Raw genomic sequence first — 288,358 nt, 5'->3', positions numbered from 1 at the left:
GGATTGAAGTTAGAAATAAATGAAAGAGTACAAAACAGAAACTACTCCAACACATGGAGATTAAACAATATGCTATTATATGATGAATGGATAACAGAAGATATTAGGAAGGAAATTAAAAAATTCTTAGAGGTAAATGAGAACAAAGAAACATCATATCAAAATCTCTGGGACACTATGAAAGCAGTACTTAGAGGAAAATTTATTTCATGGAGCGCATTCAATAAAAGAAGTAAAACTCAACAAATAAACGACCTAACACTACAGCTCAAAGCCCTAGAAAAAGAAGAACAGACCAACAACAAAAGTAGTAGAAGACAAGAAATAGTTAAATTCAGAGCTGAAATCAACGGAATTGAAACAAAAGAAACAATAAAAAAAATTGACAAAATAAATAGTTGATTCTTTGAAAAAATAAACAAAACTGATACACCTTTAACCACAGTAACAAAGAGACAACGAGAGAAAACCCAAACCACTAAAATTCAGAATGAACAAGGAAATATCACAACAGACACGATTGAAATACAAAATATAATTAGAAACTATTTTGAAAATCTATACTCCAACAAAATAGAAAATTTCGAAGACATCAACAGGTTTCTAGAGACATATGAATTGCCTAAACTGAACGAGGAGGACATACACAATTTAAATAGACCAATTTCAAGTAATGAAATAGAAGAAGTCATCAAAAGCCTACCAACAAAGAAAAGTCCGGGACTAGATGGGTTCTCAGCTGAGTTCTACAAAACCTTTAAAGAAGAGCTCATTCCAATACTTCTCAAAGTATTCCATAAAATAGAAGAGGAGGGAACACTCCCAAACTCATTCTGTGAAGCCAATATTACCCTGATACCTAAACCAGACAGAGACACATAGAGGAAAGAAAATTTCAGACCAATATCCTCAATGTCCATCGATGCAAATACTCTCAACCAAATTTTAGCAAATCACATACAAAAACATATTAAAAAGATAGTGCACCATGATCAAGTGGGTTTCTTCCCAGGGATGCAAGGTTGGTTCAACATCAGGAAATCAATAAATGTCATTCACCATATCAATAGACTTAAAGTCAAGAATCACATGATTATTTCAATAGATGCAGAAAAAGCATTTGATAAAATACAGCACCCCTTCATGCTCAAAACACTAGAAAAAATAGGGATAGTGAGAACATTCCTTAGCATTGTAAAGGCCATCTATGCTAAGCCCATGCCCAATATCATTCTAAATGGTGAAAAACTGGAAGCATTCCCCCTAAAACTTGGAACAAGGCAGGGATGCCCTCTTTCACCACTTCTATTCAATATCATCCTTGAAATTCTAACCAGAGCAATTAGACAGATCAAGGAAATTAAAGGGAAACGAATAGGAAAAGAAGAACTCAAACTATCCCTATTTGCTGATGATATGATTATATACTTAGAGGAACCAGGAAATTCCACCAGAAAACTGTTAGAACTCATAAGTGAATTCAGGAAAGTAGCAGGATATAAGATCAATGCTCATAAATCTAAAGCAATTTATACATAAGTGATGAATCTTTGGAAAGAATAATTAGGAAAACTACCCCATTCACAATAGCCTCGAAAAAAATAAAGTACTTGGGAATCAATCTCACAAAAGAGGTGAAAGACATCTACAATGAGAAAGAAAGAACACTAAAGAAAGAAATTAAAGAAAGCCTTAGAAGATGGAAAGATCTCCCATGTTCTTGGATAGGAAGAATTAATATTACCAAAATGGCCATACTACCAAAAGTGCTACACAAGTTCAATGCAATTCCAATTAAAATCCCAATGATGTACCTTACAGAAATAGAGCAATCAATCATGGAATTCATCTGGAAGAATAAGAAACCCAGCATAGCTAAAGCAATCCTTAGCAGAAAGAGTGAAGCAGGGGGTATCGCAATACCAGATCTTCAACTCTACTACAAAGCAATAGTAACAAAAACAGCATGGTAATCATACCAAAATAGAAAAGTAGATCAATGGTACAGAATAGAGGATATGGACACAAACCCAAATAAATACAATTTTCTCATACTAGACAAAGGTACCAAAAATATGCAATGGAGAAAAGATAGCCTCTTCAACAAATGTTGCTGGGAGTATTGGAAATCCATATTCAAGAGAATGACACTAAACCCTTATCTCTCACCATGCATGAAACTAAACTCAAAGTGGATTAAGGACTGCGGAATCAGACCAGAGACCCTGTAGAGTATAGAAGAAAAAGTAGGTCCAGATGTTCAACATGTCGGCTTATGACCTCACTTCCTCAACAGGACTCCCATAGCACAAGAAATAAAAGCAAGAATCAATGACTGGAATAGATTCAAAATAAAAAGCTTTCTCTCAGCAAAGGAAACTATCAGCAATGCGAAGAAAGAGCCTACAGAGTGGGAGAAAATCTTTGCCAATCATACTTCACATAGAGCACTAATCTCCAGAATCTATAAAGAACTCGAAATACTCTACAGAAAGAATGCAAATAACCCAATCGACAAATGGGCTAAGGAAATGAACAGACACTTCACAGAAGAAGATCTACAAGCAATCAACAAACATATGGAAAAATGTTCAACATCTCTAGTAATAAGAGAAATGCAAATCAAATGTACATTAAGATTCCATCTCATCACAATTAGAATGGCGATTATTAAGAATACAAGCAACAACAGGTGTTGAGGAGGATGTCGGCAGAAAGGTACACTCATACATTGCTGGTGGGATGCAAATTAGTGCAGCCACTCTGGAAAGCAGTGTGGAGATTCCTTAGAAAACTTGGAATGGAACCACCATTTGACCCAGCTATCCCACTCCTTGGCCTATACCCCAAGGACTTAAAATCAGCATACTTCAGAGATACAGCCACATCAATGTTCATAGTTGCTCAATTCACAATAGCCAGATTGTGGAACCATCCTCGATGTCCTTCAATTGATGAATGGATAAAGAAACTGTGGTATATATATATACAATGGAATATTACTCAGCCATAAAGAAAGATAAAATTATGGCCTTTGCATGCAAATCTATGAAATTGGAGAATATCATGCTAAGTGAGTTAAGCCAATCTCAAAATACCAAAGGACGAATGATCTCACTGATAAGTGGATGATGACACATAATTGGGGGTGGGAGGGTTTAGTGTTCGGGTTAGAGTTAGGGTTAGGGAGGGGGGCAGGAATGGAGGAAGAAAAGACTGTATAGAGGGAAAAGAGGGGTTGGAGGGGTGGGAGAATGGAAAAAATAACAGAATGAATCAAACATCATTACCCTATGTAAATTTATGTTTACACAAATGGTATGCCTTGACTCCATGTAGAAACAGAGAAACAACATGTATCCCATTTGTTTACAATAAAAAAATAAATAAATAAATAAAATGGTATTTCTAGATATTTATCGTTTGGATTTCTAAATAGATATGGGAAAATATTCCTGCAGAAATTACTTGCTTTTCTTTTTTTACTTCTATAATTATCAAAACTGTTGAACAACAATCAATCAGTTTCCCCCACAAGGATTTAACTTAGAGCTTAATTCCAAGTTTTCCTTTTACTTTGTAAACTAAAGGATCTGTTTTCATATAGCAATTATGCCTCAGGCATCTATAACCCTCCCAGATACTTCTTTGTTCCTGGCTTCAACTGGAGAAAAGTTCTTCCATGTTCGTTTCACAGCTAATGGTCTCTTTTTGTTTTTTATTTTAAAGGGTGAGGAGTCTTGGAGAACTTTTTTCTTCTTTTCACTTTTTGTGAGATTCTAAATACCTGAAAGATAATATCCTGCAAACTTAAGTTATTATGGATTTGAAGGGTCACTTAGAGTCTTTGGAGTTGTGTAAGTTTGTTAGAAACAGGAAAGCAGACATTAGAGACACAAAGGGCTAGAGAACTCAGAGCATTCTTCTCTTCCAACAAAATATATGCTCTCTTAAATTTCTTTGCCCACAGCCCCAGCCCTGGCTATAGTGTCAGGGATTAAAATGTGAGTTACTCTACTACTGAGCTACAGACACAACCTATTTATTTATCTATTAACTAATTAGTTGATTAATAAATCAATTTATTCATTTATATTTTTAGAAAGAGTCTCACTAAGTTGTCAAAGCTGGCCTTATTCTTGTGATCCTCCTGATTCAGCCTCCCAAGTTCTTCCATTTCTCTTAAAACATCACAATCAATTAAGGCACAGAGACAAAAAAATAAAGATGGATATTTCTGAACTGAAACAAATGTTCAATATAAAGGGAACCTCTATTAGTTAGCTCCAGCTTCCTGTTGCCATTTAATAGTAAAGGCCAAGTGTTGTTACATTCTATAATACTTAACACAAATTAAAACTCTAGATGTTTCTCAGAAATAAGATTTTGGAAAATGAAATAAAGAATTTTAAAATAATTCTACCCAACTCAATATTGAGAACTCCTAATTATTAAGGTCAATAGGAGAAGATGATATAATGGTTGGTGACATCTTGTGCATGAAAGTTTATATGGATAGAGTATGGTCAGAAAAATGTTAAAACTATTAGTTGGAACTAGCCACAGAACATTTGCTAAAATGTTTAAACTTTATTGACGGGAGAATTTTATTATGAAGTGGTATGAGGGTTTCATGAAAAATAATCAATTTGTGATATGAATGTTAATATGATCTATAATTCTTTTATGGGTATACTTATTTCATTATAAAGCATGAATTTTCCTATGGTACTACATATGACTGTATACTTAAAATTAAAAAGTGAGATTAAAATAAAAGTAATAATACATTATGATATGCTTCTGTGATACTTTCCTTTGTGACTAGTCAAGAATATGTCACAGAACATTCATATTTAAGGACAGGTTTTTTTTTATTTATTTATTTTTTTATTGTAAACAAATGGGATACATGTTGTTTCTCTGTTTCTACATGGAGTCAAGGCATACCATTTGTGTTATCATAAATTTACATAGAGTAATGTTGTTTGATTCATTCTGTTATTTTTTCCCTTCCCCACACCCCTCCCACCCCTCTTTACCCTCTATACAGTAGTTCCTTCCTCCATACTTGCCCCTCTCCCTAACCCTAACTCTAACCCTAACACTAACCCTTCCCTCCCCCCCATTATGTGTCATCCTCCACTTATTAGCGATATCATTCGTCCTTTGGCTTTTTGAGATTGGCTTATCTCACTTAGCATGATATTCTCCAATTTCATCCATTTGCCTGCAAATGCCATAATTTTATCATTCTTTATGGCTGAGTAATATTCCATTGTATATATATATACCACAGTTTCGCTAAGGAAATGAATAGACACTTCACAGAAGAAGCTCTACAAGCAATCAACAAACATATGGAAAAATGCTCAACATCTCTAGTAATAAGAGAAATGCAAATCAAAACCACCCTAAGATTTCATCTCACCCCAATTAGAATGGTGATTATCAAGAATACGAGCAACAACAGGTGTTGGCGAGGATGTAGGGAGAAAGGTACACTCGTATATTGCTGGTGGGGCTGCAAATTAGTGCAGCCACTCTGGAAAGCAGTGTGGAGATTCCTTAGAAAACTTGGAATGGACCCTCCATTTGACCCAGCTATCCCACTCTTGGCCTATACCCAAAGGACTTAAAATCAGCATACTACAGAGATATAGCCACATCAATATTCATAGCTGCTCAATTCACAATAGCCAGACTGTGGAACCAACCTAGATGCCCTTCAATTGATGAGTGGATAAAGAAACTGTGGTATAAAGGATAGGTTTATTATTGAGAGCAATGCATATAAATATGTATTTTAAATATTTTGTTGACATTAGTAAATTTGGATGACTTCTTGTATCTGATTTATCAATACTTTTAACTGATGATGAGAGTGAAAAAGTGCTACTTCAATAACTGTCAGTGCTGCTTTTTTCATATTATTCTTCTCTATTTGCATTATTAATATTTCAATCTTCTCTTTCATCATAGGAATATTATTGGTCTCCTTAGTCATTGTTTATTATTTTAATAAAAAATTGGTAATACAATATGTAAACCCACTGAATTGGGACAGATAAGTCACCGTATCTAACAAAAAGCTGAAAACAAAAATTGCAGCCACTGCTGTCAAACCGTCCATTACTATGGTATCAAAATACATCATCATTGTCAAACAACCACATGACCTATGAACCAAGTTGAATGGTAGCACCAAAATGTGTGCTAAATATGAGTAATTTTTATTTTTGATTTTAAGAATCAAATAAATATAAATCAATGCTGTAATATTTCTGTTTAAAATTTGAATGGATTATCTTTTGCACCTTTATGCCAATATAACTCAATTGGAGATGACTGCTCCACAGGAAATAATATTGAAAACTGAGGAAACAATTAGGCAGGTGTTTGTATAATTCATACATGTTTTATAAAAGATGGAACATGGTTTCTGGAAAGAATGCTGAATATAAAGTATTATGTGAGAAATGATTTAATGAAAAACTCTGTTATTTACTGCATAGTTGAATGTGGCAGTGATGTGGGGATACATAAAAATAATCTGAAGTTCACATGAAAACAAAAAATATTGGAAACCATTTAGAAAAATGAGGTTGGTCCATTAGACTAGAGGTTCAGCTTTTTGACAGGTTGATAAAGAGGTTCTGGGAGACTATTAAAATGAAATTGCTAGGAATCATACAGAAATATGAGTGTTCCATACAAGTTTGAACTAAGAATATAAACTTCACATGAGAGTAATAATTGAGATATTGAATAAGTTAGTTCTCTAAGTAACAAATTAAAATGAAATCAATGGAAATATTTTTATTTAAGAAAAAGAAGACTGTGTTATTAGAAAAGCAACAAAAAATGCCTACTTAAAAAGATGAAATAAAAATATATTAATTAAAATTCACAAATGATAAAATTTAAGAACATTTCAACAAGGAAGTGATTATTAGTAAACATCTACATAGGGATGCATTTTAATGAGACCTAAGAAATTGCTGATATCATTTGGAGACCAATCCAGAAAACAGTTTTACTAATGAGGTAGAAAAAGAAATCAAATGATAAGGAATAAAAGAATGGATTAAATTTGCCAAAATACAAGATATTATTGCATCCTATTTTATGTCACAAACAAGATACCACAGACTGGCAAGACTTGACATTGAAGTTTCAGGACTAAAGTGCTTATTATAAAGTTGATTATGCAACTCACTGAAGCTCAAGAACAATTCTGAAATAGATGATACTGAGGAGATCACACTAACAGAAAGATCTCAACTTTAAACAAATAAAGAATTGTCAGTCATTGGATGGAAATTTTGCCATGAAAATAAAAGAATCACATCTTCCTTCATCATCCCGCAGACTGAGCTAATGAATATGTGTCCAATATTACAGAATACAGTTATAACTAACTTGAAACGTTAGCATGATCTTTTAGTGATCAAGACATATGACAGGACTACAGTCCTAGAATAAGAATAAAATCAAAAGAAATTCTGTGAAAGTTAAGAATATAGACCAAGATAGAAAATCAAGTCTATTTAATAAACTAATTTGGGAATGGACAGTATAATTTTGAATATGGTCCAAACCATAATTCTGAGGAGTATCCATCCATGAACTAGTTTCTGAGTTGTTTGGCAGGAAGGGCTGAAGGGGAAACAATATATGCAAGTATCTGTTATTATTCATATCACCAGTAGCACATCTAAGGCCATGAATTTGATATGTATCCTTTGAAGTGGCTAAGGGGTAAGGTTGAGAAGTTAAGGTATGTCATGACAAAGAGTCTAAAGGTTTAATTTTTTATCTAATAGTAACCTGAGTTATGCATGACTGGGGGAACATAACAGTTGAGTGAAAGATATTAAACATGTAAGAAAAATATAAAGTTTTAGAGGGAAGTAATGAACTAAATGGAAAAAAAAGAAGATGGCAGTTTCCTTTCTATTAATAATATGGAATTTGTTTATACAGTGAACACATGCTTATTTTTTAATCAGGCATAGTCTATGTGCATATGATAGTATGATAATCAATAAATAAGAGATTTGTACTAATCAAATTTATAATCTGGTAGGGGTGATAGAAAACCTTAATGGATGTGCTGAGCAAGGTAAATAGAATATGTGATTGCAATCTATCTACAGATACCAAATATTGGTGGGACTTGACATTCAAGTTTCATCTGGTTAAAAGCTTTTCAAGTACAAATAACAGAAGGAAAAAAATGCTCTGAAGAAAGAATATGGAGAATCAGAAAGAGCCTGGAACCCACATTCATATCAGATAATGTGGACTTCAAACCAAATTTAGTCAGAAGGGATAAAGGACATTTCATACTGCTTAAGGGAAGCATAAATCAGGAAGACATAACAATCATAAATATTTATGCACCAAACAATGGCTCTTCCTTGTATGTCAAACAAATCCTTCTCAACTCCAGGAACCAAATAGACCACAACACAATAATACTAGGTGACTTTAACATAACTTGCTCACCGCTGGACAGCTCTTCCAAACAAAAATTGAACAAAGAAACCATATATCTCAATAACACAATTGACAATTTAGAATTAACAGAAAAGTATAGAATATTTCATCCACCAATGAGCATATACGCTTTCTTCTCAGCAGCACATGGATCCTTCTCTAAAATAGACCATATATTATGCCTCAAAGCTACTGTTAGCAAATAAAAAAGAGACCTTACCTTGTATTCTATCAGATCATAATGGAATGGAATTAGAAATAAATGACAAAATAAAAAACAGAAACTACTCCAAAACCTGGAGATTAAATAATACACTTTTGAATGATGCATGAATGACAGAAGACATCAGAGGGAAATTAAAAAATTCTTAGAGGTAAAAGAGAACAAAGGTAAAACATATCAAAATCTCTGGGACACTATGATAACAGTACTAAGAGAAAAATTAATTTCAGGGAGCACATTAAATAAAAGAAGAAAAAGTCAACAAATAAATGACCTAACACTACAGCTTAAAGCCCTAGAAAAAGAAGAACAGATCAACACAAAAAATAGTAGAAGACAGGAAGTAGTTAAAATCAGAGCTGAAATCAGTGAAATTGAAACAAAAGAAAAAATTGAAAAAGTTCACAAGATAAAAAAAAATTGGTTCTTTAAAAAAATAAACAAAATTGATAAACCCTTAGCCACACTAACAAAGAGGAGAGAGAAAACTCAAATTATTAAAATTCGGATGGAAAAGGAAATATCAGAACAGACACTATTGAAGTACAATACATAATTAGAAGATATTTTGAAAATCTATACTCCAACAAAATAAAAAATCTCAAAGACATCAACAGGTTTTTAGAGACATATGATCCACCCAAACTGAATCAGGAGGATATGAACAATTTAAATGTATCAATTTTCAAGCAATAAAATAGAAGAAGTCATCAAAAGCCCAACAGCAAAGAAAAGTCCGGGACCAGATGGATTCTCAGTCAAGTTCTACAAGACTTTCCAAGAAGAGCTCATTACAATACTCCTCAAAGTATTCCATGAAATAGAAGAGGAGGGAACCCTCCCAAACTCATTCTATGAAGCTAATATAACCCTGATAACAAAACCAGACAGAGACATATCAAGGAAAAGAATTTCAGACCAATATCCCTAATGAACATAGATGCAAAAATTCTCAACAAAATTTTAGCAAATCACATATGAAAACATATTAAAAAGATAGTGCACCACGATCAAGTGGGTTTAATCCCAGGGATGCAAGGTTGGTTCAACATCCCGAAATCAATAAATGTAATTCACCGTATCAACAGACTTAAAGTCAAGAATCACACGATTATTTCAATAGAAGCAGAAAAAGATTTGATAAAATACAACAACCCTTCATGCTCAAAACACTAGAAAAATAGGGAGAGTAGGAATATTCCTTAACATTGTAAAGGCTGTCAATGCTAAGCCCATGGCCAATATCATTCTAAATGGAGAAAAAGTGAAAGCATTCCCCCTAAAAAATGGAACAAGGCAGAGATGCCCTCTTTCAACACTTCTATTCAACATCATCCTTGGAACTCTAGCCAGAGCAATTAGACAGACCAGAGAAATTAAAGGGATATGAATAGGAAAAGATGAATTCGAACTATCCCTATTTGCCAATGACATGAGTCTGTATTTAGCAGAGCTGGAAAATTACACCAGAGAACTTTTAGAACTCATAAATGAATTCAGTAAAGAAGCAGGATAAAAAAAAAATCAATGTTCATAATTCTAATGCATTTTTTTTCATAGGTGGTGAATCCTCAGAAAGAGAATTTAGGAAAACTAGCCCATGCACAATAGCCTCAAAAAAAAAAAAAAAAACTTAGGAATCAATCTAACAAAAGAGGTGAAAGACACTACAATGAGAACTACAGAACACTAAAGAAAGGAATTAAAGAAAACGTTAGAAGATGGAAAGATCTCCCATGTTCTTGGATAGGCAGAATTAATATTGCCAAAAGGGCCATATTACCAAAAGTGCTACACAAATTCAATGCAATTCCAATTAAAAACCCAAAAAATGACATACCTTACAGAAATAGAGCAAGCATTCACGAATTTCATTTGGAAAAATAAGAGACCCAGGAGAGCTAAAGCAATCCTTATTCTTAGCAGGAAGTGAAGCAGTGGGTATCACAATATCAGACCTTCAACTATACTACAGAGTGATAGTAACAAAAACGGCATGGTATTGGCACCAAAATAGACAGGTAGATCTATGGTACAGAATAGAGGACACAGAGGCAAACCCAAATAAATACAGATTTCTCATACTAGACATGGGTGCCAAAACATACATGTCTCGTCCAGCGAGTACAATGAAGACTCGGCTCTCAAATGAAGGTTTAAGGTCTTTATTTTTATGGGAGAGCTTCTGAGCCAAGTGCCTGGTTCTTCCTCCTCCTCCACTGCCACCGTCTTCTTTTTCTTCTCTTGTCGCGCAGCTCTCTCTCTCCTTCTTCTCTTGTCGTGCAGCTGTCACTTCTCTCTTCTTCCTCTCTCATCGCGCCACGGCCGCCTCTTCTCTTTTCTCGTCTCACAGCTGCTGCCTGCCCTCCTTGCCTTGCTTGCTCTGCCTTGCTTGCTCCCGCCGCCGCGCAAAATACGCAGCTTTATGGGATATAACAGCCAATCACCTTAATGGGTCAGGCTTTTGGCTCGTGGAGACTTAATGGTGGGTAATGAGGACATGTACTGATCACGAGCTAAGCACGGACGTGGAGGAGATCAGTCAGCCAATAGAAAGCACTTGCAGCTGGGCTTCTCGGCGCCATAGGGCGAGGCCAGCCACCACTGCGGGCCCTACAGGGCAGCGGCCTCCAACATCTTCCCCTTTCTGTTTTATTAATGGCTTAGGATCAGGTCATCATGATAGCTCATGTGGCAAGCACCGTCCTTACCCGTCATCGGAATTCTGACCTCCAGGCGTCAGAACCCTGTCTTAGGTTGGTATGGGCCCCCATGAGCCTATCTGTGATTCTGGATCCCCGGGATCGTGTCTGTCTTAGGTTGCATAACAGCAGAACTTATTCTTACCCGTCGTTGGTATCTCACCCATCTTGGGATGAGGACTTGTCTTAGGTTGATATATGTCTCTGTTTGCTTACCCGTCATTGGCTACCGACCCAGCATATTTAGCCACACCTGGGGAGATGTGCCAGTTTTAAGCGCCATAAGTGCCATTTTGATGGTCTGATGTTCTCCCTGTTGTTGGCATCTTACGTGCATAAGGCATCAGATCATTAGTCCAAACCCAGTACCATAAGTATTCCAAGAGCCATGATGTCTGCCCATGTTTCAGTCTCTAATCATAATTGAGTGGTAAGGTTATCAGGAGTAAGTGGGCATTGATAACCTTTTGTGTATAAGATCAGTTATGCCAGCTTTTTTGTAAAGCTGAGGTGGCTCTTTCAGCTATATTATTGACAGCTCGGGCTATTGGTATTGTAGTAGCTAATGCTGTCGCTGCTACTGCAGCTGCAGCAGCACACATAGCCACCGCTGTAACCACTGCTGCTGTAATGCCGAAGTCTCTTTTGTTTCTAGACAAAATCATAGGCAGCTCTTCATCAGTTATGGAAACTGGTTACTGCAACGGAAAACTGGGAGGCATTCCAACATTGTGAAAGGAAACAAGTTACATTAGCATCAGAACAATTTAGGATGGTAGTACTATGGTTAGTTAATAGAAACATGAAAGAGGGTGACACACAAACCGGAGTGGGAGGAAAGGTTATGCTTCCATTACAGGTAAGAGATTGAGTAGCAGATAGGAAAGAAGAATTGTCCCAATTAGAGGAATTCCACTGGCACAATTTATGTTCCACTCCCAGAAGGCTGAAACAAGACTGTATATTAGTATATCCTTTTGTGTTAGAAAGCAGAAGCCAGTTGTAAGGATTGACATGTTTCATTCCTAACTGAACATCATCCTGGTAAAGAAAAAGATGTAAAAGAACAGTCTGTGAATCAAAGAGAACTGCAGGCAATCCTGTCGAAGCATTGGTACTAAAAATAGGTGGAAGAATAGAAGACGTATTAGTTAATGGTAAAGGATGATGACGTCTTAGATGCGGGTCTTGTTAATCTCTCTGGGATCCAGACTGGTGTTTTTTCACCCTGTGGGAAAACACATATGGAGCCTTGACTCCAGAATAACACTGGATCCGGGCCTCTCCATTGTCCATTGAGTACATCCTTCCATTGTACAAGGACCTTTGGAGCCGCTGCAGGATTTTCGTGTCTATCTGCGGCTGTTTTTCCATCTTTGTCCAAATTTAAAAAATTTAAAGTAAATAATGCTATGTTTAGTTTATCTTTAGGAGACCTGTATGTGTCTCCTATTCCCCCTTTTTGTTTATTTAAAACAGCCTTTAGTATTTGATTGGCTCTTTCAATGATTCCTTGTCCCATAGGATTGTATGGAATTCCAGTGGAATGGGAAATATCAAAGGTACTTAAGAAATTTTTAAATGATGCAGAAATATATGCAGGCCCATTGTCTGTCTTATATTGTTTAGGCTTTCCCCAAGTTGCAAAGGCCTGTAAGCAATGTGATATGACATCTTTTATTTTTTATCCACTATGTAATGAAGCAAATATAACCCCTGAGTAGTTATCAATAGTTACATGAACAAATTTGAGATTTCCAAACTCTGGAATATGTGTTACATCCATCTGCCATAGATGGTTGGGCAATTGGCCTTTTGGATTAATGCTATTATTAGGTGAATTTATATATGTTACACAATTATTACAGTTTTTTACAATGGTTTTGGCTTGTTCTTTGGTTATATTGAATTTTATTTGTAAGGTTTTTAGAATTTACATGAAATTTACTATGGAAGTTTTGTGCTTCTTCTATTATAGAAAAAAATGAGGATCCCTTGTGGCTAGATCAGCTATATTATTGCCCTGTGTTAACAGACCTGGCAAGTCTGTGTGAGCTCTTAAATGTCCTATGTAGAATGGCTCTGTTCTACTCCAAATGAGTTTTTGTAATGCTAAGAGTATGTTGGATATGGTGGAATTTTTGTTGATTAGACAGGCGTCTTCCAGTTGTTGAACTGCATTAACAGCGTAATGGTATTCGACAGAATATTTACAGGAACTTTATGAAAATATTTTAATGTTTGTTCTATTGTTAATAATTCTATTTGCTGTGCAGAAGCCTTTGGAAAAAGAAATGTTTGTACCTTGTCTTTATGAAAATATGCTCCAGTACCATTATTGGAACCATCAGTAAACACTACCACTGCTTGTCTTATAGGTTCCCTTTTTGTAATTTTTATTTGAATCACAGGATTTCCTAGATAAAATTGTATATATGGATGTTTTGGATAATGATTGTCAAATTGGGCAGCAGTTGTGAACATAAGAATTGCCCAATCATTGTTATTATTGCTTAAGTAAGAAATTTGTTCTGAATTATATGGGGTTATTATCTTGTCTGGAGTTTTTCCAAATACTATGATGGCTGATTTTAATGCCTTGAATATTATTTGTGCTATTGCTTCAGGATAAGAAACTATTGTTTTTCCTGGAGAGTAGGGTAAATGTACTTGTCCTTGTTGCCAGAGGACTCCTGTAGGGACTAAATTATTTGGAAGTACTATGAGTGATAGAGATGCTGACAGATCTATATGATCAACCTGTGCCTCGTCTAGTCTTTTTTGTACTACACCTAGGGTTTTTCTGGCTTCCTCTGTAAGTTTTCTGGGTGAAGAAGGATGAGCATCTCCCTTTAAGATATTAAATAATGGTCCTAAATCTCGAGTAGTTAATCTAAGGTAAGGCCTTATCCAATTAATATCACCTAATAACCTTTGAAAATCGTTTAAGGTATTAAGATGGTCGAGTCTAAGAGAAGTTTTTAAGGGTGTAATGATTGTGCTGTTTATTTTAGCGCCTAAAAATTCTTGAACTTGTTGTCTTTGTATCTTTTCAGGTGCTATAATAAGTCCTCTTGTCTTTAAATGACTGATTAGATCAGTAAATACCTTCTCTAGTATTGTTTGTTCTGCGTAGCAAATTAATACATCATCCATATAATAGTATATAATTATATCTGGGTACTTATTTCTGATTGGTATTAAAGCACTATTTACATAAATTTGACATATATTTGGACTACTGGCTATCCCTTGGGGTAGGACTTTCCATTCATATCTGGCATCAGGCTGTCCATGATTAATAGAGGGGACTGTAAAAGCAAACTTTTCTGTGTCGTCAGGGTGTAGAGGAATAGAGAAAAAACAATCCTTTATATCTAATATTATTGATTTCCAGTCCTTTGGTAATGCTGATAAGACTGGTAGGCCCAATTGAATTGGCCCCATGGATTGCATTATGGCATTGATGGCTCTTAGGTCATGTAATAATCTCCATTTACCTGATTTCTTTTTTATAACAAATATGGGGGTATTCCAAGGTGATGTGGAGGGCCTTATATGCCCCGCCTCTAATTGTTCTTGTACTAATTCCTGGGCTGCTTTAAGTTTTTCTGTATTTAGGGGCCACTGAGGGACCCAGATTGGCTTTTCTATATTCCATTTTATTTTAATTATTTCATCAGTGGCCCCGAGGAAAAACCCAATCCCTGTCTATCACCTTTTTGTTTAATTGATATTGGTTCCGTTATGCCTTGTTCATTGATTCCTAAGCCCTTTCCCCACTTGTGCCCTTGTTTTTTCATTATGTTTTGTGCTTGTTCACTGTATATTCCTTCTGTGGTTAGTTTCATCCCCATTTGATTTAAAATATCTCTACCCCATAATGTCACCGGGATTTGTTCTAAGACATATGGTTGGAAAAGTCCTTCTTGACCTTCTGGGCTTTTCCATTGTAGCCACATGGAGCTCTTTTTTGGCTCTGTGACAATACCTAATCCTCTCAATGTTTGATTTGCCTTTTGTGTGGGCCAATCCTTTGGCCAGTCTTTTTCTGCTATGATACTTGTGTCTGCTCCTGTGTCTAACAATCCATTTATAATTTTTCCTTTTACAATTAATTCTAACATAGGTCTGTTTTTTAGTTCCATAGTAAGGCAGGCCAAATCAATACCTGTAGATCCCATACCCTTATCTCCCCTAAAACATTGTTGTGATGGGAATGAGCCATGAAGACTAGGTAGTATACAAAGCTGAGCTATTCGGTCTCCCGGAGAAATGGAAATAATGCCCTGAGGTGATGAAGCAAGCACTTTAATTTCTCCTGTATAATCTTAATCTATGACTCCTGGAACTATCATTAATCCTTTGAGTGCACTGGAGCTTCTGCCCAATAATAGTCCCATGGTGTTCTCAGGTAGGGGACCCTTAAAGTCAACAGGTATGACTTGTACTCCCATTTCTGGCGTTAGTATTGCTCTGGTGGTAGAACAGAGGTCCAGTCCTGCACTTCCTGGTGTCGCTGTCCTTGGTCTGTCACTGGATAATGTGTCCTGGCCACTTTTTGCATCACCCCATACATTTGTGCCGGGCCCTGGGGTTGTGGGCCCCATCCCTCGTTTTTTGAACTTCCACGAGGAAGGATGGGGTTACCATCTACATTTATCATAGATCTACATTCACTAGCCCAATGATATCCCTTTCTACATCTTGGGCAGACTCCAGGTTTAGGCCTTCTCTGGGGTCTGTCTTGCTGTTTTAACTGGGGACATTGTTTTTTAAAGTGTCCTTGTTGTTTACAATAGAAACATGATCCTGGGGGTCCTCCTCTCTCAAAGTTTAGCCCTTGCATTCCTTGTGTTCTTTATTCCTGTTCCTCTTTTTTCTCCTCTAAAATGTCTTCTCCTTTTTCTAGAGTATCTTTAAACGTTGGCCTCGGGTTAATTAAACACCTGCAAATCAACATCCAAATTGCACTCGTGGCTCGTGCCCACCGGCAATGGTTTTACTTTCTCCCTCTTTCTTAGATCCTCTCCTAAGTGATCCCACTGTGGTATATTTAAGAGTCCCTCATCTAAAAACAATGGTGCAGCTTCCTCTATTGTTCTGAGGAAAAGCCTCGCAGTCTTTGTTTTTAGAGGTGTTCCATTTGCTTTTAATAAGTCTCTAAGCGGACCCTCCATTCTGATCTGTGATGTTTCGCCGCCCATTTTCTAAAGCTTTAAATGCTACCCACACTACAATGCTAAGTCACACTAAAACAACTAAAAACAGTAGCGTTCTGCAACTTTACAATGCAACCAAAGACATGAACTCTTGACAAACAACAAGCACACAAAATCCTAATACCTGGCCAGTCCACTGGGGGTTACTTTACCCAGTCCCCTGTATTTGGGCCCTCTTCACCGGGGGTTGCTTTACCCAGTTCCCTGTACGTGGGCCCTCTTCGACCCAGCTCCGCTGGGGGTTAATTTATCGAGCTCCCTGTACACTGCTTTAACCTTTCTTAACTTATTTTACTAGACTTGTTTAGTTTTAACAGCTGTTTTACCTGGATTACTTACCTCTTTTGTGGCGGTGCGAGGGGTCCCGGGTTTCGGCACCACTTGTCTCGTCCAGCGAGTACAATGAAGACTCGGCTCTCAAATGAAGTTTTAAGGTCTTTATTTTTATGGGAGAGCTTCTGAGCCGAGTGCCTGGTTCTTCCTCCTCTTCCACTGTCACCGTCTTCTTTTTCTTCTCTTGTCGTGCAGCTCTCTCTCTCCTTCTTCTCTTGTCGTGCAGCTGTCACTTCTCTCTTCTTCCTCTCTCATCGCGCCGAGGCCGCCTCTCCTCTTTTCTCGTCCCGCAGCTGCTGCCTGCCCTCCTTGCCTTGCTTGCTCTGCCTTGCTTGTTCCCGCCGCCGCCCAAAATACGCAGCTTTATGGGATATAACAGCTAATCACCTTAATGGGTCAGGCTTTTGGCTCGTGGAGACTTAATGGTGGGTGATGAGGACATGTACTGATCACGAACTAAGCACGGATGCGGAGGAGATCAGTCAGCCAATAGAAAGCACTTGCAGCTGGGCTTCTCGGTGCCATAGGGCGAGGCCAGCCACCACTGCGGGCCCTACAGGGCAGCGGTCTCCAACAATACAATGGAGAAAAGACAGTCTGTTCAAAAAATGGTGCTGGGAACCCTGGAAATCCATATGCAGCAGAATGAAACTAAACCCCTATCTCTCACACTGTACAAAACTGAACTCAAAATGGATCAAGAATCTTGGAATCTGATCAGAGCCCTGCACCTTATAGAAGAAAAAGTTAGTCCAAATCTTCATCACGTCAGCTTAGGATCAGACGTCCTTAATATGACTCCCAAAGCACAAGAAATAAAAGCAGAATCAATAATTGGGATAGATTCAAACTACAAAACTTTTTCTCAGCAAAGGAAACTATCAGCAATGTGAAGAGAGATCCTACAGAGTGGGAGAAAATCTTTGCCACCCATACTTCAGATAGAGCACTAATCTCCAGAATCTATAAAGAACTCAAAAAACTCTACACCAAGAATACAAATAACCCAATCAAGATATGGGCTAAGTAAATGAACAGACACTTCACAGAAGAAGATGTACAAGCAATCAACAGACATATGAAAAAATGTTCAACATCTCTAGTAATAAGAGAAATGCAAATCAAAACTACCCCTACGATTCCCAATTAGAATGGTGATTATCAAGAATACAGGCAACAATAGGTGTTGGCGAGGATGTGGGTAAAAATGTTCACTCATACATTGCTGTTGGGGTTGCAAATTGGTGCAGCCACTCTGGAAAGCAGTGTGGAGATTCCTTAGAAAACTTGGAATGGAACCCCATTTGACCCGGATATCCCACTCCTTGGCCTATACCCAAAGGACTTAATATCAGCATACTACAGAGATACAGCCACATCAATGTTCATAGTTGCTCAATTCGCAATAACCAGATTGTGGAATCAACCTAGGTGCCCTTCAGTTGATGAATGGATAAAGAAACTGTGGTATATATTCATGATGGAATAATACTTTATTCCATAAACTGGAATAAAATTATGGCATTTGCAGGCAAATGGATGAAGTTGGAGAATATTATGCTAAGTGAGATAAAAAAATCCCAAAAAACAAAAACAAAAGGATGAATGATCTCTCTGATAAGCAGATGATGATATGTAATGGGGTGTGGGAGGGAGGCAAGAATGGAGGAAGGAAGGACTATAAAGAGGAAAAGAGGGATGGGAGGGTTGGGGGGAAGGAAAAATAACAGAATGAGACAAACATCATTACCCTATGTAAATGTATGATTACACAAATGGTATGCCTTTACGCCATGTACAAACAGAGAAATAAGTTGTACCCCATTTGTTTACAATGAATCAAAATAAATAAATTTTAAAAAAGAGCCTGGAACACATTGTGTGAGGTAGAAACTAGTAGGAGAATTGTGAAGAAATCATTGAAGAGTCAGGTCATGCAGAGTTTTAGAGGTTGCAGTAAACAGTTTGGGTGAGAAATTCTAAGTATAAGGCATTGGAGGATTTAAATATGATACGAAATTATCTAATTTACATTTTTATAAAAAATGTGTTGTCACTGGGTCGGGAGGGTTATTGGCTAAGGAGTCCCATATTTGAGGCTATTTCAAGATAGTCAGGAGATGTGGGTGACCTATTTCTAGACTGAAGATGGTTAGGAGGAAAAGAAATGGATATGTGAGATATATTTTGGAAGTAGAAATTGTAGCACTTTCTGATGGATTATGAGTGTGTAAAGACTAAGGGAAAATACCCAGAAAGACTAGATTTTTAGTGTAGGCACTTATTTAATGTGGTAAATGGTTTTATTCAAAAGTAGCATTTAAAGGAATACCTATTTACTAAATGTGGTAGGTGAGAATAAAGTGATCGAAATGGTAATTTTTATAAAAAACCATAAAAATTAAGGATTCTCATTTTGGATTTCTGTCCTTAAGAATCAAACTGCAAACAGTTGAAACGCAATTGTGCTAAAGTAGGCAGATTTTGAAATAATATGTACTAGAGAGTTGTTAAAAATACAGATGGGTTTTATTAAATGCTTCTAAATTTCATATTTTTCTCTAGGAGACAATTTGGAAAGGGTGAATCAAGCATAGATAAAACAAAATATTAATTAATAAGTAAATTCATATATATTAAAAGCTATAAAATACAAATGCAAAAAAAATCTTACATGCTTGACCCTCAGAAATTTGTCTTTGTTATAATAAGAACATGAGTACAAGCATTATCCTCATAATAATAGTTTTGATTACCTGTGGTATTTCCTTTTCTGTTAATGAAGCTGGCTTGTTTATAATTGATGAAGTACAAAACCCTGATCTTTCAAATTCCTTTAAATCATTTTTAATTCCATACCCTCTGTACACTTCTTGAGAATTAATCATTTTATTCTGCCTTTTTATTTCCCTGCCTCTACTCCAACTGTAGCATCTTTTGCAAGATTTATATCTTCTGAACCTATATTTTTATTAGATATTTTACTCCCCATAGAATACAAAGACTTACGATCCAGCAAATTCACTTCTGAGTATATAATCAAAACATTGAATACTGATACTCAAAAATATTGTACAAAAAACTTCATTGTCAACTTATTCATAGTACACAAAAGTTGAAAAAAACAAATGCATAAAATAGTGGAGGAAAATATAAATTTTGATATAGGCATAAAAGAGAAAATATTTAACCATAATTATAATGAATTACTGATCCATGCTATAACCTCAAAAATATTTATGCTAAGTGAAATTGAACAAGCAGTAAAGGTCATTTGCTTTTTCACTTTCCTACCCAAACTTAACTGATTCATAGATGACATGGTCCTATAGAGAGAATCTGATAGGATCTGTAAAACACTAGCAGATCTAATAATGATTTCAGTAGTTTGTGAGTATAAGGTGAAAACACACAAAAACATTTTTATATACCAAAATATTTTATATACCAAAAATGGACAGTCTGTAAATGAAATTAAGAAAATTCTATTTGAAATAGCATTGAAAATAAAACTAAATTAAAATACCTAGGAATAAATTCAAACAGTTGAAAAACTTGTACATTGAAATCTACAAAACATCCTCTAATAAATTGGACAAAAACAAATGAAAGGAATCTCATAGTCATAGATTAGAAATACGTATATTGTTAAAATGGCAAATACTTCCCAAAGTGATCTACAGATTCAATGAAATCTCTATTGGACTTCTGTATTTTTTCAGAAGTGGAAAGTCTAATTCTTAAAATCATATGTAATTGCATGGATTCTGAAATATTGGAACATTCATGAAAAAATAACAAATTTAGAGGACTGATGCTTCTGCATATCTGGAGTTACTACAAAGGTATTGTGATGAAAACAGTGATGTTTACAAAGAGATATACATATAGACCAATGAAATAAGGTTGAGAGTTCAGAAATGGAATATTTTCAGTGAGGATTTCAAGACCTTTCAATGGAGAAAGAATAGCCTCTTTAACAAATGATGCTCAGACAGCTTGATATACACATAGAAAAGAATGAAATTGGAGATGTATCTCACACCACATACAAAAATTAGATTAAAATTTGATCAAAGACCTGAATATAAAAACTGCAATTAAAAACTCTCAAAAGAAATTAGGGGTTTCATGACTTTCAGAACTTTTGGTTTGGCAACAAATTCTTAGCTATGATAAGAATCAGAAGTATAAAAATCAAAAGTATTAGCAAGAAGAAATGCAAATTAGACTTAATTAAATGTAAAAACCTTTTTCATGTAAAAGTGTAATAGGAAAGTGGGAAACAGAAGCTTCAAAACTTAGTTGTTTTATTCCAATGAAAGAAAATTTAAAGTCAGACACCAAAAGTCATGAAAGGGAACTTAATTATAAGTGAAAACAAAGTAAAAGCAAATAAGGCTCAAGCAGAGAGCATTTGAGGAGGATGGAGAGCTGTCTAAAAGCAGTGAATGACAAAGGAAACCATGCCGCTTCCAAATTTATTATTGTTTGATATTTGCCTTGAGAACTGGGACCACCTTCTGCACTCTTCACGAGTCAGGTGTTCAACTCCTTCTTCACATCAGGCAGTGCAGTTTTTCACCTTAGTTGGTCCTCTCTGGAACTGTCATGGTATCTACCTTCCTCAGGGGTACTTCATCTATAAGTCAGTACTGTGTTAATGTGGGTACTGGGGGTAGTGACCAGTCAGAACCTACCATAGTGTTCCTGCATTACTAAAGAAATCTCCATTCTGAAATATATGGAGATACCAATGGTCATAACTCCTAGCTTTACCCGGACCTCAGAGGACCTGTCAAGTGTTAGTCTCATTAATCCTCTTTTCTTGATGCATTCTCCCAAGTAGCTCTTTTTGATTGTATTTACTTATTCTTAAGTCCTATGCATCTGCTGTGTTTTTTCTACAAGTTATCTGCTACAAGTTTTTTACTCATCTGCCTTGGTAGTAATATAAAGAAAATGACTAACTTATAGTAAACCTGTAAACTTGCTGTGAATCTCACTGCACAGCATCACTAACTACTACCTAACAAAAGGACATTATCAAGAAAGAGAAATGCTGGAAGATGGTGGAGTGGAGCTAGTCAGTGACTCTTGACCACACATAGCCCAGAAAGGAGACAATGAAGGAAGAGCTGACAAGAGATATGAGGGGCAGAGTAAATGCTCCAAGACTCAATACTGGTCAGTATGAGACTTGGAGAGACCTGAAATTTAGTTAATGTAACAGAAAATAAGGAGAGAATTTCTTAGTCCCAAATCTAAACTGGGATTTGGGGAGGGAAGACGAGCAACAGAGAATGAGGAAAAGCATAAAAGCTCTTCCTTAATAACAGCTGGAAAGAAAAGCAGATCAAATTAAAATGCAACAGGAGCAACAGAATCAGTGATGTGGATCAAGCAGTTTTACCCAAATTCTGAACTGAAATCCATGCTGGACATAGCAGTCATTTTGTGAGGTCCACAACTAGTCAGTATCCCTAGAAGAAATGACAATAACAGAGCTCCTGCCTACTTCTATATAGCACCTAATAAAAATAGAGGAAGTACTTCTGCAATTGGATGTCTCAATAATCCATCTAGAAGGAACTTATAGAGTGATGAGAACTAGCTAAAATTTGTTAAAACACCCTACTGGTCAATGGGAACAAGGAGACAGAGAGGGAGCAGACCTGAGAGCTGGTCACTCCTGGGAAGTGCTGGCCTAACCCAGAGTTTAGCAAAGCCTCCATAGGAGCTCAGGCAGGGACAGGGACAGATACCCATGATTCACAACATTGGGGAGTGAGAGATTAAAATCAGTGGAATATTACCATTTTCCCAGGCAGCAAAGGGGAATGGTGCTGCAGTAAGAGCTCTGCACAGGGAAGAGGTCTAGCTCTGTTCCAGTGAGCAGAGAGGAACATTGCCCAATGTTCACAACCACTATCAGTAGGAGCTGGGACACAGGTAAATGGCTGAGAATCTTGCCAAGTCATAGGAATGTTGCTTTGGTGATCTGTGTTGGTTAGGCGAAATGCTTCTTCACTGCAGACCAACCACAGAGAACCTACAACCACATGTCCTGTGCTTGCAGACAGCCACCAGGGACTATGCCACTTTAAAGAAGGATCCAGGGAGAGCGACAGGTGTACAGCGTCATGCAGCAGTCAGAGTGACAACAAGAAGACCTAAATCCTGTGCTTTTGCATACAATAGAAACAGCCCACAGATGCAGCACAGCACCATTGGAGCATCCAGCCTCAGGCCCCTGGGCTGACAAATAAGAACTTGCTAGTAGGAGGATTATATCAACCCAGGGAGTGGCTCCTGTGCACTTCTGAGGGGGTCCAGAGCTGAAGAGTGATAAAAGTTCCAAATCCTGATGAAATCCAAACCAGAATGACTCAATAAGAATTTTATCCACCTTATCATGGTTTACCATGAATTGCTCTAACATCAGCTTTGATCATACATATAATACTCTTCACTTTGTTTTAATAGTTGTTACGTTAGTATTTGCTATTGTGTCCTCAACCCATTTGATTGCATTTCTTCTAATATTTTAAAACATTAATTGGAATCATTCCTTGTACATTAATTTCTACTGCCTCAAATGCCTGCCTCATCCATCTTTTTTTTCTTCTTTTACTTTGTTCTGTATTATTCTTTAATTCTTTTCTTTTATTATTTTTTCTCTCTTCTTTTTTCCAGTTTTTCTCTCCTTCCGCTTTTAGTTTCTATATAACAGAAATTTTACTTTCCTAAATAATTAACTTTTTTTAACCTATTCCAGAACATTACTACAAGTGTACAGCTGGAATAGAAAAGCTTTGGAGAACAATATCATCAAGTATTGCTTCCCTAATGTTGATTAATACTTTACTTTGCTCTAAAGTGATTGTAGTTAATAGAGTTTAGTGTCTTCTCACAAAGTGGTGCTGATATCGGAAACTAAAGACATACACTGAGTGAAAGTATCAATACTGGGATATTGGTCCAGTCCAGGGATCTTAAGAAAAAGAAGCTCATTAAATGGTTGTTTGCATAAAAGCAGTAGTATGCACACAGATGGTGTGCATACAAGCAGTATGAAAAAGCAGTGGAATAAACCAAACAAAGCAGATCACAATACTTCAACAACTGATCCCATTGATACCACAGTGGAGGAAATATCACAGAAATAATTTAAAGTGTTTATAGTTAAAATTCTCAATGGGCTAAAAGAAGATCTAAGGAATGAACTTAGAGAAAATACTGGAAGTTAAAGGTCATTTCAATAAAGAGATGGAGAATCTTAAAAAGAGCCAAACAGAAATATTGGAAATGAAAAATCTATAAATCAAATTAAAAATTCAATGAAGCCAGGCACAGTGGCACATGCCTGTCATCCCAGCATCTTGGGATACTGAAGCAGGAGGATCACAAGTTTGATGTCAGCTCCAGCAACTTAGTGAGACTCTGTCTCAAAATTTAAAAACAAAATGAAAAAGGGCCGAGAATGTAGTTCAGTAGTACAGCCTTATATACAAAATAAGGATGGAATTTTAAATACCACAAGAGAAATCTGGCATGTCCCTTTTGGGTAAGCCTACTTGGTTTTCAACTTATTTCTCAAGCCAGGTCCTTAAATCCAGGAGGGCTTTGAATGAAATATACCAAGTCCTGAATGAAAATCGGTGCCAACAAAGGTTACTATATCCTACCAAAGTTTCTTTCAGAATTGAACATGAAATAAAAGCCTTTCAAGATAAGCAGAAACTAAAACAAACTCATAACTGAAGCCATTGATAAATTCCTAGGGACATATTCCCTACCCAAATTGAATCATGAAGATAGAGAATGTTTAAGCAGACCTATATCAAACAATTAAACTGCAGTAGCTATTAACAACCTTTGAACAAAGAAATGTCCAGAATCAAATTGCTTAAGTCAGTCTTTTTGCTGCTGTGACCAAAAGACCTTACAAGAAGAATTAGAGGAGGAAAAGTTTATTTGAAGCACATCGTTTCAGAGGAGTTAGTCCATAGAAGATCGGCTCCATTCCATGGGGTTTGAGGTGAAGCAGAATATCATGGCAGAAGGGTGTGGTGGAGGAAAGCAGCTAGGAAGATGGAAGTAGAGAGAGAGAGAGACAGAGAGAGACTCATTTCACCATGGACAAAATACATATTCCAAAGGTTTGCCTCCCAATGACATACCTCCTCCAATCATACCACACCTGCCTACACTTACCATTTAGCTAATCCCTATAAGGGAATTAATGCACTGAATAAGTTAAGACTCTCATAACTCAAGGCTTTATATGGCAAACTCAAGACAAATACCACACTTAATGAATAAAAGCCAAAAGCATTTCCTCTAAGAACAGGAACAAAAGACGAATGCACCTCTCACAACTGCTATTCAGCATAGTACTTGAAACTAGCCAGAGCAATAAAGAGAAGGAAATTGAAGTGGTACAAATAGAAAAATAAATAAATAAAATTATCTTTATTCACTAACAGTGTGATCCTGTATTTAGAGGACATAGGAAACTATACCAGAAGACTTCTAGAGCTGATAAGTGAATTCAGGAAAGCAGTAGGATACAAGATCTACATACGTAAAGCAATCACTTTCCTATACTCCAGTAATGAATCTGCTGAAAAAGAAATTAGGAAAACTATCCCATTCACAATAAACCTCAAAAAATACTTATGAATAAATATAGCTAAGGAGGTGAAAGACCTCTACATTGAAAACTATAAAACTGTGATGAAAGAAATAAAAGACTTTAGAATATGGCAAAATCTGCCATGTTTTTGGATAGGCTGAATTAGTATTATGAAAATGGTCATACTACCAAAAGTGTTATGTGAAATCAATGCAATCCCTATCAAAATACCAATGACATTCATCATAAAACTAGAAAAAGCAGTCCTAAAATTCACATGGACAAATGAAAGACCCATAGTATCCAAATGATACAGAGGAAAACTAATATTGGACCTCAGATTATACTAGAGAAATATAGTAACAAAAGTATTATGGTATTTACACCAAAACTGACTTGACGATCAATTGAAGAGAAGACACAGCACCAAAACTACATAGATACAGTTAGGTGATACTCCACAAAGGGGTTAAAATATATGTTGGAGGTGATAGCCTTTTAAACTAAAATTAATGGGAAAACTGGATATCTACATGTAGAAAAATGAAACTTGATTTATGCCTCTCACCCTCACAAAAGTCAGCTCAAAGTGGAGCAAAGACCTAGGAAGTACACCAGAAATTCTACATCTGCTAGAAGAAAATGTAGTCCGTTTGGCACAGGCAATGACATTAACAAGACTTCTAAAATGCAAAACATAAAACCAAGAATCAATGTGGGATAGCATCAAATTACAAAACTTTTGCATATCAAAGGAAATAATTAAGATTGTGAAGAGAGAGCCGACAGAATGGGACAATAAATTGATACCTACACATTAGATAAAATATTAATATTCAGAATATATAAAGAACTAAAAAATTAACACCAAACATCCCCCAATTAATAAATGAGCAAAAGAAATAAACAGAAAGTTCTCAAAAGAAGAAATACAAATGGCCAACAAATATGTGAAAAAATGTTCAACATCTCTAGAAATCAGGGAAGTATAAATAAAAATTACATTAAATTAGATTTTGTCTCACTTCTGTGGAGATGATAATTATTTGGAATATGAATAATAACAAATGCTGGCAAAGATATGGAAAAAATGTACACTCATATATTTATGATGATATTGAAAGTTAGTACAACCACTTTGGAAAGTGGTATGGAGATTCCTCCAAAAATTTAGGAATGGATCCACTATATCTATGACCCAGCATCCAAAATCTTGGTATAATTTCAAAAGTCTAAAATCAGCATATAGTAGGGATATAGTCACTTCGATGTTTGTCACAGCACAATTCACAATAGTTAAGTTGTAGAACCATCCCACATGCCTGTCTCAAATGATTAGATATAAAGTAATGTGGTATATATACACAATAGAGATTTACTCAACCATAAAGAATAATACAATTATGGCATTTTCTGGTAAACAGATGGACTTAGAAACACTTTAAGTGAAATAAACTAGACCCAGAACATCAAGTGTAGAATAATCTCTCTCATATGCAGAAGCTAGGCAAAAGAGGAGGGCTATATCATGAAAACAGAAATCAGTGGAATAGTGGAAGGGAATTAAGTGTGAGGGAAGGGATATGAATGAGAAAAGAGAGGAACAGTGGAAAGAAACTGAATTATCTATCCTGTATGTATGTGGAGTGGTGTGTGTGTGTGTGTGTACCTCAGGTAAATATCACCTCTGTATATTTATAATGCTTTAATTTAAAACAACTATAAATAGAAGGACCAGTAGAATAGAGGGAAAGAAAAAGGGATAGGGACCAGAGGAGAGAAAGGGAAAGTACTGGGGATTGAATTGGAGTAAATTAAATTCCATGCTTTTATAATTATGTCAAAATGAATCACAATATTATGTCTAACTAATAATAAAAAACTTAAAAAAGAAACCCATTTTGCAGAATGGGAAAAATTAATTACAAAACACTTGTATTATAAAGGTCTAGCATCCAGAATATACAGATGCCCTATGACTCAATAACAAAAAGACAATCCAATTCTTATAGTTCAATAACAATAAAACCAAAAAATTTAAAACAAGTAATCCAAAGACTTAAATAGATATTTCTCCAAAGGTATTCAAATAGTAAACTAGCACATGAAAAAATGCTAAAATCATTAGTTATTAGGTTTAGTGCAAATCACATAGAAGATGCACTTCATTTCCACTAAGATGATCATTGAAAATATATTAAAAGTAACTAGTGTTGGTAAGGATGTGGAAAAATGCAAATTACTGATAAGAGTGAATAAATTATCATTTTCTGTGAAAAATAAGCATTTTGTTCAAAAATTAAACATATAATCTGGAAATTTTACTTTTTACTTTTAGATATATTTTCAACTTAATTCAATACTGGTACTTAAAAATACTTATATACAAATGTTTATAGTAACATTATTCATAATTGACAAAAGTTGAAAACAACCTCAATGTCCATAGATGAATGAGAGGATAAACAAATTGTAGTATTGTTATGGGGCACAACTTAAGAACAGACTGATCACCACTGAGAAGTACAATTTGAGGGTCATTATTAAGCTAGTCAACTGACTGTCTCACACAATGCCCCAAAAAATGGCTATTGGGAGAACAGCCCTGACCATAGGGTTGTAGGGGTTCTTATACCAAAAATCACATCAATCATAAGTGTCTGTTGCTATAACTTGAAATTACAAACTAACATCATGAGATCGTCAACAGAGGGGGAAGTGGGTCAAAATGACCCTTACCTAGATACTAAAGAATGGTTACTAACATCCACACAATCACCGTTCACATGGTACATTATTTAGGAGCAATAGGAATCAAAAGAAAGAAATTTCTCATTACATAAGAATTGTCATTTTGTATTGCTAACCCTGTCATGCTAAGCAACTAATGATGGGCACAGAGGTGGGGTGTTCCCATGGGAGAAGCTTATTTCCTACATAACATGGAATTTCAGAGCAAAATGGAGTCTTTCCAGTCATTTCCCCCATAGTCTGGCCTATAACATTGTCATGGAGCCAGATCTGTCAGCCTGCCACAGTATGTACATAAAATGTAAAATTTATAGCCATATAAAGAAATGACGGGGCTAGGGAGATCTCAGCTGTTAGAGTGCTTGCCTCTCAAGCACAAGGTCCTGAGTTTGATCCCCAGTACCGCAAAAAAAAAAAAAAAAAAAAGAAATGACTTACCGATAGATGCTAAAAACTGGAAAAAAAATTATGTTAAGACACAGAAGGTTATGAATCCATGCATATGAAATGTCCTGAATGGGTAAATCTATAAAGATAAAATTCATAATGGTAGTTTCCAGGGGCTGAGGGCAAGGAAGAAAAGGAAATAGTTGCTTAGTGGGTATAAAATATTATTTTGGGGTGATGAAAATATTTAAAACTAGAGGTAATAATTGTGCAAGTTTGTAAATGTACTAAATGATAATGAATTATTCATTTTAAATGTTTAATTTTATTTTAAGTGAATTTCAGCTCAATTAAAAAAAACTCATGTGTATCTCATTTCCTTAAATATAATCCATCTAAAATTTAAATATAATGACTTACTGTTCTACTCTCTTAGATAATATATGCTACCTAATGGAGGTTTTAAAATTTTAAGAGAAAGAATTGGCTAATAGTAGAAATTTATGACAGGGTTAGTTAGGTAAATATTACTGGCCATTAAGATTGTCTGACCTCCTCAATTAATATAATATGTCAATGTATCCTTTTTTACACTACAGTTTTAGTATTCTGGTAATGGTGCTATTTCATGATTTTGTAAAATTTTTGATTACTTAATGTTTTTTTAAATCCTAATTGTGTACAGATTACTCTGAGTAGGCTCATTGCACAACCAGGATCTTATTTCTGGAAGAAAGTGAGCATCATTGCCAGCAGTTTTGAACCCCACACCTTTTGAAATATTGTGGTGTTTATATATTTTTAAAGAATTTGTCTTTTATTTTTTTTGCTGGGAGAACAACACTCAGGACTTCTGAAGCAGGCTCATTGATAAGTAGCCTTTCTGTCATCCTACCATTTTAAAAATGTCTTTAAATTTGTGCTTCTATAAATGAGTCACTTTAATTTGAAACATCTGTTTCTGACTTAAAGTGATACTATACTATGTAACTGTAAAAAATCATTCCTCTTTTATGACTGTTTAGAGTAAGTACTATTGCAATAGATGAAACTTTCCTTTAGAGAAACCTCTTCCTTCCTAGTTCTCTCCAAGCAGGTGCAAAGGACACAGGTATAGCAGTCTTAGAGCTCGTTGGAACTAAATTTTCACATAAAACTTCATCCTACACTAGAGGTACCATACACATAAAAATGGGTACTGCAATGCATTCTAAAAGGCTGGAATAAAGTGTCAAGTAATAAGTGTAAGAACCCAGAAAACCACACTGGACACGGGAACTCACATAAGGGAGTTTATTAAGCACACAGACAGAGTATCTCCCTGCAGGGTAAGAGAGAAAATGAGAAGAAAAGAGAAAGGGCACAAGTGCAGGAGAGTGAAATGGTGGAGGCAGCATGAAAGTGAGAAGAGAGAGAAAGCATGAATGTGAGGAGAGGAAGAAGAGAGAGAAAATGGCGGTGAACTATCCTTAAGCAGTCAAATTCCCGTGGGTTAACGGGACCAATAATTGAGAAGGATACTTGCAAGTTGGCTGATGAACCAATAGCTAGCTAGGATGTTCACAGACTGACAAGAAGCTTGGAGGCGGGGAAAATGGCTGCAGCGGAAAGGGCGGGGAAAGCAGCTTTCAGAATGACAAGGTAGGTTGTGATGCAAAGGGCGGGGAGAGCTGCATTACATTACATTCCCCCATTTCTGTTTTTATAAGAAAATCTTTTGTTTTCCAGTTCTTTCCTGCCTTATCTCTCCTTCCTGCCTAAGTGACTAGGGCTGATTTTGCAGGTGAGATATAAAAAGTCCATTCTCCCAGGGGCAGTCTTCAACTTCCAGTCTTCCAGAAGCAGATGGTTTTCATGGACTTCATTTCCTCGATTGACTGATCCCCTATTTCTACACTAACTGCCTGTCCCCAATTCTGGCTTCACTCCCCCCTCTAATTTTAGGAACTCCTTACTGCTATAGAGAAAGGGGCCAAATATCATTAAGTTTTGATGGCTTTAAGCTGGGGGTCAGGCAAAGGGTTCTAAAGTTGTCTACTAGCCATCCCAGGGGTGAATCTGTTGGAATGGAGGACCCAGATCTCATGGTGGAGACTGATACAGCCGAGTCTGTGCCCCGGTGTCCTGAGGCCACAGATTAGTAGGCTGGAGACAAGAAGGCAGCACAATGATGAGGTTGTCACCCAAGCATCAATGTGGGCCAAGCAAAAGCCGAGAAGAGTTGAGGACCTGACCTCAGGTTTTTTGAGAGAGCAAGCACAAACATGAAGAGGGGCCTCAACCCTGAGAGAGAATCTCCACCATAAAATCAGGAACCCACCCAGCAAATAAGACTGACTAAGGGGGCCAGCTATAACTATAAAAGTCATGGCTGGGGGTACCTACCTATGGAACTCACCAATCTGAAGTCCAGTGATGAATGCAGAGCAGAGCAGAGCATCCAGGTGATTGGAAGGTGAGGCTGTATCTGGGGGGCACTGGTGTGTCAGATGGGGTTCCACTTGCTTAAGAGACAGTGGAAGAGCCCATCTGAGTCACGGCACCAATGTTAGAAACCACAAAACCACTCTGGACATGGGAATTGACATAAGAGGGTTTATTAGGCAAACAGAGTGTCTCCCTGCAGGGTAAGAGAGAAAATGAGAGGAAAAGAGGAAGGGCACAAGTGCAGGAGAGTGAAATGGAGTAGACAGCATGAAAGTGAGGAGAAGAGAGAGAGAGAAAGTGAGGAGAGGAGAGAGAAAGCATGAATGTGAGGAGAGGAAGAAGAGAGAGAAAATGGCAGCAAACTATCCTTAAGCAGTCAAATTCCATGGGTTAACAGGACCAATAACAGAGAAGGATAGTTGCAAGCTGGCTGATGAACCAATAGCTAGCTAGGATGTTCACAGACTGACAAGAAGTTGGGAGGTGGGGCAATGACTGCAGTGTAAAGGGCAGCTTTATATTATATTACAATAAGTAAACCCAAGAGTCAAAACTGATACTTCAAAATGTCTCAACAGTCAAATAATGTGACTTAGGCTGAAAACGTACTTGAGTTATTTACCAAAAAAAGTGGAAGAAAATAGAAAAAATTCTAAAAAATGATTCCTACCGAAGCTCTGGTCATTCTACAAAAGTGTGATATTTTAGTTGCCGAGTCTTTTTCTACCAATAAAATTAATGAATAGTATTATGAACAAATTGACTAAGTAAGAAAATAAATATATAAGATCATTCTTGCTACAGAAAATAGCAATAATCAAATTACTTTCTCCAAAGGAATTTACAAATTTCCACATACATCATTCTATATGTGATATTACTATATCTGTCAATGGATTCATTCAATAGGCTTAAAAACATTATGCATGCTGTACGTTTTCCGATTTCTATTGCTTTTGCTATTATTAGTGATTTTCTTTTACTACTGATGGTATTTTAATAAATTTATGGTAATTTGATAGCTAATGTCAGGTTCATTTTTAAGCTTTAGATTTATTATTAATTATAAGAACCATTAAATTCCATTTGAGTTCAGTAGGAAAATTATTTTAAAGGATAGGAAACTCATCTATAATTCCCACATAAAATTGGTCCTATCAAAATTTCTTTTTGTGCAGGATCTGAGATGCTGTGAGCATCTTATAGCAACAACAGAAAAAGTTTTTTTTTTCAGTATTAAAACAAGAAATATTAAATACATAGCATGGTGCATAATGATTAGGTGCCTAAAAATAACATTAGTATTAATACTATGTAGCATAAATTGAGTCTGATAGTGCTGAAAAGTTCACATGCATTATGTCACTTAGTTCTAAGAATCTATGAAATAGATTCTAATATCTCCATTATTTAGATGAAGAAATTGATACAATGAGACCCCAAAGTCATGCAACTAGTAATTAGTAAGGCTGGGATTTGAAATCTGACAATCCTCAGATACACAATTTAAATAATGGATTCCAGTCCTCTTCTCAATTTTCCCATACGGCAGTGAAGAAATCCTAATTAGTGGAATATTTTGTTGAAAGCATGGTATAGCCCTAACTTCTGTATGAGATATGATATACTGAACAGGGTTTCTAAAAACAGCATTGTCCAGTATTAAAGTATTGCTCTATGAATTAGTTATCTGGTAGGTATATAGTTTCTTGATAGTTATTTATTGATTATCATGTCCCATATCTATAATACTAATAGCATGGCATATTCCCAAGACATCTGTATTTCCTTCTCCTACGTACAAATTGGGAGACATTTTATTAACTGGATGCAACTGTATCTTCAATACCACATACATAATACATCTGTGAAACATAATATATCAGTATTTGATCTTTGGAAACATAATTATATTTCTTATGTAAATGAGATTATTATGGCTTTCATAAAAATAACATCTGCTTCATACTTGCTTAAAATTCTTCTTGGTTTTTGCCATAGCTATAGATATCTAAGAAATGATTCAAGTTTTTTTTTTTATACTTTCTATGTAATGAAACTCTTTAAGGTTAGTTGTTGAAGGAAATCAAATGCTACATTGTCAATACAGTAAGCAAGAAATCTTCCTATTGGCACATTTAGCCTTTTTGCTCTTGTAGGTTACAATTTGATGTGAATCAAGCAAAGCTATATTTTTAAGATAGCATCTGATAACCTTATACTCCCCAAATAAATGATTCACGAGGGAAATTTATTGCCAGATGTACTGTGAAGAAGGGATGTTAACTGAATGTCATTTTGAGTTGCAATCAGCCATTTTTTTTCTCTATGTTGTCCTCAGGAAATTGTCTGAACAAGTGATCCTTAAACAACACTTCAAACACATTGCATAAAGCTTGCACTTAAAGTCATTAATGCAATTACCTCCTAAATATTACAAATGAGGTTTCAGAATGCCTCCAGGTTTTTCTTTGGCTTCAGACATAAAAAGAACATGCTTAAATTTCCAAGAAGTGGCTCATTACTACAAATGGACCTGCCATCCTTTCCAAAGTATTTTTACACCTCTAAATTTGAATAAAAACTTGTGTATCTCAGAAAAGATACAAAAGATGATAGATGTAAAAGAATTTACGTGTTGATGACTCAAAGATCTTCACACTATATTTGGATTTAACACCTTTAAAACTATTTTTAGTATGTTAATTGAAAAATGACACATTTTTCTCACCACAAATTCAAGTGTCCTGTTAAACTGGTTCTGAGCACCAATATTATTTCATATTTGAGATATGAATATATATGTATATATTTATATCTGATATTATATACATACCTATGAATATTTATTTCAATTTGTCTTTCAGAATTTTTATGTGTTTTATATTGAATTAGCCTCCAGTATTGCAAAATGTCTAATTAGGTTGATGAGAACTTTAATGTATACTATAAATAAGAAATATTTTGCTTATTTTTCCAATGAGTATTTATTGAGCACTCAATAAGTGTAAGGTTAAGCACTCAGTTATGGTAATATAAAGTTGAATAGAAACATGATTCTTATTTTGGCAGAGACTGCCAGTTACCCATTATCCTGGCTCAATGGTTTTTATCAGAATACACACACACACACACACACACACACACACACACACATCTCCACTAGAAAATAAACTCTAAACCTTATCAAAGCTTATGTTATACCTCATCTCCATGACGGAGACATTGAACTTTGTCCTTTGTTTTGTTTGTTTGATGTCGTTTTGGAGTTTTTCTCCCCTACAAATTACCAGAGTATTAAAGTCCAAGTTAAAACATAAGAGTAGCAATCAAGAAACAAAGTGTTAGTTCTAGTTAATTTTCTTTTCTTTTGTGGTGCTGGGGATTGAACCCAGGGCCTTGTGCTTGCAAGGCAAGCACTCTACCAACTGAACTATCTCCCCAGCCCTCTAGTTCATTTTCTGATGTACTATATATGAAACTGGGCATGTCTCAGCTATTCAGTTGCTTCATCATCTCCATTGACCTTTCAAGAAATTTATTCCATGGGTAAACTGAGGCAAATACAGTATATATTTACTTAGTTTGGTTTCTATAGTCTCTAAATTCTGTTATTCTACCCTACAAATACCTCAGCCCCATGAAGTTTGGCGTAGAACTGGCCAAGTACCAGTCATCCCATGACTTCCTAACATCAGTGAAAAGATGTTGACTCTTAAAGATTAATGATACTTTACCACTCTCTACCATATATATCACTTTTTTCTCAATCTTTTTTCTTTTTATGTTTTTTTTTTTCCAAATTCAATTATTTTTCTTTTATGTTTCTTCTGCTCTGTTTCTTCTATAATTCTTATTTTACCATAGACTTTTTAGTCTGTGGAGACTGATCTCCACAGATTATCTCTTTTGGAGACAATCAGGGTTCAACAAATGTTTTGGATCCAGCGGCACTCAACCACTGAGCTGTATCCACAGATCTTTTTATATTTTATTTTGAGACAGGGTCATGCTAAATTGCTTAGGATGGCTTTGAACTCACTGACAATCCTCCTCCCTCAGCCTCCCAAACCTCTGGGATTACAGGTATGCACCATTGTGCCCGGCTTCAACAAATACTTTTAATTCTGAAACTCTGTTTTAAATATGAGATGTTGTTAAATTCAAGTTCTCTAAACAATGAATAATTTTGAAGTATAACTATATTCCCTATAATATTGTTAAAATATGTAACATAACAAAAATATAAATTATTTATCTGAGCCTCTAATTTTATTGGATATTATGTATTTTAGAGCTATAGGGATTAACCAGATACATAACTTTGTGAGAGAATCTGGTGTGTCATTTGGTGCTCAACAGACTATTGTTGACTCTTTTATTATTTTTGTGATATAACACAGTGAAACACTTAGAATTTGTGTGTGTGTGTGTGTGTGTGTGCACTTGCGTGCACACTATCTACAGTTAACTGCTCTTAGAGTATTTGCTGTTGATGCTTTTCTGTTGCTGCTTTCTATCACTCTTCACTATTTTAATTTATAATTGCAGCATAGTGGTTATAAATGAAGATGCAGGGATAAGCTTTCTGACTTCAAATCATGCCTCCATCATGATTGAAACTCGATTTTTGACCTCTCTATGCTTCAGATATCCCATGTGCAAATTGGGGATAATCATTGTATATATTTAATAGTCTTGTTTCAATGATGGAATTAGTTATGCAGTACAATTAAAACAGGTCTGAAATAGAGTAAATATGTATATAGATAAGTTATTATAACAATACTAATCTCCTATTGTTTCTAATCTGATTTTTAAGCAATAATAGGCAAACTTAATTGAAAATTTAATTCTAAGTTGTGCTTGGTCTTGCAGGTGGCTCCAGGAATTTCCTGGAGGAAATGTGCATAAACTCTGCATAAAACACCTTTCTCACTTATTTTTAGATTTCAAATGAAGTACCCATCAAAAACATGGTAAAGAAGATTTACAAGGCAAATCTGCCAAAATAGGTTAAATGAAAACATGTGGCATACATCAAACCTATGAAACTATCCCATAGGATTGCATTTTGGTCTTTGCATGAAAACAAAAGTAGTTATCTTGTTCACCAATCTTCAGTAAAATCCTGAGTTTTGCTGGGAAAAGAAAAATAGCTATGTATAATGTCTATATCTAGGTTTTTTTATTCAAGTAATTTAGATCTGTTTGTTTAAATACTTAATTAAACATTGAAGGTAATATCCTCCCTACTGCTTCTGCAGCTGTATTCATTGACTAGGAGGAGAGTAGGAGTACATCATTATATTCATAATTAATTCATCTACAGTTGAGTAGATAGAGGGAAGATGGAATGAGGTTAAATCAGAAATGAACAATCTCCTCTCCTTATCATTTCAGCCAAAATTATGTACAATATTTTAGACACTGAACTAGAGTCTTCTCTGTATTTTAGATGTAATCTTTGGTTATAGGGAATATTTAACTCTTGCTTATAATTTGATTCCATCCTGATTTATTGTTTTGTTAATATTATTGATGAGTTTTTAGTTGTTAATTTCATCCGTGCTTTGTTGTGCTACATTTCACGAAACTTGTAAATGTATTTCTCTACTTCTGCAAGTCCTTCATATCTATATGTCAGAAAGCACTACAATTTGTTGAAGATGTAGTGGTAGAAAAAGCATTTCCTGCTTCAAATATGACATGTGGTGTATTACCTGCATGTGCAGTATTGTCAGGGGTGTAGTTTTTGACCTGCAATGCATTACTTGCTTGACTGAGTTTAGGGTTGTTTATCACTGATGACATATTTCTCTCCAAGAACATACCATTTATCTTGTCGGTGCTTTAAAACAGTAAATGGTGAGATGGACCTGGAATTTTCCAGCAATTTGTGAAATAAATGAAAGGAACTACTTCAAGTTTCATCCCATCCCATCAGAAACACCTTTATAGTAGATTTCCAATATGTGTGAATAAACACTAATGTAGCAAAGACAAGGGTATGTCAAGAGCTTTTTGCATATAGTATGTTTTTTACTAATTATTTCTAATGCTAATAAAATGTAAATTATAATAAGCAAATAGTTTTCAAGACAAGAAAAATAACTTTAAAAGAAGGAAATTATTTGTACTGTTTTAAAAATATTTGGAGACTATATTTATGTCCTTATTCTTGCAGGAAATAAATACATTTATACCTTAATATCACTTTAAAATGGACATAAAATTGAATATACTTGGTTCCTTGGTAATAGTGCCATTTCCCTTTTGGATAAGATGTAAATATTCACTTTTTCATGATTTATCAGTTCAGACCAAAAAACCTGATTTCGGTTTTGAGAAGGATTCTTAGTGTAACTCATACTTTAACAAATGAGGATTGTCTGATGACTTATCATTTTTCCATATGCTATTGAGTTTGAATCATTTACAATTTCACAAAGCCATCACTTTATATGTTTGTTGGAAAGACTTAACAGCAAAACAATGGTGACAAGAGAATTTTTTCCGGTTTCAAGATGGCAAATCTGTTTTTTCCCAACAGTGATAGAGTGCCAGAGATTGATTTCTTTATTCTTTACATAAAGAAACATTTAGTAACTCTATGTTCCAATTATATCATAGATAATTGAAACCTCCAGTTAATTTGAAATCTTGATTCAACCATTATTTCCAGTGAATTTTTTTTTCTGCAAGTACTAATTAGTTGAGTTGCTTCATTTGTTCCTTGTGTTCCATCTTTTTGTTTATTTACATATAGCAACCCAGTTGGAATTGGAGAGAAAGAGAGGGAGAAAGAGTTACATAGTTTTGTTTGTTAATTTTCCTTTCTTCTTCTTATAAAAAGAACATTGAGAGAACTCACAACTGCTTCTGCTTTTATATAACACTGTCCTGAAATTTGGTACCACACATTCTTGTTTCAGAAACAGTTTAGCATTAAACAAAAGAATCTCTATAAGGTCTCTTCAGTGGGACCAATTTTGTAATCATAGGTTTGCAGCTGTCATAATTACAGTCCAAACTGCATTCATAATCTACTATAATAATTATATGTGTGAACATATAATTTTCTTCATTTATTCTGTATCTTCATATTGGAGACAAAAATCATTTGCCTCTCACTCAATACTTGAGGTTAATTTGTTTTACCAATTAAATATTTTAAAATATAGAACAATTTTGCCATGTTCCTTGAAACCCATATTATACATGTCTTTCTTCTCCATGTACATTATCCAAGGATTGTTTACTGAAGAATAGATTTATTTTAAATCTATTATTTTAACTATTATTTCAAAACTGATTCATGGACAAAATTACAAATTTAGTCACCTTTTTTATATCTCATCTGTTACAACTTTGATAATACTCACTGACTCATTAAATGTTCGTTGAGCAACAACTATATGTCAGGCACTGTATCAGGGTTAAATCAAAAACCAAATGTAGCTGAGTGCACTGGTGCATGCCTGTAATCCCAGCAACCTGGGAGGCTGAGGCAGGAGCATCACAAATTCAAAGGGCTCCTCAGCAGATTAGTGAGGCACTTAGCAACTCAGTGAGACACTTTCTCTAAATAAAAAATATTTTAAAAAAGAACCAGGGATGCAGCTCAGTGGTTAATTGTCCCTGGGTTCAATCCCTACTACCAAAACAACAAAAAACAATAAAAAAGGAAAAGCACCCAAAGTAAAGAAAAATCTTTCCTAATGGAGCTATCATACTAGTGATATGATAGTAACACTATTTGGTGATAGTGATGATGGAATATTTGACACTGTAGAATATTTCAACTTTGTTATGCTCTCTCCTGATTTTATTTCTGTGAATCAGTGTCAATTTTTCAAATATTGTCTATCAAAAACAGATGTTGTTAACTGTTATAAAAGTGTATTTTAAAATTCAGTTGTAATTTACACATGCAGGGAAAGGATAGGTCTCACAAGGGTAGACTGATGAGTTTTTAGAACTGCATATCATCCCTAATAAGTTGTTGGTCCTCCCCATCACCCAACAAAGATCATTTTTAGCTCTTTCACATGCAACCCCAGTCCCATACCAGGCAATGGTTGTTTTTATTTTCATTTTTGCACCAAAAAATTTTTACCTATTAAAGTTTAGATCAATGGAATTGTGTAAGATATACTTTTTTCCAGTTTTTGATTTAGGTTGATATTTTCAAGGTCATTTTCTGTTGTATTTAATAGTATTTCATTCATAGGAAGCCTTTCATTGTATAGATATACCACAATTTTAAAGTCTATATCCATGTTTCCTTGGAACTAGTGTGAATAATAGTGTTCTGAGAAATTATGAATAAAACTTCTATAAACTTTCTTGTACAAATTTTTATGTACTTTTTTTGTCATTTTTGAGGTACATACTTAGAAGAAAGACTGCTGAGTCGTAAAGTGTAATATGTCTAACTTAGGAGAAAATGAAAGCTGCCTTTCCAAAGCAGTTAAACATTTTACATTCCCAGTGTCCAATTGTTACACATTTATGCTAAGACCATTTGGATGCTATAAAAATGTCACAGATTAGGTGGCTTATAAACAACAGAAATTTATTTCATGTTGGTCTAGAAGCCAAGAAGTTCAAGATCAAGAGACCAGAGATTCATTACCTGATTAAGACCTGTTTCTACATAGACAGTCTTCCTAATCTAATCTTGCATGTTGGAAATGGTGAAAGATTTGTCTCAGGCCTCTTTTATAAGGGCAATAATCTCATTAATCAGAGCTCCACTCCTATGCCATAATCACTTTCCAAAGTCCCAACTTACTAATACTATCATTTTACAGATGAAGATTTTGGTGATGATATGTATTTCCTAACATTTAGTATTGTCTTTAATACATATTTGAAGCATCCTAAAGTCACTGTGAGGTTGATAACCTTTTCTTGTGCTTATTTGCCACTAATACCTAGGTGGATATGACCACAAAAATACTCAATTTCAGTTTAGTTATTTCTTACTACTGAGGCAAGACATTGCCCATTCACTGTCAGTCTTGAGGTTTTACAATCTGGAAGATGGGAGGAGACACCGTTTATATTTTTGGATGTTTTTGTTGTTCTTCCAGTTTGGAGAGTAAATCTGGAAACCATTTACTGCATCTTCTTCACAAATAAAAGTTCACATATCATTTATCTTTAAATATTTTTCTATTATTAGAATGTGGAAATCTATTGCTCCAGCTGCATACTATACATTTTCTTTTTCTTTTTTATTTTTTTTTATTGTAAACAAATGGGATACATGTTGTTTTTCTGTTTGTGCATGGAGTAAAGGCATACCATTTGTGTAATCATAAATTTACATAGGGTAACGTTGTTTGATTCATTCTGTTATTTTTTCCCTCCCCACCACCCCTTTCACCCCTCTTTTCCCTCTATACAGTCCTTCCTTCCTCCATTCTTGCCCCCCTCCCTAACCCTAACCCTAACCCTAACCCTAACACTAATCCCTCCCACCCCCCCCCCATTATGTGTCATCATCCGCTTATAGCCAGATTGTGGAACCAACCTAGTTGTCCTTCAATTGATGAATGGATAAAGGAACTTTGGTATATATATACAATGGAATATTACTCAGCCAAAAAGAATGATAAAATTATGGCATTGGCAGGCAAATGGATGAAATTGGAGAATATCATGCTGAGATAAGCCAATCTCAAAAAACCAAAGGACGAATGATCTTGCTATACATTTTCTTTAATTTTTAAAAATATTTTGTTTTAGTTGTAGGTGGACATAATACCTTTATTTTATTTTTGTGTGGTGCTGAGGATTGAACCCAGGGCCTCATGAATGCTAGGTGAGAGAGATACCACTGAACCACAACCCCAGACACATTTTCTTTAATTTTGAGCCTCTTCTTTTTATCATTTATTTTTGATTGACACATAAGAGTTATACGTATGGGTCACAATGAGATGTTTCAAATCATGTCTTATGAAAAATAATTGAATGAGGTTAATTAGCATATTAATAACCTTAAACATGTATCATTTCTTTATGGGAAGTACATTCAGACTTCTTTAATTTATTTATTTTTATTGCTACAGTATAGTTATGAATAATAGCTGGGTTCATTTTGACAAGATTATAGATGTATGGAATTTGATTTCAGTCTGATCCCCCATTTGCCTTCCCTCTACCTTTCCCCATTCTCTATCACTATTCATCTTCCCTTTGCTCATTTATGTATTTTTATTGTTTTTTCCTACATATTCATAAAGATAAAATTCTTTGTGCTTTATTTATACATGAAGGTAACATGTTTTTGTTAAATTCATTCTGCATTTCCTGCCCTTTCTCATCTTTCCTCCCTCTTGTTTGATCTCTTTCTTCTATTCCACAGATCTTCCCTAATAAGTTTATGCTATCAGATCCTCCCCTCCTTCTTTCCCTTATTTTTGCACTTGCTTCCACATATGAAAGAAAACATTCAACTTTTGATTTTCTGACACTAACGTATTTCACATAGCATGATGTTCTGATTTACCAACAAATTCCACAATTTCTTTTTCCTTTATGGTTGAGTAAAACTTAGTTTTGTATATGTTTTCCACATTTTCTTTATACATTCATCTACTGACAGGCACATGGACTGGTTTCATAGCTTAGCTATTGTTAATTGAGCTACTATAGATGTTGATGTGGCTGTATCACTGTAGTATGCTGATTTTAAATCATTTGGATATATGCTGAGGGGTGGGATAGCTTGGTCATATTGTGCTTCCATTCCTAGTTTTTTGAGAAATATCCATACTATTTTCCAGAGTAGTTACAATTCCACCAACAAGGTATGTGTATACTTTTTCCCCACATCCTTGCCAGCGTTTAATGTAATATTGTTTGTGTTCTTGATAATTGCATTCTGACTTGAGTAAGATGAAATCTTAATGTAGTTTTAATTTATATTTACCTGATTGCTGCAGATATTGAGAATTAATTTTGTTTATTTGTTGAAATTTGTGTTTCTTCTTTAAGAAATGTCTGCTTAAGTTCTATAGTCTTATAAAGTCAGTCCCAATAACAATATGATAGAATATTTTTTTAATTTAAAAAAATTGGATCATGTCATCAGCAAATAGTGACAGCTTAAGTTCTTTGTTTCCTATTTGTTTCCCTTTAATTTCTTTGGTCTGTCTAATTTGCTCTGGCAAGTGTTTCAAGGATGATGTTGAATAGAAGTGGTGAAAGAGGGCATCCCTGTCTTGGTCCAGTTTTTAGAGGGAATGTTTTCAGTTTTTCTTCATTAATAATGATGTTGGCTGTGGGCTTAGCATAGAGAGCCTTTACAAATTTAAGGTATGTTTCTACTATTCCTATTTTTTCTAGTGTTTTAAGCATGAAGCATTTATCAACTGCTTTCTCAGCATCTATTGAAATAATCATGTGATTCTTAACTTTAAGTCTATTGATGTGATGGATTACAATTATTGATTTCCGGATGTTGAACCAACCTTGCATCCCTAGGATCAACCCCACTTGATCATGGTGCACTATATTTTTAACATATTTTTGTATGCGATTTGCCAGTATTTTGTTAAGGATTTTTGCATGTATATTCATCAGGGATATTGGTCTAAAGTTTTCTTTCCTTGATGTGTCTTTGTCTGGTTTTGGTATCAGAGTGATACTAGACTCATAGAATGAATTGGGGAGGGTTCCCTCCTTTTCTATTTCCTGGAATACTTTGAGGAGTATTGGTATCACTTCTTCTTTAAAGGTTTTGTAGAATTTGGCTGAGAATCTACCTGGTCCTGGGCTTTTCTTGGTTGGTAGACTTTTGATGGCTTCTTCTATTTCAGTGCTTGAAATTGATCTGTTTAGATTGTGCACATCTTTCTGATTCAGTTTGGGAGGATCATATGTCTCTAAAAATTTGTCAATATCTTCCATATTTTCTATTTTGTTGGAGTATAGATTTTCAAAGGAGCTTCTAATTATGTTATGTATTTCGATGGTGTCTGTCGTAATCTTTCCTTTTTCATCACGAACTCTAGTAATTTGAGTTTTCTCTGTCCTTCTCTTCGTTAGTGTGGCTAGGGGTTTATCAATTTTGTTTACTTTTTCACAGAACCAACTTTTTGTTTTGCCAATTTTTTGAACTGTTTCTCTCATTTCAATTTCATTGATTTTAGCTCTGATTTTAATTATTTCCTGTCTTCTACTATTTTTGGTGTTGATCTGTTCTTCTTTACCTAGGGCTTTGAGATGTAATGTTAGGTCATTTAGTTGTTGACTTTTTATTTTTTTAATGTATGAGCTCAATCCAATGGACTTTTCTCTTAGTACTGCTTTCAGAGTATCCCAGAGATTTTGATATGTTATGTCATTGTTCTCATTTACTTCTAAGCATTTTTTTTATTTCTTCCCTGATCTCTTCTGTTATCATTGCATCATTCAATAGCATATTATTTAGTCTCCAGGTGTGTGAGTAGTTTTTTTTTTTTTTTACTTTATTGTTCATTTCTAATTGCATTCCATTGTGGTCTGGAAGGATAAAGGGTAGGATCTCTATTTTTTTGTATTTACTAATGGTTTATTTGTGGCATAGCATATGGTCTATTTTGGAGAAGGATCCATGAGCTGCTGGGAAGAAAATATATTCACTCGATGATGGATGAAATACACCGTAAATATCCATTAAGTCTATATCATTGTATTATTTAGTTCTATAGTTTCTTTGTTCAGTTTTTCTTTAGAGAATCTACCCAGTGGTGAGAGTGGTATGTTGAAGTCCTCTACTATTATTGTGTTTTGGTCTATTTTATTCTTAAAATTGAGAAGGGTTTGTTTGATATACATAGATGCTCCATTGTTTGGGGCATAAACATTTAAAATTGTTATATCTTGCTGTTTTATGCTTCCCTTAAGCAGTATGAAATGTCCTTCTTTATCCCTTCTGACTAACTTAGGTTTGAAGTCCACTTTATCTGATATGAGGATGGAGACCCCTGCTTTTTTACTGGGTCCATGTGCATGGTATGTTTTTCCCCATCCTTTCACCTTTAGTCTGGGGATGTCTTTTTCTATGAGATGAGTCTCTTGAAGGCAGCATATTGTTGGGTCTTTCTTTTTAATCCAATATGCCAGTCTACGTCTTTTGATTATTGAATTTAGGCCATTGACATTCAGGGTTATTATTGAGATATGATTTGTATTCCTGGTCATTTTGGCTTATTTTTGGTTTTTTACTTGTCGTTTGATTGACTTTCCTTTAGGATAGTTCCTCCCTTTGCTGACTTATATTGTTGCTTTTCACTTCCTCCTCATGAAATATTTTGCTGAGAATGTTCTATAGGGCATGCTTTCTATTTGTAAATTCTTCTAACTTTTGTTTATTGTGGAAAATTTTTATTTTATTGTCAAATCTGAAGGTTAGTTTTGCCAGGTATAGGATTCTTGGTTGGCATCTGTGTTCTTTCAGAGCTTGAAATATATTGTTCCAGGCCCTTCTTGAGGCAAAAACATACAATAGAGAAAAGATAGCCTGTTAAACAAATGGTGCTGGCAAAACTAGAAATCCATATGCAGTAAAGTGAAATTAAACCTCTATCTCTCACCCTGCACAAAACTCAACTCAAAATGGATCAAAGACATAGGAGTTAGATCAGAGACCCTGCACCTATTAGAAGACAATGTAGGACAGAATCTTCATCATGTTGGCTTAGGATCAGACTTCCTCAACAAGACTCCCAAAGCACAAGAAATCAAAGCAAGGATCAATAAATGGGATGGACTTGAACTAAAAAGTTTTTTCTCAGTAAAGGATATAATTAAGAATGTGAAGAGAGAGCCTACAGAGTGGGAGAAAATCTTTTCCGGGTGCACTTCAGATAGAGCCCTTATCTCCAAAATTTATAAAGAGCTTTACACCAAAAATACAAAGAACCCAATCAATAAATGGGCCAAGGAACTGGACAGACACTTTACAGAAGAAGACACACAGACAATTAATAAATATATGAAAAAGTGTTGAATATCTCTAGTAATTAGAGAAATGCCAATTTAAACAACTCTAAGATTTCATTTTACTCCAATTAGAATGGCTATTATCAAGAACAGGAGCAATAATAGAAGTTGGCATGCATGTGGGGAAAATGGCACACTTTTACATTGCTGGTGGAGTTGCAAATTGGTGAAACTACTCTGGAAAGCAGTATGGAGAATCCTCAGAAAACTTGGAATGAACCCACCTTCTGACCCAGTTACACCACTCCTCGGTTTATACCCAAAGGACCTAAAATCAGACTACAGTAACACAGCCACATCAATGTTTATAGCAGCTCAGTTCACAATAGCTAGATTGTGGAACCAACCTAGATGCCCTTCAACAGATGAATGGATAACAAAACTGTGGTATATATACACAACGGAATACTATTCTGCCATAAAGAAGAGTAATATTATGGCATTTGCAAATAAATGGATGGAATTGGAGAATATCATGCTAAGTGAAATAAGCCAAGCCCAAAAAACCAAAGGCTGAATGTTTTCCCTGATAAGTGGAGAATGATTTATAATGGGGGGAAGAATGAGAGAAGAATGGGGAAATTTTAGAATATGTAGAAGGAAATGAGATGCAGGGGGATATGAAAAATTGTGGAATGAGACAAGACATCATTACCCTATGCACATGTATGATTACATGATGGTATGAATCTACATTGTGTACAACCATAGAAATGAAATGATGTACCCCATTTGTGTAAAATGAATCAAAATGCAGTCTGTAAAAAATTAAAACCTAAATAAAAAATAGTAACAAAAATTGGTACATTACAATTGTACTTACTAGTGCCATTCCTTGTATCATATTCATGCATGTGTATAGCATAATTTGCTCAAATTCCTTACCTTGTCCCTTCTCTTTCCCTCCTTTCCTTCTTCCCCCCTACCTATGATTCACTTGTTCTACTCTGGCATTTATATTTGTTCTTTTTAGATATACAGGAATGTAGATTGTATTTTGACATATTATATGCACATCAAGTACAACTTACTCTAATTAGAATCCCGTTCTTGTGTTTGTACATGGTGTGAAGTTTCACTGGTTTATTCATATATGAATATAGGAAAGTTATGTCCAACTAATTCTTCTTTGTTTTCTACTCTTGAGCCCCCTCCCTTCCTTTCATTCCTCTTTACCTAATCCAATGAAATTCTATTCTTCCTTCCCTTCCCCACCACCCTATTGTGTGTTAGCACCTGCATATCTAAAGACCATTCAGCCTTTGGTTTCTGGAGATTGATGTATTTCACTTAGCATGATAGTCCCCAGATCCATCCATCTTCTGGAAAACCTCATAAAGTCATTTTTTAATGGCTGAGTAATAGTCCCTTTTGTATATATACCACATTTTCTTTATCCATTCATCTGTTGAAGGGCACCTAGGTTGGTTCCATAGCTTAGCTATTGTAAATTGAGTTGCTATAAACATTGGGGTGGCTGCATCACGGTAGTATGCTGATTTTAAGCCCTTTAGGTATATACTGAGCAGTGGGTCAAGTGGTAGTTGTTGACCTGATGTTTTCTTTTAGCAGTTACAAGGTTTCTGGTCTAATCCCTAAGTCTTTCATCCATTTTGATTTGGGCAAAGTGAGAGAGAGGGATTTAGTTTCATTCTTCTACATATGGATATTCAGTTTTTCCAGAACCATTCATTAAAAAGCCTATTTTTTCTCCAATGCACATATACTTTTTAAGATCACTAAAGATTTCCTGTTTGATATAATATTTTATCTTGGACACCAATTGCTTAAGCTAAGTTAGTCATAGAATATTTTCTCTTCTAAACTTGTCACACTTTTACTATCTTCCTAGTAAAAATAACTAATAATCCAATGTATATTTTTGACAGTTTTGTCAAATATCAGATGGCTGTTTGTATGTGGCTTTGTATCTGTGCCTTCTATTCTTTTCCGTTGATCTTCAAACCTTTTCTGATGACAATTCCATGCTCTATTTTTTACTATACCACTATAGTATAATTTCAGTACAGGTATTGTGAGGCCCGAAGCATTGCTTTTCTTGTTCAGTATTGCTTTTCCTATTCTGGGTCTCTTATTCGTTCAAGTAAATTTAAGGACCATTTTTATAGTTACGTGAACAAAGCAATTGATATTTTGATAAGGATTGCACTGAATACGCATATTACTTTTCATATTATGGCGTTTTTGACAATATCAGTGCTTCCTATCCAAGAACACAGGAGATCTTTCCAACTTCTAAGGTCTTCTTCAATTTCTTTTTTCAGTGTTGCATAATTTTCAGTGTAGATAACTTTTTACTCCTTGGTTGGATCAGTTCCCAAGATTGTTTTGTTTGTTTGTTTTTAGGTTATTATGAATGGAATAATCTTCCTGATTTCTTTCTCAAAAGAACACTGTTGGGAGTATAGGAAAGCTATTGATTTTTGAGTGTGGATCTTTTATCCTGCTACTTTGCTGACATCATTTGTCAGCTCTAGAATTATCCTGGTGGACTTTTTTGGATCTTCTAGAAATATAGTCATAGAATCATGTCTTCAACTGATACTTTGATTTATTCTTTTCCTACTCAAGTCTTTCTTATTTATTTATTTATTTATTTTCAGTACCAGGGATTGAACTTAGGGGCACTCGACCACTGAGCCACATCCCCAGCCCTGTTTTGTATTTTATTTGGAGACAGGGTTTCACTGAGTTACTGAGAGCCTCACTTTTGCTGAGGCTGGCTTTGAACTCAGGATCCTCCTGCCTCAGCCTCCCAAACCACTGAGATGACAGGCATGGGCCACTGCACCTGGTCTATTCATGTCTTATATTTTCCTGTCCTGCCTGATTCTAACTACTGTTTCAAGAACTATATTGAATAAAAGTGGTGATGATGGGCATCTTTTTCTTGTTCCTTATTTTAGAGGAAATGTTTTCAGTATTTCTCTATTCAATATAATAGTGACTTTGTTTTTGTCATAAATAGCCTTTATAATGTTGAGGTAAGTTGCTTCTATCCCTAGCTTATCTGTAGTTTTTAACATGAATGGATGCTGGATTTTATCACAGGACTTATCTTCATCTCATGAGATCATTGTATGATTCTTGCCCTTAAATCTATTTAAGTGGTGAATTACATTTATGGATTTGGGTATGTTGAACCAAACTCACATCCCTTGAGTGAAACCCACTTAATTATGATGTATTATCTTCTTGATATGTTTGTGAGTGTTCTTTGCTAAGATTTTGTTGAGGATTTTTCCATCTATTTTCATCTGGAATATTGATTTATAGTTTCCTTTCCTTGATGCATCTATTTCTGGTTTTGGTATCAAGGTTATATCAGTTTCATAGAATATATTCGGGAATATATTTCAATTTCATGGAATAATTTGAGAAAGATTGATATTAGTTATTCTTTAAAAGTCTGGGAGAACTCAGCTGAGAATCCCTCAGGTCCTGGATTGTTTTTTTAATGGAAAACCCCCTATTTTAGCTATTATAATTTATATAATGCATTGCTATTAACAGTATTCACCCAACTGAGGCATGAAACACCAAAACTTAATTCTCCCATATAAGTATAACATTGTACATTTTAAACAACTTTTGTCCTTTCTTTTCCCCTCAACTCTTTCCATCCTATGGTAACCACTTTACTCTCAACTTCTAACTTTTTTGACTGCATGTTGATGGGAATATGTGATCTTTGTCGTTCTGTACCCACCTTATTTAACTTACCATAATGTCCTCCAGGTTAAAACATGTCACAAGTATCGTAGTCCTGTTTTTAACATTTTGATGTTCAACATAACTTCTGTTTTATTTTCTGTAAAGGCTGTTCTAGTGTACATTCTTATTGAAAATGTTTATCAGTACCCCTTTCATTCTCACCAGCATTGTTTTTTTTCTTGGCTTTCCCATGGTAGCCATTTTAACTGGGATGAGTTAATATCTCATTGTGGTTTTGATTTGCAATTTCCTGATAAATAGTGATGCTGGACACATTTTTATTTCATATATCTTTTGGCATATTTTATGTCTTCTTTTGCAATATGTCTATTCAGTCTTTAACCCATTTAAAAATCAGATATTTTATTATTTGTTTTGTTTTGTTTAGTATTTAGTTGTTAAATTTCTTGTGAACTGTAGACATTAACACCTAACAGATTGATACTTTGAAAATATTTTCTCACATTCTGTAGATAGTTTCTGACTTTTGCTTATTGTTTTAATTGCTCTGTAGAAGCTTTTTCTGTTAGAATCCCATTTGTCTCATTTTGCTTTTATTTTCTGTACCTTTGGGGTCATATCCCCAAATTCCTTGCTCACCTCAATGTTCTGAAGTGTTTCACAAGCTGATATTTTTTTACTAGTAGTCTCATAATTTATAAATTTATATTTAAATATTTTATATTTTTAGGTTAAGATTTTTAACTAGTGATAGAGAGGAATCTAACTTCCTTCTTCTGTATGTATATACACAATTTTCACAGCATCATTTATTGTAAAGACTGTCATTTCTCCAGTACATATTCTCAGCTCATTTATCAAATATTAATTGTTTATAAATGTGTGCATTAATTTCTGAAATTTTTATTCTATTCCCTTTGTAAGGGTGTCAGATGTTTTTATACCAGTGCCATAGTTGCTATAGCTTTGCAGGATATTTTGATATCAGGTAGTATGGTTCCTTAAAATTAGTGCTTTTTTTCTTGCTATTGTTATGGTTATTCAGGGACTTAAATGGTTCCATGTGAATTTTAAGATTTTTTTTCTGGAGAAAATTACATTTAAGTTTTGATAGTTTTCATTGTGATGGTCTTTAACCTCCTTCATTCAATTTATTTGTTTCTTTTTCTGTATTATTGTAAAAGGAATTATTCAATTTTTTTCCTAATTGTTATTGATTTATAAACTACTACTGATTTTTACATGATTTTGTATCCTACAAATTTACTGAATTCGGTTGTTTTAACTGGTGGAGTCTCTGGGGTTTTCTGTATAAAAGATCAATTCAATCTACAAACAAGGGAAGTTTGGATTCCTTGTTTCCAATTTGGATAATCTTTCTTTCTTTCCCTGGCTTAATTGCCTTGACTAGGACTTTTGATAATATGTTGAAGAAAAGTGGAGGAAGCTGGCATCCACATCTTGTACCAGTTTTTACAGGAAAAACTTTATACATTTCCCCATTCAATACAATGTTATTTGTGGGTTGATTTCAGAAATATGACCTTTATTATGTTGAGGTACATTTCTTCTACACTTAATTTGTCGAGAGTTTTTATCATGAATGAATATTCAATTTATATCAAAGGCTGTTTCTGTATCAAGATAATTATATAATTGTTGTCCTTGGTTCTGTTAATGTGATCTATCATGTTTACTCATCTGCATATGTTGAACCATTCTTACATTCCTTGAAGGCAATCCACTTGAGTACAGTAAACAATCTTTTTAATGTGCTATTGTTTTAGTATTTTTACTGAGTATTTTGTGGTTTTTATTCACCAGAGCTATTGGCTTCTAGGTGTAAGGAATTTTTTTGTTTGTTTGTTTTTCTTTTTTTGTCCTTATCTGGTTTTGTATGAAGGTAAAGCTGGGCTCATAGGATTGTTTTGGAAAATTCCTTTTTATACAATGTTTTGAATAGAACGCAAAGATGCTATTAGTACTTCATTTAATATTTTCTGAAGCTCAGCAATGAAAACATGAGGTACTTTTCTTTCTTTTTTTTTTTTTTTCAGGAAGCATTTTATTGTTGCTCCATGTCTAGAAATTTTCACTGATGATAGAAAATCAACACTTAGATGCTCTACCATATAGCCCCACTCAGCTTCTGAATTTTGTGTTTTTGCAGACATATAAACATATTTCTCTCCAATATGGACAATCATGCCACCCATGATTGCTGGATCAGTCTTAATCTTTAATTTCTATAGTCAGCCTTGACTTAGGAAGCTCTTCAGGACTGTCTTTAACTCAGAGAGAATTACTTCAGGTAAAGGAGATGCAGTGGTCACTGTGCAAGGTACTTCTCCAGGGTGCACACTCATGATGGTCGAAAAGGCAGAGATGATGGGTATTGACTAGGTGACTGTTTTCAGCAAGCAAGCTGATTCAGGTTAGACATGATGGGGGAGAACCTCTCTTTTGCTGTCATGTCATTTAGGCTTTTCATTTTGACAGAACCCTTAACGTAGGGATTCAGAATAGAAGCAGGCACTTGGGGTTCCTTCAGGAGTTGTGCTACTCTCAACAACTCCTTTTCTACTTGCTGCAGTTTATTCTGTTTTGATGCAGCAGAATAAAGGACAGTGGCATAATGACCTTCAATGCCATATATCTATCTGAACAGGTGGTCTCACGAGCTTGGTAAATGGTCTGACCACAAATGTCCTGAAGCATCACACCTGCTGCGAAAGTTGCGACACTGCTGGGGCAGCCATCTTTTCCCAGGTACTCTTCTTTGATGGGAGATATTTTTACTACTGATTCCAACTTTTTTTTTTTTTTTGCATGTGTATATTTAGTTTTTTCCCATTTCTTCATGATTTGATTTTGTTAGTTTATATGACTTCACTCATTCTTAATTTCTTCAAGGATTTCTAATTTTTGGTATATGGTTGCTCATAAAATTCTCTTACAATTCTTTCTATTTATATGGATGCACTTATCTTCATTTTCATTTCTAATTTAATTTAATCCCTCTCTGTTTTGTTCTTGGTAGGTCTAATTAAAGTTCTCTTGATTTTATTTTTTAAAAACCTGCTCTTTATTTCATTAATTTTCATATTTTTATGCTATTTCATTTATTTATGTTCTGTATTTTATTTATTTTTGATTTTATATTAGTTCTTTTTAGATATACATGACAGCAGACTATATTTTGACAAATTATGCATACATTGTGTATAAGTTCCCCTTCTTGTGGTTGTACATGTTGTGGAGCTACATTGGTCATGTATTTATATATGAACATAAGAAAGTTATGTCTGATTCATTCTACTGTCTTTCCTATTCCCATTTCTCCCTCCCTTCCTTTCATTGTCCTTTGTCTAATCCAATTAACTTCTTTTCTTCCCTCCCTCCCTTATTGTATGTTAGCATCCACATATCAGAGAGAACATTCAGTTTTTACAACCACATCAATAGCAGCTCAGTTCACAACTGCTAAGCAATCCGACAAATGTAGATGTCATTCAACAGAGAGATGGATAAAGAAAATGTGGTACATATACACAATGGAGTATTATTCAGTCATAAAGAAAAAAATAATTATGACATTTGCTGGTAAATGGATGGAACTGGAGACTATATGCTAAGTGAAATAAGCCAGTACCCCCAGACCAAAGGCCAATATTCTTTCTGATATTTATTATTTCTGTCCCTCTACTAGCTTTGGGTTCTTATTTTTTCTTATTGTTCTAGTTTTTATTCTTTTTTTTTTCCTTTTGCATTACTTAGGATTATTCCCAGAGTTTTGCTCAAGTTAGGCAAGCACCCTATCACTGGGCTGCATCCATGGCATTTTTATTTTATTTTATTTTTGAGGCAGGGTCTTGCTAATTTGCTCACTGGCCTCCATCTTGCAATCCTCCTGCCTCAGCCTGCTGAGTAGCTGGAATTGCAGACCCATGGGCAACTTAACAACAGGTGATTTTTTACTTTCTTGGCCTACATCATTAAGTTTTTTTTTTTTAAATTTTAAGTTGTTTCTACTTTATTGATGCTGTCATTTATTGCTATCAACTTATCTGCTTCGAACTGCATTTGAACTTCGATAAGTTTTGGTATATTCTATTTCAATTTTCATTTATCTCAATAAATATTTTAATATATCTTTTAATTTGTTCATTGACCCATTTGCTGTTCAGGAGAATATTTAAGTTCCATGTATTGATTAATTGTCTAGCTTTTCTACAGCTATTAATTTCTAGTATCATGTTTGGAAAAGATACTTGATATTATTTCAATCTTATTGAATTTATGATTGTTTAATATCTACCTTGTAGAGTCTTCTATGTACAGTTCAGAAGAATATGTATTCTGCAGCCATTTGAAGAAATGTTCTGTAAATATCTCTTAGGTTCATTTGGTCTAAAGCACAGTTTAAATCTGATTTTTTGATGCAGATTTATGTTTCCATTGCTGAAAGTGGGATGATTAAGTCCTGAACTCTTATTGTTATGTATCTCTCTTTCTCCCTTTTGACCTATTAATGTTTTTTTATATATTTAGATGCTCTGATATTGGCTCTCTATATATTCATGATCATTATAGCCTCTTGCTCAGTTTCCTCTTTGGGATTATATAAAAACTTTGTTTTTATAATTTTTGAATAAAAGTCTATACTATCTAATATAAATGTAGCTACTCCTAATACTTCTGGATTCCATGTGCATGAAATATCTTTTCCTATGGAATTACTTTCAGTCTATCAGTGTCCTTACTCATAAAGTGAGTCTTTTTCAGGCAGCATATAATTGGATATTGTATTTTTTTTTTATTTTTAAACCAACTCAAATACTCTATGTCTTTTCATTGGAGATTTTAGTTCATTTGCATTGACTAAATTACTAATAAATTTACTAAGAGGCCACAGCTGAGTACTACCATTCTGTTACTTGCTTTATACTTATTTTGTAGATCTTTTGTTCCTTTTCCCCTCATTTACTTTCTTCCTTTGGGGTAAAGTAATTTTTTAGCAGTATATATTTTTTTATTTGTTGTTACCATGAGGCTTGCAAGACAACATCTTGTAATTATGGCATGCTATTTTAAGCTGAAAACAACTTGATTTTGATCATAGACACTACTCTATAATTTAACTCAATGTTCCAGCAACATTTTGAATTTTGAGGTCACAACTGACATCTTTTATATTGCCTATATCTTAAGAAGTCATTGTACATGATAGTTTGCTCTTTTAATCTTCTTACTCAGGATAAAAGTGATTTAGTCCCCCAACTATACTATAAGTGTTTTGAATTTGTGTCTTTATTTTTTCTTATGGGATTTATATCTTCAGATGCTTCTTTCCTTTCAACATAAAGAATTACTTTTATTTAGCATTTTTCTTAAGACAGGACTGGTGTTAGTGAATTCTCTCAGTGTTGTTTTTTTCTTAGAAAGTCTTTATCTTTCCTTCCTTTCTGAAGAATAGCTTTTCCAGATACAGTTCTCTTGTTTTATAGATTTATTCCTTCAGCACTTGGAAAATAGCATCTTATTTTCTTTTGGCCTGCAAGGTTTTTTCTGAGAAGTGTGCTGACAGTTGTACTGGAATACTTTTGTATATGTTATACTTCTTAATTCTTGAAGCTCTTAGAATTTTTGTTTTTATTTTTGATAGCTTTTGTTTCTATTTTTGGAGCATTGTATTTCATGGTGAGCTCTTCTTTGGGTTGTGTTTGATTGGAGATCTCTGCACTTCGTATGCCAGAATGTTGGCTTTTTTTTTCACATTAGGGAACTTTTCATCTGAATAGTTTTTAAAATATGATTTCTGATTCATTTTCTCCTTCTTCTTTAATTTCCATCTTACATAGGTTAGGTTTCTTGATCATATTTCATATTCCATATTTCCTTTTTTCTTCAATAAGTGAATAATTTCAAATCTTCTATCTTCAAGCTCACTATTTCTTTTCTTCCTTCTTTGCTTGACTGAGCCAGCTGTTGAAGCTTTCTGTTCATTTTTTAATTCAGTCATTATATACTTTATTTATAAGATTTCTGTTTGGGATTTTTCATAGCTATTTTCTTAAACTTTCTGTTGCATTCACCCCAAATTTTTGTTTAGTTTTTACATTATATTCTAAGAGTGCAAGGAACTTTTTTCTAAGAGGTATTCTCAATATTTTTTCTGACATGTTACAGGTATCTCTTTCTTTGCATCTGTTTTGTTGAAATTTCCATTATTTTAACTGATACCCACAATAATCTACCTATAAGGAGATAAAGTTTTTGTTGGCCCATGGTTTTAGAGATTTCACTCAAGGATTGGTTGATCCTGTTGGTTTTGGGGCCCATGGTGGGGGGGTATATCATAGAAGGCAGCATGTGGTTGAGCAAAGTCACTCACTTCATGTCCAGGTATGAAAGGGAGAGAGGAAGGGGCCTAAGTTCAATTATCCCCTTCAAGGGCACACCTCCAAAGCCTGAAAGACCTCATACTATGTATCAATTCTTAAAGGTTCTACCATTCCTCAATAGTGCCACATTGAAGACTAAACTTTTAACACATGGGACTTTGGAGGACATTCCAGATCCAAACTATAGGAGGGGACCATTGTTGCAGATTTGTTTGATGCTTTCAGTGATGTCATGATTTCCTGAGCTTTTATAATCTTTGTGTCCTTATGTTGGCATTTGTACATTTGTGGAAAAAAAACACTATTTCTGTTTTTCCCAGGCATTCCTTAGCAGAGATAGATTCTCAATTTTAATGCTAGACTATGTTTCTGATTAGGTCAGCAGGTAATGCCCTTAGAGAGGTAGAAGTTGCTTTTGGTTTCTCTGGAAAGTTGGTTTGCTGCCTTTGATATGAATTCAGGTGGGTTTGATGGCTTTATTCTAGTACTTGGCAAGAGCACTGGTTGAGTTCTGAAATTAGGCTGCACTGCTGGATAGGTACTGCAATTATCTCTAATCTGGCTGGGCTACAGGTTGTATTCATTGGTACCACTATTAATTTATAGCACTTGGAGCGGATTATAGCAGAGGGTCTATGGTTAAATAGGTCAGGATGGATGAACCAATTCCTATATTCAGTAGAAGTGGTAAGCTTATATTTGCTTCTCTCTCTACTCAGTCTGGGAGTGATCTTTGAGGCAAAAGTGAGCATTGATTGAACTTCTGAGTATGGCAGAAGTAGTTCCTGTTTACTATCATTATTCAGTATGCACAGCATGTCTCTCCCTAGGTAATATCTGGGAATGAGATTTGAATTTTCTGAGATCACTGCTTAACCTTCAAGGTGACAAAATTAATGGCTGCTTGTTGAAATTTACCACTGTGTTCTTTTTCCCACCTGATTGACTTCTGATTGTAGTATTTTTGGCTTCCAAGAGCACTACTTAAACTCCCAGGTATGCTGCATTAGTATCTGCTTATTGTTAGAACTCACTATAGGAATTTTGCCCATCTCAGGGGCAGGGAGCAGTTATAGACTGAAGATAGGTATGTAGGCATTCAAGTCAAGTAACATTTTCATCTATTCTGAGAACAACCAGATAAGTTTTGTGAGAGGTCTATGTTGTTACCTGATATCTCTGATGAAGTGCAACCATTATCAAACGTTACCATTTTTTTTTCCACAGGGAATTACTGTCTGTGAATAGTTTCTAGTTGATCTTGATAAAGGGGTGGAATAAGGTTGTGTCTCCTATTCACCTACTTTGCTGATGACTCTCCATAAATACCTGTGTCTTCCACATATTTTCATGTAGTTTTTAAATTACCACTGAATTCAAAATCTGTTCTAATTTATACATTTTTTCTTTTATACATGGGTTATTTGTTGCCTAATGGGTTATATATAGCTTAGCTTCAACATAGTCCCTTTTCTACATACCTATTATGTTGGTCAGTGAACATAATCTGCATGATTTAAACAAGATCAAAATAAGGGAAAAAGTTGAGGGGTATCTTATGAAAATAGAAGGGAGATCAGTGCAGTAGAGAAAGAAAATAGAGCAATGGGAAAAGGAAGAAATGGTGGAATAAAATTGACCAAATTATGCTATGTTCATATAAGAATATGCCACAGTGAATTTCTTCTTTTTATCTATAAAGCAACAATTTAAAAATATATACTTAAGGAAGATCAGTAAAAAACGTAAGAGAAATAGGGAAAGGGAGGAGGGGAATGAAAGAGGAAATGATACTGAAGTGGATCAAATTATATTCCATGCATGCATGATTATGTACAAATGAACCCTCATATTATGCATAAATATAATGCAATAATAAAAAACATAAAACTACCCTTATTTAGGACCAATTATATGATCCATATGAATAAATGTTCTATGTACTCTTGAAAAGAATATGTATTTTCTTTTATTTGGTTCATTGTTCTATCAGTAGAAATTTGAAATTGTTCATAGTATTGATCAATCTTCTATATCCTTGTGATTGCCTGTCTACTTGTTCTACCAATTCCTGATAAAGGAATATGAAAATCTTAAAATGTAATTGTTGATTTGTTTATGGCTCCCCTTACTTCACTTATATTTTATGTAGTTTTAATTCCATTATTTGTTCAAGGAACACTTAAGATATTTGCCTTATTGATAGTTTAAAATTTTATCATTGTCATATGTTCCTCTTTATGCTAATATTTATTGTCCTGAAATTTACTTTATCAAATATCAATATATCCACTCTGGTTTTCTTATAATTAGGTTTACTTGTACCTGTTTGGGTTCACACATCATGTTCTCTCTCCATTCTAATTATGCCTAAATAACTCTTCCAGATCTATCTTCATAAAATATCATTTTTATAAAGCACTCACAGTGTTCATGAATCTTCATTACCTCTTACAAAGTACAAATAGTTTAACCTGCCATTCATCGATTTGTGTTTACAGCTTCAACTTATCATTCAAAATGTTTTTCCAAATGCCTTCTTATTTGAACTTTTGCATCATTCGAAAGTCTGAAAAAAATCATAGGAATCCAAATAGCTTGGGTATTCTTACCTGTAATATGTTAAATAAATCATCTACCCTTATAAACTTTGAATTCTTTCTCTTTAAACAGGGAATCTTCTGTTTTCTCACATTACATTCAGAACTTCCTTGCCTACCAGCTGTCTTTGGACTTGGTCATATAACTTGGTTTGAGCAGATGTTGCATGTAAAACAAGTATACTTGACATAAGCAGAGACCTGAAATGTACTTGCAGACTGGAAAATTCCTCTTGGCTTCTAACATTACCACATCTGAGTTTTCCTGCTGATAATAGGAAGATACCTCGTATGACTAAGGCCAGAAAAATCACACCAAACCCATTTGAGCTCTGTTAGGATCAGACAGTCCCCAGTTGATTGACCAATGCTTGAAACCCTGTTTTAAGTCACAAGGTTTTGGGTGCTTTGTGATACAACATTTTAATATGGATAGTTAATTGATACATTGCATCCATACTCCTTTTCAGAGTTTTCTTTACATCTTTCATCACTCATTTAGATATCTTCTAGATGCCTACAATTTTTGCAAGCTTTCGGCTAATGTTCTTTGCTCCAGGAAATGATTGGTTAATAATTCACTTAATAAATTGTCTCTTGTTAGTGATTATTAAACCAAATGTGTGTATATCAAATCATAATGTTCTGCACCTTGAATATATTTAACCTTCATTAGTCAACTAAATAATTAAAAGTAAAAAAAAAAAATAGAAATTGACCTTCTTTCTTAACCTTTATCACTTCCTATCTGTATAACTCCTTTGAGAAATGTAACTGACCATACATAATGATTTATGGGTTTGTTTGAGTCCCCTGATCCCAATTATTTTGCAACATTCTTGAAAATGAGAACTTTCTACCTCATTTGACCATGCAAATAGTAAGCTCTTAACAACTACCTAGAATCCCAAATCTCTTCCTACCTCCCTAACTCTTTGTAGTATCCTTCCATCTGGTCTCACTGTATGCAGTTTATTCACTGTAATCCAACCTAAATACTGCCCTACCTTGATAGCATTCTCCTCCATTTTCTAGGTCAATCTAACATTATCTTATCTTTATTCCTAATACAAACTCTATTGTGCATCACACAAATTATGGATTTTTTTGAGTTTTTACTACTTGGCAGACATTGTGTCTAACTCTTAATTTATTTTTTATTTGTACTAATTAGTTATATATGATAATAGAATGCATTTTAGCACATCATACATAAATGGAGTATAACATCTCATTTTTCTGGTTGTACATGATGTAGAATTACACTGGTCATGTAAACATATATGTACATAGGGTAATAAAGTCCAATTCATTCTACTATCCTTCCTATCCCCATACACTCCCTTCTGTCTAATCCAAAGTACCTTGATTCTTTCCTAGCATCCCCCTTTATTGTGAATTAGAAACCACATATCTTCCATATGGCTTTTTGGAATTGGCATATTTCACTTAGCATGTTGAAAGGTACTTAGTACTTAGGTTGGTTTCATAGTTTAGCTATTGTTAATTAAACTGCTATAAACATTGATATGGCTGTGCCACTACAGCATGCTGATTTTAAGTCCTTTGGATATAAACTGAGCAGTTGGATAGCTGAGTTGAACGGTAGTTCCATTCCAAGTTTTCTGAGGAATTTCTTTACTGCTTTCCATAGTAGTTGGACCAGTTTGTAGTCCCACCAGCAATGTATGAGTTTGCCTTTTTCCCCACATGCTTGACAATGTTTATTATTGCTTTTATTATAGATAATTGCCATTCTGACTAGAGTGAGAGGGAATGTCAATATGCTTTTAATATCCATTTCTCTAATTGCTAGAGATATTGAATTTTTTTTCATATAATTATTGATCAATTGTATTTCTTCTTCTGTGAAGTGACTGTTCAACACCTTTGCCAATTTACTGATTGGGTTATTTGTTTTTATTTTTATTTTTTATTGTTTTGGGTGTTAAGTTTTTTGAGTTCTTTATATATCTTGGAGAATAATGCTCTATCAGAAGTGCAGGAGGTAAAGGTTTTCTCCTATTTTGTAGGTTCTATCTTCACATCCTTAATTGTTTCCTTTGATGTGAAGAAGTTTGTAAAGTTGATTCCATACCATTTATTGACTCTTGATTTTACTACTTGCATTTTATGAGTCTTCTTAAGGAAGCCAGTTCCTAAGCCAACATGACAGAAATTTGGGCCCACATTTTCTTCTATTTTGTGAAGGGTCTCTGTGATAGTGCCTAAGTCCTTGATATATTATGAGTTGAGTTTTGTGCAGGGTGAGAGAAAGGGATTTAATTTAATTTTCTTACATATGGATTTCCAGTTTTCTAAGCACCTTTTGCTGAAGAGGTCATCTTTTTTCCAATGTATATTTTGGGTGCCTTTTTCTAGTATGAGATAACTACATGTGGGTTTGTCTCTGTGTCTTCTATTCTCTATCATTAGTCTAGGTGTCTGTTTTGGTGCCAACAATATGCTGTTTTTGTTACTATAGCTCTGTAGTATAATTTAAGTTCTGGTATAGTGATGTTTTCTGCTTCACTTTTCTTTCTAAGGATTGCTTTGGCTATTTTGGGTCTTTTATTTTTCCAAATTAATTCCATGATTGCCTTTTATATTTCTATGAAGAATGTCATTGGGATTTTAATAGGAATTGCACTAAATCTGTATATTGCTTTTGGTAGTATGGCCATTTTGACAAATTTATTTCTGCCTGTACAAGAGCACAGGAGATCTTTCCATCTTCTAAGGTCTTAATTTCTTTCTTTAGTGTTCTGTAGTTTTCATTGTTCGGGACTTCCACCAATTTCGTAGATTGATTCCCAGATATTTCATTGTCTAGGCTATTGTGAATGGGGTAGTTTTTCTAATTTCTCTTTCAGTTTATTTTTCACTGATCTATAATAAGGCATTTGATTTATAGGTGTTGTTTTTATATCTTGCTCCTATGTGAAACAATTGAATAGATCTAGAAATTTTCTCATGAATTTTTTTGGCACTTCTAAATATAGAAACATGTCATTGACAAATAGTGATAGTTTGAGTTCTTTTCCTATTTGTAACGCTTTTCTTTCTTTCTTTTGTCCAATTGCTTGAACTAGAGTTTCAAGGACGATATTCAATAAAAGTGGTAAAAGAGGGCATCTTTCTCTTTTTGCAGTTCTTAGAGGAAATGCTTTCAATTTTTCTCCATTTAGAATGATATTGTCCTTCAGTTTAGCACATATAGCTTTTCAAATGTTGAGATATTTTCTTCCTATCACTAGTTTTTCTCGTATTTTGAACATAAAGGGGTGCCGTATTTTGTCAAATGCTTCTTCTGTATTTGTTGAGATAATCATGTGATTCTTGTTAAGTCTATTGATGTGATGAATTACATTTATTGATTTCTGTATGTTGAACCAACTGTGCATCCCTGTGGAGAACCCCACTTGATCATGGTGCACTATCTTTTTAATGTTTTTGTATGCAATTTGCCAGACTTTTATTGAGAATTTTTGCATCTAGGTTCATCATGGTTATTGATCTAAAGTTTTCTTCCCTTGATGTGTCTTTGTCTGGTTTTGATATGAGGGTGATGCTAGCTTCATAGAATGAGTTTGGAAGGGTGACCTCTTTGTCTATTTCATGGAATAATTTGAGGAGTATTAGCGATAATTCTTCTTTGAATGTTTTATAGAACTTGGTGAGTATCTGTCTGTTCCTTGGCTTTTCTGGTTAGTAGGCTTCTGATGTCATCTTCTATTTCATTGCTTGAAATTGACCTTCAATAATAGAATCCATTGACAAGACAGTAGAAGAAATGCCAGAGAAGGAGTTTAGAATGTCCATAGTTAAATTGATCCATGACATAAAGGATAATGTAAGGAGTGAAATCAGAGATAAAATTTAGTAGGTGAAAGATCACTTCAATAAAGAGATAGAGATTCTAAGAAGAAATCATGCAGAAATCTTGTAAAGGAAGAAATCAATAAACCAAATTGTAGAGACATGTTTAAGTAGCCCTAAGATGGCGGCTGGCATTGAGACAAGAGGTGGCACATAATTAGTGTTAACACAGTGTGATCTACCTTTTACCTGATTAGTTAATGTCTCCTCTGCGCTAGTGGTCAACAGACGTTCCTCATTGTTTCTTCATTGGTGCTGTGGCGAATGCTCCAACCATTCTACTTAATCCTAAGCTGATTGGCTGCCTTAGGGTATATAAGACATTCTCTTCACCTGGGAGGAGATCGCGGATTGCAGAACGTGGGACTAAAGCCACACCTCTGGCTCACAGGTTGCAGGATGCAGGCCGCATGCTGCCACATGCCGCACGCTGCACCCCACACATCCAAGAAGCGACTCACCTCTAAGAAGCAGACCTCTGAAAGCGTAGCACCTCTAAAATTAAGCAAAGCCTCTCTTCCTCTAAGCAAAGCCTCTCTTCCTCTATAAACTAACCAATGAGCAAGTAAGCAAGGAAGTAGCCCAGATAAAGATAATAAAAGTAGTTCATTCCCAGTCCACCTCAGATAAATTCCTGCAGGATCGTTGCTGTGGACAGCAACAAATGGTGGCCCGTACGGGGACGGGAAATCAGCACAGTGGGGAAACTGAGGAACCTTGCAGGAATAGGGCGAGGGAAAGTAGGAACCTCGCGGGAGTCTCTGGCCAGAGTGGTTTAAGGGTGAGGGATAGTAGGAAGAAAGGGTCGGTCAAAGACCCAAACGACTAAAGGTCAAAAAAGACACGACAGTGAAGGAAACCACTGCACGATCATATATTCAAACTCTAGCAGAAATAAGCCCAGGGTTTATAGAGGAAAGGCTGCTTAAGGTGCCACAATGGGAAAGAGAACAAAGTGAGGAATAGAAAACAATTACTCAGAAAACTTAAGAAGAAGGGAAAAAGGTAGGGGAGAGCTACATCTAATACAAAGAACCCCAAAATTTATGGAACCTGCCCGTATTTGAGGACCAAAATAGAGATACCATCAACCATTAGAAAAACTTTGAAGAGGCAGTTATAACTGATTGAAAATAGCTATGTAAAGCAGTGTTATTTGGAGGACAATATCTGAATTGGAGAGCTCACTGGCAGGAAATAGCTGTTGAAACTGCTTGCAGAAACACAGTAGCAAGGTTTCCTGGTAGAAATGTTGATATGCTAATAGGAGAAGGCCAACACTCTTCAATAGATACTCAAAATCAATATGATCCTAGAGTGTATGCACAGATATATACAGCGGCAAAGAGACAATGCCCTAACAAAAGACAAGGGATGACTACAGTAAAATCTGTTACACCTTGTGCCCCAGGTTTTTGCCTCAAGTGCAGAAAAAGAAAACACTGGGCTAACAAGTGCAGATTAGTTACTGATGTTGAGGGCAAGATGTTACAAAATCATTTAAAAAATGGAGCACAGGGCTCATAAATGTACAGAACTTTAGAAGGGAACAATGTCAAATCACATATTCAGATGATTCCTTGTCATAATCCTTTCTACCCATAAAAAACAACCTATTCCTAAGGCCCTGAATGTTTCTTCTAATGGTACTGCTATAGTAGTTACTCACCAAGATACTATCATTCAGATTACATCTCAAAAATCAGCTCAATTGGAACAAACTGAAGCAGCTGTCATAGCCCTTGTAGAGTTTAAAGAGCAACAGATGGATCTTTTTGCTGATAGTGATTGCATCACTTGGGCGATTCCCAGGTTGGAGTTGGCTGGACCTGTGGCCCCTTATACTCCAACATTCAAATTGTTTTTGCAGGTGCAGGGGCTTTTGTGGGAGTGTGGGGAGCCCTTGTTTGTTGGACATATTAGAGCTTACACCAACTTACCTGGTCCTTTACGTGAGGGTAATCATGGGGCTGATTTGGCCACTCAGATGGTTTTCATCTTTTCCTCAGTAAAGCAAGCTGCTTGTTTTCATCCTGTGTAACACATTCTTTAGTCCCTCATGTTGGTAGAAGGCTTTTTGCCTAGTCATTTATGACAAATGGACCTTACACATGACCCCAATTTTGGGAAACTTAGATTTATTCATATGTCTGTTTGTGTTAGCATTTTATTGCCTGTGTAAGATGTGCCTATGCCAACAAAGGGATAAGATTATTGTAAAAAACGCACTTGCTGCCTTAGAAGCTGGAACTGCTTGATTGTCTCAAGGACGTCTGGTAGTCAAAGACGGGAAAGTCTCGTGTGGCTGACATATCAACCTAAGACAGGAGCCAAGACAATAATATCAAGCTTCTTGGTTATCCAATGATGGGTAAGAATGTCAGTAGGACATGTGGATGCCTAAGACAGGCACAGTCAATTCAGATGTAGTGATAGCCATCATGCATCCATTAGAGTTTTCTTTACCCTTTTAAAACTAAAAAGGGGGATATGTAGAGACATGCTTAAGTAGCCCTAAGATGGTGGCTGGCGTTGAGCCAAGAGGTGGCACATAATTAGTGTTAACACAGCGTGATCTACCTATTGCCTGATTAGTTAATGTCTCCTCTGCGCTGGTGGTTCCTCATTCTTTCTTAATTGGTACTGTGGTGCATGCTCCAACAGTGCTACTTAATCCTAAGCTGATTGGCTGCCTTAGGGTATATAAGACATTCTCTTCACCTGGGAGGAGATCGCAGATCGCAGAACGTGGGACTGAAGCCACACCTCTGGGTCGAAGGTTGCAGGATGCCGGCCATCGCTGCACACCACACGCCACACCTCTAAGAAGTGACTCACCTCTAAGAAGCAGATCTCTGAAATGGTAGCACCTCTAAAATTAAGCAAAGCCTCTCTTCCTCTAAGCAAAGCCTCTCTTCCTGTAAGCAAAGCCTCTCTTCCTCTCAAAGCCTCTCTTCCTCTAAGCAAAGCCTCTCTTCCTCTATAAACTAGCGAATAAGCAAGTAAGAAAGGAAGTAGCCCAGATAAAGATAATAAAAGTAGTTCATTCCCAGTCCACCTCCAATAAATTCCCGTGGAATTGTTGCTGCAGGCGGCAACACCAAATTAAAGATTCAATGGAAGGCATGTCCAACTGACTAGACTAGTTGGAAGATAGATTCTCATGCAATGGAGGAAAATATATAATGTTGAAAATAAAGTTGACCATGAAGAGAAAATTTTAAGAAACCATGAATAGAAGTTCAAGGAAATATAGGATAACATGAAAAAAATAAACAACATTTATTGGGATAGATGAAGGTACAGAGATACAAACCAAAGTAATGCACAATCTTTTCAATAAAATAATATCAGATAACTTCCTAAAACTAAAGATTAAAGTGGAAAATCAAATATAAGAGACATATAAGACCCCAAATGCACAAAATTAAAAGAGACCACACTGTGGTGGGCAAGACCCAGGGCCCAGGGTTATGCCACATGCATCCAAAGATGGCAACTGGCAGAGAGCCAAAGGGCATGTTGAATGTGCCTTGAAAAAAACAGGAAGTGTTTACCATTGGCTGTATGATAATTAGTTCAGCCGCCTAGCACATGGACAGATATATCTTACATGTATGCTTGAGCTCGTGATTGCTTGGCCTTTAATAGGATTGGATGGACATATCTGGTTACAATTGCATATGCATGAGACTGCTTATATATTGAGGGTGTTATCTGAATAAAGCAGAAGCTGCTTCATGAACTTCTGAAGAGTACATGTCGTTTGTTCCGCTGGTCGGCGGCAAGCAGCAAGCAGTGGCAAGAGGCACCACACCTAGGCACATTATAATAAAAATGCCTAACATACAGAGAAAAAATATAACAGATCATATTTAGGGGACAACCAGTTCTGATCACGGCTGATTTCTGAACCCAGAATCTCATGGAATAACATATACCAAGCTCTGAAAAAAATGGATGCCAACAAAGAATCGTATTCAGAAAAATTAAGCTTCAGAATTGAAAATGAAATTGAAACCTTCCATGAAACTTAAAAATTAAAAGAATTCACAACCAGAAAGCCTGCACTACAAAACAACTCAACAAAATATTCCATGAAGATGAAAGAAAAAAAAAAAAGTGAAAACCACTAAAGGAATAGTCAATCAAAGGAGAAACTAATACAAATTAAAAACGAGAAATAAACCAAAATGACAAGGAATTCAAACCATATCTCAATAATAACCTTAAACTAAATGGACTAAATTCATCAATCAAAGGACATAGACTGCCAGATTGAATTGAAAAATAAGACCAATAATACAATATGCTGTCTCTAAGAGACTCATATCTTAGGCAAAGACATCCACATACTGAAGGTGAAAGGATGGGGAAAAAACCTATCACTCACATGAATTGCATAAACAAGCAGGGGTTTCTATCCTCATATCAGATAAATTGGATTTCAAGTCAAAGTTAATTAGAAGGGACAAGGAGGACATTTCATACTGCTTAAAGTAATTAAATATCAAGAGGACATAAAAAGTGTAAATATTTATGCCCCAAACAATAGAGCATCTACATACATCAAAGAAACCTTTCTTGATTTCAAGAATCAACTACCACAAAACAATAAAATTGGGTGACACTAACACAACTCTCTTACCACTGGATAGATCCTCCAAACTAAAATTAAACAAGGAAATTATGGAACTAAATCATGCAACTGATAATTTAAACTTAAAGGACATATATGTAATATTTCATCCATCAGTGATCAAATACACTTTCTTTTCAGCAGCACACAGATCCTTCTCTAAAATAGACCATATCTTATGCCACAAAGGAACTCTTCGCAAATACAAAAAAAAAAAAAAAAAATAGAGATAATACCCTGTATTCTATCAGATAATAATGGAATGAAATTAGTAATCAATGAAAAAATAAAAAATATAAGCTACTCTAACACTTAGACCTAATAATACACTATTGAATGACCAATGGATAGCAGAAGAAATCAAGGATAAAATTAAAAAGTACTTAGAAGTAAATGAGAATAGTGACAAAACATATCAAAATCTCTGGGACACTATGAAGGCATTGCTAAGAGGAATGTTCATTGGATTGAATTCATTCATTAAAAGAATAGAAAGTCAATGAATAAATGACCTAACATTACTTCTCAAGGCCCCAGTAAAAGAAGAACAAATCAACACTAAACACAATAGAAAACAGGAAATAATTAAAATCAGAGCTGAAATTAATGAAACTGAAACAAAAGAAACAGTTCAAATAATTGAAAAAACAGAAAGTTGGTTCTTTGAAAAAAATAACTAAAATTGATATGCCTTTAGCCACACTAACAAAGAGAAAGAGAAAACTCAAATTACTAAATTTCATGATTAAAAAGGAAATATTACGACAGATACTACTGAAATACAGAAGACAATGAGAATTTTTTTCAAAAATTTATACTCCAATAATATAGAAATTCTTGAAGATATTGATGAATTACAGATTTTCTATTTCTCATAGTTAACTTTATTCACAGAGTTGACCAACATCCTTCATGATTTTTACTACATAGCACTGACTTTAAAGCAGTCAACACTTTTAATTATGTATTCATTAGAAATAACCACAATATATTTTTTCTACATTTCAATAGAATTAAGAAGTGAAATAGAATTAAGGATACTATTTAATTTATAAATTATGACATTTAAATCTAAAATAAATAAACATAAATAAATAAGTAATGTTCCATAGTCATAGGAGTATTTTGGTGAAAGAACTCAGGTTAGACTCAAGCTCTTTATGATCCAGAGAAGTTTGTGGATAACACTGTGATCCAATGTTATTTCTATTACACCATGGTACTACTTTTTAATAATGTCTTAAAACTGAATTAAATCCTTGGTGGTAAAAGCAATGAATTCTGTATACTGGATTAAGACATCTATATTGTCTGCATATTTTGCATATTGTTGTACAAATAGACTTTAAAATAATGAATGCTGGAATTATATCTTATATTTTATTTCTTTATAAATTACTCATCTTACCTGGCACTGTATATACCTGGAACACAATAAATAATTTGTTGTATTAGAGTGAACTGCAAACTGTCATTATTTCCATATATTGTATTTGATGTGTAATTTAATGAATGACTATCACACTGTATTAAAAAGGAATAAAAATATTTCATTATTTGGGGCCATATATTAACCAATGATTGGAAATGCTGTGAATAAACATCAGCATTCACTCGTGGGATCCAAAAATGTATTAGTTTTAAAAGTATTTATGGTTAAGAATGAAAAATTTCATTATATTATTAAATTCAACAGATTTTTTTACTTTACAAGCCTAGGCATACAACAAGGTTTTCCATATGGCATTTAAAATTAGTTGAGATATTAGTCCTCTTTGAAACCCAGTTCAGATATTCTTTCCTAAATTCTTGGCAGAAAGGAACAATTCTTTCTTCTTATGTATCCCATAGGATACACTTCAATTGTGACAGGTTCTACTTATTCTATATTTATGTGTTTATTTATTCCACAGCAATATTTTGAAGATAGGAGTGAACCATGGGTTTGTGATCTCAGTGCATAAAATGGTAGTCATTGTTTTTGAATGGCAAGCTTAAAGTGGAGCATGTATGTGCATATGTGTGTATTTATGTGAATATTCATGTGACACCTACTAGTGTATGAAGCAAATTAAAAGACACTGCCTACAAAGTATAATCACTGCTTAATACATACTTCAAGCAGTATTCCCTAATCATAAATCAATAGGCTTCATATAAAAATAATTAAACTGCTGAGGTGACCCAAGTATTTATCCATGAATCAATTTTTCACAAGCCTATAAACTTAGGAAAGAGATCAATGTACTTAATTAACAAATCAGTTTATTAAAGGCACAAGCAGTCTACTAACTAACTAAATATTCTTATAAAGAAGACAGTGGAAAAAATAGTGAGAAATGGAATTAACTGTTGTGTGACATTTTGATTGTACAGATGGAGTGGCAATTATTTGTACTGACTCAACAAAATTGTGACGAAGATATTAGTCTTATTAAAGAGACACTATTCTTCCATATCTCATAGCCTAATTCTATTTCTTCATTTTCTAAGACATCTGAGCTCTCTTCCCTGCTTTTTGTTTGTTTGTTTTCATTTTGTTTAACCATGACCTTACCATCACCTCTAAATCCAATAAAAGACCTCCTGCAGAACCACCCTGCCTCACTTTCCATTACTTTATGTCCCTATTTTTATCTGTTAAGAGTGGTATTCCAAGTTCCAGTAGTATCCTCAGGTTCCAAGAATTCACAATTTTATATAATTCTCTCAGTAGAAAGTAGGTCTCACACATTTAAGAGTTCTTATATAAAGACCTTGACAAGAAGATGTTAGTAGAAGTATTACTCCTACTAGTAGTGTTACATAAGATAATTTTAAATGTCCTTATATTTGAATTGCTTTTTTCAGTTGTTAAATGAATTTAATGAAGCCTTCTGTAAAGCATTTTTGTAAGAATGAGTAGGGATTATATATAAATGTGTGCATATATATATATATGTATATGTACATATTCATGCATACAATTTTGTGCAGGACCCAGTGTATTGTAAATACTATTCCTCCTTCCTCTAATAAACTGAAATTTTAGTTATTGGGTAGAACATCAAGCAACCACTATGTAAATGTCTATACTGCTCCCTTTTCCTTTTTATAATGTAGAAATTTTCTCTTTGGTTCTGTGATAAAGAGATTAAATATGTCTATCAAGGGCAGTGCTTCTCCTACATATAGTAACTTTGGATCATAATCTTCATTGCACCATGAAACATTTTAAAAATTATCTGAAAATGGGGTTCCAAGTTTTATAAAATTTTAAATGCATAATGTACTATATCCCGCTGTTGGAGAGTTACAATGCATATTAGCCTGAAGTAAGTATAGTATCTATCTATGCCAATATACAGTATATATACAGTTTTTGTACAGATATATATGCAATTTAACTTTGTTGCAGTCAATTTTTTCAAAATTTCTCTCATTTGAAGCTTTTGATAGAGAAAATGTTTTAGATATATTAGTTAAGATTATAAGTCACTGAAGAAAAGAAAAAGATAAAACAGAAATTTGTTTATGCCTCTGCTAATAGTACTGATGTAGGGAGTCTGGATATAATACAATGGTTTGTTCCTGGAATTTTTACAGAGAACAAGTATAATTCTATCTTGTTCTGTCATTCTTAGTATAGAGTTCAACTTATAGTAAATGTGATTGCCATAAATCTTCCCATCATGGTGATTCTCTACCCTATAGAAATAAAGGGAGAGGGAAATAAATTCCTTTTCCTTTAAAGTACATGATCCACAAGTGATACACCTTGTTAGACATGAAAACAAGCTACAAAGGAGTCTAAGAAATGTATTCTTTATTCTTTTTGTGTCAAGATAAAACGGGACAGTTCAATTTTTAAAGGAATAAGGAGAATGGGAATTTGTGAAATAACCACTATTTTGTGCTATAGGAATAGATTGTTTCAATAATACTGTTTCTGGGGCAAGTATATTAAAAAGATTGAGAATATAGTAATTTGGTTGTTTTTATATATCCCTAAGATACTCATGCAACCTATCTCCATAAAGGCACATAGTGTTCATATCAATTATCTCAAAATAATTATACTTGTTTCTGAACTGTCCCTCTTTTGATTCAGTCCCACTATGGTTGATTATTTTTGGGCTAATCTGACACTTCCATTAACTCTACAATTGCCTTTTGGGTTTGTTGTTTGCACTTGTTTATTTCTGCTTCTCACTATCACTGACATTACTGCTCCTCAATATGACAATAGCTGTGACTGGTTGAGAATATTAGATCTACCAGCTTTTCTCGAAACTTAAACATGTTCCAAGTTTGCTCTTATGGACCTAATTTCTAGTCTTCTGGACAAGTTGCCTAATACCCTGCAAAGGAAAGTACACAGACAGCATATGCTCATTGATATTTACTTCTATCAGAAAATTTTAAAGCTTTTCAAGAAATCTCAAGGTTGGAAGGAACCTTAAAGACATTTTAGTTCAATATCCACTTTGTGAATTATCACCACAATCAAGCTAATTAACATATATATCACCCCATAAGGTTACCAAGGTGTGTATGTGTGGTAAGAGCACTTAAGATCTGTATTCTTAGCAAATTTTGAGTATACAATATAGTGTAGTTCACTATAGGTAGTTGCTATGCTATACAATAGATCTCCAGAATTGATTCATCTTACATAATTGAAACTTTATGTCCACTTTAAAAACACCCTGTTTCTTCCCAGTTATAGTACCTGGCAAAAACCGTTTTGATCTACTTTCATGATTTTGACTATTTTGGATTCACATATAAGTTAAATCATGCAATATTTGTCTTTCTGTGACTGGCTTATTGCATTCTAGTATAATATCCTCCAGATTCATTCATGTCATTACAAAAATAAGGATTTCATTCCCTTTTGAATCTCAATATTCATCTCTCTCTTTCTCTTTCTCTCTCTCTCTATAAATATGTAAAAGTATCTATACATTAGATATATAAAATCATCCATATAGATATATGACGATATCTTTACCTGTATAGACATCATCTACTTATATATAGATCTGTATATAGATACGTAGATTCTATCTCTAAAACTATATATAGATCTATATAGAGATAGAAATATCTATACATATTTCCCTACGTATGTGTGTGTGTGTGTGTGCATGTATGTGTGTGTGTGTATGTGTATGAGAGAGAGAAAGAACATGTTTATCAATTCAAATGTTAGAGAACACTTTGGTTGTTTTCACATCTTCAGTATTTTGAGTAATGCTATAGTGAACATGGAAATTCAGATGTCTCTTTGACATGCTGATTTCATTTACATTGTAACTAGACCCAGAAATGGAATTGCTGGATGGCACAGTAGTTTTACATTTTAATTTTTTGATAAAACTTCATAATCTACAAAACAGCTATACCAATTCACATCCCCACTACTTTACAAGGGTTCTTTTTGTTCACACCCATTAGAGTATCTGTTATATCTTGACTTTTTGATTATAGCTGTTTTAAAAGGTGGGAGACAATATCTCACTGTGGTTTTGACTTTCATTTCTCTTATAACTAGTGAAATGGAGGATCTTTTTATATGCTTGTTGCCCATTTGCATGTCATTTTTTTGAGAAATGTCTCTTCAGGCCCTTTGCCCATTTTTAATTAGGTTTATGTTTTATATATGGATGTATGTATTGATTTAGTTATTTATTTATGAATTCTTTTATATTTTGTATACTAATCCCTTATCAAATATACTGTTTATAAATATCTTTCCCATTCAATAGTTTACCTATTCAATTTGTTGATTAGTTCCTTTAGGGTGCCAGCTGAAGCTTTTAAGTTTGATGCAATTCCATTTGTCTATCTTTGGTTTTGTTGTTTGTGTTTCTGGTATCATATCAAAAAAATTTATTGTCCAGATGAAAGTTAAGTGGCTTTTCTTTTTGGTAATATCATGATTTCTGGTCTTATGTTTAAATATTTAAGCCATTTAGCATTGATTTTTGTATATAGTATGAGATCAAGGTCTAGTTTAATTCTTATGGATATGGATATCCAATTTTTCTAGGACCATTATTTGAAGAGACCATTCTTTTCCCATTCTGCATTCTTGAAATTTTCATTGAAGATTAATTAAATATACTTGTAAATATTTAATTCTATGCTCTCCATTCTGTTTCATTGGTATGCTTTAAATTCTTTGCCAGTACCATAGTATTTTGATTACTGAAAATTGCAATATATTATGAAGTTAGAAAATATAATGCTTCCCATTTCTTTTGTTTTTATTTTTTCTCAGTATCACTTTGGGAATTTGGTGTTTTTTGGTGTTCCATATTAATTTTTGGGATTTTTCCCTTACTTTTATAAATAATGCCACTGGGATTTTGATAGGTGTATTTAGTAATTCTTGGGGTAACCCCACTACTTATAGTACACATCATAATTGTGGCCTTATAGCATCTATTAGCGTATCCAAAGGTAAGACCCATACTCCAATACTAGCTTAAAGTCATGCATAGCTATTAAAGACACTTCTTTACATAACATTTGTTTCTAATTGGAAAGTGACCATTTCTTGTTTGTTTCTTTGCTTGGTTTAGTTTTTATTTCCACGGTTAATTCAATAATAATGTAGTCCTAATACCTATACAGAGTTTTAAAGGCTCAATGAAGAGGCACAAACAGGAACTACTGAATTGGGGGAAATGGAGTGATTTAAATCTTTGGTAAAGAAGATTTCTAGCAGAATCAAGAAGGCACTTACTGAAGGTAAAGTTACATAAGGTTGAGATGAGGTTATATATATATGAATATGAGAGAAATGATAAAAAATGTTTTTTACTTTAAATTTTGAGAATACTAGGAATTGGTTATAAATTCATTTTTATAAATCATTCATTCTTTCATTTCATTACTTGTTTGGTTTGTCATTTTGGCTGGAGTATGTACAAGTCTTTAATTTTGTAACACTTTGTATTGCTAGAATAAAGTGTATGGAAGACAGCATGAATCGGATTAGACAGAATTATCGTGAGATCATCTATATGTCTAATACAGGGGTAGGATGACTTTTTCCGTTTCTTATAAGATTTCAAGCCTTATGCCTTAAAATTAACAGAGGGTTAGCATTTCCAAATTGAGCTAAGTAATAGTCTCTAATTTCAAGTTGTAGCATACTTTTCCAGGGGTAAAATGATAGCCCCTAATATCAAGTTACAGTACGTTTTTCCTGTATGTCTTTGAAACTAGTAGATTTCAGATTATGGTTTCTGTCCCTAACTTTGGATCTGCTTTAGGACAAAAGTCAGTTTAGTTTTTGTAGAAAATCTTTGAAATCAGGTTCATGGTATCTGAGTTCAAAGTATCCATACTCCAAAAAAAGGTTCTAATTTTTGAATTTATTAAGGATCTACCATAGCACTTTATGTCCTTAAAGTAGGCTTAACAAATTTCATGAACACTTTTCAATGCTTAATTAGGTATGTTGTTATAGATTCTAAGAAAAATTAAATTTTATTTACCATTCATATTTATTCACACTGTTAATTATCCAAAGAAATTAGTAACCTTTCAAAATTCAAAAGGTACATCTTTTCATGTTTCTTGAATACTTCTGCATGAGTAAGATAATCCATTTATTTATAATCATTGTATTATAACTGCATCTTAACTATTATTAAAGATTTTATTTGTAGATATTCAATATCACTACACTTTCCATATTGGTAAAATTTAGTTAACCTTTTCCTATAGTTTGGAACATGGATACAGAATTGATAATATCCTAGAACTACCCTGAAGATTTTACAAAGAAGTACATTCTTACCTAATGGAAATTACTTTCATGTGAAGTTACATTGCCAGGAAGAGGAGGTGAATGAAAACTGAACAATCCTAATAAAAGGCGATAAGTCCATTTAATTTTAAATTCTTCCACAATATTGATTTCTTAGAAGTGCGAAATGAGTAGAAAGATTCATGGCAGAATTTATTGGTTTCTACAAACTCTAATACAAATTTCTTCTTTCTTAGAAATAAAACTGTGAGAAAAAATATGACAATTCTTGTAAAGAAGGCTCTAGAAAACAAAACAAAAAAAATTGATAACATAAGTAAAAGTACATATATATATATTTAGTTCATAGAATATTTAAAATACCAGTTTATTCTCATTTTCAATATATTAGCACCAGATTGATCCAATATAGATATTTGTAATTATAAATTTTAAATACAATAAGAATGTATGCTTATCATGCAACACTACACAGACATACATGTTAATATATGTTTCCTTTCTTTTAATATGATGTACAAATATGTAGCAAGAATCTGTTTATTTTATTCATTTATTTTTGGTACCAGGGATTGAACTCAGGATCACTTGACCACTGAGTCACATCCCCAATCCTATTGTGTATTTTATTTAGAGTCAGGGTCTCACTGAGTTGCTTACACCTCACTTTTGCTAAGGCTGGCTTTGAACTCATGATCCTCCTACATCAGCCTTTCAAGCTGCTGGGATTATAGGAAAGAACCTCTTTATTTTTGATCCATTATACCAGGTATCTTAAACTTGCTATGTTTATAATCTTTTTAATTTCTCAAAAATATTTCAAGGTACTTTGAATATTGATGTGGCTGCATCACTGTAGTATGCTGACTTTAAGTCCTTTGGGTATAAACAGAGGAGTGGGATAGCTGGGTCAAATGGTGGATCCATTCCAAGTTTTCTGAGGAGCCTCTATACTGCTTTCCAGAGTGACTGTACCAATTTACAACTCAAACAGCAATGTATGAGTATACCTTTTTCCCCACATCCATGCCAACACTTTTATTGCTTGTGTTCTTGATAATAACTATTCTAATTGGAGTGAGATGAAATCTCAGGGTGGTTTTAATTTGCATTTCTCTTATTACTAGAGATGATGAACACTTTTTTATATGTTAGTTTTTTTAAATTTATTTTTATTGTAAACAAATAGGATACATATTGTTTCTCTGTTTATACATGAAGTAGAGGCATACCATTTGTGTAATCATACATTTACATAGGGTATTGGTGTTTGATTCATTCTGTTATTTTTTCCTTCCCCCCTACCCCTCCCACCCCTCTTTTCCCTCTATACAGTCCCTCCTTCCTCCATTCTTGCCCCCTTCTCACCCCCCATTATGTGTCATCATCCACTTATCAGCATCATATATTTGTTGATCACTTGTATATCTTCTTCTATGAAGTGTCTGCCAAGATTCTTAGCCCATTTGTTGGGGGCTATGCCATGTGGACTATGCCAAGATGGCGCCTGGCAGCCAGCCAGAAGTTGTTTTGATCACAACGGCGGTGAGGAAGTCGGTTAACATAAACACACTCAGGTGATTTATCATTGGCCGTATTCAAGTGAGTTCACGCAAACAACGCATGCACATGTGTTCCCTAGTGCTCCTGTTCGTGCCTGCTCGTTTTGATCTTTGCCGAGATTGGGCAGCTGGCTCCTCACCTGATCTTCGCTTAACCCGCGTGGCCCTACCCTCCACCTCCTGGAGGGAATATAAGAGGGCAGTAGGCAGAAGGCAAAAAACAGTAGGCAGAAGGCAGATGGCAGATGGCAGATCACAGAGCAGAGGACTAAAAACACACCTCTAGGTCGCAGATCACAGATCGCAGTGCGTGGGACGCACCACTAAGGAGCACTTCTGATAGACAGCACCTTTAGCACGCACTTCTAGCACACACCTTTAGTTTGCAGGATGCAGGACCCACATCTAAGAAGAAGCAGCAGAACTCTAAGAAGAAATAGATCTCTGAAAGCGTAGCAAGCTTCTTTCTCTAAAACTCCCTCTCAAAGCCTCTCTTCCTCTAAAATCAAGCAAGCCTCTCTTCCTCTATAAGCTAGAGAATAAGCAAGAAAGCAAGGAAGCAGCTCAGGAATAGAAGTAGTTTATTTCCAGTCCACCTCTGAAAAATACCCACGAGATTGTTGCTGCAGGCGGTAACAAATATCTGCGGGATTGTTGCTGCAGGCGGCAACACCCGTTTATTGATTTGGTTCATTGTAATTCATAATAGCTTGATTATGGAACCAACCAAGATGCCCTTCAACTGATGAATGAATAAAGAAAATGTGGTATATATACACAATGGAATATTACTCAGCCATAAAGAAAGAATAAAATTATGGCATTTGCTGGTAAATGAATAAAGTTGGAAAGTGAAACAGGCCAAGCCCCCCCAAAAATCAAAGGCCAAATGTTTTCTCTGATAAGTGGATGATGATATGTAACAAGGAGTGGTGGCAGGGGGAGGAGAAGAATGAAGGAACTTTGGATGGTGTAGAGGAAAAGGGGGTGGGGTGGGGGGCAGAAAGATAGTAGAATGAAACAGACAGTATTACCCTATGTATATTTATGATTACATGAATCATGTGAATCTACATTGTATACAACTATAGAAATGAAAAGTTGTACCCCATTTGTGTTCAATGAATCAAAATGCAGTCTGTAAAAATTAAAAGTTTAATAAAAATATTTCAGTAATACAGATGGTAAACAAATATATGAAAAAGTGTTTAACATCTAATAATTATAGAAAAGCAAATTAAAAGTATACTGAAATTTCTTCTCACTCCAGTCAGAATAGCAATTTTCTAGTACACAAGTAACAATTAATGTCACCAAGGATGGGGAAAAAATGTACACATTCCTGGTGGAACTGCAAATTGGTGCAAACACTCTGGAAAGCAGTATGGATATTTCACAAAAAACTAGGAATGGAGCCACCGTTTGACCCAGCCACCAGCTCCTTGCTATATGTCCAAACGATTTAAAATCAGCATACTACAGGGATGCAGCCACATCAATGTTCATAGAAGCCCAATTCAAAAGAATCAAATTCTGGAGCCAACCTAGGTGTCCTGCAACAGATGAACGCATAAATAAATTGTGGCATATATACAAAATGAACTCTTACTCATTCATAAAGAAAAATGACACATGGTTTTTTTGCCAGTAAAGTATGGAACTGGAGACTATCATACTAAATTAAGTAAGCCAGTCCCCAAAAGTCAAAGGATAAATGTTTATCTGGTATGTGGATGCTAATTCAAAATAGGGGAAGGGTAAGAAATTAAAAGAAAGATCAGTGGAGTAGACAAAGGGGAGTGAAGGGAAGGGAGGAGGAATGGAGTATAGAAAGACAGTGGAATGAATTTTACCTAATTTTCTTATGTACCTATATGAATATACCACAGTGAATCTCACCATCATGTATATTCAAAAGACACTGATTGAAAAAAGGTAAGTAAATAACAGAAAAATCAGTAGAATAAAGAGAACAGGCTGAAGGAGGAAGAAAAGGAAAGGGGAATTAATAGGGACTGAATTACAACAAATTGTATCCTGTGCTTTAATGATTATGTAAAAATGAAATATACTTTAAGTCTATTGATATGGTGAATTACATTTATTGATTTCTTGATGTTGAACCAACCTTGCATCCCTGGGATGAAACCCACTTGATCATGGTGCACTATCTTTTTAATATGTTTTTGTATGCGATTTGCTAAAATTTTGTTGAGAATTTTTGCGTCGATGTTCATTAAGGATATTGGTCTGAAATTTTCTTTCCTCTATGTGTCTCTGTCTGGTTTAGGTATCAGGGTGATATAGGCTTCATAGAATAAGTTTGGGAGGGTTCCCTCCTCTTCTATTTTGTGGAATACTTTGAGAAGTATTGGACTGAGCTCTTCTTTAAAGGTTTGTAGAACTCAGCTGAGAACCCATGTGGTCCCGGACTTTTCTTTGTTGGTAGGCTTTTGCTGACTTTTTCTATTTCATTACTTGAAATTCATCTATTTAAATTGTGTATGTCCTCCTCGTTCACTTTAGGCAATTCATATGTCTCTAGAAACCTGTTGATGTCTTTGAAATTTTCTATTTTGTTGGAGTATAGATTTTCAAAATAGCTTCTAATTACATTTTGTATTTCAATCGTGTCTGTTGTGATATTTCCTTGTTCATTCCGAATTTTAGTGATTTGGGTTTTCTCTCGTCGTCTCTTTGTTACTGTGGCTAAAGGTTTATCAATTTTGTTTATTTTTTCAAAGAACCAACTATTTATTTTGTCAATTTTTTGTATTGTTTCCTTTTTTTTCAATTTCGTTGATTTCAGCTCCTAGTTTAACTGCTTCCTGTCTTCTACTACTTTTGGTGATGGTCTGTTCTTCTTTTTCTAGGGCTTTCAGTTGTAGTGTTAGATCGTTTATTTGTTGAGTTTTAATTCTTTTATTAAATGCGCTCCATGAAATAAATTTGCCTCAAGAATCACGTGATTATTTCAAGAGATGCAGAAAAAGCATTTGATGAAATACAGCACCCCTTCATGCTCAAAACACAAGAAAATATAGGGATAGTGGGAACATTCCTTAATATTGTAAAGGCCATCTATGCTAAGCCCATGGCCAATATCATTCTAAATGGTGAAAAACTGAAATCATTCCCCCTAAAAACAGGAACAAGGCAGGGATGCCCTCTTTCACCACTTCTATTCAATATCGTCCTTGAAACTCTAGCCAGAGCAATTAGACAGACCAAAGAAATTAAAGGGATACCAATAGGAAAAGAAGAACTAAAACTATCCCTATTTGCTGATGATATGATTTATACTTTGAGAAACCAGGAAACTCCACCAGAAAACTTTTAGAACTCATAAGTGAATTCAGTAAATATTGGGATATAAGATCAATGCACATAAATCTAATGCATTTTTATACATAAGTGATGAATCTTCAGAAAGAATAATTAGGAAAACTACCCCATTCACAATAGCCTCGAAAAAAATAAAATACTTGGGAATCAATCTCACAAAAGAGGTGGAAGACCTCCACAATGAGAACTACAGAACACTAAAGAAAGAAATTAAAGTAAACCTTAGAAGATGGAAAGATCTCCCATGTTCTTGGATAGGAAGAATTAATATTGTCAAAATGGCCATACTACCTAAAGTGCTATGCAGATTCAATGCAATTCCAATTCAATTCCCAATGACGTACCTTACAGAAATAGAACAAGCAATTATGAAATTCATCTGGAAGAAAAAGAAACCCAGAATAGCTAAAGCAATCCTTAGCAGAAAGAGGGAAGCAGGGGATATCGCAATACCAGATATTCAACTCTACTACAAAGCAAAAGTAACAAAAACAGCATGGTATTAGTACCAAAATAGAAAGGTAGATCAATGGTACAGAACAGATAAATACAATTTTCTCATACTAGACAAAGGGGCCAAAAATATGCAATGGAGAAAAGATAGTCTCTTCAACAAATGGTGCTTGGAGAATTGGAAATCCATATGCAACAGAATGAAACTAAACCCATATCTCTCACCATGCATGAAACTAAACTCAAAATGGATTAAGGACTTCAGAATCAGACCAGAGACCATGCAGATTATAGAAGAAAAAGTAGGTTCAGATCTTCAACATGTCGGCTTAGGACCAGACTTCCTCAACAGGACTCCCATAGCACAAGAAATAAAAGCAAGAATCAATAACTGGGATAGATTCAAAATAAAAAGCTTTCTCTCAGCAAAGGAAACTATCAGCAATGTGAAGAAAGAGCCTACAGAGTGGGAGAAAATCTTTGCCACTCATACATCAGATAGAGCACTCATCTCCAGAATCTATAAAGAACTCAAAAAACTCTACACCAAGAATGCAAATAATCCATTCGACAAATGGGCTAAGGAAATGAATAAACACTTCACAGAAGAAGATCTACAAGCAATGAACAAACATAGGGAAAAACGTTCAACATCTCTAGTAATAAGAGAAATGCAAACCAAAACCAAGGTAAGATTCCATCTCACCCCAATTAGAATGGTGATTATCGAGAACACAAGCAACAACAGGTGTTGGCGAGGATGTGGGGAGAAAGGTACATTCATACGTTGCTGGTGGGGGTTGCAAGTTAGTGCAGCCACTCTGGAAAGCAGTGTGGAGATTCCTCAGAAAACTTGGAATGGAACCACCATTTGACCCAGCTATCCCACTCTTTGGCCTATACCCAAAGGACTTAAAATCAGCATACTACAGATATGCAGCAACATCAATGTTCATAGCTGCTCAATTCATAATAGCCAGATTGTGAAACCAACCTAGATGTCCTTCAATTGATGAATGGATAAAGAACCTGTGGTATATATATACAATGGAATATTACTCAGCCATAAAGAATGATAAAATTATGGCATTTGCAGGCAAATGGATGAAATTGGAGAATATCATGCTATGTGAGATAAGCGAATCTCAGAAAACCAAAGGACAAATGATATCGCTGATAAGTGGATTATGACACATAATGGGGGGTGGGAGAAGTTAGTGTTAGGTTTAGAGTTAGGGTTAGGGAGGGTGGTAAGAATGGAGGAAGGAAGGACTGTATAGAGGGAAAAAAGGGGTTGGAGGGGTGGGGGAAGGGAAAAAAATAACAGAATGAATCAAACATCATTACCCTATGTAAATTTATGAGTACACAAATTGTATGCCTTTACACCATGTACAGAGTAACAACATTTATCCCATTTGTTTACAATAAAAAAAGAATTGTACTGTTATGTATAACTAAAGAGAACCAATAAAACTTTAAAAAATTCAACCAAATTCAGCACATTTACAGTTAAAGAATCACTATTTTATGGCCCTTTTTTCTTTAATTTTATGTTTAGTTCATAGTGCTAGAACATTGGGGGGTAAATTGCAAGAGACGTTTCTGTGAAATTTTTACTTTAGATGTTGGTAGTTATCATGTGAAATATGGAAACTTAATTGTTAATTTTAATTACAAATTGTGTGTGTGTGAGTGTGTGCACGCATAAAATGGTCATTATAACTATCTAACATATTTCTCTCCAAGAAACCAATAGAACACTGAAGTAGGTCACCAAGTCTTATAATCATATTGGCATGAGTTTTTTTGACTTTCTGTAAATGTGGTTAAAATAAGAGGCATAAATTTTTATAAGCTATGCATTTAAACACATTATTAAACTAGTGGGTGAAAAAGAACCTCTATGTACCATTATTTCCTCACCACAGACAAAATACTAAGTGTGATATAAAACTAGAATATTGAGTTGTGATCCGCAATTGAAAGCAAAATCAAAAACTAAAACCAAAATTATTCTGAAAGATGCTGGGAAATCAGCACTGCAGTCTAGAAATTAAGACTTGAGAAAACAACAAATGAGGAAAATGAACCTGAGACCACTACATTTTATCAAGGACTTTAAAAGGAGCTTTAAATAGTTACAGTTTATTTATATCTCTTGACTCAGGCAGAGACAACTGCTAAGCAAAGCATTTCCTAAATAGGCTTTTATATTACCACAGACAAAAATAAGAAATTTGAATGTACTATTAAAGATAGCTGAAAAATGAATTAAATAAATCAATGTGAGAATCAATGATAAATGAAAAGCAAGAAAAGATTTACATGCCTAACACCTAAATTGGATTAATTAGGAAAAGATTATAATTTTATTAGATATTATACAAAATAAAAAATGCAATCTTAAAAATGTCATGTAAGACTATCAAAAAATGTGATTTTCAAAAAACCTTCAAAAATGTTAGAAATATGTATGTGCACTCAAGTACTCATATGTGTTTTTTTAAATTTCAAATTAATTGGGATTTTCTGTTTTTGATCTTATGTAGAAAGTTGAATGATACTACTCCCCAAAATCAACGAGAAAAATCCAGGTAATTTACTAAGTAAAAGTTTTATGTTTTTGACTCATCAGAGTGGTGAGATCACAAAGAAATTTAAATAAATTCTAGGAAAAAGGAGAATAGACCTTCCTCTGCAGAAGAATAAAGAGAGTAGAAAAATAACATTTTAAAATGAAAAGAAAGTCACAGGAGGGTTGAAGATGGTGGAGTAGAGGAGGTTACTTTCCAAGCTGCTCTGTGGTGTGAGATCAATACAGCAGGCAAGCAGTCTCTCATTTAGGTCAGTGACGAAAGAAATCCTACTGGGATTTAATACTAGACTCTGAGAACAGCCTTGGAACTCATGAGTTTGGATGAAATAGAATCTAAAAATTTAAAGAAAGAAAAAACCCACAATAGGCATCTGCAGCTGATGTGGCTCTACCTTAGGCAGGATGAAAAGGGAAACCAAGAGGGTCCCCATTATGGGTCACACTGTGTCATGTGTTAAATTGGAGATGACAGTTTTCAGAGACCTTGTTGAGCTGATCCAGTGGGGGAGCTGCATTTTGTTTTTTGTGAGAGGGATGTTGCATATCTCCTGGTGTCCTGCAGAAAGCCCGGACAGCCACCATCCATTCCCACTGCACCACAGTAGCCTGCAGGTGTGAGTTCAAACCCTGGTGCCCAGACTTGTGTAATTCCAGCAGGGTCCAAAACCTGATCAGGTAGACCCAGAGTGGGACTAGAAAATCAAGTGAAATTCAGGCATGGAAATTGTTGCATCCTGAAGAATTCAATACTCAGAGCCAGATATCTTAGGTGCCTCTAACTCTTTGAGTCTTGATTCACAGGACCGGTTGGAGATGACTGGAAGCTTGATTGGACAGGAATGGGGGGAGGATTATTATACAGTTGTTTGTTATGTATTGTTTTTTATTGTTGTTTTACATTGTTTTTCTCCAATTTCCTTGATTCTCTCTCTTTTCTTTTGTTAACAGCCAAATTCTATTATTCTCTATTTCACTCCTCCTTTAACTCTTTCCTTCTACTCTCTCATCTACCCTCTCAATTATTACATCCTACATCTTCTTTGCATTCTCCTTCTAGATGGTTTTGAAATAGCAAACTATTTTGTAAAGATTATATCTCTCTGTTGGCAATTGCCTATCATGCCATTTCTGTTTATAATGCCAATTGACATTGTAGATGCTGGAATACAAACTAAATGTTTAGTTGAATATTGATTGTACTGGTTGTTAATATTATTTGTCTCCCCCTAAAGTATGAGGTACTAGCAATCTTCAGTAACACTATAAATTCAAATTGTAGAAGCTCTGCCACCTTAGAGTCTTACTGATAAATGGGCAGACATATAAACAGCATGAAAAAGGAAGGGAACGAACCATCTCAAAACAATCAAAATGTCTCATTAACAGAATGAAGTGATGTAATAGCAGAAGAAATGCCTGAAAAGGAACTTAGAAAGTTCTTCAGTAACTTTGAGGTAAAAGAAAATGTAAGATGTGAAAACAGAGAGAAAATCCAAGAAGTGAAAGCTCATTTCAATAAGGAGATAAAAAAATGGAGAAAAATCAGTCAGAAATTCTCAAAATAAAGGAATCATACAATCAATTTAAAAACTCAATGGAAAGTATCACTAGCAGAGTAGATCACTTAGCTGATTGTGTTTCAGGTAATAAAAACAAAATATATGATCTGGAAAATAAAGTTGACCATGGAGGAAAGATGTTCAGAGACTATGAACAGAACTTTCAATAAATATGAGATAACCTGAAAAGACCAAATTGAAGATTTATTAGGATAAGTGAAGGTTCTGAAATACAAATGAAAGGAATGCATGATCTTTTCAATGAAATAATATCAGAAAATTTTCAAAATCATAAGAATGAAATAGAAAATCAATACCAGAGGCCTACAGTCTTCCACATATGCAAAATTACAACAGACCTATACCACGGTACATCATTATGAAAATGCCCAACATACAGAATTAGTATAAATTTTAAATGCTGTCAGAGAAAAATGGCAGGTCACATTGAGAGAGAAAACAATCTGGATCTCAGGTGATTTCTCAATCCAGAACCTAAAACCTAGGTCTTGGAATAATATACACTGAACCCTGAAAGGAAAGGGATGACAACCAGAATAATATATCTGGCAAAATTAAACTTCAGATTTGATGATGAAATAAAAACCTTCCACAACAAACAGTAAATAAAAGAATTGACACCCAGAAAGTCTGCACTACAACATATACTCAATAAAATATTTCAAGAAGAAATAAAAAATAAAACTGAAAACAAGCAAAGGGTGGAACTGCAGAACAAAAACAGTAAATCAAGGAGAAACAATTCATATTTAAAAAGAAATAAATCAAAATTACAGGGATAAAAATGATTTCTCAATAATAACATTAAATGAAAATTGCTTAAACATCAATCAAAAGTCATAGACGGGCATATTGGATTTAAAAATAATACTCAGCAATATACTGTCCTCAAGAAACTCACCTCATTGGCAAAGACAGAGACTGAACATAAAAAGATGAGAAAAAATGTATCATTTACATGGATCTCGAAAGCAGAATTGGTTTCTGTCCTCACAGCAGAGATAGCGGACTTTAAGCCAAAGTTATTCAGAAGGGAGCATTTCTGTACATTAAACAAACCCTTCTCAATTTCTAGAATCAAAACAATAATACTGGATGACTTTAACATGACTCTCATCACTTCATAAATCCTCCAAACAAAAACTAAATAAAGGAGCTATAGAACTAAAAAATACAATTAATAATTTCCTTAACAAGCATATATAGACTATTTCATCTACCAATGACTGAATACACTTTCTCTCAGTAGTACACAGATCATTTTCTAAAATAGACCAAATCCAAGGTCACAAAGCAATGCTTAGCAAATACAAAAAAAATACAGATAATATCTTGCATTTTATCAGTTCATAATGGAATGAAATTAGAATTCAATAATATAATAAAAATATCCAGAAGACTAAATACCTGAAGACTAAATAATATGCTATTGAATGACCAATGGATAGCAGAAGAAATCAGGAATGAAATTTAAAAAAATACTTAGATGAAATGAGAGTAGTTACACAACATACTGAAATCTCTAGAACACTATGAAGATGGTTCTGAGGAATGTTCATAGCACTGAGCTCATTCATTAATAGAAATGCATCAAATAAATATTCTAACATTACATCTCAAGGCCCTGGAAAAGGAAGAACAAATGAATACTAAAAAGAAGTAAAAAATGTCAGGGTTGAAATCAATGAAATTGAAACAAAAAGTTGGTTCTTTGAAAAAAAATCAATAAAATGAATAAACTCTTAGCCATGCTAACCAAGAAAAAGAAGGAAAAAAACTCAAATTTCTAAAATCTGTGATGAAAAGGTAAGTATCAACATAGATGCCACAGAAATAGAAGATAATCAGAAACTATTTTGAAAATTTATACTACAATAAAGTAGAAATTCTTGAAGACATCTACAAATTTCTAGAGACATATGACCTATCCAAAGTGAATCAGAAAGACATACAAAATTTAACAGGTTGATTTCAATCAATGAAATGAAAGATTCCATCAAAAGCCTACCAAAAAAGAAAACCTCAGGACTGGATGCATTCTCAGTCATGTTCTACCAGACCTTCAAAGAACTAACACCAATCCTCCTCAAATTATTCAATGATATAGAAAAAGAGGGCACCCTTTCAATGTCATTCTATGAAGCTAATATCATCCTGATTCCAAATGAGACAAACACATTAAGGAAAAAATAAACTTCAGACCAATATCCCTGATGAATATAGATGCAAAAATTCTCAATAAATTTCTGGAAAATCTCATGCAAAAACATATTAAAAAGATAGTGCACCATGAACAAGTGGTGTTCATCCCAGGGATGCAAGTTTATTTCATATGGAAAGCAATAAGTAATTAACCACATCAATAGACTTAAACACTAATGATGAATCAGGAGAAGGAGAAATTAGAAAAAAATAAACCATTCACAATAGCCTCTAAAAAATACCTGAGAATCAAACTAACAAAAGGTGAAATATTTCTACAATAAATACTACAGAACATCAAAGAAAAAAGTAAAAGAAGAGGGCTGGGGTTGTAACTCAGTGGTAGAGCACTTGCCTAGCATGTGTGAGGCACTGGATTTGATCCTCAGCACCACATAAAAATAAACAAAATAATGTTACTGTGTCAATTTACAACTAAAATGTTTTTAAAAAGGAAATTGAAGAAGACATTAGCAGATGAAAACATCTCAGTGTTCTTGGATAGGCAGAATTAATATTATTAAAATGCCCATACTACCAAATGCACTATACAAATTTCAAGCAATTCCTGTTGAAATTCCAAAGACATTCTTCATAAAACCAGGAAAAAAAACATTAAATTCATTTGGAACAATGAGAAGACCAGAATGGTCAAAGCAATCCTTAGAATAGTGAAGGTTGAGGCATCACAATAACAGACCTTAAATTATACTATAAATCGATAATAACAAAAACAGCATGTTATTGTACCAAAAGAGATATGAAGGCAAATGGAGCAGAAGAAAAGACACAGAGGTAAACTCACATAAATACAGTTATCTCATCCTAGAAAAAGGCATCATGAATATACATTGGAGAAAATATAGATGCTTCAAAACATGGTGCTGGGAAAACTGGAAATGCATATGTAGTAGCATGAAATTCAACCAATATCTCTCAGCCTCCACAAAACTCATCTCAAAATAGATCAAATACCTAGGCACGTGAGCAGAAATACTGCACGTACAAGAAAATGTAAGCCCTATACTCCATCATTTTGGCTTACGAACTGACTTCCTCAACAAGATACCTAAAATGTAAGAAGTAAAATCATGAATGAATAAATAGGATAGTATCAAACTAAATAACCCCTTTGCATCAAAGGAAACAATCCAGAGCCTGGAGAGAGAGCCTACAAAATGGGAGAAAATCTTGGCTACCTGTACTTTCAATAGGGCATTCATCTTTAGGATATATAAAGAACATAAAAAGTTTTAAAAAAAATAATAACACAATCAATAAATAGGCAATGGAACTGAACAAACACTTCGTAGAAGAAGAAATAGAATGGTCAACCCATATATGAAAAAACGTTTCAACATCTAGCAATTAGAGAAATGCAAATCCAAACTACCCTAAGATTTCATCTCATCCCAATTAGAATGGCGATTATCAAGAATAGAAGGAACAATAGGTGTTGGTGAGGATGTGGGGTAAGGGGTACTCTCATACATTGCTGATGGAGTTGCAAATTAGTGCAGCCACTCTGGAAAGCAGTATGGAGATTCCTCAGAAAGCTTGGAATGGACCCACCATTTGACCCAGCTATGCCACTCCTTGGCCTATACCCAAAGGACTTAACACCAGCATACTACAGAGATGAAGCCACATTAATGTTCATAGCTGCTCAATTCACCATAGCCAGATTGTGGAACTAACCTAGATGTCCTTCAATTGATGAATGGATAAAGAAACTGTGGTATATATACACAATGGACTATTACTCAGTCATAAAGAAGAATAAAATTATGGCATTTGCATGCAAATGGATGAAATTGGAGAATATCATGCTAAGTGAGAGAAGCCAACCCCAAAAAGCAAAGGATGAATGATCTCTCTGATAAGCGGATGATGATACATAATGGGGTTTGGGAGGGAGGCAAAAGTGGAGGAAGGATTGATTGTATAGAGGAAAAATAGGGGTGGGAGGGGTGGGGGGAAGGAAAAATAACAGAATGAGACAAACATCATTACTCTATGTACATATTTGATTACACAAATGGTATGACTCTAGTTTATGTGCAACCAGAGAAACAAGTTGTACCCATTTGTTTAGAATGAATCAAAATAAATAAATTATTTAAAAGAACTGCACTGAGATTCCATCTCACTCCAAGCAGAATGGAAATTATCAGGAATATAAGTAATAGTAAATGTTGGTGAGGATGTGGGAATAGGGTATATTCATAAATTGCTGGTAGGACTGCAAATTGGTGCAACCACTCTGAAAACAGTATGGAGATTCCTAAGAAAACTTGGAATGGAAGCACCAATTGACCCAGTTATCCCACTCCTTTGTATATTCTCAAAGGACTTAAAATCACCATACTACAGTGATGCAGCCACATCAATGTTTACAGCAGCTCAGTTCACAGTAATCTATGGAATTAACCTAGGTGTCCTTCAGCAAATGAATGGATAAAGAAAATGTGGTATATATACACATGTGGTATGTGTGTGTGTGTCATAAAATAGAATGTCTTTATGACTTCATGACATTTGCCAGAAAATGGATGGCTATGGAGACTATGCTAAGTGAAATAAGCAAGTCACAAAAAATCCAAAGATCAAATGCTCTCTCTTGATATGTAGATGCTAACACACACAAGGGGGGTGGGGTAAAATAGAAGTTCAGTAGATTAGACAAATGGAAATGAAGGGAAGGGAAGGGGGAAATAAACAGGAAAGACAGTGGAATGAACCTTATTTAGCTTTCCTATATACATATATAAATAAACCACAGTGAATCTTCACATTAGGTCTAACCACGAGATGGGGATTCTAATTAGAATAAGATGTTCTCCGTGTTTGTATAAACATGTCACAATATACTCTACTATCATGTATAAATAAAAGAACAATTTTAAATACATAAATAAATAAATAAATAAATAAGGAAACAACATTTTGGGAGAAAGTCTTTCAATGCATTTGTGTTAGGAGAATTCTAAGGCGTCTCCCGCCACATTCCTGGACCATGCTGTATATACTTTGTGTTATCCTCTCCCCTTAAATAGGAAAAGGCACATGATTGTAATGGAGTATCATCCCCATTATTTGGTTACTACTTAATTAATTTTTACTTAAATAAAACAGAGTATATTCTAATGGCCTAATGAGGTGAACCCTTGAAAGAAACAAGGAGCAGCAGCAGATGTGCTTCTGCTGGCCTAGAAAAAAGTAAACATACATATTTAAAAGTGTGTATGTATGTCATCTGGCAAGAAACTATTGGAGGAGTGTATATACAAGCAATGGTCCTCAGCAATTTAAAAGAAAATAAGGATTTAAATCATATGACCATACTTGACCCAGGGCTTGAGTAAAAGAATTATAATTTATAAAACTCAATTATAAAACTTCAAACAAGCCAATATTTGGATGAACATTTTCAATGCTGCTATGTAGAATACCAGAAGTCCAGGTTGTTTAAAGCAGCACAAATTCATTGTCTTATACTTTCATAGGTTAAAAATTCACATGAATCTACCTGGGGTCATTTATACTGTCTGAAAAGGTGCATTCCTTTCTGGAAACTTTGAGTCTTTATTTACTTTTTCAGCTTCCAAAGAATTTGCACATTTTTTGGCTCATGGTCTCTTTCACCTATCATCAAATTCAGCAGCATTGCATCTCTGATGTCTTCCAGATTCACATCTCTGTTGAGCCTTAAGTCATTTTTAAGGACTGTATGATTAGGATGAACACATCTAACTAATCCACAATAAAATCATCAAAAAAATCTTAAACCTCAGTTGCATTTGTACAGTCTGTTTTGAGAGGGAAAGTTAGCAACTTCATAGATTATGGAAATTAGAATGCAGGTGTCTTTGGAACATCTTTGTTCTGTCTATTATAATGCTCAATATTATTAGTTTTAAGAAAATGTAAACTAAAAGTCAAATGAGATAGTACTGTACATACTCTACAATATATCATATGTATTATGCTCATAAATAGACTTGTTCACAAATGTTAATAGTAATTTTAATCATAAGGTGTAAAAAAATTAGAAATTACCAAAACATCCTTCAATAAGAGAATACATAAATGAATTGTACATACTACAATTTCCTCCACAAAGAAAACACTTCACAGTAATAAAAATTAACCAACACGTGATACATTCAACAACATTTATGTCCCTCAGGCTCACTACCCACCAAGAACAAAAATGAAATCACAATATTATTTCATTTATATGAAATTATAGAAAGAATATGCTAATCCAGTGAGATAAACTAGATTATTTGTTCTATTTCCTGGGATAAAAATCAGAGGTTTACTAAGAATGAGTATATTGGAAAATGTTGGGATGATGGAAAAGCATATCTTGATGCTGTTGATATAGTACATGGTTGTATACACGTGAGCTCTTCACTACAATGAAATACTTCTTGATAAATCAATTATTTTAAAGTACCACAAATCAATAATGTATTTAACACTCCTAACCTATCACACATCATAGCTTAGCCTAGCCCACCTTAAACATGTTCATAAAACCCATATTAGCCTACAGTTGAGTAAAATAACAGAAATTGTATTTTGTAATAAAGTATTGTTTAAAGTAAAGGTTATTTATTGAATATGTATATCCAAAAAAATGTTAGCATCACCCTACACTGTGGAGAATTGTTTGCTTACCCTCATGATCCCATGCCTGATTGTTAGCTAAGGCTCACTGCTGCTACCCAACATTGAGAGAATATTTTACCATATGTCCAAAACCAGGAAAAAGTAAAAATTCAAAATTCTATGTAGAGTTTCCACTAAATGCATGTAATTTTATACCTATCATAAAGTCCAAAATCTAAAATTAAAACATGACAGAAACTGTCTTATAAATAAAATATGTGAAAATTATTGTGTAAAATTACACTTCAATACAGTTTACTTTTATCAAATGAAAGATAAAGTATAGAAATTTGGAGACAGATGAAATATAAAACAGTTTGTCTCCAGATGATCTTCCCTATAAGAAAAGCAAAAAGAATTTTTTTCAGGCTAAAGATACTAGGTGAAAGCAAATGGAATTCTGGATCTTCAGGAAGTAATAATGCAAGAATAACTATTTAGATGAATGAAAATCACTTTTATAAATGTATCCATATCTATATCTTTATTTATTTCTGTCTAAATATTAGTAGTAAGTTGCTATGCACCAAACTATTCCTATACTACAAAGCCAGTAGAGAATCTTTCTACAAAGCTAAAAGTCACATATAACGTAGCAAAATGGTGAGAATAACTGACATATCACTTTTTCATATTCTGTTGACTAGAAGCAAGACTAGAATGACATTTTTGTTTAAATATATTTTCAGTTGTAGGTGGACACAATATCTTTTATTTGTTTATTTTTCATTGGTGCTGAAGATAGAAACTAGTGCCTCATATGTGCCAGGCAAGTGCTCTACCACTGAGTCACAACCCCAGCCTCAGAAACACATCTTCGTTTCTACTGATTCTCCAGTGTTTGAACACAAATATGAAATATACCATCAACTTTCCTGGGTCTCCACCAGAGCAGCTGAAAATCTTGAATTTTTCAGCTTCCATAATCTTGTGAACCAACCCAGATAAATATAAAATTCAACACACAGTAGTGGGACAGGAATAGAATAACAATAATAGACATCTCAGTTTGAATGAGAGGGAGAATGAAAGTTGAAAACAAGTTACTAGCTCAGCGACAGTTATGAAATATAGACAGGCATAGTACATTCAAGGGAGTTTTTTTTTTTGTTGTTTTTTTTTTTTTTTTTTTTTTTTTTTTTTTTTTTTTTTTGCGGTACTGGGGATTAAACTCAGGGCCTTGTGCTTGCGAGGCAAGCACTCTACCAGCTGAGCTATCTCCCCAGCCCAAGGGATGTTTTTGAAAGAGTTGTAGAACGAACCTCATCATTTTTTTTTTCTGGAACACACATTTCTAACAGTAAAACTTCTAATTTGGTGTCTTTACTCTCTTTACAAGCTGAGAATTTCCAAAATCATCAATATTTTTTTCCTTTTTGTATATCACTCCTTCTCCCAATTTATCTCTTTTCTCTTAGATTTTACTCTAAGCAAAACGTACAATGCCATACATTCAACAGTTTGTTTATTAATCTCCTGACCTAAATATTTAAGTTTATCACTTCAAAATCCTTTCTCCTTTCAAGTGCCATAGCCACACCTGTAATTCCTGTCAGTCAAGAGGCTGAGACAGGAGGTTCACAAGTTCAAGGACAACCTCAACAACTTGGTGAGAACCTATTTCAAAAAACAAAAAGTACAGGTGGTGTAGATTAGTGGTAAATCATCCCCAAGTTTTCTCCCCAATACCAAAAAAAAAAAAATCTGTCTACATAATTTAAAAAACATTTCTATTTAATTTTCTTCCACTTCAAAACAATGAAACTTCTTCCTCTAGTTTCCAATAAAATGTTCTTCCCATATCCTTTGAGCATTCAGAAGCATCATCCATGTTCAGATTTATAATTGTGAACAATGATTTAAGCTTTCTCTGTCTTCTTGCTTCTGTCCATTGCACTGTTGAAAGGTATTTCCATACGCTAGGTACTTGGTAAAGCAGCACCCCAGTGAAGATAACACCACACTCTGCTTTACCTGTCTATTACTGTCTAAATTCTGTATAATTCAGTCTTCAATCAAAAAAGCAAAACTAATACATTATTTATACATATTTGTTTCTGATAAGTCAGTCCAAAGTCCATTGAGAAAGCAGGCTAGAAGGGAATATCACATTCAGGATGGAATGCCACAGGCATGGACTGACATGAAACTTTTTGTTCATAGGTGGTACTCAGAAAGGAAGAGCCAGAAAGGAGAAGACTAGGAAGTCCAGTACAATTACAGACACAGTGAATAGAATCTTTTACACACAGGAGATCTATGACCACTTTTAAAGGACTTCCATCTGATGAAGTCATTTCCACCTAGCAAAAATCTCCCTTTTATTGAACATAAAGTCAACAGATTAGAGATGTTAATCTTATCTAAGAATATTTCTTCAGAGCAACATCTAGATTAAAGATTAATGGAATATCTGGAAGAACATATAAGTATGTTAAGAAACATATGCTTTGCTTCTGTTCTCCAAATCTCACAAAAGAATATTTCCTGAACAAAATCTAACTGGAATGATTGGAATAATAGTTAACATAGCTAAGTTGATATGTCAAAAAACATCAAAGCTCTTTAATCATTTTGGCTTCCAAAGATATACCTTTCGTTCCCTGCTGTAATATATTATTTCAATACATTTTAGGGCAATACCATGCTGAATTGAATATATACTAGACTCCACTTCATGGTAGAATGTGTGAAAATGTATCTGTGGACATTTTTAATTTACAATATTCTTCACTTAGATCACAAGATTTTTTTTTGCATTTTACCACATACAAAGTATGCTCATTGCTCCCAATTATACTTCTCTCAAGTATTCACTATATTATTCCATTTTTGTAAAATAAAAAATAGGTAAGTCCAATCCATGGTAATGTTTTTCAGGAAGAATAGACTGGAAAGTTATATAAAGAAACTTTCTGAGTTATGGCACTGTACTACAGCTGAACATGTGAGAGAGTTACACAGGTGTATAAAATCATCAAAATTTATCTAAGTGAACACCTAATATTTATGTGTTTTATTTTAGTTAAGTTTAATTATAATGAAATGATATAAAATTCCATTACCAAAGTTCTGATAAAAATAAAATTAAATTAAAAAGTAGTGTAGGATAGCACTTTATATAAATAGTGGATTAAATACAACTAAGTAGAAAATTGGTGAATTGGAAGATGGATCTGATAGAATACAGTATAGCAAGAGGTAAGTTAAATAATTGGAAAATACAGAAAATGGTAATACATGAGGAATACAAAATAGGAAGGTCTAATATATATGTTATTTATAATATAATAGTATAAAATATATTTATATATAAGAAACATTAATATCAGTATATCAATATATAATCTATTACATACATAACATACATAATAGATATTATATGTAACATATTATATATCCAATATATAATTAGTATGATATATAATACATTGTACATTATATTTTAGACCTTTTAATACATACTTATTAAACCTTTATGTATACTATAATATACATAATATATAATATATGTAACTTCAAACATATATATATGTGTGTGTGTGTGTGTGTGTGTGTGTGTGTGTGTGTGTGTGTGTGTGTATAATCAGAATCCTAAAAAGAAAAACTGAGGGGGCTGACAGTGTAACTCAGTGGTAGAGTGCTTACCTAGCATGTAGGAGGCTCTGGATTCAGTTACCAACACTACAAAGCCAGGGTTGAAAGAATGAATTAGAGCTAACACAGGAAGATACTGCACATTCCTAGAACAAATACCAGAAACCTGGACTAACATAAATATTATAATAGCATAATGGAGACTCTCATATTGGTATGTTCCCCCTAAATAATATTATTCAACAGAGAAAAGTGATGAATTGCAACTATACCCCTATACAGACATAATTTTGAATTTAAAAAGCAAAATACAGGAAAACTTCTTTTATTACGCCATTTTCATAACTTAAAATAAGCACAAAGTAGTGATGTTGGCAAGACGGTGAGCTAGGAGTATCCACAAGCTCACTTTCCATGGAAACAACATGGAAGTTTAATTATAATATGGATCAATGTAGCTTTGTGCAAACTCTAGAAGGCAGGTCAGGAGATATAGCAACCAAGAACTGTTTTAACCAAAAAAAAAGCTATACTCAAACTGGTATGAAATTTCGTAGCATTTCTGCTTGCCCATGCCACACGCCCTCCCTGGCATGGCATGGCATAGTTGAGAGGGACCCCTCTCAATTCCTGCTTCTTACCTCAGCTCCAAAAGAAAACAATAGCACATGCTGAAAATATTCTTTCTTGTCTTGGGTCTTTATGTAATGGTTTCTGTCTTGCCTCAATTACAGTGCTGAAAGGAACAGTGGTATAGTTTGCATATCATGTCAGAGGGCACTGAAAGCAGTGGTGGGCATAGCAATGTGTAAATGTTTCATATCTGTGACTGCCTTGGGAAAAAGATAACAAGTGGAGTAATACAATAGAACCAGAGAAGAAATGGGGATATGATTTCTAGGAAAATGAAGATTTTATTTTAAAATTTATAGGCATATATATTTATATTTGCTTATTTATTTTTCATACTTATTTATTTTTGCAGTGATATGGATCTAACCTAGGGTCTTGCATGTGAAAAGAACGTGCTCTACCACTGAACTATATCCTCAGGCCTATTATTTTTATATTTTCATTGAACTAATTAATGGGATACAGTGTCATAATTTTACATATTTGATTAGCATGTAACAATTGTTTCTATTTATGTGGTACAGTGTGATATTCCAATACTTGTGTAAAATATGTACTAACCAAATTAAGGTAATAACATTTATACCTCTTTATCACTACTTCATGTTTGCAACCTTTAAGCTACTATCTTCTAGTTATTCATAAAATGTATAATAGTTAACCTCAAACTATAATCACCTCCACTGTACTATAAGACACTAGAATAGACTTTTATCTAGCTATATTTTATTTATTATCTAACCTTTATCTTTTTCTCCTTTGTTAGTCTCTCTCACCATTATATATTCAATCAACATTTTTTTAACATCCACATATGAGAGTGAATATGTAGTATTGACCTGATTCTGACTTAGTAAAATAATGACATAAAGGGTAGATACATCAATTGAGAATTCTTATAAGGGCATTGTGCTCAGTTTCTTCATCTACACAATTCTGAATTACTCAACTCTAGGTGAAACACTACCCAATACTTGCAGTATGCTAACTCCCATATCATAGTCCATCTAGGGAAGCTAATTACCATAGTTGGTGGCAGATGTAAGCCTAGATAGCAAAGGTCAAAATGGAGTTTTGGTACAGGGTCACTTTCCAGTCAACTGGCAATGAGGTCAAGGTGAAAACTATTTGGGAAAGAGTGGAGCTTTGTTAGGGATATGTATGTAATTATTTTTAATAGATGAGTCTAGAAAAGGTGACTTCCTTGAGAATACGTAACTTCTGGTCCCATATTGAGAGCCAAGTTTTCTGACTCTTAGTAGAATGCCTTTCCAAGATGATGAATCATTATGCTTAAGTATTCTTGAAACACCTGAAAAAATTAGGTATAGAAGAATCATATTCAACATAATGAAAGCCATATATGACAAACCCCAAAACAAAATCATACCTGATGGGCAAAGCCTGAAAGAATTCCTTCTAAATTCAGTAATAAGATGAGAGTGTCCATTACCACCACTCTTATTGAAAATAGTTCTAGAAAAATCAGCTACAGCAATTTGACAACAGAAAGAAATAAAAGCCATACGAAATGAAAAGGGAGGAAGTCAAATTAACACTGTTTACAGATGAGAGAATTCTATATATAGAAAAAAAATAAGACTCAACCGAGAACAAACAAAAGTTGTAGGACACAAAATCAACATAAAATAGTAAGTAGTTTTACTAACACCATTAACAAATTTGTTGAGACAAAATCATGAAAGAAATTCATAAGCACTATTAAAAAATACCCAGGAATACATTTAATTAAAGAAGTGAGGGTCTGAGGCTGTAGCTCAGTGGCATAGCACTTACATAGCACATAAGAAGCACTTGACTTGATCCTTAGCACCACATAAAAATAAATAAAATAAAGGTATTCTGACCATGTACAACCAAAAAATAATAATAAAAAAGAAGTGAAAGATCTCTACTAAGAAAATTAAATAGTACTGATAAAAGAAACATAAAAAGACATACAAAAAAACACGAAACACATAACTGAGCGACCTCACCTGACCCCTGCACCTACCTCAATGCCATCACTGGTTTATTGCAGTCGTGCAGCGAGCTGGCGGGTGAACCAGGCTGCCTACATCACGGAGGTAGGCAGTGGGCAGCTAACCTGCCCATCAGCAGGCCAAGGACAGATGACATAACTGAGTGACCCCGCCGGACCCATGCACCTAGGTCAGCACCATCACCAGTCGGTCACAGACGCGGAGTGAGCTGGCAGGTGAGTCAGGCTGCTTGCATCTCAGAGGTAGTAGGCCGGCACCCAACTTGCCTGCCTTGTGGAGCTGGGCAGTGGGTAGCCAACCCACCCAACCACCAGGCCAAAGACAGACACCATCACTGAACAGCCCCGCCCAACCAACATGCTGACCTTTGTCACCATCACGGAGTTAGCTAGAGGCTTCTTTATAGGCTGGTGCAGGCATTTTGAATTACTCCTGAGGGCTAGGCCATCATCATTGGAAGAGCAACTCCCTACTTGAGACACCTACAGGAGGCTAGAGGACCTTTGACAAGACCCAGGAGCCAAGAAGAGGAGGTATTGAGAGACACCGGACAAACTCAGAGCCACCAGGGAATATACCCCACCTGAAGGCCACCACCCCTAGAAGGCCAGCTTCCTAGTGGAGCACCGCATTATCAAGTTCCTCCAAGACATCAGGCTACTGAAGGCTAAGAGGTGAGTTATTGGAAAACTACAGAGACAATATTAGACAATAGAGGAAATCTGCAATAACCCAGAGTTTCACTACTAGAGGGGTAGATATCTGAACAATATGAGAAAACAGGGAAGAAAATGTCCCAAACAAACCTAGATGATATAGCAATAATATTCAATGACAGTATGGCAGAAGAAATGTCAGAAAGGGAGTTCAGAATGAACATAATTAAAACGATCAGGGAAACAACCGAGGAGATAAAAGAACAAATGCAGGCATGGAAGGATGAGATGAAAGGGCAAATGCAGGCATTGAATGATTGCACCAATCAACAGTTAAAAGAGCAAATGCAGGAAGCAAAAGATCATGTCAATAAAGAGTTAAGGATATTGAAAAAAAAAAGGAAATCCTTGAAATGAAGGAAACAATAAACCAAATTAAAATCTCCATAGGAAGCATAACCAATAAGATAGGCACCTGGAAGACAGAACCTCAGATATGGAAGAAAAAATATTTAATATTGAAAGCAAAATTGACCAAACAGAAAAGACAGTAAGAAATCATGAACAGAATCTATGAGAACTACAGGATATCAAGAAAAGGCCAAATTTAAGAATTATCAGGATTGAGGAAGGCATAGAGAAAGAAACCAAAGGAATGAACAATCTATTCAACGAAATAATATTGGAAAATTTCCCAAATCTGAGGAATGAAATGGAAAATCAAGCTCAAGAGGCTTATAGGACTCCAAGTATACAAAATTACAATAGACCCACACCAAGGCACATTATAATGAAAATAACTAACATAATAAATAAAGACAGAATTTTAAAGGTCGTGAGAGAAAAGAATCAAATTACATTCAGGGGAAAACCAATAAGGATATAAGCAGATTTTTCAATCCCTACCCTAAAAGATAGAAGGGCCTGGAACAAATTTTTCAAGCTCGGAAAGAAAATGGATGCCAACCAAGAAACTTATACCTTACCTTCAGATTTTTGACGAAATAAAATCCTTCCATGATAAACAAAAGCTAAAGTAATTTACAAAAAGAAAGCCAGCATTACAGAACATTCTCAGCAAAATATTCCATGAGGAAGAGATGAAAAACAATGATGTATCAGCAAATAGAGGAACTACCCTAAATGAACAACCAAATAAAGGAGAAATCAATTCGTGTCAAAAAAAAAAATGAGCCAAATGACTGGAAATACAAATCATATCTCAATAATAACCCTGAATGTTAATGGCCTGAACTTATCAGTCAAAAGACATATACTGGCAGATTGGATTAAAAAGAAAAATCCAACAATATGCTGCCTGCAAGAGACTCATCTCATAGAAAGAGATACCCACAGACTAAAAGGTGAAAGGATGGGGAAAAACATACCATGCACATGGACACAGCAAAAAAGCTGGAGTATCCATCCTTTTTTCAGATAATGTGGACTTCAAGCCAAAGTTAGTCAGAAGGGATAAAGAAGGACATTTCATACTGCTTAAGGGAAGTATAAATCAGCAAGACATAACAATCATAAATATCTATGCCCCAAATAGTGGCTCAACCATATATGTCAAACAAATCCTTCTGAAATCCAGAAACCAAACAGACCACAACACAATAATACTAGGTGAATTTAACACACCTATCTTACCACTGGACAGATCGTCCAAACAAAAATTTAACAAAGAAACCATAGATCTCAAAAACACAATCAGTAATTTAGACTTAATGGACATTTATGGAATATACCATTCAACAATGAGCGAATACACTTTCTTCTCAGCAGCACAAAGATCCTTCTCTAAAATAGACTATATATTATGCCACAAAGCTACCTTTAGCAAATACAAGAAGGTAGAGATAATACTTTGTATTCTATCAGATCATAGCGGATTGAAATTAGAAATAAATGACACAGTAAAAAACAGAAACTACTCCAACACCTGGAGACTAAATAATATGCTACTGTATGATGCATGGATAAGAGAAGACATCAGGAGGGAAATTAAAAAATTCTTATAGGTAAATGAGAACAAATACATAATATATCAAAATCTCTGGGACATTAGATAGGAAAATTTATTTCATGGAGTGCATTCAATAAAAGAAGAAAAAAATCAACAAATAAATGACCTAACACTATGGCTTAAAGCCCTAGAAAAAGAAGAAAGAGAAACACCAAAAGTAGTAGAAGACAGGAAATATTTAAAATCAGAGCTGAAATCAATGAAATTGAAACAAATGAAACAACTGAAAACATTGACAAAATAAATACTTGGTTCTTTGAAAAAATAAACAAAATTGATAAACCCTTAGCCACACTAACAAACAGAAGAAGATAGAAACCCCAAATTAATAAAATTCAGAATGAACAAGGAAATATCACAACAGACAAGAGTGAAATACAAAACATCCAACAAAACAGAAAATCTTGAAGACATCAACAGGTTTCTAGAGACATATGAATTACATAAACTGAACCAGGAGGACATACACAATTTAAATAGACCAATTTCAAGTAATGAAATAGAAGAAGTCATCAAAAGCCTACCCACAAGGAAAATGCAGGACCAGACGGGTTCTCAGCTGAGTTCTACAAAACTCTTAAAGAAGAGCTCATTCCAATACTTCTCAAAGTATTGCATGAAAAAGAAGAGGAGGGAACGCTCCCAAACTCATTCTATGAGCCAATATCACCCTGATAACTAAACCAGACAGACACATTGAGGAAAGAAAATTTCAGACCAATATCCTTAATGAATATTGATGCAAAAATTCTCAACAAAATCTTAGCAAAACGCATACAAAAACATATTAAAAGATAGTGCACCACAATCAAGTGGGTTTTATCCCAGGGATGCAAGGTTGGTTGAACATCAGGAAATCAATAAATGTAATTTACCATATCAATAAACTTAAGGACAAGAATCACATGATTATTTCAATAGATGCAGAAAAAGCATTTGATAAAATAGAGCACCTCTTCATGCTCAAAACACCAGAAAAAATAGGGATAGTGGGAACATTCCTTAACATTGTAAAGGCCATCTATGCTAAGCCCATGGCCAATATCATTCTAAATGGTGAAAAACTGAAAGCATTCCCCATAAAAACTGGAACAAGGCAGGGATGCCCTCTTTCAACACTTCTATTCAATATCGTCCTTGAAACTCTAGCCAGAGCAATTAGAAAGGCCAAGGAAATAAAAGGGATATGAATAGGAAAAGAAGAACTCAAACTATCCCTATTTGCTGATGACATGATTGTATATTTAGAGGAATTGGGAAATTCCATCAGAAAACTTTTAGAACTCATAAGTGAATTCAGTACAGTAGCAGGATATAAGATCAATGCTCATAAATCCAATGCATTTTATACATAAGTGATGAATCTTCAGAAAGAGAAGTTAGGAAAACTACCCCATTCACAATAGCTTCGAAAAAAAATAAAATATTTGGGAATTGATCTAACAAAAGAGGTGAAATACGTCTACAGTGAGAACTACAGAACACTAAAGAAAGAAATTAAAGAACACCTTAGAAAATGGAAAGATCTCCCACGTTCTTGGATAGGCAGAACTAATATTGTCAAAATGGCCATACTACCAAAAGTGCTATACAGATTCAATGCAATTACAATTAGAATCCCAATGACATACCTTACAGAAATAGAGCAAGCAATCATGAAATTCATCTGGAAGAATAAGAAATCCAGAATAGCTAAAGCAATCCTTAGCAGGAAGAGTCAAGCAGGGGATATTGCAATACCAGACCTTCAACAATACTACAAAGCAATAATAACAAAAATGGCATGGTATTGGCACCAAAATAGACAGGTAGATCTATGGTACAGAATAGAGAAGATGGACAGAAACCCAAATAAATACAATTTTCTCATACTAGACAAAAGGGCCAAAAATATGCAATGGAGCAAAGATAGCCTCTTCAATGAATGGTGCTGGGAAAACTGGAAATCCATATGCAACAGAATGAACCTAAACCCCTGTCTCTCACCCTGCACAAAAATCAACTCACAATGGATCAAGGACCTTGAAATCAGACCAGAGACCCTTCATCTTATAGAAGAAAATGTAGGTCCAAATGTTCAACTTGTTGGCTTAGGATCAGACTTCCTTAACAGGACTCCCATAGCACAAGAAATAAAAGCAAGAATCAATAACTGGGAAAGATTCAAACTAAAGAGCTTTCTCTTGGCAAAGGAAACTATCAGTAATGTGAAGAGAAAGCCTACAGAGTGGGAGAAAATCTTTGCCACTCATACTTCAGATAGAGCGCTAATTTCCATTTTGATAGAACTCAAAAAACTCTACACCAAGAATGCAAATAACCCAATCAACAAATGGGCTAAGGAAATGAACAGACACTTCACAGAAGATCTACAAGCAATCAACAAACATATGAAAAAATGTTCACCATCTTTATTAATAAGAGAAATGCAAATCAAACCTAACCTAAGATTCCATCTCACCCCAATTAGAATGGCGAATATCAAGAATACAAGTAACAATAGGTGTTGGAGAGGATGTGGAGAAAAAGGTATACTCATACATTGCTGGTGGGGCTGCAAATTAGTGCAGCCACTCTGGAAAGCAGTGTGGAGATTCCTTAGAAAACTTGGAATGGAACCACCATTTGACCCAGTTATCCCACTCCTCGGCCTATACCCAAAGGACTTAAAATCAGCACACTACAGAGATACAGCCACATCAGTGTTCATAGCTGCTCAATTCACAATAGCCAGATTGTGGAACCAACCTAGATGCCCCTCATTTGATGAATGGATAAAGAAACTGTGGTATATATATACCATGGAATATTACTAAGCCATAAGGAATAATAAAATTATGGCATTTTCAGGCAAATGGATGCAGTTGGAGAATATCATTCTAAGTAAGATAAGCCAATCTCAAAAAACCATAGGATGAATGATCTCACTGATAAGCGGATGATGACACATATAGGGAGTGGGAAGGGGCCAAGAATGGAGGAAGGAGGGACTCCATAGAGGGATAATAGGGGTGGGAAGGGTGTGGGGAGAAAAAAAAATAACAGAATGAATCAATAACTATTACCCTATGTAAATGTATGATTACACAAATGGTATGCCTCTACTTCATGTACAAACAGAGAAACAAGATGTATCCCATTTGTTTACAAGAAAAATGAATTTAAAAAAACATGAAATACCTCCCAAATTCATAAATTATAGGAATTAATATTGTTAAAATATCCATATTTACCAAAGTTATTTGTGGATCCAATGCAATTTCCCATAAAAATACCAATGACATTCTCCAAAATGCTTGGAAAAAAATCCTAAAATTCACATATAAATACAAACTTTCAGAATAACCAAAAAGAAGGAAACTGGAAGCATAACAAAATCTCATTTCAAGAAGCACTACAGAACCATCATTATGAAAACAACATAGTATTGGCAGAAAAGTAGACATGTATATCAATGAAACAGAAAGGAATTTCCAGAAATTAACCCATTTTTTGACAAAAGTGCCAAAAACACATTGGAGAAATGACAGCCTCTTCAATAGTTGGTGATGGGAAAATTCAATACTTACTTGCAGAACATTAAAACTTGACCCTGATTTCTCACCTCATGCAAATATCAAATCATATTGAATTGAAGATCTAAATATATGATATGAAACTTTGAAACTGTAAGGAGACATATGAGAAACAAAATCATTGGTGCAAATAGTGCTTTTTCTGGATAGGAGAAAAAAATCATAGGAAGCATATGCAAAAACTGACAAATGAGATTACACGAAACTACAAAAAAGTCTTTTTCACATAAAATAATAAACAGAGCAAGGAGACAATGCAAAGAATGACAGGATATATTTGCAAACTATAAATCTGACAAAGGGTTGATACCCAGAATATATAAGGAACTCAAAGAGAAAACAAAAATAACCCAGTTATAATTGGGCAAATGATCTCAACTGATAATTTTTAATGAATAAATACAAATGGCCAACATATATATGAAAAAGTGCTCGATATCATTAGCTTTCTGGAAAATGCAAATCAAAGCTACAGTGAAATATTTGGGACACAATCTCACCACAGTTAGATTTGCTAAATAAAAAATTACAAATTCTTAGAAGTATATGGAGAAAAAGAAATACTTATACACTGCTGATAGTAATGTAAATCAGTACAGGCAATTTGGAAGGTAGTATAGAGGTTCTCCCAAAATCTGAATATGGATCTACCAAGTGATCCATCTATTTTGATCCTAGGTATATATCCAAAGGAAATGAAATCAGCATACCAAAAAGAAAACTGCAGGTCCATGTTTATTGAGACACTTTTAACAATAACTGAGATAGAAAATCAGCCTATGTTCCCATTAAAGGATGAATGCATAAAGGAATATGGTATACATTGACAATCTAATAATAGCCATAAAAAGAGTGGAATCCTGTCATTCATAACAATATGAATGGACTTAGTGAGCATTACATTAATCAAGCATAGAAAGACAAACACTACACATTCTTGAGTTTCATATGTGGAAAATTAAAAAAAAAATTTACCTAAAAGTAGAACAGTGATTACTAGGGATTGGGAAGGGTATGTAAGAGTATGTAAGTCAGATTTACATTGCTGTGACAAAAATACTTGACAAGAACAGTTTATAGGAGAAAAGTTTATTAAGGTTCATTGTTTCAGAGGTTTCAGTCCATGGTCAACCAACTTCATGGTTTTGGGCCTGAAGTGAGGCAAAGCGTCAGGAGGAAGGGCATGGCAGAGAAAAGCTGTTCAGTTCAAGGCAACCAGGAAGTAGAAAGAACAAGAGAGGAGCCAAGAACAAGATACAGTCCAAGGAAAGGCCCCCGGTGACCTACTTCTTTACCCACCTGCCTATGATTACCACCCAGTAGTACATTCACATTATTAATTCATCAAATGGATTCAGTCACTGATGAAATTACAGCTCTTATAATCTTATAATTTCACCTCTTAACATTCCTGTATTAACACAGGAGCTTTTAGGGGAGCATTTAAGATCTCAATCATAACAGGCAGATTAGGGTGGATAAAGATATGTTGAATACAATCAGTGTACACTCTGATTCCACATTCATGTGTGGAACTATGACCCTGAACTCAATTAATATGTATAATTAATACACAATGATTAAAAATAATTAAAAGACAGAACCAGACAATAAAGGAAATTCATTTTCTCAAAGCAAGTGTTTTTCTTCTGGGGGTAACATTAATGGTGACAGATCATTGCCAGTACAGATCTGACATGCTTTGGTCCTCAGTTTAACTGGTTCTCATCTTCAGCCCTTTTCTGTACTTTACTTCTTATCTAGATAGATTATGCACTACCTACTCTTTTGCCATTTCTTAAGGGAAAACACACAAGAGTGGGTGAGAATTTCTACTAGCACTTACAATCCTAATGTTTTATGCCTCTGACTTGCCCTAATCATTTCATAGACACAGAAATACATTTCTCAAGTAATATAAGAGGTGTTCAGAAAGCACATAGACTTGAAAGGAATTTGCTAGTAGATGAGATAGAGCTAGGAAAACATCAATTTTTATCTGTGGAACTAATTCAGGAAACTTGAGGGGGAAATTTCTTATTCTTACATTTGCCATAGAGAAATAAATGAAATGGATTGTTTCTAAAAAGAACAAAACCTGGTGAAGTGTGAAGTGTATTTACCTTGATAAAAACAAAAATAGGAAAGACTAATTTTTTACTTTGTATACATTAATAATATATGAGTTTTAAACAGATCAAACAGTCTGCATATTATCACTATGCCAACCTGAAACTGTCTCTATTCTTTGTTCATCTATAAAATGGAAATGACAGTACCAGTCCTTTGTATGAACTCACAAGTTTGCTAAAGAAATTATGCTAACTAAATATAAACATGAAAAATTTTGATTCTGCACATCATCCTCAGATTGTTATTCAGTTAAAGTTCAGTGCTCATATCTATATAGGAAGTATTCGACTAACAACATTGGTAATCTATGTCTCATTAAATTTTTGATGATCCCAATATTAATTGGGTTGTTTGTATTCTAATTTTTTTTCTAGAGATATTAATTTTATAGTTAAAAATTAATATTAAGGTACAATAATTACACCAGAGCTAAATTTCTTTCCAATCACAAAGTTCTTCATGTTTCTTATTTAATATTATCCTTTAAAATATTTTTAAAATAAAACCTATGGTTGGGGATGTGGCTCAGTGGTAGAACACTTGCCTAACACATATGAGGCACTGGGTTTGATCCTCAGTACCACATAAAAATAAATAAGTCAAATAAAGGTATTGTGTCCATCTATAATGAAAAATAAATAAACCTAAAATCATGAAAAGATTGTGACAGAATAGTTATATGGCCAGTTACTTCTTTTAGAAAATATGAATTGCAATGACTTTATTTAAAGGAACAAAGATCACATAAGAATAATAGGGAATTGAGATTCATGTTAAGCCTAAGTAATCCATGTATTGGAAGATCATTAAGAGTGATATACGCAAGCTAAAATGTGTAATTGTACAGGTTGTATTTTGACCACATGTAGTAGGACTGAATTTACAACCATATTTGTGTAAAATATCATCACTTTCACCACATTGAAATGCATCTATATATAAAAATGCAGTGGTCCTATAATTCCAGTGTTTAACTATATCAAATCAATATTTTATACTTTGAATACATTCAATCTTTATTTTCCAATATTTTCACTCAGTCTGAGTTTAGTTGTAGATGAACACAATACCTTTATTTATTTATTATTTATTCAGTGCTGAGTATTGAACTCAGTGACTCACATGTGCTAAGCAAGTGCTCTACCTTATACTGAGCTATACCCTAGCCCCTCAATCTGAGTTTACCAGTTGTAAGGCTATGTGGAATATAGAACACAAGATATCTCATTCATGTAAATCTCATTAAACAGTGAAAGTTTATATTCTTTTTCTGCACTTTAGGCATGGCCGTTGTATACAGGAATAGCAACAATAAATACAACTAATCAAATATTGTATTAGTTTAGATTCCCCACCTAGACATATGTGTGTGTATTTCCATAACACATAACTCATGCAGTGATATATCTCCTGTTTCTCTTGATAATTGGTGGCTGCAGATAAACCAAGAATGATAAAATTCTTAAATCTAAAATAAAACCCCAGAAGTATGTAGGTGCTTGCTCAAGTAAAATCTGAAATAAGAATGATGCAGGGCATGTTCTAATTCTTTAAAGATATATGCAACCTGAGTGTAGAGTCATTTCTATACTTGTGAATCAGTGGGTAGTATTTTTGATTTAATGTATAATATATTATATTCAGCAAGATATGTTTCTAATTTAGAAGGTTAGGATTCTAGTTAAAGTAGTAATGTATCAGATTCATGCTGGACATCTAACTCAGCAGATGATATACCTTAAATAATGCATGATATATCTGAAACAGAAGGCAACAAATTTAATACATCAGGTAATATACCAGATTTAAAATGTGATTCATTTTTCCAGTAATTATATTTACTCATAACTGATTTCTCTATTGTAGCATGAACCATACCATATTCTGTATTTTTTTTTGTATTGAGGATAATAATTTTATTATTAATATGGATTTTAACTGCAAAATAGTTCAGAAATTCCTGGATTACTATGACTCTGTTTATACTCTTCATACATTTCCAAATTGTATTTTCAGAGACCACCCACTTCAGACTATTCAGGAATATTTAAGAAATATATAAATTCCTTAGACCCACCACAGATCTAACTAGGAATAGAGTTGAGCAACTACATATATAATTAGGACCCAGATTTTTTTTATGCACACTAAAGTTGTATATATCATGAAGACATATAAGAAATAAAATATATTAAAGCAGAGAAGAGGAAAATATGTTCTGGTAAACATGAAAAGCAAATTTGTGATGCACCCTATATTTCCTTTATGTTTCTTTTTTTAAATTATCACAAAACTATTTTTTTTTGGTACTATCTCCAATACAAGATATTAAAATGCTGCTCAAAACTTACTCTGGACTGACCTTAAATAATCAAGGAACGTTGCCATCTCTCCTTGTGGACTGATCAAAATACTGGATGTATCCACAGTCTGACTACAGAGGTCTGCATTTCAGAGCATAGAAGAGAATGGTCAACTAATTTAAGACTTTTTTTTACTTTCATATTTTAGTTTAAGATATCTGTATGTGTCCATCTACAGTAATCATAAGTATTCTACACTATTTCAAACTTTATGTGTTCCAGAATCATAGTAGGATTGCGGTTTCCCAAATGCCTTAAATTATGTGTAGCCATGTAACTTGAATTGGCCAGTAAAATATGAATAGAAATAATGTATCACTTCTAGATGAAAGCTTTAGAAGTTAGTATGTGTATGTTTCCCATTTTTCCCCTTCCCAATTAGTGTTTATTTGTGTTATTCTATCCTCTTTGACCTTTATAATATTGTATCTGTAGGAGGCAGATTTTTTTTCTTAATTTGAATATTAAGGAAGAGTCATATCTTTTGAGTTTCATGTAGTTAGCAATGAAATTTTTGTGTTTCATTCCCCAAAGTATTAGTGATGATATTCTGTGTGAAGAAAGGGCGTGAACTGAATCCTTCATGACCACAAGAGAAGATTATTGCAGTCAATATTGTTAATGAAAATTTATTTCTGGTCCTTGTCTTTCATTTCACATATGAAATTGCACTTCCCTATTCCCACAAAACTAGTTAAGGTTACTAGACTAAATTTAATCAATGAAATATCAGGAAATATGCTGTTTCATTTCTTTTTTGACATTTTTCATCGGTTCTTTTTAGTTATACATGACAGTAGAATCCATTTTGACATAATAATAAAAACATGGAATATGTCATGTTCTAGTTCAGATCCCAGTATCTCTCCTTCCCTTTCCCTTTCCCCCCTCCCTGCTCTTTGTTTCATTTCTGAGTGGAAGCTTTGAGTATCAGTGCTTTTTTCCATATTCTCTTTACCTTTCCCTCAGTGGTTTGTGGCATCAATATGAACAACTTGCAATAATAGCATTTTGTATTCTTTAAAACATTAAATATACTGTGTAAGACTTTGATTTGTGTACATGCCAAAATGATTTTATTTTATCTAAGATTAAGAAGAAAAAGGGATTTCACTCTAATGCTAAAAGCTTCTATTCACTTTTAAAATTGCTTTAAATTTATTACTTGAAAAAATATGTAGCAACATAAACAAGCTAATTTTTGTATATGGTGTAGACAAGGGTTCAATTTCATCCTTTTGTGTTTAGATTTCCTAATTACCCAGCAATATTTATTGAAGAGACTGACCTTTCTTCATTCTGCATTCTTGGCATCCTTGGCTAAATTTATTTGACCATGTATACTTGGGTTTAATTTTGTCTTTTTTGTTCTTTTCATTGTATTTATTATTTTTATGCAGTCCTAACTGTTTTGATTACTACAGCTTTCTAATACAATGTAAAATTGTTAGGCAGGAGACAGGACACTGGACAGGACTACTTGTTTGAGCTCTCAACTTCATCCTGAACCCTCACAAAATTCCATCTGAATCCCATTAGTGTAAAAGGAAACTGGACCATCTTGTGGTTAAAGTGAGAAAGCTAGAGGACCTCCATTCAAGACCATGAAGGGAGGACCCCCAATCTTGGGCATGGATAAGAGCATAAGTGGCTGACCTAAAGTTAATTTGTTTCTATTTAACACATTAACATTGTGGTTTGCTCCACCTTTGTACATTTTCCCAAGGGGTGGGGAACTTACCCAAGGGTAGTAGCAAAGGAATTATATAAGATTCAAGGTATCAGTCAACTCCAAACCTACCTAGGGAGAAAGGAAGAGAACTAGCACAGCTCAATAAATCAAACTCTACTCTAGAGAACAGGCTTTGAGCTATTTCATAGCTTGGACCACTCTGCTCTCTCAGAGAGTTCTCTCACTTCTCCTAGAGTGTTACTTTCACCTTTCCATAAACTGTGACTTGCCTGCCAACCTCTCATTGATTACTCAATTTTTTGCTCAGGTCACTGAGAACCTGGACCCAGGATGACTCCCTGGGGACCCCTGCCCTTGCACAGGTAACAAAATCAGGGAGTGAGACTTATGAAAATTGCTTTGGTTAATTGGGGTTTTTGAGGTTCCATACTAATTTTAGGATTGTGTTTTCTATTTCTTGACATGAAAATTTTCATAGAGATTACATTGAGTCTGTAGATATCCCTGGGACATTTTAATAATACTAATAAATCATTATAGCCAATGAACTGAAATATCTTTCCATTTATTTGTGTCTTCTAACAGATCTTTCATGAATATCTTACAATATTTTTAGTTTTCAGTACATAGGTCTTTTCCTTCCTTGGTTAAATTTATTCCTAAGTATTTTATTCTTTTTTGATTCTGTTATTAATGATATTGTTTTCTTAATCTCTTTTTCAGATAATACATGTAACTGGATAAAAATCACAACAAATTTTTACATTGATTTTGTATCCTAAAACTTTAATGTATATCATGGCTTAGATATGAGTTGTCACCCAAAAATCCATGTGCGAGAAAATGCAAGAAAGTTTAGAAATAATTAGATTATGAGGGCCTTAATATAATCTATGAATTAATCCTCTTGAGTGAATCTACGCAAGAAGTGGCCGCAAGAAGTTGGTCACTGGGGTTGTGCATTTGGTGTTTATGTTTTCTCCTGATGATCAGAACTCTCTATTTCCTTGCTGCCACATCTTAAGCTATTTTCTTCTTATTCATTTTATTTATGATGTTCTGCCTCGTCTTGGTCCTAGAGCTATGGAATTGTCCATGTATGAACTGAGAACTCTGAAACTTTGAGCCCCAAATAAATTTCCTCTCCTCTAATTGTTCTTGTTAGATCTTTTTGTTACAGCAATGATAAATCTGACTAAAACAATGTGTTCATTAATTCTAACAGTTTCTAGGGGAGTACTTAGGGTTTTCTTTATATAACTTCATATCATCTTCAAACAAGAATCTATCTTCTTTCTTTCCAATTTGGATAATTTTTTCTTATAGCATATAAAAATTAACTTAAAATGACTAAAAACTTAAATGATTGATTGGAAACTAAAACTCCTAGAAGAAATATAGAGAAAAAAAGTTCCTTGACATTGGTCTTGGTAATAATTTATTTGATATGATGCCAAAAGCACAGGCAACAAAAGAGAAACTAAATACATGAGACTGCATCAAACTAAAGAGTTACTGCACAACAAAGGAAATAGTAAAAAAAAAAAAATGAAAATGCAACCTAAGAAATGGTAGAAAATATTTCCAGGCTTTATTTCTGATAATGTCTTAATATTCAAAATAAGTAAGAAACTCACACAATTCAATTGCAAAAAGGTATTATTAATGAAAATATGATTAAAAATGGGCAAAGGACCTGAATAAATATTTTCCCAAAGAAGGTATAGAAAAACTCAACAGATATACATAAAGGAACTTAGCTTCACTAATCATCAAGGAGATGCAAATCAACACCACAATGAGATATCATTTCACAATTGTTATGATGGCTATTATCAAAAAAGATGAGATAACAAATATTGGCAAGGATATGAAGAAGGGGAACTCATAGACTCTTAGGTGGAATGTAAATTAGTACAAAAATTACAGAAAATAGTATAAAAGTTCCTGATAAAACTTCAAAATAGAACTAACATTAAAATCAAGCTATCCCAGTTCTTATTATATACCCAAAGGGCGCAGTCAACACCTCTAAAAGATTTCTGCACTCAGATATTCATTATAACATTATTCTCAAATTTTAATATATGACAACAATACAAGGACCCATGGTAAGATGGCTGTATAAAGAACTAATAGTATAAACAAATAATGGAGTACTATTCATTCATAAAACAAAGGAAACCTGACACTTTTAACAGCATGGATCAACCTGAAAGGTATTATATTAGTGAAATAAGCTAGAGACACACAAACAAAAATACTGTATGATCTTACTTAGATGTGAAATCTAAAAATGTTGAACTCATAGAAGCTGAGTCTAGAAAAGTGGTTGCCACATGTTGGGGATTGGTAGAAATGAGGAAGTGTTGATTAAACTTTCAGTAACAAGGTAAATAGTTTCTAGGGATCTACAGCATGAATTACAATGGATGTGTCAATTACCTTGAATTTATTAATTACAATGTTTATATCAAATCAATGTGTTTTATACTTTGAATACATTCAATCTTTATTTGCCAATTACATATAAACAAATAGCAATCATTAACAATAATGAATGTTGGATGGGTTTATGATAATATTTGTTTCTTGCTTTTTCCCTAGATCACACATTTAAATGACAGATTCAAGGGGAAATAAGTAGGAATTTACAACTATAACTCCATGTTTTATGCTTCTAGATTTGAAATTAAAATATATATTTGAATTTTCTTTAGAGGACAAGCATTTTGGTAATCAATACATGCATATTTCAATCAAAGAAACAAGTTCAACTTCAGCAACAAGTGCTTTAGTCCACTTTGAGAGAAAATTCTCATCTTTCTGTTAACATACTTGTATTAGGAGACTATCAGTACGTCTTTTACTCAAAGCTGAGAATAAAAATGCCATTTGTTGAGCAGCTACTAAATGTAAGCCATGGTACTAAGCATTACCCATATACTATGTCATCTAATCCTTAAATCAGACCTATAAAAAGAACTATTGTTATTTTTATTTGGGAAAATAAAATACAGAAAAGTTAAGCAAAAAATAGGGTTTAGTTAGAAGACAAGGCTTAGGTACCAAACCAATCTTATTTGAATCACATCTCTGCCATGTGCTAGCCTTGAGAGCCTGAGTAATTTTAGTTCAATTTTCTGAACCTCTTTTGTAAAATAGGTTATATACATATTAGAGCATGTTTGATCATAGGTATCAATCTGGCTTAAACCAAAAGAGCATTATCACAGGGATCAAAAAGGATTTATTATAACTCAATTTCATTAAATGTAGATCTCTCTGTTTCTCTCTTTCCATGTATACCGTTAAATGACTGCGATCTTTAAATAACCATCATCTTCCAGGTGCAGTCTTTAACAAAGTTTATTGAAATTTTTGCCTCTTTTTTCATTTCATAGTAATGATAATCTGATTGACTTATATCATGACCTGTGTGATGTTAACTCAATTTCCTCAAAATAGGGCCATGAATCAGATTAGAAATACTAAAGGTATGAGAAATTTAAGAAATAAAGGCAAAGACATGGGAATAAGTGAAAAGTGGGGGCCTGGTGGGATGATTCAGCTCTGATGGAGATTGGATCTAACAGAGGGAATGAAAACCCATGTGTTTATTTTATAGGTATGGACATTAAGGGGTTCTAATATGAAAAACATCTTGAGGTAAAGAGGATGAAGTTGAGAAAAACAACCTGATTGGGACTTAGCATGTTACACCCATCTCTTGTATCTCCAGGCAGCTGAGATTTGAGATCAAGGCTTTGGAACTAGTGAATTCCATGATAAGCATGGAACTTTCCTATCAACAGGATTCATGCTGCAAATGGGTGTTTTCCTGGCAACCTTGTACCCAGGCTTCCTGAAAGTCTTTTTACTTAGTTCAAAGCAATGATTTACTAACTGCTCATGACGGACTTATTTAGTCCAAAACCCACTACTTGTCAATTCAGTGGTAACCAGGAGTCAGAATCACCTCATATAACAAGGCTACTCGTGTATATCCCTTCATTAGTATTTGTAAGGAACATTTCCAAATAATAAACATGAGTTCTATATTGGTACCTCAAATACATCTATTAACCATCTCTTGCTCATCATGACTATGCAAAATTAATTAACATGTCACAGAAGTATTTAATAAATTATAACTGTTATTATTATCTTGTTATTACTACTCAAAGCCCACCTATATAGTTGTTTGTTATGGAGGGTTTGTCATATATCAAATACATTATTACTTTGTTTCATTTAATTTAGCAACTACCACACTTCCTGAAACAGTGAAGATTTAATAAGTACTTGGTAGATGAAGGAACAGGTCTTCAAAACAAATATTGAAATGTAAGATGGATTATTTCAAATTACAGAAGAGAAAATGATGTCTCATAATCCTACTATTAGGCAAAGGACTGTCAGAACCTGTTATAATCCATTGTAATTAAGAGAGAAAACTGGTACTCATTTCCCTATATCTCATTCTATTATCCTAATATTGTTCATGAAATTAATCTTGTGAGTTATATTATTTCACGAGTCATTATATCATGATCACGTTTTATGATATTTGTCACTTGTACTTTTTATAGCAAGTTATTTCCATACATACACCTTTTATTAGTGGTAGTCATTTATGTATCTGCCTCCTTTACTACAAATGTGCATTCCTTCAATGTAGAGGCAGTGTACTATGCTAGTTTATACTAGTTAAAACTAATCATGGTACATATGATGTTAGGTAAATATCCTGATGTACAACTATTCATGTAACATAGTATCTCATTTTCAGTTTTCTCAGCACTTTCCTGCATCTTTCAGGAGCAGTGATAATAAAGGCTCATCAGTAATGTATATGTAAAATATATATTTGTTCGCCAACCCTGGAGAAAAGCTATTGATTCTATAGAGCCTGGTATGTGTATGGTATACATGAGGTAAGGAAACTGAAGTAGTTAATCTCATGTGATAAAATGGAAACACTTTGCAAGGTACAGAAATAAAAAAACTTTTTAACAATAACTAAAAATACTATGTTATGAATAGATGTCATGTCAATTAATGTTTTATCACTGCATTTTATCTTTTTTCACATTATGTTATTGGTTCTTTTTAGATATAAATGACTATAGAGTGTATTTTGACATATTATACATATATGGTGTATAATTTATTCTAATTAAGATCCCATTCTTGTAAATGTACATGAGGTGGCATTTCACTGGTCACATGTTCATATACAAACATAGGAAAATTATGTCTAATTCATTGTCTTTCATATTCTTATCCTCCCTCCCTATCCCTTCATTCCCATTGGCTAATCCAATGAATTTATATTCTTCCCTCCCCAACCTTTATTGTGTGTTAGCATGCACATATCAGAGACAGCATTTGGTCATTGGTCTTTTTGAATTAGCTTATTTCATTAGCATGATAGTCTCTAGTTCCATCCACTTAGTGGTCGATGCCATAATTTAATTCTTTTTGGCTGAGTAATATTCCATTGTGTATATATACCACATTTTCTTCATCCATTCATCTATTGAAGGGCAACTAGGTTGCTTCCATAGCTTAGCCAGTTTGAATTGAGCTGCTACTATAAACGTTGATGTGGTTATGACACTGTAGTATCCTGATTTTAAGTCTTTTGTGTAAGGCTTTTGGGTATATACCAATGAGTGGGATAACTGGGTCAAAGAGTGGTTCCAGTCCAAGTTTTCTGAGGTATCTCCATACTGCTTTCCAGAGTGGTCACACCAATTTGCAGTCCTATCAGAATATATGAATGTACCCTTTTCCCCATATCTTCACCAACATATTCTTATTTATATTCTTGCAAATTCCCATTCTGTCTGGAGTGCGATGAAATCATAGAGTAGTTTTAATTTGCATTTTTGTAATCATGAATATATTTTCATATATTTGTCGAAAATATATAAAAATATATTTCTTCATCAGTGAATTGTCTGTTCAGTTCTTTGCCAGTTTATTGATTGGATTATTTGTTTGTTTGGGGTAATTTGTTTTTGTATCCTTGAAACCTAATAGTCTATCTGAGGTGCAGGTGGCAAGTATTTTCTCCCATTCTGTAGGCTCTCCCTTCATGTTCTTGATTGTGTCCTTTCCTGTGAAGAAGCTTTTTGTTTTATACCATCCCATTTATTGATTCTTGATTTTACTTCTTACTTTTTAGAAGTCTTTTTGAGGAAGTCAGTTCCTCAGCTGACATGATGGAAAGTTCGGTCTACATTTTCTTCTAGTAGGTGCAGGGTTTCTGATCTGATGTGTATGTCCTTGATCCATTTTCATTTGAGTTTTGTTTTGGATGAGAGACAGGGGTTAAACTTTATTCAACTACCTATGGATTTCCAGTTTTAACAGCAACATTTGTCGAAGAGGCTATCTTTTCTCAAATATGTATTTATAGTGCCTTTGTTTAGTATGAAATAAGTGTATTTATGTGGGTTTCTCTCTTTGTCTTCTATTCTGTACCATCAGTCTATTTGTCTGTTTTGATATCAATACCATGTCATTTTTGGCTCTGTAGATAAGTTAAGTTCTAGTATTGTGATGTGTCCCGCTTCTTTATTCTTGCTAAGGATTGTTTTTGCTATTCTGAGCCTATTTCCCAAATGAAATTCTGGGCCTCTTAGTTTCCCAAATGAATTTCATGACTGCTTTTTATACTTCTATGATGAACATCATTGCAATTTTAATAGGAAGTCATTAAATCTGTATGGCACTATTGGTAGGTCAACTAACTTTGCAAAGCACATACTTGAATGATCAGGAAGTCAGGAAGAAGACTAATGCTTAGAATGAGCCTAATGCATGAAACTGCATATGAAGTTTCCTAGTATGCAGATATTCCTGGCTTGGTAACACTTCAAGTATTTATAACTAAAGTTTTTCTTTTTGGGGGGCGGGTACTGGTGATTGAACTCAGGGTAATAAACCACTGAGTAACATCACCAACCCTATTTGTTTTCCTATCTTATTTAGAGATAGGATTTCACTGAGTTGCTTAAGACCTCGCTTTTTCTGAGGTTGGCTTTGAACTCCCGATCCTCCTGTCTCATCCTCCCAAGCTGCTGGGATTATACAGGGAAAGCTGGGTCAACTGGTGGGTCCATTCCAAGTTTTCTGAGGAATCTCCACACTGCTTTTCAGAGTGACTGCACCAATATGCAACTCCACCAGCAATGTGTGATGGTACTTTTCTCCCCACATCCTCACCAACACCTATTGTTGTTAGTGTTCTTGATAATAACTATTCTAATTGGATTGAGATGAAATCTTACAGTAATTTGATTTGCATTTTTCAAGTTACTAGAGATGTTGAATATTTTTTCATATATGTTGATCAATTACATATTTTCTGTGAAGTGTCTGTTCAGTTCCTTAGCCCATTTATTGATTATATAATCCATTTATATGGATTTTTGTTAAGTTTTTTTGAGTTCTTTACAAATTCTGGAGATTGGTATTCTATCTGAAGTGCATGGGGTAAGGATTTTTTTCCCACTCCGTAGACTCTTTGCTGAGAAAAAGCTTTTTGGTTTGAATCTGTCCCATTTATTGATTCCTGCTTTTATTTCTTGTGTTTTGGGAGTCTTGTTAAGGAAGTCTGGTCATAAGCTGATATGATGAAGATTTGGGCGTACTTTTTCATCTATTTGGTGCAGGGTCACTGGTCCAATTCCTAGGTCCTTGATCCATATTGAGTAGACTTTTGTGCAGAGTGAGATATAGAAATTTAGTTTCATTTTGCTGCGTATGAATTTCCAATTTTCTCATCACCATTTGTTGAAAAGGCTATCATTTCTTCATTGTATATTTTTGGCATCTTTCTCTAGTGTAAGATAACTGTATTTTTGTGGGTTTGTCTCTAAGTCTTCTAATCTGTACCATTTGTCTACATGTATATTTTGGTGACAATACCGTGACATTGTTGTTACTATTACTCTGTAGTATAGTTGAAGGTCTCCTATTGTGATACCTCCTGCTTCACTCTTCCTGCTAAGAATTGCTTTTATTATTCTGGGTCTCTTACTTTTCCAAATGAAATTCACAATTGTTTTCTCTATTTCTGTGAGGTATGTCATTGGGATTTTAATTGGAATTGCATTGAATCTGTATAGTGCTTTTGGTAATATGGCCATTTTGACTATATTAATTCTGCCTATCCAAGAACATGGGAGACCTTTCCATCTTCTAAGGTTTTTTTTTTTTTTTTTTTTTTTTTTTTTTTAATTTCTTTCCTTAGTGTTCTGTAGTTTTCATTGTAGAGGTCTTTCACCTCTTTTGTTAGACTGATTCCCAAGTATTTTATTTTTTGAGTCTATTGTGAATGGAGTAGTTTTCCTAATTTCTCTTTCAGAGGGTTCATCACTTATGAATAGAAATGCATTAGATTTATGAATGTTGATTTTACATTCTGTTACTTTGTTGAATTAATTTTTTAGTTGTAGAAGTTTTATGGTGGAATTTTTCAGCTCCTCTATATGCAGAATCATGTCATCAGCAAATAGTAACAGTTTGAGCTCTTCTTTTCCTATTCAATTCCCTTTAATTTCTTTGGGCTGTCTAATTGCTCTGGCAAGAGTTTTAAGGATGATGTTGAATAGAAGTGGTGAAAGAGAGCATCCTTTCCTTGTTCCAAGTTTTAGTGGAAATGTTTCCAATTTTTCTCCATTTAGAATGATGTTGGTCTTGGGCTTAGCATAGATGGTTTTTACAATGTTGAGGTATGTTCAAATAATTTCATAAACTGTAAAATTAACACACAGAAGTCAAATCTAGCCTGAAAAAAATCTCATGCAAAGTCTACATGATACAGAAATATTAAGAATGCATTATTTACTCCTTTGAAGTACCCTAATTTAACTTGAATCTTGAATGTCCAGCAAAGGCTCATGTGTTAAAGGTTTGAGTCCTACTGTAGTATTTAAGATGAAAGCATCCTTGTGGGAAGTCTGTAGGTCATTAGACGTATACCTTTAAGAGTATTTTGGAACCCTGGATCCTTCCTTTTCTGAGTTTTTGCTTCCTGGCCAAGGTTTGATCTATTTTCTTTACCATGTGCTCCCTACCATCACAATCTTGCTTTCCCCATTAGAAGCTTAGCAGTATTAAGTCCACCAAGTTATAAAGCGGGAACCTCTAAAACTGTAAGTCAGTAAAAACCTTTACTCTTTATAAATTAATTATCTCAGGTACTTCGTTATAGTGATAGAAAGCTAACTATTATAACCACAATCTGAGGTTAGTGCTTTCCACCCTGATATAGTAGGGTCTTGCAAAGAAATGGAGATAAACAGTTCCTTAGTTGGATTGGTTTATAGAAGTGTGAAGGAACAGTTTTGAAAAGCATTCTTTATTTGAACCTTCTCTGTTTTCTCCCCATACCATAGCTTCAGGTCACCATTGCTCACTTTATTGGACTCCAACAAGATATCTTTTATCTGAATGAATCTTACAAATTGGCAGAGAAAGGAGCCTGAATGTTGGGAGTGGTGACTGAATTATGGGTCTTGAACTTTCCTGTGACAAAAGTGATGCCTCTCTTGGAAACTCTTCATGTGAAGGCATCAGTTTGAGACTGCCCAGTTGCTATGGTGATGCCCTGTTCAATAGGAGGCTCTGTGCCAGCCATGGAGCTATTCAGTTCTTGACACTGAGGTTCAGATATCAGTTGATTTGGGGTAAAATTTTATGAGTGCAAACAGATAATCACAATCAGGCTGCTCATACCTTGGTTCTACTCATTTTAAAGAAATTTTCTCAAAATAAATCCTTTTGATGTTTATATCTGTATGATAAATGTGCTGAACTTGTTGTGTGTCACTACCTCCCTACCAGGGTTGTAGTCAACCATTGATACCCAACTTTCTATTTGTGTGTCTTTTTGTCTTTTCTCTTTCCCTTCACCACTTGGTCTGGGAACCTTACTTAATAATCCTGCAGGACTCAGCAATTGGCACCCAACAGGGACCTGGATGCTCACAGGAACTTTGGCAGGTGAGTGGGATGCTCCTAAAAAAGATGTGCATCAGAATAAGGAAGGGTAGGAGCAAGTTTATATATAACTCTGTTTAAAATATGGGACAGTTAGGATTCAAAGAAAGGGCGATCTATGTTGCTATGTTTATGCTTAAGTCTATGCGTAAATGGAGGAAGGCAGATTAGGCACAGTTTTTAAAATGTATTACTAAAACTTGCCACTGGTTCCTTAAGAAGGGAATGGTAAATGTAGAGACATGGCAACTGGTGCCCTGTTTAAAGTAATACTTAAGTCTCAAGGAATAAAAAAGAATGAGGGGCTCTCCAGAGAAAATATAAATTATAGCACCATGCTTTAAGAGAATTATTTAACAAAAGGAAAAAAAAATGTTAAAAGGCAGCAGCCTTCCTTGCCTCTTAGTTTCTGCTAGATCTGTCCTTTAAGCTTGCATTTACAATGTAAATTGCGGAGAGTTGGTTAAGACAAAAGAAATAGAGGATGTCTCATTTAAATTACGGGAAAGACTTACAGATAGAGGGTTAAGACAAAAGGAAAAATGTGTAATGTTTAAATCAAATACACTTGGCTGGCTATCTTTTACACCCTGTTTTCTTTACCAATTTCTCCCTAATGCTACAGTAGTGGGGGGAAAAAATGAAGATTCCAAATGTGCAAGTTTTCCTTTTGTTAAAAACCTTTTTCTGGCTGGACCTCTGACCCCCGCATGGCCTGACTTCCCATCTACCAATGCAGCTCCCAAGATGCCTCCATTTTGAGGCACTAAAACTGCCTCCTTATCCCTCAATGTGGTAGGTTCCATGTAGGGACATTGGACAGGGCATGGAGGCAGCCTCCCACTTCAGTACCAAATGCCACAGTGCTGCATCTCTGAACAGGCTGCTCAATGCCACCACATAGCCCACCTTCAGTGAACCATCTCTGAAAGTAGTCCCCTCCTTCTTGGGACACATTCACTGCCATCTTGGGTTACCCCCACTACCACCATTGCCATCTTTACTTGGGGTAGCTTCCATCTTAGGCCATGGGCTGCGGCTTGGAAGCCCAACATCAAGGTACCTACAGTCTACCACTCCCCTACACCAGCTACCAACCCAACCCAGTGCTTGCAGCTATGTGGCCGGCCTGCAGGTTTCAACACCTGATACTGATCTGCCCAATACAGAACAGCTATTCGCAACAGGCACATTGTTCACTATACTCAGCCCTCAGGACCTCTGAAGAGAGTTTCCTGATTGGGAAGTAGGAAGGACTGGGATGAGATACAGTTTAGAGACTAAATTAGAGACTAGGGATTGTGGGGTACATAGGCAATGTGAGGGACTAAGACCTGGCTCCCACAACACATGAGAGAACCCCAAAAGAAATTCCTAGGGCAGGTTCTTTCAATAAGGAACAGGTATTGCTATACCCTGCTTCCAGGAGAACCACCTCCAAGACTAATTATCCCACCCTAGTAACATTTACCATCCCGAGGGTGGAGATACCAGCAAACTCCAAACCACCCCACCTTTTGGATGAGACAGGAAACAGGGAAAATACTGAAATCCAACAGAAATAGTTCCTTAATTTTCCTTTGAGATTTTATTTTCTATCATTCTTTTCCTGCCCTCACATCTCCAAAATTGTGAAATGAAACACTTGCCATGTATCCGGCCACTGAGGACTGGGATATCTGAATACTATATTTGTTTAGTTCTGTATTCTTTTATCTTTTATTTTCCCATATTTTTTCTTTTTCTTTTTTGATTTTTTCTTTCTCTGTATATATTTTATTTCCACTTTTCTATCTTCCTGGAGTCTCTTTCCTCTTTTCTTCTGCTAGTAGCCAAACTTCTTTTGATTCCTCTTTCACTCTTCCTATGATCTAATACCTCTACATTCTCACCTTCTACCTCATTAACATCTCTTTCTACACCCTCCCTGGTTCTTTGTCCCCCATTAGAATCTGTAGATCCTTTAGAAAACCTAACGTTTATTTTGTAGATAATTATTGAACACACCACTTAACTTTACTGAAAAAAAACTATAAATTTTTTTTTGTTTATTTGATTCATTGTACACAAATGGGGTACAACTATCATTTCTCTGGTTATACATGAAGTAGAGTCACACCATTTGCATAATCATACTTGTATAAAGGATAATGATGTTTTTCTCATTCTATTATTTTTATTACTCCACCCAACTCACCTCTCATTGTTCTCTATACAATCCATCCTATTCCCATTATTGCCTCCCTCCCACCCTCCATTATGTATAATCATTCATTTATCAGAGAAATCATTCGACCTTTGGTTATAGAGGATTGTCTTGTTGCACTTACCATGATATTCTCCAGCTCCATCCATTTGCCTGCAAAAGCCATAATTTTATTCTTCTTTATGACTGAGTAATATACCATTGTGTAGACATACCACAGTTTCTTTATCCACTCATCAATTGAAGGGCATCTAGGTTGGTTCCACAATCTAGCTATTGTGAATTGAGCAGCTATGAACATTGATGTGGCTGCATCACTGTACTATGCTGATTTTAAGCCCTTTGTGTATAGGCCAAGGAGTTGGATTGCTGGGTCAAATGGTGGTTCCATTCCAAGTTTTCTAAAGCATATCCACACTGCTTTTCAGAGTGACTGCACCAGTTTGCAACCCTAACAGCAATGTATGAGTGTACCTATTCCTTCACACCCTTGTCAACACCTATTGTGCATATACTCTTCTATGAGTATCTTTTTCTATTAGATGAATCTTTTGAATGCATCATATTGATGAGTCTTTCTTTTTAACCTAATCTGCCAGTCTATGTCTTATGATTAATGATTTTAGGCCACTAACACTCAGGGTTATTATTAAGATATGATTTGTATTCCCAGTCAACTTGGCTTATATTTTGGTTTTAACTTGACTTAGTTTCTCCTTTAATTGGCTCTTCTTTATGGTAGTTTCTTTCTTGGTTGACTTACATTATTGTTTCTCATTTCCTCCTCATGGAATGTTTTGCTGAGAATGTTCTGTGGTGTAGAACTTCTATTTGTCTATTGTGGAGAGGGTAATTCTTTTACCTTTTGTTTAACATGGAAGGATTTTATTTCATCAAGAAATCTGAAGGTTTTTTGCTTTTGATAAAATTCTTGGTTGGTATTCATTTCGTTCAGAACCTGACATGTTTATCCAGGCCCTTCTTCTTTTTAGAGTCTGGGCTGAGAAATCTGCTGATATCACACTGGTTTCCCCTTATAGTAATCTGATGCTTATTTCTCACCACGTTTAACATTCTGTCTTTATTTTTATGTTAATTATTTTCATTATAATGTGACTTGGTGTGAATCTTTTGCAATTTGGTATATTTGGTAGCAGTACTTAGAGGACGATTTATTTCATGGGGTGCATTCAAGAAAAGAAGTAGAAATCAACAAATTAACGACTTAACACTACAGCTCAAAGCCCTAGAAAAAGAAGAGGAGACCAACACCAAAAGTAGTAGAAGACAGGAAATAGTTAAAATCAGAGCCGAAATCAACGAAATTGAAACAAAAGAAACAATCGGAAAAATTAACAAAATAAATAGTTGGTTCTTTGAAAAAATAAACAAAATTGATAGACCCTTAGCCACACTAACAAAGAGCAAGAGGGAGAAAACTCAAATTACTAAAATTCGTAATGAACAAGGAAATATCACAACAGACACGAGTGAAATACAAAACATAATTAGAAGCTATTTTGAAAATCTATACTCCAACAAAACAGAAAACCTCGAAGACATCAACAAGTTTCTAGGGACATATGAAATACCTAAACTGAACGAGGAGAACATACACAACTTAAATAAATGAATTTCAAGCAATGAAATAGAAGAGGTCATCAAAAGCCTACCAAGAAAAAAAGTCCGAGACCAGATGGATACTCAGCCAAGTTCTACAAACCTTTAAAGAAGAGCTCATTCCAATACTCCTCAAAGTATTCCATGAAATAGAAGAGGAGGGAACCCTCCCAAACTCATTCTATGAATCCAATATCACCCTGATACCTAAACCAGACAGAGACACATTGAGGAAAGAAAATTTCAGACCAATATCCATAATGAACATCGACGCAAAAATTATCACAAAATTTTGGCAAATTGCATACAAAAATATATTAAAAAGATAGTGCACCACGATCAAGTGGGTTTTATCCCAGGGATGCAAGGTTGGTTCAACATCCGGAAATCAATAAATGTCATTCACCATATCAACAGACTAAAAGTCAAAAATCACATGATTATTTCAATAGATGCAGAAAAAGCATTCGATAAAACACAGCATCCCTTCATGTTCAAAACACTAGAAAAAACTGGGATAGTGGGAACACTCCTTAACATTGTAAAGGCCATATATGCTAAGCCCATTGCCAATATCATTCTAAATGGTGAAAAACTGAAAGCATTCCCCCTAAAAACTGGAACAAGGCAGGGATGCCCTCTTTCACCACTTCTATTCAATATCATCCTTGAGAATCTAGACAGAGCATTTAGAAAAACCAAAGAAATTAAAGAGATACGAATTGGAAAAGAACAATTCAAACTATCCCGGTTAGCTGATGACATGATTATATATTTAGTGGAACCTGGAAATTCCACTAGAAAACTTTTAGAATTCATAACTGAATTCAGTAAAGTAGCTGATTACAAGATCAGTGCTCATAAATCCAATGCATTTTTATACATAATTGATGAATCTTCAGAAACAGAAATTAGAAAAACTACCCCATTCACAATAGCATCAAAAAAAATAAATAAATAAAATACTTGGGAATCAATCTCACAAAAGAGGTGAAATACCTCTACAATGAGAACTACAGAACACTAAAGAAAGAAATTAAAGAAAACCGTAGAAGATGGAAAGATCTCCCATGTTCATGGATAGGAAGAATTAATATTGTCAAAATGGCTATACTACCAAAAGTGCTATATAGATTCAATGCAATTCCAATTAAAATCCCAATGATGTACCTTACAGAAATAGAGTAAGCAATTATGAAATTCATCTGGAAGAAAAAGAAACCCAGAATAGCTAAAGCAATCCTCAGTAGAAAGAGCGAAGCAGGTGGTATCGCAATACCAGATCTTCAACTCTATTACAAAGCGATAGTAACAAAAACGGCATGGTATTAGTACCAAAATAGACAGGTAGATCAATGGTACAGAATAGAGGACACAGACACAAACCCAAATAAATACAATTTTCTCATACTAGACAAAGGGGCTATAAATATGCAATGGAGAAAAGATAGCCTCTTCAACAAATGGTGCTGGGAAAACTGGAAAACCATATGCAACAGAATGAAATCAAACCCCTATCTCTCACCCTGCACAAAACTCAACTCAAAATGGATCAAGGACCTCGGAATCAGACCAGAGACCCTGCATCTTATAGAAGAAAAAGTAGGTCCAAATCTTCAACTTGTTGGCTTAGGATCAGACTTCCTTAACAGGACTCCCAATGCAGAAGAAATAAAAAATAAAAGCAAGAATCAACAACTGGGATAGATTCAAACTAAAAAGCTTTCTCTCAGCAAAGGAAACTATCAGTAATGTGAAGAGAGAGCCTATAGAGTGGGAAAATATCTTTGCCACTCATACTTTGGATAGAGAGCAAATTTCAAGAATATATAAAGAACTCAAAAAACTCTACACTAAGAATCCAAATAATCCAATCAACAAATGGGCTAAGGAAATGAACAGACACCTCACAGAAGAAGACGTACAAGCAATCAACAGATATATGAAAAAATGTTCAACATCTCTAGTAATAAGAGAAATGCAAATCAAAAGTACACTAAGATTCCATCTCACCCCAATTATCAAGAACACAAGCAACAATAGGTGTTGGCGAGGATGTGGGGAAAAAGGTACACTCATACATTGCTGGTAGGGGTGCAAATAGTGCAGCCATTCTGGAAAGCAGTATGGAGATTTCTCAGGAAGCTTGGAATGGAACCACCATTTGACCCAGCTATCCCACTCCTTGGCCTATACCCAAAGGACTTAAAATCAGCATACTACAGAGATACAGCCACATCAATGTTCATTGGTGCTCAATTCACAATAGCCAGATTGTGGAACCAACCTGATGTCCTTCAGTTGATGAATGGATAAAGAAACTGTAGTATATATATACAATGGAATATTACTCTGCCATGAAGAATGATAAAATTATGGCATTTGCAGGCAAATTGATGAAATTGGAGAATATCATGCTAAGTGAGATAAGCCAATCTCAAAAAACTAAAGTACGAATGATCTCGCTGATACGCGGATGAGGACATATAATGGGGGATGGGAGGGGTTAGTGTTAGGGTTAGGTTTAGGGTTAGGGATAAGGAGGGTGGCAAGAATGGAGGAAGGAATGACTGTATAGAGGGAAAAGTGGTGTGGGAGGGGTGGTGGGGAAGGGAAAAAATAACAGAATGCATCAAACAACTTTACTCTATGTGAATTTATGATTACACAAATGGTATGCCTTGACTCCATGTACAAATAGAGAAACAACATGTATCCCACGTGTTTACAATAAAAAAAATAACCAGAGAATATCACTTTAAGCTAATTGGGAAAGGGTTCAAAAGACAAGGGAGAGTGAGGTCAGATGGAAAGCTGGAAGATGTGGGTGTGAGATGGTTGACCTATGTATTTGGAGGCAGTACAGTGACTAATAACGCTGATGTCTGAAGCCACATGGGTGTTTAAGGTGGGATACAGTCATGTCATAAAGGATGGCATAACATAAAGGATGCTTCCAGCGTAAAGGATTGGAAAATCTAACCAACATGGTTTAAACAATGGGGTATGACCTCCAAAGTCCAGAAATCTTTTAACCACACAAGCAGGGCTCCTTGGGCTTCTCCTCATAGTATGGATGGTTCAGCACCTTCATACATAATTTCAAAGGAGGACATTTTTCTTGATTCACACATACACACACACACACGCAAACAAAAAAAAAAAAGAAAAAGAAAATTTTCTATTATTTGTTTGAATAGATTATTCATTTCTTTCTTTGATTTGTATCTCTGTGCCTTCCTCATTCCCAATAATTCTAAAATTTGGTCTTTTCATGATATCCAATGATTCTTTCAGGTTTTGTTCATGATTTCTTACCATGTTCTCTGTTTTGTCAACTTTGCTTTCAGGATGAAATATTTTGTCATTATTGTCTGAGGTTCTGTGTTCCAAGTGATCTAGCCTATTGGTTATGTTTTCTATTCAGTTTTTAATTTGGTTTGTTGTTTCCTTCATTTCAAAGATTTCTCTTTATTTTTTTTTTCAGAAACTCTATCTCTTTTCTGAAATGATCTTTTAATTTCTGTGTTTGCTGTTTTAACTGTTTATTAGTGCAATCATTCATTGCCTACATTTGCTCTCTTAGCTCATCATTTGCTGCTCAGATCATTTTAATTATGTGTGTCCTGAACTCCCTTTCTGACATTTCTTCTCCCATGATGTCATTGGATTCTCTTGATATAGCATCTAGGTTTGTTTGGAACACTTTCTTCCCTTGTTTTCTCATGTTTTTTGTGTATCTTCCCCTCTAGCAGTGAGAATTCGAGGTATTACATTTTTCTCCCTATAGACTTATAATGTCCCTGCTGGTTTCCAATACCTCACCTTGAAGTTAGAGATCATATTAGCAGCACATCATAGTAACAATATGCATCCTTGACCCATAGAGTCCCTATTAATATATTAACTCTATTGTTAATAAACAAAGATGATGAGTTCTATTATTATCTATGGAATAACCAATAGGTTTGCAATAAGGACCACAAATTCCAATGGTTAAACAAAAGGATGGGGAGGGGTATAGTGTATAACATTAATGAGATAAGAAGTGAGTCTAAGGTGGTATAGGTTGTAGGGATAGTGAAATTGGAATTAAAAGAAATGGTTGTTAGTATGAGTAAAGGGAGAGAGAGACTCCAAGGAAACAGATAAGAGGAAAATAGAGTGAGAAATACATTAACAAAATTAAAGTAGTAGTAATAGTATTTAAAATAGGTATTATCATAATAATGCTACTAAAAAGTTGTACAATAAAACTATACTGTACTTTACAAATCTCCTAGTCTCTAAGACCATGATGCCTGAGAGGTACTTGATAATGTGGTGTCCCAAGAATTGTGCTCTCCCACTAGTGATGGAGGCCTCCAGGTAGGGAACAATCCATGGTAGCAGGTGGATACAACCCCACATATTAATATATGGTCAGCCGTAGGAAGGGCACTGGACCATGTGGGGCACAGGCTCTATACCCAATGGCCTGGGGTAAGGGTGCTGGAGATAGCAGGCTGTGACCAGGAGATGGTGGGCACTGGCTGGGCCAGGTCTTGATGTGGGAGTTGCGAGTGGGCACTGGTTGGGTCTGGAGGCTCAGCTAGGTCTCAGTGTGGAAGCTATAAATATCTTAATAGGACTATTTGGTTTAAAGCTGTATATTGTTTGTAGGGGATGCTGTTAATATTGATCTCCCCCTTAAAGGTGAAGTATTAGAAACTTGTAGGGTCACTACAAATCTATAGTGTAGAAGATGTTAAACCATGGATTTGCACTGCAAGAGAGGAAGATACGCAAACAACATTATAAAACAAGGGCAAAAAGAGCCCCAAACAAACTAAGGTTCAACAATAATAGAATCCACTGAAGCACAATAGAAGAAATGTCACAGAATGAGTTAAGAATGTACATAATTAAAATGATTTGTGAAATAATGGATGATATAAGAGAGCAAACACAGGCAATATAATGTCACTTCAATAAGAAGATAAGCGAGCAAATGCAGAAATCCAAAGTTCACATCAATAAAGAGATAGGGATTCTGAAAATAAATTAGAAATACTTGAAATGAAATAAACAGTAAACCAAATGAAAAACTCACTAAAAATCCTCACCAACAGACTATATAACTTAGAAGACAGAACCTCAGGCAATGAAGACAAAATGCCAAATCTTGAAAATGAAGTTCACCACACAGTGAAGATAGCAAGAGACCATAAACAGAACTTCCAAGAATTCTGGGATGACAGAAAAATACCAAACTAAGAATTATTGGGATTGAGGAAGGCACAGAGATACAAACAAGACTGTACAGTCTATTCAATGAGTAATATCAGAAAATTTCCCAAAGTGGAAAAATGAAATGGAAAATAAAATATAAGAGACTTACGGTACACCAAGTGTACAAAATTATGACAAATCCACATTAGGATGTACTATAACGAAATGCCTTGAATACAGAATGAGGATAGAATTTTAAAGGCCACAAGAGAAAAGTATCAGATTACATATAGGGAGAAACCAATTCAGATCTCAGATGATTTCTCAACCCAGATCCTCAAAAGTAGGAGATCCTGGAACAATATATACCAAACTCTGAAAGAACATCTATGCCAACAAGTAATCTTATATCCAGTAAAATTGAGCTTCAGATTTAATGACAAAACAAAAATCTCCAATGATAAACAAAAGTCAAAAGAATTTACATCTAGAAAGCCTGCACTACAGAACATCCCCAGAAAAATATTTGATGAAGATGAAATGAAAAACAACAATAAAAATCAGCACAGGGAAATTAGCAAAGGGAGGGACTGCAGTAAAGGATAATCCAATCAATGGAGAAATTGAGTCAAGTTAAAAACCAAAAATACATCAAAATGACCAGGAATGTAAATCAAGTCTCAATAATAACACTGAATGTTAATGACCTAAACTCATCAATCAGAAGACATAGACAGGCAGACTGCATTAAAAAAAAAAAAAAAGAACCCACCATGTTCTTCCTTCAAGAGGCTCTTTTCATAGGAAAAAACACCCACAGACTGAAGGTGAAAGTTTGAGAAAAAAATCATAACACTGACATGGACTGTGTAAAAAAGTAGGGGTTCCTATCCTTATGTCAGATAAAGTGGACTTCAAGTAAGTTAGTCAGAAGAGATAAAGACAGGCATTTTCATACTGCTTAAGGGAATAATACATCAACAAGACATAACAATCATAACTATATATGCCCCAAACACTGAGGCATTTATGTACATGAAACAAACTGTTCTCAGTTTCAAGAATCAAATAGACCACAGCACAATACTTCTGGGTAATGTTAACACACCAGGTAAGTGAAAGGAATAAGGAAGGAAAATACTATTAGAATCTGGGCCATGGTTCAGTGGTGTCTCTAAAGATAGGAAAATTTTAAGAGACAAGGTCATGTGAAAGACAGCTGGAGATACAAAAATAATATATAATTATGTCTATCAATGTTGCTTATGATATAATAGCAGAGGTAAGTATATAAAGAACTATAATATTGATATCCTAAAAAAGTTATAATGACAGGAAAATGTTATATGTGAGGTGAATGACAATATGCTGAATTCATAATGGCAGGAAATAAGACAAACTAGGTATATCTGTGTCAAAGGAAATAGAAATGTTTATTTGACCTGTAAAAGTGAAAAATCAAAAGTAAAAAGTCAAAGTGTCATTTCCACTGTTAGAAAATGCATTGTAACCTGGACTCACACTTAGTTGGTTGCTAAGTAATGGAATAAAAAAATCACACTAGAAGTTCCATTTTATTAAAAAGGTGATCAAAGGTCAATATAAACCACATTTTGTACCTTCACTCATTAGTAAGTTAAATCTATCTTTCTACACTTTGATCACGTGAAGTACTTTGGCTACAGGAATATTAATGAATATAATACAGGCAGTGACTTGAAAAGTGTTTGCACATTAGTGCATGCCCTCTTTTCCTTATGAGAATTTCTACATACCCTTCATGAACAAGCCAATAAAAATAGATAAAATTGTCTTCATCAAAATTAAACTTTTGTTCTTCAAATAATACCATCAAGAAAATCAAAATACAACTCACAAAAGGGAAAAACATGAGATAAGGTTTTTTTTGGGCTATTCAACAACTTTTATTTTACTTTTTAAAAAATTATTTATTTTTAAATTTTTTACAGACTGCATTTTGATTCATTGTACACGAATGGGGTACATCATTTAGTTTCTATGGTTGTACTCAATGTAGATTAATACCATTCATGTAATCATACATGTACATGGAGTAATGATGTCTGTCTCATTTCACCATTTGTCATACCCCCTCCCTCTCATTTCCTTCTACATAAAGTTCCCCCACTCTTCTCTCACTCCCCACACCCCACCACCATTATATATCATTCTCCACTTATCAGGGAAAACATTCAGCCTTTGGTTTTTTGGGTCGACTTATTTCACTTAGCATGATATTCTCCGATTCCATCCATTTATTTGCAAATTCCATAATATTATTCTACTTTATGGCAGAATAATATTCCATTGTGTATATATACTGCAGTTTTTTTATCCATTCCTCTGTCGAAGGGCATCTAGGTTGGTTCCAAAATCTAGCTGTTGTGAACTGAACTGCCATGACTTAATAACAAGATAAATAACAATCGAAACATGGGGACAATATTCAAATAGACACTTTTCAAATAAGCATATATAAAAGGGCAATAAGCATTGGAAAAATTTTAAACACCAGTAGCCATGAAGATGATGAAAATTAAACCAAGAGTGAGGTATCACTTCACAACCAATATTATGGCTAAATTGTAAAAAACAATGTGTTGACAAGCACATGGAAAAATTGGAGCACTTTGGAGCATTTTGGTGGGAATATAAAATGGTGTAACCCATTTAGAAAAGAATCTGTGGCTGGAGGTATAGCTTAGTGATGAAAGGCTTGCCTAGCATATATGAGGCCCTGCATATAATCTCTAATGTTACAAAGTGGGATGAAGGGAGGCAGGGAGAGAAAAAGAGAGAGAGGGAGAGGGAGAGCAAGAGAAAGGGAAAGGGAGGCCAAGACTTGTTTCTCAAAAGTTTTTTCAAAAATTTGAACAGATTTTCTTTTTAACCTGGCAATTCTACTACTACATATATATCAAGAGAAATGAAAATATATGTCTACCTAAAAATTAAATATGAATATTCATGAAATTTATAGTAACCTGACAGTATAAGCAACCCAAATGTCAATGAACAAATACATGAACAATCAAAATGTGTTATATCCATACAAGAAAATATGATTCTGAAATAAAAATAAGAGACAGGAATACAAATAACTATGACAAGTATACAAATAGCTATAAGACAGGAAGATTAAAAATGCTAAAACTCAGATAAACCTTGAAAACATTATGGTAAATGAAAGATAACATAAAAACACATATAACATGACCCCATTTACATTAATAATTTTGAGTAGACAGTTGTATATATAGTGAAAGAATTAATAGTTACTCAGTATTAGAATAAATAAATAGATTGCAGAGAGATATGTAAAGTATATTGTGCTTCTTTAAAGGTTGAGGAAAATGTTCTGGAAAAGATTATTCTGATGGGTGCACAATTTTTGACTCTGTTAAAAGCAAATAATTTGTATTCTATAAGTGATTAAATTGTATGGCATGTGAATTATAAACAACAAATCTGTTATCAAAACATTAAATTGAAGAGTATGAAATGATACCTCAACAACTAGAAAACACAGCTTTTCAAAATTAGTAGTATATTTTAATTATACACAATAATTGATTTCATTGTGGCATATTCGTATATGTATACAATATAATTTGACAATTTCAGTGCCTAATACCTCCCCTCATTCTTATCCTTATCCTGTACCTTATTGTTCTTCTTTTTTTGGTCTCACTTTTATGAGGTCTTTTTTTCCCTCTAACTGTCAAACAGAAAAGTAAATATGCAACATATATCATTCTGAGTATGACTTATACTTAATATGATGCTCTTCAGTTCTTTCCATTTTTCTACAAATGACATACATTTGTTCTTTATGATTTAATAAAACTCCATTGTATAAATAAACCACATTTTTTAATTCACTCATCTGTTGAGAGATACCTAGTCTGATTCAACAACTAGGCTATTGTGACTGCTAGGATAAATATGCCAATGCAGGCATCTCTTTAATTATTTTGGATAAATACCAAGGAACAATATAGTTGGATCATATGGTAGTTCTGCTTTTTATTTATTTGTGGGAACTCCAAACTGATTTCCATAGTGACTGCAGTAATTAACATTCCCAACAGTGTAAAAGAATTCCTTTTCCCCTACATCCTCACCAGCATTTGTTGTTGTATGAATTATTCATGAATACTATTCTGACTAGGATGGAATTTAATTTCAATGTAGTTTTGTTTTGCATTTCCCGGACAAGTGAAGATGCTTAACAGTTAACTTAACAGTTAATTGTTGCTCATTTGTACTTCTTTGATAAGTATCTGTTAAGATCATTTGTGTATATATTGAATGGTTTATTTGGCTTGGGTGTTGAATTTTTAGTAGTTCTTTATATATTTGGGATATTAATCAACTCTTGGAAGAATAGTTAGCAAAGATTTTATCCTGTTCCATAGGTTGGCACTTTGCAATGTTCATTGTTCTCATCATTGTGCAGAAACTTTTCATTGTGATGTCATTGGATTGATTTTTTTCCTTTTTTTGTATTACTGCCTAACCTATAGGTATCATATTTAGGAAATCACTACCTGTTCCTTTGTCACAATTTGAAGAGAGTATTGTGATTACTCCAGCGTTACTCCTTTTGCTCAGGATTGCCTTGGCTATTCTAGATAATTTGTTCCTCCATATGGATTTTAGGACTATTTTTCTAGTTCTGTGAAGAACGTCATTGGTATTTTTATGGGGATTGCAATGAATTTGTAGATCATTTTTAGTAATATGGTTTTTTTGCCATATTAATTCTGTCTATCCATAAACATAGGAGATGTTTCCATATTCTAATGTCTTCTTCAAATTATTTTTTTCAGTTTTCTGTTATTTACTTGTAGAGATCTGCAATGGTTTGAATCTGAAATGGCTCCCAAAAGCTCCTATTAATACATGAATATTCAGAGGTGAAATGGATGGATTATGAGAACTATTACCTAATCTGTCCATGCTAGTTTAGATGGACTGACAGGGTGGTCATTTTAGGCATGTGGCAGCACGCCTGGAGAAGGTTGTCACTGGGGCATGCACTATAAGGGTTACTTTCAATGTGTCTCCCCACACAACTCTGTTTCCTGACCTCACCATGAACTGAGCAGTTTTCCACCATGAAGCCCTTCTGCAATGATGTACTTCCTTACCTTGGGAACAAAGCAACTGAGTCAGCCAATTGTGAACTGAGCCCTCTGATACTGTGAGCAACAAATAAACTTTTCTTGATCTAAGATGTTCTTGTCAGGTGTTTCAGTAATGGCAATTGAAAAACTGACACCTGACCAAAATAAAGTCTTTTACCTGCTTGGTTAGACTTATTCCTAGTTATTTGGAATATTTCGAAAGACATTATGAATAAATATATTTGTGTTCATAATTAACATAAAGTAGTATTATTTTAAAAATTACATAAAGAATAAATGAATCCTCTGTATTTTTATTTCTTTTCAAGCAACTTCACTATCGGGGTACAAAAAAACTATTTTAAATGCAGATTTTGTGTCCTATTATTTGGCTGAATTGGATTATCAGCTCTAGAAATCTTATGGTGAATTTTTTTAGGTCTCCTAAGTTTAAGATTATATCATCTATATCCCTTTAATTTTTTTCACTTGCCTAATTGTTCAGGATAAAATTTCAAGTTGCATATCTAATAGGATGCAGGAGAATGGACATGTTTGTCTTGTTCCTGATTTTAGAGGAATTTTTTTTTTTCTCATTCAGTGTGATATTGACTTTGGGTTCATCATATACATGATTTACATGTTGAGGTAAGTTCCTTTTATCTCTAGTTTCTTCAGGATATTAGCATAAGATGGTGTTGAATTTTACCTAATGCTTGCCTGCTATTTATTCAGATGATCATGTGACTTTGGTTCTTGATTCAACTTATGTGGCATACTACTTTAATGATTTACAAACATTGAATCACCCTTTAATCCCTGGAGTGAAACCAATTTGAATGTTATGGATCATCTTTTAAATACATTTTTATGTATATTTTTATAAGGATTTTCATATCTATGTTCATCACATACATCAGTTCTCTAATTTTCTTTTCCTGATGCGTCCTCATCCAGTTTTAGTTTGAGGCGGATACTGACTTTGAAGAATGAGTTTAAGAGAATCCCATCCCTTTCCATTTCATGGAATAATTGAAGAATAATGGTGTTAGTTCTCCTTTAAAGATCTAGTAAAATTCAGCTGTGAAACATCTGCTCCTGGAATTTACTTTTTTGGAGGATATTTATTACTGCTTCAATCTCATGGCATGTTATAGGTCTGTTTTGTCTTTCCACATCCTCTTCATTCAATTTTGGAAGGTCACAGGTATATAGGCATTTATACATTTTTACTATATTTTTTTATTGTAAACAAATGGGATACATGTTGTTTCTCTGTTTGTACATGGAGTCAAGGCATACCATTTGTGTAATCATAAATTTACATAGGGTAATGTTGTTCAATTCATTCTGTTATTTTTTCCCTTTCCCCCCACCCCTCCCACACCTCTTTTCCCTCTATGCAGTCCTTCCTTCCTCCATTTGTGCCCCCCTCCCACCCCCATCATGTGTCATCATCCGCTTATCAGTGAGATCATTTGTCCTTTGTTTTTTTGATATTGGCTTATCTCACGTAGCATGATATTATCCAATTTCATACATTTGCCTGCAAATGCCATAATTTTATCATTCTTTATGGCTTAGTAATATTCAATTGTATATATATACCACAGTTTCTTTATCTACTCATCTATTGAAGGGCATCTAGGTTGGTTCCACAATCTGGCTATGGTGAATTGAGCAGCTATGAACATTGATGTGGCTGTATCTCTGTAGTATGCTGATTTGAAGTCCTTTGGGTATAGGCCAAGGAGTGGGATAGCTGGGTAAAAGGGTGGTTCCATTCCAAGATTTCTGAGGAATCTCCAAACTGCTTTCAAGAGTGGCTGCCCTAATGTGCAGCCCCACCAGCAATGTATGAGTGTACCTTTCTCCACACATCCTTGCCAACACCTGTTGGTGCTTGTATTCTTGATAATTGCCATTCTAATTGGGGTGAGATGAAATATTAGGGTAGGTTTAGTTTGCATTTCTCTTATTACTAGAGATGTTGAACATTTTTCTGTATGTTTGTTGATTGCTTGTAGATCTTCTGTGAAGTGTCTGTTCATTTCCTTAGCCCATTTGTCAATTGGATTATTTGCATTCTTGGTGTAGAGTTTTTTGAGTTCTTTATAGATTCTGGAGATGAGTGCTCTATCTGAATTATGATTGGCAAAGATTTTCTCCCACTCTGTAGGCTCTTTCTTCGCATTGCTGAGAGTTTCCTTTCCTGAGAGAAAGCTTTTTAGTTTGAATCTATCCCAGTTATTGATTCTTGCTTTTATTTCTTGTGCTATGGGAGTCCTGTTGAGGAAGTCTAGTCCTACACCAACATGCTGAAGAACTAGACCTACTTTTTCTTCTACAATCTGCAGGGTCTCTGGTCTGATTCCGAGGTCCTTGATCCATTTTGAGTTTAGTTTCGTGCACAATGAGAGATATGGGTTTAGTTTCATTCTGTTGCATATGGTTTTCCAGTTTTCCCAGAACCATTTGTTGAAGAGGCTATCATTTCTCCATTACATATTTTTGGCCCCTTTGTCTAGTATAAGAAAATTGTGTTTATTTGGGTTTGTGTCCATGTCCTCTGTTCTGTACCAGTGATCTACCTGTCTATTTTGGTACCAATACCATGCTGTTTTTGTTACTATTGCTTTGTAGTAAAGTTGAAGATCTGGTATTACGATACCCCCTGCTTCATTCTTTCTGCTAAGGATTGCTTTAGCTATTCTGGGTTTTTTATTCTTCCAGATGAATTTAATAATTGCTTGCTCTATTTCTTCAAAATACATCATTGGGATTTTAATTGGAATTGCATTGAATCTATATAGCACTTTTGGTAGTATGGCCATTTTGACAATATTAATTCTGCCTATCCAAGAACATCGGAGATCTTTCCATCTTCTAAGATTTTATTTAATTTCTTTCTTTAGTGTTCTGTAGTTCTCATTGTGGAGGTATTTCACCTCTTTAGTGAGATTGATTCCCAAATATTTTTTTTTTTTTGGAGGCTATTGTGAATGGGGTAGTTTTCCTAACTTCTCTTTCTGAAGATTCATCAATTATGTATAAAAATGCATTGGATTTATGAGCGTTGATCTTGTAACCTGCTACTTTACTGAATTCACTTATGAGTTATAAAAGTTTTCTGGTGGAATTTCCGGGTTCCACTAAATATATAATCATGTCATCAGCGAACAGGGATAGTTTGAGTTCTTCTTTTCCTGTTCGTATCCCTTTAATTTCTTGAGTTTGTCTGATAGCTCTGGCTAGAGTTTCAAGGACAATGTTGAATACAAGTTGTGAAAGAGGGCATCCATACCTCGTTCTAGTTTTTAGGGGGAATGCTTTCAGTTTTTCACCATTTACAATGATATTGGCCATGGTCTTAGCGTAGATGGCCTTTACAGTGTTAAGGAATATTCCCACTATCCGTATTTTTTCTAGTGTTTTGAGCATGAAGAGATGCTGTGTTTTATCGAATGCTTTCTCTGCATCTACTGAAATAATCATGTGATTCTTAACTTTAAGTCTGTTGATATGGTGAATAACATTTATTGATTTCCGGATGTTGAACCAACCTTGCATCCCTGGGATGAAACCCACTTGATCATGGTGAACTATCTTTTTAATATATTTTTGTGTGCAATTTGCTAAAATTTTGTTGAGAATTTTTGTGTCGATGTTCATTAAGGATATTGTTCTGAAATTTTCTTTCCTCATTGTGTCTCTCTCTTGTTTAAGTATCAGGGTGATATTGGCTTCATAGAATGAGTTTGGGAGGGTTCCCTCCTCTTCTATTTCATGGAATACTTTGAGAAGTATTGGAATGAGCTCTTCTTTAAAGGTTTTGTAGAACTCGGCTGAGAACCCATCTGGTCCCAGACTTTTCTTTTTTGGTAGGCTTTTGATGACCTCTTCTATTTCATTGCTTGAAATTCATTTATTTAAGTTGTGTATGTCCTCCTGGTTCAATTTAGGGAATTCATATGTCTCTAGAAACTTGTTGATGTCTTTGAGGTTTTCTGTTTTGTTGGAATATAGATTTTCAAAATAGCTTATAATTATGTTTTGCATTTCACCCATGTGTGTTGTGATATTTCCTTGTTCATTCCTAATTTAATAATTTGAGTTTTCTCCCTCTTTCTCTTTGTTTGTGTGGCTAAGGGTTTACCAGTTTTTTTTATTTTTTTCGAAGAACAACCATTTATTTTGTTAATTTTTCCAATTGTTTCTTTTGTTTTAATTTCTTTGATTTCATCCCTATTTTAACTATTTCCTGTCTTCAACTACTTTTGGTGTTGGTCTCCTCTTCTTTTTGTAGGACTTTGAGCTATAGTGTTAAGTCGTTTATTTGTTGATTTCTACTTCTTTTGTTGAATGCGCCCTATGAAATAAACCTTCCTCTAAGTACTGCTTTCATAATGTCCCAGAGATTTTGAATGATGTGTGTTTCTTCTCGTTTACTTCTAAAATTTTTTTTATTTCCCTCCTGATGTCTTATTTTATCCATTCATCATATAATAGTGTATTATTTAATCTCCAGGTATTGAAGAATTTTCTGTTTTTCATTCTGTCTTTTGTTTCTAATTTCAATCCATTATAATCTGATAGAATACAAGGTAGTATCTCTATCTTCTTGTATTTTAACAGTAGCTTTGTGGCATAAAATATGGTCTATTTTATAGAAGGATCCATGTGCTGCTGAGACGAAAGTGTATTTGTTCGTTGTTGGATGGTATATTCTATATATGTCCGTTATGTCTAAATTGTTGATTGAGATCTATGGTTTCTTTATTCAATTTTTGTTTGGAAGATCTATCCAGTGGTGAGAGAGGTGTGGTAAAATTGCCTAGTATTATTGTGTTGTGGTCTATTTGATTTCTGGAAATGAGAAGGATTTGTTTGACGTACATGGATGAGCCAATATTTGGGGTATAGATATTTATGATTCTTATATCTGATTTATGCTTCCCTTAAGCAGTATGTAATGTCCTTCTTTATCCCTTCTGACTAGTTTTTCTTGAAGTTCACATTTTCTGAAATGAGGATGGATACTCTAGCTTTTTGGCTGTGTCCGTGTGCATGGTATATTTTTTCCCATCCTTTCACCTTTAGTCTATGGGTATCTCTTTCTATGAGATGAGTCTCTTGCAGACAGCATATTGTTGGATTTTTCTTTTTAATCCAATCTGCCAGTCTATGTCTTTTGATTGATGAATTCAGGCCATTAACATTCAGGGTTATTATTGTGATATGATTTGTATTCCCAGTCATTTGACTCATTTTTGTTTTTTGACCCAACTTGATTTCTCCTTTATTTGGCTGTTCCTTTAGGCTAGTTCCTCCTGTTGCCGATTTGCATCTTTGTTTTTCATCTCTTCCTCATGGAATATTTTGCTGAGAATATTCTGTAATGCCGGCTTTCTTTTTGTAAATTCCTTTAGCGTTTGTTTATCATGGAAGGATCTTATTTCATTGTCAAATCTGAAAGTAAGTTTTGCTGGGTATAAGATTCTTGGTTGGCATCCGTCTTCTTTCAGGGCTTGGTAAATGTTGTTCCAGGCCCTTTTAGCTTTTATGGTCTGGACTGAAAAATCTGCTGATATTCTTTTTGGTTTCCCCCTGAATGTAATTTGATTCTTTTATCTCACAGATTTTAAAATTCTGTGTTTTTTTTTTTTTTTAGGTATTTTCATAATAATGTGACTTGGTGTTGGTCTGTTGTAATTTTGTGTATTTGGAGTCCTGTAAGCCTCTTGTAGTTGGTTTTCCATTTCATTCTTCAGATTTGGGAAATTTTCTGATATTATTTCATTGAATAGATTGTTCATTCCTTTGGTTTGTTTCTCTGCCTTCCTCAATCCCAATAATTCTTAAAGTTGGCCTTTTCATGATATCTCATAGTTCTTGTAGATTCTGTTGATGATTTCTTACCATCTTCTCTGTTTGGTCAACTTTGTTTTGAAGATTCAATATTTTGTCTTCAATGTCTGAGGTTCTGTCTTCCAGGTGTTCTATCCTATTGGTTATGCTTTCTATGGAGTTTTTAACTTGGTTTATTGTTTCCTTCATTTCAAGGATTTCTGTTTGTTTTTTTTCAATATCTCTGTTTATTGAAATGATCTCTTCTTTTTTAACTGATTTTTAACTGATTTCTTTATTTTGATAAACAAAGAAAACACCACCCACTTTTTTTTTTTTTTTTTAATTTGCAGTGCTGGAGATCAAAGGCAGTGTTCTGCCATTGAGGTACACCTCCAGTCCAATAGTCCTTTCTTTTAAACAATGCTTTCTTGGGAGCTCTGTTAGTCCAGTCACTAGGTGGCACCTGGGTGGGCTCCAGAAGTTAAAAACAAAGAGCCTGAAAGACATCTGATTCAGAGTTGCTTGATTGTCAGATGGATTGGTAAATGAGATTAATTTGGTCTGCAAGGAATTCACAAAATGTTTTAAAACTTTACTTAACAAGTAAACTTTCCTTTATTTAAAAAACCATGAGATTCCATTATGAAAACTTGATTTACAGTCTCTTAATAAATTGCAAGGTTTTGCAGCCCCAGGCCAGCAGTCCAGCAGCACAACCTTTTGGGGTGGAGAGCCCCCTTCCATAGAGTTGGTGATCTCCAGTGCAATACAACCTCACTGCTCATGGGCCCTCCCGCTTCCCTTTTAGCTCCTCTAGTCTTCTGTGTTGGGTAACTCCTTATTGGTTCAATCCTTTTCTTTTTGGATGTGAAGACTGAGAGGTTTTGCAGAAGAGCAGAGAACTGGAACTGCAGTCTTACTCCTCACACCAGGAGTCCAGTGCATGTTTTATGTTGTTTCTTAGAAATAGGTTAAAACATCCAAGCACTGTGGCACACAACTGTAATCCCAGCTATTCAGAGGACTGAGGCAGGAGAATCACAAGTTCAAGGTCAGCTTCGTGAGTCTCTAGTGGGATTTTTTTTTAAAAGTCTCTAGTGAACTGGGTGCGCTGGTGCACACCTGCAATCCCAGTGGCTCTGGAGGCTGAGGCAGGAGGATAAGAGTTCAAAGCCAGTCTCAGCAAAAGCAAAAACTAAGCAACTCAATGAGACCCTGTCTCCAAAGAAAATACAAAATAGGGCTGGGGATGTGGCTTAGTGGTCGAGTGCCCCTGAGTTCAATCCCTGGTATCAAAAAAAAAAAAAAAAAAAAAGATCTCTAGTGAAACTTTATCTTAAAAATAAATAAATAAATAGGGTTGGGGATGTAGGTCAGTGATACAGTGCTTGCACAGCATGAGAGAAGCCCTGAATTCAACCCCCAGTACTACAAAACAATAACAAAAATAAACAAAACAAAATAACAGATAAGACATGGGAAGATACATGGAGAGTTTTAGGGACCATTTAGTTGACTGAAGTAAGATATGGATGAAAAGGGAGATTCATAGGACTCCTTTTCTTTTTTAATAGTATATATATATTTTGGGGGGAAAATGATACATGTTCAAGTGCAGAAGATTCAAATGAAATGATCTCTTGCTTCCTGTATTTGCTCCTTTAACTGTTGATTGGTGCGATCATTTAATGCCTGCATTTGCTCTTTCATCTCCTCGTTTGCTTCCCTGATTGTTTTAATTATGTACATTCTGAACTCCCTTTCTGACATTTCTTCTGCTGTGCTGTCATTGGGTTTTATTGGTATAGTATCTAGGTTTGTTTGGGACATTTTCTTCCCTTGTTTTCTCATATTGGTCAGATGTCAGTGGGACTCTGAGATATTGCAGATTTCCTCTATTGGCTTATAGTGTCCCTGTAGATTTCCAGTGTATCACCTCCCAGCCTTCAGTAGCCTGATGTCTTGGAGGAACTTGATGATGCAGTGCTTCCAAAGAAAGCTGCCCATAGTCCACTACTGGGTCCAGGGCTGGGGGCTGGTTCTGCATGGAAATCCTCTCACTGGGCGGTCTTGCTAGAGCTGAGTATAGACAGGGCCTGCCCCTGCCTGAGGGAGTCAGGCTGCTAGTGGAAAGCCTCTCCCTGTCCTGACTTGGTCCCAGAAGCTGCCTGCAGGCTGGGTTCCTCTGCTGGGTTCAGGGCTTAGGGTTGGCTCTGTACAGAAAAGCTCTTACTTGGCGGGTCTGCTCCAAGAAGCTGGCTGTTGATTGCGCCTGCCGTGGGAGGGAGCAGGGCTGCTTGGGGAAGTCTCTGGCTGGCCTGCCCTCGTCCCAGAAGCCGCCTGCAGGCCAGGGCCCACCACTGGGTCCGGGGCTTGGGGTTGGCTCTGTGCAGAAAAGCTCTCACTGGGCAGGCCTCCTCCTAGAAGCTGGCTGTGGATTGAGCCTGCCGCCGGAGAAAGCAGGGCTGCTTGGGGAAGACTCTAGCTGCCCTGCCCTGGTCTGAGAAGCTGTGCCTATTCGGGCCTGCCGCCTGGACGAGCTTCACCTGGTGGGATAGACTCACCCTGCGGCTCTATGTTGGTCCAAGTCTCTCAATATCTCCCCTTCTTAAATCCTGGGTTCTGGAGTGATGGGAGATGCAGTCACTGTCTAGTTCGCCATCTTGGATCTCTCCTATATTTTCCAATTTATTGAAATATAGGTTTTCAAAATAATCCCGACAGAACATCAGAATTTCAGTGCTGTCTGTTATAATAATCCCTTTTTCATCTTTCTTTTTCTTTAATTTATTGTTTCTCTTTCCTTTAGCTGGTTTGGCTAATGGATTATCAATACTTTTTTATTTTTTCAAATACCCAAATCTTTCTTTCATTAATTCATTATATTGTTTTTATATTCTCTATATCATAAAGAACAGGTCTGACCTTTTTTTCTTTTTTTATTCTAGCTTATAGAAGTGAGTTTTCTAAGAACTTGAGAAGCACCATTTGGTTATATTTTTATTTAAGATTTTACTGACAATTCAGGTGAGTAATCATAGCTGTAATCTTTCCTCTTAGAACTGTTTTCATTGTATCCCATTTCATGGAGTTTATATCAGTTTTTATTCAAAGGATGTTTAAATTTCTCACTGACAATTTGTTTATCTCCATATCATTTGTATAGTCTATTTTAATGTTGATTTTTAATTTTATTCCATTATGATCTGATCATGTGAAAGTAATTATTTTGTTTTATTTTATTTTTATTTGATAAGACTTGCTTTATGGCCTAAGATATAATCAATTTTGGAAAAAGTTCCATTGCTGCTGAAAAGAAAATGCATTCAGCTGTTGTTGTTGGAAGTCTGCTTCATTGGATATGAGGGCAATACTCCTGCTTGCTTTCAGATTCCATTTGCATGGAATATCATTTTATAAACTTTTATTTCAGTCTGTGTATATCCTTTGCTGATGTGGTTTCTTTCTTGCAGACAACATAGAATTGAATCTTGTTTAATCAGATCTTCTAGGCTACATCTTTTAATTGAAAAATTAAGACCATTTATATCTATTGTTATTATAGAGTGATATGTATTACTATCATTTTGTTTTATCTATAATGTTTGATTTGTTTCTAATTCTAATTTGCTTACCTACTCTTCAAGTGAGATTTATTCTTTCCCATGCTCTCTTGGCTGTATTCTTCTTCTTCTCCCTACTCCTCCTTTTTCTTTTACCTTTTTTCTCCTGTGTTTAAAGGAATCCATGGAGAACATTCTGCAATTCTGGCTCTGTGTCTGTATTCATGACTTCCTTCAATCAATGTTTTACATCCAATGAAGGATAGCTTTGATGGATAGAGCAGCATACTTTGATAGTAATTTTCTCTCAAGCCCTCCTGGTTTTTAGAGTTCCTGCACTGAAAAATTATTCTGATTATTTTTCTTTATAATGACTTAGAATTTCCTCCTTAGATTTTTAAAAATATTTTCTTTTTCTAAATTCTGGTATTTTAACTATAATACATCATGAAGAGTTTCTTCTCTGGTCTTTTAAATGTGGGGTTATAAATGATTCTAGTTTAAAAGTCCATCTCATTCCTAAGTTTTGGGAAATTTTCTGGTGTTACTTCATTGAATAACTTATCTATGCCATTACCATGTAGCTCTACTCCTTCTTGAAGACCTATGAGTCATAGGTCAAATCCATAGTTATTGCATGTTTAGATCAAATTCTTTTTTTTTTTTCTTTACTGGTGTCTGAATATTCAAGCTCATTCACCTTGTCTTCAAGATACAAAATTCTGTGTTTTTATTGATCTAGTCTATTGGTGAGACTTTCAAATCAAATTTTAGTTGATTTCCTGTGTTTTTATTCCTGAAAGTTATTTTCTTCAGAATATAAATCTGTTTATTGAATTTTTCATTCATATTATGTATTGTCTTCCTTAAAGTATTCAGTTCCTAATTTATATTTTCTTTGAGTTAGTTGATCATTTTAAGAATCATTTTTAAAAATTCTTTGAGATTTCATCTACTTCCTTATCTATGTATAAAACTGTCAGGGTTATATGGACCTTTGGGATATATATTATTTTGGAATATATTTTTATGGACCTGTTTTCTTCTGTTTCCTGTAATTCTATGTTGAGGTTTATATATCTTTTCGGATGAATTTTTCTTCCACTATCATGTAAATGTCTTTTTAATGAATAGTCACATCTTTACAGTGTCACACAGATGGGATATATCTCAGCATCCTTCTAAGTACCTATTCTGTGTAACCTATATGCTAGTTTTAGCTGCTGAAACCACTTTGAGAGAAGAGAATAACCACCAGTAATAGTGGCATTTTATGGGAAACCATACATTCACATGCTATTAAAAAAACAGAATAGAGGATGAGTAATATTATAGAACAGGCTGAAAAACTGCACATTAAAGATAGTATACTTAATAGTAATATAAAGTGCTAGCTAGAGAGGGAAAAAGAAAAAAAATGAGAATGGAGGGAATAGACAAAGAAGATGAAGTTATGAGAAAAAGAAAGAATGGAATACAAATTAGAAAACTAAAGAAAAATATATACCAAGACAATCCAATTAATTGAGAAAATATAGAAAATTAAGTGAACATCACATGGTATCCCATGAATATGTACAGTTTTTATGTATTGGTGAAAACATATTTAAATAAAGTAAAAATCTTTAAAATTTAAAAAAAGAAAGAATTAGGAAAAATAAAACAACTTTCAAAAAATTCGGGAACAAGCAATCAATGAATTTAGTTTCTTCTTGCTTGGATGATTAGAATTGAGAAAATTCTTTTTGGGTCTTTCCTAATAAGATAAATAAGCTTTTAAAAGGCTTATGGAGCACAATTACAGGTTTGTTTATTACCTCACAGCTCCAATCCACACAGGCCAAATCTTCTGAAGAATTTATAGACTGAGCTTTACCCCTGGTTTCCTGTCAGTGAGTGCTGAAGGAACATTTTTCATTGTTGAGCCAAATTTACCATCAATAACTCTGTTTTTGCACCCACAGACTGTGACGTGGCTAAGATGGGAGCTTCTGATCCAGTCCTCTTATCCACAACGCCTATGGAACTATCCAGTTTGTATACCCAGACTTATCCTCTATCTAAACCTATCTGCTCTCAGATACTGTCAGAAAAGTTAGATTGCTAATTTTCAAGGAACTTCCCTCAAACCTACCATAGCTAATTCTCAGAGGGTTCATGCCACAGTATGACTCCTCAGTCCCATCTGATTTTAAGTTCAGATATCCACCAACCTACTGAAAAATAATGAAACAGTGTCTGCTGGGACTTAGAGATATGAAAATTAAGAAATAAAAAAAGAATACAGGAATTTGAGGTTGTACCTCTGTTGTAGAGCACTTGCCTTACATGTGGAAGGCACTGAGTTGGAGTCTCAGGACTACATAAAAATAAATAAAATAAAAGTATTGTATCCGTCTACAACTAAAGAATTGTTAAGAAAGGAATGCAGAGATTTCTAATCTCTCATTTCAAATGTCTTGACAATGCAGTCCCTTATAAGATTGGCCCCCTTCCTAGCACACGATCCAGAGGGAGTAAAAGTAATCTCTTGCCATCTTGCTATACAGTATTTAAGTCTTCTTACTGCTTACTTCTTACTGTATTGAACTGCGTAACGGTTCAATATTGGAGTCTGCATTTCTTAAAATTCTTATGATTCTTTTCAGTTCTCTAGAGCGAACTTCCCCTCCCCCACTAAGAAGTTGGGGCCTGATGTTAGTTCTGTCCATTTCTTTTTCTTCTTTTTATTTTTCGAATAATTTTATTGTTCTAAAAACCAGTATTTAAGGGTTCCACCTGGTCCCTGATTCTAAGCTCAACTTTGATATATTACCCCTGCTTCCCTACCTCATCATGTAACTGAGCAAATCTTGAACTGATTCACTTTGCAGGCAGCAGCCTGTATGTGCTGGATGCTAGTAGTCCATCATCCCTCCAATCAAGGCCATGTTTTTAGAAGGGAAATCATCATGAAAATAATTATACCAAATTAATTTATGGCTTTAATATATTTCCATGGAAAACACAAATGCTTTATGATGGAATTCTAAAACTTGGTTTAAAATAAAATATTATAGAAGACAATGAACAGCAGATTATATTAAGTAAAACATTTTGAAAGGAAGTGGGGTGAAGTGGTGCATGCCTATTATCACAATGGCTTGGAAGGCTGAGGCAGGAGGATCAAGAGTTCAAAGCCAGCCTCAGCAACTTAGCGAGGCCCTAAGTAACTCAGTGAGAATTTGCCTCTAAAGAAAAGGACAAAAAAGGACTGAGATTATGGCTCACTGGCTGAGTGCCACTGGGTTCAATCTCTGGTACCAAAAAAAAAAAAAAAAAGGACAATAGTGAAGACTTTCTTCAGCAGCTGTTAAAATGTATCATAAAATGACTATTATAGAAGTAGTTTACCATTGTGAAATCATACAAATAAGTAATTTTAAAGTGATGAATGTGTTTGATGTATAGTACAATCTTTCCAAGTATGTTAATCAGTTTTCCATTTATGCGGCAAAATACCTAAGATAATCAAGTTGAAAGGATGAAAAAAGTTTATTTCAGTTCGGAGTTTCAGAGGTTTCAGTCTGTAGTTGTTTAGCCCCATTGCTCTGCGACTGTTGATGGTAGAGTACATCACAACAGGATTGTTTGGAAGTGAAGGTTTGTTCACCTCCTGTGGATGAGAAAGTAGAAAAGAGGGAGAAGAGTAACTGAGTTCCCAATATCCTTAAAGGTATATGCCAATGACCTAACTTCTTTCCATGAGGCCCCACCTCCTAAAAGACCCATCACCTCCAAATGCTGCCACAGACAGTTGACAAAGTCCTTAGCATATGGACCTTTAAGATCAAAAGCAAAACACTGAGTCTTGATGGCTATAATATATAATCCATGAATTTAATATCTCATTGAGTTTTCATTCATGTGTGAAGATATCTAAAATTATTTTGTGGATATACATGATCTTAAATAAAACCCATGTATTCTTTTTGGAAGAAGAGTAATTAAATTATTTAATATTATTGAAAGGGAATAAAGAATTCAAATATGAGAAATTTGGGACATAAAATGACTGGAGTGAGAATTGAAGTCAGTTTTACAAGACATTAATCCAAATGCAATGGTAAGAATGGCTTCAATATATAGTATTAAATGTCTTATGAGTATATTTTATTTGTTGAAACCGTATTGAAAATAATAAATGCTGGATCATACCAGCTCAAATGATTAGATAAGAGGATGTATAAAAATATTTCCATTTTACATAGATACTATTTTATCTCTGTGACCTGCATGGCAGATGAACAGTTCTCTGAAACAAGAGCAATGAATATATAGTGAGAATAAAAAATAGGAATAAAGAAAAAATAAAGACAAAGACACAGAAATAGGTGTAGCAGGGCCTTGTGAGGGATCCAGTCCTGATGATGTCTGGCTAAGCAACAATAAGTGGGGCTCCAGATTGTTTATTTTACAGGTTTTAAACATCAAAGGAGGCTTTTTGAGATAAACAGGAGGAAGTTGTGAGCAAAACAACTTAGTCGGGAGCCAATCAGTTTTCGTCCATCTCATCTACCTTCCGGCAGCTGGGATTTGAGTTCAAGACTTTTGAATTAGTAAATTCCACGACAACCATGGACTCCTCCCTATCGACAGGAGTTACCTACAAATGGTTGTTTCCCTTGATGCCCTCCAAAGTAGAATTCCCAAAAAAAGCATCTCACTGTCCAGTGTTACATGACTCAAAGCAATGATTAATTTGCAGCTCCTAACACTGTTTCATTGTAAAGTTAATAGTCAAATAAATATTGATTTTAAGGATTTTTTTTACAAAAATAAAATAAGGCCCTTATATACAAAAGTATGTCTTTGCTTATTATTATTATTATTTTCTCTGTTCAAAAGGTCTATCACAATGAGAAATCAAACCTGATTTTTTTCTGTCTTGCTGTTTAAATTCATTGTGGTATTGCAAGTGAAATGTTCTGTCTTCTCTAAGGTATTTGTATGACCCAGACTACTGACTTCAAAATCCTTTGTTTAACAGAAGACATAAAAAAGATTGACATTGTACATATTTATATATCACTTTCTAAGGTGTAGTGAGGAAAACCAGAGAAAAGAAGATAGAGAATATGGTGAGGTTGTTGTTATTTTTTATGGAGATAAGAGAAGTCCACTTTGATAGAATGATAGTTGAGCAGAAACCTGAGGGAAATGGGAATGAGATACAAAGATAACTTTAGGAAACGTGTTTTGGGTGAAATAACCAGGGAGTGGGAAGGCTCTAATATATTCACATGCTTGGCAATTTTTGGGCAAAACATAGCAGATATTGTGGCTGGAGTGGATTGACTGAGAGCAACAGTAATAAAATTAGATCAGAGAAGCTGCTGAGGGTCACATCTTTATTGGTCCCTGTAAGTCTCTGTATAGCATTTAGTTTTACACTAAGAGGATCGTTTTCAGAAGAAACTATTTGTAAATGATTACTATTCTGCTGACTGGTGAATAGACTTTAACAGGTATGGTACAAGTAAAAGCATTTGGAGGCTATTGAAATATAATCCAGCAGAAAGGTAATAATGGTGGTTTGAACCAGGTAGTATTTAGAGGTGGTATGAGTAGTCAAATTATTACAAAGATAGAACTTAGTGTATTGACTTGTATGTTTTGTATGAGAGTGGGGAAAATTCATTGATGATTTAACAGTTTTGTCTTAAGGAAGTAGAAGAATGGGGCTGCATTTCACTGAAATGTGTCATGTAGAGGGTAAAATATCTTGAAAAATGATAGTGTTATGGTGTGATATCTAAGTATGAGATTAGAGATGAGTCTTTTTCTTTTTATATATCTACATTTTGAATTTTTCATTCCAGAACTACATTGGTTTTCTATTACAGCCATATGAATTATCACAAATTCACTGCCTTAAAACAACATCAATCTATCATTTTATAGTTCTCTAGAACTATATCTTGGTTGTCACTGAGCTAAAATCAAGGAGATAGAAAGGCTGCATTCCTTTCTGGATGCTCTAGTATGGAATCATTTCCCTGATATTCCCAAATTCCAAGGAATCAAAGAAAATATAAAGAAAGAATAAAAATACTGAACAAATTAAAATATCATATGTAAGAACAAGTATACATTAAAACAATAAATATATCATTATCTATTAAATTAGACTTTCTCTGGGAAGGAATAATATAGCCTGTGAGTAAGAAGGGTAAATACAGTCCTTGGTTTATGGGTTCCTTATTCCTTCCTTAAAGCCAGCAGAGTCATATCTTACTCTTACTCCATTGTCATACAATTCTTTGACCATAAGGAAAGGAAAAGTTCTTCTACTTTTAAATGCTGATTTGATTAATGTGGTCCACCCAGATAACCTAGGATAACCTAATCACCACAATGTCTTTAACTATAATCATATATAGAACACATAAATTTTCTGTGTAGATAACATATTCACATGTTCTGGACATTGAGATGTAGACATATTTGTTGGACCATTATTTTGCCTACCAGAATATTACTTTTAGCACCAATATTCTCTAGTACTAAAAGGAAATGAGCTATCAAACCTTGGAAAGATATTAAGGAATCTCAAATGCCTAATACTAAAGGAAATAAACTGCTATGAAAAATGTACACATTGTGTGACTTCAACTATATGAAATTCTAGAAAAAGGAATTTTATGGAGACAGTAGGAGGGTAAATAGATGCTAGGTTGAAAATTGGTGGAACACAGAGGACTTTTAGTGGAACAGAAATATTTTGTATAATATTGTAAGGAGGGGCATATGCTATTATAAATTTCTACAAACCCATAGAGTGAATCCTAATGTAAACTATATACTCTGACTGATATAATGGTGTCAATGTATGCTTATCAGTTGTAACAATGTACCACTCTAGTTTGGGATGTTGATAATGGTACATAATATTCATGTGTAAAAGCATGAATTATATGGAAAATCTCTGTACCTTCTGTTAAATTTTGGTATGAAACTGAAAATTTCCTAACTATGAAGTCTAATTTTCAAAAGAAGACAATGAAGGATGTTATGCTGAATTTTTAAATTTTTATTTTATTTGATTAGTAATCTATCCATGTATCAAAGTTACTAAGTGATACACTCCTTAATTCTTATACAGACAAAAGAAAGATGTCAGTTTAGAGACAGAAAAGAATAAAGGGTTTATTTAGTAAAATGGAAATACATTTCATGTGGAGTGAGCCCTCCAAAGAGCAGAATAGCATGGGGTTTTCCATATGGTAGTTTATACATTTGATCTGGGAATCTAAATCCTTGTTTATTACATATTTGGGATGCTTACCACAGTTTCTTGCCATGGCTTCGTACATTGGTGCTCAAAATATACTTCAAATTTGGAAAGTATCTTAGGCTGGTTACATCTATTTCTTTTTAGTTTTAAAAGATAGAATCTGCTCATGAGGGAAGGCAGGTTTATGAGCGGGGACTTTGTTACCTGAGGAGGAATGATCTTTTTTTTTTTTTTTTTGTTAAAAAATGGAGTAAGTTTGATTTTCATTCCCTCATCCCCTTTTTTTCTAGCAGTCTAATCTGACAGCAAGGAACAGCAAGCAGTTGAAAATAGTATCCAAAGCATCAACAATAAGGAGTGCTTGATACACAGATTAGGGGATCAGTTTCATAGGGATAACTGAAGCACAATGGAAGTGAATGGAATAATCACAGGAAAGAAAAAGGAAAGAGTGTCAAAGAGAATAGTGGATATAATTTGGAAAGTATCCAAATGTATGAAGTAGGAGACCACAGAAGAGAAGCTTGCAGAAAATTTTAAAAAATGAGTAAAATTGTTAAGAAAACTAATGGAATATTGAAGACCAAAGTTTGAAAACAGAGGAATGATCAAGAGTATGAGCCACTACAGATGCCCTGAACATTTTTTCCTTGGTATTATGGAAACCTTTGAGTTTCAGACTTTGTATCTTTATGGAAGAATCTGTTCTGGAGACCTGATTTAATCCATTATAAATTGGATTCCCCATTCAATGATGTCTACTATCAAGACAGTTTTATCTTTCCCAGGGTTAGAACAACTTACAGAGGTCTTTTGAGTAGATGGTCTGTGATTCATATCTGCTTAGAAAACTGAGAAAGAAATAAAGCCTTCTTCTCTTATTTGGATTGTAAAAAATGCTATGATATACTTGTAACTGTTCTTTTGGTCTTAGGGAATAGACTGCTACTAGAATGCCCTTATATACTTAATCTGAATAGATGAAAAGCAAATGTTAAAGTTAAGGGAAAAGGCTGAATTAAAACTTTCCCCAAAAGAATCCAATGAAAAGGTCAGTTACTCGGGTCTAACTTTTTGAATGTTTGCTTCCATAATTGGGCATAGGAATGTGACTAGATAAGATCAGGCAAGTTACTTAGTACAGGAAATTCTTAGTATAAACAAGTTCATTAAAATTTCAGGGACCCTTAACACCTCAGTAACAGCATGCCCGAAGGTTAACATTTATTGTTTTGAAGTGTCAACATGTTGGTTTTATGGGACACATTTATATGCTAAATTGCCTATTATGTTAAGCTGCAAGTTCCCATTTGGCAGCATTGGAAATAGGATTTGACTATAAGTGCTTGTATTTTATTAGTGCTATGCCAGACTTCTTAATAGCTCAAAATTCCTAAAGGCTGAAATTCAGTGCATCTTCTTCAGAAGGTGCTTGCCTAATATAATTTGTTACAAATACTACATTTGCATGGAGTTGAAATTTTCAGACTTGGGTCATCAGGAAATGTAGAAAAAAATAATTCATTTGATCTTACCCTTAAGCAAATCATAAGTGACACATTTAAGCAATTATTTGGAGAAAATAAAAGTACAATCTAACTAATGACTACTTTTAATGATTTGAGAGTAAATTGACACGAAACTCCAGGGAGATGAATGTTGAATAATGATATGGTATTATGAACATTCTCACAAATACATAAATTTGCCAAGGATTTCTGTGGTGTGTCAGAAGTTTCATGTCCCTATTGATCAAGATATAATACAAAATTTTAACATAGGAACAGGAATCTCAACATGCCAATTTTCAATTTAATGCAGTAAATTTAGAAAATGTGTTGGTTAAATGCACAGACTGAAAAACAAATTGGAAAATTCTACTCAAAAATAGAATCTGCACACTGGTGGGTAACAGAAACTAAAAAAATGTTCCATTTGGGAAACACCATGCTATATAGTCTTTTTTCACACTTCAGATTCTTTTTTACTTGCACTTAAAATACATTAGCTTTAGGGACTGGGGTTGTAGCTCAGTGGTAGAGTGCCTGTCTAGCACATGTAAGGCACTGGGTCTGATCCTCAGCAACACATAAAAATAAATAAATAAAACAAAGGTATTGTGTCCATTTACAACTAAAAATATTTTAAAGAATACATTAGCTTCAGAATTCAGAACACTAAATATATATCAAGTCACACAATTTTAATGAATATATGTGTTTCTGAAGCATAAAGGATTTCATTGCATTTGATCATTTTTCTGATATCAAAACACCTGTGTGGATGGTTTATTCCCCCTTCATGTTGAAAGATAAATAAACTAAATTACATAAAACAAATATTTAGTGAGCACCAAGTATGTATAACATAAAATGTTAGTTTATATTGAAAATACTGGTGGTCACTCTTACATCTGTTTGAGCCCTTTCAATTTTTGTAGCAGCTCCTTAATTTAGATGGAATTAACCCTACACCCAGTAGCAACAATGAACACTCATTTTTTAAAGAAATTTACCTTGCTAATATTTGTTCAAATGACAAAAACTTCTGGTCAAAGGAAATCCAAGACTTTTGTTTTGCATTTGAAGGAGCAGAGGTTCTTCTCTATCCTCCTTGATGTGAATAAAAATGCCTGTAGACCTGGGTAATGCAATTACAGACCCAGTTACAATGAGAATAAAGGCAACATAAGACAAGGTAAGAGTGAAGAGAAGTACAGAAACCCTAGCTACAATCCTGGTGGTGTCATGATTCTTTATATCTAAGTAATCCTGAAGCCATGAAACTAAAACCGTGCATACCATTTAGTATGTAAATCATTTTGGCTTACATTTTATCATTTCGTAGTACTTGTAAACCAAAGACTTTACCTTATATACAGATTTGTGTGTGTGTGTGTGTGTGTGTGTGTGCGCGCGCGTGTGTGTGTGTGTGTGTGTTAGTTTATCAGTTGGTGTTAATCAAAATATATCTTTCTGCCCTTTCATGTTTCTTTGGGAGATATTAACAGAAAGAGATCAAGTATTTTTAAGAAACACAAATAGGATCAACTGATACAACCATTCTTTGAAATAAAAATCTGTCATTTCAGAGGCTGCAGAAGAACACAACCTAAGACAAATGTAATTATGATATTTTCTCAAATAATTGAGAAAATTGACTTAATTTAAACTGAAAATTATGAAGTGAAATAATTAGAATATTCTCAGGTTACAAAAACTCTTTATAGAGTGATATATCCTGTGCTGCCAAGTGAGTGTCACCCAAAAGAACTGGTATACTAGACACATGCAATGATAAAGACACTGGATAATAAGGACTACAGAAATTCAGGAATGTAATATTTCCATACTCTTGTTCTTTTACCTTCTTTCCACAAACATTTATTCTTATCTTTCTTTATGCACTTAACCCATTTTAGTTATTTCTCTTACAGCAATCTATGATTTTCCTCAAGGAAAATCTAGCAGCAAAGAAAGTAGTTTTGAATAGGTATCTGAATAAAAGTCCTTTAAGAGAGTAATATAAACATCAAAAACAAATTCAATTTTTAAATGAATTGTTTCATTTAAAAATGAATTCAATTTGATCATAGAAATAGAATTATGTAACAGGTAATTTGAGATATAAAAACAGATCACTTGTAATAAAATCATACATATTGACTGATAAACATTTTTCCATATTTTTCTCTTTCCTAAATTATCTTTAAGCTTTACTTTGTTGATGGCATAGGAATCCCTTTTCCTAGCTACTTACTGCCTGTCCTGCCAATAGTTTGTAGCTACATCCTTAACTGGAAGATCACCTTTGAAAGATTAAAACCAGCTCCTGAAGATGTGCCTACCTTACGCCTTCGTGCAAATTAGCCTTAGCTGATGGCACAGGAGAACACAAGCTCCACTTCTTTGCCTCCAACAGGTTAGACTCACTCTGAGGTGAAATTTGCATTCCGTATTTCTCTGCAGCATCAGATAAAGGCTAGATTTCAACTGAAATCACATCTTTGCACAACCTAATTTCCTTCCTTACACTTCCTCTTCACTATTTTACAAGTCTCTTACAAGCATTCTCTGAAATAAAAATCTGTCATTTCATAGGCTGCAGAAGAACACAACCTAAGACAAATGTAATTTGCGTATTTGTGTAATGTGGCCTTTATTTGCTTTCATCGTCCAATCCAGAATTTGGTAAAGAGTTCTGTTTTCATAAATTTCCATAGAGAAGCAGATACATATGATTCTCTTCACACTCTTGGAGTTCAAATACTCAAATATCTTTTTCTTTTTGTCTTTACGACATGTTGCTTATTTAAATGGAAAAGGAACTTAATATAATTAAGTACTTTCCCAGATTTTAGAAGTGTGGGGAGAGTCCAAGACCATACTTCTGCCCCCACCCCCCCCACACGTACACACAACAAAAAACAAAATAACTAAATCTTTTTTTTTTCTCAAAAGCATTGTCCATAACAATAAATGACATCCAATTACGCAGCTGTTCAGGACAAAATCTTCAATCATCCTTTCTTTCATACCTCATAGTAAATCCATCAACAAATCTTTTTGGCTCCACACCTTCAATATTTGTCCAGAATTTAGCCAATTCTCACTGCTTATTTTAAGATCTCCCTGATTTAAAACTTTTTCTTCTCATAAGCTATACTTCCTGCTTCTGCCCCTGTCCACTTTCAGTATTTTCTCAAAATGGCAACTGGAGAGATTATGGTAGATAACAGTGCTGTGGTAATACTTCTGGTTCTCCATATAGTACACGGTAAGGTTATACTTCAACATCCATTTAAAGCCTAAATCTTCATGTCATTTAACCAATGGGCCAATTGAATGTGAATTAGAACTGATATGATCACTTTAGATGACCGAAAGTTTTAATGGCTGGCTCATATTTGAACAGTCTTTCTTTCACATGTTATCATTGGAAACAGTACTGCTCTGCAAATCTGAGTCATACACTGAGGAGAATGTTGAGCAGAGTCCTCAGGTAACTTGCAGTGAGAGCATAACATGGGTTTAGGCCACCAAGATCAAAAGATTGTTTATTACTAAATTACAACATACAATTGATTAATACTATGATCCCTTGAAAATGTAATGCAGATCATGTCATAATTCAAATACTTTATGTTCTATGGATTTGATTTTGTTTCCTCTGTGAAGTCATCCCTCTTCTGCTTTCTCATCTGTTAAAGGAAGAGTGATTTTTTTAAGACACCAGGCATACTCCTGCCTCTGGACTTTTCCACTGTCTCCTCCCTCTACCTGAAATGTGTTCCCCTCATATAATTTTGCTTTTATGATATATTCTTAGTAAAATCTCTCCTGATAATTCTCTTTTTTTGTTATCTTCATCCCTTATTATCTATTCCCCTTCTACCCCTCTGTCTCTATTTCTATCTCTGTCTTCTTATTACAGCATTAGGATTATACATAGTAGCTGGGTTCATCCCAACAAATCATACATGTGTGGAATCTGATCCATTTCAGTTCCATTCCTAGCCCTCTCCCATATTCTCCTACTTTCTCCCCAAGACGCTCACCTCAACTCTACTGATATTCCCCTTGCTTGTCTATTTATTCATTCTTGATTATTGATTTCCACAAAAGTATAGGTGAAATTCCATGTGGTATATTTATTTATGCATATAATATGATTTTCTTAAATTATTCCACCTTTCTTCTTTTTTCCCATTCCTTTCCTTTCCTTTCAATCTCCTTGTTCTACTCCAAACATCTTCCCTGTATCTTCATGATATCCAATTCCTCCCTTGATCTTTTCCTTATTCTTCTCTAGCTTCCACAACTAAGAAAAAATATTGATTTTCTCAATCTGGCTTATATCATTTAGCATGATGTTTAGAAGTTCCAATCATTTACCAGCAAATGGCATAATTTATTCTATTATGACTGAGTAAAATTGAATCATGTAAATATATCAGATTTTCTTAATACATTAATCTACTGATGGGCATTTGTGCTTATGTCATAGTTTTGGCTATTGTGAATTGTGCTGTTGTGCGCATTGAGGTGACTTATCACACTATAGTAGGTTGATTTTAGATCTTTTGGACAGATATGAAGTAGTGGAAAAGCTGGGTCATGTTGTGGTTCCATTCCTAGTACTTTGAAGTGTCCCCATACTGCTTTTCTAAGTAGGTGAATTAACTTGAAGTTCCATTAACAATATGAGTGTACATTTTCTGCACATCCCAGCCAATATTTATTATTTGTGGTTTGTGATAGCTACCATTCTGACTGGAGTGAGAAGAAATCTAATTTAATGTAGTTTTGATTTGCATTTCTGATTGCTAGAGATATTGAACATTTTTTCACACATTTGTTGACCATTTGTTTTTCTTTTTTTGAAAAGTGTCTGTTTAGTTCTTTTGCTCAATTATTGATTGGGTTACTTGGTGTTTATATTTTTGGTGGTAAATTTTTTCAGTTCTTACATATTCTGGATATTAATCCCTATCTGATGAATAGGTTTCAAAGATCTCCCATTTTGTAGTCTTTCTCTTCACATTATTGTTTCCTTTGCTGTACAGAAGCTTTTTAATATGATGTCATCCCACTTACAGATTTTGATTTGACTATTTGAGCTTTAAGTTTCTTGTTAAGGAAGTCAGTGCCAGCAACAATATGATGGAGTTTTGATCCTATGTTTACTTCTAAGAGTTGCAATATTTCTTGCCTAAATCTTAACAATTTTTTTTATTGTAAACAAATGGGATACATGTTGTTTCTCTGTTTGTACATGGAGTCAAGGCATACCATTTGTGTAATCATAAATTTACATAGGGTTATGTTGTTTGATTCATTCTGTTATTTTTTCCCTTCCCCCACCGCTTCCACTCCTCTTTTCCCTCCATACAGTCCATCGTTCCTCCATTCTTCCCCCCTCCTTAACCCTAACCCTAAACCTAACCCTAACCCTAACGCTAACCCCTCTCACCCCCCATTATGTGTCATCATCCATTATCAGCGAGATCATTCGTCCTTTGGATTTTTTATATTGGCTTATCTCACTTAGCATGATATTCTCTAATTTCATCCATTTGCATGCAAATGCCATAATTTTATCATTCGTTATTGCTGAGTAATATTCCATTGTATATATATGCCACAGTTTCTTTATCCATTCATCAACTGAAGGACATCTAGGTTGGTTCCACAATCTGGCTATTGTGAATTGAACAGCTATGAACATTGATGTGGCTGTATCTCTGTAGTATGCTGATTTTAAGTCCTTTGGGTATAGGCCAAGGACTGGGAAAGCTGGGTCAAATGGTGGTTCCATTCCAAGCTTTCTGAGGAATCTCCACACTGCTTTCCAGAGTGGCTACACTAATTTGCAACCCCACCAGCAATGTATGAGTGTACCTTTTTCCCCATATCCTCGCCAACACTTATTGTTGCTTGTGTTCTTGATAATCGCCATTCTAATTGGGGTGAGATGGAATCTTAGGGTACTTTTGATTTGCATTTCTCTTATGACTAGAGATGTTGAACATTTTTTCATATATCTGTTGATTGCTTCTACATGTTCTTCTGTGAAGTATCTGTTCATTTCCTTAGCTCATTTGTTGATTGGATTATTTGTATTCTTGGTGTAGAGTTTTTTCGTTTTTTGTATATTCTGGAAATTAGCACTCTATCTGAAGTATGAGTGGCAAAGATATTCTCCCACTCTGTAGGCTCTCTATTCACATTACTGACAGTTTCCTTTGCTGAGATAAAGCTATTTAGTTTGAATATATTCCAGTCATTGATTCTTGCTTTAATTTCTTGGGCTATGGGATTCCTGTTAAGGAAGTCTGATCCTAAGCTGACAAGTTGAAGATTTGGACCTACTTTTTCTTCTATAAGATGAAGGGTCTCTGGTCTGATTCTGAGGTCTTTGATCCATTGTGAGTTAATTTTTGTGCAGGGTGAGAGATAGGGGTTTAATTTCATTCTTTTGCATGTGGTTTTCCAGTTTTCCCAGCACCATTTGTTGAAGAGGCTATCTTTTCTCCATTGCATATTTTTGGCCCCTTTGTCTAGTATGAGAAAATTGTATTTATTTGGGTTTGTGTCCATGTCCTCTATTCTGTACCATTGATCTACCTGTCTATTTTGATACCAATACCATGCCGTTTTTGTTACTTATTGCTTTGTAGTAGAGTTGAAGATCTCGTATTGCGATACACCATACTTTACTCTTTCTACAGAGGATTGCTTTAGCTATTCTGGGGTTCTTATTCTTCCAGATGAATTTCATAATTGCTTGCTCTATTTCTGTAAGGTACATCATTGGGATTTTAATTGGAATTGCATTGAATCTGTGCAGCACTTTTGGTAGTATGGCCATTTTGACAATATTAATTCTGCCTATCCAGGAACACTGGAGATCTTTCCATTTTCTAAGGTGCTCTTTAATTTCTTTCTTAAGTGTTCTGTAGTTCTCATTGTAGAGGTCTTTCACCTCTTTTGTGAGATTGATTCCCAAGTATTTTAATTTTTTTCAAGGCTATTGTGCATGGGGTAGTTTTCCTAACTTCTCTTCTGAAGATTCATCACTTACGTATAAGAATGCATTGGATTTATGAGCTTTGATCTTATACCCTGCTACTTTACTTAATTCACTTATGTGTTCTAAAAGGTTTCTGGTGGAATTTCCCGGTTCCTCCAAATATGTAATCATGTCATCAGCAAACAGGGATATGTTGAGTTCTTTTTTTCCAATTCGTATCCCTTTAATGTTTTTGGTTGTTTAATTGCTCTGGCTAGAGTTTCAAGGATGATGTTGAATAGAAGTGGTGAAAGAGGGCATCCCTGCCTTGTTCCAGTTTTTAGGGGGAATGCTTTCAGTTTTTCACCATTTAGAATGATATTGGCCATGGGCTTAGCATAGATGGCCTTTACAATGTTAAGGAGTGTTCCCACTACCCCAATTTTTTCTAGTGTTTTGAACATGAAGGGATGCTGTGTTTTATCGAATGCTTTTTCTGCATCTATTGAAATAATCATGTGATTCTTGACTTTAAGTCTGTTGATATGGTAAATGACATTTATTGATTTCCTGGTGTTGAACCAACCTTGCATCCCTGGGATAAAACCCACTTGATCGTGGTGCACTATCTTTTTAACATGTTTTTGGATGCCATTTACTAAAATTTTGTTGAGAATTTTTGTGTCGATGTTCATTAAGGATATTGGTCTGAGATTTTCCTTCCTCAATGTGTCTCTGTCTTGTTTAGGTATCAGGGTGATATTGGCTTCACGGAATGAGTTTGGCAGGGATCCCTCCTCTTCTATTTCATGGAATACTTTAAGGAGTATTGGAATGAGCTCTTCGTTAAAGGTTTTGTAGAACTCGGCTGAGAACACATCTGGTCCCAGACTTTTCTCTGTTGCTTTTGATGACCTCTTCTATTTCATTACTTGAAATTCATTTATTTAAGTTGTATATGTCCTCCTTGTTGAGTTTAGGTAATTCATATGTCTCTAGAAACTTGTTGATGTCTTCGAGGTTTTCTTTTTTGTTGGAATATAGATTTTCAAAATGGCTTCTAATTATGTTTGTATTTCACTCATGTCTGCGGTGATATTTCCTTGTTCATTCCGAATTTTAGTAATTTGAGTTTCTCCCTATTTCTCTTTGTTAGTGTGACTAAGGGTTTATCAATTTTGTTTATTTTTCAAGGAAACTACTATTTATTTTGTTAATTTTTCTGATTGTATCTTTTGTTTCAATTTCGTTGATTTAGGCTCTGATTTTAACTATTTCCTGTCTTCTACTACTTTTGGTGTTGGTCTGCTCTTCCTTTTCTAGGGCTTTGAGCTGTAGTGTTAAGCCATTTATTTGTTGACTCTACTTCTTTTGTTGAATGCGCCCCATGAAATAAATCTTCCTCTAAGTACTGCTTTCATAGTGTCCCAGAAATTTGATATAATGTGTCTTTGTTCTTGTTTACTTCTAAGAATTTTTTTTATTTCCCTCCTGATGTCTTCTGTTATCCATTCATCATATAATAGTGTATTATTTAATCTCGAATACAAGGTAGTATCTCAATCTTCTTGTGTTTGCTAACAGTAGCTTTGTGGCATAAAATATGGTCTATTTTATAGAAGGATCCATGTGTTGCTGAGCCAAAAGCGTATTCGTTCTTTGTTGGATAGTATAATCTATATAGGTCCATTAAGTCTAAATTGTTGAGTGTGTTATTGTGATCTATGGTTTCTTTATTCAATTTTTGTTTGGAAGATCTATCCAATGGTGAGAGAGGTGTGGTCTATTTGATTTCTGGAAATGAGAAGGATTTGTTTGATGTACATGGATGAGCCAATGTTTGGGGCATAGATATTTATGGTTCTTATGTCTGATTTATGCTTCCCTTAAGCAGTATGTAATGTCCTTCTTTATCCCTTCTGACTAGTTTTGGCTTGACATCCACATTTTCTGAAATGAGGATGGAAACTCCAGCTTTTTTGCTGTGTCCGTGTGCATGGTATGTTTTTTCCCATCCTTTCACCTTTAGTCTATGGGTATCTCTTTCTATGAGATGAGTCTCTTGCAGACAGCATATTGTTGGATTTTTCTTTTTAATCCAATCTGCCAGTCTATGTCTTTTGATTGATAACTTCAGGCCATTAACATTCAGCGTTATTATTGTGATATGATTTGTATTCCCAATCATTTGGCTCATTTTTGTTTTTTACATGATTTGGTTTCTCCTTTATTTTGGTGTTCCTTTAGGCTCGTTCTTCCTGTTGCTGATTTGCCGCGTTGTTTTTCACCTCTTCTTCATGGAATATTCTGCTGAGAATGTTCTGTAATGCCAGTTTTCTTTCTGTAAGTTCCTTTAGCTTTTGTTTATCATGGAAGTATCTTATTTCATTGTCAAATCTGAAAGTAAGTTTTGCTGGGTATAAGACTCTTGGTTGGCATCCATTTTCTTTCAGGCCTTGTAAATGTTGTTCCAGGCCCTTCTAGCTTTTATGGTCTGGACTAAAAAATCTGCTGATATTCTTTTGGTTTCCCCCTTAATGTAATTGTATTCTTTTCTCTGACAGCCTTTAGAATTCTGTCTTTATTTTGTATGTTAGGTATTTCATAAAATGTTCCTTGGTGTGGGTCTGTTGTAATTTTGTATATTTGGAGTCCTATAAGCCTCTTGTAGTTGGTTTTCCATTTCATTCTTCAGATTTGGGAAATTTTCTGATATTATTTCATTGAATAGATTGTTCATTCCTTTGGTTTGTTTCTCTAAGACTTCCTCAATCCCAATAATTCTTAAATTTGGCCTTTTCATGATATCCTATAATTCTTGTAGATTCTGTTCATGATTTCTTACCATCTTCTCTATTGGTCAACTTTGTTTTCAAGGTTAAATATTTTTCTTCAGTGTCTGAGATTCTGTCTTCCAGGTGTTCTATCCTATGGGTCATGCTTTCTATGGAGTTTTAACTTGGTTTATTGTTTCCTTCATTTCAAGGATTTCTGTGTTTTTTTTGTTCCAGTATCTCTAACTCTTTATTGAAATGATCTTTGCTTCCTGCATTTGCTCTTTTAACTGTTGATTGGTGCCATCATTTAATGACTGCATTTGCTCTTTCATCTCCTTCTTCAATGCCTGCATTTGCTCTTTTATCTCCTCGTTTGCTTCCCTGTTTGTTTTTAATTATATACATTCTGAACTCCCTTTCTGACATTTCTTCTGCTGTGCTGTCATTGGGTTTTATCGATATAGTATCTAGGTTTGTTTGGGACATTTTCTTCCCTTGTTTTTCTCATATTGGTCAGATGTCAGTGGAACTCTGATATATTGCAGATTTCCTCTATTGGCTTATAGTGTCCCTGTAGATTTCCAGTATATCACCTCCCAGCCTTCAGTAGCCTGAAGTCTTAGAGGAACTTGATAATGCAGTGCTTCCAAAGAAAGCTACCCCTAGTTCACTACTGGTTCCAGGGCTTGGAGCTGGCTCTGTGCAGAAAGGCTCTCAATGGGCTGTCTGCTCCAAGAAGCTGGCCATGAAAGGAGCCTGCCACAGGAGGGAGCAGGGCTGCTTGGGAAAGTCCCTGGCTGCCCTGCCCTGTTCCCTGAAGCTGCCTGTGGGCCAGAGCTCGCTGCTGGCTCTGGCACTTGGAGCTGGTTCTGTGCAGAAAGGCTCTCACTGGGTGGCCTGCTCTGAGAAGCTGGCTGTGGAAGGATCCCGCCTCCAGAGGGGCAGGGCTGCCTAGGGAAGACTCTAGCTGCCCTGCCCTGCTTTGAGAAGCCGCCCCTGTCCGGACCTGCCCCCTGGGCCGAGCTTCACCCAGTGGGGGAGCCTCACCCCATTGCTCTGTGTTAGTCCGAGTCTCTCAATGCCTCCCTTTCTGGCATCCTATGTTCTGGAGCAACAGGAGGTGCAGTCACCCTCTAGTCCGCCATCTTGGATCGTCCTTAAGTTTTTAATTCATTTCAATTTTAGATTTGGGCAAGATGAGAGATACAGATCAATTTTTCTTCTTCTACATGTGCATAACCAGTTTCCCCAGCACCATATGTTAAAAGTCATATTTTTCTACAACATATTTTTTGGAAAATTTATCAAGTATCAGGTGATTGTAAGTATTCTTCTATTCTATTTTATTGGTCTTCATGTCTGCTTTTCTGACAATACCAGACAGATTTCTGTTACTGTATTTCTATAGTATAATTTGAGATCTGGTTTTGCAATGCTTTCTGCATCTCTCTTCTTGTTCAGGATTGCTTTGCTATTCTGGGCCTCTTATTTTTCCAAACAAATTTCAGGACTGTTTTTCCAAGTTATGTGACAAATGTCATTTGTATTTAGATGGGGATTGCATTGAATCTGTATTTTGGTAGTATGATCATCTTGTCAATATTAGTTTTGTCAATCGATGAACATGTGCAGTCTTTCCATTCTCTAAGATCTTGTTCAAATTTTTTTCAGTATTGTATAATTTTCATTGCAGACTTCTTAAACTTCTTTGTTAGATTAATTCCAAAGTATTTCATTTCTTTTTTTCGAGTATATTGTGAATGGAATGGTTTCCTTCTTTCTTTTTCATCATAAATACTGTTGGATTATAGGAAAGCTTTTGATTTACGAATGTTGATCTTGTAACCTGCTTTTTATTTGAATTCATTTATCTGTTCTGAAGTCTCCTGGTGAAGGTTCTTGGGTCTTCTAGATATAATAATATGTCATTATCAAACAGGGATAGTTTGACTTTTTTCCTATTTGTATCCCTTATACAAATAACTAGTATAGAAGGAACTATAACTTAAGTTCCTTCTCTTGCCTTATTTCTCTGGCTAGATATTCAAGAACTATATTGAATAAGAGTGGTAACAGTGGACTTTCTTGTCTTGTTCTTGGTTTAGAGGAAATGATTGCAGTTTTTCTTCATTTAGTCTGATGTTATCTGTGAGTTTGTTATATATAGCCTTTATAATGTGAAGTAAGTTTCTTCTATCTATCTTTTCTCTAGTGTTTTTAACATGGGTGTGCACAGGATTTTATCAAAGACATTTTCTGCATCTATAGAGACAATCATGATTCTTGTCTTATATTTATGTGATGAATCATATTTATTGATTTGGGTATGATGAACCAGCCTTGCATCACGGAATGAAATGCACTTCCATCAGGGTTGTTGGTTTGTAGTTTTCTTTCCTTGATGTGTCTTTGTTGGGTTTTGATATCAGGGTGATTCTGGCTTCATAGAGTGTACTTGGGAGTGTTCCTTCTCTTTCAATTTCACAGAATGATTTGAGAAAAACTGGTGTTATTTCTTCATTTAAAGTATTGTAGAACTCAATTAAGAATCCATCTGGCATACTATACTCTCATGTCATGTATAACTAAAAGAACATAAAAGAAATCAAGATTCCATCTGGTCCTGGGCTTTTCCTTGTTGTAAGACTTTTAGTTGCTGTTTCAATTTCATTACTTGATATTGGTCTGTTTAAGTTTCTATATCTTCCTGGTTCAATTTGTGCAGGTTGTACATATAGAAATTTGTTAAGTCTTCTATATTTTCCAATTTATTGGAGTGTAAATTTTCAAAATATTTTCATATGATCCTCTTGATTTCAGAAGTGTCTGTGATTTTATCTTCTTTTTCTTCTCTAAATTTGTTTTTTTTTTTTTATTCTTTATCATTCTTTTGGTTAGTATGGCCAAGTGTTTATCAGTCTTACTTATCTTTTAACCAACTCTTGATGAATGGATAATTTTGATTTTTTTTTGTTCTCAACTTCATTAATTTTGTTTCTGGTCTTATTATGTCTTGTCTTCTACTGATTTTGGAATTAGTTTATTCTTCCTTGCTAAGGTGTTGATCTGGAGTGTAAGATTATTTGTTCTTATTTTCGGATCTGTTTATTTTTTTAATGTAGGCACTCAATGCTATAAATTTGCCTCTTAGAAACTCTTACTGTCCCAGAGATTTGGTGTTGTGTCTCTGTTATTATTTGCTTCTAATAATTTCTTAATTTATTCTCTCATTTATTCTATGATTCATTTCTCATTTAGGAGTATTGTTCATGCTCCATGTGTTTAAGTAGTCTCTACTATTTTTCTTGCTGTTGGTTTCTAGTTACATCACACTATATCCAATATGATGCATGGGATTATGCCATGTTTTTTTTTCTATATGTTAAGGTTTACATTGTGACCTAGAATATGGTCTATTTTGGAAAATGTTTCATGAGCTGCTGAGAAGAAGGTTAATTCAGCTTTTTTGGGTACGAGGTATTCTGTAGGTGTATATTAAGTTCATTTGATTTATAGCATTATTAAATTAGAAATATCTTTATTGCTTTTATGCTTAGATTATCTGTCTTCTGATGATAAGGTTATTTTGAAATCACCCAGTAGTGTTTATTTGGGATGTATCTGGGATTTAATGTCAAGAAGTATTTTTTTAATGTAATTAGCTACACTACACTGACATATGAGGCATATATACTTACTCTTATTATAACTTCTTTTTGAGTAGTTCCCTTTACCAGTATGTAGTGCCCTTCATTGTCTCTTCTGATTAATTTTTGCTTGAAGTCAGCTGAGTCATATATGAGAATAGCTATCTGCTTGTTTTCAGACTCTATTTGCACGGAATAATTTTTTCCATTCTTCACTTTCAGCCTCTGGGTGCCTTTGCCATGAGCTTGCAAACATATATTTGTACCTTGCCTTTTTCTTTTTTTTTTTTGCCTTGCTATTTGACTGCATTCTGTTAATCTACATCTTTACATGGGGGAGTTGGGACAATTTATATTCAATGATGGATTCTTTGTTGGGAAAGTGTGCATTTTTAAAGGAGATTTGTTGTTCTGTTTTCTCATGATTTTAGGGGGTCTTATACCTATACATCAATTAAGTTGAATTGCCCTTCCTCTTTTATACACATGTCCTTGTGTGTGTGTGTGTGTGTGTGTGTGTGTGTGTGTGTGTGTGTGTTTTATTATAGAACTTCTCTGCTTTTGATTTTCTGAGGAGATATCCAGAAGTGGTACCTGAGTTCCCACCTCTGGTTGTTCTTCCTTGTGTCTGTTGTGGTTGGGAGTTTTGTCTCCAAAATTCTATGTGTTAAATTTTTGTTAAGGCTTACATGGGGCTCGATATGTGAGGTAAGATTCACTATTACTTGGCTGAGTTGTGAGTATTTCTCAGGAGTAGGATACTTTACTCTGTAAACTTTAAGTGTCCCACTTATTTTTCATCCCCTCTTAGAGGAAGGGTGGGGAGCCATGAATAGCATTGTTGTTAGCAACAGATGTAAAACTTTAATATAAATGTTTCACATCTATTTTAACATCTATCACACTAATTGCCACTCACTTAAGAATATTGGGATCAGTATTTAACATCAGTACCAACAACAGGAAACTTTGAATTTAATTAGGCATTAAACTGAATGGGGTAGGAATTACATAAATTATATAATTCTATTAGTGAGATTATAGTTTCTTAAGTGAAGAGAAAATAGGGATAAATAAAAACAATAGTTTGATATAATTTAAAAAATCTGCAAAGAGATGAGGCAGGGATATGTAGTGGATGCTGATTGCAGAAAAGGAGGAATAAAAATGTAAATTAATAAAGAAATGAAAGATAAGAAAATGAAATAGGAAATTTTGACTATTATAGGGGAAAGGGAGTGGAGAAGGAAGCAGTATGTTTTACATATTAAGTGTCTTCCCAAAGATCATGTGTGAGACAATGCAAGAAAGATGATATGATTGGTTATCAGAGCCTTAACTGGGTGGTAACTAGAGACTTGTTTACTGCTCTGGTGGCAGACCTTGTTATCAACAATGTTGTGCTAGTTCGCTTGATTGGAGGATGCTGGAATTAGGGAGTTACAGAGGTGTCCACTGAGATTCCAAAGAAGGCTGGAAGGAAAGTCAAAGTGCAGCATGGTTGGAGTCCACACAGACTTGCCCTGAGTGGGTGATGCATGAAGACAAGGGAAGGAGGCTAAAGCTCAGTGAAGACCCCTGAGATTAAGAGGTGTCAGTACTATGTAACATTTTCCAATGTAAGCTACAGGAATAGAGCATAAAAAAAGTCAATAGAGAGGCTGTGTTGGTCCCAACCATCAAAGTCATAGGGGCAGAGCTATGTAAACCCACTGTGGAGAATATCACAATACCATGTGCACCAGGTGCTGGACATGGAGCTAGAGGACATGTTTGCCCAGCTAGATTTCAGTCTTGGTTTGATCCCATCTCTTCTTCCTGTGCCCCCTATTTCTCTATTGTGGCAGAGAAACAGTATTCTGTGCCATTATATATTGGATATGTGTATATATATATATATATATAACTTGCTTTTGATTTTTATAGGGGCACATGCTGAGAGTTTGCCTTGAGTCTTGGTGGAGACTTTGAACTTGGAATTTTGTAGTGATGAAACTATTGAGACTACGAAGACTATTGGAAATAGATTAAATGTATTTTGCATTGTGACATGGCATGAGCATTGGGGGGCAGGGTTGAAATGTTATGGTTTAGATATGAGGTAGCCCCCAAAAGATCATGTGTGAGTCAATGCAAGAAAATTTTAAGATAAATGACTTGGTTATGAGAGTATTAACCTAATCAGTGCAATAATCCACTGATAGGGATTAACTGGGTGGTAACTGTAGGCATGTAAGATGTGGTTGGAGGAAGTGTGTTATTTGGGGGTGTGCTTTGAATTATATTTTGTCTGTGACTAGGACAGTGTCTGTCTGCTTTCTCATTTTCATGTTCTGAGCTGTTTTCCACCATGAGGTCTGCTTCACCTCAGGCACAGAGCAATGGAAGCAATGGAATTCACTCTCTACTGAATAATAGTCTGAAAACCATGTGTGCCGAATGAAACTTTTCCTGTTCTAAAATTATTCTTGTCAAGTCTTTTGGTCACAGCAATGAAAAAAAAAACTGACTACAAGAAAGAAAGACAAAAACTAATGTATCACTGGGCATAGTGGTGCATGACTATAATCCCGGGGGTTTGGGAGGCTGAGGCCGGAGAATCTGGAGTTCAAAGCCAGCCTCAGTAACTTAGTGAGGCCCTGAGCAATTCAATGAGACCCTGTCTCTAAATAAAATATTTAAAAAAAGGTCTGGAGATAAGACTTAGTTGTTGAGTGCTCCTAGGTTGATTCAATCCCTGGACCAAAAAATAAATAAATAAATGTACCAAAAATAAGCAAGTATAATTCCCACCAAACTATCTGCCCATGTCCTGCAGAATTTTGTTTTTTCCCTCAACAACTTCCCCCACTGATTCTGAGTCCATTAAGATTAGCTTCCTTCTTTTTTCTACAGGTTTCCTCTGAGGCATTTAAAAAATTTTTTTTTAAATTTTTCTCTCCTGGTTTCCTGTGTCCTCTCCCTGTGCTCACCCTCCACTCAGCAGTCATGGCTCTGCTAGCTGCCCAGCTGGTGAGTCTCTAACATATTTTTTCTTGGGTATATTAAAATGTTCTGCCTTTCTGTGTCTCTGTGGTTTTACTTTTCTTTTTTCCCTTACTTGGTCTTTTTCATAATTGTCATGGTGACCATCCCATTGGTAGGGGGGCTTCATCTACAAGACAATTCTATGTATTTAAAGGTGCCAGGGTCAGTGACTAATCTTAGTGTGGCTGTGGTATTAATGAAACTGCCCTTCTTAATTGAGAAGCTTATGGCCATAAATCCCAAATTTACATTGACCTCAATAGACCTTGTCAGGAGTTGACATCATTTATCTTTCTTGACATATTCTTAATTGGCTCCCTTTGTTTCCACCTGTCATTCTCAGGGTTAGTGCAGCTGTGTCTGTTCTATAAGTTATTTGACTGTCATTAAAGGCAAAACAAAGAAACCCCATGGCCTTGTTGTTTTGTTCACTTGTCATTACTCCTACCTAACAATTCCTCTAGAATGTTTGAATCAAATTATATATTTGTTTAACTGCTTTGGTTTGGATATGATTTGAGTGGGTGCCCTATGAGTTCATATGTTGGAAATTGGCTTTAGAGTGGTAATGTTGGGAAGTGATATGGACCTTTACCAGTTGGAGCTTAGTTGAAGGCCTTTAAATGGCTAGGGGTGTGCTGCTTTCAGAAAGACTAAATGTAGGACATGTGAGAACCTTTATTAGTTCTCAAGAGTATGTTGTTACAAAAGAAGCAAGCTTGGCCTCTTCTTATCCTCTGGGCTTCCTGTGTAGCCAGATGATTTCCTACTCCTTCATGAGCTCCTGCCATCATCCATAAAGTCCTCAGGATAGTCAAAGTGTTACTATCACTATACCTGTTGAACCTTCTAGGACTATAAACTTAATAAACATCTTTATTTTTGCTTTATAAAATAGCCCATTCCCAGTATTTTATTTAAGTAACAAAAATGGACTAACACATTAACTATGTCTTAAAACACTTGGATAATGTCACTATTAAGTTTTTCCATGTTTTGAATATCTACTCATATGTATTTAAGTCCCTTTTGGGTTTCGATCTAATATTTTTTATACCTTCTCTGTTTTTTCATTATAATATTTCCAAGACTTTTCTACTTTTTCTTTCTAAAGCACCAGCATTTAGCTTTATTAATGTAATCTGATGTCTTTGTGTTTTGTTAATTTATTTCCTTATATCATTTTCTTTATTTCAGTTTCCTTGAATTTACTCAATTGTCCTATTTTTAACTTCTGAGTTGGACATTGATATCATTAATTCTCTAATTTTCTTCTTCATAATAAAAAGAATTTAAACCCACAAAATTTCCTTCTATGTTCCAATTAGCTGCATTCTACAAGGAGTGATATAGTTTTGTATTATTTCTACATATTTTTTCTAACTTATAGTGATTTCTTTGATGACTTATGAGACACATAAAATCTATGTTTTCTTATGTCCTTACATGTAATGAAAATTTTAAAAACATTTAATAGGTTTCTAAGCTTCACTGTAGTTAGAGAACACAGTTTGTATAACAACACCTCTATATTTTGTTTTCTCATTGAGGTCAAATATTGAGTATTACATATTTGTTTGGAAGAAATGTATAGTTTCTAATTAATGTTATTGGCATCTTAGGATGCAATTATATATAGCATTGACTTTTTCCTTAAAGAATGAAGAGAAAACAGTCCATGATTTATATAACTTTTGGTATTGGTAAAGGCGATAATGGAGATTAAGACATATGACAGGGTAATTTGAACTTCCTAATGGTAAACCTCAAATTAGATTACCCATTAATGACAAACAATAATTGGAAACTATAATCTACCTTGTTGGATGTGTGCTCCTCTGGGACAGGCTGAACCTTCAAAAGTGAAATAAAGAACAAAACTATGCTTAAGTAGGTCTTTACTTAAAGTCAATACTCAGTTGCCAATTGCTCTAATCTGAGAAGAGTGAAGGGAGGGGAAGGGAGATGAGTATAGGAAGGATAGTAAGTGAAACAGACATTATTACCTCATGTACATATATGACCATATGACTAATGTGATCCTACAATATGTACAATCAGAAAAATGAGAAATTACACTCCATTTATGTATGATCCATCAAAATACCTAAGTGCATTATACTATCATGTGCAACTAATTATAACAAATTAAAAATAATTTAAAAAAGAGTGAGGAAGGGGGCAAGGAAAAGGCATCACTATATTTATTAAAGATCTTTTGCATTTATGCAATAATAAGTAGGTTCAAGGATTCCTATAGGTCATTACATAATGCATGTTAATTGTGCTTCAATCTCCTAAATTCAGACTATTTTTCACCTGCTGGATCGATTAGTTTTTGAAAGAATAACATGAAAATCACCTATAGTTTTTTTATTATCTGTTTAAAATATTATCAAGTTGTTTGATGAATTTTTGCATTTACTTTTTGATGAGATGCATGTAAGATTAAGATTGGAGACTTTCTTCTGAATTGTTCCTCCTATCATTTTTCTTGATATTATATGTAATAGAGTGATCAAAGACTGATCAAATTAGTCATATGCAGTAAAAATATGCGCAGTAATACCATCATTATGAATAATTAATGCACAATTAAAAAGGAAATCAAGCACCAAAGCTAAATATATAAATATAATAATATAAATAATATATATTATTTATATAACAATATAAATAATATATAAATATATGTATATATAAATATACATAATGGTATACATATATTAAAAATATATAATAATATATACACTTGTTATTTATGTAAAATATACATATGTATATGTACATTTTCCATGAGACATGGAAATCAATTGAGAAACCACAACACTGGTTTTAGCACAATAACAAAAATAGATGCATTAGAAAAGGCAGCAATGAAAGAGTTCTTTTGTATCTCCTTCCTCAACTTAGGCAGCACAACATGAAGAGAAAGACACCTTCCATTTCAAGGAAGGAAGAGAAAATTTAAGTGCAAACATACAGTTGGAACCCAGTACCAGCAGAGTCCTAAGTTCCCTTCCCCTAAGCAAGCGTCTATGAACAGAGCATCTGAACCACCTCTGGAGCCAGACAGAAGCCTGTGAACTCAATGAGGACAGATTCATATTCTACCATATGCCACTATCATCTAAACATGGCCCTGTGGCACACCCTTTATATTGTGATGGTACATGAGGCCATGAGCTCCAAGTGCAACCGAGCTTAGTGTCAGCCTTGGTGGCCAAGACATGGCTTCAAACATTACTACAGCAACATTTAGCAGAACAGAGAAGATAAAGACTATCTGCCGAGGAGTATGACAAAAAGTGCAAGTTGCCTTGAAATTCAGTTCCAGGCTTTCATGGTGTAAAACAAGACCAAGCAGAATCCAACAGCTTTTGTCCATAGGCAGTTCCTATTAATGGAGACTCTGGACACACTCTTGTACCATGTAATCCCACAGCCCAAGTGAGATATATTTGTATTCTGGCCTGTGAAAGATAAAGAATTAATGGCAATTCTTCTCAAATTATTACAAATAATTCAGAAATTTTTCCAAACTACTCAATAAACCCAGCATTATCCTGATATAAACACATACAAGGACATAACAAAAGAAGGAAAGTAAGAAAGAAAGAAAACTTTAGACCAATATCCTGAAGAATTTAGATGCAGAAAAGCTCAAAAATAGCAAACTGAACCCAAAAGCACATCAAGATAGATTATTCCCCAGGACCAAGTGGGATTTAACCCAGGGATTCAAAGATGCTTGACTTATGCCAAAGCATAAATGTGACATGACAAATCAAGAGAATGAAGAACAAAATTCATAATACCATCTTAATGGAAACAGAAAAGTCATTTGATTAAAATTCAACATCATTTCATGGTAGAAATCTCTGAAAGAATTAGTTATAGAAGGAATGTATCTCAATATATTAAAGGGCCATATACAGCAAACTCATACTGAACATCATGTAGAATGGGGAAAAAGTGAAATTTTTTCTTTAAGTTTCTGGAACAAGATAAGGATGCTGAGTTTCATCCCTTAATTTAAAAAAAAAATAGAAAGCTATCCCATATTCATGAAGAGAATCAATATTGTTTAAAAGTTTGTGTGGACACAAAATGATCTACAGACTCAATGCAATCCCTATTAGTATACCAATGACAATGTTCACAGAACTAGAAAAAAGAATGAAATTCAGTAGATTAGTCAAAGGGGAATGAAAAGAAAGGAGGGGGATAGGCAAAGGAAAAACAGTGGAATGAATCTGACATAATTTTCCTTTGTAGATATATGTATACACCACAGTGAATCCCACCATCATGCACATCCACAGAAATTGGGTATTAATTAGACTAAATATATTCAAGGTTTGTGAAGTACAACAAAATGGATTCTATTGTCATGTATAGCTAAAAGAATCCATAAAAAAATAAAAATAAATTTATTATAGAACTACAAAAAAATTGGGAATCAACAAAGCATCAATGAGCAAATTAAAAAGAAAAAAAAACCTAAAGGCATCACACGAACTGACTTCAGAATATATTACAATGATATAGTAATTAAATCAGCATGATAAGGCTGGGGTTGTAGCTCAGTAGTAGAGTGCTTGAAGCACTGGGTTCAAGCATTACATAAAAATAAATAAATAAATAAAGGTATTGTGTCCCATCTAAACTAGAAATAAATTTTAAAAAAGCATTATAATAGTAACAAAGCTTACATATAGACCACTGAAACATAACAGAAAGCCTAGAAATCACCCTACATATCTAAAGCCAACTTATCTTAAACAAAAGCAGTAAGGACACACACTGAAGTAAGGGCAGTCTTTTCAAATAAATAGTATTTGGAAAATTGGATATCCACATTCATAAATATTAAAACAGACCACTGTCTCTCACCATATAAAACTATGTCAACTCAAAATGGAATAATGACCAAAATGTAAGACCTGAAATTATAAATTAGTAGAAGAAAACATAGAGAAACATTTCAAGATATTCATATAAGCAATGATATTTTGGACAAAACTTCCAAAGCATAGTAAACAAAGTAAATGTAGACAAATGGGGCTGGCAATATAGCTCAGTTGGTAGAGTGCCTGCCTCTCAAGCACAAGGCCCTGGGTTCAATCCTCAGTACACAAAAAAAAAAAAAAAAAAATATATATATATATATACACACACACATATACATTTATATAAAGATGAAAGGGATTACTTCAAGCTAAAAAAACTTTATGTCATAATAAGTAATCAACAAAATGAAAACAAAAGCTATAGAATCAGAGAAAATATTTATAAAATATACTTCAAACAATAAGGCAAAATCCAGAATATGTAAAGAAATCCAAATGACTTAATAGAAAAACAAGGTCTGGAGTTGTAGCTCAGTGGTGGAGTAAATGCCTAGCATGTGTGAGGCACTGGGTTAGATACTCAGCATCACAAAAAAAATAAATTAATTAATTAAAGTTACTAGTCCCATCTACAAACATACACACACACACACACACACTCACTCACATACACACACATATATATACATTCACACACACAATGAATAAAAATAACCCAACTTGAAGTGGCAATAGACCTAAACATATTTTAGAAGAAGGCATGCAAATAGACAACAAATATATGAAAAGGAATGCTTGATATCACTAATCATCATAGAAATGCAAGTTAAAACAATAATGAGATGTATCTTACTCAGTTAGAATGGCTCTTATTAAAAAGGAAAGACATGACAAAATTTGAGAAAGGGAAACTCACATACACTGTTGAGAATATAAATTAGTAAACTGTTATGAAAAACAGTATGCCTGTTCCTCAAACAACTAGAAATAGAACTGTGGCATGGTCCAGCAATCCCACTACTGGGTATACATCCAAAGGAAATTAAATCAATATCACGATTACATCTGCTCTCCTATGTTTATTGCAGCATGGTTCACAGTATCCAAGAAATGAAATCAAATCTAAGTGTCGATCAATGGAAAAAGGCAATGTGGCATATATACACAATGAAGTACAGTTTCAGTCATAAATTATTAAATTCTTCATTTGTGAGAACATGGATGGAACTGAGATCATTATTTTAAGTAAAATAAGTCAGGTACAAAAGGGCAAGTACGGTGTGATCTCATTTATACACAGAACATAAAAATACAACTTGAAAGTAGAATGGTAGCTACCAATCTGATGAGAAAAAGGGGAAAGGAGGATAGGAAAAGTTTTGTAAATGGGTACTAAGTTATAGGTAGGATAAATAACTTTTTATGTTCTACTGCACAGTAGGGTAACTATAGAAAACAATAATGTACTATCTATTTCAAAACCAAGTAGGAAGGTAAGTGAATGTTTTCACTATTAAAAAAATGATAAATATTTGAGGAAATAGATACATATACTCTGATTTGAACATTACTCAATATATACATGTGTCAAAACATCACATGACATCCCATAACATGTAGAATTTTGTGTCACATAAATAAATTAATAAACAAATTTTCAATGCTGAAGTGCCTCCACAAAGAACACTTTGTGAAACCTTCTAACAATCAAAAACTACTCTGTATCCACACAAAGTACTACAAAAACTTGCGTAGAAGGAACAGGGTTTTAAAAGATCATTGATAAACTTAAGTATTTCAGCAGAAATAGAAGCCTGGAGCTAATGGTGACTATAAGAACCTAGATCCCCTAGGAATTTACAGAGCTCTTGAAGATAGTTTGGGACTTCAATTAAGTCATGATTAGGGATTGAGTTCATTCTAAATAGATCTTACTGGGCAATGAAACCTAAATTGTTATTTGAATTTTTATCAGGGTTTAGGGATATATTAGGAGAAAAACTCTTTTAAACATTTTACAAATAGAGAAATTAAAAACAAAACATTGTGGTTTTAATGAATAAAATTAAAATTAATGTCATAAAACATATTATGCAAAGACCCTGAAAGTCTGAGAGATTCTTGTTTTTCTTATTGATGCTGATTTTAAGGAGGCACTCTGAAATGTTGTAAATATTAAAAATCAATGGTCATTTACTTTGAGATAGATTAAGAATGAAAGGGCCATGTAATATCACTTTCTCCAAGGTATATATCCAGAGACATCTAAGTGAAACACCAAAAGGCTGGAGTTGCTCCATATCAGGAAGATTTTTCAGGAAAATGGTATCTATGAGGGTCAGGAATGTGACCTTTTCTAAAGGAACTACCTTCTCTGCTGACATAGATGAACAGTAACCTAATAGTCTACTAATAGGTTGATTATCCTATTATATTAGTAAAATATACTGGTAAATACATAATTATATATATTCATATATGTATTTCTGTTGAGAAAGGTCAAGAGGAAATCACAAGTCTACCAATGTTCAGGGTTTTTAAATTATTAGGTGTAATGGGAAAAATAACAGAAGACACTACATGAGTCTTGTATAAGTAGGACCAATATACCAATTAGTAAGGACCATCACACTCTCTTGCAGAAGTATCCTTATGCCACAGTTGAAGATGTGGATAAAACATTGCAAGTCTCCCCTCACCACATTACTTTTAGAGTTCAATTTGAAGTTGTACTAGAATTATTTTTTCCACTTTTAATGGTGCATACTGCATGAGGACAGAACTGTTACTAACTGCATTTCTTAATAAAAAGTGACTATGTATACACATATTTATCTACCATAATGTATTCTTACTTCATTTTTCCTTTTGATTCATTGTACACAATGGGGTACAACTATCATTTCTGTGGTTGTACACAAAGTAGAGTCATACCATTTGCATAATCATACATGTACATAGGGTAATGATGTTTGTTTCACTCTATTATCTTTCCTTTCCCCTACTTCCTCCCCACCCCTCATTTCCCTCTACATAATCCATCCTTACTTCTTTCTTCCTTTACCTTCTTCTCCCATGTTTTGTATCATCATCCACTTATCAGTGAAATCATTTGGCCTTTGGTGTTTTGGGATTGCCTTATTTCCTTAGCATAATATTCTCCAGCTCAGTCCATTTACCTGCAAATGCCATAATTTTATTTTCTTTATGGCTGAATAATATATGCTTGTGCATATATACCAGAGTTATTTTATCCATTCATCTATTGAAAGGTTGTTTCACAATCTAGCTATTATGAATTGAGCGGCTATAAACATTGATGTGGCTGTATCTCTGTGTATGCTGATTTTAAGACCATTGGGTATAGGCCAACGAGTGGAATAACTGGGTCAAATGGTGGGTTCCATTCCAGTTTTCTAAGGAATTTCCATACTGCTTTCTAGAGTGGCTGGAACTAATTTGCAGCCCCACCAGCAATGTATGAGTGTACGTTTTTCCCCACATCCTCGCCAACACCTATTGTTGCTTGTGTTCTTGATAAAAGTCATTCTAATTGGGATGAGATGGAATCTTAGAGTAATTTTGATTTGCATTTCTCTTATTACTAGAGATGTTGAATATTTTTTCATATATTCTGTTGATTGCTTGTAGATCTTCTGTGAAGTGTCCTGTTCATTTCCTTAGCCCATTTGTTGATTGGGTTATTTGTTTCTTGGTGTAAAGTTTTTGAGTTATTTATAAATTCTGGAGATTAGTGCTTCTATCTGAAGTATGTGTGGCAAACATGTGCTCCCACTCTGTAGGCTCTCTCTTCACATTGTTGATTGTTTCTCGCTGAAAGAAAGCTATTGAGTTGAAATTCATATCCAATTATTGATTCCTGCTTTTATTTCTGTGCTTTGGGAGTCATGTTAAGAAAAGTCTGACCCTAAGCACACATGAAGAAGATTTGGACCTAAGTTTTCTTCTGTTAGGTGCAAGGTGTCTGGCCTAATTCCTAGGTTCTTGATTCATTTTGAGTTGAGTTTTGTGCAGGGTAAGGGTTTAGGGGTTTAGTTTCATTTTGCTGCCTATGAATTTCCAATTTTCTGAGCATCATTTATTTGTAGAGGGCTATCTTTTCTCTCATTGTATGTTTTTTGGCACCTTTATCTAGTATGATGTAACTGTATTTATGTGAATTTGTCTCTCTGTCCTCTATTCTGTACCATTGGTTTACCTATTTTGGTGCCAATATCATGCTGTTTTGGTACTATTGCTCTGTAGTATATTGAAGGTCTGGTATTGTGATACAATCTGCTTCACTCTTCCTGCTAAGGATTTATTTAGCTATTCTGGGTCTCTTATTCTTCCAAATGAAGTCCATGATTGCTTTCTCTATTTATATCAGGAACATCATTGGGATTTAAATTGCAAATGCATTGAATTTGTATAGCAATTTTGGTAGTATGGCCATTTTGACAATATTAATTCTACCTATCCAAAAGCATGGGAGATCTTTCCATCTTCTAAGGGTTTCTTTAATTTCTTTCTTTAGTTTTCTGTAGTTCACTTTGTAGATTGATTTCTAAGTATTTCATTTTTTTCTGAGGCTAATGTGAATAGGGTAGCTTTCCTAATTTCTCTTTCAAAGGGTTCATTGCTTATGAATAAAATTACATTACATTTATGAGTGTTGATTTTATATCCTGCTACATCACCAAATTCATTTGAGTTCTAGATGTTTTCTGGTGGAATTTTTCAGCTTCTCTAAATATAGAATTATGTCATCAGCAAATTGTGGTAGTTTGAGTTCTTCTTTTCCTATTCGTATCTGTCTAATTTTTTCTGGCTAGAATTTCAAGGACAATGTTGAATAGAAGTGCTGAAGAGAACATCTCTGTTTTGTTCCAATTTTTAGGGGCAATGCTTTCAGTTTTTCTCTATTTAGAATGATGTTGGCTGTGGGTTTAGCATAGGGAGCCTTTACAATATTGAGGTATGTTTCTACTATCCCTATTTTTTCTAGTGTTTTGAGCATGAAGTGATGCTGTATTTTTATCAAGTGCATTCTGTGCATCTATTGATATAATCATGTGATTCTAAACTTTAAGCTTTTGTTGTGGTGAATTAATTTTTTTGATTTCTGAATGTTGAAAACAATCTTGCATCCCTGGGAGGGAGGAAACCCATTTGATCATGGTGCACTATCTTTTTAATATGATTTTTTGTATGTGATTTGCTAAAATTTTTTTTAAGAAATTTTGCATCTATATTCATTAGTTGTATTGATCTGAAGTTTTCTTTCCTTGATGTGTCTTTGTCTGGTTTTGGTGTCAGGGTGATATTAACTTCATAGAATGAGTTTTGAAGGGTTCCCTCCTCTTCTATTTCATGGAATACTTTGAGGAGTATTAGAATGAGCTCTTCGTTGAAGGTCTTGTAGAACTTGACTGAGAATCCATCTGGTTCCATACTTTTTCTTGGTTTGTAGGCTATTGATGACTTCTTCTATTTCATTGCTTTTCAATTGTGTATGTCTCCAGATTCAGTTTGGGTGGATAATATTCTCTAGAAGCCCATCAAAGACTTTAAGATTTTCTATATTGTTGGAATATAGATTTTCGAAATAGTTTCTAATTACGTTTTGTATTTCAATACTGTTCTGTCGTGTTATTTCCTTTTTCATCATGAATTTTGTTAAATTTGAGTTTTCTCTCTACTTATCTTCATTTATGTGGCTAAAGGTTTATCATTATTGTTTATTTTTACAAAGAACCAACTTTCTGTTTTGTCAATTTTTTGAATTCTTTCTTTTGTTTTAATTTCATTGATTTGAATTATTTCCTATCTTCTACTACTTTTGGTGTAGATCTGTTCTTTTTCTAGGGCTTTGAGATGTAATGTTAGGTCATTTATTTGTTGAATTTTATTCTTTCATTGAATGTGCTCTGTGCAATGAATTTTCCTCTTAGTACTGCTTTTGTAGCATCCCAGGTATTTTCATATGTTGTATTGTTGTTCTCATTTATCTGTAAGAAATTTTTTTTTATCTCCCTGTACTGTCTTCTGTTATCCATGTATCATTCAATAGAGTATTATTTAGTCTCCAAGTGTTAAAGTAATTTCTGTTTTTATTTTATCATTGATTTCTAATTTCATTACATTATGATCTGATAGAATGTAAGTTAGTATCTCTACTATTTTGTATTTGCTAAGAGTAGCTTGGTGGCATAACACATGGTCTATTTTAGAGAAGGATCCATGTGCTGCTGAGAAGAAAGTGTATTCCCTCCTTGATTGATGGAATATTCTATGTATGTCAGTTGTCTAAATTATTGATTGTAATATCGAGTTCTATGATTTCTTTGTTCAACTTATGTTTGGAAGATTGGTCCAATGGTGAGAGAGGTGTGTTACATTCATCTAATATTATTGTTTCGTGGTCTATTTGGTTCCTGAAATTGAGAAGGATTTGTTTAATATACATGGACATGCTATTGTTTGGGGCATAGATATTTATGGTTGTTATGTCTTGCTGACTTATGCTTCCCTTAGGCAGTATGAAATGTCCTTCTTTATCCCTTCTGACTAACTTTGACTTGAAGTCCACTTTATCTGCTATGAGGATGGAAAGATCACATTTTTTACTTAGTCTGTGTCAGTGGTATATTTTTCCTCATCCTTTGACCTTTACTCTGTGGATGTCTTTTTCTATGAGATGAGTCTCTGTAGGCAGCATATTTTTGGGTCTTTATTTTTAATCCAATCTGCCAGTCTGTCTTTTGATTGATGAGTTTAGGCCATTAACATTAAGTGTTATTATTGAGATATGACTTGTATTCCCAGTCATTTTGGCTTATTTTTGTCTTTTAACTTGACTTGATTTTTCCTTTAATTGGCTATTTCTTTAGTGTAGTTCCTCCCTTTGCTGACTGTGGAGAATGTTCTGTAGTACAGGCTTTCTATTTATAAATTCTTTTAGCTCTTTTTTTTTTTTTTAAACCACAGAAGGATTTTATTTCATCATGAAATCTGAAGGTAACTTTTGCTCAGTATAAGATTCTTGGTTGGTTTCCATTTATTTTTCACAGCTTGAAATATGTTTTTCAAGGCCCTTCTCACTTTTAGGGTCTAGACTGAGAAATCTGCTGATATCTGTATTGGTTTCCCCCTATATGTAATCTGATACTTTTCTCTCATAGCCTTTAAAATTCTGTCTTTATTTTGTATGTTAGGTATTTTCATTATAATGTGCCTTGGTGTGGATCTGTTATAATTTTGTATATTTGGTGTCCTGTAAGCCTTTTGTATTTGATTTTCCATCTTATTCCTCAGATTTGGGAAATTTTCTGATATTATTTCTTTGAATATATTATTCATTACTTTGGTTCATATCTCTGTGCCTTCCTCAATTCCAATAATTCTTAAATTTGGTCTTTTCATGTTATCCCATAATTCTCGGAGGTTCTATTCATGATTTCTTACCATCTTTTCTGTTTGGTCAACTTTTTTTCAAGATTAAATACTTAGTCTTCATTGTCTGAGGTTCTGTCTTCCAAATGATCTAACCTGTTGGTTATGTTTTCTATGGAGTTTTTAATTTGGTTTATTGTCTCCTTCATTTAAAGGATTTCTCTGTGTTTTTTTATCAGAATCTCTATCTCTTTACTGAAATGATCTTTTGATTCCTGCGTTTGCTCTTTTAACTGTTTATTGGTGAGATCATTCCATGCCTGTATTTGCTCTCTTATCTCATTGTTTGCTTCACAGAACATTTTAATTATGTATGTTCTAGACTCCCTTTCTGACATTTCTTCTGCCATGCTGTCATTGGATTCTCTTGATATAGTATCTAGGTTTGTTTGGGACACTCTTCCCTTGTTTTCTTAAGTTGTTTGTGTATCATTCCCTATAGAAGTGCAAATCCGAGGTATTGCAGTCTCCCCCCATAGACTTATAATGTCCTTGCAGGTTTAGAATACCTCATCATGAGGTGAGAGATCAATATTTGCAGCACACCATACAAACAATTTATATCCTTAACCCAAATAGACCCTCTTAAGGTATTAACTGTATTGTCTTATTAAACAGACATGATGAGTTCTAATATTATCTGCAGCATAACTATTAGGTTTGCAATAAGGATCACAATTTCTATTTGTAGACAAAGAGGAAGGGGAAGGGTGTATGATATAACATTAATGAGATAAGAAGCGAGTCTATAGTTTATGTTTGAATCCATTTATTTTGTTTGTTTTTGCAGTGCTGGGGATTGAACCCACGGCCTTGTGCTTCCAAGGCAAGCACTCTACCAACTGAGCTATATCCTTAGCACTGACTCCATTTTTGATATCTAACCAGGAAATCTTTAAAACACAATCACACCTTTTTCCCCAAAACCTGAACAGATATGTGGGAAAACTTACATATTCTGGTTCACTCCTTTGGGGCCAGAGGGAAGTATAAACCACTCAAACCTTAGGAAACCTCACCCCGGCCCCACTTCCAAATCAAAATGGAAAGCACTCCACTTTGTCCCTATCTTCTATGGAGTCATTTTGAATAAACTATTACACTTACCTTGCTCTTCTCAAAAATTTAATTATATGAGAGATAATCTTTTATGAAAATCCTCTTGGTGTCTCAACATTTGAACAGTTCTTTGGGGGAAGAGTTGATCTTACCAATCCATTAAAAAAAAACACAAGACATCTGTGTAACCAAAATAGAACATTCACAGAGTATGTACACTTGTTTTATTGTATTCTTATTTATTTTCTTTAAAATGTTTATTATGGCCCACTTAATTGGTTTAATGATCCTCTAATGATTTGTGATCCACAGTTTCTAATTTTCTCCAATTTCTGAAGCTGACCTACCTTGCTCACAGAAGTAGAATAATGAAAAAGCTTAAACTAAAACCTATCTTTTCACTCCTTTTCCAATGCCTTTTTAGTTATACTATGAATTTTTTGCATGTAATAGAAAATCTCTTCTGCAAAAAAGCATGCCATCTGTTCATACGATATAATGTCTACAAGAAAAGAACATCATTCTAATGCTCATATTCAACCTTCTACTGCTATGTTAATATTCTTTTCATGTTTTAGCATAAGTGAGTATTCAGTAGCTTAAAAATATTATAGTCAAATTTACTAGGACACTATGAGTTTGAAAAGGACACTGGTTAGCTATTTTTCAACTCACCATTTTTAACAATAGCCACTTTGTATGAATAGAATAAAATATTGACATGAGTTTGCATACTGATTTTTCCTTCTTTTAATGTTCATACTGTTTTGGAATTGTTAAGCTGCTCTCAAAGATGGCCTGCTGACATTTAAAATATCAAAGGGTAACTCATATTGAAGAAATTTCTGAATATAAAGTCAGCATTTAGAATTACATGTGCTCTGAGAATATCTATAAAGTAGATGACAATTCATAAGCACATTTGTTTACCTAAATTTAATCTAATTTACTGTATGAAATGAATACAGAAAGGTAAATAATTATAACTTTTTCCCACTATTATTTTTACACTTTGAGAAATATTTTTGTTCCTTAAAGAACCATTTGAATTCAGTATGTAAAGTAAATCCAGTTCATATAAAGATATGATACCTTTAAGTTAAATGAATTAAAATTAAGAAAAATGGTTTGATTTTTGTCCCAGTCACTTCATTACTTTGTGCATGCTTTACGAATGGCTAATGAATATTTTGCTGCAACAAGAGAAATCAAGACATGCACACAAAGATAGATTTCTGTTGATATACATTCGAAGATGAGGAGGTGTGCTGTTCACTTTTGAGAACTAGGTGAGGTATAGAACTTAGGTATGGTTCAATACTCATAGTGTATCATATAATATTTTTCCATGTGAATCTTGATCCTCTACCTTTGATTTCATTTGCTTCTCATTAAATCCCTATCTTGAAAAAGAATTGATTAAATCTCACTTCTACACATTACCAAATTCTTAAAACTTCAATTTTCTTTCATAGGTAATAAAATTTTAATATAATATATGACAGTGATTTTATATGGATATAGAAAGAGAGATGTAGAGATATGTATTCCTTGTATAGGGTACAGTTTTGTTATTCTATGAACTTTAAATTCCATTGCCCTTACTATATGATTATTATCCAAACTAAGTTTGAAAAAATTCTGATGATTTTTGTAAACAATGTTCTTAAAAAAAATTCACATCCAAAGCCTAATTGAGCCATTTCATTTCCTTAAGTATCAATTATGCTAGCTGGTGAAAAACTAGTGGAATTATTAGAGTGTTTGCCACCTGAGAAGGTATATATCACAGGCATGGATGACTTTGGCCAGAAACTACCAAAATTAACTTAGCTTAAGATAAAATCATTCTACAAAATAAAACCTGTTTATTAGCTGAGGTAAGAAGTTAGCCTATATTTTTCACAAATAGTCAAATACACCCTTTCTAGAACCAAATCTCTCTACTTAGATGCTATAAGAAGTTTGGTGTTTTTGCTTATCTATTCTCATTTTTCCTCTTGTATTTTGGACTTTAATTGAATCATGACTGGACTCTGATAATCAATACATTTTTTAAAGAATAGCAATTTATTACTTTGATTACACTGGTCTTAGTAATTTTCCTCTGATATACAAGTTACTGATCTCTGTTAGACAAAGGGGAAAGTCTATATTCAGGTTCAAAAAGTAAGCTCAGTATTTGACTTTACAAAGTTCTTTTTTAACCCCAAGAAGAGAAATTCTAATAGAAATCATCCGAATGCCTAGTCTTAATTATCAGAAAACACACAAAGCAATATTGGCTTGCCAACTGCTAAAGTACTTAGTACCAAATGTTTTCATTTATTTCAGGAGAAAATTATTCTAAAAGCAAAATAAAGGCTGATAACATTTTTACATTGACATTTTAACCAGTTTATACATTCTTGTGAAAATAAAGTTTTGCTTCCTTTAACATGATTCTGTCAATTGTGATTTTGTTGACCTACTGGAAAATTTATAAGAAAAATGAATTTCCTAGTTTTAAAATGTTTAGGGAAAGTCATGTCATGATTTTCAGTAACTTTTTGGCAAGATGATTGCATTAACTGTTGAATCTTTTTGTTTCTGTGCTCTAAATATTTCAATGTATTCTACTTGGACATTCCAAAGATGAAGAATTTTTAAATAATTTATGATTCTATCACAAAACAGTGATAAATTTGAAATCCTATGATCTTTCTCCTGGAATATTTGAAACTGGTCATATAAAAGATGTCAAATGATGCATTTTTTTCAAGATGTTTCCAAACTAAGACAATAAACTTTACAAAATAATTTTACTCCAGAGTTTTTTTCTAAATAACTCTACTTTGCTTCTGTTAAACATAATAACTGCCTTTGAGTATACCACATTTATTTATTGATAATAGCATTTCTTGGGTATTTTTGCTTTCATATTGATCATTTCAAGAATCTTTATTTTGACTAACACATTAAATATCAAGTACACATTTAAAAGTAGCAAATTAGTAACAATTAAGTAATAGGCATTTTCTATTACTACTAATGGGAATAAAAATATTTTAAATAATCACAAATTAATTTCATATCCTTTCAGAAGAATCTAGTTCCAAAGTTTGATAATATGGGCTGGACTGGTGACTTGCTTTGAACAACTGAATTAACAGAATTGATGAGACTCACATTCTAAACTTAAAACTTGGTAGGTCTTATAGTTTCTTTTTTTTTCTTTCTAAAGGTTCTGTCAATATTAGATCAAATTCCAGAACAATCTGCTGAATGATGAGAGACCAAGGGGGAAGAAGGGGCTGATAATTCCAATCATCCCAACTATACCATCTGCAACACTAGGATCAATGTATTTTGTTATATAGCAATAGTTAATTGATACAGGGATAATAAAAATATACATGGTTGACTACAACATGGGTTTGAACTTCACCAGTATACTTCTATGTGGTTTCTTTGGTGGAAGGGGGAGTTGTGAAAGTTTTAAACAATCAGATGAGCCACATATCTTAAAAATACCAAAATATCAAAAGAATTCAGGGGGCTGGAGTTGTGGTTCAGTGGTAAAGTGCTTGCCTGGCGTGTGGTAGGTCCTGGGTTCAGTACTCAGCACCACATATAAATAAAAAAATAGACTATCCATTGACAACTAGAAAATATTTTTAAAATTCAGGAAAAATGACTATGTAATAAATGTAAAAATATTTGTATAAAGTACTCTATCATTTGTTATAATAAAATAAGCACAATTCTATTATAAAGTTAAAACTTATCAAAACTCATGTACACAGGCATCACACAGCACCATTTGCAATTGAAAGAAAAGTAAACAAGTGTAAAGATACATTAAATCATAATTGTACAAAATCAACTGCAGTACACACTGTACTATTGCAATATTTGCATGACCAATTCCCATTGTTCTTTCAGTAAGCTTGTGCCAAGTATTCTAGCCCTTAAAAGGCTACCTCATGTGACATGAATCACATGAGATACATGAATATTTCTGCTCTGCAGTAATCATCACAGTAAACAGTGATCTCCCACATTCTTGATTAGTTCTCAACATACACAATACATAATGTAAAATATGTCTTAATTGACTGCATATAGCATTAGTGAGGCTTCTGTTCAACAGTGGTTAATATGTAGTTATGTTTTGAGAGAGTCACAATTTATATGGGGTATTGGATTGGTAATGGGAATGGAAAGGAAACCCTAGAAATCCCTGAACAGCCCTACTGCCAAGGCTTGCCTACTTACCACTTCAGCCCAAAAGTAGCCAATAATGCTGCAGCTAGGCCCAGTTAGCCACATGTAACCATGAGGAGTGAGTGCAGAGTTGATCTGGGAGATCATTCTCATTCACCCTGTCCTTCACTCCCCACCCACTATCTACTGTGCTGCCTATACTAGCCTTGGTATCATAAATACAGGGTAGGGGTTGGTGGCCTGGGAGGCCTCATATCAGGAGTGCTTGCCAGCAGGGACGTGATCATTATACAAAGTTTTCAAGAATAATAAAATAGTTTAATGTAAGAAAATTTTATGGTTCCTTCAACAGGAATAACACACAAAAGATATTATAGAATGCTATAAATGAGAACAATATCAGAATCTTCTTAGTATAGAAGTTGGAAAGATATGGAGTTTAGCATTAGTGAAGGAGAAAAAAGTAAATAGGCACCAAATATTACAGGCCCTGGTAGAGGTCTAGTTCAAGGAAGTACATGAACAGCAGACTCTAACCATTATGGATGCTATCCATGTCTTAGGGGTCTTCCATGCAATTACTAGCAGAATTACTAGAATAGTGAGAGAAGGGGAAACAATGAAGCATGCATTAGAGAGTACTCATGAAATCTGGACCCAAAAATGTCGACCCTACCCATGGGCAAAGTTTTATACCCTACTATAGCAATTAAGAATATATGGCAAATAGACAAAAGTGGTTCTTCCGCTCTCAGCATCCATCTGCTGCCAGAGCTGTGGGGTAGGGCTGAAGTAATGTCAATTTACAATCTCTAGTATAATCTGATAATCCAAAAAAGAAGAAATAAATATTATATTCCAGCACTGAGAAATGAAAAGATTGGAGAGTAAGACATTTAAGAACTTGTATTTTGCCTTTTGAATAGATAATAAGAACTATCAGCATTTTCTATGTTGCATGGTATTTTAAATTACCTATAGATATATTTTTTGGTAACTACAAATTTTTTTGACTTTTAAAAGGCTGATTCTTCTCAAAATATCTTTGTAATATATTAAATCATTCATAGGACACGCAAGCGGCTTCTGGGACCAGGGCTGGGCAGCCAGAGACCTCTCCAGGCAGCATTGTCCCCCTCCAGCTGCAGGCTTTTTCCACAGGGCGATCCAAGATGGCGGACTAGAGGGTGACTGCATCTCCAGTCGCCCCAGAACTCAGGATTCAAGAAGGGGAGGCATTGAGAGACTCGGACTAAGATAGAACCACGGGGTGAGTCTCCCCCACCCAGCGAAGCTCAGCTGGGCGGCAGGCCCGGATTCGAGTGGCTTAGTAGAGTGGGACAGGGCAGATAGCATCTCCCCCAGGCAGCTCGGTGCAGCCTGGCGGTGGGCTCCGCCCACAGGGACAGATCCTCCAGCCTCTCGGAACAGGCCCCCCAGTGAGAGCCCTTCTGCACAGAAGCAGCCCGGCCAGCTCCAGCCCGCCCGCAGGTTGCTTCAGTGACCAGCACAGGGCGCCAGGGACTCCCCCAAGCAACCCAGCCCCCTCCAGCGGGAAGCGCCTATCTAGGCTAGCTTCCCGGGGCAGACCGCCCAGTGAGAGCCTCTCAACGCAGAGCCAGTCACAAGTCCCCAAGCCAGTGGAGATATTCGACACGCAAGCAGCTCCTGGGACCAGGGCTGGGCAGCCAGAGACCTCTCCAGGCAGCATTGTCCCCCTCCAACTGCAGGCTTTTTCCACGGGGCGATCCAAGATGGCGGACTAGAGGGTGACTGCATCTCCAGTTGCCCCAGAACTGAGGATTCAAGAAGGGGAGGCATTGAGAGACTCGGACTAAGATAGAACCACGGGGTGAGTCTCCCCCACCCAGCGAAGCTCAGCTGGGTGGCAGGCCCAGATTCGAGTGGTTTAGTGGAGTGGGACAGGGCAGATAGCATCTCCCCCAGGCAGCTCGGTGCAATCTGGTGGTGGGCTCCGCCAACAGGGACAGATCCTCCAGCCTCTCGGAACAGGCCCCCCAGTGAGAGCCCTTCTGCACAGAAGCAGCGCGGCCAGCTCCGGCCCGCCCCAGCCAGCTCCAGCCCGCCCCACTGCCAGCTACAGCCCGCCCATAGGTTGCTTCAGTGACCAGCACAGGGCGCCAGGGACTTCCCCAAGCAGCCCAGCCCCCCTCCAGCAGGAAGCGCCTCTCTAGGCTAGCTTCTCGGGGCAAATCACCCAGTGAGAGCCTGTCTACACAGAGCCAGCCACAAGTCCCCAAGCAAGTGGAGACCTCCAACCTACAACCAGCCTCTGGAACCAGGGCTGTGCAACAAGAGACCTCTCCAGGTCTCTCTCCCTGGAACCGGTAGCGGGCTAGGGGCAGCATTCTTCGGAAGCACTGCATTATCAAATTAATCCAAGACTTCTGGCTACTGAAGGCTGGTAGGTGATACACTGAAAATCTACAGGGTCACTATAAGCCAATAGAGGAAATCTACAATATCACAGAGTCCCATTGACATCTGACCAACATGAGAAAACAAGGGAAGAAAATGTCCGAAACAAACCTAGATACTATATCAATAAAACCCAGTGACAGCACAGCAGAAGAAATGTCTGAAAGGGAGTTCAGAATGTACATAATTAAAACAATCAGGTAAGCAAACGAGGAGATGAAAGAACAAATGCAGGCATTAAATGAACGCACTAATCAACAGTTAAAAGAGCAAATAACAGAAGCAAAAGAGCATTTCAATAAAGGGTTAGAGATACTGAAAAAAAAACAAACAGAAATCCTTGAAATGAGGGAAACAATAAACCAAGTTAAAAACGCCATAGAAAGCATAAACAATAGGATAGATCACCTGGAAGACAGAACTTCAGATATTGAAGACAAAATATTTAATCTTGAAAACAAGGTTGACCAAACAGAGAAGATGGTAAGAAATCATGAACAGAATCTACAAGAATTATGGGATATCATGAAGAGGCCAAATTTAAGAATAATTGGGATGGAGGAAGGCTTAGAGAAACAAACCAAAGGAATGAACAATCTATTCAATGAAATAATATCAGAAAATTTCCCAAATTTCAAGAATGAAATGGAAAACCAAGTGCAAGAGGCTTATAGGACTCCAAATATGCAAAATTACAACAGACCTACACCAAGGCACATTATTATGAAAATACCTCACATTCAAAATAAAGACAGAATTTTAAAGGCCGCGAGAGAAAAGAATCAGATTATATTCAGGGGAAAACCAATAAGAATATCAGCAGATTTTTCAGTCCAGACCCTAAAAGCTAGAAGGGCCTGGAACAACATTTACCAAGCCCTGAAAGAAAATGGATGCCAACCAAGAATTTTATACCCAGCAAAACTTACTTTCAGATTTGACCATGAGATAAAATCCTTCCACAATAAAGAAAAGCTAAAGGAATTTACTAAAAGAAAGCCGGCATTACAGAATATTCTCAGTAAAATATTCCATGAGGAAGAGATGAAAAACAACGATGTAAATCAGCAACGGGAGGAACTAGCCTAAAGGAATAGCCAAATAAAGGAGAAACCAAATCATGTCAAAAAACAAAAATGAGTCCAATGAATAGGAACACAAATCATATCACAATAATAACTGTGAATGTTAATGGCCTGAACTCATCAATCAAAAGACATAGACTGGCAGATTGGATTAAAAAGAAAAATCCAACAATATGCTGCCTGCAAGAGACCCATCTCATAGAAAGAGATACCCATAGACTGAAGGTGAAAGGATGGGAAAAAACATACCATGCACACGGACACAGCAAAAAAGCTGGAGTATCCATCCTCATTTCAGATAATGTGGACTTTAAGCCAAAACTAGTCAGAAGGGATAAAGAAGGACATTACATACTGCTTAAGGGAAGCATAAATCAGCAAGACATAACAATCATAAATATCTATGCCCCGAACATTGGTTCATCCATGTACGTCAAACAAATCCTTCTCAATGCCAGAAATCAAATAGACCACAACACAATAATAGTAGGCGATTTTAACACACCTCTCTCACCGCTGGATAGATCGTCCAAACAAAAATTGAATAAAGAAACCATAGATCTCAATAACACAATCAACAATTTAGACTTAACCGACTTATATAGAATATACCATCCAACAAAGAACGAATACACTTTCTTCTCAGCAGCACATGGATCCTTCTCTAAAATAGACCATGTTTTATGCCACAAAGCTACTGTTAGCAAATACAAGAAGATAGAGATACTACCTTGTACTCTATCAGATCATAATGGACTGAAATTAGAAATAAATGACAGAATAAAAAACAGAAACTTCTCCAATACTTGGAGATTAAATAATACACTATTATACGATGAATGGATAACAGAAGACATCAGAAGGGAAAAAAAATTCTTAGAAGTAAATGAGAACAAAGACACATCATATCAAAATCTCTGGGACACTATGAAAGCAGTACTGAGAGGAAGATTAATTTCATGGGGTGCATTTAACAAAAGAAGTAGAAATCAACAAATAAACGACTTAACACTACAGCTCAAAGCCATAGAAAAAGAAGACCAGACCAACTCCAAAAGTAGTAGAAGACAGGAAATAGTTAAAACCAGAGCTGAAATCAACGAAATTGAAACAAAAGAAACAATCGGAAAAATTAACAAAATAAATAGTTGGTTCTTTGAAAAAATAAACAAAATTGATAAACCCTTAGCCATGCTAACAAAGAGAAAAAGGGAGAAAACTCAGATTACTAAAATTTGAAATGAACAAGGAAATATCACAACAGACACTAGTGAAATACAAAACATAATTAGAAGCTATTTTGAAAATCTATACTCCAAAAAAACAGAAAACCTCGAAGACATCAACAAGTTTCTAGAGACATATGAATTGCCTAAACTGAACGAGAAAGATATACACAACTTAAATAAATCAATTTCAAGCAATGAAATAGAAGAGGTCATCAAAAGCCTACCAACAAAGAAAAGTCCGGGACCAGATAGGTTCTCAGCCGAGTTCTACAAAACCTTTAAAGACGAGCTCATTCCAATACTTCTCAAAGTATTCCATAAAATAGAAGAGGAGGGAACCCTCCCAAACTCATTCTATGAAGCCAATATCACCCTGATACCTAAACCAGACAGAGATACATCTAGGAAAGAAAATTTCAGACCAATATCCTTAATGAACATCGACGCAAAAATTCTCAACAAAATTTTAGCAAATCGCATACAAAAATATATTAAAAAGATAGTGCATCACGATCAAGTGGGTTTTATCCCAGGGATGCAAGGTTGGTTCAACATCCGGAAATCAATAAATGTCATTCACCATATCAACAGACTAAAAGTTAAGAATCACATGATTATTTCAATAGATGCAGAAAAAGCATTTGATAGAATACAGCATCCCTTCATGCTCAAAACACTAGAAAAAATTGGGGTAGTGGGATCATTCCTTAACATTGTGAAGGCCATCTATGGTAAGCCCATGGCCAATATCATTCTAAATGGTGAAAAACTGAAAGCATTCCCCCTAAAAACTGGAACAAGGCAGGGATGCCCTCTTTCACCACTTCTATTCAACATTGTTCTTGAGACTCTAGCCAGAGCAATCAGACAAACCAAAGAAATTAAAGGGATACGAATTGGAAAAGAGGAACTCAAACTATCCCTGTTTGCTGATGACATGATTATATATTTAGAAGAACCTGGAAATTCCACCAGAAAACTCTTAGAACTCATAAGTGAATTCAGTAAAGTAGCAGGTTACAAGATCAATGTTCATAAATCCAATGCATTTTTGTACAATAGTGATGAATCTTCAGAAAGAGAAATTAGGAAAACTACCCCATTCACAATAGCATCAAAAAAAATAAAATACTTGGGAATCAATCTCACAAAAGAGGTGAAAGACCTCTACAATGAGAACTACAGAACACTAAAGAAAGAAATTAAAGAAAACCGTAGAAGATGGAAAGATCTCCCATGTTCATGGATAGGAAGAATTAATATTGTCAAAATGGCTATACTACCAAAAGTGCTATATAAATTCAATGCAATTCCAATTAAAATCCCAATGATGTACCTTACAGAAATAGAGTAAGCAATTATGAAATTCATCTGGAAGAAAAAGAAACCCAGAATAGCTAAAGCAATCCTCAGTAGAAAGAGTGAAGCAGGTGGTATCGCAATACCAGATCTTCAACTCTATTACAATGCAATAGTAACAAAAACGGCATGGTATTAGTACCAAAATAGACAGGTAGATCAATGGTACAGAATAGAGGACACAGACACAAACCCAAATAAATACAATTTTCTCATACTAGACAAAGGGGCTATAAATATGCAATGGAGAAAAGATAGCCTCTTCAACAAATGGTGCTGGGAAAACTGGAAAGCCATATGCAACAGAATGAAATTAAACCCTTATCTCTCACCCTGCACAAAAATCAACTCACAATGGATCAAGGAACTCGGAATCAGACCAGAGACCCTGCATCTTATAGAAGAAAAAGTAGGCCCAAACCTTCAACTTGTTGGCTTAGGAGCTGACTTCCTTAACAGGACTCCCATAGCCCAAGAAATAAAAGCAAGAATCAACAACTGGAATAGATTCAAACTAAAAAGCTTTCTCTCAGCAAAGGAAACAATCAGTAATGTGAAGAGAGAGCCTACAGAGTGGGAGAATATCTTTGCCAATCATACTTCAGATAGAGCGCTAATATCCCGAATCTATAAAGAACTCCAAAAACTCTACACCAAGAATACAAATAATCCAATCAACAAATGGGCTAAGGAAATGAACAGACACTTCACAGAAGAAGATGTACAAGCAATCAACAGATATATGAAAAAATGTTCAACATCTCTAGTAATAAGAGAAATGCAAATCAAAACTTCCCTAAGATTTCATCTCACCCCAATTAGAATGGCGATTATCAAGAACATAAGCAACAATAGGTGTTGGCGAGGATGTGGGGAAAAAGGTACACTCATACATTGCTGGTGGGGTTGCAAACTAGTGCAGCCACTCTGGAAAGCAGTATGGAGATTCCTCAGAAAGCTTGGAATGAACCCACCATTTGACCCAGCTATCCCACTCCTTGGCCTATACCCAAAGGACTTAAAATCAGCATACTACAGAGATACAGCCACATCAATGTTCATAGCTGCTCAATTCACTATAGCCAGATTGTGGAACCAACCCAGATGCCCTTCAGTTGATGAATGGATAAAGAAACTGTGGCATATATATACAATGGAATATTTCTCCGCCATGAGGAATGACAAATTTATGGCATTCGCAGGCAAATGGATGAAATTGGAGGGTATCATGCTAAGTGAGATAAGCCAATCTCAAAAAACTAAAGGACGAATGATCTCGCTGATAAGCGGATGAGGACATACGGGGGTGGGGGGTAGGAGGGGTTAGTGTTAGGGTTAGGGTTAGTTTTAGGGTTAGGGATAAGGAGGGTGGTAAGAATGAGGAAGAAAGGAATGTATAGAGGGAAAAGAGGGGTGGGAGGGGAGGGGGGAAGGGGAAAAAATAACAAAATGAATCAAACAACATTGCCCTATGTAAATTTATGATTTTTAATTAAAATTAAAAATTAAAAAAAAAGAAATTAAAAAAAATCATTCATGTATGGTAAATATGAGATAATTAATAACATCATATTTAATTTTTAATAAAATTTTACAGTTATATTTTTAAAAGCCCAAAATTATGCAAGTGCTATGAAGAAAAGTCTTTGAAAATTTTATAAAAAGTTGTATGTGGATTTTCCACTTCAGGGGTTTGGCACCCCAACCTTCCTGTTGTGTAACAGCAGAATTGTTGTACAACTGAACATGAATTTAGACATGGATCATTTTAAAGAATCTTATAACTGGTAGAACTATAGTAGCCTTGAGTTTGATTCATGGCTCTTCACTTACCACCTGTGTGATCTTTGGTTAATTTCATATCCTCTATGTCTTCAGTCATCTGTGATATAGGTCTTAAGCCTATTTTTTAGGGTAGATATGAATGTTAAATTAACGAATTGATTTACAATATGCAAGGTACTTGTTGCTTATAAATGCTGAATAAATACATAAAGTTACTACTAAGATCTATTTAGTTTTCATATCTCTTTGAATGTTAGAAATGTTGAGAAAATAATTTCCTTGAATAATATTTTTAGAGACTGTAGTATCTTTAACGAAAAAAAAAAAACAAGTTGAACATCAATATCATTATAAAATAATTAGAAGATTTTCACTGATAATGCTTTAATAACCCATGAATCAATCATACATATACTTCAATGTTTTAAATAAATTGCATTAAGTTCAATTTAACAAGAAAATTTTTCTGCCTTTGAATTCCCCATAAGCAAATATGCCCTGCTGTATACATTGTAGCTCTCTTGAATTTAACTAATTTGATCAGCCATTTATAATAGTGCCTTATTAGTCCATCTGAAATCACAGACTTCTCTTGATTTTATATTATACATAATTGATGGAGGAAGTATTATGTTCTGATGCAAAAAGATTAGGATTATTACTGTACTACCAATCTCCCTCAGATGAATAAAATACATCAGAAGTTTTATAAGAGCAAATTAAAAAGTTTAAGAATGATTTATTGTTCTATTTGTTCTTAGACATAAGTTCTTAAATTTCATATTTTGCCTACTCAATTGCTCTAGTTAAATCTTTCAAACAGGAATTTTTAAGCTAGGTTCCACAGATTAGTTTTAGGAGGTCATAGTCCATGAAAATTATACCAAATGTTTTATCTATTGGTACAAAACACGTTTTTTACATAAAGTAGGGGAAGAAGACAAAATGTGAGATTTATGAAAGGTCTATGACTCCATATAGTTTAAGAATCACTGTGTTAGTAGATCAGGACTGCAAATTCCTAAACTAATGGAGATGAGATGTGATTGTGAAAGAACAATTTAGAGAGTATTGAAATAATCTAAATGGCAGTGATAATAAATGAAAGTGATAATAAATGTAGTCAGGATGAAGAGGCCATATTTGAGAAACATTTCCAAATTAGTTGCCTTGTACCAAGTACCCTAGGAAATAAACACTGAGGCAAGAGATTTGTATTCATAAGGTTTACCTTTTATTTTTTATTTTATTTGTTCTGATTAGTTGTACAGTAGAGTGCATTTATACAATTTGATAGATCATACATAAATATGTTATCTCTCAATGGAATGTTGTTGGAAACAATTTTGTAAGATAGTGAAGGAACAGGCACTGGGTAGAAGAAGGACTATAACTGTAATATTGTTGTAACAGAGTCCTATAAAAATCTCTCAAGAACTCTGAGCTTAGTGTAGTACTTCAGAAATATGTTGCAAGGAAGCAGTGTGGCCAGGTTTATTAATCCTGCACTGGCCCATGATATCAGGATACAGGCTCTTCTATTCTAGAGAGAGTATATGACCTTGAAGAGGCTATTTACTGTAACAGAGATATTAATGTTTTAAAAACACTTTTTTAGTTGTTGATGGACCTTTGTTTAATGTATTTATATATGGTGCTGAGAATCAAACCCACTGCCTTGTACATGCTAGGGAAGTGCTCCACCACTGAGTTACAACCCTAATTCAATGATAATGTTTTAATAGCTGGCTTTAACAATGAAAACAGAAAAAAGTTAATTATTTTGTGGCATATTTTGAAGAAATAGTTGATGGGACTTATGAAGGAATTAATGGTGGGAATATAGTTTTAAATAAAAATAAGGAAATTTAGAATCAAGGATAGTTCCTAAGTTTGGAATTGGAGCTGTTGGTGAAAAAAAATCCATGATATTTTGTGACTTGAGGCATACGAAGGATGCATGGGTGAGAGGAAGAGTGAGTTAAGTGAAAAATCAAGAACTCTTTCTCAGAATTTTAATTTTGAGGAGCCTATTAGAATTTCCGTTTGAAAGTGAAGTATAAAACTATGTAATGTATCTTGATTTCTGGATAGATTGTCCCAGGACTTATAAATTTAGGACTCACCAGGATATCAATGGTATATTTAAAGTCATGAAAGTAGATGTTAACTAACTCCCACTATACTGCGAATAGTAAAGTAACATTGTGTGAAATAAATTTACTAGTTTGTGACAAGCATTTTAAAAGAAAATTACACAGAATAAAAATAGAATAAGAAATATAGTAGTGCATCACCCTTATATTCACAAGTAATTTTTTGTGAAAGTTATATTTTAGGAGTATATTTAAGTGTATGCTCAATCAATATGCATATATATAAACATTTATAATATATGTACGATTATATATAATATGAACATCAGTAAAATATTTTTAAAGTCATTAATCTACGCAGAAATTCTAGAGAGAGAAGGGTAGGGGAACTGACCTCTGTACTAGTACAGTGAACAGGGATCCCAAAGATAATAATGTGCCAGGAAACAAGATTTGGAAAAGGTAGCCAGTAAAGTAGTAGGAAAATTACAGTAGTGTTGCAGAAGGCAAAAGAAGACAGACATTTTCAGGAAAATGGTAGTCAAACATGTTTCATCTGCAAAGTCATTGAATAAAATGTAACTATGTTAATTGGATGTGTAGAGTGAGAGTAAAAGGGGAAGTACCTTTTTTTTTTTTTGGAAGAAATTAGGTGGTGTTGTCATTAAACTGAATTGAAAAGTGAGAAGTGCAGTGAGTGTCATTTAAACACAAACGTCATTTGTTATTCTTCTGAATAATTGTATAAAATTGTTAGGGAGACCATGCAAAGATAATGGAGATTAATATAGCAAAAGATGAAATACACTAAAATGAAGAAAACTGAGTGGCCAGTGAATATTGCTTTCATCCTAAATATTGGACAAATAATATTTGAATTAATGCATAAAATGAGGATATGCTTAAAGATAAAATACTTTCTAAAAGTGCTGAAAATTTAACTTGATCTTGGAAAAGAATCTGGTATGGATTGACTGAAAAAATAAGAACAGGATCTATGTAAAAATATTATGGGAAAAGGCTTCATAGTCACATAGTCACAATTTTAGAATAAGTGCAAGAAATCAAATAAAGAGGTATTTAGGAAAGTACAGAAAACAGCAAAAAGCATATGTATTTGGAGATAAAGTAATAATTGCATTGTTATCTGAAAGGTAATTGTAATCTTCAAAAGATAATTCATGATGTAAAAGAAAAGAAAACTGCAGGCCGATATTTGTTATAAGTAAATGAAAAATCTTCAAGAAAATTTTTCCAGTTGAATCTTGTAATGTATAAAATAATTATAATCTATGACCAAATGGAATGTATTCTAACTCTCAAGGGTGTTTGACATATGAAAATCCATCCACATTATCCTTCTTATCAGTTGACTAGAAAAGAAATGAATATGATCATATCAGGTAATGTACAAACACCACTTGACCAAAACTTATCTATTTATAATACAAATTTTCCAAAATAAGGAATATAAAGGGTACTCAACTTGATACCTCAAGTTATATATCAAATTTATATACCAGGTAGGTACCTCAACTTGATTAATATCATCTAGAAAACAGAATTAACAAGATACTTAATGGTGAGAAACTTAATGTTTTCCCCTTAAGAGGAGAAAGATTGCAAAGATGTGCACTCTCCCCACGGTTATTCAACCTAGTTCTAGAATTTCTCCCCATAGCAATAAAACAAGATAAAGAAAAAAGAGACATACATACTGGAAAATTAGAAAAAATCTCTACACGGAAATTTAACTTTTCTTTATACATCATGAGTAACCTTCTGAAGAAGGTTACAATTACCTTTAAGATAACAATACAATTATTATTTTATCTCCAAATACATGTATTTTTTTATTTTGTTTTATTTTCGGTTTTATGCTACATGCCTCTTTATTTCACTATACAGGACGATGAGGCAATCTTCTATACAAACAATACTAAGAAATCCAAAATAATTTATTAGTGCTAATAAACCATCCATATTTGAAGATGATATGATTATCTACATAGAATACAAGAAATAAAAAGGAAAACAACTCTCCTAGCCTTTATGAAATTACAAGATTAACAAGATTAACAAGATTACAAGGATACAAGATTAACACTAAAAAACTAATAAAATTGCTATATGCTAACAATGAACATGCCTAAAATTTGTTTTGCAAAAGACACTTGAAAAGAATTACTTTCCAAATAGGGAGACAATATCTGCAATTCGTATACCTAAGAAAGACAGGTATATAGAATCTAGTTTTTAAAAATTCCCAAAACTCAACAGTGAAATAATCAAAACAGAAAACAGAAAAAAATACATAAAGAGGCATTTTACCAAAGAGAATATACAGACGGCAAATGAGTAAGTGCAAAGAGGTGTTTTCCATCATTACCTATTAGGGAATTACAACCTAAAACCAAAATAAGACATAATTACAAACCTATCATAAAGGTTAATATAAAAATTGATACCACCAAATACTATCAAGGATGTGGAGAAATTATATCATTTGCATATTACTAGAAAGAATATAATATGATACAGGCAACCTGGTAAAGAATCCAGTAGTTTCTTTTTAAAAACCTACATATATAAGTATCATATGAATTAACAATTATATGCCAGAGTATTTATCCCAGAGATATGAAGACTTATTATGTTAACACAAAACCTATACATGTCTTTATTGCTGCTTTATTCATAATAGCACCATATTAGAAAAAATCCAGATGCCCTTCAATGAATATGGGTTAAACAATTGTACTTACATACCATGGAATACTACTTAGCAACAAAAATGAACAAAATATTGACATATATAATAACACAGTGAATTTCCAGGAATCTATACTGAAATGAATAAAAAAGACAATCCCAAAAGATCACACACTGTATGTTTTCATTTACACTGCCTTCTTGAAATAATAAAGATGTAGAAACGGAGAAGAGATTAAAGATTTCTCGGGATCAGGAATGCTAAATTAGGAGGTATGTAGGAGGAAAGGTGTGGTTATAAAAGGTAAAAAAGAGGGATCCTTGTAGTGAATGAACTGTTGTCTTGACTCTGTCAATATTAATATTGTGGTTGACACTTTACTGTTGGTTTTCAAGGACACTAAAGGAATCTGGGTTAATAGTTCACAGAATCTATCAGTGCTGTATCTTTATTTTTTATCTTGTAATTTCCCAAATTTACTTGAAAAATTCTTTTTTCCTGGTAAAGACATACAGCTATTCCATATAACCAATTTTCTATAGTTTGTACTATTGAAATAGTATGAAGCTACACTTTAAATTCACTCCATTCAAGGCAAATAATAAAAATTCAATTCATGCCATGAAACAAAGACTATTAGAAAAGTAACTACACACATAAAATCCTGCATATGCTTTGCTTAATTTTTGAGTCACTGTAAAAACAACTGTAATTTTGTAGATGTTAGGAAGACAAAGGTTGCAATTTTTGGAAAAAGCATTTAGTCCTGAAAATGCTATTACCCTCCAGTTGAACATAAATAACTAGTTACATTAGAATTAATCTATCACAAACATTATCCCTATGTATATGTGTCCTATTACTTAAATTATTTGAATACTTTTGTTATACAGGAAGTTTTATTATAATGACACTTGTGCCTAAAACAGTGTGATTTATATAATAATAAATAAAGTTCATAAATAGTTTCCAGTTGAAAGTCAGAATTGTTGCTTGAGCCATGAGCAGTGGTGCATGCCTGCAGTCCCAGCAATTCAGCAGGCTGAGGTAGGAAGATAGTATAATAGAGGACAGTCTCAGAAATGTAGTGAGACTTTGCCTCAAAATAAAAAAAAAAATAACAAAGAACTGAGGATGTTGCTCAGTGGTTACACAGCCCCGGGTTCTAACCGCAGTACCAAATCCAAACAAACAAAACTGTTTTTATTGTTGTTGCTGTTTGATTTGTTTTTTGATGTCAGGGATTGAAGCTTAACCACTGAGCTGCATTCCTAGCCCAATATTTCAATTTGAGACAGGGTCTCACTAGGTTCCTCAGGGACTCAATAAGTTGCTGAGACTGGCTTTGAACTCAAGATTCTCCTGCCTCAGCCTCCCAAGTCACTGGGATTACAGTTGTGCACTACTGAACCTGGCTAGAACCATTTCTTGATTACTGTCCTAAGTATGAAAATATGTGGACTTTAATTGAGAGAGAAGGAGAAGATTGTGAAGATTTTGGTAATGTCTGCCATTTCCTGAGTCAAATACTGTATGGAAACATATTCTATTTGGAAGTAAAATTTAAAGTGAAGATCTATTAAAAATGGCAGGGGAAGGACAAAGAATTTGTATTTAATAACATAAATTCTTTAAATGTGGTAAATGACTAACCCTCTCCAGTGTTTTCTCATTTATAGTTTATAGCCATGCATCCTTCAAGTCCTTTTTAAATACCATCCCAAATTTTATTTGCCTTAGAAAAAATAAAACCAGCAAGAGTGATAATATTTCTTAGCCACATATAGCACCTGTGTTATTTTATCTACATGATAGGCATAATTTCACAGATTTAATTTATTACACAGCAATCAGTATTATATTATTTTCCATTCCACATACCTCTATCTTTTCTCTTAAATAGCTTTTAAGAGGAACTTTAGGGCAAGGATTATGTTGAACATGTCCTCATTTCCATGATCTAATGTTCCAAAACCTTCTCAAAGTTGCAGTTAGCGAGTGACCTAGTAAAGACTTGAACAAAGGGTTTATTATAGCCCTATGTCTCTGTCTTTGTTTCATGTTCTTCTTTGCTGATATGACAAAGCAAACTCACCTAACCACTGGTAATTAGGCTTAAAAGATTGTTGAACAAATTATACTAAATGCATACAATAGGATTCTAATTGGCTTTTGAAAAGAATGAGGAAATTCTGTATTTACTGATATTGAATTACTTCTGAGATATTTGTAATCAATTTAAAAGTCATGTGTAGGACAATGTGTATTTTGGAAATTGTATAAAATAAATGAAAGTGTTACATTCTACTATGGTTTTATAGGCGTGGACTATCTCTGAAAAATATACAAAGACAAAGCGATAGAGGGTCAGGTAGTGGGGAAAATTTTATTTCCACCCTATATCTTCAGTATGAGTAGAAATTTCACCTTTATATATTAGAGAAAAAGAAACATATGGCATGACAAGTGATTCTCTCCTAAAGGTAAGAATTTCTTAACCTACTAATGAAATCTGAGTCCAGAGAGTTTTTTTTTAATTCAAAACTACCAAGTTGAAGAAAATACTTTATCAAATAAAAACTTTTGTAACACATTTGTATATCATAATATTTATATAGTATTACTTGAAGGATAATTTAAATCTTGGAGTATAAATCACAAAGTATTTTTCAAGCAGTGACTCATAAAAAACAAGTTGAATGTTCAATGGAGAGGTGATGTCATATGTTTATGAATATACTAGGACCCAGTGTCATCTGTTAGCTCAATCCCTGTGGAGCTATACATATTTATGAAATCACAAGTAAAAGTTACAAATATACATCACTAAGAACTGTAAGAGAAAAAAGTGTGCCACTGCATATCCACACTCATCAAATTCACCATTTATTTGTAATTGCCAAAAAAAGCATCATATTTAATTCATGAAATAAAAAATATGGGGAAAACCTTGTCACCACAGTATTGTGAAAATACTTGTAGCTACAAATCAGAGGATAGAACCTGTGTTTCAGAAATTCTCTAAGGCAAGACCTGAAATCTTTCTCATTTTTTGGTTGGTATAACGGCTTGGTAATATATTCTCTTTTGTCATTTTGCTTTACATCTGCTGGATTCAGTGGATTTATTAACATTTGGTGGCATCTGGAGATTAAGTTCTTTCCTCCTAGAGTAAGAATTATTGACTTTGTCTACGATGACTACAGTGATTAATTTGATCAATGTAGATAGCCAAACCAGATAATTCATACTTCAAGGTGTTGATTTGTTCAGACTTTGGAGGTCTGCCTGAACTTATAAAATTAATCATGTTTTATGCAAATAATTCCCTATCCCTGAATCCATACTTTTTGAATTTGGCACCATTCTTAGTCCTAATTAATGTACTATTTAAGTGGTTAAAATGCAAAAATTTATTAAAGTATTTAATTGCTGAGATAGTATTAATATGCCAGCTTATAAGTGTTCTATTATGAGTGTAAAATGTTACCATTTTACCATAGATTTGCATAGATTGGATTTATTGCCAGATTCACTGGAGAAAGTATAGCTTTAATGTAATATTACATACATACATAAGTATATTGGGACTATGTGCCATAAAAACATCTATGATTTTTATTGCTTGACCATAAATTTATTTTGTTTTTCCACCAGTATTGTTTCCCTAAATAAATATTTAGACATAACACAAAGTCAGAATGATTCCTATGAGAAAGCAATTGAGCATTTTGCAACTGTGAATTTGATAGTAAATGAAAGACAAGTCAATCATAAAACTACTCATTCAGACACAAAATACAAATACACAGAAAAAATAGGAAGCAATAAAATTGATACATACTATTTTACTCCATTTGTATATATTATTTTTTATCAATCTGGTGTCAATAAAAAGGATACATGGAGGTATCTTAGAGGCATATATTTCCATTCTGCCCAAAATGCCATAATCTCTTTGGTTCCAGTGCTAACTATAAGGTACATGGTAGATCAAAAACTTAATAGGGTTAATTGTGATAAAATGCACATAATAAAAAATATACTTTTTATCTATTTTAATTGTAGATTGTGTTGAATACATTCAAATTGCTGTGGAATCATCATCTTTATCTGTGGGGGTTCTCTCTGCCACATTCCACATAGAGGAGAAAAGGGTTAGCTACCAGAGGAGAATGTTGGCAGTTTTTCTATCTATTACCCAAAAAACTTATCTACTCAATAACACAAGAGCCAATACTTTTTAAATGAGAAGGGGCATGAAGGTTCTGGCCATACCAACTCTGGCCTCTCACAACAAATTGCCCAACTCTCTTTTATTTGTAGACACATAGGTAAAGGGGGCCAGGACTGAGAGGAGATTCTTCTGTAATAGACAGGATAGGGTGGAGTTATGAAAGCCATTATCTTAGGCAGAAAATTCCAGAAGGAGACAGGGAACCACACCCACACAGTGTCACATGCTTCCCAGCAGTTCCTACAAGCCAGGCCTCTGCATCCCATGGCTCAACCTAGTCTGATTCTGATACATAAGAACAGCTTCCCACAATTATCCATTTTGAGACATTTTCATCATCCCAAATGCAAATGTTAGAATCCTAAAAAAAAAAAAAAAAAAAAAGAGCTCCCCATTCCCATTTTCTCAGCCCCTGGTTACCATCACTGTACTTCCTATTTCTATGAATGTGATTTTTATAGGTACCTCATATAAGCAAAATCACAACATGTCCTTTAGTGTATGACTTACTTCACTTAGCATAATATTATCAAATTTGTTCATGTTGGGGAATGTTTCAAAATTTCAGACCCTTTTAAGACTGAATAATAATTCTCTGTATCTACCAAATTTTTATATACATTTTTGGCAATAGACATTTGGCTATTTTGACCATTGTCATATAAATGTCACATCAAATCTATGCTTTCTAATACTTTTGATCGTACACATATAGCAATGTTTATATTTTTATGGAAAAAACAAATTGTATTGCAAATCTGCTATACCATTTTGAATTCCCACTAACAGTGCACAAGATTTTCAATTTATATGCATTCAGTTGTGTATATTTGCTATTTTCTATGTTTTATTGTTTGGTTGCTTTGGATTAGTTGTTTCCTTTATGAACCCTCCTAATACTTGTGAAGAGTATTTCATAGTGTTTTGTTTTGTTTTGTTGGTGTTTGTTTGGAGTACAGGGGATTGAACTGTGGGGCACTTGATCACTGAGTCACATTCCTGGCCCTATTTTGTATTTTATTTAGAGACAGGGTTTCACCGAAAAGCTTAGCACATTCCTTTTGTTGAGGCTGGTTTTGAACTCCTGATCCTCCTGTCTCATCCTCCCGAAGTACTGGGATTACAGGTGTGGGCCACCATGCCCGGCTCAGAGTGGTTTTGACTTGAATTTCATTAATGATTAATAATGATGGGTAATATTTAATTTCTTCTTGGCCTTTTGCGTATCTTCTTTGAATAATTATCTATGTCTGTTTATTGTAAAATTTTCTGTTGTTGACATTCTTGAATTGTAGAGGACATTTATGTAATCTAGATAATAATTCCTTATTAGATATATAATTTGCTAATATTCTCCCATTTTGTGGATTTTGTTTTTACAATCTTGGTAATGTCTTTTGATGTTTATAGATCATATTTCATCTATTTATTTTGTATAGCCTATCTTTAAGCATCTTTCCAAGAAATCTTATCTAATCCAAAGTTCTATAACATCCTCATTTTCTTTTGACAAAAATTTCTTTCTGTTTTGATATTCTTGTTGTGTTCATATATTATTTTCCTCATTTGCATTATCTATTTGTGTTAGCTCTTCTTTAGCTCTTTGTACACATTAAGAGAGTTGTTTTAAAGATTTGTCTAGTAATCTGATATCTGTGATTCTGAAAGAATGGTTTCTACCACTTAATTTTATTCCTTTAAATGAGCCATAGTTTCCTGTTTCAGTGCATACTTTGTGATTTTGTTGTTGTTTTTGTTACATGGTCATTTACAGAAGAACCACTTTTTCCAAGTCTTTGTCTCCTGCTTTATGCCAGGATAACTCTTCATTAATAATCTACACATTCTTTGAGCCTAAAAATCAGCGCAAAGTGAAAAATTAAGGTTTCCTCAAGTCTTTTCTGAAGGTCTGTCTTTGTTGTGTCTGAGTGTTGCTTTCTCAATTCTTCTCTACATATGTTTTTTAATTACTTAATTTCTCAAAATGTCTCACTCCAATTTATCCTGGATGTTTCAGATGATCTATTGCAGACATCTACTTAGAATCTTGTCCCAGTATCCACTTCGTTTATTCTCCATAATGCTGCGCTATGTAAATACCTATTGCTAAAAGAATGGAGCTGGAAGTTGGGATGATGCTTAGATATTCTATTTTATATTTTGACACATAATCTTTTGCTCTAGACAACTGTAACTTGTATTCCTCTTGAATCTATTGCTTTTCCACTTCTGAGATTAGGTTTTAGTGATTTTTCACTACCTCAAATCCCAGATAGACAAAATGAGGCCAGGATTTTAGACAGACTTTGGACAGGTTTGAAGGCTATAATGGGCTCCTCTCTGCTCCCTATAGTTTAAGGAATGTAATTAGGAATTTAGTCCTATGTTTTACATACCAAGATTGTGACATGTATAGGAAGGGCTGGAGCAATGTGAAAAAAATTACTATAAATTTTTCTACCATTTTAAATGTGCATTTTCTGGATTGGGTGTTGAAGTATTTCTTGTAAATCATTAACTATTTTCCTTAGTTCCTATAAAATCACTTTAGCCAAAGTCTGGGTGTTTTACCTGCGGCTTGTTTTGAGAATGAGAACCTAGAACTTCTTACTCTGTCATTTTGCTAATGTCACAAATAATTGATAATTTTTGCTGAGTGAGTGAATTTTTAAATGGCAATATATAATTTGAAATGACAGAGAATACATTTAGGATTGATCATTTCTTAGACGATTTAATAAACTTAAGGAAAAGTATATAAAATAATCTAATCACTTTTTGTCTTTCCTTCAGTTGTTTCCCATTTGTGTTCTTTCAATTGTGTTCCTATTTTCAGTTTTCACTGTGTATCTTGGTTAACTATGAAGTTGTAACAATCCTACTTGTTTCTTTATCCACCATATTCTTCCATAAGTGCTCAAATGTAGTGTTGTAAAAGGTGTGGGATAAGGTCATAAAAGGATACAAGGGGATTTTTGAGCCTAAGCAATCATCTGAAGAAGGAGAAACTTATCAATAGATGTTCCCTTAGTTTCATAATGAAAATATACATGGTGCACTTTAACCAATATTGGGTAAAAGACAAAATAAAATCTATCTTAGATTTATTCATTTAGGTAGTAAATTAGTAACTGATGAAATCTGGAGAAACTTCACTTATATTCTTTTGCACGTTTTCAAATACAGATGAGGAAATTGAGGGTAAGAGGAGATAAATAACTTTCTTAAGATACTTTTGCTAAAGACTAGGGACTTTAAAACAGATTTATGAATTTAACTTGAGTAAAACTGAACCATATAACATAAGATTAAATTATTCTCTATGTACACTTCTCACAGGGAAACACTATTACCAGTAATTAATTGTTAGTGTTACATAGAATAAATACAATAATATTTTAATTAATAATTTAGGAGAAAGATGTAAAAACACAAAAGATAAAATATTCATAACAATATAACAATTATCTATTAGATTCTAAGAGATTGGGCTCAGGACTAGAGTTCAAACTTACTGTTCTGTCTTTGAAATTGGTTATTTTGACTCATTTTTGTTTTTAGATTTAAAAATTATGTAATAAACATTAGCAATGTTCTTCTAGGTTTTCAGTGATGACAATATAACATTTTTCTTTTATTTTAAGTACTTGAGTTCAGTATTTCTGGTTTTTTTTTTTTTCCTTCTTATTTTGGGTTTGTTTGTGGATACATACAGGAGATATAAACGCATATTATTTATCTAAAACGTATGTGAAGAATTCAAAGACAAGCAGTATGATCAAAGTTGTAAGCTGCATGTACCAAACATTTTATAAAAGTGAGTTTTGTAGAGCCCATTTTAAATATATGTATAATTTCGAATCTTTTAAATGTTGAGACATATTTTTGGCACATATGTTTCAGAAGTAAATACTATGCTCAAAAGAGATTATAGTCATTTGTCATCAATGCTTAACTTTTTAAACGTTTGAAATAACAGGTGTAATGAGATAGAATGAGGAAGTCGGTTCCTAAGATGAAATAATGTAGATTTGGGCCTACTTCTTCTTCTATTAGCTGCAGAGTCTCTGGTCTAATTCCTAGGTCCTTGATCCATTTTGAGTCGAGATTTGCAGGGTGAGAAATGCAGGTTCAGCTTCAATCTACCACATATGAATTTTCAGTTTTCCCAGCACCATTTGTTGAAGAGGCTATCTTTTTTCCATTGTATGTTTATGGCACCTTTGTCTAGAATGAGACATCTGTATTTATGTAGGTTTGTCTCTGTGTCTTCTATTCTGCACCATTGGTCTACCTGTCTATTTTCGTGCCAATATCATGAAGTTTTTGTTACTATAGCTCTATAGTATAATTTAAAGTCTGGTATTGTGATGCATCCTTCTTCACATATCTTGCTAAAGATTGCTTTGACTATTCTGGGCCTCTTATTTTTCCAAATGAATTTCATGACTTTTTTTCTATTTGTATGAAAAATGTCATTGAAATTTTAATAGAAATTGCAATAAATCTGGATAGCACTTTTGTTAATATGATCATTTTTACAATATTAATTCTGAGTATCCAAGGACATGAGAGTTCTTTCCATCTTCTAAGGTCTTCAATTTTTTTTTTTCTTTAGTGTTGTGTAGTTTTCATTGTACAGGTTATTTACTGCTTTGTTAAATTGATTCCCAAATATTTTATTTTTACTTTTTTTGAGACTGCTGTGAATGAGGCACTTTTCCTAATTTCTTCTACACTTAATTCATCACTGATGACATGTAAAGTGCAAGAAGTAAAATTAAAAATCAACAAATTGGATGGAATCAAACTGAAAAGCTTCTTCACAGCAAAGGAAACATTCAAGGATGTGAAGAGAGAACCTAGAAAATGGGAAAAAAAATTGGCCACCTGTATACAGCATTAATCTCTATGATGTATAAATAACTAAAAAACAAATCCAAATAACCCAATCAATTAATGGGCAAAGGAACTGAGTAGGCACTTGATGGAAGAAGAAATATGACTGGTCAAGAAATATATGAAAAAATATTCAATGTCTCTAGTAGTTCAAGAAATGCATATTAAAATCACACTGAGATTTCATCTCACTCCAGTCAGAATGGCAATTATCAAGAACTGAAGTAACCATAAATGTTGGTGAAGATGTGGGAAAAAAGGTACACTCATACATTGCTGGTCGGACTGCAAATTGGTGCAACCACTCTGGAATGCAGTGTGGAGATTTCTCAGAGAACTTGGAATGGAACCACCATTTAACCCAGTTATTCCACTCCTCAGCATATACCCAAAGGGACCTTAAATAAGTATACTACAGTGATACAGCCATATCAATGTTTATAGCAGTTCAATTCACAATAGCTAAACAATGAAACTGCATAGGTTTCCTTCAACAGATGAACAGATGAAATAAATGTGGTATATATACACAATGGAATATTGCTCAGCCATAAAGAAAAATGAAATTATGCATTTGCTGTTAAATGGACAGAACTGGCGAATATCATGCTAAGTGAAAAAACCAATCCCAAAACATCAAAGAACAAATGTTTTCTTTGATATGTGAATGCTAACTCATAATAATGGAGGGGAAGAATGAAGTACATTGGATTAGAAAGGGGAATGAAGGGAAAGGAGTGGAAATTGAAATAGGATAGAATGAATTAGTCATTCCTTTCCTATGTTCATATCTGAATATGCAACCAGTGTAATTCCACATCATTTACAAACAGAAAAATGAGAAGCTGCATTCTATGTATGTATAATATGTCAAAATACATTATACTGTCATGTGTAACTAAAAAGAACAAATTAAAAAAAGAAAGTTAAAATAAATAAATAAAATCCTTAAACCCTGAAAATATATCAAAAGGTTATAATATCTGGTATAATTACTTGAAATTTCCAAATATACAGATATTTTGATATAACTTGCTTCAGCAATATGACACAGTAACTTTAGCACATTTAAAAATAAAATAAACATACTGGAATTCCATTTGAAAAAGAGAATAAGTTTCCATATTGTCTAAAATAAAACATATTATTGACATTTTGAGTACTAAAACTAATGAATAATGAAAATTTTTCTTTTAAAATATGAATAAAAGATTCTTGTGGAATAAGAAAATAAAAAGCAGTCAACATAAATTTGATTATAGTCAAATTAGCAGGATAATACAAATAGTGATTTGAACCTATCATTGGAAATTATAGACTTAAAATTGCTGCTATTCTGGGATATTACAAATTGAAAAATAGAGGATTATTTAGCATTTGTATCTTGAACTGAGACAATAATTTTACATGAATGCAATATCATACCATTTTCTGTAACTCATGGACAATCTAAGTTTAATGGTAGTTTATTATATTAGTAAAGTTTAACCTCAATAAAAATTTTAATTCAAACTTTGTTTCTGAATATCTGTAATAGTGAGTTTAAATAAAGAATATGTAAATTTATCTCAAATTTTTAGATAAATATAACTAGAAAATTAAAATAAGACCTCCAGAATATCTACATTACTCTTGATTTTAGAAAAGAATATATGTTTAATATGAGGATTATTAAAAATGAATATTTTATTATTCAGAAAAGAAAAATCTAAGGGCATCCATGAAATTCAATTCATTTCAATCTACCAAAACTTTAGTGAACATTTACTAGCTCAAGTGACTTTTCTAGGTCCCTGGGATTCGACAGTGCACATGAAAACTTCCCTTTTCTCTATGAACTTACGATTTATTGGGAAATTCAGTCAAGTAAAAAAGGATAACAACTTTAAATACAATCCATGTATTAACCACTTTTTATGGGGAGGTCACTGTGAAAACATCTGGAACTGATACAAATACTAGAATTATCAAAGAAAACAATAAATAAATTTTATAACTAGTTTCTGCATATTCAAAAAGTTTAGAGAGGCATAGAAGATGTAAACGAACCAAAATTGATCTTCCAGAAATGCAAAATTCTGTATTTCAAATGATAAAGTCAGTGGAGAGGATTGGTGGAAGAATAGATACTGTAGCAAAAAAAAAAAAAAAAAAAAAAATTAGTGAAATTGGAAAAAGAAACAAATGTTGTAATATGAAGCATAGAGAAATAAAAGGATATTTAAAAAGTAGTAGAGGCCATTGAAGTTTTTCTCTTATTTTTAAATTCCTTTAAAAAATAATTATCTGATTTTTAGCCAGCTTTCCATTTCTGTGACAAAATACCTGAGAACAATAAACTTCATGAAGAAAAGGTTTCTATTGGTTCATGGTTTCACAGATTGCAGTCTGTAGTCAACTCACACCATTGGTTTTGGGCCTGTGATAAGGCAGAGAGCATGTTATGGAGCAACTCTGCTCAACTTATACCAGTGGTTAAACAAAGAGGATCAGAGAATGAGAGATAAGGGTGCCAAGAACAAAATACACTGCTCAAGGATAGATCCCAATGATCCATTTTCTCCACCTAAGTCCTACCTCCCAAAGTTTCCACCACCTCCCAATAGCCTATTATGTTGTGAATCCATCAATAGATAAATCTATTGGTGAAGTCAGAGTACTCATGATTCAATTACCTCTCAATGACCAAATATCTGAACATTGCTATAGTGGGGATCAATCTTTAACCACATGAGATTTTGAGAGATGTTTAGGATCCAAACCATGACACTGATAATATAAAAGTACTAGCAATGTAAAGTGGGTTATGCAAAATAAGTTTAAGTCAAACAAATAGCAACTATAGCATCAAGAGAGGGAAGGGAAAATGGAAGTATATTATTGCAAGATTCTTATACATGAAGTGTTATATTATTTGAAGCTGAAATGTGGTAAGTTTAAGATGTACTTTATAAACCATAAAATAATCACTAAAACAATAAAAACAAAGAATTACAACTAATTAGCTAGTGAATGTGATAAATTAAAAATAAATTCAGAAGAAGGAACAAAAATGGGAGAAAGTTAACAAAAATAGATGAGGCAAAATATCAAGATTAGAGATATAAACTTAATTAAATTAATAATTACATTAAACAGATATGGTGTAAACAACCCATGAAAGGCAATAATTATTATATTTGCATTGAGAAGGAAAACTCAACTTTATGCTCCCTATAAGAATTTAAATGGAAATAGATTGAAAATAGTAGGAAAAGATATACTATGCCAGTGGTAGTAAAAAAGAATGCAGGAGTAATGACATTAATATCATAAAAAGTAAATTTAAGGGTAAAATATATTGCCAATAATAAGTAGGTAATAGCATAATGACAAAAAATTATGTAAGAGGACATAAAAAGTTGTATATTTATGACACTAGCAACAGTGCCATAATGTACACCAAGCAAAACCTGATAGAAATGAATTAATGAAGTAAATAAGTTATTTCTGAGTATTTAAATAACTTTTTTGATAACTGATAAACTATAAAGAAAATCAACAAGTAGATAGTGGACTTCAAAATAATAATCTAATTTGATGTAATTGACATTTAACAACAACTCTGTCCAACAACAAATGATATACATACATTTACCATATGAGCAAGATAGCAAGATACACCATAATAAGGGAAATAAAAAGAAAAAAAGGGGTCTAAATTCATATTTTCATCAGAAATCCATTCTACACTTTAACTAATCTACTCTTGCAAAAAAAAAATAACAATTCATTTTCAGGGTAAAAATCCACTTACATGGTCTAAACATCTCTTAAATTTCCAACCTCTGAATACTGTTATATTGGGGATTAAGTTTACAAAACATGAACTTTGGAGAATGCATTCAAATCATAGCACCTGCATTTGAAATTTTTTTTACTTGTTCTTACTAGTTATACATGAGATTAGAATATACTTCAACATATTATACACATATGAAGTACAACTTTCCATTCTTCTGGTTATACAGGATATGGAATTATGTTGGTTGTGTATTGACATGTATATAGGAAAGTATCTTTACTATCTTTCACATTCCCATTTCCCCTCCCTTTCCTTCATCACCCTTTGCCGAACTGAAAGTACTTCTCTTCTTCCCTAGCACATTGCCACCTCCTTGTGAGTTTAATATCCACATGTCAGAGAGAACATTCCACCTTTGGTTTTATGGGATTGGCTTATTTCACTTAGAATGATAGCCTCCAGGTCCGTCCATTTACCAGCAAATGCCATAATTTCATTCTTCTTCATGGCTGAGTAATATTTCACTGTGGATATATATCACATTTTCTTTATCCACTTTTCTGTTGAAGGGGACATAGGCAAGTTAGCACCTGCTTCATAGGAATTGCAAAAGGAATTAGTTAAGCAGAAATGAAGGACTGCTACTTTATAACATAAAACATGAAAATTGTAATCTTAATTGTACATATTTAATACAGAGTCATATTCAGAATACTCTAATACTGTAAGGGTGCTATGTAAAACAATTCTATCTTTACCATGAGGGTTATCAGAAGAAAACATTAATAACAACTGTAGCTATAATTCATCATCAAATGATGAAAAAAAAATTTAAAAAGGTATATTTTGACACCAAAATCATAAAAGTTGGGTGTCGGGAATGAACGTTTAGAGTCTTTGTTTTTGGTTAAAGTAAGCTCTTATGAGCTTCAAATAGTTTGTTTTAAATATAAGATATATTGCCTTACACCTCACTATAACCACAAAGCAAAAACCTGTATCAGTTGTACAAAATAATAAAGATCACCTAATTAGAATGGAAGACAGCAAAAGAGGAAGAAATAAATTAAGGAGATGCAAAACAATCCAAAATCAAGTTGGAAAATGACAGTAGCATGCCCTTATCTATCATGAACTACATTGAATATAAATAGACTATATTCTCCAACCAAAAGATATATAATGGTTGAATAAATTTTTAAAAAGAAAATACAAGATTCAACAATATGTTGCCTATAAGAGATCCACCTTGCCAATAGATACATAAACACTGAAAGTGATTAGATGGAAAGAAATGTTATGCACAATGGACAAAAAAGAGAGCAAGAATAGGTATGCTTACATCAGAAAAAAATAGTCCTTATGTGAGGAAAAATTATAAAAGGATAAAGTAAAATTTTTAATGTAATGATAAAGGGGCTGATTCATCAAGAGAACATAACAATTATAAATATATATGAAATAAATTTCAGAGCACCTAATTACCTAAAGTAATCATTAAATTATATGATGTGAATATACAATAAAATAATAGTAGGAAACCTCAATATCCCACTATCAGCAAGGGACAGGTCATCTAGACAGAAAATCAGTTAGGAAATTCTGAACTTGAATTATACATTAGACCATAACAAAGCAAATGGAATTAACAGACATATAAATAACTTTTCATTCAAAAGGTACAGAATATGCATTCATCTCAGATGCATAATGGACTCTGTCCAGGTTGGTTCATACATTAAGACATAAATGAATCTTACCAAATTTAAGATCGAACTCAGATTGCATGTTTTTTTTTTTTTTTCTATAAGACAATACCAGATTCTGAGTGTCCATTAAAGATGATTTATTAGCTTACTGTTTGGAGACTGAAATTCCAAGATCAGGTGTCTTCATCTATTTGTTTGCTGGTAAGTTCCTTCTACTTGTGTCCTAATATGGTAGAGAAGAAGACAAGGAAACAACAACATGCAGAAGGGACCAAGTACATGAGATGTCTTTGCATTATCACCCTTTTCCATGAGAACTGAGGTCTTATAAGAATTACATTGATTCCTTCTGAAGTAACCATGACCCAATTCCTTGAACTAGGCCCCACCTCCTGAAGATTCCAACATATCTTAACATTTCCATACTAAGGACCAAGCATACAGCAGGTAAAATCATTTGGGGCACATTCAAACTATACCCAAACCATAGCACATATTGAATATCATTTCTGATCACAACAGCATGAACCTGGAAATTAATAATTGGATAAATCATGGGAACTCACAAATATGTGGGTCTTAAACAACATATTCCTGAACAAGCATTGAGTTATGGGTTAAATCAACAAGGAAATTCTAAAAACAAGCAAACAAACTTGAGACAAGTGAATGGAAATGCAGCATAACAAAATTTATGTGATATAAACAGTCCTAATAAGGACACGTAAGCAATAAATGCCCACATTATAAAAGAACAAAGGTCTCAAACAATGTGGTATCTCAAGAAATATTAAAAGAAGAACAAACTAAGCTTAAAGTAAGCAAAAGAGAGAAAGTAAATGAGTTCAAATAAGAAATAAATGAAATGAGAATAGAAAAAAAATCAGACTTAACATCCATGATTGTTTTTGAAAAAAGATACAAAAATTTAAATCCTTAGTTACACAAACTGAGGCAGGGGACAAAACTTTCAAAAATAAAAATAATATATAAAATCAGAAATAAAAGGGAGATATTGCAACTAATACTACAGAAATACAAATGATCACAAAATACTATGAACAAAAAGACACCAAATGATTGGAAAACCTAGATGAAATACATTTGTATTTGTCCAAAACTGGATAACCTGTAAGAAATTGATAAATTCTTGGTAACACATGATCAGTCAATGATAAATCAAGAAAATAAATAAATAAATGAAATATCTGAATTGATGTAATGAGATAAACTAAAAAATAACAAAAACAACATAATTACTTATCAGACAAGAGCCCAGGACCAGATTGTCTTTATGGTGGAATTTTACCAAATATTTTAACATGAATTAATACCGGAGATATCCAAGATGGCGGACTAGAGAGTGACTGCATCTCCCGTCACTCCAGAACTCAGGATTCAAGAAGGGGAGGTATTGAGAGACTCGGACCAACATAGAGCTGTGGGGTGAGTCTCTCCCACCACATGAAGCTCGGCGGAGGTGGCAGGCCCGGACAGGGGGCAGATTCTCGGAGCAGGGCAGGGCAGCTAGAGTCTTCTGCAAGCAGCCCTGCTCCCTCCGGCGGCAGGCGTGATCTACAGCCAACTTCTAGGAGCAGGCCTGCTCAGTGAGAGCTTTTCTGCACAGAGCCAACCCAAAGCCCCAGAACCAGCAGTGGGCCCTGCCCCGCAGGTGTCTTCTGGGACCAGGGCAGGGCAGCCAGAGACTTCCCCAAAACAGCCCTGCTTCCTCCCACAGCAGGCGCGATCCATAGCCAGCTTCTAGGAGCAGGCCTGCCCAGTAAGAGCTTTTCTGCACATAGCCAACCCCAAGCCCTGAACCCAGTGGCAGGCTCGGGCCCGCAGGCGGCTTCTGGGACCAAGGCAGGACAGGGAGAAGCTTTCCCCTAGCAGCCTGGCTCCCTCAGGTTGGGGCATTCCCTGTCTATAGCCAGCTTCTAGGAGCACGACCACCCAGTGAGAGGATTTCCACACAGAATCAGTCCCAAGCCCTGGACCAAGTCGCAGGCTAGGGGCACCTTTCTTTGTAAGCACTGTATTATCAAGTTCCTCTAAGACTTCAGGCTACTGAAGGCTGGGAGGTGATACACTGGAAATCTACAGGGACACTATAAGCCAATAGAGGAAATCTGAAATATTTCAGAGTCCACTGACATCTGACCAATATGAGAAAACGAGGGAAGAAAATGGCCCAAACAAACCTAGATACTATATCAAAAAAACCCAATGACAGCACAGCAGAAGAAATGTCAGAAAGGGAGTTCAGAATGTACAGAATTAGAACAATCAGGGAAGCAAACGAGGAGATGAAAAAGCAAATGCAGGCATTGAAGGAGGAGATGGAAGAGCAAATGCAGGCATTAAATGATCACACCAATCAAGAGTTAAAAGAGCAAATACGGGAAGCAAAAGATAATTTCAATAAAGAGTTAGAGATACTGAAAAAAAAAAAAGAAATCCTTAAACTGAAGGAAATAATAAACCAAGTTAAAAACTCCATAGAAAGCATAACCAAGAGGATAGAACACCTGGAAGACAGAACCTCAGACATTGAAGAAAAAATGTTTAATCTTGAAAACAAAGTTGACAAAACAGAAAAGATGGTAAGAAATCATGAGCAGAATCTACAAGAATTATGGGATATCACGAAAAGGCCAAATTTAAGAATTATTGGGATTGAGGAAGGCTTACAGAAACACACCAAAGGAATGAACAATCAATTCAATGAAATAATATCAGAAAATTTACCAAGTCTGAAGAATGAAATGGAAAACCAGGTTCAAGAGGCTTATAGGACTCCAAATACACAAATTTACAACAGACCCACACAAAGGCACATATTTAGGAAAATAGATAACATACAAAAAAAAGACAGAATTCTAAAGGCTGTCAGAGAAAAGACTCAGATTACATTCAGGGGGAAAACAAAAAGAATATCAGCAGATTTTTCAATTCAGACCTTAAAAGCTAGAAGGGCCTGGAACGACATTTACCAAGCCCTGAAAGAAAACAGATGCCAACCAAGAATCTTATACCCAGCAAAACTTACTTTCAGATTTGACGATGAAATAAGATCCTTCCATGATAAACAAAAGCTAAAGGAATTTACAAAAAGAAAGCCGGCATTACAGAATATTCTCAGCAAAATATTCCATGAGGAAGAGATGAAACACAAAGATGCAAATCGGCAACGGGAGGAACTAGCCTAAAGGAACAGCCAAATAAAGGAGAAATCAAGTTGGGTCAAAAAAAAAAAAAATGAGTCAAATGACTGGGAATACAAATCATATCACAATAATAACCCTGAATGTTAATGGCCTGAATTCATCAATCAAAAGACATAGACTGGCAGACTGGATTAAAAAGAAAAATCCAACAATATCCTGCTTGTAAGAGACTCATCTCATAGAAAGAGATAGTCGCAGACTAAAGGTGAAAGGATGGGAAAAAACATACCATGCACACGGACGCAGCAAAAAAGCTGGAGTATCCATCCTCATTTCAGATAATGTGGACTTCAAGCCAAAACTAGTCAGAAGGGATAAAGAAGGACATTACATACTGCTTAAGGGAAGCATAAATCAGCAAGACATAACAATCATAAATATCTATAATCCAAACAGTGGCTCAACAATGTACGTCAAACAAATCCTTCTCAATTCCAGAAATCAAATAGATCACAACACAATAATACTAGGCGATTTTACCACACCTCTCTCCCCACTGGATAGATCTTCCAAACAAAATTTGAATAAAGAAACCATTGATTTCAATACCACAATATCAATTTAGACTTAATGGGCATATATAGTATATACCGTCCAACAAAGAATGATACACTTTCTTCTCAGCAGCACATGGATCCTCCTCTAAAATAGACCTTCAACTTATAGAAGAAAAAGTAGGTCCAAAGTTTCAACATGTCGGCTTAGGATCAGACTTCCTTAATAGGACTCCCATAGCACAAGAAATAAAAGCAAGAATCAATAACTGGGATAGATTCAAACTAAATAGCTTTCTCTCAGCAAAGGAAACTATCAGTAATGTGAAGAGAGAGCCTACAGAGTGAGAGAATATCTTTGCCACTCATACTTCACATAAAGCACTAATTTCCAGAATATATAAAGAACTCAAAAAAATCTACACCAAGAATACAAATAATCCAATCAGCAAATGGGTTCAAGGAAATGAACAGACACTTCACAGAAGAAGATCTACAAGCAATCAGCAGATATATGAAAGCATGTTCAACATCTCTAGTAATAAGAGAAATGCAAATCAAAACTACCCTAAGATTCCATCTCACCCCAATTAGAATGGCGAATATCAAGAACACAAGCAACAATAGTTGTTGGCGAGAATGTGGGGAAAAAGGTACACTCATACATTGCTGGTGGGGTTGCAAGTTAGTGCAGCCACTCTGGAAAGCAGTATGGAGATTCCTCAGAAAGCTTGGAATGGAACCACCCTTTGACCCAGCTATCCCACTCCTAGACCTATACCCAAAGGACTTAAAATCAGCATACTACAGAGATATAGCCACATAAATGTTCATAGCTGTTCAATTCACAATTGCCAGATTGTGGAACCAACCTAGATGTCCTTCAATTGATGAACGGATAAAGAAACTGTGAGATATATATATATATATATATATATATATATATATATATATATATACACACACACACACAATGGAATATTACTCAGCCATAAAGAATGATAAAATTATGGCAGGCAAATGGATGAAACTGGAGAATATCATGCTAAGTGGGATAAGCCAATCCCAAAAAAACAAAGGACAAATGATCTCGCTGATAAGCGGATGATGACACATAATGGGGGGTGGGAGGAGTTAGTATTAGGGCTAGGTTTAGGGTTAGGATTAGGGAGGGAGCAGGAATGGAGGAAGGAAGGACTGTGTAGAGGGAAAAGAGGGTGGAAGGGGTGGGGTGGAAGGGATAAAATAACAGAATGAATCAAACAACATTATCCTATGTAAATTTATGATTACACAAATGGTATGCCTTTACGCCATGTACAGAGAAACAACATGTATCCCATTTGTTTACAATAAAAAAAAGATGAAAATATTCTCAACATAACACTAGGAAACTGAATTCACCAACACATTAAAAGAATCATTGGCTATGATCAATTGATATTTCTCTTTGGAATTCAAGAATGCTTCAATATAAATAAATCAATAGATTTAGTACACTATACTCACAAAATGAAGAATAAAAACAGGGTCATTTCAAAACATGATGGACATAGTTTCATAAGAACTCTCAACATATTAGGTATAGATGAAATATAACTCAAGATTTAGGGCCATATATGGCTAATGCTTATGTGTACCTAACTTCATACTTAACAGTGAAAAGTTGACAGTTTTATCTCAAAGATATAGGTAAAGGATGCCCACTCTCACCACTTATTTTCAATATGGCTTCTGAAATCCTACCAAGAGCAATTGGATATGAGACTGAAATTAAAGGGACCCTAATAGGAAATGTAAAAGTAAAATCTTCTCTATTTGCTGATGATATGGTTGTTTATCTATTTAATATGATTTATATATATATATATATTTTGTTAATATAGCATATGTAACATACTTGTATTAACACATACACACACACATACACACACACACACACACACACACACACACAAAACCCCCAAAATTCCACCAAAACTGTTAGAATAAATGAAATCAGTAAAATTTCAGCATATAAATCCAACTTATAAATTCTATAGTTTTTCTATATACTTATAACAAAACTGTCAGAATAGAAATTAAGAAAACAAACTCAGTTATGATAGTAACAAAAGAGTATTTATGTGTAAATTTAACTAAGAAATTCAAAGACCTGTGGATTGAGAACTATATAAAGCCAAAGAAAGACATTGAAGAAAACATAAAATAATGGAAGGATATCCCATATTTTTGGAAGAATTAGTATTGTTAAAGTATTTCATACTAAACCAACAATCTACACTTCTAATTCAATCCTTACCAAATTCTAATATCAGTTTTCAAAGAATTAGAAAAAAATTGTAAAATTTATATGGAACCACAAAAGGCACTAAATAGCCAAAATAACATTAATCTAAAAGAAAGCTAGATGTATCATACACTCAGATTTTAAAATATATCATAATGTTATTACAAGCAAAATAGCATGATAATGTTATAAAATAGATACATTGACTAACAGAACAGGTTAGCATCTAGAGATGAGCCAGTGCATTTATGGTCCAATGACTTTGGGACAATGGTGTCAAGAACACACAATGAGGAAAAGACAGTATTTTCAATAAGTTAGGTTGATTGTTGTTCACATGCACAGGAATGACATCAGACTCTTCTCTTATACCATATAGTGAAATCAACTTAAAATGTATTAAGGACTTAAATGTAAGCCCTAAAATTGCAAACCTATTAGCAAAAAGGGGGGAAAGCCCAATGATGTTGATCTAGGCAATGATATTCTAGAATATGACCCTGAAAGAATGCGGTTAACAAAAAGCAAAAATAGATAAGTGGGATTACAACAAACTGTAAACTTCTTCACAGTAAAAGCAACAATTAACATGATGAGACAACATGCAATAGGAAAAATGTGTTTTCAAATCATATATTTGATAAGGGGTTAATATCCAAAACATATTTAAAAAATAAAACTTCAACTCAGGGGCAAGAGTACAAATACCCCAAATTTAAAAAAAAATGGATAAAATCCCAAAAGACAAATCTTAAAGAAGATGTACAACAGGTACATGAAAAAATACTCAGCATCACAAATATTAGAGAAATGTAAATTAAACTTATGATATGGTATCCCCTCACACCCATCATAAAGGCTATATTAAAAATATGACAGATAACAAATGTGGGTGAGAATACAGGGTATTTCTTGCACTGTTGGTGGAAATTTGAATTACTACAGTTATTATGTAAAATGACATAAAGCTTCCTCAAACTTAAGAAATGGAATTATCATTCAGCAAAGTCACTTCTGGGTATTTACTCCAACAAATTAAATCAATATATGGAAGGCGTATGTGCACTCCTATGTTTATTGCAGCATTATTCACAATGGACAAGATGTGGAATCCACCAAATACAATGAAATACAATGCAATAAAATTTCAAATTTTACATATAGAATCAATACAAGTATATATATATACAAAAATATATATATTTATATAGAATATCTGCATATTTCCACACTTTCCATATATATTTGACACACAGTGGATGACAAGAATGAGTCTCACAAGTGACTTTGTGAGTGGTAACAATATACATAATATACAGAGGTATAATATACCTGATCATGTCCTGATTGAAAAATCTCTCTCTCAACCCCCACCTCTCTCCTTCTATACACACACACATGCACACACCTTTTTGCACATATTCATATTAGAAAGTCAAGTGAGCTCTGAGAAAACTCTATAGCCATGGATCCTGTGTCCTTCTCAACTTAGGCAAATATACTCAACCTCAAAATATTTTAAATTGAAGAAAAAGGAAAATGCAACTATTTAGGTGTTTTCATATAACAAATAATATTTAAAATTATGTGCTCTTATGAAAATGTTTAACACTTTCCAGCAATTCAAACGGGTCACATGTGAAAGGAATCACATAAAAATTCAGTGAATGTTTCTGGTAAAAATTTATAATTCTAAAGTTCATAAAGAAATTCAAAGGGTCAAGATTTTTACTTATTAAATATAATCATTATCTTTATTTCTGAAAAAGTATATTAGATTTTTCCTGTGTTTAAACTCTGGATAAAATGAATTATGATACATGTGCTTGTGTGTATGGTTTATTTTTCTCTGTATATTAGGAAGATTCATATATATTATTGTATGCATACTAGTGCTTTTTATTTCTGTCTACTGTTTCTCTGTTCAAATATAGAATAATTTATTTTCTATTGTTGAAAATTCCACTTTTGGATTGAAATAAATGATGTTCTTATTAGCATAATTTACATATCTTTTGATAGAACCGTGCATGATTTTCTGGAAAGATAAAGCATCATGAGATAAAGTAGCTTCAATACTTTGTAAGTACAGGAACTGTCAGAGGGAGCAGAATCTCTGAAAGCATAGTAAAGAAAGGAAATGAAAAATGCCAATTATAGTCTTGAGACTTGTTAGAGCAATGGAGATGGTGACCTATTTGCAATCTTATGGTTGCCTAAAGCTTTGTCTTTTTGTTTTGTTTTGTTTTTAATGAGATCATATATATTCTCCACTTACCTATAGACTCTATAATTTATCAGAGTTTTGCTACTCTGTATGAACATAAGTGAGAGCAGCTTGCTCTTTCTCTCTGTCTTTCTCTCTCTCTCTCTCTCTCTCTCTCTCTCACACACACACATACAAACATATACAAAATACACATACACATATACACATTCACATATACAAAATACAGACCCATACACATATATGCCCATACACATATACAAAATACAGACCACACAATGAGAGACTGAAAAAGTATTATAGAAACCACATATAATGGCAGTGTATGGATAGAGCTGAGTGGCACAGGATGGGCTGTACTGGACATTTCTCATTCACTCAGTCTATTGACATAATAATTCTCCTCTATTCTCAGTGTCTTGTTTTAGATCAGCTAACACTAGACGAAAACGGTTCAGGTTCTCTGCAAATACATTGACTGAGGATAAATGGTCATTGGCCTAGAATTTCTAATTCTACTGCTCTTATAGTTTAAGATGAAATCTCACACATGGGGCATGAGATCCCTTTTCATATATGCTTTTGGAAAAAGTTTGATCACGTACCCTGGGAATTTAGAAAAGTTGATAAGTACTTAACTTTTATGAGTTGAAGACAGAAGTTGAGGAAAATTTTGGCACATAAATTTCTTCTTCTTTCCACACTGATGGACTTACAGAAGTATCGTTTCTCTGTGTAGCTTGTCTGAAGATAGCCCATGGTGCCAAACAGGTATAACTGTTGAGAACATGCTTCATAGTTTGTTATAAAACAGTTGCAGAATAGGAATTCATCACTTGGAATTACTTTCCATCCTTCTCTGTCTCACTTTTCTCTCTCTCCTTACTTTCAGTGTCCTTGTATTTGACCTTCCAAATGAACTACTAGTGACCTATCCTTTCCTTCGTTTTCTCCATTTTCTAGGGAATAAACTAAACCAAGTGTATATGCCAAAGAATATGTATAATTTTAACATTCACTGAGGTTGGACAACTTCAATTCCCACTGGCAATGTATGAGATTGTTTACTTCTAAATATCTTACAGAGTACATGATATTTAAATTATATTTTCACAACTGATCAACAAAAAGTGAAATACTGCTGTAGTTTTAAGTTGCATTTCTCCAATCTGTCATATTACGCACTCATCTGTAGCTTACACTGTAATGATCCCTTTATATCTGTACTGGCCTATTAGCTTACTGAATTTTTCAGGCATATGTGTGTGTATGTGTGTGTATGTATATATGTATGTACATGTACACATACATACATATATATACATACACATGTATATATAATCTATGTGTATCAAATATTTGACCTCTGTGATTTAATTTTACATATTTTTGAGTTTATAATTTAGGTATGGTCTTCTATATGGTGTTTTTTGTCTCCTAAATTTTTGTCATAATTTTTATTTATTCACATTAATTATGATTGTTAATATTATTTACCAACCTCACTATGCTAAAGGATGCCTGGATAGTTGGTAAAACATTGTTTCTGGATGTAACTGAGGGTATTTCCAGAAGAGATTAACATTTGGTTAAGTACACTAAGAAGATCTACCCTTAACAACTTGGGTAAGAATCACCTAATCCTTTGAGGGCCTAGGTAGAACAAAAATGTGGAGAAAGGTGAATTGACTTTTCTTTCTTAGGGTGGAACATCCATCTTTTCCCGCCCTAATACTTCTGAGACCCTTTTCTCTGGTCTTTGAACTTGAGCTGGGAAATTTACCATTGTTGCTCATTTCCTTCCTTTAGTTTTCAGTTTGAACTTGAACTAGGAAAGACATGAACTTCTTCCCTGTTTTTCTGGTTTTCAGTTCTTTGGACACAGACTGAATTTTACCACAGACTTCCCTAGTTCTCCAGCTTGCTGACAGCAGATTCAGAAACTTCTTTGCCTCCATAATTGTGTGAGTCAATTCTCATTTAAATATCTGTGTGTATGTGTGTGTGTGTGTGTGTGTGTTTGTGTGTCCTATTGCTCCACTTACTCTAGAGAATCCTGAATAAAGCCATAATCAACCTTTGTTTTCATGACCTTTGTTTTATCATACCAAAGGGATGGGAAAACATTATCGTGTAAAATGTTAATCTCAATACTGAGATTCCAAAGGCATTGGGGCAAGAACACAATACAATTACAATACAATACAATACAATTTGTAACAAGACTGTTCAATACTGCACTATTTTTAATGGAAAAATACCATAAACAAATCAAACGTTGATCTACAGTGGTTTGATTGAGTAAACTATTCATCTACAAAATGGATTATTATGTTACTCAAAAATGAATAAGAATTATCTATGCAGCTATACAGTGAGCTCTAAGAAATACTATTAAGTAAACAAAAGAAAGTAGAAAAGATGTTATGCTCTTGTATATCAAATAAAAGGGAATGTGAACTTTTATGAATATGCATATTACATTATTAAAAGGAAGTAAAATGTTATAAATGTAACTATTATGCATATTTTTTTCTTATTGAAAACTGGAAGGGGGAAATGGTTGTTCAGAGAGTACAAAGATGGATACTAGCATTCTTTGACTATGCTTATTGTTGTAAATTTGATTCAGGGATCATGGAATCTATTTTGCATAGTTATAAAACACAATGTAATCACAAGTAAAAATTAAATACTAAATATCAAAATAAAAATGAGCCAAACTTTTTATTGAGATTGGAGTTTAAAGACACAGAGAGGAACCAATAATAGTAAATTTAAAATACATTACTTTGACTTTATATGTTTTATCTTAACAAAAAGTGTAATTGAAAATAAATTTTATATTTTAGTAATCCTATTGCTGGTAACAATGTTGACACTGTTATTCTGAAAATGTTAGATATCAAAGGTTAAAGTGAATAAGTAATGTCATTAGGATTTTTGGCTAAAGGGAAGAAGAGACACAAAAATATAATTAAAGGAAACAAACAAAAATACTGTGATTCTAAGTTTGAATTAAATTCATCAGTATGTTCATAAGAATGCCATTATTTATTTCATTTGAAGTGATGCTTATGTCTTTGCTCTATCCATTGCAAAAAATCCTAGAAACATTAACCCACATCTCACAGATTGTAGTATCTAAATATCATTTTCTACTCACAGAAGCATGGTCCTTACAAAAATGACTAATCTAAAGTCTACTATAAGAACTGTAGAAAATTATATTAAAACATATTCTCATAATAGTGAAAAAGGGAAACTTAAACATTATTAGGTCATGACAGAATGGCTCAGGCCAATATGAAGGGGCTCTAACTATATAAATATGGTATAATCGAAACATCAAGGGTAAAATGACTGTAATGATTATAGTATGTTGAATATATTAAAATGTATAAGTTTGTAATGATAGTAAAACCATATTATTGATCACCTTTGGAGCATAGTAAGGAACCAATCTGTTCTGAGGCCTGATCAAGATGGAGAGGGCAACCATTTATCCCACATCTGTAATACAAGCAGTACCTCAGCTTTAACAAATACTTGATAAGGAAAACATTTCTTCATGTAAGTTTTCCAAGTAAAAATTGAAGGAATGATAGAATAAGAATATCAACATGTTTAGGAAATACAAGACAAAATAATTGTTATGTGACATAATGGAAATACAATCAACAAATTCCTGAATGAGGGAAAATACTTTGTAAGACAAATTACTTAGTTGCTTAAACAGATAAATTCCAAAAGTAAAAAATAGGGAGGAAAAACCTATAAGCATGTGAGAGAAATTTAGATCCCGATATAAAAAAATATATTGTAAAAGATGAGAAAATGAAAGAAAAATTATGATAATGAGGAGATGAATTTACATTTTTAGGTAAGAGCTTGTTTCAAAGAGTAGATATTTAATTAGTCCTTATCAGTTACATATAGACACCTATATTTGTGAATGAAATCATATGGTATTTGAATTTGATTCAAAATGACTCCCTCCAGGAGTGGGGAGGGGCATAATAGAAGTTGAATGTTGGTGCATATAACTGAAAAAAGATTGGCTATGAGTTACAAATTATTGAAGTTGAGATATAGACACACAGTGGTTCATTATACTAACTTCTCTATTTTTGTGCATGTTTAAATTTTCCATAGTAAACTAATTTTTAAAGAGAAAATAATTTCCCAATATGAGATATATTTATTCTTTCATTTTTCTACTTTTAAATCTTTTAAATTTTAACCATCTGGAATTTACTTCTGTATAAGATCTGTGATAGGGATACAACACAACTTTTTACCAGATGGCAACATAGTTGTCACAAAATTTCTTTTTGTAGAATCCACATTTTCCTCACTTATTAAAAATTATCACATTAGCACTGGACTTTAAATATTTATTCTGAGGAATGAGTCTCACTTCTGTTTCTGGTTGTGATGGGGTAACTAGTTCTGAAATACCCTTTCCACCATAAACTGCCGCTTGCCACTGACCAGCAGGACAAACGACACGTACTCTTCAGAAATTCATGAAGCAGCTTCCCCTTTATTGGATAGCACCCTCAATATATAAGCAGTCTCATGCATAAGCAATTATAACCAGATATGTCAATCCAATCCTATTAAAGGTCAAGCAGTCACTCGCTCAAGCATACATGTAAGATATATCTGTCCATGCGCTAGGTGGCTGAACTAATTATCATGCAGCCAATGCTAAACGCTTCCTGTTTTTCTCAAGTCACATTCAGCATGCCTTTTGGCTCTCTGCCAGTCGCCGTCTTGGATGCATGTGGCGTAACCCTGGGCCCCAGGTCTCGCCCGCCATATTTTCCCCTTTCTGTTTATAAAAGAGACCTTGCCTGTCTTAGGTTGTCCACGGCAGAGCAACATCCTTACCCGTCATTGGACAATGAGGCTCTAGCCCTCATTTCCTGTTTTAGGTCGGTATGAGCTCCCCATGAATCTTACCCATCTTTGACTACCGTTCCAGCATATTTAACCAGACTTGGGGGGATGAGCCAGCATCAATTGTGATGAGAGCTTGGCAAATAATGGCTGTTTCTCTGCGCCGATGTATACGCATTTTGTATAAACACTATATGCACAGGACAGATACAACACACAATAGACCTCCCACGGACAAAAATCCAAACCATTCTTTTCCCCATTGAACAGCAGACTGGAGAAATGTGGCCAATTGTAAAAATAGGAGGATATAGAATAGAAGAGTTCATAAGGGGTACAGGATAGGGCCACATCTTTACTATCTCCCATAGTTCACATGACTCTCCTCCATTAACTTGGTGAGAAATCACCAACACCATCAGTGGGAGAAGCCTCCTCATCTTCCTGTTTTTGGGTCTCTGTTGAGGCCTTGACCAATCGCTCCAGCACCCAAATTGGCGATTGTGCATCCTGTGGGAAAACACAAACAGATCCTCGGGTCCAGATTAACACGGGATCTGGGCCTTTCCATTGTCCCGATAGAATGTCCTTCCAGAGCACTTGAGGTAGATGTTTTTTATTAGGCTCTGAATGACGGTCAGCAGCCAATCGGCACTCAGAATCGAGATTTAAAAAATTTAAGATGAACAAGGCAACAGATAATTTGTCTTTTTGGGATCTGTATGATGCCCCTATTCCCCCTTTTTGTTTATAAAGATGTTTTTAAGCATTAAATGGGCACGCTCAACAATGCTTTGTCCAGTAGGATTATAGGGAATTCATGTGACATGTGGAATACCAAAGGTGGAAAGGGATACTTTTAACGCCTTAAGGATTAATTATGCCACAGATTCAGTAAATGAGGATAAGACTTTGTTAGGGGCATAATTCATGTGAACCCAGAGAATAGGACACTTTTGCCAAAACACTTCTGTGTGTAACTTATTTGCAGCCAAGACAATGAATGATAAAGGCTTAGCTAGGTCAATATGATCAAGATGAACCTTTTCCATAGCTGTTTCAACAAGCTTGAGAGCTGTTTGAGCCTTAGGGGAAAGCACTCACTTAGAAAGGGGGTCAAAATCACCTTTTAGAATATCAAACATGGAGCCCAAATTTGAGGTGGGTAAATGAAGGTAAGGTCTAATCCAATTAATATCACCCAAAAGTTTTTGAAAATCATTTAAAGTTCTAAGTTTGCCCACCCGAAAGGTAATTTTTATGGGTTTAACGATAGTTGCATTTATGATAGATCCCAGGAAGTTTTTGGTGTCTGTCATTTGTACTTTATCAATGGCAATATGTAAGCCCCATCTTTCCAGTGACTTTAGTAAGGAATTATAACATTGCTCTAAGACAGGTTTCTCCTTATGAGCTAGTAAAATATCATCCATATAATGATAGATTAAAAGTTGAGGGTTAATTTGTTGATACACACTGGGGTGGAAATTAATCTGATTACCTTGCCCTTCATATGGTCCTTGGCCTGTCAGCATGTTTAGATTCCATTGAGGATTGCCCGCAACTGCCTTATGTCGGGCAGTATCAGAACATAACTCCTGGTTAGCCACTTTCCATTTTAATATGGCTGTGCTTTTGTTAGGATTGGAAGCCACACCCAATCCCCTTAAAGTCTTATCTGCCTGTTGAAGTGGCCAGGCTTTGGGCCATTCTATAGTTTTGATAATACTTTTGTCAGCCCCAGTATCCAATAAGCCCTCAAAACTTTTGCCTTCTATCACTAACTTTGTCACAGGTCTATCTTTTAAATCCAATGTTAACATGACCATATTTTGGCCAGTAGAACCTAATCCTTTATTTCCCCTAATAATATTCTTTGATGGATATTGATCATGGCAGCTGGGTAAGACCAACAATTGTGCTATGCGATCACCCTGAGCTTTTATTGCTACACCTCTTGGTGAAGAAGCAAGGATTTTAATTTCTCCTGTAAAATCAGGGTCTATAACTCCAGGGACAATATTTAATCCTTTTAAAGCAGAAGAACTCCCCAGAACTAGTCCCACTCTTCCTTTAGGTAATGGGCCGACAACCGAAGTTGGTATTGGTTGTACTCCCATCTCTGGAGTTAATACTGCTCTGGTGGAGGCATAGATGTCTGAACATCTACTTTCTCTTTCAGAAACTCGACTTGATTATTCTTCTTTTACAGTTTCTAATATCTTTTCCTCTTCTCTTAACTGTTCTGAAATTTTGGTTTTTTGGAAGTCAGACAGAAACGAACTAATGTCCATATCACCACAACAAAAACAAACAGAAACGAAACAAGAAAAGGTAACACAAATAACACCTTACACATATTCGTTTACTACAGGACATCCTTCGCTGTCTCTTGGGACAGCCTTTCATTACATTCCCTCACTAGGGGAATTTTCCATTAAAACCTTAACGCAACCGTTTCCTCAAATAGGGAAACCTTCTCGTTAATTACACTAGCGAAACTGTCTTTTACTTACCTGAGCACTCACTGCTCCCCGTACGGCCACCACTTGCTGCTTGCCACTGACCAGCTGGACAAACGACATGTACTCTTCAGAAGTTCATGAAGCAGCTTCTGCTTTATTGGATAACCCCGTCAATATATAAGCAGTCTCATGCATAAGCAATTGTAATCAGATATGTCCATCCAATCCTATTAAAGGTCAAGCGATCACGAGCTCAAGCATACATGTAAGATATATCTGTCCACGCGCTAGGCGGCTGAACTAATTATCATACAGCCAATGGTAAACGCTTCCTGTTTTTCTCAAGGCACATTCAACATGCCCTTTGGCTCTCTGCCAGTCACCATCTTGGATGCATGTGGCGTAACCCTGGGCCCCGGGTCTTGCCCACCACAATAAACAATTGTAAAACTGAAAGGAATTTATGAAATAACTTTTATACAGATGTTTCATGAGAGAGGAAAAGGAAAGTGATCCCTGAAAGAAAGACAATAAAGTGAACTTCATGATATGCCCAGATTTCTGTTTTTAAGCCCTTTCTAGATGACAGCAAAGGAATAGGGCACCTCAAAAGTGCAAAGTGATCTTACAGACCTGACAAGAGATATTGAAGTATCTGGAATTTCAAAGCAGATCATCAGAGAGAAGAGAGCTATGCACAGAAACAGCTGTAGAAATTTCAACAGGAGACCCCTTGAGCTTTTGGTCATTTTTTCCTTTTAGTTTTTACTTTGGCTAAATACTTAAGTTATGCTACTGCATGCACTCAGTGGGAGTCCTCAAGACTGAAGAAGAATATCAACTTAGGAAAGAACAGATATTTGAGAAAATATAAGTATTAGGGATCTCTCAGGTAAGCAATTACCATTAGAATTGCTAAAGAGCTTGGAAATAGTTCATTTGTGATCACTATAAACGGGGATATATTTTAAACACCACAGGAGTTCAACAGAGGCCTCAAAAGGTCACAATCTATGAGCAGAGCTAATCTAATCTTATAGTAAAGGCTATCCTACAGTCACTTTAACAAATCCTAAAAATAGGTCTCAATAGTGTAAAGGTGATCTGCAAGTTATATTCCTGCCAAAACAAAGTTTAGCATTCCATTTATAAAAGTGATAAAATCTGTACACTCAATATTATGATGACCATCATTTTCTACTTATAATAATAAAATTTATAAAATTGCAGAAAAAATGTGGCACATAACAAAGAATTAATTTAAAGAAATTGACCCAGAAATGATAAAGATGATTGATTTATAGATAAGGACTTTAAATTAGGTATTATGAATTTGTTCAAAGCTTAAAGGAAAATTTAAACATGATAAGGACATAAATAGGAAATCTTGGTAAAGAAACTAAAACTATAAGAAGTACAATATGGAACTTGTATGACTAAAATATTCTGTATCTGTTGTGTCTGAGGTGTCCCCCCAAAGTTCCCATGTTAAGACAGGAAAGTTTGGAGGTGAAATACTTGGATTACAATAGATACACACTAACCAGTCTATCCTAGTTTGAATGGACTGACTGGGTGGTAACTGTGTTTGTGTGTTTTCTGACCCAACCACGAGTTGTTCAGCTTTCCTCTGCTGGGCCCTTTCCCCATGATGTGCCTGTGTCACCATGGTGCAGGGTAGTGGATTCAGCCATGAATTGAAAAATTGAAACCTCTGAAAAATAAGCCCAAGATGTAATTTCCTTCCTCTAAGTTCATTCTTTCTCTCTCTCTCTCTTTCTCTCTCTCTCTCTCTCTTTCTCTCTTTCTCTTAACCACTAATTCACATCCTGGGTCCTTTTCTTTCTTTCTTTTTTTTTTTTTTCAAACAGGATCTCACTAAATTGCTTAGGGTCTCACTAAATAGCTAAGGCTGGCTTTGAACTTGGAATCCTCCTGCCTCAACCTCCCAAGCCACTTGGATTACAGGCATGCACTGCCAAGTCAGGCTCTACATTGTTCCTGTCAGGTATTTCAGTCACAGCAATGAAAAGCTGACTAAAACAATATCTCATGGTAAAAATAACTGAAAAGATTTAATAACAAATTAGATGTAATGAAGAAAACATCAATACAGTGTAGAAATAATCTACACTAATGTATAACAAAATTTCTCTAGGAAACCCCTAAATACTTGGATATTAAACTATGGACTCCTAAGTAATGCTTGATTTAAAAGAAATTAAAAGAGAAATTGAGAACAAATGCAGGAAATGAAGAGAAAACCCACCAATAACTTCTCCCTAAAATCTGATGATTTCTTTATTATACCTGTAACTAAATTCCTTTGCTTATATCTAGTATACTCCTAATTACACTTTTTTGCCCTTTTTAGATACATATGACAGTAGAATATTGACATTACGCATATTATACATACATGGAGTATAACTTCTTCCAATTCTTGTGGTTGTATATGATGTGGAGTTACACTGGTTATGTATATGCACATTCATTGTGTAAGTAAAGCCTCAAAGGAGCTTACTCTATGCACCAAATGGATTCCTACTTACAATAGTGATAGAGCATTTATCTTCACTGAAATTTAAGTATAGTTAAAGAACAGACTATTATCTTTAAAAGCCTAGGAAATGGCCTCGGCTACTTATACCCTACTGTTATAATTCAGACAGAAGACATCACCTTCCAAGTTCCTAGAGTGAGTTTTAATCTATACTGCTATCTTTTCTATCCACCGTTATCCAAGCATGATAGTTCTATATTCTTTCTGCAACCCCCATTTTCCTTCACTTGTTGCTACACAATGCTATTAATACTATAGTTGAAATTCTGAATCCCTTAGGATCAGTTTCATTTCAAAGAGAGACCTTTTTTTTCTGAAAATATTCCATATTCCTAAGCCAAGTCAAGTGTCATGTATTCCAGGGTGACTTGGGACTGCATGTAAGGAACACTTATCACAGATCCATTGTCTCTTTAAAAATATGTTCAAGGCCCCTTTTGGTTGCTCGACATTTGGATAAAACAACTTTCTTGTATTTTTGCTTCCAATGTTTTAAAATTACATCTTGGATTCATTTGTTATGCCTCCTGCTAAGGAAAGTCTAGCTATAGAGGTTCATCTCAGCAGCAACAACCTGTGGGAGAAACATAGGTAGACAATATTAATTTAACTTTGATGTTTACATAATTATAGTGCTAGCTATTTACATACATTTGCTCATATAATCCTCTCAACAACCTTGTGAATAAGCTATTGTTATCCCCTTTTCTCTTCAGCTGAGTAAATGGTGGCCTGGAAATGCTAAGTGACTCATTCAGTATTGGTAGTAGCAAGTACCAGGGACGGGTCTTGAGCCAAAAACCACTAATATAAAGTTTGTTACCCTTTGCTTCTGAATTTTATATATTTTATTTCCTATCTATTTCTAAAATGCAAGAAGAAAGTACCTGTTGTGAAATGTGTTATATTCCACGAAAATGTCAAACATTAAAATGTAACTTATCTGGTCAATGTTCAACATTAAACAATGTTTATTTTCCCATTATCGGATACTTACCTTTAAGTTCCAAAATGTCCTTTTATCTAACCTCTGTAACTATACATATTCAAATTGGATTGTTGGTTTTTAAAAAATATTACATTGTTTTAGGCTAAATTGATGCTGTAGTTTGGATCTGAAATGTCCCCCAAATGTCCATGCACTGAAGGGTTGGTTCCAACACTGTGGTGCTATTGAGAGATGGTATAAGCTTTAGGAAGTAGGGCGTATTTGTAGGAAATCAGGTCATGGGAGGTGTGCCCTTGAAGAGTATATTGAGTATATTGGGACATCATTCGCTTCCAGTCTCTTTGCTTCTTGTCCAACATGAGGTTAACAGACTTTCTCCACCATACACTCCATCCATGATATACATATTGCCACAAGCCCAAAGCAACAGGGCTCAGTTACCATGGATGAATCCTGAAACAGTAAGCCAAAATAAACCTTTTGAACACCTTTTAAGTTGATTATATCTGGCATTTGTCACAGTACCAGAAAGCAGGCTAATATAGTCATTACTCTATTTTCTTCCTGGTTAATAACACAACCTAAAATAATGAATGTTCTAAAACATAATTTAAAAACAAAATAGCTAATTTATATTCTAATTATTTAATTTCTACTGAAATGATGTGTTTTTTTTTTTCTTAAATTAGATTTTTTTAACAATGGGACCACCCTTCACATCCTTACTATTCAGGGTTGTTCAAACTAACATAATTACAGAGACTTGTTATTATCACTATCATCATCCTCCTCTTCATCATCATCATCATTTGTCACTTAATCAATTGTTAGTTATCACTTATTGAATACTTTATTATCATGCATACTATGCCATATAATCTTCATTATGATCTAATGAACTTCTTTTATTATCTCCATATTTAAAATGAGAAAACTGGATGGAATCCAAGATGGTAGAATAGAGGAGGTTGCATTCCTGGCTGCTTCATAGCATGGAGCCAAGAAAGCAGACAGGCAGCTTCTCTGCAACGTGGATGAACAAAAAAATCAGGGGGAAGGGACTTTGCTGGATATTCACAGCAGACCAGGGACACAGGAGTTGGGATATAATAAAATAAGGAAAAATTTGCAGTGGCACAGCCACTGCCATAGCCAGGCTGGGAGCTCCAGCCAGAGAGGTCCCTAGTAGGGGGATAAGGGAATTAAAGTAACCTGCATTTTGGGGAGGTCCCAGATGTGTGTGGGAACAGATCATTTGAAGATCAAGGATATTGCTCAACAAACCTGAAGGACTCACTATGTGCTATCCATGCATGGGGAAAGAAGATGCTGTCTCTCCATGTAGCATGATAAGGACAAAGGAAGAAACAATGTTGCAGCTGCTGCATGGGGGCTGTGGACTGAGGAAGCCAATTCCTGGCAAACCCAACTTTGGTCAGAAATATACGCTCAGTAAATACATGCTGCATAAAATAGAGTGTGCTTCAATGACCAGAAGAAAATCAAACATGGAGAGAGTTTTTTCACAGGGGACAACTGGTTGTGAAAACCCACCTTGCTCTACCACTTCCCCTCCAATCTGATTGATGGTTTGCAGGACCAACTGGGAGGGACACTTTTGGCTGGGAACTTGGAAAGGTGAGAAAGGTAGAAATTGTTTGGAGACTGAACCTGAGAGCAGGAAATGTGGGGTCTGCAGGTGATGTAAGGGACTAAGGCTTGACTCCCCAACCACATGAGTGGAACCCAGGGGAGATTCCTAGGGTACAGTCTTCAAGTGTGGATGAGCAAATACTGGGTTCTGGAGTTGCACTGATTTAAAATCTCCAGACAAGTTAGCATTCAGCAAAGAGCCTAGAGCCTGCATAAACCTAAACCCTTCTTTCGGGAATTCCTTCCACAAGATTACCTTTCTCTCTTTTCATCAATCCAAAGTGTGGAGCATCACACTCCAGAAGACCCACCTGAAACTGCTGAGAAGAGAAACTAGAATATTTTGAAATCCAAAAGAAAGTATTATTTAACTTTTCATCAAAATTTGTTTTCTTTTTAGTTCTTTTTCACTATTTAATTGGGACCTTAATGGTACATGGACATTTATACATTTCCTTTCTTTTACTTCTCATCTCTAGAATTTGTGAAGCTAGTTATTTTACATGGATTAGTTTTTTGTGAACTAGGACATTCAATTAGTATATTTTAGTTTTGTTTTGTATTCTTTTATTTTTAATTTTTAAAATTTTTGCTTTATATATATTTTTTCACCTACCTGTTTTCCTTGATTCTCTCTTTTCTTCTGCTAACAGCCAAACTTTATTGTTCTCTCTTTGACTATTCCTTTAGACTTTTAATTCTGTCTTCTCTCCTCCTCCTTCATAATCATTGCATCCTATATGATTTCTGCTCTCTTCCTGTCCACCATTTGAAAATGTAAAACCTTTTGCAAACTTGCTATTTTTATTATAGGTAATAACAGATCATAACATTTCTTTTTATTGTGGTAATTAACATTGTAGATGTCACAGTAGGAAATATTTGGTTTAATGCTGTAAATCATTTGCACTGGTTATTATTATTTGTTTCCCTCTAAACAATGAGGTACTGGAAACCTTCAGGGACACTATAAATCCACAGAGTAGAAAGTCTACTTCCTCATATCCATACAGTTAGATGGGTAGACACACAAACAACGTGAAAAAGCAAGATAACAAATCACCCCAAACACCAAGATATTCCAATAACAGAATCCATCAAGACCACAGTGAAATAACTGTCAAAGAAATATTCCTGGAGGCAGGGTTTAGGCTTATGCAGGCTCTTTGATGACCTGTGAAGTAAAGGATGATATAAGAGAGCAAAAATAGGTAGCAAAAGATCACTTCAATAAATAGACAGAGATTCTGAAAAAAAACACAAAAGATCACTTCAATAAAGAGGTAGAGATTCTGAAAACAACAAACAGAAATCCTTGAAATAAAGGAAACAAACCAAATTAAGAATTCAATAGAAAGTATCACCAAAGGACTGAAACACTTGGAAGACATAACCTCAGACAATGAAGACAAAGTCTGTAGTCCTGAAAATAAAGTTGACCACACAGAGAAGATGGTAAGAAACCATGAAGAGAACTTGAAAGAATTATGGGATAATATGAGAAGACCAAATTTAAGATTTATTGGGATAGATAAAAATGCAGCAATACAAACCAAAAGAATGCACAATGTTTTCAATGAAATAATATCAGAAAATTTACTAAGTCTAAAGAGTGAAATGGAAAATCAAATACAAGGGTCATACAGGATCCCAAATGTGCAAGATTATAACAGACACACATCAAGGCACATTATAATGGAAATTTCTAGCATACAGAATAAGTATAGAACTTTAAAGGCCACAAGATACAAATATCAAATTGCTTATAGGGGAATATCAATACAGGTCTCAGCTGATTTCTCAACCCGACACTCAAATTTAGGAGTTCCTGGAATAACATATACCAAGCTGTGAAAATATATGCATGCCAAACAAGAATCCAGCAAAAAGAAGTGTCAGATTTGAGTATGAAATAAAAAAATTCCCTGATTAATAAAAATTAAAAGAATTTGCAACCAGAAAGCCTGCACTTCAGAATATTCTCAAGAAAATGTTCCATGAAGATTAAATTTTAAAAAAGTGACAACCAGCAAAGGAAAGAACTTCACTAAAGGAATAGTCAATCAAAGGAGAAACTAATTCAAATTAAAAACTAGAAATAAACCAAAGTGACTGGGAACACAAATCATATCTCAATAATAATCTTGAACCTTATGGCATAAACTCATCAATCAAAAGACATAGACTGGCAGATTGGATTAAAAAATAAGACCCAACAATATGCTGTCTCCAATAGTCTCACCTCATACTCAAAAACATCCACGGAATGAAGGTGAAAGGACAGGAAAAAACATATCACTCACTTGGAACATGTAAACAAGAAGGGGTTTCTATCCTCATATCAAATGAAGTGGACTTCAAGCTACATTTAATCAGAAGGGACAAAGAGGGACATTTCATATTCCTTAAGGGAATTATACATCAACAAGACATAAAGTCATACATATTTATACTCCAAGCAATGGAGCATCTACGTACATCAAACAAATCCCTCTTAACTTCAAGAATCAAATAGACCACAACACAATAATACTGGTGACATAAACACATCTCTCTTGCTACTGAATAAATCTTCCAAACAAAAGCAAAAAAAAGGAAACTCTAGAACTAAATGATATAATCAATAATTTAGACTTATCCAGCATAGAATATTGTCGCTGGCTCTTTGCGGTACAAAATCCGTGGATATTTGTCACCGCCTGCAGCAACAACTTGCATGGGTCTTATGGGTGGTGGAGTGGAAACTGAGGCACTTCTATCTTTCTCTTTAGTGCACTGCTTTCTTGCTTGTTTGTTTATAGAGGATAGAGGAAATAAGGTTTACTTGCTTTGAGAGGGGAGAGAGAGAGAGAGACTTTGCTTATCAGAGAGAAAGAGAGACTTTGCTTAAGAGAGACATTGAGAGAAGGACAGGCTTTGCTTAGAGCTTAGAGGAAGAGAGACTTGCTACGCCTTGAAGTCTACTGCTTCTTACTGGTGCGTCCTGCATCCTGTGAACTAAGGGTGTGTCTACCTAAGGTGCTTTAGTGATGCGTCTCAGTTCTCCGCTCTGCGATCTGCCTTACACCGCTTTCTGCTAGCTGCTGTGCCGCTTTTCCCTACTAGCTGCCGTCGTGCATCTCCTACTAGCTGCTGCTGCGTGTCTTTCCCTCTGGCTGCTGCCGGGCGTGTCTTCTGCTTCCCTGCTAATGGCTGCTGTGTGTGTGTCTTCTTCTACTGCTTTCCTGCTAATGGCTGCTGTGTCTCTGTCTCGCTCGGCCTATGCTTATATCACCTCCAAGAGGCAGAGAGCAGGGCCACGCCTCTTACGCAAAGATCAGGCACAATTAGGAGTGCTTGAGAACACATGCGCATACATCGTGTGTGTGGACGATAAAATCACCTGAGTGTGCTTATGTCAATTAATCTCCTCGCTGCTGATGTGATCAACATGGCACAGCCCCCAACAGAATATTTCATCCATTAATGAGCAAGTATACTTTCTTCTTGGCAGCACATGGATCATTTTATAAAATAGACCATATCTTATGTGTAAAGGAACTCTTAGGAAATACAACAAAATAGAGATAATGCCCTGCATCCATCAGGTAATAATGGAATTAAATTAGAAATCAATAACAGAATAAAAAATTAGAACTCTAATAACTGGAGAATAAATAATATGCTATTGAACTATGAATGCATAACAGAAGATATTAGGGATGAAATAAAAAATACTTAGAGGTAAACCAGAATAGTAATACAACATATCAAAATCTCTGGGAAACCATAAAGGCAGTGCTAAGAGGAAAGTTCATTGCAGTGAGATCATTAATTAAAAGGATAGAAAGTCAACAAATAAAACACCTAACATTACATCTCAAAGCCCTAGAAGAAGAACGAATCAACACTAAAAGCCAGAGAAGACTGGAAATAATTAAAATCAGGGCTGAAATCAATCAAATTGAAACAGAAAGAACAATTCAAAAAATTGACAAAACAAAGTTGATTCCTTGAAAAAAATAAATAAAATTGATAAATTCTAAGCAGGCTAACAAAGAAAAGAGAGAAATTCAAATTACTAAAATTTATGATAAAAAAGTAAATATCATGATGGAGACTACTGAAATACAGAAGATAATTAGAAACTAATTTGAAAATTTATACTCTAATAAAATAGAAAATCTTGAAGACATCAAAAAATTTCTAGAGACATGTGACCTACCCAAACCAAACCAGGACAACATGCACAATTTGAACAGATGAATCTCAAGCAATAAAATGTAAGATGGCAGTAAAATCCTACCAACTAAGAAAATCCCAGGACCACACGGATTCTCAGTCAAGTTCTTCAAGACATTCAAACAATAAATAACTCGAATACTCCTCAAATTATTCACTTAAATAGAAAAGGAGAGAACCCTTCCAAACTTATTCTATGAGGCTAATATGTCCCTGATACCAAAACCAGACAAAGACATCAAGGAAAAAAAATTTCAGGTCAATATCCCTGATGAACATAGATGCAAAAATTCTGGGAATTGCATATAAAAATATATTAAAAAGATAGTGCATCAAGATCAAGTGGAGTTCATCCCAGAGATGTAAGGTTGGTTCATATGGAAATCAATAAATAATTCATCACACCAATACACTTAAAGGAAAGAACCATAAGATTATCTCAATAGATGCAGAGAGAGCATTTGGAAATTATAGCACCCCATCATACTCAAAACACTGGAAAAATTAGGGATAATAAGAACATACTTCAACACTGTAAAAGTTATATATGCTCAATCCAAGGGTGGACATCATTCTAATTGGAGAAAAAGTGAAAGCATTCCCTCTAAGAACTGGAACAAGAAAAGAAATGCCCTCTTTTACCACATCTTTTCAACATCCTCCTTGAAACTAGCCAGAGCAATTAAACAGAAGAAAGAAATTAAAAGAACACAAAAAGGAAAAGAAGAACTCAAACATCACTATTTGCCAATGACATGATTCTATATTTATGAATTGCAAAAAATTCGAGAAATATTTCTGAACTAATAAATAAATTGAGAAAAGTAGCAAAATATAAAGTTAACACCCATAAATCAAACATGTTCCTATATATCTGTGACAAATCAACTGAAAGATAAATTAGGAAAACTACCCCATTCAAATAGCCTCAGAAAAATAAAATATTTCTGACTCAATCTATCAAAAGAAGTAAAAGACTTCTCTAGTGAAACCTACAGAACACTAAGGAAAGAAATTGAAGAAGACCTTAGAAGATGGAACAATCTCCCATGCTCTTTGATAGGCAAAATTAATATTGTCAGTGTCCATATTATCAAAAGCATTATACAGATTCACTGTAATTCCTGTTAAAAATCCAATGGCATTTGTCATAGATATAGAATAAGCAATCATAAAATTCATTTGGAAAAATATCAGGCCCAGAATACCAAAATCAATCCTTTGCAAGAAAAATGAAGCAGGAAGCATCACAATACCATACCTAAACCACACTACAGAACGATACTAACAAAAATGGCATGGTATTGGCACCAAAACAGATACAAAAACCAATGGTACAGAATAGAAGACACAGAGACAAACACACATAAATGCAGTTATCTCATACTAGACAAAGGTGCCAAAAACATACATTGGAGAAAAGATAGCCTCTTCAACAAAAGGTGCTGGGAAAACTTGAAATCCACATGTAGCCAATTGAAATTAAACCCCTATCTCTCACCCTTCACAAAAATCAACTCAAAGTGGATCAAAGACTTAGGCACTAGAACAGAGACCCTGTGCTTAATAGAAGAAAAACTGGGCACAAACCTCTGCCATGTCAGCTTAGGAACTGACTTTCTTAAAAAGACTCCTAAAGTGCAAGAAGTAAAATCCAGAAACAATAAATAGGATGGAATCAAACTAAAAACCTTCACGGCAAGGGAAACAATCAATAATGTGAAGAGAGAGCCTACAGAATGGGAAAAATTCTTTACCACATAAGCCTCAGATGGACCTTGAATCTCCAGGATATATAAAGAACTGAAAAAAAATTTAGCACCCCCAAAATAAAAATAATAGCCCAATCAATAAATGGGCAAAGGAGCTAAGCAGACACTTCACATTGAAAGAAATAAAATTGATCAACAAATATATGAAAAAATGTTCAACATCTCTAGTAACTAGAGAAATGTGAATTGAAACTACTCTATGATTTCATCTCACTCCAGTCAGAATGGCGATCGTCAAGGATACAAGCAACGAAAGTTGGAGAGGATGTGGAGGAAAAGGTACACTCATATATTGCTGGTGGGACTGCAAATTGGTGCAACCACTCTGGAGATTCCTAAGAAAATTAGAATGGAACCACTATTTGAACCAGTCATCCCACGCCTAGGTTAATACCCAAAGGATTTAAAATGAGCATACTACAGTGACACAGCCACATCAATATTTATAGCACCTCAATTCACAATAGCTAAACTTTGGAACCAACCTAGATGCCCTTGAACAGATAAATGGATAAAGAATCCGTGGTATATATACACAATGGAATATTAGCCTTAGAGTAAGGCTGAAAGAATCTAAATAATGTACCCAAGATAAGGAAGCCAATTAGGATCAGAGACATTTGGACCCAAGCAATCTGATGCAACATCCTAGTGCATAACTCCTGCACTATACTTTCTTTTCTATTGAGCCCGATTTCTCACCACAGAGCCCTTCTACTCTTCGTTTTCAATGCAGTTTAGTTCTCTGTGTCCTTTGCTCACTTGTACTATCAGATATTTATTACATTTTTTCATTCTTGTATTTAAACTCATAATATACAGTTTATGAAATCTTGCACATCTACTCTTGACTCATTTGTACCTATAATTTTAATGATCTTTAGCTAAAACAGTGATGTTTAGAGTTCAGAGAAATGACCACTATGCAAAATATATGTAAATGTATATGCATATTTATATTAAATAGATATTTGACTCTTTGCATATGCAATTGCAAAACCTTGTTAAACAGTCTCTTTAACTATGTTAATTCTACATCTGGTGCTGGAGTTAAAGTCTACAGGATAAGCAGTTAAGAAGGGGTTGAACGTAAATTAGAAGAAAACAAGGGTGAGCTGGAATCCTCAAAGATGGATAGGGTTTCCTGTTGGAATCTCACTGCTTCCAAGTTCATGATGCGGGTGCCATGTAGAAACTGGTGTCCTTCATCAAGGAGCTAAATACCCATCTGGCTCAGGAATCAGAGAAGCTTGAGGATACATGGGGTGGAGGAACAGCTGAAAGTTTGTTCTTGCCCCCATGCCAAAATGATTAGTCAGTAGATAAGTGACAACATGTGTGAACTGCAATAGCACCTGGTGCCTGGGTATCAACCTTCCAAGTATAAAAGTAATTTGGCTGCTACTTCATTTCTGCCTTCCAAATCACAAACAAAATGACTTTTGTGACCCTTGCTAACTAGGAACTCTAAATGGAAAGAAATTTGTGGAAATACAATTCCAACTTAACTGAGTTGACACAACTCTATTACAATTGTTATCCATAACATAACAAAGCTCAGAGGAACTGCAGCCTGAGTCCCTGATAACATTGAGCATACCCAAAAACTCTTCCTAACTTGGAACCTCTATTTATGAGATTGAAAGATACTTTATAATTTAACTTTAATTATTTGTCCTCTTTACTGAATGCATCCTTATACTCTAATCATTGTGTCAGTAGGGACAAATATTCACTGTCACAGAATATAAAAGAATATAAAATGGGGAAAGGAGTTTGTGGGGTTTTTTGTTGTTATTTTTTCTTTCTTTTTGTTAATGAGAAATGTTGAAATAGAGAACAGAAATTAGGAAAAAGTCCAGAAAATAGAGACTCTTTTGAAAGCTTCGAATTATCAGCAGTTGAGATAGGGATACATTAGGGATAAGTCATATATTTCCTGCTTTGGCAAGAGGTCAGCCCAGATGGCAGAGGAGGAAAGTTTTTAATTGTCTCCCTCACATACATTTGTTTCAAAGCAAATATCCTTTCTATATTGTGTTTTTGATTTAAAACGAACACTTCACTAGTTCATGTTTTGGATCCAGTAATGAAGCACAAAAAAATGTATCTTATGGATGGCTCCCTAAGGGACAGTGCACATTGCACTGGAATCTACTTTAGTGTTGTCACATGACACATGCTGAAATTTTTACTGAATTAAAAGAAAAATGATATGCTTTGTTTTCCCCTAAATGTACCAATGTGCATGACAATCTTCTTTTTTATGTTAACTTGTCTCTAATATCCAGCCTCCCTTAAGGCTTCTAGTGACCTAATTATTCAAATCTATAAAATAGCACATTCTATGTGATGAGTTTGGAAAATAGCAAGAAAAATATATGTACTAAAATTATATTTGGGGGCGTGTAATCCTAGAGGAACTGTTTGTATAACTTAATTGTGTCTTTTGAAACCATATTCATAGTACTATCTTATTTTCTGTTACTGAGTTGAATAATTACAACATGTTCATTCTAGATTTATGAGTATACTTTGAAAAGAATACCCAGATGAATAATAATCACACAAAAATATAGTTGATAATATTTTAAATTAGTAGAACAGCTCATTTAAGCTACTTTTCATAAACTAATTCCAATAAATCTATATAAATGGACATTTTTGCTGAAGTACCTTTAACAATGGTACTTCTATTGTGAGTCATACCCAGTAGTTTGTAAGACAAAGAAAGAATTTGAGTTTGAAATTCATGATTTGAAAGTCATTATTTGGAATCCACTTACTCAAAGGAAACTTCTGATATCAACCTTTTCCTCTTTTTTGTTCTTATTAATTATACATGTCAGTAGAAGGTAAAGGTGGTTAAGAAGGTGTGAAACATCTCATACATATACAGAGTATAACTTCCCATTCTTCTGGTTGTACCTGTTGTGGAATAGCAATGGTTATATATTCATACAAACACAAAGGAAATCAATGTCCGATTTATTCTACTGTCTTTCCGGTTCTCATTCCCTTCTCTTACATTCATTCCCCTTGGTCTAATAAAATTAATTTCTATTCTTCCCTCCCCTCCTCTTGTTGTGTGCTAGCATCCACATATCGTAGAGAACATTTGGCCTTTGGTTTTGGAGTATTGGGTTATTTCACTTAGCATATTAGCAGAATGTATGTTATGGATTCACCTCTACCTCATTACTGACATGAATTTTAAGTCCCATGACTTGTAAAGTGACAAAGGAACACTGGACTGGAGGAAAGTTCGAGGTGGAAAATCATGAAAGATGAATGACTATCCTCATTTCTACGTGACTCAATTTCTTCAGGTAATTTTTAGCATTATGTTTTTGTACAGTTTTGTGAAGTTAGAGGTATATGGACATTGAGGAAGGAATGAATGTGGGGACCTAAGTGATGAGTAGATGGGAATCTGATAAAAGTTCATATTTGACTTAACAGTCCACATGACATCACAATATATTTGTATGTGACAAGTTTTAAGATATGTTTATGATTCTATAGTAATAGAAAAGAATTATATAAAATAATATAAAACTTAAAGTGCTTTTCTGAATATGTAATAAACTCTAGGTATGTTCAGTTCTTTATTCAGTTAAAATACTGAACCGTTCTTAGTGAAGTGGCACTTTTGAATATGAGTCTCCTAATTTTCTGTTATGGTGAAAGATAAGGTCAGATTTGAAACTGAACTTGCTACGCCCAAGAGTAAAACCAACAGACTCCTGCTACACTTTGAAGGAAAAACATAAAATGTTACACTCTGTAAAAGCTTTACTGTAAAATAAGGTACACTAAAGTAATAAACTTTAAATCTCAAGTATTCTTTGTCCTACTTAGTTTCACAACTGATCTTAAATAATTTTTATGGCCTAGCCTCTTTCACTTGATGGAGGACATAACCCTCCTCCTGCTGGGAAATACCAGAATGTACACTGCTTCTTCTGGGAAAAGAGTTTTTGTGACCACCACCAAACCAAAACCAATCCTATTCTCTTCTTCATCTATATTTCTATAGCACTTTGAATCTCCCTTGATTTTAGTGGTTAACAAATTCATACTCTGTTAGTCATTTATTTCTGCTCTTGTTTAAGTGAATCTGATCAGTTTGAAATCACACTTTGTCTTCTTTTGACAAGTGTATAATAAAATCTCAAAATTCAGAAATGAAAATAACTGTTAAAAACAAAGATTATAATATTATTATGAGTTTTCACATGGAAAAATGAGAGCAGTCTAAAATTTACAGATTTTGAATAAATAGAAACTCAGCTCATAGATACGGGAAGGCTCAAAATTTAAGCTACATGATGAGGCGGAAGAAACAGCATTGACAATCACATAACATTCATCCTCATTCTTTAAACTCTCATATAATGCCTGGCACAAATATATCAGTAAATATTTTAATGAATAAATAAAACAACAAAGAAAGTTTCAGCAAATTCCTATCAGTAAAATATCATAAAAATCACATTCTCTCCCCAATATCCAATAAGTTTAACACAATATAGTAATACCTTAGTCAACAACGAAATACAGATGTTATATGTTTTAATATATATGTTATATATGTATATACACATATATATGCTTGGAAATGAAAAGTAATCATTTTGAATGATTTTAAATCACTGTTAATTAAAGAAGTAATCAAAGTCGATATATAAGGCAACAAGGAAAGAAAAAGACAAAATATAAGATGGCTGGGTACTATGTTAACATATAGGAAAGAACTTTTATTTTACCTTCAATAACCAATTAGGAGATTCTCAGCTACCCAAGATTCCATTCACATTAGAAATAACACCTTATTCTGATACTTGCTGTTGAACTTGCTCCCACTTTCTGCCAAAGAACACTTAACAGGAACTTTAAAATGTTTATAGTTTCACCAGGAGGAATAAGTTCTAGTGATCTACAACAAAGTAGGGTGACTATATTTCACAAAGATTTGCTATATATTAGATAAGGAACTAGAACAGAGGAATTAGAAACTTCCCAACACAAAAGGAGATAAATGTTTAAAGGAAGAGAAATGATTTTATCTTTATATATTATGTACATGTATTAAAATAGCACACTGTATGGAGAGATGTATATTGTCAATTATTTTTTATTTGTTCTGATTAGTTGTACATGACAGTGTAATGCATTAATGCATTTTGATAGATCATCAAATTTTTTAAGAGGAAATGAAGACCTGAAATAGGACAATGGTGGAGAAAAAACAAATTATTGCCTCAGTCTTCTCTCCTACTAAAACTACTTGCACAACACTATTTTAAAACTTCCAGTTTGTGGTAGAGACACAATTGGCTATTTCAGTGCAACAAAGTTTCATATCACAAGATTATTTGTCACCTTATATCACACGCTTCAGTAAGAGTTCTTCCTTTAGCAGAGCTTTTCTTTTTACAGAGTTATTAGAATGGCTAAGTCTAGTCTGAGTCCATCTATGTCAGCCAAAGACTTTGCTAAAAATAGCAAGTAAAAGGGGAGCATATGCAAACATCATTAATTTTTCTTCCTACCCTTCTTCTAATACTGTGATCTCCCTTGGCACATTCATCCTAAGGCAAAGTAGGCAACTGTGTATCCAAATTCCTTACCATTTACACTGCTTTCCTGTTTGCTAGCCTGCTATATCTAAGTTCTTAGAATGCAATTCCATATTTTTTGCCAGTCAGCCAATCCTATATTTAGGCTTAGTTACTTGCAGCATCCCCTTACAAATGGAAAAAATCTATATCAGACAGAATTTTGTTCATATAAAAGGAAAATATAAAATAATGATGACTTAAATAAAATAACTCTCTCAATGAAAAGTTCAGAGATAAGTTGCCCTTGGATAGTACAGTAGATTTATAATTATCCAGGGCCTACACTCTTGCTATCATTCTACTTAAGTAGCACTAATTCTAGCATCCATATTGAAGAATGTTTCATAGTCTCAGATGAACTTGAGAGATGTGACCATCAGTTCGGTATTCAATACAGGAAAATGGAAGTAGGAGAGGAATGAGAAAAGATGTTTATACAAGTTAAGTCAACAGCCTTTTAAGAGTGCTGAAGGAAGTGTCACTATCAACTTACACTTATTTATTCTTGGCTGCTTCCAGCTTTCAGGAAGATTGAATAAAATGGGCCTTTACTTCAGCACATTTTTCTTTTCTGGAATATAATCAATGTTCTATGTATTCAAAAGGAAAGAATGGACATTGGGTAGTACTAATTTAGTAGTCATTGCCACAGTGCCTATGTTCTAGAATTCACAAGATATTTTAATATAGAATGAATATCTAAATTTTATTTTAAAAGTCTATAAAATTATTAGAGCAATATTTAGGAGAAATCTGTGTAATTTTTGAGATATCAAAGAGGTGATGAGCAAGGTTAACTACATGAAAATAAAAAATAAAATAATATGTATGCCAAAAGACACTAGACTCAAGTTACAGACAAATCTCAGACAGGGTGAAATATTTGAAGCAGATATATATTAAGGGATTAGAACTTCAAATGTGTGAAAATTTTTGTTTAAAAATAACTAAAAAGCCTACAGGTATTTGAGTGAATACAAAATATTAATGGTTAATAGACACAATAGGTGCTAAACAATGTAAATAAAAACAATGAGATGCAATTTAAAATCCATATTTCATAAACAATATAATTAAAAGAATAATTAAGAAGTTATTATTAGATTTTGGTATGGCATGGTAAATATCCCTTTTCCAAGTTCTACGTTTCTGGAGGATAGTTTGGCAGTATCTATCAAAATTTTAATGTATACACTTTATGGGAAAACAACTCAAATTCTGGATATCTCTAGTGAAGATATGAATTGTGAATATATGAAAATTCACCTGTACAAGGAGAGATGAAAACAGTATGGCTTATTTCACTTGAAATGTGGACACTAATATATTTTTTTAATCAGGAAAAGAAGAAAAATGCTTAATAAGTAGTAGCAACTCCTCATGTGGACTACTATTTAAACATTCAATGTTCATAGCAAATGAAGTAGATTTCTGTGCTCTGACATGGCTATAAGTTGGGTCAATTTGAAAAGAAAAAAACATCTTTACTATGTTAAGTATTTTAATTTGTTAACAGGTTATGTCTCTCTGTTTATTGAAATATTGTTCTATTTTGATTCATCAGCCTTTTATAATGTTAAGCTATCATAATTTGCATGTTATGCTAGGTTTATACCTAAACATTTTAATTGTGGTGGAAATATTATAAGTAGTATTTTGTTTAAAATTTAATATTCCAAAATTTTACTCTCATATAAATATAGGATTGATTTTTTATTGAATATATATCCGGCAATCTTGCAGGTCTCAAGATTGAGGGTCACAATAAACAGTGGTCACATTTGCATATAGAAGTGGTTTTATATATCTTTTCAATCTTTTTTTTAATATTTTTTTTTAGTTGTCAATGCATCTTTTATTTTTGTTTATTTATATGTGGTGCTGAGTTTCGAACCCAAGGCCTCACACATGCTAGACAAGTGCTCTACCACTGAGCCACAACTCCAGCTCCTATCTTTTCAATCTTATGGTTTATATATTTTTATTAAATTATTGCAGATTTTCATACACCCAGTACTATGTTGATTAAGAGTGGCAGGAGTATCTTTTTTTTCCCTAATCTTCAAATAATAGCATTCAGTATGTTACTCTTCTGTATGGTGTTAGCTTTAGCATCTCTCAAATATGTATGTGTATATATGCATATATATTGTATGTGTGTGGTATACAGGTTGTTCCATTCTTCTAATTTGCTTCTAATTTGAATGGGTATGAAATTTTGCCAAATGTTCTTTTTGGACATTAGTTAATATTAGTAGATCAAGGATTTATCTTAATTACCCTGTTGATATGTTGGATTATATTGATTGATCTGATTGATATCAATTACACTGCAAGCCTTGCAAACTGAAATAAATCTCACTTGTTCTTGATGTTTATGTCTACTTATACATGACTGAGTTTAGTTTGCTGCTATTTTCTTGAACAATTTTGAATCTAAAATTTAACTAATTCTCTATTTTTAAAGATATAGAACTATTCATATTATCCATTTCTATTTGGTTAAGTTTTAGTAGTCTGTAATTTTTGAAGAAAATGGTCTCTTTCTTTCAAGATGTTGAATTTATTACCATGAAGTTTTTATAGTATTCCATTTATTATCTTTTTAATGATTACAGAAACTCTAATAAATACTTCATTAGATATATGATATTGGCAATTCATATCTTATCTGATTTATACTTTGTTAATTCTTATGTACTTCAATTTTATTGGTCTTTCAAAGTTCTACATATTTATTTCATTCATTTTCTTTATCATTTTTCTTTATTCTTAATTGTTCTATAGTTGTTTTAACATAGTTACCTTCTTGGTTTAGTTATTTATTCTTAAATAAGAACTTAAATTATTGATTTGAAACCTTTCCTTGTTTCTAAGGAAAAAATACAATGTTACAATTTTTTTCTACACATCTATATATTTTGTGCTGTAGTTTTCAGAAATCATATTAAATGTAATTGTACTAAACTCCCCTATTATACTTCGGTAAATAGAAAGTGGATGAAAGTATAATTCAACTATATCCTGTGTACAGAGACATTTTAGAAGCAAGAACAAAAAATAGTTTGAATGTAATTGGATTAAAACGGATATATTATACAAAAAGTAACCAAAAGCGGGTGGCAGTGACTAAATTAGTATCTGACAAAGTCATCTTAAGGCAGATATTATTCCTAGCACAGAAGAAGAACATTATAATTGATAAAAAAAATCAATGGAACAGGAAATAAAAGCAATCATAATAATTGATGTATAGAACAACAGAAACCCAAAATATAAAAAACAAAAACTGACATACTTAAAGGGGGAAATAGACAACTCAAAGACAGTACTTGGGGAAATAAATATCCCAATCTCAATAATAAATCAAACAAATATACAGAAAATTAAAAAGGAAATAGAAAATTTTAACAACTCTAGAACCCACCTAGAACTAATAGGCATGTATATAACATTCTGCCAAACAACAGCAGGATGCAGATTTCTTTCATGTGAACATAAAATATTCTCCAATATAGGCAATATGGTAAGCTATGAAAAAGTCTTAATTAATTTGAAAACCTTGATAATATGAATAAAAAAAAGTTCTCTGACAATAAATTTAAAATTAAACTAAATAAATTAAATTAAATTTGAATCATTGAAAAATAAATTTTGAAGAATCCAAAGGTATGTGAAAATTGTGCAACATATTCCTAAGTAATCAATTGTTCAACAAGAAACCAAGGAAAACATTTTCTAAATTTTTTCAAAACAATGGGAATTGAAATGAAACATACCCAAATTTATAGAATTAAGCTGAAGTAAGTGTTCAGAGGGAAATTTTGAAGTGCAAATGCCTTAACGAAAGTGGCACACCTTAATGAATGAGAGGACAAAAAAGTAACTAAACCAAAATCAAGAAGAAAGAAGAAAAAAATAGTAGAGCAGAAACAATACAGGAAAAAACGAGAAAACTGATGAAGTATAAAGTTGGTTCTTTGAAAAGACCAAAATGGGCCAAACATAAGCTACACTTACCAGGAAAAAGAAAGAAAATTCAGAGAGGGGACATAACTAGCAACCTTACAAAAATAATACTGGATAATAAAGAAATATAATTTAATTTGAACAATTATATGCCAACATGGAATCGAATAATTCTTAGAAAAGTGAAAACTACCATGATAGAATGAATAAGAAATATCTAGTAAAGAGGTTTAATTATTAATTTTAAAGATTCTCATAAAGAAAAACCCTGGAACAATGACCTCACTGGTAAATGCTGTTAAACATTTAAAAAATTAACATACATTCTTTTTCTTTCCTGTTGTTCTTTTTAGTTATACCTGATAGTAGAATCTACAAACTCTTCCAGACAGCAGAAAATGAGATATCAGCTCCCAATTCTCTACATGAGGCCAGTATTAATATTAACTGCTGAAACTAATACAAAAACCTATGAAAAGAATTTACACAATGATCAAATGGAATTTATCATAGTAATGCGAGAGCAATTTAACATGTGATATCAATCAGCATAATATGCTAAATGAATAAATCAGTACTGAGATGTCAGGATCTTCTTGTATATGCAAACAGCACTTAACAATAACCCAAACCATCTCAATATAAAAATATTCAACATATTAGAAACAGAAGGAAATTCTGCAACTGGATAAAGTATATTTATTTAAAAAATTCAGTTAACATCATTGTTAATGGTGAAAGAAAGGAATGCTTTCCCCTTGAGTCTAGGCATAAAACAAGGAAGTCTATCTTCCATCTATTCAGCATTTCACTTTAGGTTCTAAATGGGATAATTAGTCAAGAAAAGAAATAAACAGCATCTACTTTGGAAAGTAGTAAAAGTATCTCTATTTCCAAATCATATGATCTATGTTTTCAACTTTCCAAATTTGAAAAAAGTATACATATCACAAAATTCATCATTTTTTTTAAATTTTAAATATTCTGTGACTTCAGTATATACAGAAAATCATGCAAACTTTACCCCTAATATTAGAACCATTTTTCACACCACAAACTCCATATCTGTTAATAGTCACTTCCCACTTCTCCCATCTCTATATCCCTGACAACTACTCTCTTTTTGGCTCTATAGATTTGCTTATTCTAGAACTTTCATATAATTAGAACCATACAACATTGTAACCTGTTGTGTCTGGCTTCTTTCTGTTAGCAAAATGCTTCAAGATCAATCCATACAGTATTGTGTCATCTTATGAATATACCACATATTGTTTATTTAGTCAAAGATCGATGGAGTTTTTCCCATATTTTTTGCTATTACAAATGATACCCAAATTAACTTATGTGTACAAGGTTTTGTTTGGATAAATGTTTGAAGTTTTCTAGAGAGTGAAATTGCTGGATCACATAGTAAACTTAAGGTTAATTACTTAAGAAACTACAAAACTGTTTACACAATGTCTGCATTATACTTTAATTTCCCATCAGTACTTTACTTTCTCCACATCCTTGTCAGCACTTTTTATTATATTCATCCTAATGAGTATGAGATGGTATCTTTTGGTTTTGATTTGATTCTTCCTAATAGATAATAATGGTCATCATATTTATTGGCCATTTTCATATCTTCTCTGCATAAATGTCTATTCAAATAATTTTACCAATTATTAATTGGATTGTCTTTTGTTGTCCATTTGAAAGAATTCTTTATATGCTTTGGATATGAGATCCTTATAAGATATTTGATTTGTAAATATTATGCCATTCTCTGCATTGTCATTTCTCTTTTTTGATAGTGTGTTTTGAAGCACAGATGTTTTTAATTTCAAAAAGGAACACTTTATCTATTTTTGAGTGTATTTTATGGTTTAGGTATCATATTTTAAAAACCATTGACTAATTCCAGGTCATAAATATTTACATTTAAATTGTTTTTAGGTTTTTCTACTTGTAGTTCCTACATTGAGGTCTTTGATGCACTTTAAGTTAATATATGAGGTGCAAGGTAGACACCATATTGATTCTTCTGCTTGAAAACATCCATTTCATTCTGTCTTCATGTTTTGGATTATATTGGTATTTTATCAAAATTAAATTACAATTGATGAATGGGTTTATTCCTGAATTTTCAACTTTATTTCATAGATGTACCTATGTTTACACCATTATCACATTGTCTTAGCAACTGTGTTTTGATATGAAACAGTTTATTTGTTGAAACAACAAATAAAAATGTATCTCTCAACTTTACTCTTCTGAAAATTATTTTGGATATTTTTTGTCCCTTATCTTCCACATGAAATTTAGGATAGGTAAAACAATTTTTAAAAAGACAGATGAACATCATCACCTTGTACCCAAATATGCATAATTTTTATGATTTTATCTATCAATTAAAAATAAATGCAATTAAAATTTAAAAAAATAAAATACGATAGAAGCCAGATAATGTGAATGAGGAAAGAAGTGAAAGAGGAAAAGAGTAGAAAAGGGTGAAATATGCCTAAAATAAGGATCCTACATATTCTAGGATTGATTTTAGGATTGATGCCATTCTATGCAACACAGATGTCAATTTTAAACACAAGATGTTTGTAAACTTTTCCAGGACTGTACATATATTTCATTCAAGATCTCTTATAGCACCTAACTGTATAAACTCAAAGATTTTCAATAAAACCTTATTGATTTACAAACAATAAGACAGCTGAGAATTAGATATTGCAGTGAATCTGTAGATTTTTACTATGATCTTGAAAATATTAAGACTTTCAATTCGTAAACTACAAATTATCTTCTCATTCGCTCAGGTCTTTGTTTATTTTCTTCAACAATGTTTTATATTGTTCTGTATGCCTGCATTATATTTATTTATTTAAATTTATTCCTAAATAATTTGTGTAGTTGGTGTTATTATAAATGTAATTGTTTTTCTTAATTTTATTTTTTGATGGTACATTGATTATTTATAGAAATACAGCATATTTTTGTGTAGCAATCTTGCTTAAAATGTTCTTGTTGTATCTTGTATGAGTACTTCATTCTTTCTAAATTACTGAACTAATTTATTATTCATTCTTTTTTAGGAATTCTTTAGTGTTTCCTACATAGAAAATGAAGTAATCTGCAATTAAAAGTAGTTTTATTCATTCCTTTCCAATATAGATGCCTTTTGTTTTATTTTAGTGCCTGGTTTCCCTGACTAGAATCTTAGTAGAAAACTGAATAGAGATTGTTAGAATGAACACCTTTGTCCTAGTTCTTAACAGAAAAATTTCAGGCTGTCACCATTATGATATTAGCTATGGGTATTTTGTAGATGCCATTTTATTAAATGGAAGAAATTTTTTCAAATCCAAAATTTTTAGGTGTTTACATAATGAATAGGGCATTCGTTTTATTCAAATATGTTCTCTTCATCTATTGAAATGAACATGTAATTTTTCCCTATACTCCATTAACATGTCATATTAATTAATTTTCTTATTTTGAACACACCTTGCATTCTTGGAAGTAAATGACATCAGTCATTGTTCTTTTAATAGAATATTAGACTTGATTTATTAGTATTTTTTAGAATACATCTTCATAAAGGAAATTAATATATTTTCTTTATATTATTTTTCTGAATTTAGTATATGAATATTACTCGTCTCATAGAATGTGTTTGGAGTATTCCCTCCTTTTCAACATTTTGAAAAGTTTGTGAAGAGTAAAGTCAACACTTCTTTAAATTGTGAAAATTTACTAGTGAAGTCATTTGGCCTTTGGCTTTTATTTAAAGGACACATTTTGATTACTGATTCACTGTACTTACTTAGCATATACCTAATAACATTTTCTATTTCTTCTCCATTCTCTTTGGTAGTTTATAAGTTTCTAGGAATTTGCTCATTTCATTTAGGTTGTCTAATTTTTTGGCATACTGTTTTTCACAGTGTTGCTTTATACTTTGAAATTTTTCTGTAAGGTCGTTAGTAACATCATCTCTTTTATATATGATTTTTATTTATCTGAGTCTTTTCTGTTTCCTAAATATACTTGCGGAAGTATTGTAAAGTTTGTTGCTCTTTTAAAAGACACAAACTTTGGATTTTATTTTCCTGTATTTTGTTCTTCGTTTATTTCCAGTCTAATATTTATTTGTCCCTACCTTGCATTTGTGTTTAGTTAGTTTTCTCTTCCACATCCAGTTATTTTTTTAAGGTAGGAGCTGGAGATACTAATTTGAGATCTTTATTTTTGAATTCTGAGTTTTAGAGAGAGAAATTTTTGACTGAATATCACTTAAACTGCATCCCATAAATTTTGGGATTTTTTTTTTCCCTACATTTCAAAATATTTTCAATTTCCATTTCAACTTACTCTTGGACACATTTGTTATTTAGGAATTTCATTTATCTTAATTTTCCCAGATTTGCAATTTCCCAATTTTTGTCTGTAATTGATTCATAATATCATTCCACTGTAGTTGGAGAATATATCTTGCATAGTTTACGTATATCAAAATTTGTTTTGCATCTTAATATATAATCATCCTGGAAAGTGTTTCATGTGCATCGAGAATTAAGTATATTCTTCTATCAAGTGGTGGCCATTTGATTTCAGGGACAAGGGTAAAATGGAAACCAAGTGGTTGAAGATCTGTATTCTCCACTGCTTTTCTATTCCTTCATCTTCAACAAAATAACCTAATTGTATGTGTCCATCAATTAATTTGTCACTTAATGTGCAAGAAGTTCTCTCTAACACTACTTTGTCTCTCTTACCTACTATTATATATATATATATATATATATATATATATATATGTGTGTGTGTGTGTGTGTGTGTGTGTGTGTGTGTGTGTGTGTCAAAACATGTCTCAATGTCAGGAATGATGGCACATGGCACACTTCTAATTCCAGCTACTACTCAGGTGCCTGAAGCAGGGAGACCAGCCTCAGCAATTTAGTGAGACTTTGTCTCAAAATCAAAAGTAAAAAGGACTGGGTGTAGCTCAGTGGGAGAGTTACATTGAATACCCTGTAAATCCCCCCAAAAACAATAACAACAATAAAAATTAACTTGTTCCCTAATAAGGAATCCCTCTGCAAAATACTTGACAAGTTATTTAACTGCTTTAAAGCAGAAACTTGGATAGTCAAGGCAGTCCTGACAATAATATTTTATAAATACATGAATCTATTAGTGGGCCAAATTGCCAAAGACAGTTGAAGTTAGGACAAGATAAATAAATTTGGAGTAGAAGATGAAGTCCAAACTTTCAAAGCAGTAAATGAACAGAGGAACAGCTGAAGCAGGAGTTCATGCTTATACAAAGGGACAGAGGAGAACAAGCCACAATTTGGAGGGACAAAGACTGGGAAACTGGGAAGACAAATTAGTGCACAGTCAGTAGTCAGAAAACTAAGATTAATTACCATGAAATCTGAAAATAAGTAAGGGTAGAACCAAATATGTTTAGAATTTTACTTGGAGTGTTACTTGTGCTGAAAGACTTGCAGGTTATCACCACTCTGTTAACTAACTTAACTAAGACCCTGAGTAGCTCTTCAGAGTAGTAGTCTTGATTATTTATTAAAGAAATCCAAGTTCTTCCTATGCTTTTGGTTTTTCTTGAAGTCTTAATAGTAATTTGACTTTTTCCTGATCATATTCAGTGATGTGGAAAAGAAAATTAAAAGGTTTGATCACCTGCTTCTTGCCAGAAACAATAACAGGAATAGCTAGATATCTAGGTAACTAAATACTTTTAGGTATTTATATGTATAATATTTATCAACAATTGGTAATGAAGCTTAAAAACTATTATTAATAATATTCTATGCATGGTAAACCCAAAAAAATTAGAGAAATTACCCACATTCACAATGCTAAGTTGTAGAGAAGTCATATATTGCTTATACACTTTTTTATTGCTCTTGCCTTTTTATGTATATTATAAGTTTCTAATACTGATCTTAGTATAGGGGCCTGAAAATTTTGTTAAGATCAGAATTCAGAGTTTGACAGAAATTTTCCTGTTCTCTATGACTAAGTTACTATTTTCAGAGCATCTGTTTTTAAATATATTTCCTGGGAAGATGCTAATTAATCTAACACATTACAATATACATCTTAGTTTTTAATCAAATAAATCTTATGAGGACAGAACTTAAAGGAATCAGAATAAATGATAGGTCTAGAGTGGGGACAACAGAGGGGATAATGAGAGATGTTATCAGAGGACATGGAGTGAAGAAATAAGAACATTGAATTGATAGAGGTCAAGGTTTAGAAATAACAGGATAAATTGTGTGAGGCCAATTTCTTTTATAGGCAATCTTTATTGAACTATTTGATGTTTTTCTTTAACAGTCATGAGAAATTTGTAGTTAAAATATTACCACAGTGGCAGTATTGATTAGTTCACAATAGCCTATGAGTTCTTATTGCATTAAGAAAATAATGCCTGTGATTTTTAAGAAGAGATATTGAGAAAATTCTCTGAATGACAGCTGTCAACTGAAAATATGTCATACTTAATGAGTAGTAAAGCTGTAATTAAATCTTTGAACACTATCAGCAAATACCTTAGTTTGGCCAAGGAGTTATTATGATTTTGCTTTGATGGTCTCATAGGGTGCTCATAATTTCTTTTTCTTTTAGGTTGCTTTCTAGTAAAAAAAAAATCATTCTGCATTTTTCCTGGTCCAATTTTAAGTGTTGTGTTAAAGTCTGTAACTAACTAACCAAATGTGAATGCAGAGTTAATCTTAGGCAATAATTTCTCCACCTACCAGTGGGATTTTGCACTTGAAGCTGCTATTATAGACTCCTTTTATTCAAGCTGTTGAAAAGTGGTACAGTTCTAGCTATTGTAAAGATTTTTCAGGAGGTGGGAGAAGATCTAATCAGATTGCTTTGGGGATGTATTATAGTGAGATTTACCTTGTTTAGAATGGCTCTGCAGTTCATCAGTTTTGATGCCTATATTCAGTTCCTTTGAGTAGTTGAAGATCAATAACACGATAAAATGCATTTTGTCTTAGGTGTACTTTAAAATACCTTACAGCAAATCATTCACAGAACTGTATGATAATTATGTCTATATCTTATGATTTATAGTAAGGAAAACATTTTGAGAGTTCATATTTTTTCCCTTTTTGTTTCTTAGGAAGAGTATTTTAAAAATATTGCAGAAGCAAAGAGAAAAAACACATGTATTACAAAAATAACCCTTCACATTTTAGAGCTGAATGGGATCTAGTGACTGAAATGGGATTTATTGTGTTAACCTTATTAAAGTAGGATAGTAATTATTCCTAAATGACTTCTTGTTTTGAGTTCAAATGCAAATTTCAGCCTCATGATCATAAAAACTTGAACTGACATATTGGTTTGACACACTACCCACCATTTAGACTTCTCTGTTTTGTAATATATAATTTTTCTTTTTCCAGATTCATAATGAAGTCACTATAACAGTAAAAATATAATCTTCTCTGGTTATTCATAATGGCTCCCTCTGATCTCTCTAAAAGAGTTCAGGGAATTTCGGGTTTGTTCTCACAAGAGATTATATATGGAAGCTTTTTATATTCTCTCATCTCTTAGTTTCATCATGAGCAGGTCACAAGTCCCTCAAATCTGTTTTTCTTTAGTGAGATGCTCTGTTACTACTTCTCTGGGCTTCAGAAATGACATGTTATGATCCAATAATAATCATTTTGAATTGGGTCAACTGTCCTGCATGATCACTTTTTTATTAGCTTTCAAAACAGAGTTATCTTAAGTTTTCTGTTGCTTACACATATTCCAGTGATAACAAATTTTACATTAGGTAGTCACTGTTAAATGTGTAGAAATAAGAAGCAGTATAACATAGCATTTCAGAATATGAACTCTGAGCTGGTCACAGTGGTCCATGCCTGTAATCCCAGCAACTCTGGAAGCTGAGAGAGTAACAATGACTCACTGGACTCCAAGGCGTGCAGCCAGCCCACTGGACCCTACCAAGAAGTGGTACTCCTACCACTGATGAAGTGGCAGAATGGTGGCCAGGTAGGCTGAAGCACAGGAAGCAAGCACAGGTTGCCAAGTGGAACCTGTCTGAGGCGCATCCCATGAGGTGAGCTGGGACAAGCCCAACTGTCACCTTACAGCATTTTGGCCTGCACATGGTGTGGTTGCCTGCTGAAAAAGTGCATATCACAAAGCCCTGCAGCTTCAGAATCCCCTGCTGAGCATGCGCACTTCAATGTCTTCAACTTCCTGCTTCCCCTAGCAGGGAGAAAAAGTAAGGCAAACCTGATTGGGATTCAGGACAACCTATAAGGTTATTAATTTCCCAAACCCTAATTAGTAAGTTGGAACCAATAGCATTAGTACTTTTCAAAACCCTAATTAGCATGTATGGACCAATAGTGTTGACCCAAGTGTTACATAAACCCCTACCACTAGCACATTCAGACTGCAACTCCTGTTGGGTTCCCTCTCCTCCTGTGGAAGTTCTGTTTCTATACACACTTGAAAAAAGTACTACTCTTACACTCACTCACCTTGTTCTCTGAATTTCATTCCTTGAATTCATGAGACAAGGACCCACAAATAAGGAATTGATGATGAGCTTCGGGGTCTGCTGTAATACTGGAGGGCATATCCCACCAGTAAGAAATGCAGCACTTCTCAGCCCTAGAGGCTTGCAGCTTGTACAAGACCACACGTGCCAGCAGAAGCAGTAAATGAGTTTCATCTCAATACTCTGATTTCAATTAAGTTCAAGGCCAGCCTCAGCAACTTAGTGAGGCCTTAAGCAAGTCAGTGAGACCCTGTCTCAAAAAATAAAAATGGCTAGGGATGTAACTCAGTGGTAAAGGGACCCTGGGTTCACTTTCTAGTACAAAAAAAGTATATGAACTCTGGAATTTAACTGCCTGGGTTTTATCACCATCTCTACTACTACATGCTTCCTATATGTACTTTGAAAAATTATTTGATTTCTCTGTGCCACAGTAGCTTCATTTATAAAATTTACATGATGACTCACACTCAAATAACTGTTATAACATGAAAGCATTTTAAGTACATAAAGGACTAGATGCATGGTAAGCACTTTATGAATTTATTTCTATTATTACTATCACATTTACATGTAGTCCTCTTCAGGTATTCTCACGAGGGGTGATTTACCCCTCTGAGGTACCTAAAAAAATAACAATTTAGCTGATACCATTAAAGAAAGAATAAGCAGAAAGCATCTGTACTAAACTCTATGTAACTAGGATGTATAATGTTTAGAATTTCAACATCTGTTTTTGTTTTGGAGATATTGGTCATTATTATTTGATGTGGAGATAAAATATATTTCCATACAATATGGTGAATTATTGGGCACTTATCCAAACCTATAAAAACTCAGGATAATTGTTTTTTAATTTTTAAAAATCAATAGTATATTTTTGAAAGCAAAAAATAATAGTCTCAAGTTCCATATCATAATCAGAAACACAAATCCAAAGCAATAAGAAGGAGGTAAAGCTTTGTGAGCCACTGAGGTAGTTGATATGTTGCCCATGACAATTATTTTTTGTGGGAAACTATCTTATGCCTTCCAGCATGTTTGGTTTCTAGGATGCCTTCTTACTAAATGTCAAAAATAACTATCAGTCATCATAACAATTAATACCTTAACCAGAAAAAAAAATCCCAGATAGCTAAAAGCTCAAATTTCAGGTTTCTCCAGTATATGGGCTTTTTTGAAGCCCAGTACTTAAATTTCTGTTTTTAATTATGTATTATTTTTCATAAGAACTTCAGAATTGTATAAAATTTCATACCTCTGCAAATCTGGATCTTACACTGATCCCAAACATTTCCAAACTCATCAGGGTTGAAAGGGAAAGATAGCTATATTCTCAACTGAGAAACAATGCTTAAGGAAAAAGCATTTTTACACACATGTGGAGATGGGAATTGAGCTTACAGACTACATTTGTATGAGGCTCCTGAAATTAGTTCCTATATAAATCCAGAATCTGGAAAGGGAGGTCAGATGTGTGACCCTAAATTTAGATTAGAAAGAGCATTGTCTCCTAGTTTTAAACAACGGATTGAACATGTAGTTCTTATTCTGAAATGATGACTTCTTATCCCTATGTACTTCAACAATGTCTGGTGGAGGGCTGAGATTACCTACTAATGTGGAAACCCAGAACCAAGAACTTAAACGTCAATTTATAAGAATGACCTTATCAAAAACTTTCAATTAAAACTGAAGACCTTGAGAGTGGTCTTGATTCCTCCTGAAGAGAGTCTTTTGAATTTGACTTTGAATCTATCCTAATATAATTTCAAAATCAATTTTCGATGTTTTATGCTTTTTTTCAGGCCCTTTGGGAAATGTAATATAAGCTATATTTTCCTAGAAAAATTCATATATGTATAAATATATGTGTGTAATACACATATTATATTTGCCTACATATATATTACACATACATAATATATATAAAGAAGTTTTACATAAAATCTCTAGAATGTCAGAGATTACCCAGCATTCATTACTGTACTCTCATAGATTCATGGAACTCAGGTTAAGAAAGTCTCTTCTAGATGATGACTTCTTTGGGTAGAAGAAACTTTCAAATCCACTAGATTTAGTGTAGAACAAGTATTTGGTGTTTTATGAGGAGGCTTATACCTTAATCCTTGTTTATCCCTCCCATTTTGGACTTGCATTTAGTGGAAATAATGTATCCTGTATAGATTATCTAGCCATAAAAAGAGTGAGGTAATTTGAGCCAACCCATCCCTTTTCATAGGTCATGAAATTTCACACTACCCTCTCAGAAATTGAGTAAGAGATTTATGTTAAAGTTTTTAAATTACATGCCATAAATAAACATGCAAAAGGAAATAAGAGTTTAAATTAAAATATAGTTGAAATGCTGATAAGAGAGAAATAAGGTAAAGTCAGGAGTGAGGTTTGTTTACCAAAAACATGCAAAATTACCAAATATCTTTTCTAGAAATAAATTGATAAAATAGTGTAAAGTTTCTGGCAGTAAATATAAAACATTATTTTCTAATACAGCTTAATACAGGTGTTATGGTTTGGATGTGAGATATCCACAAAAAGCTCATTGTGAGACAATGCAAGAAGGTTTATAGGAGAAATGATTGGGTTATGAGAAGTCTTAACCCAATCAGTGAATTTATCTCCTGATGGGATTAACTGAATGGTGACTGAAGGTGGATAGGGTGTGGCTGGGGGATGTGGGTCCCTGGGGGATATCCCATTAGGGTATACATTTTTTATCTGGAGAAAGGAGTCTCTCTTTGCTTTCTGATCATTATGGAGTCTCTTCCCGCCACTACACTCTTCTGCCATGATGTTCTGCCTCACCTTGAGCCCTGAGAAATGGAGCCTACTGTTTATGGAGTGAGACCTCTGAAATTGTGAGCCCTCAAATAATTTTTTCCTCCTCTGCAATTGTTCTGGTCAGATCTTTTAGTCACAGCAGTGAAGAGGCTGACTGTAACACCAGGAATATATCTTATAGTGAGCACATCAATCAGAAATAAGAAAACTCTGTAAAGCATCAATAGATAGTAAATATTTTGAATTGAGAGCCATATGGTCTCAGTCCAGAATTCCTTCATTTTTTGCTTTTTATATTGTTTCATATTATACTTTAATAGTTATTAACTTAAAGGTCTTTGATGATTTTATCTAGGGTATGAAGACAAGGCTTAACTTTATTAGCAACACTGGCCCAAAAGTGGATACATATTAATAATTACTCTAACACTCCTCAGAGTCACATAGTCATATATTTGGTTTTTTGGGGGATGGTTGTTTGCATTATCCCCTAAGTTGTAAGTTTTGTTAAAGTAGGACATAGGTACATACAAATTATATTTGTAACTTTGTATAAATGAAGAGAAAACGAGTTCAAAACATCAATAACTATTACCTAGTCATAATAGGATTATGTATATTTTTCACTTTTGGAATTTTTCAAATTCTAATCATTTGCACATATTAATTGAACAGTATAATGTGATTCTTTGTGCGACATTTTCATAGGTGCACATAACATGCCAAACAAAAGCAGATCATGGGCCAGACTTGGCCCAATTCATAAGTTTAGAAATCCCTAATACGGATTTGATGGATCAAACATTTCTCAAAAAAATCTTGCATAAATATTGCTTCTTTCACTTGAAATTTGTTGATAGTAGCATTAACTTAAAGGTTGTGGTTACTGATAACTACCTGATTTATAACTCTTGTGATTCAATTACAAAAATTACATTATTTTACACTAAAGTTAGGGATAGAATTGGCATTTTGTTGTAAAAGTTAAGAAACTGGATGGTTTTATTTGGGTCCTCTGGGAAGTAGGTCCTGATGAGATTAGATATTCAAGTGATACATTAAAAGTAATGCCCGTGGAGAATAAAAGAAAGGAACAGAGGGCACCCTCATACAATGATATTGATCTGACACTTGAGAAAAAACAAAGAGAAGGGAGATGGATGGGTTCTGAAAAGACTCAAACTACAGTGAATATTTGAAAAAGTTTTGGTCAAGCTATAGTATAGTGCTAAGTCCCAAAAAACATTCATGCTCTATTATTGACTAGGATATTCCATAAGAGGCACAGATTTACCACAAATCAGAGATAGATCTAGAGAAGCAGTAGCTGGAGTTTCAGATAACTATACTCACCAGAGCTGGAGATCTGAATGACACATTCCATTTCAACTTCAACTGACAAAATTTTTATAAGAACTTTAAGAATTGTCAGAATTATCTAAAAAAAACGGCACCAGACATAGTCTCAAAAGAGAGTTATTTGGGAGGTTTCAAGATGGCGGCCTAGAGGGTGGCTGCATTTCATGTTGCTCCAGGACTCAGGATTCAAAAGAGGAGATATTGAGACGCTTGGGACCAACTCAAAGCAGCTGGGTGACTCTCACCCCCTGGGGAGGCATCCCGGATGGGACAGTGGTCCCAGAACGCAGGAAACTTTGTGAAGTAGAACTGCCGGCGAGACGCCCCTCCCCCCGCTGGAGCAGTGAACTCGGACAGCTGGGAGCGCCGTAAAGGAGGCCGCTCGGCACAGCGCTGGGACTCGGAGAAACCACTGGGGCTCCGGCGGCTGCCCAGGGGAGGAGTGGCGAGGAGAGCTGTGTGGACTCAGGACACCGGGGCCTGCCCTGAGGAGGAGGAGGACGAGCGTGGCCACTTGGATTCGGAGTGACTGCACCACAGCTGCAGGTGGTTGCCAGAGGAGAAGCTGCGCGGCGAGCTGTTTGGACTCAGAACGACACTTCTGAACACCGGGGCCTGCCCTGAGGAGGAGGAGGAGGAAGAGGAGTGCGGCCGCTTGGATTCGGGGTGACTACACCAGAGCTACAGGCGGTTGCGAGAGAAAGGGCTACGTGGCGAGCTGTTTGGACTCAGACCACTTCTGAACCCCGGGGCCTGCCCAGAGGAGTAGGAGGAGGAGGAGGAGGAGCGCGGCGGGTCCTTTGGACTCGCAGTGACTGCATTAGCGCTCCAGGCGGCTGCTCAGAGGAGAAGGCGAGTGGTGAGTTGTTTGGACTTAAAGTGACAGCTCCTGAACACAGGGGGGCTGCCTGGAGGAGAAGCGTGGTGGGTCGCTTGGTCTTGAGTGGCCGCACCAGAGCTCTGGGCGGTTGCCCAGAGGACCTGTGCTGCGGGTCACGTGGACTCAGAGCCACTCAGAGCGACCGCTCCTGAACACCCCGGGGGTTATCTGGAGAAGGAGGAGGAACGGGGAGGGTCACTTCGACTCGGAGTGATTGATTGCCCAGGGCTAAAGGTGGTTGGTGGAGGTGGAGGCACGCAGTGAGTTTCTTGGACTCCTAGTGACCCCACCGGAATACTGGGCGGCTGTCTGGAGGAAGAGGCGTGTGGCGGGTCTCTGGGATTCAGAGCGATTGTACAGGGCCCCAGGTGGCTGCTCAGAGGAGGGGCCGCATAGCCAGGCGATTAGGTGCAGAGCAGGGTCCCAGGATCTAGGAGGCTTCTTGGTGGAAGAGCCGCACAGAGACAGGCTTAGGGCGGAGCGAAGGTTCCAGGCCTGCGGGCAGATTCTCTGAGGAAGGGCAGCCTAAGGAGAGTCATCTGCAAAGGGTGAGGCTCCCAGGACCAGGAGGTAGGGCCGGGCCCCTGGGAACTTTGCAGAGGAAGGCAGCCCAGCCCAGGCGGTAGCTGTAAATTGAGGGGAACCTCTAGGAGGGAACTGACCAGCGAGACCTCCCCACCGGGTGAGTCTTCCCTGCTGGGTGAGGTTTCCCCACAAGGACGGTAAAACCAGAGACTCAGGCCCAAACAGGCCTTGCCTCAGCCCACAGCCTAGGTCCCCTTTGGATGACCACTGGTCAACAAGTGGAGGCACCTCTGCCCACTAGCAGGGATTATACCCCACCTGAAGGCCACTACTCCTAGAGAGGCAGCTTCCTTGTGGAGCACTGCATTATCAACTTCCTCCAAGACTTCAGCCTACTGAAGGCTAAGGGGGGATATATATAGAAATCTTCAGGGACATTGTAAGTTAATAGAGGAAATCTGCAATATCTCAGCGGTCCTCTGATACCTGAACAATATGAGAAAACAAGGAAAGAAAATGCTGCAAACAAATCTAGATGTTACATCAATAAAACCCAATGACAGCATGGCAGAAGAAATGACAGAAAAGGAGTTCAGAATGAACATAATTAAAATGATCAGAGAAGCAAACGATGAGATGAAAGAGCAAATGCACGCACTGAATGATGAGATGAAAGAGCAAATGCAAGCATTGATTGATCGCACCAATCGACAGTTAAAAGAGCAAATACAGGAAGCAAAAGATCATTTAAATGAAGAGTTAGAGATATTGAAAAAAAACCAAACAGAAATCCTTGACATGAAGGAAACAATAAACCAAATTAAGAACTCCATAGAAAGCATATCCAATGGGATAGAACACCTGGAAGACAGAACCTCAGACATTGAAGACAAAATATTTAACCTTGAAAACAAAGTTGAACAAACAGAGAAGATGGTAAGAAATCATGAACAGAATCTACAAGAACTATGGGATATCATGAAAATGCCAAATTTAAGAATTATTGGGATTGAGGAAGGCCTAGAGAAACAAGCCAAAGGAATGAACAATTTATTGAATGAAATAATATCAGAAAATTTCCCAAATCTGAAGAATGAAATGGAAAATCAAGTTCAAGAGGCTTATAGGACTCCAAATACACAAAATTACAACAGACCCACACCAAGGCACATTATAATGAAAATACCGAACATACAAAATAAAGACAGAATTTTAAAGGCTGTGAGAGAAAAGAACCAAATTACATTCAGGGGGAAACCAATACGGATATCAGCAGATTTTTCAATCCAGACTCTAAAAGCTAGAAGGGCCTGGAACAACGTTTTTCAAGCCCTGAAAGAAAATGGATGCCAACCAAGAATCTTATACCCAGCAAAACTTACCTTCAAATTTGACGATGAAATAAAATCCTTCCATGATAAACAAAAGCTAATAGAATTTACAAAAAGAAAGCCAGCATTACAGAACATTCTCAGCAAAATATTCCATGAGGAAGAGATGAAAAACAAAGAAGTAAATCACCAAAGGGAGGAATTATCCTAAAGGAATTGTCAAATAAAGGAGGAAACAAGTTGTGTCAAACAAATAAATAAATAAAATTTAAAAAATGAACCAAATGACCGGGAAAACAAATCATATCTCTATAACAACCCTGAATGTTAATGGCCTGAATTCATCAATCAAAAGACATAGACTGGCAGATTGGATTAAAAAGAAAGATCCAACAATATGTTGCCTGCAAGAGACTCACCTCATAGAAAAAGATACCCATAGACTAAAGGTGAAAGGATGGGGAAAAACATACCATGCACATGGACTCAGAAAAAAGCTGGAGTATCCATCCTCATTTCAGATAATGTGGACTTCAAGCCAAAGTTAGTCAGAAGGGATAAAGAAGGTCATTTCATACTGCTTAAGGGAAGCATAAATCAGCAAGATATAACAATCATAAACATCTATGCCCCAAACAGTGGCTCATCCATGTATGTCAAACAAATCCATCTCAATTTCAGAAACCAAATAGACCATAACACAATAATACTAGGTGATTTTAACACGCCTCCCTCACCACTGGACAAATCTTCCAGACAAAAATTGAACAAAGAAACCATAGATCTCAATAACACAATCAATAATTTAGACTTAACGGACATTTATAGAATATACCATCCAACCAAGAGTGAATACACTTTCTTCTCAGCAGCACATGGATCCTTCTCTAAAATAGACCATATATTATGCCACAAAGCTAATGTTAGCAAATACAAGAAGATAGAGACACTACCATGTATTCTATCAGATCATAATGGATTGAAGTTAGAAATAAATGAAAGAGTAAAACACAGAAACTATTCCAACATCTGGAGATTAAACAATATGCTATTATATGATGAATGGATAACAGAAGATATTAGGAAGGAAATTAAAAAATTCTTAGAGGTAAATGAGAACAAAGAAATATCATATCAAAATCTCTGGGACACTATGAAAGCAGTACTTAGAGGGAAATTTATTTCATGGAGTGCATTTAATAAAAGAAGTAAAAGTCAACAAATAAACGACTTAACACTACAGCTCAAAGCCCTAGAAAAAGAAGAACATAACAGCACCAAAAGTAGTAGAAGACAGGAAATAGTTAAACTCAGAGCTGAAATCAACGAAATTGAAACAAAAGAAACAATACAAAAAATTGACAAAATAAATAGTTGGTTCTTCGAAAAAATAAACAAAATTGATAAACCTTTAGCCACACTAACAAAGAGAAGACGAGAGAAAACCCAAATCACTAAAATTCGGAATGAACAAGGAAATATCACAACAGACAGGATTGAAATACAAAACATAATTAGAAGCTATTTTGAAAATCTATACTCCAACAAAATAGAAACTTCTGAAGGCATCAACAGGTTTCTAGAGACATATGAATTGCCTAAACTGAACGAGGAGGACATAAACAATTTAAATAGACCAATTTCAAGTACTGAAATAGAAGAAGTCATCAAAAGCCTACCAACAAAGAAAAGTCTGGGACCAGATGAGTTCTCAGCCGAGTTCTACAAAACCTTTAAAGAAGAGCTCATTCCAATACTTCTCAAAGTATTCCATAAAATAGAAGAGGAGGGAACCCTCCCAAACTCATTCTACGAAGCCAATATCACCCTGTTACCTAAACCAGACAGAGACTCATCAAGGAAAGAAAATTTCAGACCAATATCCTTAATGAACATCGATGCAAAAATTCTCAACAAAATTTTAGCAAATCGCATACAAAAACATATTAAAAACATAGTGCACCATGATCAAGTTGGTTTCATCCCAGGGATGCAAGGTTGGTTCAACATCAGGAAATCAATAAACGTAATTCACCATATTAATAGACTTAAAGTCAAGAATCACATGATTATTTCAATAGATGCAGAAAAAGCATTTGATAAAATACAGCACCCCTTCATGCTCAAAACACTAGAAAAAATAGGGATAGCGGGAACATTCCTTAACATTGTAAAGGCCATTTATGCTAAGCCCATGGCTAATATCATTCTAAATGGTGAAAAACTGAAAGCATTCCCCCTAAAAACTGGAACAAGGCAGGGATGCCCTCTTTCACCACTTCTATTCAACATCGTTCTTGAGACTCTGGCCAGAGCAATTAGACAAACCAAAGAGATTAAAGGGATACGAATTGGGAAAGAAGAACTCAAACTATCTCTGTTCGCTGATGACATGATTATATATTTAGAGGAACCTGGAAATTCCACCAGAAAACTCTTAGAACTCATAAGTGAATTCAGTAAAGTAGCAGGTTACAAGATCAATGCCCATAAATCCAACGCATTTTTATACATAAGTGATGAATCTTCAGAAAGAGAAATTAGGAAAACTACCCCATTCACAATAGCCTCAAAAAAAATAAAATACTTGGGAATCAATCTCACAAAAGAGGTGAAAGACCTCTACAATGAGAACTATACAACACTAAAGAAAGAAATTAAAGAACACCTTAGAAAATGGAAAGATCTTCCATGTTCTTGGATAGGAAGAATTAATATTGTCAAAATGGCCATACTACCTAAAGTGCTATACAAATTCAATGCAATTCCAATTAAAATCCCAATGATGTACCTTACAGAAGTAGAGCAAGCAATTATGAAATTCATCTGGAAGAATAAGAAACCCAGAATAGCTAAAGCAATCCTTAGCAGGAAGAGTGAAACAGGGGGTATTGCAATACCAGATCTTCAACTCTACTACAAAGCAATAGTAATAAAAACGGCACGGTATTGGTACCAAAATAGAAAGGTAGATCAATGGTATAGAATAGAGGACACGGACACAAACCCAAATAAATACAATTTTCTCATACTAGACAAAGGGGCCAAAAATATGCAATGGAGAAAAGATAGCCTCTTCAACAAATGGTGCTGGGAGAATTGGAAATCCATATGCAACAGAATGAAACTAAACCCATATCTCTCACCATGCACGAAACTAAACTCAAAATGGATTAAGGACCTCGGAATCAAACCAGAGACCCTGCAGATTATAGAAGAAAAAGTAGGTCCAAATCTTCACCTTGTTGGTCTAGGATCAGACTTCCTTAACAGGACTCCCATAGCACAAGAAATAAAAGCTAGAATCAACCACTGGGATAGATTCAAACTAAAAAGCTTTCTCTCAGCAAAGGAAACTATCAGCAATGCGAAGAAAGAGCCTACAGAATGGGAGAAAATCTTTGCCAATCATACTTCAGATAGAGCACTAATCTCCAGAATCTATAAAGAACTCAAAAAACTTTACTCCAAGAATTCAAATAATCCAGTCAACAAATGGGCTAAGGAAATGAATAGACACTTCACAGAAGAAGATCTACAAGCAATCAACAAACATATGGACAAATGTTCAACATCTCTAGTAATAAGAGAAATGCAAATCAAAACCGCCCTAAGATTCCATCTCACCCCAATTAGAATGGCGATTATCAAGAATACGAGCAACAACAGGTGTTGGCGAGGATGTGGGGAGAAAGGTACACTCATACACTGCTGGTGGGGCTGCAAATTAGTGCAGCCACTCTGGAAAGCAGTGTGGAGATTCCTTAGAAAACTTGGAATGGACCCTCCATTTGACCCAGCTATCCCACTCCTTGGCCTATACCCAAAGGACTTAAAATCAGCATACTACAGAGACACAGCCACATCAATGTTCATAGCTGCTCAATTCACAATAGCCAGATTGTGGAACCAACCTAGATGCCCTTCAATTGATGAGTGGATAGAGAAACTGTGGTATATATATACAATGGAATATTACTCAGCCATAAAGAATGATAAAATTATGGCATTTGCAGGCAAATGGATGAAATTGGAGAATATCATGCTAAGTGAGATAAGCCAATCTCAAAAAGCCAAAGGACGAATGATATCGCTAATAAGTGGAGGATGACACATAATGGGGGGGAGGGAAGGGTTAGTGTTAGGGTTAGAGTTAGGGTTAGGGTTAGTATGGAGGAAGGAAGTACTGTATAGAGGGTAAAGAGGGGTGGGAGGGGTGGGGGGAAGGGAGAAAATAACAGAATGAATCAAACAACATTACTCTATGTAAATTTATGATTACACAAATGGTATGCCTTTACGCCATGTACAAACAGAGAAACAACATGTATCCCATTTGTTTATAATAAAAAAATAAAAAAAGAAAAAGAAAAAAAAAAGAGAGTTATTTAAGACTTTCTTTTTTATTTTTTTTTTCAAAGTAGATGATCCTTTTAGTTTTTCAATGGCTTCAAAGCAATTTTTTAAAAACTGCAATAATATTAGTTTATTATTCTGTTTGGATTCTTTGAGCCTTTTTTATCTTCATATATATGCATTCCACCAAACATGGGAAGATTCCAGCCACAATATCTGCATATGCTTTTTATGTATGATTCTTTTCTTCCCTCCATTTGGAATTTTGAATACAACAATCTTAGGCACTTTATTGTACCACATGCCTCTGAGTCTTTGTTCATTGTTTCAACCATTTTTCTCTGTATTGTTCAGTTTGGACAATTTCTATTGCTCCCTCTGCAAGTTCATTGAATTTGTTTATCTGCCATCATCATTCTATTACTGAGTTAATTCCATGAAGGTTTTGTTGTTGGACTTTTTCAGATCGACAATTATCCTTTGTTTTTTCTTTATGTCTTCTATTTCTTCGCTGAAACTTTACATTTTTCAATTTGATTTAAAAGTATTCAAGGAGAATTTGCATAATAATTGCTTTAAACTGTTTGGCCAATAATTTCAATATCTGTGTCACTATAGACTTGGTGTTCATTGTCATTTACCATGACAATTAAGAGGTTCCTGGTTCTTTTTGACCAATAAAATTTGAGTTTTATCTTACAAATTTTGATTTCATTTATGGGATTTTGTGTCTTATTTAATCTTATGGAGATCAGGGATAGTTTTGCTATATTTAGCAAACAATTTACCTGAGTAACTTCAGGTCACCCTGAAGTTCTACCCTGACTTCTATTTGCTATAGATCCAATCTCAGTTAATGTTTCAAAGTCTTTACATTGTTCTTCAAATATTCCCTGTGGGTGCTATCAAGTGGAAATTTTCACATGGGGGCAGTGATCTGTCTGTTCATTCAGTATTCAGTCATACTTATGCTAATCAGGATCAATTCCATGAATATGAATGTTGAGGTTGAGCCTCGGAATTAATAAAAATATTTATCAGGTAACTTCCCCAAGTTCTTTCCCCTCCATAATTACCTTAATGCTCTCTTCTTCCCCAGGGCTACCTCTTTCAGTCCCACAGTCAAGAATTTGAAACTTCTATTACTGTACTCTGCCATGTACCTTCATGACTGTGCTCATATCTAGGGTTAAGCAGTATGAAGGAAGCAAAAATAAAGTAATCAACGGTTGTTCATCTGAATGTGTCTAGGGCCATTGTGTCTAGGGCCAATGTGTCCCATTCTCTGGGAGAGAATGGTTCTTTCAGAGAATTTTGACTCCTTCAGATTACTATTGAGTTTCAGCCACCATTACCAAGGGATATATTAAAGGTTGGAATGCAAGAAAATGAAAGAGTATATATAAGGAGAGATTCTACATTCTATCAGAGTGTTAGGAGCTTCTCTAATCTTTCAAAACAGAATTGGTGTTTTTTTGAAAACTCCCTGTATATACCAAGGAGATCATGTTATATTAATGTTGAATAACAATGAAGGAAAAGTGGTAAAATCACCACCACACTGGTGCTACTTCAAAATGTGATTTTTTACCCCAATCCACTTGGTACTACTTTTCAGAATCTTCAAATATCTGGGCCATGATTTCTGTCCATGTTTTATAATAAGATAGAGATATATATGCCTGTTTTGCTATCCTTACCAGTTAATTTTATAAAGGTAACATTAACATTATACCGAAGCCTGAAAAATAATGCACACAGAGAAACATTAAAAGGAGTACAAATGCGAAAATTCACTTAAGGACATAATCTGTTTAATTGTACTCATAGAGAAATGCTAAAAACAACAAATCACTGTTAAAAAAATTAAAGACCAAGTATACAGAAATATATATCACATTCATGGATTAAAACATTAAATGATTTTAAGGTGGTAATCTCCCCCAGTACAAATACAGATTAAACACATTTATCAAAAATAACTTAGATTTTTTGTTGAAATTGACAAAATTTTCCTAAAATTGACATGTAAATACCAAAAAACCCTACAATAAATAAAACGATCTTAGAACAGAAGAAAATATTTGACACATACCCAGTTCATAATTGCTAGACTTGTTGCATGGATGTGACATTAGTGAAAGTGGCAGAGTAAGGACTGACCAAACTTAAATGTTTCATGAAAGTCTTTAAAAAGGCAAACATTGTCTAAATCATGTTTTTCAGAACTCTGCAAATTAATTAAGGGCTTGAAGGATTCAAGAAAAATGGCATAAAACTCTATCAAGTAAATAGTATGTAAATAATGGGTGTGCCAGGACAAAAAAGAAAAAAGAATAAAGAAAAACTGAGGAAATAATAGCCCCCAAATTCCCAAATTTGATGGGAAAATATAAATGTGCAAATTGAAGAAGCTCAATGAATTTCAAGTAAGAGGAAATTGTGGGGAGACACACCATAATAAAACTGTTGAAAGACAAATACAATCTTAAAAGTATGAAGAAAGAAGCTTATTAAGTCAATCCCAAAAAATCAAAGGTACAATTGTCTCTCTGATATGTGGATGAAAACACACATGGGCAGGGAAGAATAGAAGTTCAGTGGATTTGAAAAAGGGGAATGAAGGGAAGGTGTGGAGAATGGGAATAGGAAAGATGGTAAAATGGATCAAACATAATTTTCCTACTTTCATGCATGAATACTCCACCAGTAAAACTCCACATCATGTACAACCACAAGAATGGGATGCTAATTAGAAAAAGTGATACTCCTTGTATATGTAATACATCAAAATGAACTCATCTGTCATTTATATCTAAAAAGAACAAATTTTAAAAAGAAAGAAGAAACACTATGTAAATGGAATCTTCAATCATGCAAACATGATTTCTATTCAGAGATTTTGGAAAGCAGAAGGCAGTGAAATGATATATTAGAATATCATGCTAAGTGAGATAAGCCAATCTCAAAAAACCAAAGGACAAATGATCTCGCTGATAAGCAGATGATAACATATAATGGGGGGGGTGGGAGGGGTTAGTGTTAGGGTTAGGGTTAGGTTTAGTGTTAGGGTTAGGGAGGGTGGCAAGAATGGAGGAAGGAAGGACTGTATAGAGGGAAAAGGGGTGGGAGGGGTGGAGGGGGAAGGGAAAAAATAACAGAATGAATCAAACAACATTACTCTATGTAAATTTATGATTACACAAATAGTATGCCTTTACTCCATGTACAGAGAAACAACATGTATCCCATTTGTTTACAATTAAAAAAAAGTGGTGAAAGTAAAAAAACCCAGCCATAAATTCTTTATCTGTTAAGGAATATTCCTTAAAACTAGAGAAGAAACTAAGCTAGTACCAGATAAATAAATTTTGAGAGAGGGTACCATTTTAATACCTTCCCTACTTGAAATGTTAAAGGGGTCCTTTTAGTCTGAAATAAGTTGAAATTAGACATGAAGACATAAAAAGCAATAGTAAACCTAAATGCAATCAGTAAATATAAAAAAGTACTAATGACTTTGTTTGTAATTTCACTTATTTCTGTCTGATTTTAACTACAACTGCATAAAACAACAATTATTAAAGCACAGTAATGAAAACACCATATGTAAAGGTGTGATTTGTGAAAATATTGTAAAGGCCCAAGAGACAGAGCTTTATAGGAGCAAATAATTTGTACTTTCAAACTTAATTTCATGATAATGTGTAATGGATTACTGTAAATTGGTAGGTTAAGAGAGATCCCCAGGAAAACTAGGCTAAGAAAATTAGTCAAAATATATAGCAAAAGAAATGATAAAAAACATAAATAGTATAAAAGATAATAACTATTTAACAGAAAAGCAAATTCATATTGGAGGGAACAATGGTGAGTTTCAAGATGGCGGACTAGAGGGTGACTGCATTTCATGTTGCTACAGGACTCAGGATTCAAGAAGAGGAGGTATTGAGAGACTGGGGACCAACCCAGAGTTGCTGAGTGAGGATCTCCCACTGGGTGAGGCTCCCTGGACAGAACGGTAGTCCCAGAACACAGGGAACTTTGTGGAATAGAGTTGTCCAGTGAGACTTCCCCACTGTAATGGTAAACCCAGACAACTGGGAGCATCGTAGAGGAGGGCTACTCAGTGAGAGGCTTCAGTGCAGAGTGAGGGTCCCTGGCATGGGTGGCAGGCCCAGACCACAAGCAGCTTCTCGGAGGAGGGGTCGCCCAGTGAGAGGCTTTGGTGCAGGGCGAGGCTCCCTGTGCCAGGCAATAGATCTGGACACCAGGGAATGACACAGAGGAGGGCTGCCCAGCGAGAGACTCACTCACAGGGTGAGAATCCCTGGCCCAGGAGGTAGGTGCACAGCCCTGGGAATGTTGCAGAGGAGGATTGCCCAGCCCAGGCAGTAGTTCTGGACTGAAGGGAACTTCTTAGAAAAGAGCTGCCCAGCGAAACTGCCCCACAGGGTGAGTCCTCCACACTGAGAGAGGCTTTACCATCAGGGCGGTAGAACCACAGACATAGACCCAGACCAGCCATGCCCCAACCTGTAGTCTAGACCCCCTTTGGCTCACCATAACTCAACAAGTGGAGGCACCTCTGCCCACTAGCAGGGAATATACCCTACCTGAAGGCCACCACCCCTAGAGGAGCAGATTCCTTATGGAGCACTGCATTATCAAGTTCCTCCAAGACTTCAGGCTACTGAGGGCTAAGAGGTGAGTTATTGGAAATCTACAGGGACACTATAAGTCAATAGAGGAAATCGGCAATATCTCACATTTCACTACTAGAGGCATAGATACCTGACCAATATGAGAAAACACGGGAAGAAAATGTCCCAAACAAACCTAGATGTTACATCAATAAAATCCAATGACAGCATAGCAGAAGAAATGTCAGAAAGGGAGTTCAGAATGTACATAATTAAAATGATCAGAGAAGCAAACAATGAGATGAAAGAGCAAATGAAGGCTTTGAATGATTGCATCAATCAACAATTAAAAGATCAAATGTGGGAAGCAAAAGATCATTTCAATAAAGTTAGAAATATTGAAAGAAAACCAAACATAAATCCTTTAAATGAAGGAAACAATAGACCAAATTAAAAACTCCATAGAAAGCATAACCAATGGATAGAACACCTAGAAGACAGAACCTCAGACATTGAAGACAAAATATTTAAACTTCCAAACAAAGTTGAGCAAACAGAGAAGAAGGTAAGAAATCATGATCAGAATCTACAAGAATTATGGGATATCATGAAAAGGTCAAATTTCAGAATTATTGGGATTGAGGAAGGCACAGAGAAACAAATCAAAGGAATGAACAAGCCAATCAATGAAATAATATCAGAAAATTTCCCAAATTTGAAGAATGAAATAGAAAATCAAGTACGAGAGGCTTATAGGACTCCAAACATACAAAATTACAACAGACCCAAACAAAGGCACATTATAATGAAAATACCTAACATACAAAATAAAGACAGAATTTCAAAGGCTGCGAGAGAAAAGAATCAAATTACATTCAGTGGGAAAGCAATATAGATATCAGCAGAGTTTTCAACCCAGACCCTAAAAGTTAGAAGGGCCTGGAACAATATTTTTCAAACTCTGAAAGAAAACGGATGCCAACCAAGAATCTTATATGCATCAAAACTTACCTTCAGATTTTTGAGGAAACAAAATCCTTCTATGATAAACAAAAGCTAAAAGAATCTACAAAATGAAAGCTGGCACTACAGAACATTCTCAGCAAAATATTCCATGAGGGAGAGATGAAAAACAACTATGTAAAGCAGAAAAGGGAGGAACTACCCTAAAGGAATAGCCAAATAAAGGAGAAACCAAGTCATTTCAAAAAACAAAAATGAGCCAAAGAAAAATGACTGGGAATACAAATCATATCTCTATAATAACCCTGAATGTTAATGGCCTGAACTCATCAATCAAAAGACATATACTGGCAGAGTGGATTAAAAAGAAAGATCCAACAATATGCTGCCTGCAAGAGACTCATCTCATAGAAAGAGATACCCATAGACTAAAGGTGAAAGGATGGGAAAAAACATACCATGCACATGGACTCAGCAAAAAACCTGGAGTATCCATCCTCCTATCAGATAATGTGAACTTCGAGCCAAAGTTAGTCAGAAGGGATAAAGAAGAACATTTCATAGTGCTTAAGGGAAGCATAAATCAGCAAGATATAAAAATCATAAATATCTATGCCCCAACAGTGGCTCATCCATGTACGTCAAACAAATCCTTCTCAAGTCCAGGAATCAAATAGACCATAACACAATAATAGTAGGTGATTTTAACACACCTCTCTCCCCACTGGACAGATCTTCAAAACAAAAATTGAATAAAGAAACCATAGATCTCAATAACACAATCAATAATTTAGATTGAATGGGCATATATAGAATATACCATCCAACAAAGAGCAAATACACTTTCTTCTCAGCAGCACATGGGTCCTTCTCTAAAATAGACCATATATTAGGCCACAAAGCTACCATTAGTAAATACAAGAAGATAGAGATAATACCTTGTATTGTATCAGATCACAATGGATTGAAATTAGAAATAAAAGACAGAATAAAAAACAGAAACTACTCCAACACCTGGAAATTAATTAATACACTATTGAATGATAAATGGACAACAAAAGACATCGGGGGCAAATAAAAAAAATCTTAGAGGTAAATGAGAACAAAGATGCATCATATCAAAATCTCTGGGACACTATGAAAGCAGTAGTTACAGGAAAATTTATTTCATGGAGCACATTCAATAAAAGAAGAAAAAATCAACAAATAAACAACCTAACACTACAGCTCAAAGCCCTAGAAAAAGAACAGAGCAACACCAAAAGTAGTAGAAGAAAGGAAATAGGTAAAATCAGAGCTGAAATAAATGAAATTGAAACAAATGAAACAATTGAAAACCTTGACAAAATATAGTTGATTCTTTGAAAAAATAAACAAAATTGATAAACCCTTAGCCACACAAACAAAGAGAAGGAGAGAGAAAACTCAAATTACTAAAATTCAGAATGAACAAAGAAATATCACAACAGACACAAGTGAAATACAAAACATAATTAGAAGCTATTTTTGAAAATATATAAACAAAATAGAGAATCTCAAACAAAATAGAGAATCTCAAAGACATCAACAGGTTTCTAGGGACATATGAATTACCTAAACTGAACCAGGAGGACATATGCAATTTAAATAGATCAATTTCAAGTAATGAAATAGAAGAAGTCATCAAAAGCCTACGAACAAAGAAAAGTCCGGGACCAGATGGGTTCTCAGCCGAGTTCTACAAAACCTTTAAAGAAGAGCTCATTCCAATACTTCTCAAAGTATTTCATGAAACAGAAGAACACATTCTCTGTTCTCCCAAACACATTCTATAATGCCAATATCACCATTATACCTAAACCAGAGAGAGACACATTGAGGAAAGTCAATTTCAGACCAATATCCTTAATGAATTTTGATGCAAAAAATCTCGACACAATTTAAGCAAATTGCATACAAAAATATATTAACAAGATACTGCACCACAATCAAGTGGGTTTTATCCCAGGGATGCAAGTTTGGTTCAACATTCAGAAATCAATAAATAATTCACCATATCAACAGACTTAAAGTCAAGAATCACATGATTATTTTGATAGATGCAGAAAAAGCATTTGATAAAGTACAGCATCCCTTCATGCTCAAAACACTAGAAAAAATAGGGATAGTGGAAACATTCCTTAACATTGTAAAAGCCATCTGTGCTAAGCACATGGCCAATATCATTCTAAATGGTGAAAAACTGAAAGCATTCCCCCTAAAAATTGGAACAAGGCAGGGATGCCCTCTTTCACCATGTTTATTCAACACTGTCATTGAAACCATAGCCAGAGGAATTAGACAAACCATAGAAATTAAAGGGATACAAATAGGAAAAGAAGAACTCAAACTATCCCCATTTGCTGATGATATGATTATATAGATAGAGGAACTAGGAAATTCAACCAGAAATGTTTTAAAACCCATACGTGAATTCAGTAAAGTACCAGGATTTAAGATCAATGCTCATAAATCTAATGCATTTTTATACATAAGTGATGAATCTTCAGAAAGAGAAGTGAGGAAAACTACCCCATTCACGATAGTTGCAAAAAAAATAAATAAATAAAATACTTGGGAATCAATCTAACAAAAGAGGTGAAAGACCTCTACAATGAGAACTACAGAACACTAAAGAAAGAAATTAAAGAAATCCTTAGAAGTTGGAAAGATCTCTCATGTTCTTGGATAGGCAGAATTAATATTGTCAAAATGGCCATACTACCAAAAGTGCTATACAGATTCAATGCAATTCCAATTAAAATCCCAATGACGTACCTTACAGAAATAGAGCAAGCAATTATGAAATTCATCTGGAAGAATAAGAAACCCAGAATAGCTAAAGCAATCATTAGCAGGAAGAGTGAAGCAATGGTACTTCAATACCAGAACCTCAACTCTGCTACAAAGCAATAGTAACAAAAACAGCATGGTATTGGCACTAAAATAGACAGATGGATCAATGGTATAGAATAGAGGACACAGACACAAACCCAAATAAATACAATTTTCTCATACTAGACAAAGGTGCCAAAAATATACAATGGAGAAAAGATAGCCTTTTCAACAAATGGTGCTGGGAAAACTGGAAATCCATATGCAGCAGAATGAAACTAAACCTCTATCTCTCACCCTGCACAAAAATCAACTTAAAATGGATCAAGGACCATGGAATCATACCAGATACCCTGTATCATATAGAAGAACAAGTCGGTCCAAATCTTCAACATGTCGGCTTAGGATGAGATTTCCTTAACAGGACTACCATAGCACAAGAAATAAAAGCAAGAATCAATAACTGGGATAGATTCAAACTAAATAGCTTTCTCTCAGCAATGGAAGCTATCAGTAATGTGAAGAGATAACCTACAGAGTGGGAGAAAATCTTTGCCTCTCATACTTCAGATAGAGCACTAATTTCTAGAATATATAAAGAACTCAAAAAACTCTACACCAAGAATACAATAACCCAATCAACAAATGGGCTAAGGAAATGAGCAGACACTTCACTGAAGAAGATCTACAAGCAATCAACAGATATATGAAAGCATGTTCAACATCTTTTGTAATAAGAGAAATGCAAATCAAAACTACACTGATTCCATCTCACCCCAATTAGAATGGCGATTATCAAGAATACCAGCAACAATAGGTATTGGCGGAGGATGTGGGGAAAAAGTACACTCATACATTGCTGGTGGGACTGCAAATTAGTGCAGCCACTCTGGAAAGCAGTGTGGAGATTCCTTAGAAACCTTGGAATGGAACCACTATTTGACCCAGCTATCCCACTCCTCAGCCTATACCCAAAGGCTTAAAATCAGCATATTACAGTGATGCAGCAACATCAATGTTCATAGCTGTTCAATTCACAATAGCCAGATTGTGGTACCTACCTAGATACCCTTCAATCGATGAAGGGCTAAAGAAACTGTGATACACACACACACACACACACACACACACACACACACACACAATGGAATATTACTCAATCATAAAGAATAATAAAATTATGGCATTTGCAGGCAAATGGATGAAATTGGAGAATATCATGCTAAATGAGATAAGCCAATCTCAAAAAACCAATGGATGAATGATCTCGCTGATGAGCAGATGATGATACATAATGGGGGGTGTGGGAGGGGGGCAATAATGGAGGAAGAAGGGACTGTATAGAGGGAAAAGAGGGGTTGGAGGGGTGGGGGGGGAAGGGAAAAAAATCACAGAATGAATCAAAAATTATTACCCTATGTAAATGTATGATTACACAAATGGTATGCCTCTACTTCATGTACCGAGAAACAAGATGTACCCCATTTGTTTACAATAAAAAAAAATTTAAAAAAGAAACAATGATATAACATTCAGGAAACAGCAATAAAATGACATGAGTATGTTTTTTCTTTTGGTCTTTTTATTAAATATAAGAGGAGTAAACCCTCCCATTAATAGAAATTGACACAGTGGGCAGCATAAAACAAAACCAAAAAAAAAATTCTGACATACCTATATGCTATTCATGAGAAGTAAGTTTTAGATTCAAGATACAATTAGACTGAACATAAAATGATGGAGAAACATAACTCATACAAATCTTTCACAAAAGAAAGCTACAGTGGATTTGGTAACATCTAAAAAGTGTAATTTAATACAGAATTTGTTACTAGAAATAAATAAAAATACGATATAAAAATAATGGGGATTTTTGAAAGATTAAACAATTATTACTGTATATGCAACTAATAACAGAGCCTCAAAATAGTGTGAAGTAACGGCTGTCAACTGAGAGAAAAATGGTAATTACAAATAGTAGCAAACTATCATATTTCAATTTCAATAATGGTAATGGAAACTAGACATTAAATCAGCAGGTAAAGACATTATCAATAACAAATCCTGTAGACTTAGGATATATCTGACTTCAATCAATGTCCTCTTCTTCTACAGACACTGGTCCTATCAGTTTAGGGTCACATCCTTATGAACTTATTTAACTTTAATTACCTCAAGAAAACTTATCTCCATAAACAGTTCACATGAATGCTAAGCAGATACAATTCAATCCATAACATGATTATTCATTTTTTTACAAAGTTGCAAAGGAATTCCACAAAGAAAAAAATACTGTTTTTAAATAAGTAATGCTGGACCAATTGATTATATATGGTCAAATAGCAGAAAAAGAGGGCTTCAATCCATACATTGCACCTTGTACAAAAAATAACCCAAGATGAATTACAGACCTAAATATAAGAGCTAAAAGTATAGAACTAGCAAAGGCACTGCTAATAAAAAGATAAGTAGCAGACTGGAATAATACATTCGTAAATCACATATCTGATAAATGAGTTATAGCTAGAATATACATAAAGAACTCTCAAAACTCAATAAGAAACAAATAAACATTTTTAAATGGGAAAAAAGATTCAAATAGATATTTCACCAAAGAAGATATATGAATGTCATATAAACATATGAAAAGATTCTCCATATCATTAGTCACTAGGGAAAGTAAATTAATACCACAATGGGAAATTACTGCATACCTATCAGAATGGCTAATTTTTTTCCATATTTTTAATTAGTGCATCATAGTCGTACATAGCAGTGGGATTTGTTGTTACATATTTGTACAGGAACAGAATATAACAATAAAAAAGATTTATCTTAAAACATTACATTGACTAATGTATACATTATACATTCCTCTCAAAGCAGACAAAACTTTCTCCAGAAGAAAATATACTGTAGGAAACAAGTCACTAAGAATTGAAAATAAATAAAATCATACAAAGTATGTTTTCTGACAATAAAAGACCAAATTACAAATCAATTACAGAAGGAAATACAGCAATTCTCAAAGTTGTGAAAATAAAAGGTAGAACTATTAAATAACCAACATATATTTGAAAGAATCATGAGAAAAATTTTAAAGTATCTGTAAATGAGAGATACTATAGTACACCATTCAAAATCATATGAAAAGCAAGTAAAGTAGAGTTTAAAGTTATAACTGTAAATATCTACCTGAAGAAGTGTGTTGATCTGTATTCCTTCACTTGGAAAACTACCTGAGACAATCTTTTTGTAAGAAGGAAAAGTATAGCGTGGCTCACGCTTTTGGAAGTTTCAGTCCATGAATGGTGGTATGGCCCATTGGTTTTGGGCCTGTGTCAAGTCAATAAAATATGGTGGGAGCAAGCAATGGAGGAAGCTACTCATTTTTCTGGAATCCAAAGAAAGACAAAGAATGTAGTGTTAAACAATCCCCATGAAAGACACCCCATCAATGACCTAGGAACTCCTACTAGGACCTACCTCTTAAAGGTTCCACCATCTCCAAACATTGCTACCTGGTAGAGCAAGCCTTTATCAAATTTGCCTTTGATAGACATTACGAATTATAGCAATATGACCCAGGCTCCCAAAACCTAATGTCCCTCTCAAGATGTAAAATGCATTTAGGACATCTCTAAGAACCCCCAAAATCTTAACTATTGTAGCATTGCTCAAAGGACTAGAGTAGTCTTCTGCCTATGGTTTTTCTGGCCGAAGTCACATACTTACTCTTGGGCTTACCCTTAACTTCTCACAGCAGGTGTGACATGTCCTTTGCATCTATAAGTTCCTGATTTCTTCATTATAGCTTTGGATTTATTCTCAAAGATTCATCCATCATTTTAAAGAGGTTTGTAGCAGGGACACAGACCTGCCACAAACTGCCTGGTCCTCTAGGACTTTCCTTTGAAATTTCAGGGGAGGTCTCCATAACCCCATTACTTTTGCCTTCTGAATATCTATAAAACTAGGCTCACATTGAGGACACCAAGATCTGCTGCCAGCATGCAGCATATCTGGTCCTTTTGACCATGGCATCAGTGGCCTCAGAGTACTTTCATAGCTGAACACAGGGAAGTGAATCCTGGGGAAACAATTTCCTAGGCAGCCTGGTGTTAGCACAGCACCCTGAGGCTCTCCTCTTAAATAAAATCTTTGAAACTATTTTATACTTTTATATCTTTGAGCCTGTGATGGATGGTGTCTTGCCAATTCTTGGGAACTCCTCCAGGCATCTTCCCTGCTGTCCTATTCAACTTCCTTATGATGTTACAAAATCTCTTTAGAACAGAATCCTTGGTAGCACCATTAAACTCATCCCTTCTCAGACAAAACTGCAAGTTTTCCAAATTTTTCTCCTCTGCTCCTTGTTGATCCTGGTTCTCATAGTAAATTTGCTTATACCAATCAATAATGTTCATGCCTCTTCCTGAAAATGGTACTTTCTTGAAATTTCTTTCACAGATTAATTAATTAATTTACCATATTTAAATTCAACCTCCCACAGATTCTCAGGCACGGGCTTAATGCAATCAAATTTTTAGAGTCATTGTAACATGAGAAGACTTTAGTACGGTTTCTAATAGAGTCCCTATTTACACCTAAAACCTCTTGAGCACATCCTTTACATTTGACATTACTGTTAGCATTCTGATTCTTTGAGCCCTCACCAGACTCACTCATTAAATTTCACTTAGAGCTTTCCAGGATTTTTCTAGACTGGTTCTCCAAGTTTTTCCAAATTTCTTCTTTAAACCAAGTTCAAAATCTTTTCCACATCATCTCAGGTATGGTCACAGCGATGACTCCACTTCTTGGTACCAATTTTATGTGGTAGTCAGATTTTCATCATTATGAAAAAACACATAAGAGAGTCAACTTGGCAATAGAAAAGGTCAATTTCGGTTCATAGTTTTGGAGGTTTAGGCCCATGGTTGATTGGACCACTGCTTCTGGGCTTATAACAAGGCAGATTTTAATTTTTGTGGGGAATAATGTAAGTGGCAATGTGTTTTGAATTTAAAATTTCAATTGTTCACTGCTGATGTTTAGAAAAACAATTTCATTCTATTAACTATATTCTGTAACATTTTTATTGATTAGCTCCATGAGGTTTATTTTATTGTCATTTTTGTTCATTCTTCTTCATTTTCTACATAGATGGTCATGTCATCTCTGAACAAGAACAGTTATTTCTTCCTTCCCAGTATATACATCTTTTATTTCCTCTTCTTTTATTATTGCACAAGTAAGGAGTTCCAGGAAGACTTTTCAATGCAGTAGTTGACTTTAGCATATAAGCAAATTTTTCACCACTAAGTGTGCTGTTGTTTTTAAGAAATTTTTGTTTATAAAATTTCTATATCAAGTTGATGAACTTCTCTTTTCCTATCTTGTTGGCAGGTTTTGTCATGAAAGGTATTGAATTTTTGTGAAATACTTTTTCTGTACCTGTTGATATAATCATGTGATTTTTTTCTTTGGCATATAGATATGATGGATTACATTAATTTATTCTCAAATATTTAAACAGCCATGCATATCTCAAAGAAACTCCACATTGTTGTGGTGTATTCTTATTTCTACACTTTGTTGAGTTCAATTTGCTAATGGTTTGTTGAGGATATTTGTACCTATGGTCATGTGAGATATTGGTGTGGAATTTTGTTTTCTTGTAATGCTTTTGTATGTTTTTATAATAGGCCAAACTGACCACATGGAATGATTTAGAAGATATTTACTTCCTCTACTTTTTTCCTTTGGATGAGATTATAGAAAACTGATATACTTTCCTTCTGAAATATTTTGTACAATCTACCACCAGTGAGTTCATTTGATCTTGGTGTTCTCTATTTTGGATATACCCATTTTGATAAGGAGGTTTGAAATCTTCAGCTAAGAGAACTCATTTATTTTGTCTTACAATTTTATTAGGCATATGTTTTTATATTCTGAATTTTGGTACATACACATTAAAGATTGTTATATCTTCCTGGAGTATTGATGTCTTCATCATGCAGAACCCCTCTTTATCCGTGTTAATTTTCCATTCTCTCAACTCTTTCTCTCTGAAATTAGTATAGTCACTCACTTATTTTTTGATTAGTCTTATCATGTCTTGTGTTTCTCCATCCCTTTATTTTTCATTTATATATTTTTTTTATTTTTATATATCACATATATATATTTGTTCATCAAAGTGTTTTTGTTTTTGTTTTTGTTTTTAATGAACAAAGAGTTGGGTTTGGTTTTAATATCCACTCTTAACAGACTATACTTTTAAGTTGGTATATTTGAACCATTGACATTTAAGGTAATTATTTAAGTAGTTTAATTATTTGTTACTATTTCTACTTTAATCATTTGTCACAATTTTCTGTTATTGCCTTTGTTGTTTGTTATATTTTTGTCTTCCATAAGTTTATGCCTTTTGTGCATTTTATGATTCCATTTCCCTCCTTTCTTCACATATCACTTATATTTTTTAATGTTTTATTGGTTTCTTTGTTGTTTATATAGACAATTACCACTAATCTATATCCGTTTTCAAGTAATACTATACTGCTTCACAGGTAGTTTCAGTACCTTAGAAAATATATATTCCTGGGTTATGTATGTGGTTCAATGGTTAGATAGTTGCCTAGTACACACAAGGCCTTAGGGACAATCCTCGGAAGTACAAAAATGAATATTTCCAATTTTTCTTCCAATCCCTTGCATTATCAGTGACATTCATTTCAAATAGATATACACACATACTCCAGGACAGAATATTATGGTTTGGATATGAGGTGCTCCCCAAAGCTTCTGATAATGTGGGAATGTTCACAGGTGAAATGAGTAGGTTATGAGAGCTATAAACTAATCACTAATTGGTCCACCTAGTTTGAATGGACTGACTAGGTGGTAACTCTTGGCATGTGAGGCATAGCTGAAGGAGATGGGTCACTGGGAGTGTATGCTAGAAGTGTGCATCTTCCCTATGGCCTCTTCAACACCTCCTTCTGCTCCCTAACACCTTCATAAACTGAGCAACTGGAACTTTCTCTCAGAATGTGCTATGTCACCTTAGGCCAATGGCAATGGAATTGGCCATCTGTCAACAGGGAGCTCTGAAACGATGAGCTCCAAATATACTTTTCTTTCTCTAACTTATTCTGGTGGGTATTTGGGTCACAGAAATACAAAAGCTGACTAAAACAATAATCAAATACACATTAGCTGTTATTATATTGAACAGAGTATTATTTGTTATAGCAATTAAAAATAATAAAAGTGAAAGTTGTTATATTACTTTGAACTATCTATCTCTTTCATTCATTTTTTCTGTGTGTAGCTCTGATATTCCAAACCTAACATCATTTTCCTTCTCCGAAGAACTTTGTTTTAACTTTTTTGCAACAGAATTACTGGCCACGATTTTCCTCAATTTTTTTTTGGTTTGAGAAAGTCTTTATGTATACTTCATTTTTGAAAGTTTTTTTGCAGTGTATAGAAATCTAGATATTTATATTTTTCTCACAACTCTGAACATTTCTCTCTACTATCCTTTTGCTTATATAATTTTTGAGAAGTTGGAAGTAATGGTTATCTTTGCTTCTCTATAAATGAGGTATTTTTGCCTCTGACTTTCTTGAAAAGTGTCTCCTTTTATTTTTTAAGTTGTATTTATTTTTAAGATTTGTCATTATTTTTTATGTTCTGCAATTTGGATGTGATATGCCTACATGTATTTTTGTCTTTCATCTTTCTTAGTGTTCTATACATTCTGTATCTGTGCTTTTATGTCTGATATTAATTTGGGAAAATTTTCAGACACTGTTGCTTCAAATACATCTTATATTTTGCTATTTCTTATATTTCTGGTATTCCAATTAGGCATGTGCTTAACTTTTGCCATTGTCCCCCCTTCTTGTATGTTTTGTTCTATTTTTGTTCCCCTATCATTTTTCTCTTTGATTTCAGTTTTGGAAGATCAATTGTCATATACTTAAGCACAGAAATTCTTCCCACAACCATGTCCAGTCTACTTTTAAGCCCATCAAAGGTGTTCTTCATTTCTGTTACAGTTTTTCTGCTCTCTAGTATTACTTTTTGTTTTTTTTTTTTTAAATCCATCTCTCTTCTTACACTAGATATGTTTTTGCTTGAGTTCAATTTTTCCTTTAAAGTCTTTAATGTACTAATAGAATATTTTTAATCTGATTTAGTAAATCCAACTTATTTTCCATGTCTGTTCTTGGATCTGATGCTGGTTTATTCTCTTCAAACTGTTTTTACTTTTGAATGTTCCTTGTATTTTTCATTGGAAGGTATATCTTATGTGTTTGCTAAAGGAACTGGGATAAATAGACCTTTACAAGTGTTGCAATAATTTTCAGGGTGTGGAGAAAGCATTTTGTAGTACCATCATTTGTTCTGTCTTTTAGTGAGCCTATCACCGTGAACTGAGAAATTCACTTGTGCTTCTTAGGTTTTTTCCCCTCCTTGGGTGGGTTAGTGTATCTGGATCTAGCTGGAGTCATATTTTTCCTATCCACCATGTGTAAGGCTAAATAAAGCTTACTAGAGTTTGATATTTCCCTTTCTCCAATTAGGCTAGGCTCTGATAAAACCCAGCAGATTATATTCTTGTAAAAGTTTCTCCTTAGAATATGCGGTATTTAGAAGTATAGAATGTTCTTATATATTCCAAAGAAATTCCTTTTACCTTCACCCTGCTAGAAGCACAAGGGACTTTTTTTCTCATATTAACTATGAGGACATAGTAACCATCTTGGAAGTAAAACATCAAAGTATGTGTGTGGTGAGATATTACTGGCCCACAATGAAGTTTCTAACTTCCAGTTTGTCCATATTGAACCTCCAGAAATTCATGAATTACATTTCCAATTTTCATACTTTAGTATTTTTTCTTGTGGTGAATTTTGCTAATGGGTTTTTTCCATGGTTAAGTTGCAATTATCTGTATCTGCCTGTCTCCTCTAGTTTGGGAGAAGCAGCAGTTTTTCATGGGATCTGAATTCTATGAATAGCTGAATTTTCAGTTTGTTTAGTTTTTTATTCTTTGTTAGGATGGGTCAGTGACTTCCAAACTCCTTTCATGACAGATCAGACATCCTACTTTGACAAATTTAAAGAGACAAAACTCATCCACATGTTAAGAAACGCATCAGAAATTATCAAATACAAACATTTCAAAAAGCAACAGGACACTTTCTTGAACTTTAAAGATACCTGTAGAAGTAAACGAGATGCTGTCTATGTGGATGTCTAACCCATATCTTAATAAGTATTTTCAGAGTACAAAATTACAATTTTAACAACCCTTTTGAGATATGTAAAGCACATTCTTTTCATAAGTTGATTATTATATAAAAACATATATCCAATCTCTTTATTCAAACAAAGAAAATAATGATGATGCAATTGGCAATAATTATTAAATTGATAATTTTGGGATATTTGAAGAAATAATACAAGATATAACATTTTAAAATTGAAACAAGTTAGAAATACAGTACTGAAAGCTTTAAAAATACAACATATTTGTACAAAACAAAATAACTGTCGATAATTATTCTATGTTTTAAAACAAGACTGGACCAAAAATTCTGCTTTTACAAAAAGAACTAAGACACCAAATCTTTATATTCTGTAAAAAAATATTTTGATAGAAGAGAAAAAAAAAATTATATTACCATCTTTTAGTGCTACCTTTCCTGAGTTCACATCATATCCAATAAGTGGAAAAATAAATTTCAGTCAGTTCAATAAACTATTGAATCTCTCCTACTTTCATTTATACTGAGATGAAGGGCAAAAATTACCAAAGTATAAAATTATTTTTAAATTTAAATATAATGTTGTATCTTTGTTTAAAAATTTTTAATGGTAAACAGTAAAAGCTAATTTGAAAATGTATTTTTAATTCAAAAAAAGGGAAGAAAATGTATTTTGATAAAATGTGCTGATACAAGAGATAACAAATTCATGTTGATGAACAATCAATTTTTCCTCCCAAAGAAAGTATAATAAACACCGATTCAGAATAATGATTAACCTGGTATAGGTACAAAGCAAGCATGGAGAATGGGAGGCAAAAATGATTATGTAGAAGAATTCAGGGACTATTATTGTCGTATTTCATTTTCTAAGTTAGTAAGTGGGAATTCATGTAATCATTCTGTGTACATTTTGCATATCTTATATATTTCATAATACATCTTTTGATTGACACCCAAAGAAGTAAAATCAGCAGTGTTTTGAAAAGATACATCACTCCTTCTTCCTAACTTTAGGCAATGTTACACCAAAACCACACTGCAAAAGTCAATGAGTTTCTTACACATTTTTATGAAAATCAGGCACAGAGACCATTTTGTCATTTTATGGTCAGTGGAGGTTATAAAAAATTAAATGAAACTTCTCTAGCCTTAGGCTCTTGTTCCTTTTCCTAATGGTTTCAAAGCCTTACTTTTATATGACATTTGCTCTTTTGAGATAAGGACAAGTTAATATGCAAAGGTTTTCTGAGACAACTGCAAAAAATATGAGAAAGTTTTAATTGAAAAGACATTAAAATCAAGGAAGGATTTGCCATTTGCTAATATATTGCAGGTTTTGGTGAACATTTGAGGAATGGCTGCCTAACCCATGTCCTTTTCTTCGGAAACATCCATA

At 34.4% G+C, this 288,358-nt stretch overlaps 1 pseudogene across 1 annotated transcript; it reads right to left on the bottom strand.

Annotated features, from left to right (window-relative positions):
- Positions 1–50,825: 50,825 nt before the first annotated feature.
- Positions 50,826–51,641, bottom strand: LOC306651097 (ATP synthase subunit O, mitochondrial-like; annotated as a pseudogene). Its single transcript has one exon. The product of its transcript is annotated as an ATP synthase subunit O, mitochondrial-like (transcript).
- Between the last annotated feature and the right edge of the window lie 236,717 nt (positions 51,642–288,358).

The sequence above is a fragment of the Sciurus vulgaris genome, assembly GCF_902686455.1.
Source record: "Sciurus vulgaris genome assembly, chromosome: X".
In the NCBI taxonomy this organism is placed as follows: Eukaryota; Metazoa; Chordata; class Mammalia; order Rodentia; family Sciuridae; genus Sciurus; species Sciurus vulgaris.
This window is presented reverse-complemented; position numbering and strand designations above follow the sequence as displayed.